At 41.8% G+C, this 288,358-nt stretch overlaps 3 protein-coding genes and 2 long non-coding RNA genes across 27 annotated transcripts; 3 read left to right on the top strand and 2 right to left on the bottom strand.

Moving 5' to 3' along the window:
• Positions 1–97,357: 97,357 nt before the first annotated feature.
• FRG1 (FSHD region gene 1) lies at positions 97,358–125,502 on the top strand. Of its 3 annotated transcripts, none has more exons than XM_023551189.2 (9): positions 97,358–97,411; positions 101,363–101,433; positions 104,010–104,135; positions 105,045–105,102; positions 106,328–106,442; positions 109,213–109,317; positions 112,252–112,343; positions 112,975–113,085; positions 123,931–125,502. In XM_023551189.2, exons 3-9 carry the CDS (start codon positions 104,066–104,068, stop codon positions 124,439–124,441), a joined length of 1,062 nt encoding a protein of 353 aa, XP_023406957.2. In that variant the 5' UTR covers positions 97,358–97,411; positions 101,363–101,433; positions 104,010–104,065; the 3' UTR covers positions 124,442–125,502. The 3 variants fall into 3 exon arrangements, with proteins under 3 accessions (XP_023406957.2, XP_010590819.2, XP_003412373.1); XM_010592517.3 differs by lacking the exon at positions 97,358–97,411 and adding an exon at positions 97,418–97,607; XM_003412325.4 differs by lacking the exons at positions 97,358–97,411; positions 123,931–125,502 and adding exons at positions 97,418–97,607; positions 114,288–114,390.
• LOC111751298 (uncharacterized) lies at positions 124,323–130,421 on the bottom strand. 2 transcript variants are annotated; one of them, XR_010318669.1, is made up of 3 exons: positions 129,909–130,421; positions 124,867–129,390; positions 124,323–124,437 (listed from the first exon to the last, which is right to left on the bottom strand). It is a non-coding gene; the product is annotated as an uncharacterized LOC111751298 (long non-coding RNA). The 2 variants fall into 2 exon arrangements; XR_010318670.1 differs by having other exon boundaries at positions 130,060–130,421.
• Positions 130,422–130,708: 287 nt separating this feature from the next.
• On the top strand, positions 130,709–162,242 carry ASAH1 (N-acylsphingosine amidohydrolase 1). 3 transcript variants are annotated; one of them, XM_064272904.1, is made up of 14 exons: positions 130,709–130,840; positions 142,775–142,821; positions 146,784–146,874; positions 147,273–147,359; positions 150,506–150,584; positions 154,028–154,102; positions 155,093–155,138; positions 156,078–156,222; positions 156,714–156,768; positions 156,898–156,979; positions 159,717–159,848; positions 159,954–160,077; positions 160,487–160,543; positions 161,688–162,242. In XM_064272904.1, exons 1-14 carry the CDS (start codon positions 130,760–130,762, stop codon positions 161,775–161,777), a joined length of 1,191 nt encoding a protein of 396 aa, XP_064128974.1. In that variant the 5' UTR covers positions 130,709–130,759; the 3' UTR covers positions 161,778–162,242. The 3 variants fall into 3 exon arrangements, with proteins under 3 accessions (XP_064128974.1, XP_064128975.1, XP_010590818.3); XM_010592516.3 differs by lacking the exon at positions 130,709–130,840 and adding an exon at positions 140,524–141,986; XM_064272905.1 differs by lacking the exon at positions 147,273–147,359.
• PCM1 (pericentriolar material 1) lies at positions 156,192–279,849 on the bottom strand. 18 transcript variants are annotated; one of them, XM_064272891.1, is made up of 43 exons: positions 279,734–279,835; positions 277,769–277,839; positions 268,228–268,348; positions 266,325–266,570; positions 262,740–263,009; positions 261,855–262,025; positions 261,518–261,634; positions 255,739–256,023; positions 254,104–254,281; positions 253,892–253,963; positions 251,456–251,565; positions 250,312–250,528; positions 248,272–248,473; positions 246,931–247,089; positions 246,259–246,416; positions 245,902–246,137; positions 241,285–241,436; positions 241,004–241,133; positions 239,885–240,025; positions 239,136–239,326; positions 237,503–237,706; positions 236,744–236,963; positions 236,478–236,623; positions 235,577–235,767; positions 233,315–233,486; positions 230,278–230,636; positions 222,622–222,783; positions 220,177–220,233; positions 217,386–217,558; positions 216,892–217,023; positions 211,522–211,642; positions 209,819–209,977; positions 209,114–209,250; positions 199,835–199,969; positions 197,800–197,997; positions 196,146–196,208; positions 192,103–192,238; positions 191,453–191,610; positions 188,675–188,750; positions 187,902–188,158; positions 184,914–185,006; positions 184,701–184,818; positions 156,192–156,304 (listed from the first exon to the last, which is right to left on the bottom strand). In XM_064272891.1, the coding sequence occupies exons 3-43, from the start codon at positions 268,321–268,323 to the stop codon at positions 156,192–156,194; spliced, it is 6,711 nt and encodes a 2,236-aa protein (XP_064128961.1). In that variant the 5' UTR covers positions 268,324–268,348; positions 277,769–277,839; positions 279,734–279,835. The 18 variants fall into 18 exon arrangements, 17 of the variants coding, with proteins under 17 accessions (XP_064128961.1, XP_064128963.1, XP_064128964.1 ...); XM_064272893.1 differs by having other exon boundaries at positions 277,769–277,836; positions 279,734–279,785; XM_064272897.1 differs by lacking the exon at positions 156,192–156,304 and adding an exon at positions 181,423–183,478 and having other exon boundaries at positions 279,734–279,833.
• Positions 170,537–187,907, top strand: LOC111751297 (uncharacterized). The gene is made up of 5 exons (XR_002786383.2): positions 170,537–170,642; positions 182,319–182,368; positions 182,899–182,984; positions 184,997–185,091; positions 186,398–187,907. It is a non-coding gene; the product is annotated as an uncharacterized LOC111751297 (long non-coding RNA).
• Positions 279,850–288,358: the final 8,509 nt, after the last annotated feature.

Here is a 288,358-nt window from a genome sequence, read left to right as displayed (position 1 = left end):
TGTTTGTTTTCTCTGCCCCAAGCATTAACTAGTGAACCCTCACAACACAGGGAGGTGCACGTTGGTATCTCCACTTCGCAGCGGTGCAGTTCATATCAGAACGACATACAGAAGTGGCTGTTAGCATTCACCCTACATCTCAGGCTCCGGAGACGGCATCAAATCTCTGCTGCTTTAGTCTCCTTCTCAACAAGACTTATCTAGGCAAGGTGGAGAAAGAGGCACTTCCACTGACGTATTCATGACCCTTGCAAGCCTCAGTATCTACATCTGTATAGTGGGAACAACCTTAGCCCCACACCTGCATCACTTTGTAGTCACTCAAATGAATGGTTTTAACACAAATGAATGGTACTGAGATAAACTTTAAACCAAAAATATCCCCTGAGGTATTCTTAAAATCAAACAATGGTTGAGCTTAACCGGTAAAGAATGCCTTGAGCATTGCACTCTTTTAAGAACTGCCTATATGGGATCAAACTGACAACAGCAACTCAGAAGGTGAGATGGGAAACTTAGGGGGCAGTGAGTTTATGTTAATGTGGGTGGAACAATTCAGAGAAAGAAAGTAAGAATGGTTGCACAACTTGAAGGATGTCATCGAGGTGTCCGAATTAGACAGGTAGAAATTACTGAGTTGGTGAATGCGCTTCTGTGTATAGTCTCAATAACATCAACAAAAAATAAAATTTTAAAAATTAATTATCAAACAAAACAAAAACATAATACACTAGTATTTTTTTAAGAAGCTGCTTGAATTGGGTCAAAAAACTCTGACTCGCCTGGCTACCACCAACAACTGGTCTGACAGGGATCACAATAGAGGGTCCCAGACAGAGCTGGAGAAAAACGCAGGGCAAAATTCTAACTCAAAAAGAAAGAGCAGACTTGTTGGCCTGACACAGACTGGAGAAACCCTGAGAGTATGGCCACCAGACACCCCTTCAGCTCAGTAATGAAGTCACTCCTGAGGTTCACCCTTCAGCCAAAGACTGAAGAGGCCCATGGAACAAAACAAGACTAAAAGGGCACACCAGCCCTGGGGCAGGGACTGGAAGGTGAGAGAGAACAGGAAAGCTGCTAATAGGGAACCCAGGGTTGAGAAGGGAGAATGCTGACATGTTGTAGGGTTGTTAACCAATGTCATACAACAATGTGTGTACTCTTTGATGAGAAACTAGTTTGTTCTGTAAACCTTCACCTAAAGCACAATTTTTTAAAAAAGTGAAACAAAACACTCTGGCTCTAGAAATAGACAGAGCCAGTTGAAAATCCAGCCTGTGCTGCTTGCCAGCGGCTAATTCTTTGTAACCCAAGCCCAAGTCCCCAAGGCATAAAATGGGATAGTCACAACTCTCCTCCAATGTTGTTCAGGGGATGGACTTAGCCTGCCCCCAGGTAAACGCTCAACAAACGCTTGTTCATCTCTATCTCCCCACCACCGCCACCACCACCACCAAACAACCAAACCCTTTGCCGTGGGGTCAGTTCCTAGGCATAGCGACCGTATCTACTCCAATGACCTTAAAACATTATCTGTTCTCCAGCTCTCCAAAGAGTTTAGATCTAGCTGGGAAAAGGGACTAGATTCTTCTTAGTGTAAAACTATTATTATGCAAAATTTTTCTAAGTGCCTAGAAAATGGACAAAAATGAGTAAGAGACCTCATCTGTGATCCCAACTCGATTATAAAAAAAAGAAAGACGTTCTCGAGTTGATTCCCACTCATAGTTATCCTATAGGACAGAGCAGAACTGCCGCATAGGGTTTCCAAGGTACGGCTGGTGGATTCCAACTGCTGGCCTTTTTGGTTCGCACCCAGCTCTTAACTAGTGCACCACCAGGGCTCCCAACTCAACTGTAAGAGCTAGAAAACGATGGTGGCAGTCTGCTCAGCATCAGAACACACAAGCCTCCGCTGACAGAGTGGTGGTGGCCAGGTATGTGCTGCACTGGCTAGGAATTAAACCCAGGTCTCCCATGCTGAAGGTGAATTCCCCTCAGCCATCACTGTCCTCATAGAAAGAGCTTAGGGAGCACCTGGTTCAGTCCTCTTTACAGATGACAAGCCTTGGCCCAGTGGACTTGCCCAAGAAACTGCTTCCTGGGCTCCCAAGGACATACTGACCCTGCTTTGACCCAACCATGGGCAGAACCTTCCTAGAGCACAGCCCTGCTGCAGTGCAGAGTCCTATGGGCTCAGCAGGCTCTGACCCACCCCTCAAATCCCAACAAGTTGGATGCAAATCTGGGGCTTGACCTTGGATGAAAATCAGGGGCCACACTGGCGAGGCCACTCCTGCAAAAGAGCATTGTGAGAGGGAATTTTATCTGGTAGAAAGAAACCTATAATCTTAGCACATTAAAAACAACAACAACAACAACAAAAAACCACTGGTTCTATGTTTTGTGTTAGGAACATAAATACATTACCAAAAGCTGTGCATTAATGTAAAACTAAGTAAAACCACGAGGTCTGAAGGAGAGGAAGAATCGCCCACGGCAGAACTATGAGGGCGATTTAACCAGGGAAACGCCCCATCTCTTGGTATCTTTCCCAACATTCCCGCCTGTGGACTCTTGAAGTGTTACTCACCCAGCCACATTGTAAGTCGCCGTGTACCTCATTTTATCCTTTCCAGAGTTCATTATGGTATTAAAAAGCCCTGCCTAAGATCTATAATGTAATATTACCACAATTTAGTCCTTACCAGCATTCAGCATCCTGTCTTCCCAGAATGTATAGCAAAGATATTTCACTATAAACTCACTTGCCTTTCAGAAATGAATACAAATATCACCTTGTTGGGTCTAATTAGACTAGAATGGAACTTTGATGTGTCTCCCAGGCTTACTAATGGGTGACCTATCACCTGTCGACTCTGCCTCCCTGGCTTCTGCCTGGCAAGCCTTTCCCTCCCACCTCCCCCAGATTTCGTCTGTTCCCTAATTGCTCTTTGTGGCATGTTTGTTTGTTTTCTTGGGTGATTAGTGTAGCAGCATCCCTGCCTGCAGAAAGATTCTGGATTCCCTAGTCTGATTTATTTACTTGCCAAGGCCACAGCAGCAGCTCCAGGCATTTCCATTAGAAAACAGGAATTATTACCATTCCGGCTTTGGTGTCACACACGTGCATACATGTAATTATGAATGAAGATAAATGGCCTTTGAGAAGCTCTGACGGTATTTTCCTGTAGCGTCTGTGTCCATGTGCTTTCAGAGAAAATGGCGACATAATGAATGACTATTTTTAGGGGTATTGACTTGTCAATGTCAATATAGCACCGTATAAACACAGCATTTTCAAATCCTAACCAAACATACATTAGTAGAACTATTCTGCCGCAGACAATAATACACAAAGACAAATCCAAACATTCCCTTTATCTACCTGAGTAAACAGACATACCAGGCATATTTTCTCCTTAAGCTACAAAGCCGGAAGTCAACCCTGCTGGGGAAGTTCATAAACACCTTTTTGCAGGACCTACAGCTTTTTTTTTTTTTACAGCTTAGTACCATTTACATTTGTATATTTATCTGCGTTAGACAACGGCTTGTTTTCAAGCCTCTGTTAATCCCTTGAGGTTGAAAATACAGGTGTGCCAATCTAGGACTTTTCTAAAAAGAGACTCACAATACCCCTACTGTCCTCGAGATCCATCCAAAAGACCACCTTCGAGAGGAGACCGTTTTGATAACATAGTCCCTCAAGCCCTTCAGATGAGCTCCCAGGGACGCTCTTTCATACATCAAATTGCCCAGCAAATTTGCAGTATTGGGGTACATTTACTTCCTATATCCTTCTTTAGACAAAAGGAAAGGAGGCTGGGAAATGGACTTTGATGAGCTTTCAGAAGGAAAGAAAGTTACCTGTTTTCTTCACTTATTTTTAAACTCACGGAACTTTTATTTGTAGTAGGAATATGAAAATATTCTGGGAAATAAATTCTAAGAAGCAGAACTGGCTGAATCATACTAAAATATTTACCTTAAGAGTGTGAGGATTCCATTCCAAAAAAACAGGTTAGATTGACAAGGCACACCCTCCGAGGCTGGTTAGTGTTCCTTTTGCCTGTGCCTGTACTTCCGGGAGGCTAGTTCTAGGTAGGGAGTCCCTGGGTGGCAGAAACAGGTAAGCACTCGAGCACCAGCCAAAAGGTTGGTGGTTTGATCCCACCGAGAGATACCTCAGAAGACAGACCTGGTTATCTGCTTCCAAAAGTTCACAGCCTTGAAAACAACATGAAGCAATTCTGCTCTGCACATATGAGGTCGCCAGGAGGCAGAATGAAGTCCACAGCAACTAACAACAACAACAGCCTGGGTGAATAATGATGCCTTGGGTTGTAGAAAAAAGGCCCCAAACTCAACAGGGGTATCATCGCTGACGTCAGATGGCTCCTGGCTGAAAGCAGAGAATACCAGAAGGATGTTCACCTGTGTTTTATTGACTATGCAAAGACATTCAACTGTGTGTTCTTGTTGTTGCTGTTAAGTGCCATTGAGTCAGTTCTAACAGCAACCCTATGTACAACAGAACAAAACACTACCCAGTCCTGTGCCATCCTCACAATCGTTGTTATGCTTGAGCCCATTGTTGCAGCCGCCGTGTCAATTCATCTCGTTGAGGGTCTTCCTCTTTTCCGATGACCTCGTACTTTGCCAAGCATGGTGTCCTTCTCCAGGGACTGGTCCCTCCTGACAACATGTCCAAGGTATGCATATTCAACTGTGTGGATCATAACAAATTATGGATAACATTGTGAAGAACGGGAATTCCATAACACTTAATTGTGCTCCTGAGGAACCTGTACATAGGTCAAGAGGAAGTCATTTAAACAGAACGAGGGGACACAGCATGCTTTAAAGTCAAAAAAGTTGTGTATCAGGGCTGTATCCTTTCACCATACTTATTCAATCTGTGTGTTGAGCACATAATTCAAGAAATTGGACAATATGAAGAAGAATGAGGCATCAGGATTGAAGGAAGACTCACTAACAACCTGTGATATGCAATGAAACAACCTTGCTTGCTGAAAGCAAAGAGGACTTGAAGCATTTACTGACGAAGACCAAAGACTACAGCCTTATGTATGGATTACATCTCAACATAAAGAAAACAAAAATCTCACAACTGGACCAATAAGCAACATCATGATAAAAGGAGAAAAGATTGAAATTCTCAAGGATTTCATTTTACTTGTATCCACAATCAACACCCATGGAGGCAGTAGTCAAGAAATCAAACAACATATTGCACTGGATAAATCTGTTACAAAAGACCTCTTTGGTGTTCAAAAGCAAATATGTGACTTTGAGGACTGAGGTGTGCCTGACCCAAGCCATGGTATTTTCAATCACCTCATATTCATGTGAAAGCTGCACAGTGAATAAGGAAGACTGAAGAATTGATGTCTTTGAGTTACGGCGTTGGTGAAGAATATTGTATATGCCATGGTCTGCCAGAAGAACAAACAAATCTGTCTTGGAAGAAGTACAGTCAGAGTGCTATTTAAAAGGCAGGATAGTGAGACCTCATCTACATATTTTGGACATGTTATCACGAGGGGCCAGTCCCTGGAGAAGGACATCATGCTTGGTAAAGTAGAAGATGAGCGAAAAAAAGGAAGACCCTTAATGATATGGATTGACACAGTGACGGCAACAATGGGCTCAAAGACAGCAACAATTGTGAGGATGGCTCAGGACCAGGCAGTGTTTTGTTCTGTTGTATATAGGGTTGCTATGAATTGGAATCCATTCAACAGTAGCTAACAACAACAACAACAAATTACTAATATGTTAAAGTCCTTAACAGAAGACTAGGACAATATGAAGATCAAATAAGTAATTTCAGCAGAGGGATGAAAACTATATGAACTAATCAAATTCAAATCCTAGAAATGAAAAATACTGTAATACTGATGATGAAATTCTTTGACAGGAGCAGCAGTAGACTCAACACAACCCAAGAAAGAATGAGTGAACTTGAAGATAGGTCATAGAAATTACCTAGGCTCAAACACAGAGAAGTAGGAAATAGAGAGAAGAAAGAACCCACTGAAACAATATCAAATGGTCTAGCATACACACAAGTGAAATCTCAGAAGGATATGAGAGAAAGAAAAGGGCAAAAGAAATAATAGCCAAGAATGTTGTAAAATCAATGAGAGACCCCAATCTTCAGATCCAAGTAGTTCAGAGAACACCAAGAGGGATAAATACCAACACACACACACACACACACACACACACACACACACATACCCGCTGGTCAAACACTAAAAACAAAAGACAAAGTTCTGAAAGCAGCTGGGGGGAAAAAATATGTTACTGTTCTGAGACAATTCTCCATAAGTACCTCACATTTCTGAATGTCTTACAAAGTGAGCCACAGATTGCCCTTTAATCCAGGCTATTTTTTTTTCAAGGATTTTTGTGTATAAAACAGCTTTTGAAAATAAAAGCATGTCTCTTTCCAAATGAAAGGGAGGTTTGCTAACGACCTTGAAAGATACAGTGTCTCTCCCCAGAACAAAGAGCAGGCATGTTTACTGCTTAATATAATGTATTCAGGCTCCCTAAGCTCAGAATCTCATTAGTATCACCCCTGTGGGACTTGAAAGCCAGGCAACTGATACAAATACGCTGATGCACATTATTTATGAGACATAAATAATAAAGCTATTTGTTTCTGACCACAAGTCTCTCGTGTCCTGCCAGCTTCTAAGAAACTGTGGCAAGCTAACTTTTTAGCTTACAAGTGAAGTAAAATCTCAGATCCTTTACAGTTCTTAGTAACTATCTGAAAATGAACAAAGATGAGATTACAGGAGACTTTTCATCAGAAACCACACATGATGGAATAAAGTTGAGTATACTTTTAAAGTGCTGAAAGAAAAAAAAAAATACTGTCAATTCCATGTTCTATACCCTGCAAAAATAGCTTTCAAAAAGTGAGGGGGAAATAAAGATATTCTCAGACAAACAAAAATTGGGACAATTAATTGGATCAGATCTGCACTTCAAGAAATGTTAAAAGATGTTCTCCAGGAGGAAGAAACATGGTAGACAGAAATCTGGATTTATAAACAATAAAGAAGAGTGTTAGAACTGGAATTAATGAAGACTGGGCCCCTTGTAAAAAGAGAAGGTCAGTGCTACAACCACACTGTGGAACTCAGAGTCTGTGCATTAATGATATTGAGGTCAACTGGATCATAGAGCTCTAAATGAAAGAGGCCTTGACAATAGTGCGTAGAAGATTTGGAGTTGAAGTAATTCAAATCTAGAGGTATTGAAGAATACACAAATTCTTGGAGCTTCAGCTGCTGCAAAATAAATCCAGATTCTACCCACAAGACTTAGCAACATTCCTCTGACTGAAAATGGGAAAGAGAAGAAATTCTGACCAAGGAAAAATTCATTTGGGGAAATTTGAATACTTCATGGAAACAAGAAATGGACTTTGCAATGGGATGAGTTGCACTTTGTTAATTTTTATAGGTGGCAGCAAATTTGTGGGTTTTGTATATTCAGAAGAATTTTATATTTTCAGAAGAATTTATGCATTTGAATTATGGTGTTGATGAAAAATAATGAATATACCATGAACTGCCAGAAGAACAAACATATCTGTTTTGGAAGAAGTGCAGCCAGAATGCCCCTTAGAAGCGAGGATGGTGAGACTTGGTCTCATGTACTTTGGACAAGTTATCAGGAGGGTCCAATCCCTGGAGAAGGACAACATGTTTGGTAAAGTAGAGAGTCAGCAAAAAAGAGGAAGACCCTCAATGAAACGGACTGACAAAATTGGCTGCAACAATGGGCTCCAGCATAGCATGATGGTGAGGATGGCACAGGACCCAGCAGTGTTTTGTTCTGTTGTACACAGGGTCCCTATAAGTTGGAACTGACTGGATGACACCTAACAACAATATATTCGTAGTATGTATCATTTGGACAATGCTAATATCTGGTGAGCTTGATTAGACAACTTGGCTATGGTAGCCATCATTAAGCCAAACCAAACCCATTGCCGTGAGTCCATTCTAACTCATAGCAACCCTCTAGGAGAGAGAAGAACCGCCCCATTGGGTTTCCAAGTAGCAGTTGATGGATTTGAACTGTCAACCTTTTCATTAGCAGTTGAGCACTTAACCACTATGCCACCAAGACTTTGTAGCCATTGCTAGTGTTCACCAATATCCAGTTCTCCTTTTCTCTCAGGCACATGGAAAACTATACTTCCCTACCCACCCCCTGCCACACCCCCCACTACCACCATTTGCAGTTAGGCAGGGTCACATGACTACTTCTGGCCAATGCAATGTGAGCAGAGGTGACATGGGTCACTTCCGGGCTGAAGCTATGAAAAGCTTCTGCACAACCCTTCTGTTTCTCTTTACCTTATCCGTGAACATGGAGGTCTTGTTTTGAGTTGGTGGAGTGATAAGACTGAAGCAATCTGAACTGCTGAGTCATCTCATGGAGGACAGATGCCTTGGAAGTTACCCAGACACACAAGGATTTTGAATCAATGTCGTATAAATTTCTGTTGTGCTTATAATTTGTGCTTAGCCACTGGTAAACAAATTAACCCAGGAAACTAGCAACTTTCTGAAGCTTCCTTTTATCTGAGGGTTTCTCTTCATCCCTTCAGACCATCTCCATAGACACCAAGGAAAGAAAATTAGGAGGCAGTGGGAAAAAAATACATATTGAAACAGCACTTGAGAGGTGAAATACAAAAAATGCTTGTTGGATCTTTCACTTTAAATATGTCGGCAAGCATGAGGCCACCTTCGGTTCTTTTGCAGCTGCGGCTGATGGTGTTCATGAGAGCACCATGATGCTACAACCTACCCGTGTGTCCTCACTTGTTTTCCTGCCTCAGAAGAACCCGGTCTTGAAAACAGAGACCTGAAAGCGATGAAAATCTTCCAGTTCACAATCAGTTGAGAATGTTGTCGGCCCAGAGCCAGAAAGCATTCTGGCTTTAGGTCTTTTTTTCAGCATCCTGAATGAATAAGCTGGAATTCCCTTTTAAGCACCAACCTATCCAGCCTTTCAAAATGCCAAGTTTTTCTTTTTTTTAATGGGGGCTCTGCCTCTCATCGAAGTGAGGGAGCAATGTAGACTTCTTTGATACAACAAACTCAGAGCAGAATAAAGACAGACCCCAGAGTTCTCGCTTCAGGCAGGATATATGGACGCGGCACATGCACCCACCATCACCAAACGAAACCCTCGGCAGTAACACCTGGGCCTGCCTCCTAAGTAGTTCCGCGGGGCAGAGTAAGTCAAGAAAGAGCTGTTGAAAACAAGTCAGCTAACTAAATCTATTGATAAAGAAGGGCTTCAAGGTCTAGGAGTAAAAGATTTGGCGCAATGTTTCAAAAATGAAGCACTGGGCTGCGTCCTGGTGTTTCTGAAACGCTTGTTTGGGAAAGTATAATGAACCACTCAAAAAAAAAAAGATTATCTTAATTCTCAAATACGCCAAATTAAAAGGCAGCAACTGCCATAAAATTCTCATTTCTGAAAGACTAAGTGATGTGAGAAGGTGTTCATTTATCTATTCCAAAAACGTTTATTACACCTCCATTAGTGTGACCCTAAACTGACCTAATTTATGCAAGTGGATAATATTTTGAGATACTAACAATTTGTTCTCCCTGTATTTCTCCTTTTCCTAGTGTAGCATAGTGGGCTATTCATAGAACCAAAAAAAAAAAAACCCAAACCCATTGCCCTTGAGTTGATTCCGACTCATAGAGACCCTAAAGGACGGCATAGAACTGCCCCATAGGGTTTCCAAGGAGCACCTGGTGGATTCGAACTGCCAATCTTTTGGTTAGCAGCCATAGCTGTTAACCACTGTGCCGCCAGGGTTTCCATGTCATAGAACACGGACTCTAAAATCAGACTGCCAGGGTTCACTCCATCATTGTGTCCTCAGCTGACCTCAACAAATGACTTAATCTCTTTGTGCTTTAGTCTCTTCATCTGTTAAATGGGAATAACAACAGTGATGACAAAAGCATTAACACATAGAAAGCATTTAGAACAGTATCTATAAGGTAGTAAAAAAAAAAAACGGTTGACGTCAAGTCGATTTTGACTCACAGCAACCCCATGTATGTCAGAGTAGAACTGTGCTCCATGGGGTTTTCAGTGGTTGATTTTTTTGGAAGTAGATTGCTAAGCCTTTTCTGAGGTGCCTTTAGGCAGTCTCCAACCTCCAGCCTTTCAGTTAGCAGCAGAGTGTGATAACCATCTCTACCACTCAGAGACTGTAAGGCAGTAGAGACTCAATTTCGCCTACCATGATTTGCTATTATTATTCCTTCCCCTCCCCCCTAGTTTAAACTGGTAGCTCTTTTTGCCTCAGGGAAATTGTATGGCTGAGAAGAAAGCAGAGGTGTTCAAAAAGTCACTCCGAGGACCTAAGGGGATCAATGTGTTGCATACCAGTGGGGAGGCTCTGAGAACATAGTTGTGGATTGGAACCTCTCCTGGGAACAACTTTATGCCAATGACTCCATCTTCGGTCAGGTCAGCAGCTCTTTCTAAATATCTCCTGGGCAGCATTACCTGCTCCTGATTTTCCTCAGCATGCTATCAGGGAGCCCCACTATCTTAGTTATCCAGTGCTGCTATAACAGAAATACCACAACTAGACGGCTCTAACAAACAGAAATGTATTCTCTCACAGTCTAGGAGGCTAAAAGTCCAAATTAGGGTGCCAGCTCCAGGCAAAGTCTTTCTCTCTCTGTCAGCTCTGGAGGAAGGGCCTTGTCATCAATCTTCCACCGGTCTAGCAGCTTCTCAGAGCAGGGACCCCAGGTCGAAAAGACACATTCTACTCCTGGCTCTTCTTGCTTGGTGGTAATGAGATCCCTCTCCTTTCTGCTTGATTCTCTCTTTTATATCTCAAAAGAGATGGACTCAAGACACAGCCTAATCCTGTAGATTGAGTCCTGCCTCATTATGTAACTACCTCTAACCCTGCCTCATTAACATCATAGAGAGAGGATTTTATAACACATAGGTTAATTACATCAGATCAAAAAATGGTGGATAAACACACAATACTGGGAGCCTTGGCCTAGCCAACTTGACACACATTTTTGGGGAGACACAATTCAATCCATAACACCTACTTCAATGGCACAGCATGGAACTGCCATTCACCCATCTCCCTTCTGGTAAAGCAGAACTGGGGTGCTCTCCTGCTCCTCCCTGGATCAGGTTTCTGTACCCCTGGATGCCGCAGCTGCTTCCGGTGCAGGTTGAGTCTTGGACCTGTCCCATAAATACCCCAGTTTTGATCCATTTCCTCTAAGCTCTCACTAGCTTCCTTTCCCTGGTAGGGGAAGCCACTTCACCTGTGATGCATATTTCCCTTTCCGCTCCAGTAGTGTGCTGGGCTGGCTTGTATTAGCTGGAGAGAGCAGATTGTGTTGATCTCTTATAAACTCTGTTTGGTAACAAGATGCTGGTAGTTTGAAATTGGCCATAGTGGGAACAGTTACCCCTCAGAACTCATCAAGTGCTCCTCTACCACTACCTGAGCCAGTTTACCAGCATACCACTGTCTTTGCCTGGGAACTAGAAACAGAATTTTCCGTCTTCTCTCTCTGGAGGGATTAGCATAGACGAGAGCGTTAGGTCTCTTTTTGTTTGGGAGGAAACGTTGGACGATACCTTCTAACATTGGTCTCTCACGTAATTCCACTTTCTTCTCCACACTGCTGCCGACGTTATTTTTCTAAAACACATCTAATCTAATATGCCAAGTTTAAACTTCTAAAATGGCCCCAATTTTTCTTCTTCCTGCTTTTATCCCATGGTCTCGTTTCCTTTCATTCTCTTCCAGATCCTGAACATCCTAGACCACTTGTCATTTTCCAAACATTTCACGCATTTTCAGGCTTCCACATCCTTAACCATGCTGTTCCTTTAACCTAGACGGTCCTTTGCTAGCTTGAATGTCACTTTTTCTCTGAAGACCCCCACGTGTTTATAAAAAGAATGAACCTTTCATGTCCGTTCTCTCATTCCTTTATTACAAGAGTACCATTATATGTTGGATGGTTCAACGCCTGTTTTATCTCCCTCTGCTAGATTTCATGCTCCCAAAGGACACAACTGTCTTACTCATCTTTATAGCTCCTGGACCAAGCATAAACCACAAAAAAAAAAAAAAAAAAACTTGTTGCCATCAAGTCGATTCCAACTCATATTGACCCTAGAGGACACAGTAGAACTGCCCCATAGGATTTCCAAGGAGCAGCTGGTGGATTCAAATTGCTGACCTTTTGGTAGCTGAGCTCTTAACCACTGTATCACCAGGGCTCTGGACCAAGCATAGTACCTAGCAAATTAATGATATTCCAAAAATATTTTTGAAAGAATTCGTGAAGATCCAGAAGACACATTGAAGGAGAACATTGAGAACAAGAGTTCATCTTCCTCTTTCCTTCTTGACCAACCCAGTCCAAAATCCATTATGTGGAGCTGGGCAAGAAAGGTGTCTATGCCACCAGTGAAAGGGTGGGATGGACCCCCAGAGCATCATGCCCAAGTCTGAGTGGTGGACAGAGGGTGTCCATGAGATGTGGACAAGAAAGAAACCTGATGCAGGGCTCAGGGTTCAGGAAGTTTAGAAGGGCATCCATGCAGGGAAGGAGTTAGCAGTGCAAGACTGGCTACCTACCAGCAGATTGATCAAATAAGTAAACACATTAAGGATAATGGAAGCCAGTTTTCTTACTGTCCATGAAAGGAGTTCCTAATATGGAAAGAGAGAAGACTAGAATAGGTCTGTGGCATTGGATTGGGACTCATGGATTTCAATAGAGAGAGAGGTAGATACATAGTTGTAAATGCGTATGTGCGTGTGTGTGTGCACACGTGTGTGTGTGTGTGTACATACAAGTATTCCCTAGCTCTGTCCAGGGTCTAGGAGCAATAACACCCCAAGAGCAATGAGCACATGTAGCTCCCAGATCTTGGCTCCTAAATATCATTCTTCAATAAAAGGATTCAGGGTTTCATGAAGAAAGGGCTGATTTCAAGCCTGGGGCAGTAAGAGTACAAGATGCTCTGAAACATCTTCTTGTGCCAGAGGACTGGATAGTAAGGAAGCGCTCACAGAATAACCAGAGACACGAGAAAATACAAAAAGCCAACTAAAAGGGGTTTGCCAACCAAATTTAGGGAGAAAAAAATTTTTTTGTGCATTAAAATAAATAGTAGTAACATTATAATCCACTAAAGAAAATATGAAGCTGTAAAGTCCCCTAGGTCTGCTATAGCAAATTATCACAAAGTGGGTGGCTTGACACAACTGAAATTTATTGGCTTAGGTTTCTGGAGGCCAGCAGTCCAAGTCTGGGGTGTCAGCAGGGCCGTGCTCTTTCTGAAGGCTCTAGGGGAGGATTCTTCCTGGCCTCTTCCAGTTTCTAGTAGCCCCAGGCGGTCCTTGGCTTGTTGAAGCATCACTGCATTGCTGCCTCCACCGTGACATGGGACTCTCCCCGTGTGTCTGTCTGTCCCTGCCTCTTCTCCTCTTTTTCATAAGGACACAAGTCATCCCAGATTAAGGCCCCCCGGTTCCTTTATGACCTCATGTTAACTAATTACATCTGCAAAGATACTATTTTCAAATAAGATCACATACACAAGTAGAGGTCAGGGCTTGAATACACACTTTTGGGAGCATAAATCAACCCATAACAAAAACCACATGTCTGCACTGTTATAAATAAATGCATGAATTAATTAAAATTTAACACGGAATGTAATATTTATGTAGTCTGAAAGTACAACACCATCAAGAACTTACTACTACCAAGGAAAAATAACTGACTTTACAGTGAAGAATGGCAGATATTACCTTAACCAACATCATTATTAATGGGACAAATTGAATTCAGGCCCCACTTGATATGGTGCAATGAGAAGACCACCCCCCCAAAAAAATACTCAAGTCTGTTGCCATCGAGTAAATTCCCACTCATGGCGACCCCATGTGTTACAGTGTGGAACTGCTCCATAGGGTTTTCTTGACTGTAACGTTTACAGTAGCAGGTCACCGGGCCTTTCTTCCCTGGTGTCACTGGGTGAGTTCTAACCATCAACCTTTCAAGTACCAGTGAAATATAAAACCTTAGGTCACTCATGTGATGTTCCAGCCAAAGATGTGTATCTTGAAGGTAATCATGAAGAAACATCAGACAAACTCATATGGATGGACATTCTACAGAACAACTGGTCGGTAAGCTTCAGAAGTGTCAGGACAATGAAGGTCAGAGAAAGAATGAGGAAACTACCAGACTGAAAGAAACTACGAAGACATGACAAATAAATGGACCATGTGGTTCTGAACTGGATAGTTTTTCTACAAAGTATATTATTAAGACACTTAGCAAAATTTGAATGGTGTCTGCAAATTAGATGATAGTAATGTATCAGTGTCATGTATATGGAGGTCATGTAGGAAAATGTTCTTGTTTATGGGAAATATGCTATATTCAGAAAGGATGGGACATTGTAGCAGTAATTTGCTCTCAAAGGGATCAGGATGCAGCGGGAAAAGGGCATATATGGAAACCCTCTGTACATTCTGCACAGTTTTTCTGTAAACCTAAAACTGTTGTGAAAAATAAAGTGCATTGATGGAAAAAAAAAAAAAAAGATCAGGAGAAAAGGGTTCTTTGCATTGTACTTGTAACTTTTCTGGAAGTTTGAGATTAAAAGCAATACCAAGAAAGCACACTGCCGTCATGACGATTCTGACTCACAGCAATTCTGTAGGACAGGGTAGAACTGACCCATAGGGCTTCGAAGGAGCAGCTGGTGGATCCAAACTGCAGACCTTTTGGTTAGCAGCTGAGCTCTTAACCACTGCGCCACCAGGGCTCCTAAAAGCAGTAAGAATTGAATTTATATGTAAATTCTTCCTAGACACCAAAAATCATGGCTGGAGAACCAGCCACATTGGTTCTGTATGTACATTATTTTTATCAAGTATCAGAAAGAAGGACATTTGATTTTCTTTCTTTCCCTTTTTTTTTTCCTCCCCCTATGTTTTATATTTTAGGTATACCATTGACTGCAAAAAATCAAACATATTTTTTACTAAATAAATTTTTCTCGTAAAGAAAGAATTACGTTTGGGTTTAGTTTTAATATTATCTTTTAGAAATACTGGTGGTAGTAAAAAAAAAACTTTTTTTTTTTGGAGGAAATATTAATTTCTTTAAAAATCTGACATTGGACTTTCCGTGTTTCTATGAAAAAACTGATCATTAGGTTAGTCTCTCTTGGCTTTGTGCTGTTTTGAAATTGAAACAGAATACGTCAATGCAGCCAACCACATACACACACACACACACACACACACTCACACACACATGGGTCAAGTGTAGCTAAAAGGTTACATCCTGCAGGTACAGACTTGATTTACCAGCTCCTCTGCCCAGCCAGTCATCTTCCTGGGAAGCCACATTTTAATTGCTTTAATTACTCTATTTCCTTGATTCTAAGACCACAGTTTTTCACATTTTAACATTTCTGAAATAAAGATTGATTTTTCAAGCTATGTCACAAGAAAGTTGCCATCTGCAAGGTACTTTTGTAAATAGTAGCAGGTTTGCCATTGCCTGTGCGTGTGTGAACATAGCCAAATCTCTTGGAACAGATGATAGAACCTTTCAGAGGTGGGAGAGGTTACTCTGCAGCCTTGAAGGACCACTCAGGCTCCAAACATCTACCTATCAAAATCTCAAGCAGTTTACCTTTCAGGGATATATGGACAAAATAGAGAAAAAGCGAAACAACAAATTGAGACATGGTACTCTTCAATGTGCCTCAAAGGTACAAGAGCCGGTAACTCCCCTAAGGCTAAGAAGGTCCAGAGCAGGAGTCTGGGTGCATCTCCGCAGATGCTTACAAAGGGTTCGGGAGAACGTGGGGACTCTGAGGGGGACAAAGGTTTAGAGCCAAACTTCATGACATCAAAGAGATTTGCATGAACAGTTTTAAAAATTAGCTTTTTTTAAGACCCGGTCTGACAGAGACTGGAGGAACCCCTGAGACTATGGACCCCAGACACCCTGCTAACTCAGAACTGAAACCACTCCCGAAGTCCACCTTTCATCCAAAGATTAGACAGGCCTATAAAACAAACAATTTAACACACGGGAGGAATGGGCTTCTTAGTTCATTCAAGTATACAAGACCAAATGGGCAACACCTGCCCAAAAGCAAAGACAAGAAGGCAGGAAGGGACAGGAAAACTGGATGAACGGGCACTGGGCACTAGGGTGAAAAGTGAAAGTGAGAGAGTGCTGGTACACTGCAGGGATTGCAACCAATGTCACAAAACAACCTGCTTGTAAATTTTTCAATGAGAAACTAATCTGCACTGTAAACTTTCACCTAAAGAACAAAAAAATTTTTTTAATTATCTTTTTGTCATTGAATACATTTTTAATTTATAAAGGCTGTATATCTTATAAATGATGGTATTAAAGAATAAAAATAAATAAATAAGCCCACCCATTCCTCCGACAGTTCCCACTGACACAGTAACTAAAACTACTACCTGGTCTTTGTTTTCAAGAACAGTAATATGGGCAAAAACTGAGAAACACAGAATCTTAATCTATAATTTCCTTTGATTTCTTAAATTAAGGGCTTCAATCTCCACAATTAAAACCTATCTGGGAAATTTTCTGGGAGGCAATGGGCCTGAGATCGGGATATTTTACAAATAGCTTAATGCCATCACCTGTTGGATTTCTTTTCCTCTTCACAGGTACTCTTTCATTTCATAATTATGCTTCTCCACTTGGGGCAGTAAAAGACTAGATAAGGTACAACATTTAACAATGTGCTTGACAGTCAGCACTCAATAAACATTTGCTGATTGTATAAATAAACAAATCAACAGAGCTAAATTAATTCAACCATGTAGAAAAGAATGCATACTGGTGCTGAAAAGAGTTCATATTAGCTCTCCCTACATTGCTAACTTGAACGATTTTCTGAGCCCCATTTTTGTTCTATTTGTATGACCTTTAAGTGCCTGACTATGAGACTGCTTGAAGTTTGTGAAAAAAATGTATCTTGCAGATCACATTGAACTACAAAAGAAGCTCATCAGTTGGAGAATTTTATTCCTTAAAATAACAAAACACCTGCCTGTTTTGAAAGCTAACCTATAAACCTATTCCTTTTAGATTATATTTCATTATGCTGTTTGGATTAGAACTCTGTTTTACTATGCCCTAGGGTGCCAGCATGAAGAGTTAGGTTGAAATGAAATACTGATTCATGGACTGATGAAAGTCTTGATGCTTCACTTCCAACCTAACCTTTATCTTCACGCCAGAGCGCTCAACCAGGGAGCTAAAGGTCATACCAGATTCAGACATTCAGTTTTTTCTCTCCCAGCCTCTAGATAAAACTTTATTTTATAGATGTACGGCAAATAGATATACATAACATGAATTACACACAAAAGGAGCCATGTTTGGCCTCTCCAATTTGACCATCGTTTCTTCATCCATGCCAACGGTGCCTAAGGTCAACATGCACTATCACTTACAGTAGCCTCCTTGGATTTTAGATTTCCTCTCTAGTAAGTTCGTTAGGCAAGTGAATCCAGCAAGAAAGCTTTTGACCTTTAGTCTCTTTTTCTGATAGAATTTGTACAAGCATGAAAAAAAAATGTTGACCACATGGACATGGTACACAAAATGCAGACTTCTTTTCAAAAGAAGGACTCTATCTGACCCAAGTTCACAGGGCTGTTTGAATTCAGCACTTGAATTACAGAAATTCTATGACCCGTATGGGATTCTTGGGTGTTTACTTCATAGCATCTTGCAAAATCAATAAGCATCAAGTCAGAAACAATGGACCACGTAAGGCAACACATTAAATCAAGAGATGAAAAGAGACAGAATGCAGTTCTGTTCTTGATTTTCAGTATTGACTTCAAGTTAACTAGCAGTGTGACTTAAAATGTAGAAAATGTAGTTATAACTAACAATAATTATTGTTATTGCAACTCATGGCGACCCCATGTGTGACAGAGTAGAACTGCTCCATAGGGTTTTCTTGAGGGGCAACGGTTAAGCACTTGGCTGCTAACCGAGAGGTTGGTTGTTTTGAACTCACCAACAGCTCCATGGGAGAAAAGACCTGGCAATATGCTCCCGTAAAGATTACAGCCTAGGAAACCCTATGGGGCAGCTCTACTCTGTCATACAGGGTTACTAGGAGTTGAAATTGACTCAGTGGCACTTAATAACAAACAACAACAATCATCACGTAAGCAGATTAACATGCCTTTCTTTCACGGTGCTACTGGATAGATTTGAACCTCCAACCTTTAAGGTTAGTAGTTGAGTGCAAACTTGTTTGCACCACCCAAGCACCATTTAATAATAACAACAACAACAAAAAAATTATTCTTACCTCACAGGATCATTTGGGAATTCAAAAAAAAGGTAATAATATTTGTGAAATAACTTTGTAAACTAAGAGTGCTACATAAATGTTACTATTATGGCAACGCTAAGTAACAAACAAGAAGCCCTCATGCTTGCCAGCTCCAGAAATACACTGTATCTCTGGAGAATTCTAAACATCAGGCAACTTTTCCATAACACAATCCCCAGTGTCCATATTGCAGGATTATATTGTAGGGAATGATTGTGGTCCAAGGAGACATTCGCCTTAATAGCAAAACCATCGTTCCAGAGGGCAGAGGCACAGTCACATTCTAACACCAAACCATAATTACATGTCTTGAAACTGACCTATATCTTGTGCCAATGTTTTGCTGGGTTCTTTTAGGGTTGTCTCTAGTTTATCATACACCAAAGAAACATAGAATGATATAATGTGTACCACACACAGTTTATGGGAAACATAAACCAACACTGCATGACATTTCCTATAAAGTCTCTCTGTATCACCTTCAAGGACCCAAAGATGGGTGGACACACATAAGCCCATGCTATGTAAATGAAGACTGAGTTTGAGGGGTGCCTGTCGAAGCTGGATATGCCTAGTGCCAAGAAGTGTTCGAGCAGAAAGTAAATAACCCTCTAAAAAACGGTTACAGGAGGGATTGCTTGTTTTGGTAGGAGACTGGCCTGCATAATCTCTAAGGCTTTCAAAGCTGGTCCCAGTGACTTCCTGGTTGGCTCCGTCTGTGTGGCTATGCACTACAATTAAGAAAGTGAATAGCACTTGTGAAAATGTAACTAATAAATTTTTCAAGGTTCAGATGTCAAATTTTATACTGCAAAAATTCTGTTAGGTCACTTCTATCAACATTTCCACAATCTAGAATACGATACTGCCTAAATCTTCCAAAAAAAAAAAACAAAACGATACTTTTAAAATTTGACGTCCAAAATTTAAAAAAAAAAAAAAAGGGAGGGTGCAGTTATTTTCATCCATTGCTAATTGAAATATAACCAAAGGCCACTGCTGTTGAATCAATTCTGTCTCAAAGTGACCCTGTCGAACAGAGTAGAACTGCCCCATAGGGTTTCCAAGAAGTGGCTGGTGGATTGAAACCACCAACCTTTAGGTTAGCAGCCAAGCTCTTAACCACTCTGCCCCCGGGGCTCCAAGTGAAATATAATGGAGGGAAATTAGGAGCCTTAAAAAATAATCATCCCTTTTGGCTCAGTAATTCCAGCAGTTTTTCTAGGAATTTATCCAAGAAATGATCAAAGACATACACAGAGATTTACATTCAAAGACAGTTAATTTGAAGTTACTTATATTAGTTAAAATTTGAAAATAACCTTAATTTCCAAAACCAAAGATTCGGTTAAATTATGAATATTCACATAATTAAATATTCTACAGCCCATTAAAAATCACATTTTATAAAACATTTTTAAGATCAGCACATGTAGTATGGTCTCATCTTTGTTTATGTATCTCTAACAAACATTTCTTCCAGCCTTTTTCTTTGTGTTTATACACACACACATACACACACACACACACACAGAGACTGGAAGAAATAGACCAAAATACCAACGGTGATGGTTATCTCTGGGTGGTAGAATTATGCGTGATTTCTATTTTCTTGCTCAGATTTTTCATAATTTCCCTTTTTTCTACAACAAACAGATAATAGTTACTTTCCTGACTTAATAATAATGAACAAATAATACTTACTATTATTTGTTCATTATTTGTTAAGTCAGGAAAATCATAAATGATTTTTTTTCTTTTAATGCTCTCCAGAGTAAATCCCTCTGATTCCCGTGGCCATGGCTCAATTCAATAAGCACGTTTTGAAGATTAAGATGGTCCAGTTTTCGGAAGTGTTCTTTTACCATCTTAATCATCACCGTCAAAATAAGACAAGACTGATGGAGACAAAAACATTATTATTTATACTTCGGTGCACTACTTAATTAAATATAATTATTGGCAACTAATGACTGAGCTGCCCTGTTTAATTAATTGATAGACACCATTTAAGGATTTATACCCTATGACATGTTATACGTATTTCAAGTCTTATTTCCTATTATAGTCCCAGCACTTAGAACGATGCCTTCAACATAATGGATCATCATTGTTAAGGGAAGAATGAAAGAAGGGAGAAAGGAAGGATTAGACGTGTTTCTTACAAAAATGGGATAACAGCGTATTACACTATTTCCATAAAAAATTTAGACCTGACTTCTATCATTTCATCTTATGTCTTGTTCTCCCAGAATATAACCTGCAGGACAAGAAGGAAAGAGAAACTGGAGAGGTTTCCCAAAGCCTCAGAACCAAGCAGTGACACGAAGCCCACAGATACTACCACTGACACACGCTGGCTCCACTGGCCCTTCTCCGTAACAAATCCTGTGTTAGATTTGGAAGCTGAGCCTGTTGGTGACATCTCGACTCTCTCAGAACCACTTTGAGAAAACAAGCAAGTCAGCAAGGATGTGGCTGGACTGTGGGCTGAGTGTCTCGTACCCATGTGGCCCGTCCTGCCTGCAGCCTAGCTTTCTGCATTCCTGCTGCGGTTTTCCTTGTCTTTGTGGGCCAGTTAGGCTGCAGCTGCTGATTATGGGTCACACAGACTGACAGTGAGATGGGAGAAACAAACTACCAAATCACACAAAGTCAGCAAACAAATGCAGGGGAGAGGAAGGAGGCAGGGTAGAGTTTCGTTCAGGCTGCTTTTTGTTAAACCCAGTCAAATCTCTTTTAAAAGATCATCTACAGAGATGGAGGGCAGGGGAAATAAATCTGTTTAAAAAAAAATTGACTCAGTAAGCTCATAAACTTTATTGCAAAAAATGTGAAGAGTTTTTAAAATTAGGATTTTTTTTTTAACAACAAAAGAAATGTCCATGAAAGTTCCATTATATTTCTGGAAAAAATGCCTTGTATCAAATCTTGCTATTGTGGCCAAAAATTAAGTCATCAGCCAACCTCAGTGGAGATAAAATACTGGTTTTGAGTGGTGGTGGAGGGGGGAACGGGGGGATAAGAACAGCCATCAACATATTCTGTCTCAGTGTGGTTTAACAAAGTGATGTAAATACTTTCTTAAGATGCAAGGAGCAACTTAATATGTGGTTTATTTTTTTAAAGAGGAGGGATGGTTTCTATCAGGGTTGAGAGCAGTTAATGGGATATAAGATAGCATAGAAAATGGGAAAAGCGGGCCTTCTCCTGAATGCACCATTAAAAGTGAAGAGCCTCACTGCTGTACGCAATTGGTTTTGAAATTTCCGTGACTGGCAGTCAGCAATGCTAGAAGTTAATACACCGTTCAGGGATAAAGGGCACTTCTGATGTTCAGAGGGGATGGCTTCAAGGTGAAGCCAAAGTCTATGAACAAACAAAAAAGCCACATCAGCTGTATTGGAAGTCTAACCCACATAAATTCTTCCATGCTTAGGACGACAAACTGAAAGCCAAGCCACATGTTGCTTGCTTCATTGCCTATCGTGGCGGCCTCTAAATCCCTGCCTTCCTAGGAAGTGACCTCATAAGGAAATCTTATAACACCGTCAAGCGGGTAAATCCTCCCAACATGCGGGTTAATGTGCCTACCCTGTGGGAGAGGCCTCCCAGAGCATTTAATAATCAGAACGTCCTAAGGGGACTTGGGGTTAGCTGGGTCACGGAAAGACTGCTTTCAAAGCACATCTGGGGTGGTTTGTGGCCTATGCTGCAGCAGGCCACGTGGCTTAATATCATAATTAAAATACAGGACGGAAAGTTACGAGGGTTTGGGGATCCTGTGGCAACTGAGCTATTGACTGAAGAGCTGACCCTAAACGCATTATGACCTCATGGCACTTCAGTCAGCTTAGCTGTAAAATTGGGCACAGAGGCTGGACTTTACCAAAACCAGATGTTCTAGCCCAGCTCTGTACTTCGGCTAGAATCCTTTTTTAATATGGCTGTCAAGTCTTGATTCTTTTCCTAGATAGAAAGGCAAAGGCAGGCTGTAGGCTACTCTCCCAATAAGACTTGGGCGGGGATAGGAAGGTCCAAGGACATTGGCCCTGGCCAGTCCGCACACCCCTGCGCTCCTGTCAGAGAAACTGCGCCCACTGTGCACACTCAGGGCCTCCTGCCAGGGTGAGTTATAGTTAGAATCATATCTGTGTATCCCTAAGATTATCCCATGAAGGGGTACGAGTCTCAGAAGAGCCACAAGTCACAGCGTATAGATTCTCACTGGCCTGCCCTAGGACACACACAGCACTACAGTCCTCCCTGGGTATCCAAGGGGGATTGGTTCCAGGACCTACCAGGGATACCAAAATCCCAGGATGCTTAATCCCTTCTAGAAAACGGCATAGTATTTGCATATAACCTACGTACCCTCCCGTACACTTTAAATCATCTCTGGATTAGTTGTAATACCTAAACATGTAAATGCTGTGTGTATAGTTGCTACACCATATTGTTTAGGGAACAATGGCAAAAAAAAAAAAAAAAAGGCCTGTACATGTTCAGTATAGATGTGTACTTCTTCAACAACATAACATTCTTTTCCAAATATTTTCCATCTGTGGTGGGTTGAATGCACTAACACAGAGGTCCGACTGTATTCCGAGTAGGGGGTCCCTACCAAGAGACACTGTCTTGCACTCTTACCTAGAGCAGAAGCTCTTTTAGCCAACTTTCCCTTAACCCAGCTCCCTGAATTAGCCACGCTCTCCATTCCCTCTGAGCGATGCCACTCCTGGCTTCAGGGTACTCTAGGACGCCCACTCCCTTCTCCTCCCTGCAAAGGTACAGCTCAGTTCTCCTGAGTCAGGAGACTGTACCCAACCTTGTTTATGCTAATGACAACTGTGATTTCCTACATGGAGGAACTACTATCAAAAATTGTTGGAGTAAGAGTGCAAAAAGAGAATAATCGCTTCTAAAAAAAAAAAAAAACACACGCACTGAGGTCATTTTGGAAAAGCTCAATAAAGGAAGTCAGTTTTTAAAACCAGTTGTTGAATTAGGCAAACATCTACAAGGATCCTGCCTTCAGGTTGCTCTGCAAGTGTTTTTAGATCTCCTTGCATTTTAAAGGCGTAGATTATGCATTTCCCACTGCCATCGAGTCGATTCCGACTTACAGCGACCCTACAGGACAGAGGAGAATGGCTCACAGGGCTTCCAAGGCTGTAATCTTTATAGAAGCAGACTGCCACATCTTTCTCCCGCAGAGCAGCTAGTGGGTTCAAACCACAGACCTATTGGTTACCAGCCAAGTGCTTAACCACTGCACCAGAAGGTCCCTTTAAAACAATGTATTATGGTCGTATTTCATGGCAGAAAGACAGTCAGGATTCCAATCAGCTGACCAACAATCAAAGCAAAGCAAACAAATGTGCATATATACTTTAAGCTCAAATACTATGTGTGTATAGTATATTTGGGGACCTGGTGGCACAGTGTTTAAGAGCTCAGGCTGCTAACCAAAAGGTTGGCAGTTCAAATCTACCAGCCACTCCCTGGAAACCCTATGGGGCAGTTCTACACTGCCCTATAGGGTCGCTATGAGTCAGAAGTGGCTTGACGGCAGTGGGTTTTTTTATAGCATATTTATATGTATAAACATGACTATTTAGGTATACATATAAATATAAATGTATTTATATATACACTAGGTATACATATATATATACACACACATACACACACACAAAGAGTCCCTGGGTAATGCAGTTAATATACTTGGCTGCTAACCGGAAGGCTGGGGATTCAAGTCTACTCAGAGGCACCTCAAAAAAAGAAAAAGACCTGGCAATCTACTTCCCAAAAATCAGCCGTTGAAAATCCTATGGAGCACGTTTCTACCGTGACACACACGTGGGGTTGCCACGAGTTAGCGCTGACTCGTGTAGTGGTGTTGATACCTACCCACTGCCATCGGGTTGGTTATGATCACAATTACGATTCACGGCGACCCTACAGAACAGAGTAGAACTGCCCCATGGGGTTTCCAAGGAGCGCCTGGTGGATTCAAACTGCCAACCTGTAGCAGCTGTAGCTCTTAACCACTACACCAGTGGTTTTACATATATACATATATATACACATACACACATCCAGAAACCCTGGTGGCATAGTGGTGTTGACATATATATATATATACGTGGTGGTTAAGTGCTACGGCTGCTGGCTAAAAGTTGGCAGTTTGAATCTACCAGATGCTCCTTGGAAATTCTACAGGGCAGTTCTACTCTGTCCTATAGGGTCGCTAGGAGTCAGAATTGACTCAACGGCAATGGGTTTGGGGTTATGTATACATCCACATACATTTTACATAACAAATGACTTTAACAGACTTTTCTGATTAATCAACAAATGATCAATCCTAATCTTGTCAGATAGCTTCTGAAACATCTTATTATTATCCTAATTAGTTTTCTCCAAACTGGTAGAGGAGCAGGTCTGTGTTTTCTGACTTCCCTTTATTCAAGTGTCAGAAGCTGTCAGTGGCCCGTGAAGCTCTCACTGAGGTTGTAGGTGAGTGTTTCAGGCAGAAGAAACGCTTCCCTCTCCAGCCCTCACTGGAGCCAGATGGCAGGAAGACTTCCCGTGGGTCCTGAAACCAGGCAGAAGGCAGCTTTGTTTAACACAACAGGTCCCCTCAGCTCAACACTCACACAGCCACAGGAAGTGAAAGCCAGGGCCCATCATGCCAGGATTCCCGCTGCAGGGAAAGAAGTCACAGCCCATTCCAACTGGACCAAACACCCGTAATCGCCTCCTCATTGACTCAGGCAATCAAAGGCCAGTTGAAAAATTCAAAACTGGATGGTTGACCCTCCTTTTCTTGGCATTTGGAATGAAACATTTCATTAGAAAACAGAGTTGACTCCAAAATCCAAGAGTTATCCATCTGTACTCTCAACCAGAAATATAAACAAAGGAATGGTGTATTTTACTAATCTCTTTGAAAACGTGTGGCTTTTTGGCTGCTGGTGGATGAAAGCCGTTGGGTTTTTTTGTTTGTTTTTTTTGTCAGTAGTGGCAAACAAACGACTAACGATACCTTTGTGCTATAAAACTCGGCCTGAATCGCTGGAAAGAACAAGATCCCCGCCCCGATTCTGGTGACTGTAGAAACCTGTAAAGCCGCTAACACTCACTTCTCATCAGATGACTCGGGAAGAACAAGCGGTCTAGACAACACCAAAAAGGGAAGGCACTTGTAGGACAAAGCCACGCTCTTCACGGGCTTTTGCCGCAGCTTTGCAAAGAAACACCAAAGCCCTGGTGGCTCAGTGCTTAAGAGCTTGGCTGCTAACCAAAACGTTGACAGTTTGAACCCACCAGCCACTCCTAGGAAACCCTGTGGGGCAGTTCTACTGTGCCCTATAGGGTCGCTGTGAGTTGGAATTGGCTCCACAGCAATTGTTTTTGTTTTGGGGGGAGGTATTGTGAAGAAACCCTAGAGTAACTTGGAACAAATAGCCATAGGAAATGGGGTCCCTGCATGGTGCCAACAGTTAGGAGCTCAACTACTAGCTGAAAGGTGGGTAGTTCAAACCCACCCAGAGGCACTGTGGAAGACAGGCCTGGAGATCTGCTGCTGCAAGGTCACACCCTTGAAAACCCTACAGTGCACTTCTACTCTGCACACATGGGGTCACCATGAGTCACAGCTGACCAGACAGCAGCTAACGACAACAGCCACAGGAGTGTTCCCCTCAGACACTTTATACCAGCTCCTGGGAGACATTAATGGACAACACAGAATTTGCATTTAAAGGAAAAAACACTTAACGGAACGACATTCACATTTACAGGTAGTCACATTTTTAGCAGCTCTTCGAGGTTTTGATCATCTGCCAGCTGCCTCAAGCAGTTTGCCGCTCCAAGGGAAAATCTAGACCCAGAGAGGCAAAGATGCTATAACCTAAGCCATGATGACGTTATCACCGAGGACAGCAGCAAGATGGGGTCACAGGAATAATTGCGCCTGAGAAACTCAGAACGTCCTTGGAAACACCTGGTTTTTCTTTAGACGTAGCCGTTGACTCTTCTCCAGCTTGTCTCAAGGTGTGATGTTAGCCCAGGTGTTTCTTGTGAAGCAAGATATTTTCACCAGAACCTGAAGCATTTGCCCAGCAGAGACCACCTCACAGTATGTGGTCATAAAACAGACTCCTGTCATGTCCTTTACAGGGAAGAATTAAGGTTTGATACATTTTGCTATGCCCTGTGTGAAACAAAGCACATCTTTGAAACTGTCTGAGAGTTTGATCTATTACAAATATGAATGGGTCAGACTCATCTGGCCCACAGTAAAAGGAGAGAGAGAGAGAGACCTCTCCAGGCCTGGGATCTAAATGCAGATAATTTAAGGATACCGCATAAATTCTATGGAGAGTCTGAAACATCTGTCTATCAAGTCCCAGCGACGTCAGGTCTCCTCACTGTCCTGTGGACTCAGAGTCAAGGAGAAGTTCACTGCGGTGATGCTTTCTAACATGGACTGACAGCCCTCATACACCACAGCAATTCACCTTAGCCCAGGTAACTGAGGGAACGGATTGTACGTGGGCCACATTTGTACATTTGAAAACCCCAGGGATGCTGGGTAATAGTGCCTCATTATGCTCTAACTGTATATATTTGGGGAATTTGATAAACTTCTCAGCCCTGGTGGCACAGTGGTCAAGGGCTCGGCTGTTAACCAAGGGGTCAGCAGTTCAAATCCACCAGCCGCTCCTTGGAAACCCTATGGGGCAGTTCTGCTCTGTGCTGTAGGGTTGCTGTGAGTTGGAATTGACTGGATGGCAGTGGATTTTGTTTTTTGTTTTTGTTTGTTTGTTTTTTTTTTTCTCAGTCTTGGTTCTCTATTACTAAAGGGCTTTGGACTGCAGAGATTCTCAAACTTAAAAATGAGTTAAGACTCAGCTGGAGAGTTCGACACCTATACAGATGTAGGAGGTCAGGAATGGAGCCCAGTTCTCACATATTTAACGAAACCTCCAGGTGATCCCAATGCTGACAGCCTGCAAACCACACTTCAGAGAAACAGAAATAGATGATGTTCAAAGTTCTGGGTCAGGACTTCGAACCAGTTCAAACCTCTACTGAGAATTTGCATTTCCACCCCAGATATACTGAACCAGAACCTACAGTTTAACAAGATCCCCAGGTGATTCTTATGTATAATACATTTTGGAAACCACGGCTTGACCAATTCTCAGAATTGGTCCCTAACCAGCAGCATTAGCATCTGCTGGGAACTTGTTAGAAATGCAAACTATCAGCGGGGATTTGAACCAGAACAAACGTGCTCAAAGCCCTGTTCTGGGTACACCTTGGTTTTAAGCATCGAACATACCAGTCGCAGCCCTGGTGGCACAGTGCTTAAGAGCTCGGCTGCTAACCAAAAGGTCAGCAGTTCAAATTCACCAGTCGCTCCCTGGGAACCCCATGGGGCAGTTCTACTCCATCCTATAGGGTCACTGTGAGTCAGAATCAACTTGACGGCAACAGGTTTTTTTTTTGTTTGTTTTTTTTTTTAACACACTGGTCAATCTCTAGCAAATGGCATTTCTAGCAGTTAACCTCAGGAAATAACTTCTTGCATCAGGGTAAACTGAGTCAAGGTGACAAATTTCCTAAAAATCCTTATAAGAAGTAGTATCAACACGATTATGGCCTTTATTCAGCAGCCTAGTAACACAGACACAGACTGTGCAGACCGTACGGTTCTGTTTGAATTTAGGGAAATGTAAGATAGAGGAATCCCTGGGTGATGCACCTGGTTAACACACTCAGCTGCTAACCAAAAGGCTGGAAGTTTGGATCCACCCAGAGGTAACTCAGAATAAAGGTCTGGTGTTCTACTTCTGAAAATTCTGCGGAGCACAGTTCTACTCAGACTCACATGGGGTCGCCATGAGTCGGAACCAACTCGACAACAACTTGTACCAATGAGACACTTGGAGGCATTTATTTTAAAGACTCTAAATTTTGCCAGAACAACTCATGGTACATAGTTCACCGGCATGTTTTAAAAAATCCTTTCTGTAGGAAAAAGTCTTATTAGGGACCAACTTACCACAGCATTGCCTATTGCCAGTTACTGGTTGGAGTGCTGTGTCCTGTGTCCAGTAACAAATTTTCTGTACATTACAGGACCTCCAGACTGATGCGAGCGCAGAGGCACCTGCATGAAGTTTTTCAGAAAAGCAGTAATAAGTTTTAGTAGATGTGACAAACCTTATAAACATTCAATAATGTCACACTTTATAAGCATTTCATTTCATACAACTGAACACGTGGAGGGCATTGAGGATGACACTTAATGTTTTCCATATGTGGATTTAATACCACACAAAATCCAGTCCCAGACTGCTAATTTTCCACCATGTGTTAGCCATTTAGGTCTATTTTTTAAAACACCAAATTACAGAGAAGAGTCTCAGCAGCAGCAACTGAGTCGGCTGAGGGCGCATGGTGTCCCCCTGGCTTAGTCCCGGGTCTCATGAAGAGGCAATACATCTGGACAGTATTTTTCTGACAGCACTCGCCGATTCATACAGGCATGAAAATGCAAGTTTGCAAAGCCGCATGCTAATGTATTTCTAAAAATAGATTTGATTAATGGGATTCCTTCTATGTCTGACCGTTTTGGCCACCTACAAAAATACAGGCCAGCACCTAAGATTTGGCCCTTTTAGAAACATCTGGGGTTTTTTATGGGTTATAAGGCTTTCAAAGAAATCCTTGAGAGTATTTGAAAAAGGGAGTCAAACCCACAGGTTTCATTGTTTTTCTTGACAAATGACCTCAGATACATCATTTAACCTTTTGTTTTTTTTATGCTATGTGTATTTATATCTCTAATCAGGACAGCGGTATTTGCCCTCATTTTCATGTTGTTGTTGTCATTTGTTGTTAGGTACCGTCGAGTCGGTTCTGACTCATAGCGACCCTATGCACAACAGAACGAAACACCGCCCGGTCCTGTGCCATCCTTACAATTCTTGTTATGCTTGAGCTCATTGTTGCAGCCACTGTGTCAATCCACCTTGTTGAGGGTCTTCCTCTTTTCCGCTGACCCTGTACTCTGCCAAGGATGATGTCCTTCTCCAGGGACTGATCCCTCCTGACAACATGTCCAAAGAATGTAAGATGCAGTCTCGCCATCCTTGCCTCTAAGGAACATTCTGGCTGCACTTCTTCCAAGACAGATTTGTTTGTTCTTTTGGCAGTCCGTGGTATATTCAATATTCTTCACCAACACCACAATTCAAAGGTGTCAACTCTTCTTCGGTCTTCCTTATTCATTGTCCAGTTTTCACATGCATATAACCTAATTGAAAATACCACGGCTTGAGTCAGGCGCACCTTAGTCTCCAGGGTGACATCTTTGCTCTTCAATACTTCGAAGAGGTCCTTTGCAGCAGATTTGCCCAATGCAATGCGTCTTTTGATATCTTGACTGCTGCTTCCGTGGCTGTTGATTGTGGATCCAAGTAAAATGAAACAACTTCAATCTTTTCTCCGTTTATCATGATGTTGCTCATTGGTCCAGTTGTGAGGATTTTTGTTTTCTTTATGTTGAGGTGTCATCCATACTGAAGGCTGTGGTCTTTGATCTTCATCAGTAAGTGCTTCAAGTCCTCTTCACTTTCAGCAAGCAAGGTTGTGTCCTCTGCATAACGCAGGTTGTTAATGAGTCTTCCTCCAATCCTCATGCCCCGTTCTTCTTCATATAGTCCAGCGTCTTGGATTATTTGCTCAGTATACAGATTAAATAGGTATGGTGCAAGAATACAACCCTGACGCACACCTTTCCTGACTTTAAACCAATCAGTATCCCCTTGTTCTGTCCAAACAACTGCCTCTTGATCTATGTAAAGTTTCCTCATGAGCACAATTAAGTGTTCTGGAATTCCCATTCTTCGCAGTGTTATCCATAGTTCGTTATGATCCACACAGTCGAATGCCTTTGCATAGTCAATAAAACACAGGTAAACATTTTCATGTATGTCATGGAAAAGAACAGAGCTAGAGGGTCAAGGCAGAAGGAAAACACCTCCCAATACAAACTAAAGTTTATCCCCTATAATCACAAACAGGGAACTTGGATTTTCTAGAGCAGGAAAGAACAAAAAGAGTCCCTCTACATGTTTGTTTTTGTCTCATTATAAAATGGCTTTGAGTAACTGAGTCAACCTCATAAAGAAATTCTTAAAAGACACACAACCTCATTGGCAGGATGTTTGGGTCAACTGGTGAAGATGTAACTTGTTCAAAACCAGCACCTCCGTCTAATGTGATAAAGTACACGAAGGTGCTGGGAAGACTGTAAAAACTCCACCCAAATGTTAGCTGTTATTACTAACCCAGTGAGACTGACCAGAAACCTGGAACCACAGGCCAGAGCTGACAACTGGACTCCACGGTGAAAATCAAAACTACCTAGTTGCACACCTATTTGATGATCCCTGCTTATCTAGTGCAGGATAAAACTGCCCTTTCAAAACCATCAACTCCTGGAAAAACGTATTTTATATCCCAGAACCAATTACAGTTCGTTCTCCTGAGTTCAAATGGTTTGGGACCAAACCTATTTCACGCATAACTGAATACTCTGACAAACTCACTCAGGAAAGTTCAGAACATATACATGGGTGTCTCCAAGTAGCCTCAAAACGCAGCGTGGGCAGCGGGCATAAAAGTCCTATTTTCAGGCTTGCAAATTTAGTAGAAGCCCCCATAAGAGCAGGCTTATCCAGTGAGAAAGAAAGAGGGCCAGGAGCCTGTGACTATCTCTGCCATCCCTCTGCCAGAGAGCATATAATGGAATCAAAAGTGAGCCCTGGCGGTGCAGTGGTTAAAACACTCACATGGGGTCCTTCCTCTGTCTCTCTGTGTTTCTTCTCTTTTTTAAGGATATCACTCAGATAGCATCAGGGCCCACCCTATTCTGGTATAACCTCCTGTTAACTGATAACATCTTCAAAGACGCCATTTCAAAAAGGTCACATTTATACAATCAAGGGTTAGGGCTTCAACATATCTTTTTGGGAGGGGGTACAATTCAATCTATAACCCCAGAATATCTGCATGGTTGCTTATTAGTTGCAAAGGAAAAAAAAACACTATAGGGAGAAATTTGTCAGCACCTGGGCCAGGTGATCAAAATTAACATCAACATCAAGGGCAGGTGGGCAGCGTGTGCCTGTAGGTGAGATGTTCTCAGAGGGACCCACCACGTATGTAGTTTTCTGGCCTGGAGTACATAATCTGAATCTAACCATGGGGAGACATCAGTCAATCCCGAAACAAGAAACACATTCTATTTTTGAAAAGGAACTCTGTTCTCCAAAAATGTCAATGTCATACAAGGCAAAAAACAGGCTTGAGAAATGTTCCCAGTTACAGTAAAGAGATATGACAACCTGTTTCTAGACTGGGTCATGCCCTGGATGAAGGATGTTACTGGGTCAATCAACAAAACTGGAATATGGAGGAAACATTAAATAAAATTATTGTGATAATATTAAATTTAGTGAAGTTAATAACTGAAGAGTGGTTATTTAAGAGAATATCCTTATCCTTGAGAAATATACACTAAAGTTTTTAGGGCCACGATGAATGCAATTTATTCTCAAATGGTCCTAGGGGAAAAAAAAAGAAAAAAAAAAGCAATTTCATAACTTTTAGACAAACACACAAGCAGAGAGAGAGAGCAAAAAAGAGAGATAAAGCAAAATGCTAACAATTGATCTGAGTGTTACAGATTGAATCGTGTCCTTTGGAAAGATACGTTGAAGTCCTAACCCCTGCACTTGTGAACATGACCTTGTTTGCGAATGTTATCTGTTGAATTAAGGAGCTCACACCGGAGTAGGTTGAGTCCTAACCCTATTCCTTCCGAGTGGCATTTTATAAAAGAGAAGGATGGACACGAAAATAGTCACACACACGGGAAAGACAGCTCAAGAAGTTGTGTCTACAAGCCAAGGAACGCCAAGAAATGCCCAGGGCTATGGAAGCTGAAAGACACAAGGATGGATCTTCCCCCAGAGCCTCAGAGAAAGTGCATAGCCTGCCAACACACTGAACCTGGACTTTCAGCATCCAAAACTGTCAGACAATAAAATTTGGTTCCTTAAAGTCACCACTTAGTAGTATTTTTTTAGGGCCGCCCTAGAAAACTAAGACGCTGGGTAAAGGGTCTACAGGTGACCTATGTATCATACCTATTCTCAATGCTTTTCTGTGAGTTTGAAATCATTTTCAAATAAAAAGTTTTCTGAAACTTCTTTCCTTCCCTTACATGCAAAGAACAATTACAAGCTTTATCACAACCTACAGTTTCTGGAAAAAAAAAAAAATCAGACTGGCCCAAAAATAAATAAAATAAACGTCACAATGGTTTGAAATAATCTTTAAGGAAAACAATTTAAAAAATTAAAGGAAAGGGAGGAGAAAGACATTTGAAAAACAAACCACAGTTTTAGACATAAAAGCATGATCTCTGATTTGATCAGGGGGAAAAAAACAAATAATGGCAAAAAGCAAAAACATAATGCAAACATGTAAAACGCAAAGCTAACACAAAGCACAAACTTGTAAATAGCTCTTGGACAAAAGCTTGCATTCCTCTGCCACAAGATTTAGAACATGAAAGCGCTGTATTTCTGCTTAGATGATCAAGGTTCCTTTAGAAGTCTGTGACAAGATCTCATGAGAGATTTTCAGATAAAAACTCAGCATTTACCCACTGTCATTTCCACAAGTAACATCATCCTCTGAGGAACAGAAAAGGTGCCTCTCTCTACTTTCTAATCTTATAACCTTACCCACAAGAGCATTTCTGGCACCATATCTCCTGCGGGTTATCAACAGCACAACACACTCCCAGCTAGCCTTTCAACATGCAAAAATCTACTACAGTATGGAGAATATGGAAGCACAAAGCCAGGTAAATTGCAGACATACTGGATCCTTATCTGTGACATAACTTCTAACATGATTCACTCAAACACTCAGGGTCATTTCCAACCTGTAAAGGTGCTTCAAGAATCAAAAGAGATGCCCCTTTTCGGTAGAAGCAATTCTGCAGCACCTTTCAAAGTTGTGTGGGTTGCTGGGTTCTGCTGGGTAGTCTGCTCCATGTTGTATCAGCCCAGGGTTGCAGTCATATGAGGGCTCAACTGGGCTGGAACCTCCAAAATGGCTCATCATACGTCTGGCACTTGGTGCTGCCTATCAGCTGCGAGCTCATCTGGGGTGTCTATGAGAGCTTTTCAATTCTCTTCCCATGGCTTCTCCATGTGTCTTGGACTTCCAAGAGTGAGGGTCTGGAAAGCAGGCATTTCTACAGGAATGACGCAGAAGCCTTTTAAGGCATGGGTTCAGAATGGCACTTCTGCTATATTCTAACAGTCATAGTCACAGTGGAGGCAATCTATGTTGTATCTTTTGATGTGAGGAACAAAAAGCACACACACAAAGAGTGGAATTGTTGGGAAACCTCAGGAGACTATCTTGTTTTACAACCCATACATGGCAGCCCTGCTGTGGGGTAAAGAATTTAACTTCACTCAAAGATTTCTGTCTTTGTCCTCACGTCCTCCACCCCTCGCAGCCCACCAAGCCACAGCCTCTAACTGCAGTTTGGCCCAACCACGCTGCAGCCCTAATCATGGTTTGAATTTAGCTCCAGAATCCTGAGCGTGCACGAACCAGGGTTTGGTGCATGCGCACAACCTGAAGAGCTGTGTCCCCAACCTGACCTTGGACCTGAGCATCGCAGGAAAGGTAGATATTTTCTAGCACACCACGGTGCCCAAGCTCATTTGCAAAGCGAAAGGTCCCTTCCTTTGTAACATGACTCAGCACCCGGATCTCCAAATATAGGCATGGTAGGGCTTGGGGTTTCGGATTTTGGACACCAATCCCTCTCCCCTGGGGACTTGAGGTCAAAAAACTCCCAGCTCCCTTGGGGCAGGGAGCTCATGGCCTTTCGGCTATGAGGCCCTACGTTGGTCCTCATTTTCGCAAACAATAAATTTCCACTTTCTATTTCCCTGATGGTGTGATATCCATCTTATTTCAATTGCCTAATAGGACAGGACAAGAACCTTTGTTCAGTTACACTTGGTTCCTGAAAGACAATCGCTAAAACCTTGGAATTTCCCCACTGATTGAAGTGTCTTTTTTCTCCAGACCAACTTGAGGATTTATGCTAATGAGGTGACTCAGGTAGGGGCTGGTCAGGCCAGAGAGACCACCTGTGATCTTTAACGTTGTGTATCAGCTTGGCTGGGCCATGATTCTCGGTGGTTTGGTAGTTATGATATAGTTTGGCAGTTGTAGAATGATGTAATCACCTCCACGATGAGATCTGATACAGTACAATCCACCTCCATGTTGAGATCTGCTATAAGCAGACAATCAGTTGAAAGGGGATTTCCTTGGGGGTAAGGACTGCATCAAATACAGGTGGACTTTCTGTCAATGCTCACTGGCTCTTGCTCTGCTCTGGATCCTGCATTCGGCTCATCAAGATCTGACTTCCAGTTCTTGGGACTTGAGTTTGTGAGTCATTCTAACGCATTATGGAACCCAAGGGAGTAACGGTAGCCAGCAAGTCAGAGTGAGGGGAACCCTGAGCTAACATCTGGAATCTTGAAGGGGCCGTAGGAAAAGTCCGAATTTGTAGCAACAGATGAGAAGTGAGGGTATTGTGGGGACTCTCAAGCTTGAGGCTGCCAGCTCAGGTCTTGGGCAGACTGGGCAGCCTGGAGGGCTGTGCCTGTAACTTGTGAGCTCAGATCTAACTCTGGGTGGTTAGGCTCAGAGGGAGAGGTGCTCTGTGTGCGGCTGGTGTCACAGCAGAGGGAACAGAAGTGATAATAGGTTGATTTGATTTCCATACAGTTTGGTGTCAGAAAATGGGATTTAATTTTACCAACCAAAAAAAAAAAAAAACCATTGCCATCAAGTCGATTCCAACTCATAGCGACAGAGAACCACTCCATAGGATTTTCAAGGACTGGCTGGTGGATTCGAACTGCCGACATTTTGGTTAGCAGTAGAGCGCTTAACCACTGTTCCACCAGCACCTGTTCATATCTGCTTCCTGGGACACTCTGTCCTTTCTTGATTAGCTCACAGTCCAGTTGGATTAGGTCAAAACTCTCACAAGTTTCCTGACTTTTGACTCCATTGTTCTGGCAATCCTGGGGTTCTGCATCTATAAGGCCTAAAGAGACACTCCCTGGTGGCACAATGGTTAAGCACTCGGATGCTAACCAAAAGGTTGGTGGTTAAAGTTCACCAGCCCCTCCACAGGAGAAAGTTGTAGCAGTCTGCTTCTGTAGAGATTATAGCTTTAGAAATCCCATAGCGCAGTTCTACTCTGTCCTACAGGGTCACTACGAGTCAGCAACAGATTAAGGCCTAAAGAATTGTTGTAGTCTACCTACTCAAACTTAAATACACCTTTTTAAAAATTGTTCTTTCCTAAAACCTGATCTTTAAGCTAATCACCCTTCCTACAATTGGATTATCCAGGGCCAGTCTTATCTTTCCTCTAGGGTCTTCTCACCTCTTCAGTCATTATAAATTAACACGTCAAAAACTTATGTTTACATATAACAACATCCATCTATAGTGTGCCTTGGGTGAAAGGGTTATACTACAAAGGCATATACCCTTAGTCAACGGTGGAATTTTATTACACGATTAAAACTACTTTTCACCAGCAAAAATAAAACACTCACTAGTAATACTTTGGAACTGGTCCTATAACCTCTTATAAAATGCGAATGATAAAGTGGAAACAGAGGAAAAGATGTTTCTAATCTGTGTTAAATCTATTCCCACTGTGAGTTAGATTTATAAGAGCTTACCTATAAATTCATGACATTGTTTTTGAGTAACTGCTGCCTGATAAATAGCTTGAATTCCCTCTATTTTGTATTAGTGAGGGACAAAACCCTCACCAAGGAGATTCATTTACAGAGGGTACTGGTTCTCAGCAGGTCTCTGAAGACAGGGCTTCATGTGAGGTCAGAACTGAGCTGGTGTGGGCAGGGGCCCTGCATGACGGGCCTGGTCTAGCTCCAGACAATGCGCCAAGGAAAAATGAAATGCTCATATGAGCCAATTTTCTTGTTCATTAAGGGAGATTATCCCCCAATAAGGGGGCCCTGGTGGCACAGTGCTGAAGCGTTCAGCTGCTAACAGAAAGGTTGGCAGTTGGAACCCACCAGCCCTCCTTTGAAACCCTCCAGGGCAGTTCTGCTCTGTTCTACAGGGTCGTGATGAGTCTGAATCAGCTGGACAGCAATAGGGTTTTTGTTTTGTTTTGTTTATGGTGCATGGCTAAGTACTCGGCTGCTAACTGAAAGGTCAGGGGCTAGGCCACCAGTTGCTCCCCCTGCTTCCGTAAAGATTACAGCCTTGGAAACCCTATGGGGGCAGTTCTGCCTCAGCTGGAGGCATAGTGGTTAAATGCTACGGCTGCTAACCAAAAGGTCAGCAGTTCAAATCTACCAGGCACTCCTTGGAAACTCTATGAGGCAGTTCTACTCTGTCCTATAGGGTCGCTATGAGTTGAAATCGACTTGATGGCACTGGGTTTTTTTGGTTTTATGAGTCGGAAGTAACTCCACAACAACAGGTTTTATCCCCCAATGTGGGCATGCCAGTCACCTCAAATGGCTCAGATGCTGGGAGAAAATGTAATGTCATCTACTGCTGTAAGCAACGTCTTCCTAAGAGCACCAGGCATGACAGCTGTAAAAGACGATTTCAAAAGCCCGGGAGTTTGAGGGTGATGGGTAGAAAAACAAACATAAAGGGAATTTTTACATGTAGAGATCAATTACAAAAAGAGTTATGGGGGACATGGGGGGATATGGTTGAAATTTAGAAGACATCAGTAAAAGTATAAGTAATATATTTGTATAATAGTTTGTAACATAACATTTCTGTACGTTGTCATGTGCTTTGCCTTATTTAATCCTCATCTGCCCACCTGTCTTTATCATAAGCCTGATTTTACTTACCAATTTTATTTTTAAAGTATTTTTACATTTTACTCATGTAGCCCTGAAAGGACATCAAGACAGGAAGCATTATTCCTATTCTATAAAGGAGAAATCTAAAACCCAAACCAGGTCCATTGCTGTCAAGTTGATTCTGACTCATAGCAACCCTATAGGACAGAATAGAACTGTCCCATAGGGTTTCCAAGGAGCTACTAGTGGATTTGAACTGCTGACTTTATGGTTAGCAGCCGAGCTTTTAACCACTGAGCCACCAGGGCTCCCCCAAATCCAAACTCTTCTTAAAATCAGACCTCTAAAATTAGTTGCTGCTGGAGCATTCCCTTAACAGGCCAAACCTAAACAATTTCAGCAAGAAAGTAAATTTGCACATATACTGAGTTTGTTTTTTCACCACATTTTATTACATGCATGTATAAATGCTCAAAACAGAATATAAAAAGATAGGTTAGAACAAATTAAAATGTACTTGCCTCATGTCGATACTGGGAATTAGACCTCCTCCCAAACTGAAAGGAAATTATTCCATTTAAAAATGTTGTTTTTGTTGTTAGGTGCCAGAAGAGTCGGTTACAACTCATAGTGACCCTATGACACACTGCCGGGTCCTATGCCGTCCTCACAATTGTTGCTGTGCTTGAGCCCATTGTTGCAGCCACTGTGTCAGTCCACCTCGTTGAGGGTCTTCCTCTTTTCCGCTGACCCTGTACTCTGCCAAGCACGATGTCCTTCTCCAGGGACTGATCCCTCCTGACAACATGTCCAGAGTATGTAAGACGAAGTCTCACCCTCCTTGCTTCTCAGGAGCATTCTGGTTGTACTTCTTCTAAGACAGGTTTGTTTACTCTTTTGTGGTATCCTTTAAAATAAACATAGCAACCATTGGAAAGTACGTGGAGTCATCATTGCCACTGAAATCCCACTGAGTGATAAAATGTCTTAACTGGTATCAAGGAAGAATTCATTGCCCACTTTCCAGTGGCAGTAAAGGACTACACTTGGTCCTAAGATGAGGTGAGGTAACTTACTCTTTTTTTATTAAAAATGCTCACATCACAATCTGGATAAAGCATTTTTAGGGGAGGATAATGCACTTTTAATTTCTAAATTAATCTTTACCAAGACCGCAGAGCCCCCTGTGGTGGGCAGCTTAGATTTATACTACTGATCTAATAAAGGACAGCTGCCACCCAGCCCATTGTGGGCAACCACAGAGAAGGGAGTCCTAGATTATCAGTATGATTCCTCTCCAGGCCAACAAAGTTGAACATTTTGCTTGAATTGGGGCAATCTGAATGTATCAGTAGGACTCAAAGCTATTTTAAAACATAGTTTCACTGGAATGAACCAGTTTCGCCAGCAAGGTGGAAATGAAGTCAACAGTTTATGTGACAGTAGCCACACAGTGTTTGAGTCTTTATTTCAACAGAGACAAAACTTCCTGCGTTAACTTACATCATTTAATGGACTTAACTTTGGTGTTTCCAAACCCAACCTTTATAGCCTCTGTATCCAACAACAACAACAAAAAACCCATTGAGTCAATTCTGACTCATAACGACCCTATAGGACAGAGTAGAACTGCCCCATAGAGTGTCCAAGGAGCTCCTGGTGGATTCAAACTGCCGACCTTTTGGTTAGCAGCCATAGCTCTTAACCACTATGCCACCAGGGTTTCCATAGCCTCTATAAAGGCATTTTAAATTTTACTTGTCACTCCCTAAGTCTCTAAAAGCAGAGAAGCAGTTGTGCAAAAGTTGTAAAATTATAAGAATAAACTGGAAAGGAATGTTTTGGATAAAGTGCCAGTAACACATTTTAAAGCAAATTGCTGTGGTATAAATTCGACCCTCTACTAGAGTCTCTCATAGATCACAGAGTAGATGGTCGGTAAAGTTGATGGGATATTGATTCCAGCAAGAAAAGAAAGCGCTATAAAACAAAAGATGATTAACACGAAATCGTTGAGTGAAGCAAAGTCTTAATAGACTGGGAGTTGTTAACTAAAGCAGGGAGTGCACAAAACGTCTGAGCTCTCAGATGGCTTACAGCCGAATTCCTTTTCACTGTGTACTAAAATTCTCCTGTGTGCTTTCTCTTCCCGGTATGTTATCCATGCGTATTCACCCAGAAAAAGGAAAAAAACATCTGAAATTAACATGTGGGGAAAAGTAACCAAACATGGTAGACACCATCAGTCAGAGAGAAGGCAATGGCCATCAGGGCCTTAAAAACCTATCAATTACTGTCAGAAAATAAAGCTTTTCTTTCTTTCTTTCATTTCACAAAGTCCCGATAATGTTTTGCTACTATGCCACGTGCAACTTTTTTTAATAAATGCTGCTGCAGAGCCATTTTACGGGTTGATTTGTTGCTTAAAATACGTAGTATTCAACGAACAGCTCTATTTCTAAGATATTCTCCAAGTAAGTTTCCAGAGCCAAGCCGTTTTTATTATTTTGGGTCAAAATCAGTCTACGAAGGAAATGCACTCCCTCAGCCCTACGTGCACATACACGCACACACACACACCCACTAATGCCGTCTCTGCCACCGCCCCCATAATTGCTGTGAAGATATTATTTACAAAAGAATCTTCCTTTGTCCAGAAAACAAGCCATTCCAGAAGCCTCAACAACTTCGTTCCACGGAATAAAAAAAAAAAAAAACAGCTTTTCTGAATCAATTCAAAGCTATTAGGGGAGTGATAATGAATTGAATCACGTTCCCCCAAAAGACATGTTGAAGTCCTAACTCCCAGTACCTGTGAACTTGAACTTGCATGGAAATGGGGCCTTTCAAAATGTTATCAGTTAAAGTGAGGTCATATTGGAATATTGTTGTAATCCAATATGAGTGGTATTCTTTTAAAAGGGAAGAGACACAGAGAGACTAAGGAGCTAAGCTGGCCGTGTGAAGACACGCCTGTAAGCCAAGGAACCCCTGGGACTACCAGAAGCCAAGAGGAACAGTCTTCCCCTAGAACTCTAGGAGAGAACATGGCCCATGGACTACCAGCCTCTGAACTGTGAGACAAGACAGTACATTTCTGCTGATTAAAGCCATTCACTTTGTGGTACTTTGTTACTGCAACCCTGGGGAACTAATGCAGGGAGTAACCACGGAGCTGTGTCCCCTGACTTTAAAGTGGTTACTTGAGCCACTGAGGACCAATGCATGAAGGGCAGCCTTAGCTCTTCGTGTGCAAGCTTTCAGAGCAGAAATGCTGATCTCACCTGAACAAGTTCACACTCCTGCTGATGGAAGGACTTTTTTCCAGAAGACCTCAAAGGTCCTGAAGTCCATCCATATAAAAAGTAAAAACATGAAAATGTTGAAACAAGATTTACATTGAGGACCTTGCCTTTGTAGAGCTTCAGCTGAGCTATTTATGAAGATAAAGTAACATGCTATCATACGACACATCGATGATTGAAAACACTGTCTGGCAATAGCAAGACTGTATGAAAAGACTAATTACACAAGGCAAGTAGATACAAGTATTGAGTGTAATTTGCCCCAAGGTTTCTCCTTTACCCCATTTTGTGTGAGTTTTCCCTTCTCCTCTCAGGAAGAGGCATGAAACAGCAAACACGAGGTCCGTTCTTTCTACACAGATCTCTCTAATTCAGGGTGGCCCCAGACACAAAACAAGAGAAAAAAAACAAAACACAGTCGCTGTCCAGTCAATGCCAACTCATGGAGACCTCATGTGTGTCAGATTAGAGCTGTGCTCCACAGGGTTTTCAATGGCTGATGTTTTGGAAGTAGATCAGTAGACTCTTTTGGGGTGTCTCTGGGTAAACTTGAACTGACAAACTTTCTGTTAGCAGCAGAGCACGTTAACCACTTAAATCAATAAAAATACAGAATGCCCAGGTCTGTTTGAACTTCAGATAAGCAAAGAATAATGTTTTAGCATAAGCATATCCTCTGCAATATCTGGCACGTACTTTTAACAACAAAAAATTATCCATTGCTTCTCGGAAATTCAAATTACAACAGGCATCCTGTATTTTATCTGTCAACCGTACTCTAATTATTCTCCCTGATAATTTACATTGTATTTTAGAACTTACATTATCACTAAAGGAAATAAAACAGCTATCCAAAAAAACCAAACCCGTTGCCATTGAGTTGATTCTAACTCGTACTGACCCTGTAAGACAGAGTAGAGCTGCCCCACAGGGTTTCCGAGGAGCACCTGGTGGATTCAAACTGCTGACCTTTTGGTTAGTAGCCATAGCTCTTAACCATTACACCACCAGGGTTTCCAAACAGCTATCAGGGATAGAAAATCTGGAAAAGCCCTAATTCATGAATGACAAAATGTACATAAAAGCCCTATATGACCTTGTAAAGTCTAACACCAGTGGTTCTTAGTGGGTGTTGACAGGGGAGCAGGAAAGAAGAATGAGAATTATTGAGGAATATTTTCCCTCAGATTGAAAACCACTGCAGTATACAAACGTTATGTTGTACTTTCATATTTTTATTTTCATCTGGGAAGGCAGTGGTTGTAAGCACAAAGCTCTGGAATGAGACTGACCTAAGTTTGAACCACGGCTCTGCCACTTTCTGGCTGTTTGATCTTATACAAGGTACTTATCCTCCCAGAGCCTCTTTTTTTTCATATTTAAAATGAAAGTGCTGATACCCACCCGTCGTGGACTGAATTGTGTCCCCCAGAATATCTGTCAGCTTGGCTAGGTCATGATTCCCTTGTATGACTGTATGACTGTCTACCATTTTATCATCTGATGTGATTTCCCTGTGTGTTGTAAATTCCATCACTATGATATAATAAGATGGATTGGTGGCAGTTATATTGGTGAGATCTACATGATAGTGTTTTAGGCACTCTCTTTTGAGATATAAAAGAGAGAAGTGAGCGGAGAGACCTGGGGACCTCATACCACCAAGAAAGCAGCGCCAGGAACAGAGTGCATCCTTTGGACCCGAGATTCCTGCGCTGAGATGCTCCCAGACCAAGGGAAGACTGATGACAAGGACCTTCCTCCAGAGCCGACAGAGAGAGAAAGTCTTCCCCTAGAGCCGGTGCCCTGAATTTGGACTTCCAGCCTACTGGTCTATGACAGAATAAACATGTCTTTGTTAAAGCCCTCCACTAGTGGTATTTCTGCTACAGCAGCGCCAGATGGCTAAGACACCACCTCACACAGTGAGAGTAAGCACTAGTAGAGATAGTCCTCTGTGGGAAGCGCTTGGAACATTGCCCGACACACAGTGAGCCCTTGCTAACTGAACGTTATTCCTATCATATGGTTTAAAAGTAAAACCAGTCGCCGTCCAGTCAATTCCAACTCCTGGTGACCCTGTGTGTGTCAGAGTAGAACTATGTTCCATAGGGTTTTCAATGGCTGGCTTTTCAGTTGGCTGCTGAGCACCTCAAGCATTTGTACCACCCAGGAACTCCAACCAAAGACAAAGCCTCCTGAAAATAACAGTCACAAATGTGGTATACCCTGAGTTGTCTATGAACGGGCTTTGCTGGGGTGGAAGTAAGGACAGCCAGCAGTCAGTCACTCGTATCTGTAGAATTCTTGGCTCTGTGAGAGCCTTGAGCCTAAAAAAAGTCAGGATCCCAGGGTAAGTCAAGTTCCCTTCAGAGTGACTCTTTTTTAATCTCTCTGGGCTGAATTCCCTCCCCACTCCAACAGACAGAGGCTATGAGTCCATCAGGTTTACATGTGTAGAGCTCCTTCTACATCTCTGTTCTAGAATTTGCACCGTGTGGTGAGAAACAAGTATTTCAGTACTAGGTTCCTGCAGATGCTAACCTGGCTCACTACAGTCAACGTTCCCCAGCCTAATCTACCTATTTCTTTTCCTCTACGTAAATATAATGGAATTGGCCAAAGACCCCTCTCCACAACAGTGAAAAAGCAAATGTTGCCGCCAAGTGGACTCCAACTCACGGTGACCCTGTAGGACAGAGTAGAACTAGCCCATAGGGTTTCCAAGGCTGTAAATCTTCAGGGAAGCAGACTGTCACATATTTCTTCCCCAGAGCAGCTGGTGGGCTCAAACCACTGACCCTTCGGTTAGCAGCCAAGTGCTCCAACCACTGTGTCACCAGGGCTCCAGGAGCCTATTGTGACTCACAGTGACCCTGTAGGGAAGGAAATGCGTAATTGTGGGGGGAGCAGCCCTGGCATTGCTCTGAGGCATTCCATCTGTGTGGGCAAGCCCCTCCAATTATATACCCTGAAAGCTTACTCTGCATTTCCAAGCTTATTACCTTATTAGAGGAAATAGACAGCTGCTTCCTGAGAGAAATGCTGGGAAGGCCCAATTTGTGAAACGTGTTCCATTTCAAAGGCTGTGGCTTATGGGCAACACAGATTTAGCAGGAGCAGTTTATAACAGCAATCTCAGATTCGCCCTAAACCCGGAGTTTTTCATAAGGATTTCTACCTCCATCATGCTTGAGGAGGTGAAGGACTACTTGTAGAATTCATTGCTACCTACAGAGACAGCAGATGCCAGCAGTTAGAACTGGGACAAGCAACCAAGGCTTCGCCCCCTCGCACCTTGACACCACACGTATGTTTTGCACTTGATCACTTTTAAACAGTCACCTAGAATTACATCACTGAGTAACAGATAGGTAAGTGTACAATCTCTTAGGTTTTCCTACTAAACCCACTGCTGTCAAGTTGATTCTGACTCATGGCAATCCTATAGGACAGAGTAGAACTGCCCCATAGGGTTTCCAAGGCTATAAATCTTTATGGAAGCAAACTACCACATCTTTTTCCCACCAAGCAGCTAGGGATTCAAACCACAGACTTTTCTGTTATTGGCAAGCACTATAACTGCTCCTTGTGTTTTCCTACAGAAAGGGAAAATAATTTCCTAGGACTCAGGATTGTCTTTTTCAAAAGCACCCCCATGCAGCAAACTAATTAGCAGAGGACACCCCCGTGGGTAGCAGGTGCACATTCTCTGTTTGCACTACATTCATGAGATGTTCCTCCTGACAAGTGCTTTCCCCAGAAGCTTAGGCAGAGACCGGGAGGTAAATAACCAGACGGCAGACAAGTTGCCCATGCACCTAAGTGGCACCTGCCCTTACACCCCACATGTTTAAAGCAGCCCCACGAGTCCCTGTGTGATGACAATGGTTAGTGTGCTTAGCTGCTAACTGAAAGGCTGGAGGTTTGAGTCCACCTCAGAAGAAAGGCCTAGCAATCTACTTCCAAAAAATCAACGATTGAAAACCCCACAGAGTGCAGTTCTACTCTGACACACATGGGGTCGCCATGAGTTGGAATCAGCTCCACCAGGAACTGGTTGTTAGTCCTTCCACCAGCCCCATATTCGATTGGGAAATAGAACTGATGCTAATAGCAATCCTTATCCCCTCAACCTTATCCTCTTACCTCTCTCAGTGCATCGGGCAGCCCTGTTCATGACATCCAGGGGAGTGTCGCTCTTCAACACACACAGAAGGAAGTACATTTATCCTAAAAAATCAAGATCAAAGTTTTTTAATGCAAAAACGATTTCAAGTTGCTAGGAAGTCAGTCAACAAATGTTGAGGTCCTCCTGTTTGCCAGGCACAGTGCTGGGCAGGAGGCTTAGAGTGATCAGAGTCCCTGTCCACAGGGAGCTTAAAGTCTCAGTGTCTGAATGTTAGATTTGTCAAGACTTGTGCCCACATTAAACCACGTGCAGCCTTTTTGATTTTCATGACATCGAGATTCAACAATGCTTAATATTGGAGAATGTTTTCTTGCTCTTCCTTATATGTGACTAAAAAAAATGCCTTGTAAATCAATGCATAAAATTTAAATGAGCATCTCTGTCCAGAGATGAGCAATGAGCCACCTTAAATGTGACAGAATACCCCTGTGCCGGCTGTGGAAACAAGCAGAGGTGAGTGTAGCAAGGCCACTCTTAAAAGACACAAATGGACAACAGTCCTGATCATCTCTGACCAGAAATTCAGGCCTGGTATAAGAAAGTGGAAGATGGCGTAATCTCCCCAACCAGGGCACACACCTAGGACTGCCCCGTTCAAAGCACAGATTTAGGAATGCCGCGATGCATTTTAGGGGGCTTGCCCAGTAATAAACATTTTAGTGGTAGCACAAATATCTAGCACAGCAGTTAACTAAAATCACATGATCACATGGTTACCAGTTCTTTGGGTTCTATATCTGACAACATTAAAGTTTAAAAAAAAAAAAACAACTCTTCCCAGAAGGACATAGCCTGGAGGGTAGATAGTTCAGATCCTCCTGGTAGCTAATTCCCCCTCGAGGCAGATTTGTCCATCCTGTTCAGCATTTAGCGCAGAGCTAACTTAGAGCGGGAAGCCGTCGTCTGCATCCACCAGTAACGAGCACACTGCATCGCAGTGAGCCTGGGGCACGGCATTTAGCTTAGGTGCAGAAATAGGGAACCTGGGCCCTGAAAGACTAACTGATTTTGACCCCCACATCAACATCTTTTAGTCATTTGTTCAGAAAAGGTGCCAGCCACTGTACTAGGCACACCAAACAAGGCACTAGTCCTCAAGGTCCCTGCCCTGTTCTGTGTGCCAACAATTTAATAAAGGCTGAGGTAGAGAAGTACAACAGACTTCAACTTGCTGATAGATCTAATCAATCAGTCACTTAGAAAAACAGCCGATGAATAACATTGCTGTTGTGAGCTGTCATTGAGTTGGTCCCGACTCATGGCGACCCCACGCACAACAGAATGAAACGCTGCCCAGTCCTGCACCATCCCCACAATTGGTTGCAGATTGGATTTGTGATCCGTAGGGTCACTGGCTAATTTCCGGACATAGATCACCAGGTCTTTCTTCCTGGTCTTAGTCTGGAAGCTCTGCTGAAACTTGTTCAGCGTCACAGCAACAGGCAAGCCTGCACTGGCACAGAAGGCAAGAATTCCCACGAACCGCTGAGCCTGCCTTAAACACCAGCAGAACAGGCCAAAACCAAAACCAAACCTGCTGCCATCGCATCGATTCCAACTCAGAGTAACCCTATAGGACAGAGTAGAACTGCCCCATAGGGTTTCCAAGGAGCGACTGGTGGATTCAAACTGCCGACCTTTTGGTTAGCAGTCGAGTTCTTAACCTCTGCGCCACCAGGGCTCCAAGCAGAGTAGGTGGTTGCCTAGGTTAATTCACTCATTGCTCACATATTCCTGAGTGTCTACGAGGTACCACGTACTAGATGGTACGAAGCAAGGGGAAGCAAGAAGACCTCCCTGGGTAAACTGAAACCAGCTCATTTGTCGGTCCCAGGCCCAGCCTCGCTGCAGGAGGAATCTCGCTGCCTTTCCCAGCATGTGGCCTGCATTAGCCCTCCAGCCACACACCCACAGGCCCTCATATACCTGCCACCTGCAAATCTGAAAAAGGGTTGTTCTCACTCAGTCCTCCTAAATCTACTTAAAACCATATGCATTCCCCTCCCACATCACCATAATCAAATTGCTAAGCAGGCCAAGTGGGCTGCACTCCCTGTTTTCCTTTATCCACCGTTGGCCCAGGTCTGTCCACACCCGGCCCCTCTCTAGCTGGTGGCCCAGGGCCCTGCCTGTCTGCAGGCCACGCTGTCTCCTTTTTTTTTCCTTTAACCTCTTTCCCTCATTCATTTCCCTTCTTCCTTCCATTCCCTCAGAAACCTGCCCAAGGTAACAGCTAGTTAATTTAGACGAGATGAAGGGGTTATGCTTGACTTCCTCAGGTCATGTATTTACATTTGTCAAAGTCACTGTCAAGACCACAAGCCTGGGAAAGGGGGATGGCCAGATCTCGGCAAGAGAAGTCTGGACGGTTTCTGTGGGTGTTGCCTGTGTGAGCACACCACAGGCCGCGAGAATGTAGTGTGAGGACAAGAGAAGAAGCCAAATGGGGCAGAGCAACACTGAGCAGTGAGGCACACCGTTGCTGGGACCAGGAGATGTGGGTGGGACTCTCTGCCCACCACCTCCTGGTTTTGCCTGTTTAACCTCTCTGTTCTCTGTTCTCACCTGTGAAGGAGTAACTGTAACACCTAGCTCAGGGGGCTGTTAAACCCAACCGGGGCTGTTAGTAAGTATTAAATAAGCTGATATATATAAGAAACTTTTTTAAAATGCCTGTTATTGTTGTTGTGTGTCATCGAGTCAGTTCCAACTCACAGTGACCCTATAGGCCATAGTGGAACTGCCCCATAAGGCATCCTAGGCTTTGTAATCTTTACAGGAACAGATTGCCAGGTCTTTTCTCCCGCAGAGTGGCTTGTGTGTTCAAACCACCAACTTTTCGGCTAGCAGCCAAGTGCTTAACCATTGAGCCACCAGGGCTCTTTAAAACAATGCCTAAACTAAAACCAAACCAAACCCACTGCCGTTGAGTCAATTCGGACTTATAGCGACCCTATAGGACAGAGTAGAACTGCACCAATGGGTTTCCGAGGAGCAGCTGGCTGTTTGAACTGCCAACCTTTTGGTTAGCAGCCAAGCTCTTAACCACTATGCCACAAGGACTCCAAAAGAATGCCTAGTGCCTAATAAAAACCAAGAACCAGTTGTCAGTTTCAACTCATGGCAACCCCTCATGTGCAGAGTAGAACTACTCCATAGGGTTTTCAAGACTGTAACCTTTCGGAAACAAATTGCCAAGCTTTTCTTCTGAGGCACCTCTGGGTGAGTTCGAACCTCCAACCTTTAGATTAGTGGTGAAGCACTTACATAACCGTTTGTGGCACTCAGGGACTCCTAGTACATAACAAGAGATAATGTCAACTATTATGTTACTATCGGCAAGACCAGCTGCATATTGTAGGCCCCAGGGCACCATGAAGATGTCTGGTCCCTTGTTCAGAAATTATTAAGAATTTCAAGATGGTAACAGCAGAGCATTAGGTCAAGTGCAGGGTTTTCTAAGAGTAGAGCCCTATGTAAGTGTGCCTGTCAAATGCCCAGGAAACCAGCCCGGACTGGCAGGTCTAGAGCAAAGCTACATTCCTGACCCTTAGGTCCAGGGGCTCCTCTGGGTGGTTGTCTTAGGCAGCATTCTCTAGAGAAGCAAAACCAGTGAAGTGTATACATAGAGAGAGAGAAATTTATCTCAAGGAAATGGCTCACGAAGTTGTAGAGGCTGGCAAGTCCCAAGTCTGTGGATCAGGTGTCAGGATAGAGGCTTCTCCCGACTCTCACGTAGCTGTAGGGGTTGATGAAACCAAGATCAGCAGGTCAGACAGCAGGCCACTGGCTCACGGGCTGCAGAGGCTGACAAATTCCAAGACTGGCAGGTAAGCTGCTAGCTCAAGTCCCAAGAACCAGAGGTCAGAGGACGATGAGCCAGATCCAGGACCCAGAGTGAGAACCTTGCTGAAACATCCATTTATATGCTGGATGCAGGCCACGCCCCCGAGGAAACTCACTTCCAAATGATTAGCTGCTCGTAGCAGATCTCATCATGGAATTGATCACATCATTACATAACGGCCGAGCTACACCATAACTGCCAAACCACTGAGCATCATGGCCTAGCCCCGTTGACACACAACCTTAACCATCACAGTGGTCCTTGAGAAAAAGCTCTGGAAACCCGTTTTATTTTGTTGTTCATCTCTGAGAGAGGGAAGGAGGCAAGAGAAATTGTTATGGTTGTTGTTGTTGCCAATTCACGGCGACTCCATGTGTGCAGAGTAGGACTGTGCTTCATAGGGTTTTCCAGTTGTGACCTTTCAGAAGCACCTGTGGGTGGGTTTGAACCACCAACCTTTCAGGTAGCAATCACTTAACCATTTGCGCCATCCAATACTTTTCAAAAATACAAATAAAATATACTAATACAAAAAAAAAAAAAATTCCCAAAGTAGGTTTTAAAAGTGACAATCACTCAAACAACTTTTGCTGGAAGATCTAGAATGAAAATAACTTCTTATATGTCATTAAAGCTGTTGTCAGTGGCAACACCGTACAGTAAAATCCAGTTGGTCACTCACCAGAAGCTCCTACAAACAAAAACTTTCACTAAATAAAAAGAACGTTGGAACAGCAAAGTAGATTTATTAAGTTTGGGCTTCTGAGATTAAAAAAAAATCTGTGATTCTTTAAATTCATTTATTTTTAAAGCCATATCCTTTACTGTTTAATTTTCTAGTTTAAATTGCCTGTCAAACCATAAGAAAAAGAGCTCAGATCCAGAGCAGAATAAACCAGTTTTACTTTCACATGCAATTATAGCTTTTTAATCTTTTTTCACCAGTTCATTTTCAACCTCTTTTTGTTTTATCACCAGTAATCGATTCTCAGCAATTTACCATACAAATGTTATCAAATGCCTTCCATTTACTTTAAAGATCTAAATTCTGATGAAAAATAAGACTCTCCAATCAATGCAAACAGCATCCTTTATCCACTCCCCGGCCCCTGGTTGTAAATCAGGAGATGACAGTCGCTATCTGGAGGCTGAATCACCGCTACTGGTCCACCTTGTTTAGCACCAGATCACAAAACCTCCATAAATCATATTTCTTTTCCCTTCCCACCCCTTCACATTTCGGCAAAAACGCATTCATTTCCCGAACTCATCATTTCCAGCAGTGTTCACTTTCAACCATAATTTCCTGGCCAATCTGTTCATTCAGATGCCTTTTTTTTGGAGGTGAATATACTATATCAGAGCCAGGAACTTTCTTAGGGCTCCTCTCATCTGCTATGTCACCCCTGAGAAAGGTTAATACATCCTTACGCACTCTTAAATTCCAAATCTCTTCTTATCCCATGAACTTAAAGCCACATGCAGGGAACTTGGGATCACTTCAGCTGCGGCTCCGTGCAGTGCACCTTGATGCTCTCCCATTTTGGTTGACAATCAGAGTGGTAGATTAATTTTCAAGCCCTGGACATAAAAAGTGACAAACTTAAAAAATCTTTTTGGATATGCCTTTTACAATTTCCATATGCTATGTTTTAAAGCCTGCCGCTAGGAGAAAATTATTTTAAAATGTCGTTTTTAAAGCAAACTTTTCGTACAATTAGTACAGAAATTTAACATCTTGGAAATCCTCTTAGCAGACCCTTTTTATTAATAGGCTGTTCTGACTAATAGCGACTCTAGGCTGCCAGGAGGACTCTCCCTCCCACCACCCCCCCGCCCACACGCTGAACTTCTTGGGCACTATGCCCTTGGACAGAAGAAGAAGTGGTAGTTAGGAAATGGTTTTTCAGTCTTACCACGTTTGCTATGATTAGGTGTGATTTTTCATACAACTTTGAATGGTGGTGACACTGGGCCAGGACTCTGGGTTCATTAGGAGGGTTGGGACCTACTCCATTTCATAAACAATGCCTCTCCCCTTTTCTGAGCAGCTGTATCACCATGACCGTGAGAGGGTTTATACCTTTGAATTCTAGGTTACGACTAGCAGCAAAGCCAACAGTGATCCACAGCCATGCAGACAGGGGCACTGGGGGACACAGGGCCTGGAGGATCAGGGGCCGGGTAAGTAGCTCACAAATAAACCCATTGCCATCGACGTGATTTCAACTCTTAGCAACCCTGAACAACAGAGTAGAGCTGCCCCATATGTTTCCAAGGAGCAGCAGCTGTGCTGGTGGATTTGAACTGCCAACTTTTTGGTTAGCAGTCAAGTTCTTAACCACTGCACAACTCAGGGATAGTGTCCCCTCAAATCTCCCTTATTCCCAAATACACAAGAGGGACCCCTAATAGGAAGAGAAAGATAGCTTTGGGGTTAGAGTTGGTGTATGGATTTCCCCCACCACACTCCTTGCTCTGTAAGAGCCCACCATGTCTTATCACCCTTAGGCCTAACACAAGGCGGAACGTGTGGCTACATCCAATAACTTAGGGTGAAATTCCTCTGACAGCAAAAGCCCTGGTGAAATAAGAGCCAGAAGAAGTAGGTTTGGTCAGCTGGGAAGAATGAGGAAGACAGGCCTAGGTGTGAATTACAGTGAGAGACCGCTGAGGTCTAAGGGATGTGAGGGCTTTCATTGGTGGTTCAGTTACATGCTGGAGACCTGGGCTTCATTCCCAGCCGGGGCACCTCATGCATAGCCTTGCCAAGATGCTGAACAGGTTTCAACAAACCTTCCAAACTAAAACAGACTGGTAAGAAAGGCCTGACACACTACCTCCAAATCAGTTAATAAAAATCCCGTGGATCGCAATGGTCTGATCAGCAACCAATCATGGGAATGACACAGGACTGGACAGTGTTTCATTCTGTTGTGTGTGGGGTCGCCTTGAGTCAGGGGCTGATTTGAGTCAGGGGCTGCTAACAACAAGGCGTTGATTTGGGTGACAAGGAAAAACAGTAGACAAGCAGCGTTATTGGAAAGGCACCAAAAACTAATTTCTCCTTCTTTGCAGCTTTACCAGGACCTTCTCTAGAGGTAGACCTCTTCTAGGAAGATCTAAAGTATCCATGTTGGAGAAAGAGCCCTGGCTGCTTCCAGTGCTACCAGTAGCCATAAAATGATAAACCAATAAAAGCTCAAACAGTTGCAAACACTGAGGTATTCAAGAGCCATATATAGGAAGTACTGGGGAGTGTCATGGGGGGCGGAACCTTTTTTCAGTCAGAATTGACCTTGACTTCTGAACCTCGCTCTCAAATCAACTACCCCTAAATCTGCATCAGAAAATTATGTCAGAGATTGTGTAGAGCAGAGGCCAAGCAGAGAGCCTTGGTCAAGCTATTTACAAGATAAAATGGTCAACTGGTATTTCGCAGGATGCATTGAATGGAATCAGCCCCCTTAAAAGCATCTCATAAAATATACTCTCTTCCATGCTGAGCAAAAGAAGCCAGGAACAAATGAATATATATTGTATAATTCCATGTATATGAAGTCTGGAACACGCAATCTAATCTGTAGTGATAGAAACCAGATCCATGGTCACCTGGAACTGAGAGATGCCTGAGGAGAGGAGACTGACAGACGACACAAAGGACATGTCTCAGATGATACAAATATTCTATATCTCGGTTACATGGATGCATACATTTGTCAAAAAAGCATATTACTATCTATCCCCTTAAAATATGTCCATTTTATGGTATATAAATTACATTGTCATTAAGTTGATAAAAAGACACCATCTTTGTTTAAATATAAATTTTGGGAGCTCACTCGACGGCACTGGGTCAGAAAGCCATAAAATTCTCTACAACTGCTAGTCAACACTGGGGTACATGTAGGCAGCCGAAGCGATAAAGCTCAGCACAGGACAAACAGAAACACCACCCTGTAACACACAACTTGGATGACAAAGGAAGAGAGCTCAGATTGCCCGTTCTGGCTCTGATTTTCATGAACTTTCTGAGTCAAGAGTGTTTCATAGTTAATACCCTATCTGTGAGGTATGGTATATATAGCTTGTTGATTCTGAATTTATTTCCTATATTTACAAAGAGTATATATCGTTCTCTTTCTAATGCATGGGTTCATTCATTCAGTCTCAACTGATCCTTGTGTTGCCTTTTAAAATCTGGACTTAAGAACACATGTTATGATATCTAGACCAAATGAACTCCACTGACGATGGCCATAATGATCCAATGCTGAGGGCGGGCAGACCTAACCAGCAGTGCTTCCTCAGGATGGATGTCTCACGAGACCTTGCCCTTGTTGTAAGGGCAGGATGATATACTTTACCACCAGGACAGCCCAAAATACCCTAAACCAAGCAGCACTAATAGCACCCACCTGTCTCTTGGTAGAAAAAGCCTCAGGCAACTCGTCACTGAGCATGGGGCCAAGGCATCTGTAGAGGTAGTACAGTTCAGGGCAAAAGCATTTTGTTGACTGGTCGTTTGGAGATCTGAGTTCTCATTCTGGTTTTCCATTAACTAGAGACATTACTTTGGGCAAATCAGGGGGCCTCTTTAGGCCTCATTTGTCATGAGATGATGAGAAGGGGATGGACAAGATAGAAGGAAAGATCTCTGCCATCTCTAAAATTCTGTGATTCTGTGTGTGAAAAGCCACCAGGGAATCGTAGACAACACCTGGTCTTCTGAAGTTCCTACAGAGAAACAGAAAGATTCCAGGCCTGTTCTAATTACCTGTGAATTCACAGCAGTGATCCTGTATTCCTAGATCTTCAAATGACTCCTACATCAAACAGGCCATTTCTAGAGAAAAAGACACGATACTGATCACGCCTGCCTATCTGGAAGGGGTTCTTCAGAATGTCATACTCCAGACTACGATACACACAGCTACCACACCCGTTAGCAAACCCTTGACATAAGCAAGCTAAAATTAGATCTACACCTCTACTGCCTTTCAACAGCACACTTTCATGCTATGACCCAACCCATCTTCTCCACAAACAGTAAAAGTAATTACCTATTTTGATCAATGAAAGTTCAGGTCCTGATAACAATCCCAGAATATGGAAAATATGTAACACGATTAGACCCATAAAGTCCCACATGTCGAAGGGCCATCCACAATATTCTTTAAGGAATAAATCAAGATATGTGGTACTTCTATGTGTGTGCTTACTGTCTTCAATACCATTCAAAATTTACCCACTAAATGAGGTTCAGTAGAGTATTTTTTGGTTTTTGCTTTAATGGAGTAACAGGGCTGAATGCGGCAGGTGCCCCTTCAGTTGTAGTCTCTCAGAATCCCTTGGGTCCTATTACCACCAAAAAAAAAAAAAAAATTCCCATTGCTGTTCAGTCAATCCCAACTCATAGTGACCCTATAGGTCAGAGTAGAACTGCCCCCACAGAGTTTCCAAGGAGTGGCTGGTGAATCGAACTGCCGACCTTTTGGTTAGCAGCCGAGCTCTTAACCACTGCGCCACCAGGGCTTTTCTATGATCACACTTATTTTTAATATATTTGGATTTATAGAATTGTAGCCTTCGTGATTTAACTGTCTCAGGGCACAAGTACAGAGAAAGCAGTCAGGAAATAGACATAATTTAAATGATGAGTTTGCAGCCTGCTCTAAGGGTCAGTAAGCTGGGTCTCTGCCAAACCAAGGCAGGTGGAGAATTCATGCTGAGGAACCACTTCCTGGGAAGAAATTTGAGAAATGTTACCAAGAAAGCCCTGGAGGAGGTTAAGTATCATCTGTAATTAAGCATGAAATGACAAGTTTATATTAATTTTTTAAAGAAAGTATGCGTATTATATGTTCAGTGAGTGTTTTTCCTACCTTGATATCAACAGAGTACTAAGTTTGAACATTGAACCAATGTATTTATTAAGTATCTAAATACCAGAAAAAAAAAAAACGAAAACAGTTGCTGTAGCTTGGGTTCTGACTCATGGCAACCCCATGTGTGTCAGAGTAGAAAAAGTGTGTTAACCATTTACACCGTTTTACCAACTGGTAAAAGAACGCAGACACTTCAAATGTATTTCAAAAGGTGACTCTGAATGAATGAAGGGTGGCTGTTCTTTCAGTATTGCGACATTTGTGATTAACCTGTCAGAGCAACTACTTTAAGTAAAAATGATTGGAACAAATTGCCTAAAATTCTAGCCCTAAAATTAAAAAAAACAAATAAATAAATGGAAAATGAGTATTTTTCTTTTTGTGTCCATCCAGCTAATGATGAGTCTAAAAATGTGTTTTCATTCACTCAAAAATATTTATTACCTGCCCATCACTGTGCTGGTAGCTAGGGAAAGAGAAAAGACCACAGCAGACGTGGTGGCTGCCAACGGAGCATACAGCCTAGTGGGGAAGACAGACGTTAACATTCTCTAGTCACAATCCGCGATAAATGTTAGGAAGGAAAAACAAAGGACACGAGAAGACGTAAGTGAGGCCCTGATTTAGATGGCTGATGGGGGAACATATTGTGAAAGGGCTGTTCAAGGAAGTGGCATTTTACTGGACATAAAAGACAAGCTATAAGTTGGAATCGACTGACAGCAACCAACAACTCATTACCCAAGCAAGACGTGGGAGACAGAGGCAAAGGGATTTGTGTGTACAAAATCCTTGAGTCATGTTTGTCTTCTTCAAGGAACCAAAAAAAACAAGGGAAGAATAGGGAAGCTAGAAAAATAAAACAGCAGCAAGATCAAAAGGCCGTAATGGGCCCTGCTCCGAAGAAACCCAAACCCAGTGCTGTCGAGCTGATTCTGACTCATGGTGACCCCATAGGACAAAGCAGAACTGCCCCATAGGGTTTCCAGGACTGTAATCTGTACGGAAGCTGACTGCCACGTCTTTCTCCCTGGGGGCCACTGGTGGGTTCCAACTGCCGACCTTCTGGTTAGCAGCCGAGCACTTAACCACTGCACCACCAGGCTCCTTTAATGGGCCATGCTAAGGATATTTTATTTTATACTAACTATAAGGGGACTTTTTTTTATAAGGGAAACTTTTTGTTGGCTTAGTAGTTAAGTGATACAGCTGCTAACCAAAAGGTTAGTGGTTCCAATCCGCCAGGAGCTCCTTGGAAACTCTGTGGGTCAGTTCTATTCTGTCCAACTATGAGTCGGAATCAACTTCATGGCAACGAGCTTTTTGGTTTGCTTTTTGTTTTTTAAATAAGAGGAAGCTATTGAAAGATTCTGACCAGGAGAGTGACATGATTACATTTACACTTTAAGATCACCTGGGTTGCGGGCTGGAGAATGAACTAGAAAGGGATTGAAGAGTAAGAAGGAGACCTTTAAGAAAGTATTCCACGTTTCATTTGTGATAAGCTAGTAGGATAAATGTTCTAAAAGTTTGCATCCCTGACAGGGTACACAACAGAGAATCCCTGATGGAGCAGGACAAAAGTGGAATGCAGATCTCAAATTCTAGTAAAAAGATCAGACTTAAAGGTCTGACTAAGACTGGAGGGACTCCAGAGCACATGGCCCCCAGCCTCTCTGTTAGCCCCAGATTAAAACCATTCCCAAAGCCAACTCTTCAGACAGGGATTGGACTGGACTATAAGACAGAAAATGATACTGGTGAGGAGTCAGCTTCTTAGCTCAAGTAGACACACGAGACTAAATGGGCAGCTTCTGTCTGGAGGCAGAAGAGAAGGCAGAGAGGGACAAGAGCTGGTTGAATGGACAAGGGAAACACAGGGTGGAGAGGAGGAGTGTGCTGTCGCACGGTAGGGAGTGCAACAAGGGGGTCACGTAACAATATACACATAAGTTTTTGTATGAGAAACAGGCTTGAATTGTAAACTTTCACTTAAAGGATAACAAAGAAAAAAAGTTTGCATCACATAAAACATACACAAATATTGAATAAAATACAAAAATATATATATTTTAAATATATAGTTGAGATGGAAATAATGATGATAACAACATAACTCATTTTATAAGGGGGCAGGAGCTTTCACGGACCAAAAATTGAAAGGGGACTTAAATCCAGAGTGGCAAGCTGTAACCACATCTGCAGGGGTGCTTGGGCACTGAGCCTGAAGGCTTGGGTTTTATGCACTTTGCATAGCAGACAGCGGGCAAAGCATGAGGTCGGTATAAAAGGAAGCATTGGAATTGATATCTACACATAAAACCAGGGCCATGAAACAGACAAGAAAGGCAGATGTCTTTTTTGTCCTGGATTCTGCATGAAAAAAAATTAAAAAACAAGTAGAAGTTTTCCATAAGAATTCATAACCACAGTGTTGACATACTTTAAAGTCGGGGTTTGAAATTATACAACCTAGGAGATCCAGATGCTTCAAACCAAGAAATTACCTTACACAGCCCTGGACTGTTTGCTCCTTGGAATGTCCAAGGTAAGCAAACAGAAAGTCTTTGTGGAAGGATACACTCTCAACACAGACCTCGTAAGATTCCTCCACATAAAATCCAGTTGAAATGTATTTGGAATTCAATCCAAACCCATAAGCAAGCATTAGCAGAAACAACTAACGGCAGACTTTCAACCACCAAGGACTTCAAATATTAGAAATATTGGATAGAAAATAGAAAATATGTATTTTTATATTATTAAAGAAGAAACTGAAAACATGAACTAGGAACAAATACAACCAAAAACAAAAACAGACTGATCTGAAGAAAAACAAACAAACAAAGAACTTCTAGACATGAAAAATATAATCATTAAAATTTAAAAATAGCTGGATCAAATAAATAAAACTGAGTAACAATTCAGAGCTGACAAAATACTGACTTACAAAGAACTTATCCAGAATGACACTCATGGACATAATAAAGTGCAAAATATGAAAGAGAGATTGAGATACATAAAGAGTAACATGCAAAGATGTACACCAGCAATGTCTGACTGGTGATCTACAAGGTGAGAATAGAAAAATAAGGGAAGCTACACATTGCCAAGCAGAACAGACAAAAAGAAGTCCACATCCAGGCACATAGTGAAACTTCAGAACACCAAAGAAAATGAAGGACCCTGAAAACAGCCAGAGAAGAAAAGATGACCTACAGTGGAATAACAGTTACATGGAAAGGAGATTTTCAACAGCAAAACTGAGTCCAGAACACAATGGAAGACCATTTTCAAATTGCTGAAAGACAGTAAGGCCCATCTCCAGTTGTTTACTCAATCAACCCATTAAAAACATTAAATACATTTCTAGACAAACAAAACCTGTATTTAATACACTCAGATCCTCCCTAAAGAATCTGCTTAAGGGAGTACTTCAGTAAGATAATTCCAGAAGAAAGGCCTGAGATGAAAGAAGAAATGGTAAGCGTAAATATAAACTAACATCGAACATATAAAATACTAATAATGTAAATATATAAGAAAAAAACATGATGGAACCTAAATAACAGACAAAAATGCTATGTAAGATAGGAGACTGATCTGTGTTAAGATTCTGCGTTGTTAGGAAGAAGATCAGAGATTAATTTTCAACTATCTCAAGGTTCAGATCAGCCAAGAAAAGAACAGAAAAAGAGTCTATAACTTCCAAACCAACACAGGAGGAAAGAGGAATTTTTTTTCAAAATTCAGTCAATAGAAAAAAGGGGAATGTACAGTGTCTCTATGAGTCAGAATCAACTCGATGGCAACGGATTTTGGTTTTTGGAGGCGGAAAAGGGAAAACATACCAACAGTAGGAAAAATATAAAGCACAAGACCCAATGAGGAAAATAAATCCAACTATACAAGAAGTCCTATACAATGTAAATGAGTTAAAACCACCAATTTAAAAACAAAATTTTAGCTATAACTTGTTTATGAGATATACTTAAAATATACAAACACATCTCCCCCAAAAAACAACCAAATTAGATGATTAAAGGTAGAAAAGAGAATAAGCCTTCATTGACTGCCTGTTGTAGTATTTACTGTCACGTAAATTATGCCTCATGGGTAGATTTTATTTCCTTACTACAGTGAGGGAAGGAGGGTACAATAAGGCAAAGTGATAGACCCAGAGTGACACTTAAATTAACTTGCAAGGTAAACCAAAGACACAACGGAAGGATACAGTCTCTACCAGACTGCGTCCAGCACAACTAGATGGTGCCCGGCCACCACCACTGACTGCTCTGACAGGGATCACAATAGAGGGTCCCAGACAGAACTGGAGAAAAATGTAGAACAAAATCCTAACTCACACACACACAAAAAAAAAAAAAACAGACTTACTGGTCAGACAGAGACTGGAGAAACCCCAAGGGTATGGTCCCCAGACACCCTTATATCTCTGTCATGAAGTCACTCTTGAGGTTCACCATTCAGCCAAAGATAAGACAGGCCCATAAAACAAAACGAGACTAAAGGGGCACACTAGCCCACAGGCAAGGACCAGAAGGGAGGAGGGAACAGGAAAGCTGGTAATGGGGAGCCTAAGGTCAAGAAGCGGGAAGTGTTGACATGTCATGGGGTTGGCAACCAACGTCATAAAACAATATGTATATTAATTGTTTAACGAGAAACTAGTTTGTTCTATAAACCTTCATCTAAAGTACAATAAAAAATTAATAAATAATAAAAAAGAATTTATTACAAATGTGGATTTGTAATTGTGATAAAACCAAAAACCCCACTGCCATCAAGTCGATTCCAACTCATAGTGACCCAATAGGACGGAGTACAACTGCCCCATAGAGTTTCCAAGGAGCCCCTGGCGGATTTGAACTGCCGACCTCTTGGTTAGCAGCCATAGCACTTAACCACTACACCACCGGGGTTTCTGTAATTGTGGTATATATTTTAAATATCTTGTCATCAGTTTTGGAAAATATTGATCTTTTTTATCATCAAGAATTTAACAGGAGAAAGATGTAGAACAAAATTCAAACTCGCAAAAAATGACTAGACTTACTGGTCCAACAGGGACTGAGGAACCCCAAGACTACAGGCCTCCAGACACCCTGCTAATCCAGAACTGAAGCCATTCCCAAAGTCCACCTTTCAGCCAAAGACTAGACAGACCAATAAAACAAACAATAACACACGTGAGGAACGTGCTGCTTTGTTCAACCAAGTGGGCAACACCTGCCCAAAAGCAAAGACAAGAAGACAGAAAGGGACAGGAAAGCTGAACGAATGGACACGGAGAACCCAGGGGGGAAAGGGAAAGGGGGAGAGTGCTGACACATTGCGGGGATTGCCACCAATGTCACAAAACAATTTGTGTATAAATTTTTTAATAAGAATTAATTTGTGGTGTAAACTTTCACCCAAAACACAATAACATTTTTTTTTTTTTAATATTTTTAAAATTAACTCCCACGGATAGGGGCCTTTAGAGCCAGTTCTCCCTGATTCCAGAGATTTGGCTCTTGTTAACAGCAGCACACTGACAGAAAAGTGTTTTACGGTTTCAGGTGGGGAAGAAGGGACTGAGGAAGTCTGATGAAATCAAGTAACAAGTGTAAGAAAGAGAATTAATTTCTGCTGGCTGCACCACTAAGTGCACTCGGTACATGTTTCCATTTCTCTTGTGCCGTGGAGGCTTCGGGAAGAGAATCCTGTACCCGTGACTGAGATTAACACAGAGAGGAAGGCGACCTGGAGTGGGGTAGCAGCGGGAATAGAAACAAATGAAGAAATCTGAGAAATATTTACAGGTAAAACCAACAGAACAAAATGGTGGATTTGATGTGTATTTTGAAACAACTTACATGTTACGTGATGTATTTTCACAAATGCAAAACTCTCATAGAATTTTATCATAAACCCTGGCAAAGAATGCAAATGAAATAATATCTTCATGGGAAATTTCCTACGAAGTCAGAATTTAAGATTGTTAAAATTGTTAGTTCATACATCAGCATATTTATCTAAAAGAGTCATAAATTTATGGGTATTATGTTTTCTGCTAATTTTACTCACAGTAAAAATGTGTATGTCCTATTCTGAGCATCAGATAGAAACAATAGGATCTAAAACAATGTAAGAGGCTTCTAGGGCATATTTCTGTCTTCACTACACAACAGTGAAGTCTATTAAAAACCCAAAACCGAAGCAAACTCAACTTTTCATACTGCTGCGATAATTGTTCCGAGGGCTACGTACTTGAAATGTACTGTATTTGTGAAGCTGACTGATTTATGAGGAAACACACATATGTTTTTTGCTTCACAAAAGCAACCAGATTGCACATTTGGATATTATTAAACTGAAAAAATAAAATATTGCCCAGGTCGGAAGAATTAATTTAAAAATGTTTCTTTAAGATAAACAGTGTACCAGCTATATCTTAAATGTCATCGCTTTGGATGACCAGCTAAGCAGATTTACAGAGAGCCGCATGGCTAAAAAGGAGTTATTTGGGCCTGTGTGTCAGAAGCTATTATATCCAAAGACAGGGGGTCACTACACCAAGCAGTGGAACCTCCACTGATGAGGAGGGAGAGAATAGGCTCTATTTCATGAATAATTCTTCAAAGGATTTTCTCATCTTAAAATTGGCTCAGAAATGATCCTTTAAGGGGGAAAATAAAATCCTAGCCATCACAAGTCAGAAAAAAAAAAAAAAAGGTACCGTCTGCATTCCAGCCTTCAGCCTGTAATTCAGAGCCATTGTTTTAAGAGTCACATGTTGGTCTTATCAGAAATCAGCTTTCTTAGCTTTTCTTTACACATTCCAACCTATCATCACATACTTTGAGTTTTTTTGTTGTGAAATAAGAACCCTAAAATATAATAATTGATTGCTTTTTTTTTTTTACTTTATTAACCAGGGCTACGGCATTCAAAAATTAAATAATGTTGGCATGCGTTTTATGAGTCTGGGAGGAGGGCTTACACACCTGGTGGGGACAGAGCCCAGCCAGCCACGAGGCCCTGGGAATAGATTCTCTGCTGGTGGGTTCCTCTCTGCAGGGTTGATACAGCCAGCTCAAAGCCTTCCAACTTCTCCACTGCCGGCCCCTGAAGAACTGCGGGGTTTGGTGCCCTAGGCACAGAGTTTTCTGCTCCCTGGGATAGTGGGCCTGGAAGAAGGTGGGCAAGCCCTTCCTTGGACAAAGGAACAGAAAGGCAACAGGTGCAACTCACTGATAGCTTTTTCTTCCCACGAGGAGGTCACTGGAGGGAAAGTTGCGATGAGCCTACACCCTACTGTTTTATGTTGAGGATTTGTTCATTCATTCTGCAAATAGCTGTCTAGATAAAGCAGCAAACAAAAGAGGCAAAAACCCCTTCCTTCAGTCTGGGGACCACAGTTTCAGGGGACCTCTCAGTCAGTTGGCACAATAAAATCTGTTAAGAAAACTTTCTGCATCACACTTTGGAAAGTGGGATCTGGGGGCTTAAACACTAGCAAGGGGCCGTCTAAGATACATCAATTGGCCTCAACCCACCTGGAGCAGAGGAGAATAAAGAACACCAAAGACACAAGGTAATTATGAGCCCAGAGACAGAAAGGGCCACATAAACTAGAGACTCCATCAGCCTGAGGCCAGAAGAACCAGATGGTGTTTCACTACAACGGAGGACTGCCCTGATGGGGACACAACAGAGAACTCCTGAGAGAGCAGGAGAGTAGTGGGATGCAGACTTCAAATTCCCATAAAAAGACCAAACTTAATGGTCTGACTGAGACTAGAAGGACCCGGAGGTCATGGTCCCCAGACCTTCTGTTGGCCCAGGACGGGAACCATTCCCAAAGTCAACTCTTCAGACTGGGATTGGACTGGACTATGGGATAGGAAATGATACTGGTGAAGAGTGAGCTTCTTGGATCAAGTAGACACATGAGACTATGCTGACATCTCCTATTTGGAGGGGAGATGAGAGGGCAGAGGGGATCAGAAGCTGGCCAAATGGACATGAAAATAGAGAGTAGGGGAAAGGAGTGTGCTGTCTCATTAGGGGGAGAGCAACTAGGAGTATATAGCAAGGTGTATATAAATTTTTGTATGAAAGACTGACTTGATTTGTAAAATTTCACTTAAAGCACAATAAAAATTAAAAACAAAACAAAACAAAAATCCCATCCCTCATGGAGCCTACGTTCCCTGGGTTAGAACCCTTCTCCTGCCTGAAGAACACAGAGAGAAGGAATTCCTTCTTCCCCGGCATGGAAAGAGATACTACTACACTCTTTGTTGTTGTTGTCCTCAGCTGCCATAGAGTTTCCCCCACTCGTAACGACTCCATGCACAACAGAAAAATGCTGCCTGATCCTATGCTGTTCCCGTGATCAGCTGGATCGGGCCATTATAATCCATAGGGTTTTCAATGGCTGCGGGCCATTATAATCCATAGGGTTTTCGATGGCTGATTCTTGGAAGTAGATTGTCAGGCCTTTCTTCCTAGTCTTCGTCTGGAAGCTCCACTGAAACCTAGTCAGCCTCACAGCAACCCGCAAGCCTCCCCTGGATGGTACCTGCACACGAAGTGCATGGGCTGGGAACTGAACCTAGGTCTCCCACAGGGAAGGTGAGGATTCTACTACTGAATCTCCAAAGCCCCCATTAGACCCTTTACAATAGGCAAACCCAAGACAGAAAGTTAGAGCTCCTGGTTATACGTAATAACATGTGGATAATACATAGTAACAAAGGCTGCAGTGGCTGGAATATTGAATTTTGTTCGCCTTAGTATGCGTACGTAGCTGCAGTTGTCTCAGAGAAACAGAGAATCCGAGGATGAGTAATTCGAATCCCTTGGAGCTGAGTGCAAACAACCTGATATTTAGCTTGTGTTTAACTATCCTTTCCTTAAAGAGCAGTTGCCTCATGTTCACCACTTTGGAGGAGAAACACTGTGTCACAGATGTTGGGAAGGTAAGTATTGTATTAGTAATAGAAAACCACAGCAAAGGGCATTCTCAAAAATAAATCCTCTCTCACCTTCCAGCACATGGGAGGCCTAGGGATCTTTAAAAATACCCCAGAGAAGGATGGATAGTATCTCTTGGCACCAGGACTCTCCCGGGAACTGGAGATGAAAGTGTGACATTGGGGCCGCATCTTTCAGCAGCTCCCGCTCATTCCTAAGGAAACAATGCCTCCTTTCTTGTGTAAAGAACAAGCTTTGTATCCACTGTAGCTGAATCGATCTTGACATCTGATGAGGGAGAGACGGTCCAGAGGTAAGTTTGAAAGAATATTCAAGCTTGATTTGAATTTAACCCTGGTTTATTCCAATGGCTGAATCCAAGAGTAAAGTCACTCAACCAAAACACAGCAAGGGCTTTTGGATTTTTTCCTAATTACAAGACCTACCGGGAAAGTAGCGATGGGGAAAACTTTATCATAGAACTAGACCCCACAGCTTAGAAATAAAGAAACCTGAAAACTAAGAATTACCATTTATTCCACATTCTCCTCTTTTTGGTTCCCTTCTCTCTTTTTTTACTTAAACTGTCTATAAGGAGGCCTGGTGGTAAAGTGGTTAAGCACTTGGCTGCTAACCAAAAGGTTGGAGGTTGGAGTCCATACAGAGTTGCCTCAGAAGAAAGCTGACGACCATTGAAAGCCCTCATGGCGCACAGTTCTACCCTAACAAATATGGGGTCGCCATGAGTCAGATCGAGTCAGTGGCAACTGGTAAATCTGTCTACATTGTCTATTCTCTGTCTCCCTCTACAAGTGAGCCTTCCTTTTGTGACAACTGTAGCTCAAATATACCTATTAGGAGATATATTTTTTCTCCATATCCAGTGTTTTATATTAATATCATGTTTATTTTTGTAGCTTGTAAGCCTCAATGGGTGATTAAAGTTTCAAATGGCTCACTGGAGATGGCAAGGCGACCATTCTTTTGAGGTACACCGGAAGAGTTAAGATCACTTTGCAACCTTGATTAAAGATATCAACATTCAGAAACAACACTGGGAATCATGGCCTAGCCAAGTTAACACACATTTGGGGGGGACACAATTCCATCCATAACAATGTTCAACAAATATGTCCTGATTTATTGGTTGATACCCAGTTATCAAATCATATAATGCATAAGATTTGCCCACAGAGTCCCAAAACTGGCTTTATAACAAACATAGCCAGGTAAGCAAGTGTAACATACACTTACCTCTTAGATACTGCTATAGCTCTAAACTTTCTCGCTTTTTTCATAGCAGGAAATAAACCACATGAGAAAATCAGACACATTGCTTTACAACAAGCTCTTGTTTTTGACCCAGTAGAGTATCATTCAATCACACACACTATTTCATTTATCAGACTTAACTTGGTAGATTTTGACTATTTCAACCCCCACAAGAAATAAATAATTCTTATCCCTGGTAACATTCAAATTAATTCGTCATAGAGTCCAAAGGCATTCTCTAAACAAAAATTCAGAGAGCGTTTTGAACTTAGGAAACATAGTTGGAATAAGTATGTGGCCTCCCAAGGTCAGTACTTTTAAGGTAGCACACACACACACACACATACACACAGTCACACACTCAAATGGCAAGGGTTTTAGTGTTTTTATTATTTGACTTGTTCCTTGATTTTATATGTTTGGGTTACATCCTGGATGTTTAGAGAAAGAACTCATCTTTTATAGACCTTATGCCATAATGGGAAACCCTGTTGGCATGGTGGTTAAGACCTACAGCTGCTAACCAGAAGGTCGGCAGTTCGAATCCACCAAGCACTCCTTGGGAACTCCATGGGCACTTCTACTCTGTCCTATAGGGTCACTATGAGTTGCAATCAACCTGATGGCAATGGGTTTGGTTTTGTTTTTGTTTTTTTATGACGTAATAGGTACTGATTCTGCTCTCTAAATAATCATATCATTGTATCATAGTGGCCAATACTTAACAATTTTCCTTTAAAGTCTCATATAGGAAAATGCATCATTTTAAAATCTACTGAAAGTGCACCCTTACGTATTATTTCCAATTTGATTATATTACTCTGAACCTTTTAAACTGAACCTCCTTCCAAGAAGTGGCTAGATTAAGATGCCATTCTCCTTATAAGCAAACTAAACCAAAGAACCAAACCCATTGCCATCGAGTCGATTCCGACTCAAAGCGACCCTACAGGACAGAACTACCACATACGGTTTCCAAGGAGCAGCTGGTGGATTCAAACTGCCGACTTTTTGGTTAGCAGCCATAGCTCTTAACCACCATGCCACCAGGGCCCCATTACATAGGCGTTTTTTCCTTTGCCACTATATTCTTATATCCTAAATTTTTATATTAATTTGCTCTATTTTTTTTCAGAAGTAACACTCATTGTACAGTCCCAAGGCAGGACAGAGATTTTATTGTGTGTTTTTAATTGAAATTTTTATTGAGATAATTATACCTTCCCATGCAGTTGTAGGAAACCCTGGTGGCATAGTGGTTAAGTGGTACAGCTGCTAACCAAAAGATCAGCAGTTCAAATCCACCAGGCGTTCCTTGAAAACTCTATGGGGGCAGTTCTACTCTGTCCTACAGGGTCACTGTGAGTCGGAATCCACTCGACGGCAACAAGTTTTTGGTTTTTCTTATGCAGTCATAAAATATATCACAGAGTGATCCCTTGTGCACTTTATCCTGTTTGCTCCAATGGGGACATTTTACAAAACTATACGTGCTATTACAGCCAGGATGTTGGCATTGATACAATCCACCCACCTCACTCAGATTTCCACAGTTTTACTTGCACTCGTACGTCTCTGTGTGTGTGTGTGTGTGTGTGTGTGTTAAGTTCTATACGATTTTATCACCAGTGTAAGCTCCTGTATCCACTACCACCGTCAAGATACTGAATAGTTCCAACCAAGAATCCCTTGTCATTTATTATGGGAAATGGAAGACACCAAAGGGTTACCTGATTTTCATGTATTCAATGATGACCCACATGCAATTTTGGGAATGGATGTCTACTTTTCAAATCCATTTTTCAAAATCTGCTATCTCGGAAAGTTCCAGGTTATAACTGTGATCTTTTTTTAAAGTAAATTCTTATTTTCAGCAGACTAAGCTTGCAACACATCATTGGCAAAACAGAGAGAACGGGAACATCTCTAAGACGTCAGATAAACTACTGAAGACCCAACACTGAGAGAGCTTAGAGTCTCCGGCAAAGCCAGATAACCGCTGCGCCACCAGGGTTTCCACGGTTTAACAGTGCCTTGCGTTTGTACATGTTCTTATCACACGTTTTGGTGAGAATTATATAAAGTACCATATGTATTTTGAATAGTAACACTGAAAGCTCCCCATGTCTTTTCTTCCATTGACTTTACAAATTATTTTTCTATGCTAATACAATTAAGAGGAACCCTGGTGGCACAATGGTAAAGCACTCGCTGCTAACCAAAAGGTTGGCAGTTTGAACCCACCCAGCAGCTTCACGGGAGAAAGACATGGTAATCTGCTTCAACAAAGATTACAGCCGAGATAACCCCATGGGGCAGTTGTGCACTGAAACACATGTGGTCACTATGAGTCGGGTTAGACTCAGTGGCACCCAGCAACAACAGTACAACTCATACAGGTCAGAGTAGAACTGTCCCAGAGGGTTTCTAAGGAGTGGCTGGTAGATTCAAACTGCTTACCTTTTGGTTAGCAGCCGAGCTGTTAACCACCAAGCCACCAGGGCTCCAGTCTACGCTAACTACCCAAAATAAATTAGTATTCTATGCTGTTTAACCCAACTTATTATTCCATTCTTGCTAACAGTTCCAAACACAAGACATGTCCATTGTCAGTTCTGAAGAGGGCAGGTGCTCCCTCTGTGGGCGCCTTCAGCACCTGAACTTCCTGGGTAAGCACATTGATCACCTTGCACTGAGATTGTTTTCCACATGTCAGCCAACCCCACTTGAACCTCCGTGCAGAGTAGACATCATATCTATCTTATTCATCATTACAATCCCAGTGCCTGAGGTGGATAAGTCAGCAGTTAAATGAATGCCCTTAGCTCTGGGTTTCCCCGTCTGTGTGTAGTCTTGTCCAGACTGCTCACACCAGTATAACCTGGACACAAAAGTATTCCCCACCAATCTGCTGCAGAGGAGCTCAAACATGCCTACATACACTCTGGCTCTTTCCAATATCCTTTTCCAACTGCTGTTTTCTACCCTTTGAAGACATAACATGCCAAAGGACTTATCTTTTCTGAAAAATAATCACCTTAAAAATCATGCCAGGTGAATCTAATTAAGCTCTTTTGAAGCAATTAATGCAAATTCATAAAAGAAAACATCCTAAATCCTGACTGTTAACTAAGATGAAAAACCAGGCGCTCATGTCATTCAGCTCACAATGGGGCTACGTCTATTTTGCCATGAGCACGGTAAAAAGGACCCAGCCACCTGAATGAAGGAAAGCGAAAGGAGAGGTTAAGTAAAGGCATATTAGATTCATTTGGGGACGGAGGGGCGTTTCTACCACCTAAGCACAGGGAGTACTTCTGCGCTGGCTTTCCCCTTCTTTATTAATAACTTGAGGGAGGAGAAGCAAATAGCATCTTAATAAGTCCTGCAGGCAAATCACAACATCCATCTGTGCGGCATCGTTAACTTTCAGAGCTGAGAAATGAAGCCAAGGAACACAGTCAGATTAGACATGGAGGCAGGCAACACAAATAAGATCCAGCCTAGCAAGCTACTCCTCTGTAGGGAGTGTTACAAAACACCTTTATGTAACAGAAGGAAGGTCCTTGTAAGGGTATAGTGCTGGAGAAGGCATAGTACTGTCATGAGAAACTAACACGGGATTTACTGTGAGTGATGAGAGAAAAGAAAAAAACAGCCACCAGTGACAAGCGTGGGAGGCACGAACACAAGCATCCAGTCCCACTTAGAAGCAGTGAGGTTGCCTTAAAAACCCGCTGCTGTTGAGCATGGGTGGGTTATCTTGCATACTAGATCACCTATAGTGAACAATTTCACATTTTTTTCACCACGTCAAAGATTCTTCTTCTAGGTATGGGTGGCACCTGTCTCCCTCCCAACCCTATAGTGCCTTCCTACAGAATCAAAGCCTCTTTTCAAATTTACAACCCCTCACAGGGGGGTTGTAATTAAGGAAATTAAGGAGAAACTCTGGTGGTGTAGTGGTTATGTGCTACGGCTGCTAACAAAAAGGTTGGCAGTTTGAATCCACCAGGTGCTCCTTGGAAACCCTATGGGGCAGTTATACTCTGTCCTAAAGGGTCACCATGAGTTGGAATGGACTTGACGGCAACGGGTTTTTACAGGGGCGGGTGACCCAGTAAGCAAGGTAAGCATGGGCTTACTTACTAATAATCTGTAGTGAACAATTTCACATGGGCTTACCTTGCTTCTTGGCTAACCCACCCCTGCACCTGCCCCATAGGGTTTCCAAAGCTATATGCTTTAGGGGGAAACCCTGGTGGCGTAGTGGTCAAGGGCTACTCTTTAGGGAAGCAGGCAGCCACATCTTTCTCTCACAGAGCGGCTGGTAGGTTCGAACCGCTGACATTTCAGGTAGCAGTCAAGCGCTTTAACCACTGCACCACCTCTGCTGCTCGGCCTTAAAATGGGCCTAATGAATCAGCATTGTAGTGTTAGGCTTAGTTTTCCAGACTTCCCAGATAAAGTGAATTTAATTCATAAAACCTGAAGTGAATTTAGGTGGCAGAAAATCAGAGAAATTAAATAACTCAAGGGAATAATATATATGGAAAGATAAAAATCGGATCAAGTGGTTTGCCTAAATAATGACTTTGGAGAGACACAACTAGTTACAAATATTTACAGAGTCCAGTACCAAAGAAAACAGAAAAATGATTTAGAACGCTATGGAAAATTCATGAAAATAAAGAAATAAATGAAATGGAAGGATAAAAAATTTTATAATGTCTTTATTTGGATTAGGGAACAGTCTTTCAAAAACACAGGAAACTCTACCTTGGGTGAGTCTAAAATCTTGTATTACAGGTGATTCGGGGGTAATTTTATTGGACAAAAGGAAGTTTATGGGTTCTTCCTTTTCCATAAACAACTAAGGGAGCATTTCCCCACCTTTTCTCCCTGTGCTAAACACCTGTGTTACCCAATGCTCAGTTGCAAATGTACAGAAAATATTTAAACCTCCATCTTCACTCTTAAAATGGCATATTTAACACTCCTGCCCAAATATTTGTCAGCGGGGGCCTATTTATCCAGCTGTTGATACCAAGATTGAGATTGATGCTGTCGTGTCCAGCTTCAACAATTCAGAGGTTTGCTCGGCCATGTATAGAATTTACAAAGAAAACTCAAACTGGAGAAGCAAGGAGTATACATGCCATTATCTGGGTTTCTTCTTTCAGTCCTGTTTTACCCTAACTTTTTGACCCCAAACTGTACAATGTGTAATATGATCCTAATTTGTAGACAGTTTTATGGACTGGAGAGACACCTAAAATGGACTCTGATGAAACCTGCTTTAATTTCTACATTAAAATCTCATTTCTGTACCTGCTGCCAGTACAGGACCCAGTCTTTGTCCTCAGGAAATTCTTAGTCTTCCTACAGATCCTGAACATGTATATAAACATAGGCCACCAAAATGAAGTAGCATACTGCCACCAAATAAATGGGACAGAGACAGTGAGTGAGTCATTAGGAGTCAAAAAAACAACCAATTTGGGAGGACTGAGCTAGCCCAAAGATTTAGGAAAAACTTTCAGGAAGCATTGGGGTCGCTATGAGTCAGGATCAACTCCATGGCAATGGTTTTATTTATTGGGGTCCTGGTAGCGTGGTGTTTTAGAGCTCACCTGCTAACCAGATCAAATCCACCAGCTGCTCCTTGGAAACCCTATGGGACAGTTCTATTCTGTCCTATAGGGTCACTATGAGTTGAAATCAACTCAACAGCAATGGGTTTGGTTTTTTTGTTTGTTTTGGTATTGTTTGTTTTGCTTTCTTCACAAATGAATACTTAGCAACTTTTAAAATAACTGTACTTCTTAAAGTCCTCTGTGGCTGGTGCAAACGGCTAACATACTTAGCTGCTATCCTAAAGTTAGAGGTTCAAGTCCACCTAGAGGCACCTGGGAAGAAAGGCCTAGTAACCTACTTCTCAGAAAATCAGATGGCACTTGACTGAAAAGCATTTTGTTCTGTGGTACCTGGGGTCACGGTGAGCCAGGGGCCAACATGAGGGCAGCTAACAACAACAGCAGGAAACCAGAGGCAGGAGACCACGAGAAATCTCTTACAATACATGATAAAGGTCTAAACTACATAGTAACCGTTGAAACAGAAGACAGATTTAAGGGGCCACTAAAAGACAGAATCAACAGAAATTCCATGAGCTTTCTACATAAATACAGAGGTGAAAATAATAGGGACTACAGGAAAGAAACAGTCACGGGGTAGGGCACAAGGATGAATTTGGTTCAGTTTTGGACAGCAGGAAAGTGAGAAAATTCAGGCAATTTATTTGACTGATCAAGTAAAAAAAAAAAAAAAGAAAAAGTTAAAACTGAACATTGCAGAAGTGACAAGAATGTTTTATGATACTAAGGTATGAAAAGCAGACCCAAGAAAGCAAAACATTCCAGGTTTCTCTTCTAGTTAAAAAAATTAAGAAGAATTTTTCTGTTAAGGCTTGTGATAACCTATTGTTTCAGGTAATCACAGGTAGGCAGGATGAACTGGGATCTCAAAATACAAGAAAAGTAATTGCCTCTTTGGAAACAGTTAAGTCAATGGTTATATGGTCTTAAATCATTCTTCCAGATAATGGACCTTGAGACAAATGTGATCCTATTTATTTATCTATCCTTTTTCCTTAAAAGATTAAAAACATATACAAGATCTTACTATATCACAAAGAAACTAATACACTGAACTACTAACTCCCAGTATAATAAAAGTGCAAATCAAAGGATTTTTTTTAAAAAAGTTACAATGTACTAAAAAGGAAAGATTCTTCCAAAATTCTTCTGCAAGCTTTAGAAGTATTTCATGGTTAAACACTGTGTGCTTTCTAAAATCATCACTGAATATAATTAAAAAAAAAAAAAAAACCTGTTGCCCTCAAGTCAATTCTGACCCACAGAGACCATATAGGACAGAGCTGAACTGCTCTATAGGGTTTCCAAGGCTGTAATCTTTACACACCTTTCTCCTGCAGAGCAGCTGGCAGGCTCGAACCTCCAACCTTTTGGTTAGCAGTCAAGAGCTTCATCGCTGTCCCACCAAGACTCCTTGAATATTTAATAAAGTACCTTTATTTATAATAATAATCTTAGAACTTTGCTGGTCCCAAAGCATTTTATTCCATCACCATATGCAAAGAAGTCTGTAACTGGTTCAGCACATCCCTGAGTGTCAGAAAACAATAGCGTTGGAAGGGTGCCTTTGTTAGTGCAAATCAGGAAGTTTAAATGGTTTCCAACCCATGCTGAAGATGGAAGCCTGGGAATTGTTCCTCGTTATCATTTAGTCTGCAAATAAGTCACAGGAGGCAAACCATCCCCCTTAAAGCATTGGGGTAGAAGGTTCCAACGCTGGAGGCGGTGGATTGTAATTCAGTTCAGTCACGCATTTCTTATGAGAACTCTGACACGCTTCAGCTCTACGAGTAAGCTTGGCAACACAAAGAATTTCAGTGAAAAAATTACACAAAAAGAATCGCTCCTCTCTTCTTGTCCTGGTATAGAAAATGTGAGTTTCCTGAGAATTAGTCTCCAGAGAGTAAATGAAATAGAAATTCCAAATAAGTGCCTGGGTAGGAGGCATGACAAACAAAATGCTGCTCATACCTGCCTGTTAAAATCCTACTCATTCCTGAAGACTAGCTCAAATAGTACCCACTCATGGCACCATCCCTAGAGCCCTGGTGGTGCAGTGGTTAAGAGTCGGCAGTTTGAATCCACCAGCCTCTCCTTGGAAACCCTATAAGGCAGTTCTACTCTGTTCTAGGGGGTCGGTGTGCATTGGAATTGGCTCCATGGCAACAGGATGATACCATCCCTGGTCTGTCCACTAGATGCACTCGCCAACCATCCCCTCCTGCCCACAGCACGTGGTACCGTCTACCTGGTACACTGCTCATGGATGGTAATTGAGTGCCTATGGTCAGGGGTTTTCTAATTCATTTTAGTGACTCCCACTACCCTTGTCCTGCACCAGGCACAGTGTACGTGTTGCCGTCAATCCGATCCCGGCTCTTGGCAACCCCATGTGTCACAGAATAGAGCTGCTCTATAGGGTTTTCTTGACTGTAATTTTTAGGGAAGCAGATCACCAGGACTTTTCCTCTGTGGTGATGCTGGGGCGAGTTAGAACAGCTGACTTTTAGGTTAACAGGAGTACAAACCATTTGCACTACCCAGGGACCTTAGACACACAGCAGACACAAATAAATGTTTCCTGAATGCTTTTAAATCATGGAATGCCACAGGGTCCTTCCAACATGGCTAATCATTTTTCAAAACAATTTAGTTCTTTTGGAACTGACTTTTCAGATTTTTTTTAATAGCTCCATTGCTAACAGCTTTTTACCCTTCCAGATTAGATATCATTTTATTTTATTTTATCTTGTTTTATTGTATAGGCTGTCAAAAGTTATACAAAACCAAGCCTTCATCTCTGAACGTTCTCTCTTCTCTTCCCTTTTCTCCTTTCCCAGCCAACCTCTTCACAAATATACGTGAATGCATGAATAAGTAGATAAATGAACAGGACATCAAACTCTATGAGGGTGTTGTCTTAATTATTTAGTGCTGGTATAGCAGAAATACCATAAGAGAATGGCTTTAACAAACAATTTTTTTTCTCACAGTTTAGGAGGCTAGAAGTCTGAATTCAGGGCACCAGCTGTAGGGGAAGGCTTTCTTTCTCTGTTGGCTCTGGGGGAAGGTCCTTGTTTCTTGGTTTCTGGTTTCTTCATGTGGTGTGACATCTATCTTCCCCCATCTCTGCATCTCGGTTGCTTGTTTAATCTCTTTTGTACCTCAAAAGAGATTGACTTAAGATACACCCTACACTAACACTACCTTATTCATGTAACAAAGAAAACCCATTCCCAAATAGGACTGTAACCACAGGTATAAGGGTTAGGATTTATAACACATATTCTAGGGGACACAATTCAATCCATATCAGGTATATTTATTCAAAAATGTGGAGCAACTCTTACCAAAATTCTATAACCAGGCTCTGCAATGACCTTGGAAACACACGGCAATGACAATGAAGAAGAAAGAGGACCAAGTCCCTAATCATCCCCAGGTACCTCAAACTTTCCCACTAGTCCAAAGAAGGTATCTTGCAGAGGATAAATGACAGTGAAGGATTTTAACTTCCCATGAAGTTGATTGTGATGAAAGGGATTAAACTGGGCTTAAAAGGAACGAGGGATATCATTGCTGATGTCAGATGGATCCTGGCTGAAAGCAGAGAATACCAGAAAGATGTCTACCTGTGTTTTATTGACTATGCAAAGGCATTCGACTGTGTGGATCATAAGAAATAATGGATAACATTTCGAAGAATGGGAATTCCAGAACACTTAATTGTGCTGTATTAGGAATGTGTACATTGATTGAGAGGCAGTCATTCGAACAGAGCAAGGGGACACTGTGTGGTTTAAAATCAGGAAAGGTGCGCATCAGGGTTGTACCCTCTCACTATACTTATTCAATCTGTATGCTGAGCAAATAATCCAAGAAGCTGGGCTATATGAAGAAGAATGGGGCATCCGGTTTGGTGGAAGACTTGTTAACAACATGGAATATGCAGATGACACAACCTTGCTTGCTGAAAGTGAACAGGGCTTGAGGTACTTGCTGATGAAGATCAAAGACCAAATCCTTCAGTATGGATTATGCCTCAACATAAGCAAAACAAAATTCCTCATAAGTGGACCAATAAGCTACATCATGACAAATGGAGAAAAGGCTGACATTGTCAAGGATTTCATTTTACTTGGATCCACAATCAACAGCCATGGAACCAGCAATCGAGAAATCAAATGATGTATTATATTGGGCAAATCTTCTGCAATAGACTTCTTTAAAGTGTTTTTAAAAAAAAGATGTCACTTTGAGGACTAAGGTGCACCTGACCCGAGCCATGGTGTTTTCAATTGCCTCATATGCATGCAAAATGGATAATGAATAAGGAAGACCAAAGAAAAATCAATTCCTTTGAATTACCATGTTGGCAAAGAATATTGAATATACCGTGGACTGCTAGAATAACAAACAAGCCTGTCTTAGAAGTACAGCCAGAGTGCTCCTTGGAAATGAGGATGGTAAGGTTTCGTCTTGCATACTTTGTACATATTATCAGCAGGGATCAGTCCCTGGAGAAGGACATCATACTTGGTAAAGTAGAGTGTCAGTGAAAAAGAGGAAGACCCTCAACGAGATAGACTGACACAGTGGCTGAAACAATGGGCTCAAACACAGCAATGATTGTGAGGATGATGCAAGACTGGGCAGTGTTTTATTCTGTTGTACATAGGGTTGATGTAAGTTGGACCCAACACAACAATACCTTACAACAACAAAAGCTACCAGACTCCTGACAAGGCTATAACTGCCATCCGTCTCACTAGCCACTACCTCTCAGGCCCCAAATAGCTCAGCACTAACAGTGCCTTGACCAGAGGCCCCAGTGACTGCCCAGTAGCTGGCCAAGGGCATCACCTCCCACTCTCCTGATCTGCCTGGGTTTTCTCCTACATCTTACAGCTGTCTCCAGCATCACGGGGTGACTTCCTAATACCCAAGTCTAGCTCCTTATTTTCTGGCAAGAACCAAGCTTGGCCATGTGTCTGACTTCTCAGAAGTGAGACCTCAGATACAAGCCTTTTTAAGAAATCAGAGGCAAGGACTGAGGAGGAGGAAAAGAAGAAGATACTGCACTGGGTTTATGCACATGATCTCATTTAATGCATACAATTACCCTATAAATATGTGTTACTATACCCAGAAAACTTAGGCTCAACCAGATTAAATAACCCTCTGTGACCTCCCATGTACTATTCAGGACAGCAGTGAGATTTCAAAGTCCCTGCTAGTTCCATCATGTTGTGGCTGTCAGCTGCCCCAGAGCCACCCTGACTCATGGCGGTGCCCAGCACAGCTGAACAAAACAGTGCCCAGTTCTCTGCTAGCACCGTGATCAGCTGCAGATCAGACCACTGTGATCCACAGGGTTTTCGCTGGCTGACTTTCAGAAGTAGGCCACCATGCATTTCTTCCTAGTGTGGCCTAGTCTGGAAGCTCCGCCGAAACTCCTTCAGCATCGCAGCAGCAACACATGAGCCGCCACTGACAGACATGAAGTGCAATGGCCGGGCACGCAACGTGGGTCTCCCACATGGAAGGTGAGAATTTTACCACTGAGCTGCCAGTGCTCTCACAACTCCACATATGGGACCCTCAAATGTCATCATAAACCAATAAGACTGACCTCCTCATGGGGCTGATCACTAGCTCTGAAGACAATTCCAAAAGAAAAATTCTCGAATACTTTTGAGCAATAGTAGGGCCATGGGAATAAGTTGTTATACTTCTAGAGTTATGATTTTGAACTCATTCAAGCTTCGCCTCTATACATGGAGGCAGTCTAAGAAAAGGATCGAAACAGAAAGGAGATGCAAAACAGCTGAGCCTTACACGTGTTGGCCAGAACAGATAACCCTGGAATTTTCCTTCCTTTCTTCCAAATTCAACAGAGATGTGTGCTTCTGTTTGAAACCACACTTAAAAGTTTAAGTGGCTTTGTACAAAGAAAAGAATTGAACCTTAGTTCCTACGGCAAAGTATTTCTTTCAAGAATACAGTGTTATTTTTTAAAAATTGATGTTTTTATAATATTATTCAAAGCAAGTTTTTATTTTATCCTTGGCAACCATAAGCACAACATCAACAATGCTGAACATAGTAGGCTGTATTAGAGAGAAAACACCATGAATCTCTAAAGACCTTGGTTATCAGGACAATGAAAAATTCATGCCCTGCTCTGGTGGAGCAAAGCTTTGGCAGGGTGAAGTGAGCCACCTTTGAAGTCTACCAGTGACGATTCCAACCTGCTGTTTCAGATAAATGGTTTTCATTTTACTGTTTGTTTGTGCTTGATAAGGTTACTGTGTTCATTCAAGTTGTTCACGGTGCCTTTAAGACAAAGCATGGTATAGCACCCAACACACTAATAATTTTCTAAGGAACATTTTTTGCGTTAATGCCTGAGATACACATACCCCTACATACCTGTCATGGATTGAATCGTGTCCCCAGAATATGTCTATCAATTTGGGTAGGCCATGATCCCCAGTATTGTGTGATTGCCCACCATTTTGTCATCCGATGTGATTTTCCTATATGTTGTAAATCATATCTCTATGATGTTCTCGAGATGGCATTAGCGACAGTTATGTTGATGAGGCAGGGCTCAATCTACAAGATTAGGTTGTGTCTTAAGCCAACCTCTTTTGAGGTATAAAAGACAGAGGGACATGAGGGACCTCATACCATCAAGAAAGCGGTGCTAGGGGCAGAGCACATCCTTTGGACCTGGAGTCCCTGTGTTGAGCAGCTCCTAGTCCAGGGGAAGACTGATGAAGAGGACCTCCTTCCAGAGCTAACAGCGACAGAAAGCCTTCCCCTGGAGCTGACACCCTGCATTTGGACTTCTAGCCTACTGGACTGTGAGAGAATAAACTCCTGTTTGTTGAAGCCATCCACCTGTGGTGTTTCTGTTAAAGAAGCACTAGATAACTAAGACAGAGACAACTAAGCCTATTGTTTCACACTAATTAGAATGCCAGGCATAGAAATCCCACATGGAATGACCATTTCTGAAGGTATCTAGTCTTCTTCTAGATTGGAAATTCCAACTTTCTTATCACTGTGCTCAAACTGAGAAAGCTACAGTTCCCACACACAGAAGTTTCTTTCCAAGACAACCACCACCCACCAGGAGGGGGACCCCAGACAATTGAGAGCATTGCTCTTTTTCCCCCCTTAGACTGATCTCTAAGAAACGAAATATTTGGCACCTACACATTAAATATCTGTTGTTGTTGGGTGCCGTCAAGTGGATTCCAACTCACAGTTTCCCCATGTGACAGAGTAGAACTGTCCCATAGGATTTTCTTGGCCGTAATCTTTACAGAAGCAGAGAGCCAGGTCTTTCATGGAGTCGCTGGGTGGGTTCAAACGGCCAACCTTTTGGTTAGCAGCTGACTGTTTAACCATTATGCCACCAGGGCTCCTTTATTAAATATCTAGCTACTTAGAAGGCAATCAACAAATGCTGGTCCCTTTCTGGTTCCCTGAGATTTCTACTAAACTTCCTGCTGTCCAGAGAAATTCCATGAAGTTTTAAACTAGGTAGATTTCACATACGGCTGATTCTAACTTCTTTCTGCTTTACCTCTAGATCTTGTAGCAGATCTCAAATGTGTCCCCCATTAGGGCTAAACAGCACTACACCTGCGCCCAGCCTTCCCCGACATTGACTACCATCAGCTCTGTTATTAAACAAACAAGAAGCAGCTGCAGTACTTAAGGCATGCGTGGGATGGCACTTGAAAATTACAGCTCCGCCAACACTTTCAGCTTGTTGAATAACTCCAACGACTTTTCCAGTTAAATTAATAGAATATTTTGGCACCCATAAAAATCCTGGAACACTTGGCAATCAAGGCAACAAAATATTTTACAAACAAAACATACGCGTATGATCCCTTAGAAATGCTTTCAGAAATAAGTAACAAAGGTATTTATTTTTAATTCGCATGTTTTCCTCCACCTCATGGTCACAAGCCATGGCTTAGTTTATTGATTGAACCTCCTCGTACATCGTTTGTAAAATGCTGGATATCTGCGATAATATTATTGGGCTTCTGACAGAATCCAAAGAAGACCCCAGGAACCACAAACCAATCAGTCGACTATGCAATGCCTAACGTGTGTCCAACAAAACACTGAACAATTGACCGTGCAACAAAGCCGGAATCAAATTACGCTAAAGAATAGGAGTTCTGCCTGGACTTTGGATAGTGCACGCCACAACTGTGGATCAATGAAGCATTGGAAAACCCAACCGATGTGGCTCACTGCTGTGCATTTATCCTATGGCGTCATCGTGTGGCAAATCAAAACTAAACCACTATATAAAGTGGTTTTCAGAGTGGACTCAAAAATACTTATTAAAGCAAACAAAACTTCTTGCATTTTTTTTTTCAATTCACTCAAATCATAGACTTCATATGCCCCTCCACACGATTCAAAACTTTTGGTAGCATCAGCCTTAGGCAAAATCCTAAGGTAAGTAGCTTCTGATTGGTGGACTTCACCTCCCCTGCCTTCCCCCTCCCCTGGGTTTCACTTCTCTCCCTTTAGGGTGACACAGATGCTGTGAGTGAATACACAGCTGATGTGACCTGTCTGTATTGGCCAACTGGGGAAGGTCTCTCTAAAGAACTAACACTTGGGCTAAGATCTAAGCAGGGAATTTCAAGCTTGAATGTGTACACGAATCACCTAGAACAACTTGTTCAAATGCAGATTCTGATTCAGTAAATCTGAGATGGGGACTGAGTTCTGACAAGGGGATTCTAACAAGTTCTAACAAGCTCCGAGGGGATGCCCGGGCTACTGGCCTTGGACGCCACTGACAGTTACAATCATAGAGTAAATGCTAGCTGTCTTAGTCACCTAGTGCTGCTGTAACAGAAATACCACAAGTGGATGGCTTTAAAAAAGCAAGCAGAAATTTATTCTCTCACAGTTAGGAGGCTAGAAGTCCAAATTCAGGGAGCCAGCTCCAGGGGAAGGCTTTCTCTTTCTGTTGGCTCTGGGAGAAGGTCCTTGTCATCAATCTTCCCCTGGTCTAGATGCTCCTCAGCAAAGGGAACCTGGATCCAAAGGACACACTCCTCTCCTGATTCTTCTTGCTGGGTGGTAATGAAGTTCCTCTCCTCTCTACTCACTTTTCTCTTTTATACATCAAAAGAGATTAACTTAAAATACAGCCTAATCCTGTAGATTGTGTCCTGCCTCATTAACATAGCTGCCTCTAATCCTGCCTCATTAACATCACCGTCATTGTTAGGTGCCATCGAGTGGTTCCAACTGATAGCGACCCTGTGTACAACAGAACGAAACTCTGCCTGGTCCTGCACCATCCTCACAATCGTTGTTATGCTTGAGCCCATTGTTGCAGCCACTGTGTCAATCCACCTCATCGAGGGTCTTCCTCTTTTTTACTGACCCTCTACTTTACCAAGCATGACGTCCTTCTCTAGGGACTGATCCCTCCTGATAACATGTCCAAAGTATGTGAGACGTAGTCTCCCCATCCTAGCTTCTAAGGAGCATTCTAACATCATAGAGGTTAGGATTTACAACACATAAGAAAATTACACCAGATCACAAAATGGAGGATAGCCACACAATACCGGGAATCATTGCCTAGTCTAGTTGACACACATTTTGGGAGGACACAATTCAATCCATAACACCAGCCAACAAAGAAAGAGTAAGTGCATCATGTCCCAGAGGCAGCCCAGAACAAGGCCAGCTCGAGGATCTGAGAAGAGCAGTGTGACTGAGGCATGTGAGGACTGGGTGAGAGGTGAGGCTGAAGAGATTTTATAAAAGGGGCTAGATCACTGTGTTAAGCATCTACTAGGAGCAACGCACTGGGCTAGGCTCTGGATAAATAGAAATAAATAAGGTAGACCTAGCTTTTGCGTGAGGACATTAGAGCTTGCAGTCTAGCAAACTCACTGTGTTAGTAGAAAACCATCAAAGATTTTGAAAAGAGAAGAGACATGATCTAATTGAAATATCTGAAGGATCTCTATTGCAGGGCACAGAGGTGGAAAGGAGAGCTTATGTATGTAGACCAGGTGAAAGAAGGCAATGAGACTGGCAGGAGTGGATTACTTTGAGACATATTTCAGGGACAAGTGATAATGGTAAGGAAGTGATATGAAGAAAGAGGCATTAGGGATCGCTCCAAAGCTTCTGGAAGAATCAAGTAGGTAAATGGAGGTCATTTTTATGAGGAATAGGAAGACTGGAGAATAGATTAACAGGAAAGAATATATCAAGAAGCCCTGGTGGTGCAGGTTAAGCACTCGTTGCTAACCAAAAGGTTGGCAGTTCAAACCCACCAGCCACTCCACGGAAGAAAGATGTAGGCGTCTGCTTCTATAAATGAAGATGATTTTCATGGGAAAACTGGAGAAATAGGTTAACAGGAAGGAATATATTTAGGAAGAGGCTTAGATTTTGGAATAGAACTCAAGAGTTCTGAGTTCTGGTTTTAGAGATGCCCATAAAAAAAATCCAACTGGAAATTTCGAGAAGGCATTTAGACATAATGTGGTAGCATTTAGCAAAAGGTCTGTACTAAAGAGTTATAACCATGAGTCAAAGCATATAAATGATACTTAAATCACATGAATTAACAAGATCTTGTGTAGAGTGAGAAAAGGACTCAGGATATATCCCTGGGGAACTTCAACATATAGAGATTGGATAAAGAAAGAGGAGCTGGCAAAAAAAGAAAAAGAGAGAGAAAGAAAAGCTTAAAATTAGCCCGGGAAAAAAGGAAGAAAATCAGCAGAGTGTGGACTCAAAGAAGTCCCCTCAAAAAGAGAATTTCAAGGCAAAGGAAGACATCTACTGTCCTGAATGTTACTGATACCCCATTGGACTTAGAAATCAGGAGACTACTGGTGAACTTTACCAAGAGTAGTTTTATGGACATGGTGGAGGTAGAAGCCAAGTTGGCATGAATAAAGAGTCTAGAGAAAATGAGGAAGAGGAGATAGTAAATATGGGAAATTCTCAAGGAAAATTTGGCCATAAAGGGGGAATAGAGAGAGGGCTTGGTAGCTGGAAAGACACGGAGAGTCTAGGGAAGGGCCTCTCCAAGATAGAACACAGTGTTTTTTTTAATTAAAGATTTATGTTTAAATGCTGACAGAATGTATGAAGAAGGAGAGAGACTGAAGATGTAGATGAGAACAGGAAAGGCAATTAACAGAATCCTGAAAAACCCAGGAAAAAAGGGGACCCCAAGATCAAGTGGAAAGATGTTCCTTACCAGAAGAAGGATACTTCCTCCTGTCCCGGGAGCGAAGAAGCTCTATAAATGACAAGGTAATATTGCACCCACATGTAGAGCTTCAGGTTTTCAATAAACTTTGTTGTATGTGATCCAATACAGTGACCCTGTGAATTAAATGGGGCAAAATTATTTCCACTTTAAATTGAAGAACAAAGGGCATAAAGATGGAGTGGCTTGCATGAGGCCCCAGAGCAAGCTAGTCCCGCCATCAATTTTTGGTCACAGAGCTCCTGACTTGTTCACATCAGAAAAACCAAAACCCAACCTGTTGCCATCGAGTTGATTCCTACTGGTAGATTTGAACTGCCAACCTTTTGGTTAGCAACCTGAGCTCTTAAGGATTGTGCCATCAGGACTCCATTTACACCAGAAAGGGCGACTGAATTAGATACAATTTCAGTTATCGTATTTTTAAATCTCAAAAAGAATACCATGTTTGTTAAGATTTTTATTCATTTAACAAAGTAGGAATCAGGAGATCAGCACCTCAAAATGTTTTGCTACAAAATAACTAGACACAAAGAGACATTTCCATTTTCCCGCTTGCTTGCAAGAGTGAAGTAGCCTTGGGTCAAACAGGGGAAGTTCAAATAGAAGAAGGCTATTTGGAAGGGACGCAATTAAACCTAGCGCAATAGATGAACGACGTTCAAATCCAGTGGAAGATGGCAAAGTTCACAATGAAAAGATTTCACTTTCAGGAATCTGAGATTTGGGGGAGAAACTACCAATGACACCAAATCAGGAGTCTCAGGAGAAAAGATGAGAAGCACCCACTAGAAAAGCTCGTCAAATTCAAATTCTCTAATAAAACCATTAAATCCCTAGGACGAAACTCCAGTGGGGAGAAACTTTGAAGAAAATGACCTCCGACTCCCGAGAGACGGCAAACATGATTTAAGTAAAAAGCTTTTAGTTTTACGGCTGGTGGGTAGCAATAAAGAAAATGAACTTCCTGCTAGTGATTCCTTTGCAAGCCCTGCCGATTCCTGTGTCCAGGGAAACTATAAAGAATGTCCAGCGTCACATCAAAAGAATTGTCGCAGACCTTCTTTTTTTCCAGCTTACCTGCGCCCAAGCATCCGAGCTTCCAGAAGCCTGTTCTGAGCCCAGCCTGGAGTTGCGAAGGCAGGGAGACCCTTTTCTGTTCTTCTGGCTTCAGCTACACTGTCCGTGTGTCGCTGTAACCGGGGCCATCGACAACAGGTGCTACAGAAATATTGAGAGCAAAAATAAGCTGCTGATGAAAAGCAGAATCTTTGCTTTTTGGCAGCAACACCAATGCCATGAAGTTTTCAGAGCTTTCCAAGCCACTTCAAAAGCAGGTTTTCTGGTGCGGATCAAGAAAGCTCAGCAAATTGCTCCCAAATGCATAGCCACCAGCCAAGGTATTGATGAGTGAGGGCAGCTCAGGCCCCCATGCTTGGGCCCCAGGGAGGTGCTTCTCAGGACTCTGCCAATTTAATTTGAGCAGGCGTGGCAGCATTTGAAGAAAGCAGAATTGACTTTGTGATCTTCAGCCAACCCAAAGGTGGCCTTTTCCCCAGGCTCCAGGTGCTGCTCCCTTCCCCCAGCCCCTGCCCCCTTCATGGTGGCCTTCCTGGGCTCACTGCCCTCAGATTGATCCCTCTCCTTTGCCCCAGTCAAAATCTAGCACTCCTGTGCGTTAAGCCTTTTGGAGTATACAAACTAACTAATTTGGTGAAACTATTAAATTGATATGCTCTGTTGTTGTTGTTGTTTTGTTGTTAGGTGCCGTTAAATCCAGTCCAACTCATAGTGACCAGATGTACAACAGAACAGAACACTGTCTGGTCCTGCACCATCTTCACAATCGTTGCTATGTTTGAGCCCACTGTTGCAGCCACTGTGTCAACCCATCTCATTGAGGGTGTTCTTCTCTTTCGCTGACCCTCTACATTACCAAGCATGAGGTTCTTCCCCAGACACTGGTCCCTCCTGATAACATGAGACAAAGTCTTGCTATCCTTGCTTTTAAGGAGTGTTCTGGCTGTACTCCTTCCAAGACAGGTTTTTGGTTCTTCTGGCAGCCCATAGTATATTCAATATCCTTTGCTGACACCATTAAGTCAAATGCATTAATTTTTCTTTGGTCTTCCTTATTCATTGTCCAGTTTTTGCATATATATGAGGGGATTGAAAATGCCATGGCTTAGGTCTGGTGTACCTTAGTCCTCAGGGTGACATCTTGCTTTTTAACACTTTAAAGAGGTCTTTTACAGCAGACTTGCCCAATGTAATACATTGTTTGATTTCTTGACTGCTGCTTCCATGGGTGTTGACTGTGGATCCAAGTAAAATGAAATCCTTGACAACTGTTTATCATGATATTGCTTATTAATCCAGTTGTGAGGATTTTTGTTTTATGTTGAGGTATAATCCATACTGAAGGTTGTAGTCTTTGACCTTCATCATTAAGTGCTTCAAGTCCTCTTCACTTTCGGCAAGCAAGGTTGTGCCATCTGCATATCACAGGTTGTCAACAAGCCCTTCTCCAATTCTAATGTCACATTCTTCTCACGGTTTATTGGACAATGGACACATAAGTGTTTGCCAAAGATTTCTTTCTTCAAATTGTGCCAAGGCCTTTTGGGGTTGAACAAAATTCTAAGACCTAAGTATGAGATCTGAGATGGGTTTTTATATTGTTTCTCTTGCTTTTTTTTTTTTTTCCACAGAGTCTTTCCATAGCTTAACCCAACGGATAGACTCATTATATCTGAACTAACGTGGAAGAGCTAGTAGGACAGAGACTATGGAGACAATTTGTCAGAGCCTCACAAATTAAAAAAAAAAAAAAATTATATGACGTTTATCGATAAAACTTTCTCCCACACCTCTTCCCATGCTCCAAATCTCACTTTCAACCACAAAGCTTAAAGGGGCAGTTAATCCTTGTGACAATTGGAAGGTTAATTCCTAAAGATTGAAGACATGCAAGAATCAAAGACATGGCTCTCTGATGGAAAGGCAGCAAGAACGTTGTGACCCAGCCTTAGAGGGAGCTGCTTCAACCCTCAGCCCTGCCCCTTCCTAGCTGCGCGATCGTGGGCACAAGTCTTAATCTCTCTGATCCTCAGTTTTATTGTCTCTACAGTGAGACGGGAGCCCTGGTGGTGCAGTAGTTAAGAGCTCGACTGCTAACCAAACGGTCAGCAGTTTGAATGAACCAGCCACTCCTTGGAAACCCTAAGGGGCAGTTCTACTCTGTCCTATAGGGTCACTATGAGTTAGAATCTACTCAACGGCAATGGTTTTTTTTTTGGGGGGGGGGGCGGGGGGATGGGACACAAACCTGGTACTCAATAAATACTAAGCATCTTCCCAGATCACCAACTCCAAATAGTGGGCTTTCTGGCAGGAGAAGACAGGGATGTTCCCAGCAGTCCTGTGGGTGGTGGTCTAGTTCTGCTGACTAATAGGTAAGTCTGTCTCAGGCCAAACGACACTCATGCCTGGAGCTGGGTGAAGAACAATGTCCCTAAGGATTTACCTTATGACTTAATTCTCTCCCCATACATGTTTCCTGAATCTCCATTTAGATTTTAATTCCACAAGGGAAGTAATATTTGTAATAATGAAAGCGAAATGGTATCTGGCCAGGGAGCAAATCTCCCCACAATGTCCCCAAGAAAGAGATATTGCACAGAAAAAAAACATAGTAAAATACCACTTTATTACTAACCATAGAGATCCCCCAAGCTTGAATAGAGCTCTCATGAGCTGAGCTTACAGCTGGAAAAACTGTTACTAACTTGGTCTAATGTCAGAGCAGGCCACAGACCCCTTCCACCTACTTCTCTCCAAACCCAAACCCAAGTGTTAGATCTGGCCACTCTAACAAGAGAAAGGGCTGCAATGCCTGTCACAGGAAAGCAGCAAGTCGGAGACTGTCCTCAGTGACACCAGAGAAGCATGCCTAAGCTTTGTTTTTGTTTTGTTTTAGGTGTGTGTTTGGTGAAAGAAAGTGGTTATGGGGTCTGAGGCCAAAGGACTAGTCTGCAGACCTGTCTTAACCCAATAATTGGGGAACAAAAGGAGTCTTGAAAAAGAAAGAGAGAAAATGATCAGACTTTCTCCCAAAAGGAGCAGCCCCAGGCCACCTTACCTCTCCAGAGTCCCCCTAAATCTTCCCCAAGAGTTAGCAACGTTCCACCTCTAGCTGGAAGGCCCATAAAATATCCTTAAACTTGACCAACCATAACAGCCCTTCCCCTTGGAGATGAGGTGAAAGGGGGGTTATGGGAAGAAGCTGTGAGCTTTCTGCCCTCCACAGGCAAACAGGTAAGTCTTCTCTTTCTTCCAGAGCCCATGCCCAGTGAGCCTTCAAGGATGCTTCCTGTCTCACCATAAATTTTAAGTGTTTCAAAGAACTGCTACCCAGACATAAGTGAGATTTCAAAAGAATGGATTTAACATTCTCGGGGACTTGAAGGTATTGTACAAGGGTGGTAAATAGGTCCAAAATCTTAGACTTCAGTTCAAATCCCAGCTCTACCACTTATCAACTATATTCGTTTCCTGGAGAAGCCATAACAACCGACTACAAACGGGATGGCTTATAAGAACAGAAGCTGTTTGTCTCTCAGCTCTGGATGCTGGGAGTCTGATCAGGGTGTCAGTCATGTTGTTCCTTCTGGAGGCTCTGAGAAAGAACCTGTTCCATGCCTCTCTCCTACCTTTTGATAATGGGCAGTAACCCTTGATCTTTCTTGGCTTATAGACATATCACTCCAATATCTGCTCTATCTTCACATGGCCATCTTCCCTTTATGTGCACGTCTCTGTTTTATGAGGATACCATTCCAGTCCCTGGAGAAGAACATCACACCTGGTAAAGTAGAGGGTCAGTGAAAAAGAGGAAGATCTTCAATGAGATGGATTGACACAGTGGCTCCAACGATGGGCTCAAGCATAACAACGATTGTGAAGATGGTACAGGACTGGGCGGTGTTTCGTTCTGTTGTACATTCAGGGTCGCTGTGAGTCAGAACCAACTAGACGGCACCTAACAACAACTTAGATTAGGAGCTACTGTTCTCCAGTATGACCTCATGCTAACTTAACTGATAACACCTTCAAAGACCCTATTTTCAAACAGGGTCACATTCACAGGTACCAGGAGTTAGGACTTTAACATATGTTTTTGGGGACCCAATTCAATTCATAACATTAGCTGTGCGACACTGGATAAGTCTCTCAGATTTCGTTCCTCTGCAAAATGAGGATAATAATAGTAGGCGGCAGGTAGGGTTTCACAAGAAGTAAACTACGTAAAGTGTATAAAGAGCTTAGTATTAGCAGTTACTCATAAATTTTATTGTACGATTTCAAAGCATATGCGCTTAACTACAAGGTTATAAAGCCTCCCGTATAGTTTAAGTTGGAGCCCTACTGGTGCAGTAGTTAGGAGTTTGGCTGACAACCAAAGAGTCGGCAGTTCGAATCCACCAGCTGCTCCTTGGAAACACTATGGGGCAGTTCTAGCCTGTCCTATAGGGTCACTATGAGCCGGAATCAACACGACGGCAATGGGTTTGGCTTTATAATTTAAGTCTTGTGTATGTAACTGCATAGAAATTCTGTAAATATGCTAGGGTAAGAATGAGATAAATCTTTAGCTTGGTTTTAACAAATCCACAGTATTGGCAAGAATTACCGTAATTTTAAGTCTCGTTATACAGCTAGATTTATCCAAAAGATAACTGGTTGTTGTCAGATGTGGAGTCTCTCTCTCTCTTTAGAAATCTAGTTGAGTTGCGGACACCTGCCATCCTGAGATGTGGCTTCCTCTCTCCTCGCTTGAGGGATAAGCTCTGGGTTAAAGCTCCATAGAGACCAGGCCCAAACCCAGCTCTGAAGAATTTGCCTCTGCTCCTGTAGGGTACTTCCGTCTAACTGAGACAACTAACGAACATTTGCTAAATGGCATCAAACGGCTCGATGCTGCTCGCAGCCAGAATCCTCAGCACACAGCCCTGCGGGTCCTGTCTGCCTGGGACTCTGAGTATGCTTGATCCTGCCCATTGGATTGGGGTCTCAGATGGGGACACAGTGCCCAGATTCTGCTGTCAGCTTTGCCCTCAGGACACACACCAGTGCCCTGCTTGGCATGAATGGGCCATTTTTCTACTACCTCTGGTCAGCGTTCTCCCTCCTGCTCCAACTGCGGGTCCACATGTCTCCCACTCAGTCTTGGCCCTTGCTGGCCTGGACTGCGTGGCCACAAACAACTTAGTGATAGTTGGGACATTCATCTACTGGCTCCTTGTCAGGGCGCTTCTCAGCTCCACCCACGTACGTATTGAACAACCAACCAGTAACCAGTTGCCTTGGGGTCAACTCCCACTCATGATGACCCCATGCGTGTCAGAGAAGAATTGCGCTCCCTAGGGTTTTCGGTGGCTTATTTTTTGGAAGCAGATCGCTAGGTCTTTCTCCTGAGGTGTCTCTGGAAGAACTTGAACCTACAACGTTTCGGTTAGCAGCCGAGCATACTAATTGTTTCTACTACCCAGAAACTCACTGAACAACTAGACTGGCTTCATTTTAATTTTCTCCCTTTTCAACTTCTTAGAACGCTCCGTCTCTAGAACCCTAACCTTACAATGTTCCATAAATAATCCTCTTGAAAATGACACAGCAAACAGGCAGCACGCACAGTGGAAATTGTAGCCGATTTCATTTTTTTCAATCATCTCAAAATACAGAAGGCAATTTCTAAACCAGCAGTAAAATCTGTTTATAAAGGAGGCTGATTTGTTTTCTGCAGCTTCCATCATGGAGGCTCAATTCATTTTCCTTCCCATAAGAAGAACCATTACTTTTTTTAAATAATCATAGCTAGTGAATTTTAGAAATGTTTTAATTTTTTTTTTTAATTGCCAGTTAGAGTAGACCTAGCTTTCTTAAAATGGTGCCATTTTAGACCCAGTTTGCTGATTGATGATTTTGCTCTGCTTCCAGGCAGATGAGTTTACAGTCTTTGGGTGTATAACATAATGATGTTTTTGTAAAGCAGCTGGTGTCCCTAAAACTGTTAAAAATAAAATTATACAGAAAAGGAAATCTTCACTCTGACGATGCTGAATTTTGAAATTACCTCATTGCTAAAAATACGTATTTCTACAAGAAAAACCCTACATGTACTTTCTAGGGGACAAACCTAACAGCATGCTAAAAATTAAATAATTATGAAATAGGAACTGGTGATTTTTTAAAGTGCTTTCTGTTCTTGGGACCTGCTGCCTTGTGTTATTTAGAAGGGAAACAGCAGCACCTTGTGGACACATGAAGGACTTGCATAAGTGTTCAAATCACATGAAGCTGTATTAAAAATACCATTTAGATTCATGAATGTTCTTCTACAAGGAAAGTGGCGTCCTATTTGTAGCTCAAGAACAGCATAGCACTGCTTGTAGAGGTTTATAAACGATGCCAAAATGTCTTCAGGGAGACACAACATCATTTAAATATAGCTACATGGGCTCTTTCTAAAAAACAATATCAAAAAAGAAAAGTTTCTCTGGGGTCAATTCTGACTCACGAAGACCCCAGGTGTGTCAGAGTAGAACTGTGCTCCACAGGATTTTGAATGACTGTTACCTTCAGGAAGTAGTTTGCCAGGCCTTTCTTCCAAGGTGCCTCCAGCTGAATTCAAACCTTTTGGTTAGTAAGCCGGGTATTAATTAAGAAACTGTAAAGGTTATAAATTCCAAAACTGGGTGGGAAAAAAATGAGAGAGAAGATGCCTTTGAATATATGAAAACTCACAAAAAGGACAAAAACAAAGTCACTTTCATGGATTGAATTATAAAGAAGAAAAAATAGTCCCCCAAAAACACTTGTATCAGTTTGGCTAGGCCATGATTCCCGGTATTGTGTGATTGGCCACCATTTTGTCATCTGATGTGACTTTCCTATGTGTTGTAAATCCTATCTGTCTCTATGATGTTAATGAGATGGGATTAGTGGCAGTTATGATAATGAGGCAGGACTCAATCTACAATATTAGATTGTGCCTTAAGTCAATCTCTTTTGACATAAAAAAGAGAGAAGCGAGCAGAGAGACATGGGGACCTCATGCCACCAAGAAAGCAATGCCGGGAGCAGAGCACATCTTTGGACCCAGGCTTCCTGCGCTGAGAAGCTCCCCGACCAGGAGAAGATTGATGACAAGGACCTTCCTCCAGAGCCGACAGAGAGAGAAAGCCTTCCCCTAAATTCAGACTGCCATAGCCATTCTCAAAGTGTGATCCAGGAACCCTGACAGGTTCCTGGGATACTTTCAGGGGGTCTGCAAGGTCAAAACCCTTTTGATAATAATTCTTAGGTGTTTTTGGCCATTTTAGGAGCCCTGGTGGCACAATGGTTAAGTGCTCAGCTGCAAACCAAAAGGTCAGCAGTTCGAACCCACCAGCTGCTCTGAGGGAAAAAAGGCCTGACAATCTGCTCCCATAAAGATTACAGCCTAGGAAACCCTGTGGGGTAGTTCTACTCTGTCATATAAGGTCACTATGAGTTGCAATCGACTCGACAGCACACAATAACGACAACAACATTTGCCATTTTAGGAGCCCATGGGTGGCACAAACAGATAAGCTCGACTACTGACAGAAAGATTGATGGTTCAAACCCAGCCAGAGGCTCCTTGGAAGGCAGGCCTGGCGACCTGCTTCTGAAAGGTCACACCCTCGAAAACCCTATAGAGCAGTTCTACTTTGCACGCTTGGGGTCACCATGAGTCGGAATAATTTGATGGCAACTAAGACATTTGCCATTTTACACTCACGTTTTCTCACTGGCACTGTGGAGTGTCTCAGAGGCAACCTGGAATGTGGTGTTTCAAGAGACTGAACGCAGAGGCAGATAGGAGACTGGAGTTCTCTTCTACTAAGACAGATGTTAAAGAGATTTACAAAAATGTAAAGCAATGCCATTCTTGTCATCAAATTCATTGTTTTGAAAAATAGTTATTTTAATAAAATTATGTAGTAGCTGTATTATTAAAGATTACTAAAAAATATTTTTAATTTCTCAGTTTTAATTTTTATATGGCAAATATAGATACAACCCACATAAACACAAGCTTTTTGGGGCCCTCGATTATTTTTCAGAATGTAAAGGGGTCCAGAAACCAAAAAGTTTGAGAACTACTGCTCTAAAGCACGTTCTTTGACATAGCTTCCGCCCACTCCATTTCTTAAAGACAGCACTTAACCAGCTGTCTCCCGTCCTCTCATCCTATCCTTGTTGCAAAATCCAGAGACTGTTTCCCATAGCCCAGCCCTCCCTGCAAGGGCAGACTAACCAGTAAGCACGATAAGCTCCCACTCACAGTAAGCAAGGTACGCTTGATTGTGTTTACTTACTAATCTGTAGCACACAATTTCACACATCAACCACGTCACACATGACAACCAGGTGAAATTACGCGCTACAGATTAGTAAACAAGTACAATTAAGCCTGCGTGCTCCTTGCTTATTGTGTAATCTGTCCCTGCCCTGTCTTGGGGAAGTTCTCAATGTTGTAGACATTATTCATTAACATCTTTTTTAACAGCTTCCTTAATGACGTTAGCCTATCTGGACTCACTTCCTTCTCTTCTGCTCTTCTCCCATCTTCTGCCCTCTCTTCTCTTCTCCTCTTTTCTGTCCCTGAAATGTATTTTGTAAATGCTTTCTTTCTCAATGCACACAAGTCACTAAGGCTGTGCTTAGAAACGTGTTATTACAAAAAAAAAGGAAAAAGAACAGTCCTTGAGCCTTCTGAGAAGTTAGAAGATGATGGTTGAATCTTTGTCATGTGTCTCAAGTCCTATCACCTGCTGTTCTCTGTCATATACCCTCTGTGTTTATTAGTCAGTATTATAAGTTTAAATGGTAATTCCATAAAGAGTACAGTCCACAAGGTCCCAACTTTAGGCCCTCAAGGATATGCTCCTTACAGCCTTCTGAATATGCCCGACAGTGATTGTAAATGGTCTCTGAGATAAAGGCTAAAAAAGTTAGGCTACTTTTTGCTGTCACAGCACCTGCCCCCCTCCCCTTCTGGTATTAAGCCATCATCCGAGCCACTAAATGAAGCCACTCTCTGTCCGTGAGGTTTGGGGGGCGGTGACCTCACCCCCAGCTCCAGAAGTAGACACAGGGCACCTGCTAACAGTTGAGTATGTTGTTCATTCAACGAAGGAACCCAGCTGAGGGAGCAGGTGGGGTCTAAAATCTGACCTACCCTCTGCTCTCCAAGCCACTTGCCTGACATGTGGCCGCATCAACCTGGAGGAAAGTGAGCCTTTACCTAATCCTTACAAAGGCACCGTGCAGGGAATGAAACAGAAATCCTGGATGGGCAGGTGACATTGGCCTGACCAATGAATATAATCTCACCACTGGCCAAAGATCAGATCAGAGATGAGCATGAAACCCAAGTGAGACCTCCTAAAAGTCAATCTTCCGTCTCTTACTGAAACTGTTAGGAGAAGCTTCTCTCCTGGGTTTGAGGAGCTAATGGAATGCAAGGCTGGAGGTGCCACGAAGGAAAAACTTGTCTGAGAATAAAGACGATGGGGAAAAAAACGAAGCTGCGAGTTTGGGAGGCACCAAGTCCCAACCACGTTTTCTGAGCCCTAGACCCAGCCATTCCAACTCATGGCAACCCCCTATGTGTCAGAACAGAACTGTGCTCCATAGCGTTTTTAATGGCTGATTTTTTTCTGAAGTAGATCAGCAGGACTTTCTTCCAAGGCACCTCTCGGTGGACCTCGAATCACCAGCCTCTGGGTTAGTAGACAAGCTCCTGTTTGCACCAACCAGGGACTCCATTCTGAAGCTACACTCTAGTTTTTTCAGTTACACGGGTTAAACCAAGTTGAGTTTGAATTCTACTACAGCCAAAGGAGTCCCACCACTATATTGTTCTCGAATTTCCAAAAACAATGTCTCTGCATGTCAGTAAACTTTCTAAATGCTTTATTGTCAGTCCAAATAGTTGGGGGGGGGGGGCGGGGAGAGGAAGAGAAGGGTGGATTAGCATCTGCAGTAGTCGTAATGGGTACAGAAGCTTCAAGCAAAAATCTGTAGAATTTGGCTTTGTATTCAAACAGGCAAGTCCTGCTCTGAAGTCATCTGCCTAGTTCTCCAAGAAGGAAACTGTATTTCTTGCCACTGTTAAGATAGAAAAGGAATTCCCTCTTAGCCAAGTGGTTCTAACACGGGAGAAGATGATGTGGCAATGTGTCCTTGGTCAATTTTCAAAACTGAAGTAATTCCAGAAACAAGAGCAAGAATACTCATTTTCTTTAATCACACAAGGCTTAATTGTTTTAAAAGTAAAGAGATGTTCAAAAAACAGCTTTTATGGCAATGAAAAAAGGCAATTTAAGGGGACAAGGGACTAAGAAATACTTTATTTTCCAAAGCGTTATCTTAAAGAAAAAAAAAATTACTCTGGAAATACAAAACTATTTCGTCAAATGCCCTGGATAGTAAATTAACACTGCACACTAGGCCATTTAATAAATTTAAGCAGACAGTTGATTAGAAAGTTTTCATAAGAGGATTTTGTTTCACCCTTAAAAACAAGTTCTAGAAAAAGTTGCTCATCTCCACTGTAAACCATACCAATTAAGATAGGATCTTTCTGAGCCAGAATTTATAATAAAATTCACGCTTTTCTCCAGTGGGATTACACCGGCTGCCTGGACGGAGTGCGATTTTAATGTGAGAGCATAGTTTTTATTCACTGCAAACAAGAGAAATTAATTCTGGCCAAATTAAGCAGACTAGGAATTCAATGAAAAAGTACTGGATAGTTCACAAAATCATGAAGATGCTGGAGAACCAAGGCAGGACCCAAAGGGAACTTGGCACAGGTTCTGCATGAGCACAATTAAGTGTTCTGGAATTCCCACTCTTTGCAATGTTATCCATAATTTGTTATGATCCACACAGTCCAATGCCTTAGCATAGTTAATAAAACACAGGTAAACATCCTTCTGGTATTCTCTGCTTTCAGCCAGGGTCCATCTGACATTATCCAATGATACCCTCGTTCTAGGTCCTCTTCTGAACCTGACCTGAATTTCTGGCAGTTCTCTGTGGATGTTCTGCTCCAACCATTTTTTAATTATCTTCAGCAAACTTTTACCTTTGTGTCATACTAATGATATTGTTCAATAATTTCCACATTCTGTTGGATTACCTTCCTTTAGAATGGGCATGAATATGAATCTCTTCCAGTTGGTTAACCAAGTAGCTCTCTTCCAAATTTCTCGGCATAGGCGAGTGAGCACTTCATTTGTTGAAACATGCCTAATGCCTAAAATATCTGAACTTATAACATATCCCCATCATATGCTATTCTAGCACTTTATTTGAACTTTATTTTCCCATGGTACATTGATATCTAATAATAATAGCTACCAAGGACTTTTCTGTGTGTTTTTCTGTATTAATCCCTTTAATTTTTATCATAACCCTAGGAGGTACCATTTGTATTTGTTGTTGTTGTTGTTGTTAGGTGCCATTGAGTCAGTTTCAACTCATAGCGACCCTACATACAACAGAAGGAAACACTGCCGGGTCCTGCGCCATGCCCACAATCATTGCTATGCTTGAGCCCATTGTTGCAGATACCCTGTCATTCCATCTCATTGAGGGTCTTCCTCTTTTTCGCTGACTGTCTACCAAGCATGACATCCTTCTCCAGGGACCGGTCCCTCCTGATCACATGTCCAAAGTATGTGAGACGTAGTCTTGCCATCCTTGTTTCTAAGGAGCAGGTCCTATTTTATAGCTGAAGAAATTTAGGTATATGGAAGTTAAATAACTTGCCCAAACTAACTCAGCTTATGAAGAGAGCGCCAGGTATGTGCACCCAAGCAGTCTGAGTCCAGAAGCTACACCCTGAAATGAGAGCTGTACCGTGTTATCGCGGGTTACTTCAGGGCCGCTAAGAGTCCGAATCAACTTGACGGCAACAGGTTTGGTTTTTGTTTTTATTTTTGGTTCCTTAGTTGAAGTCCTTTGATGATCAGGCTGAGTCTGATACACCTTTCGTATTCCCTGTACAACAAGCACAGGGTCTTATGCAAAGATCTCTGATAAATAAGGAATTGGCTTCCAACGACCTCCATACTACGAAATTTCTCTCCCCACCCAATTTTTTCCCCCGTTTTCTACCACACCCCTTCCTCTCCAGTAAGGCCGTACTCCTCACTATCCCACAGCTTGAGTTCAGGCTTTAGAACGTTACTATTTTAACAAACATGTATTAAATGCTTATTCTGAATTACGCACTGGGTTCTTCACAAAAATGAACAAGCTACAGGTCCTGCCCTAAAAAAGTGCACAATTTTAGCACGAGAAATACAGCAGGATATTTCGGGAAATACAGGAGGTGACTCAAAGATGATTTTAGGGAGGAAATGATGCCTGAGTTTGTCTTAAAGGTTAAAAAAAAGGCCAAGTATAGAAGGAGCCCTGGTGGTGCAGTGGTTAAGCACTGGACTGCTAACTGAAAGGTCAGCAGTTTGAATCCATCAGTCTCTGGGTGGTAGAAAAATGCAGCAGTCGGCTTCAGTAAAGATTGGGAACTCTATGGGGCAGTTTCCAAGGGCAGTTTCTACTCTGCCCTGTAGGGTCACTATGAGTCAGAATCAACTCCATGGCAATGGATATAGGAGAAAAGGGCAGCATTATAAGCAGAAGCAGCCAACAGACGATTCAGAGACCTCCTATCATTTAACACGACGAGGACGGTGGCAAGAGCTTAGCGGTAGTGTTACCAGAATAAGGTTCTTACCTCTCACTGGTCAAGAATGAGCAGGTAAGGCACGTAGTTTTCCACACGAGCAAAGCTTTATTGAAGAGGCTTGCAAGCGGAGATGAAGAGGGCCTAGAGCAACGCTTAACCTCATCTCCCAGAACAAAGATGGGCCTGCCGTTTTTAAAAGTTCTTGGGCTGGAAAAGATTCATGTTTATTCACGGACATAGGCGGGGATGTGTTAACTAAGGTGCGCCAGCACAGCAGCTTTCCAAGATGGCTCCTGTCCCGGAGGCCTCTGGGATTCATAGCAGGACTTATTATGGGGTGTCACGCCTGCGCAGTCTCTCGCTCCCGGGTTGGATTCCCCAGTTGGGGCTGTAGCCCCTCACTGCCCAGTGGAAGGTCACACAGCGGTCACAGGTGGATGTTCTGTGCATGCCCCGGGCCTGGTTTTCTCCAGCTGCTTCTGAAAGGCAACTTTAAAGAAGTTTGCGGGCTATTTTTAGGTACCCTGCCCCACTGTTCTGGGGAATGGCTTTCTTTCTGTGCCCTGGCCCATTTCTTGTTACTTTGTTTGCAGATTTGGGGGCCCCTCTGTTCTCTGTCTGTGCCTCTAGGTTCCACACCCAACCCCCTATTACCTCCCTGATACTATAGCCTATTTCTCTTTTACTTGCTTCTCCTCTAACCACACCAGTCTCTTCGCTATTTCTCAGGTAGGCACCCTCCGCTCTCAGGGCCTTTGTTCCCAGTCTTAGTAGGAAAAGAGGGCAGACCATCAATAGTTTACTAAGTGGTGCCACCCTTTTTTTTTTCTCTGAAAGAGATGGGCTGCCTTTAATAGGTTTTAGGAAAGGAAATAATAATGATCAGCTCTTTCTTTTTCTAAGGATCAGTCAGTGTGCAAGACTGTTTGGAAGGTGGAGAAAATGGAGCCTGGGGGGTGAACTATAAAATTGTTGAAGAGGCCGGAGCAGGTAGGAGAAATACTCAGGCAACTGGTTCCATGAAAGCCTCTCTAAAGCCCACCCTATACAGAAAGGCTTCCCTGAGTACTCTGGTCTTCAAGGACAAACTTTACACATTTTCCTACCAACCAACCAACCAACCCTCTTACCAATGAGCGGATTCCGACTCATTGCCGCCCTACAGGACAGAGTACAACTGCCCATAAGGTTTCCAAGGGGCCGCTGGTGGATTCGAACTGCCGATCTTTTGGTTAGCAGCCAAACGCTTAACCACTGTACCACCAGGGCTCCCCATTTCCTACCGCACTCGTGAAATCTGTGGCCCCCCAATTTGGCATTTAATTACATTTTATATTATTCCCTAATTGTTTCCTGTGCATACTCAAGTTTCCCCAGTTAAAAGAAGATAATAAATATTTGCAGAACCGAAAGGTCTGATTGGGTCTTTTCACCCTCTGGCTGATGGCAGCGTCGCCAGCTTCTGAGACCCAGCCAGGCTGTCACAAGCGGCTTGACACGCGGACCGTGGCTATGAGATCCGCCGGCCACCAGGGGGCGCGCCCTTCCGGGTCCCTCGCTTGGGGAAGCCCTGCCCCGCACGGCGAAGTCCCGCGAGAACGAGACGGGACGCTGGCGAATCTCGGCCCTCCGCGGCTGCCGTAGCGCCGGCCAGGTAAACAGGAAGTGGGCTTCCTGGGAGGATTTTTGGAGTCCAGGTGGGGAGAAGCCGGCGTTCTCCGAGGGAGCGTCCCCGGCGCCGTCGCCTCCTTCCGTCGCCCGCCGCTGCCGGGAAGTGTCACCGGCGCCATGGCCGAGTACTCCTACGTGAAGTCCACCAAACTCGTGCTCAAGGGGGCGAAGGCCAGGAGGTGCGCGCGGCCCGGGGAGGGGGTCCCGTCTGGGGCGCGCGGCGCTGCGGCTCGTCCCCGCGCCCCTGAGCTGGGGAGACGGCGGAGACGCGCCTCGGCTGTGAGAAGCCCAGCCCAGGGCGGTCCGGGCGGCTCCGACCCGCAGCGACCCTCTAGGACGGGGTCGAGCTGCCCCTGGGGTTTCCGAGGGGCGCCCGGTGGATTCAAACTGCCGACCTTTTGGTTAGCTGCCGAGCGCTTAGCCGCTGCGCCACCAGGGCTCCTTCCTTAGCTGTTACAGCCCGAACAGGAGGGAGACAGACCCCAGGAGCCACAAGTGTCGCTTCCTTTGGTTCTGGCCTCGCCCCACACCTGCGGGTGGTGAGTGTGCACTGGGCTGACCACTAGGGTGGAGTGATTTTCACACTTACTCCCCTCCGCCCTCCACTTCCCCCCCCAAAAGTTCCTTTTTGTTTAATGTAATATGAGAAGTGGAACTTGACTGAATCGTATATGGGCTTTGATGGGGATGCGATAAGAACCATAGGACAGGAACCTGGACCCCACCAGTCAGTAACGTTGTGGTTTGGGGCAAGTTGGTTATAATCGTTTAGACTCTATTTACTCATTTATGAAAAGGGATGAATGATACTTCTCTAATAGGATTACCATGAGGATTAAATGGGATCGTGTGTGTATAGTAAGAGCCGAGTGCAAGGAGAGGTAGTAGTGATTGATGACTATTAGGTTTTTAGGGGAAAACACTCCTGTTTCCACTTCTTTTCTAAGTAGATGTGTGGGGGGCTGACTGTTCATAGGAATGTTGAGTGTTTCCTCTTGGCCTGAGTAATAAACAGGTTGGGGTACATTTAGGTGAGATGAAAATGAAATGTGGAGAAGCAAGCTGGAGCCACTGCCCTTGAGAGCTCTGCCCACTGGTCTTGCATTCAGGAATGTATTCTGAATAAGTCTGAGACTCTTACCGTCTGAATTAGGGGAGGGGGGCAGGGGGGTGTGCTTAGTTTCGGAAAGCTTAATTTATACAGAAAATGCCAACAAGTTTGTGTTCTTAAAACTGTCAGTCATAATTTACACTTCCGTATAGCACTTTTTGCGTGCCAAGAACAGTTTAAAGCACAGTTACGTCTTTTTTTAAATCACCCTTGGTAGTTTTTTTTTTTTTTTAATTGAGATATTCAGATACCATAAAACTCATCCTTTGAGAGTGTACCCTGGTGGTATAGTGGTTAATTGCTAACCAAAAGTGCTAACTGCTAACCATAAGGTCGGCAGTTCGAATCCACCAGGTGCTCCTTGGAAACTCCATGGGGCAGTTCTACTCTGTCCTATAGGGTCACTGTAAGTCGGAATCAAATCTCAGCGATGGTCCCCCCCCCCGCAAAGTGTATAACTCAGTGATTTTTTAAATTATATTCACAAGTTTGAGCAACCATTATCACTATCTAATTCCAGAAAGAAACCTGATACCCATTAGCAGTCATTCCCATTTCCCTATCCCCCAGACCCTAGCAACCACTAATCTACTTGCTGTCTCTATGGATTTGCCTACTTGGGACATTTTGTACGAACAGAGTTATACAATATGTGTTCTTACGCGTCTGGTTTTTTTCACTTAGCGTAATGTTTCACAGTTTATCAGTACTTTATTCCTTTTATAGCTGAATAATATTCACTTTATGTCACACATTTTGTTTATCCATCACATGATGGACATTCAGGTTGTTTCTACCTTTTGGGTATTTTGAATAATGCTGTTGTGAACATTCAGATACAAGTTTTTGTCAGAGCATGTTTTCATTTCTCCTCAGCTATATAGAATTGCTGGTTAAATGTAACTTTGAGGAACCCCGAACTTTTTTCCAAAGTGGCTGCTCCATTTTATATTCCCATCAGCGAAGTATGAGGGTGTGTATTAACTCCTAATCCTCGTAACAACTTTATGAGGTGGGTTATATTATTATCCCCATTTTATACATATGAAAGCTGAATCACAAAGAGGTTGAGTAACTTTCCAAGCACCACACAGCTAAGAAGGGGCAGAATCAGGATTCAAAACCAGGCAGTCTGAACAAGGCTGGCATTAATCCAAAAAACACAAAACAATAAATGTTGGAGAGGCTGTGGAGAGATTGGAACACTTACACACTGCTGGTGGGAACATCAAATGGTACAACCGCTTTGGAAATTGATTTGGCGCTTCCTTAAAAACTAGAAATAGAACTACCATACGATCCAGCAATCCCACTCTTTGGAATATATCCTAGAGAAATAAGAGCCTGTACATGAACAGATATATGCACACCTATGTTCACTGCATCACTGTTTACAGTAGCAAAAATATGGAAGCAACCAAGGTGCCCATCAACGGATGAATGCATAAATTATGGTATAGTCACACAGTGGAATACTACTCATGGATAAAGAACAATAATGAATCTGCGAAACATTTCATAACATGGAGGAATCTGGAAGGCATTATGCTGAGCGAAATTAGTCAGCTGCCAAAGGACAAATATTGTATAAGACCACTATTATAAGAACTTGAGAGATAGTTTAAACAGAGAAGAGAATATTCTTTGATGGTTATGAGAGTGGGGAGGAAGGGAGGGAAGTAGAGGGGTTTTCACTAATTAGATAGTGGATAAGAACTATTTTAGGTGAAGGGAAAGACAACACACAGTACAGGTGAGGTCAGCACAACTGGACTAAACCAAAAGCAAAGAAGTTTCCTGAATAAACTGAACACTTTGGAGGCCAGTGTAGCAGGGGCGGGGGTTTGGGGGCCATGGTTTCAGGGGACATCTAAGTCAGTTGTCATAATAAAATCTTTTAAGAAAACATTCTGCATCCCACTTTGGAGAATGGCGTCTGGGGTCTTAAACGCTAGCAAGCGGCCATATAAGATGCATCAATTGGTCTCAACCCACCTGGAGCAAAGGAGAATGAAGAACACCAAGGACACAGAGTACTTGTAAGTCCAAGAGAAAGAAAGGGCCGCATAAACCAGAGACTACATCAGCCTAAGACCAGAAGAACTAGATGGTGCCTGGCTACAACCAATGACTGCCCTGACAGGGAATACAACAGAGAACCCCTGAGGGAGCAGGAGAGCAATGGGATGGGATGCAGACCCCAAATTGTCGTAAAAAGACCAGACTTAATGGTCTGACTGAGACTAGAAGGACGCCGGTGGTCATGGGTCCCAGACCTTCTCTTAGCCCAGGACAGGAACCATTCCCAAAGCCAACTCTTCAGACAGGGACTGGACTGGACAATGGGATAGAAAATGATACTGGTGAAGAGTGAGCTTCTTGGATCAAGTAGACACATGAGACTATGTTAGCATCACCTCTCTGAACGGGAGATGAGAGGGCAGAGGGGGTAAGAAGCTGGCCGAATAGAAATGAAAAGAGAGTGGAGGGAAGAAGTGTGCTGTCTCATTAGGGGGAGAGCGATTAGGAATATACAGCAAGGTGTATATAAATTTTTGTATGAGAGTCCGACTTGCTTTGCAAACTTTCACTTAAAGCAAGATAAAAATGTAAAAAAGCAGTCTGGTTCCAGGGTCCATGCGTGTGTACTGGGCCAGAAGTCACTTCCCAGTGCTGAGTAAAAGTGCATCAGAGTAAATCATTGTAAACTGATAATTTGTGAATCAGTGTACAGTTTAAAAGACTCTGCTAAGTTTCCATATTGTGATATTTAACACACAATCCAATATATCTAAACTCATCTATATAAATGATCTCCTGTAGTAAGAAGAAGAAGAGCAAAGATAAGAAAAGAAAAAGAGAAGAGGAAGAAGAAACCCAGCTTGATATCGTCGGTGAGTCAGTTTTCAGTACTTTATGCTGAGAAAATTCAACATCTGTTGAGTTCTCATTAAAAATATTTTACTAGATAAATACCAAAATAATAGAAGGAATGTGTGACATCTTCCTGTGTGTCTTAAGTGCTCACATACCATCTGTATTTGTAGATTCCCTTTGTTCTTTAGCACAGTAGAGGTCTCTGCTACCTTCCATTCACTATCAGAACAAAGCACAAGACTGATGAAACAGAACTCTCTGATCTCATAGGGACCATTAGTCTACTTGGCCAGTGGTTAAGAGCTCAGGCTGCTAACCAAAAGGTCAGCTCCCTGGAAATCCTATGGGGCAGTTCTGCGCTGTCCTGTAGGGCTGCTATGAGTCAGAATTGACTCAACAGCAACGGGTTTGGTTTTTTGGTTTAGCATTGGTTTACTTAATAGCCCAGCGATTCTAATACATAATTTTCAAGGCCTGATAAGGATACAAAAAAAAAAAAAAACCCATTGCCATCGAGTCAATTCCAACTCATAGCAACCCCATAGGACAGAGTAGAACCGCCCCACAGAGTTTCCAAGGAGCACCTGGTGAATTCGAGCTGCCGACCTTGTGGTTAGCAGCTGTAGCTCTTAACCACCATGCCACCAGGGTTTCCCTATTAAGGATAAATATTATTTAAACCAAATATATTTTGCAGATTACTTTCTTTGAATATGTACACATTTTAATTGTAGAAGCCATTCATAAGCAAGATAGATCTGGTCTCTACCTTCATAGAGCTTACATTCTAGACAGGTGAATAAAAAATGACAATGTGTGACAATCTTTTATGTGTTATAAGACTATGTAGGAAGAAAATCTAATTTAGTCTCTGTAATTTTTAGAAAGAGATAACCTTAAACACGTCTCTGTAGTTTGTTTAAATCATAATAAGTATGTCTTCTTCATCTGTAAACCACTGATAAGTGTTCTCGGTCAACATGGCATAGAACATATAAAATACAAATAGTTTAAAATCATTAATTGCTGTATTCTTAAGATTTTCAGATGGGGCTTTTGGTCACAATTCTAAATAAAGCATTTGTTCCTTCTACTGAAAACAGTTACAGCTACAAGTCAGAAATAGCTCAAATTATTATCTGAACCTCTCGCTAAATTATTATGTTTATTGCTTTCTAACAGCCTTTAGCTAAAATTTTACTAATATCTATTAAAATAAGTAATGAAAGCCTGAATTGTTTCGCCAAATAGGAAATTTTGTCTAGTGGAATTAACTCCATTTTTGAAAATTTTTATTATAGAAGTTTTCAAACTAATATGAAAGTAAAGAGAGTGTAATGAATCCATAGTGTTCTTAGACCACAGTATTAGTAATTTTCGATATTTCGTCAGTCTTGTTTCATTTACACACACACACATTTTTTTTTCTGGAGAATTTTAAGGCAAATCGGAGATAGGTTGTTCCATCCGTAAATACCTAAGTGTGCATCTCTTATTAGGCCAGTCTCTGCCTCCTTCTCTCCCTCCCTCTCCACTCTTGTTATCAGACGCTGTCTAATGCCCAGTCAGTGACTGACTCGTTTCCACGGGGAAGATTTGAGGCCGTGTTTCCTTCTCTTAAAAACTTCTGCAGCAATCTGTTTAAATAGGTAGACCCTAGGGTTGAGCATTTCTGTGTACACATTAATGTCCATAGACATGGTTTCTGCTCATTTCGCTTCTGATTTAAAATTACAAACTCTTTCTGGGGGAATAGGTAAGAAACAGTCATTGCCTCTGGACAGCAGAGAATAGACTGTTCTCTGTATATCTTGTTGTACCTTCATGTGTATGACTTATACATTTTTTATATTTTAAAAGGAACCTAACCTTAACTCTGGTAATAATCACGTGAATATGCACACACACGCAAATGAATGCATATAAACTGGTGCTAGGGAACGAATTATGTCTCCCAAAAATACATGTTGTACATCTCAACCTCGGTACCTATGGTTATAATCCCATTTGGGAATGGGCTGTCTTTGTTAGGTTAGTGAGGCAGCATTAAGGTAGGGTATATCTTGAGTCAATCTCTTTTGAGATATAAAAGAGATTAAACATGCTAACAGAACAGAGATGGGGTAAGATAGATGCCAAGCCAGATGGAGATTTCCAAGGAACCAGGAAGCAGAAGCTGAAGAGACAAGGGCCTTCCCCAGAGCCAATAGAGAAAGAAAGCCTTCTCTTAGAGTGGGCACTCTGAACTCAAACGTCTAGCCTCCTAAACTGTGAGGAAATAAATTTGTTTGTGAAAGCTGTCCGTGTGTGACATTCCTGTTTTAGCAGCCCTAGATGACTAAGACAACTGATACAAACTGAATAAGGTCCATGGATCCTATCAGTGTCAGCTTCCTGGTTTTGACATTGTACTGGAATAACGCAACACGTTACCGTTGCGAGAAAGTAGATGAAGGGTACATGGGATCTTTCTGTATTATTTCTTACCACTGCAAAATAAAAAGCTTTAAGAAATAATTATAGCAACAACAACAAAAGAGAATCTTGTGTTCATTCTAAAATTTAACGTTTAAATATTGGTTTTATTTTTTAGGAATCTGGTGGACTGTAACAAACTTTGGTGAAATCTCAGGAACCATAGCCATTGAAATGGATAAAGGAACCTATATACACGCACTGGACAATGGCCTTTTCACCCTGGGAGCTCCACATAAAGAAGGTTTGTGTCTGGTAGAAGCAGGGGAAGGGACAAAGCCACATTAAGTATATATTTTACGACACTCATTTAGGCCACGTTCTTATTGGTCTCAACTATATTTCCAAAGAACGGAGCCACTGCATCTGACTCCTCCACTCTCTTCCCACTGTGGCGGTGCCCTCTTTTCAGTATGAGCATTTCGGAACATTCTGTATAGTCCCAGGTACAAATACGGCATGGATAACTGAAATAGTAAGTGGAAAGAAAAAAAGAAAATCTGGTTAAGAAGAAAATCAGAGGTTTGAATTTCTTCATTCTTTGGACCTTTTGCCAGAACTGACTGATCTGGGGTGTAGTTAACAACTTGAAGTCTGTCCTCCCCGTTAGCCCATCAGAAGACGCTCTAACGAAGTGTGAGGTAACTGAAAGGAAAAAGCAGTACGTTTTGGTCAGAATCGTCATCCGTTGAGTAAATTAGAGCATTTGGTTTTTAAATGTTAGGTGCTTACCTATTTGTTTATAACACACAGAGCAATCTTGGAAGTGACTAAGTATACACCCCCTGCCGGCCTATCTTATTAAGTATGTAAAAGCTAACACCGCAGTTTTCTGAAGACAAAATAGATCTTGATATTATAGATACTGTATTATCATACTTATATCGAAATACTCTTACATTAAAATTAGGAACAGGCAACTTTCGCCCATTGGAGAAGGACTTAATCATCATAGTGGGAAAGGCAGACAGCTTCACGGATCACCATTATTTCTGCCTTTGACATACCCTGATACCTAACTCACACTAACTTGTACATGTTATGCTGTCTTAATATATTTTTTAAAAGTTACGTTTTTTTACAGCTGAAAAAATTTTTATGTGTATGTTTAAAGCAAATGTCAAATTTATTTTAAAATGGTTTTCTTTTGTAGTCGATGAGGGCCCTAGTCCCCCAGAGCAGTTTACAGCTGTCAAACTATCTGATTCCAGGTAAGCTTGAGTTGAACAATAATTAATAACATTTATGTGTGTGTGTGTTTAATTCATTCATTAAAAAATACTAGTATCTAGCTACCTGAAGCCCAGAGAGTAATTTTTATTTAAAAAGCAAAATAATTTTTTCTGAAAAGTGGATTTTGTGGCATTTCAAAAATACAGCATTATTTGTACGTCCAGTAATTATTTAGGTATTAAGTGAGATTTTTAATGAGTTTGCGTTTAGAACAGAAAGCCTCATATGTAAAGCATACATGATTATCCAAGATAATACTTCGGATATTAAAAAAGCCCATTAATTTATCTTTCTTTTTATTTTAAAATGATTTCTACTAGAATATCTGTGTGCGTATATATTTGTATTTTTGTAAAATCAAACCCATTGCTGTTGAGTCAATGCCTATAGTACAGAGTAGAACTGCCCCACAGGGCTTCCAAGGACCACTTGGTAGATTCGAACCCCCAACCTTTTGGTTAGCAGCCAACCTCTTAACTCTTAACCACTACGCCACCAGTGTTTCCGTGTGTGTGTGTCTGTGTGTGGAAAAACACATGTGGTTATCTTGGGTGGTGGGTTAAGATGGGTCACTTTCTACTGTAATTTCCTAACGTGTGTGTGTGTGTCTGTGTGTCTGTGTATGGAGAAACACGTGATTATCTTGGGTGGCGGGTTAAGATGGGTCGCTTTCTACTATAATTTCCTAATGTATGTGTGTGTGTGTGTCTGTGTGTCTGTGTATGGAGAAACACGTGATTATCTTGGGTGGCGGGTTAAGATGGGTCGCTTTCTACTATAATTTCCTAATGTGTCTGTGTGTGTGTCTGTGTATGGAAAACACGTGATTATGTCAGGTGGTGGGTTAAGGTGGGTCACTTTCTACTATAATTTCCTAATGCTCAACTACAAACCTGTATTTTATAATCAGGAAAAAAAAAAAAAAGGACGTTGGGTTTGTTTGTTTTCAAACCCAGTAAGTACTTCTACATAAATTCTGCCTATCGAGATATGTTGAACCACATCAGACGTGTATTTTGAACTTTTTTTCCTTGTATTGAACAGTACTTCATTAGAATAAAAAATCTCATTATAAGGAAATCATATGTGTATATGTGTACTATTTTTGTGTTCCATATTGAACTTCTCTCAGTTTGTGTGTTGTGCGTGTACACTATTTTTATGTTCCATATTGAATTGAACTTTTTTTCTATTAATCTGAAGAATTGCCCTGAAATCTGGGTATGGAAAATATCTTGGTATAAATTCAGATGGACTTGTTGTTGGGCGTTCAGATGCAATTGGGCCAAGAGAACAATGGGAGCCAGTCTTTCAAGATGTAAGTAGTTGATTGTTTATAAAAGCTTCTTGTCGGTATAAAAGAAAGTCTTTAAAAGTCAGTGAGGGAGACAGAAGGACCACATACAGCAGACACTACATCAGCCTGAGACCAGAAGAACTAGATGGTGCCCAGCCATAACCAGTGACTGCTCTGACAGGCAACACAACAGAGAACCCCTGAGGGAGCAAGAGAGCAGTGGGATGCAGACCCCAAATTCTCATAAAAAGACCAGACTTAATGGTCAGACTGGGACTAGAAGGACCCCAGTGGTCATGGTCCCCAGACCTTCTGTTAGCCCGAGACAGGAACCATTCCCGGGGCCAACTCTTCAAACAGGGATTGGACTGGAATATGGGATAGAAAATGTTACAGGTTAAGAATGGGCTTCTTGGATCAAGTAGACACATGAGACTGTGTTGGCATCTCCTGTCTGGAAGGGAGATGAGAGGGCAGGGGGAGTCAGAAGCTGCCCAAATGGACACGAGGAGAGAGCGTGGAGGGAAGTAGTGTGCTGTCTCGTTAGGGGGAGAGCAATTAGGAGTGTATAGCAAGGTGTGTATAAATTTTTGTACGAGAGACTGACTTGATTTGTAAACTTTTACTTAAAGCACAATAAAAATTAATAATAATAAAAAAAAAACATTGTATGGGAGAGATGACAGACTATGTAGAAGCTTGTTTGGTGCCCATACAAAAATAAACCCATAGTTCTATGTGGCAAAAAAAAAAAGTCAACGAGAGCATGTATTCTTTTAAAAAAAAAAAAAAAAGTACTATAGTACATTAAATTGGAGGGAAAAAATCATACGAACTCATAACATTAAAATGATCTCCAAAAATGGCACCACAAAAACAGCAGTAGTGTTTTGCCTCCACCGTTCCCGTGTACCCCTCCTGCCTAGATTTAGGTCTCTTAATTTTCATTAAAAAACTAGGATTCCTTAGAGGATAGCCGATTCTAAGTCTTGGGACAGGAGAACAAGGATAGTTTAGGACTGTCTCCTTGCTAGCAGGAATTAGAGATGCCTCCAAAACTGTCGTAAGAGGACAGTGGGACAGGCTCGAGGGAATGGCCACTGACCAAGTCATGACAATTTCTGCATAAAATAATAAATAGTAATGATAATGGTAGTTCACTGAAATGAAGTTGAAATAAAGTAAAAGTCCTTGAGTTCAGAAGATAAAAAAATATAGTGTATAAAAATATAGTTTTAATACAAAATAAGGATAAAGAGATTAATTTTTATTAAGTAGGATGGTGCTGCAGTATGTACTTTGTTAAGTCTATGTCTGTTTATACAGAATACCTAAAGTTCCTTCTTGTATTTGTGTAAGCAGTAAAGATTGAACAGAGACATGAAAAAGCTAAATAACCAAAAACCAGCCTGTTGCTGTCAAGCCAATTCCTACTCATAGTGACCCTATAGGACAGAGTAGAACTGCCCCCATAGGATTTCCAGGGAGTGCCAGGTGGATTTGAACTGCCAGCCTTTTGGTTAGCAACCATAGCTCTTAACCACTACGTCGCCAGGGTTTCCACAAAAGCTAAATCGTCTCCAATAAGTAGATGTTAACCTCAACAACAGCCAGGACCAGTGGACACCAGTCTCTCATACAATAACTACATAGAACAGTTCAGTCATTGAGTAGCACCAGTGATCACATACAGCAACAAATTCAAAATAGGATCCAACGGTGTTTTCTAAGATGATAAATTAGCCAGGCATCCTCAAAAAAAGAGGTAACTACTGAGACTCATTCCCTCATCTCTGAGAATAAAATCTCTGATTTAGTGGCTTTCAAACTTTTTTGACCCCAGCGTACACACAACTAAGAAGAGTATGAATGTTTTTTCCACATGTGGAAGTCCCTTAGACATTGCTTCTTGAAGTTCTGAATAGTAGATTCAAAGGCACCAAAGGCTAGCTATTCTATATGTTTTTATTTCTTGTTTATAGTGAAAAGAAATGTTACTTAAAACACTACTGTTTGAGTAAATTATTCTGGATCACATTATTCACATTTTTTTATTTTGTCTGTAAAGCTCATTTTTAAATTGAACTAAATCAGTTATATCCTTAATATATCTGCTATGGACTGAATTGTGTCCCCCCAAAATATGTATTATAAATCCTAACTTGTATACCTGTGGTTATAATCCCATTTGGGAATGGGTTGTCTTTGTTACGTTAACGTAGCAGGATTAGGGTAGGGTGTGTCTGGAGTCACTCTCTGTAGAGATACAAAAGGGATTAAACAAGCCAGCCAGAGAAGCAGAGGTGGGGGAAGAGAGATGCCAGGCTGCAGGACGGTCAGCCCAAAGCAACAAGGACCTCCCCGCAGAGCCAACAGAGAGAGAGAGCCTTCCCCTGGAGCCAGCACCCTGAATTCAGACTTGTAGCCTCCTAAACTGTGAGAGAATAAATTTCTGTTTGTTAAAGCCGTCCACTTGTGGTATTTCTGTTAACAGCAACACTAGGTAACTAAGACAGTATCTTTTAGGCCAAAGAAAACAATTTTATTGTACATAGTCAGAATTTAGTCCTACCGAAAGAATATACTAAAAATATTTATTGTGGTTATTTTTGCAGAGTAATGTTATAGGTTATTTTGGTTTTCTTTTGTATTCATTTTTATATTTTCCTGGTTCTCTATTAATTCTTTTTCCTGATTTACTTTTAGAATCGGGGGAGAAACTAGTTTAAAGAGTTAAGAATTCTTTTGCAGTTATTCTTATAGCTCTGTTTTGTTGTTTTGTTTTATTTAGGGGAAAATGGCTTTATTGGCCTCAAATAGCTGCTTTATTAGATGCAATGAAGCAGGCGATATAGAAGCCAAGAGTAAAACGGCAGGAGAAGAGGAAATGATCAAGGTAATCACCACATGCATCCGCAGACTAGCACACCTCATACCGTAAAACACCACAGGTAACCCAACCACTGCCGTTGAGTCGATTCCGACTCATAGCGACCCTATAGGACAGAGTAGAGCTGCCTCATAGGGTTTCCAAGGAGCGCCTGGCGGATTCCAACTGCTGACCTCTTGGTTAGCAGCCTTAGCGCTTAACTACTACACCACCAGGGTTTCCACCACAAGTAACATGCCCACGTAAATACCGCGCCCACACATACAACGCACGGAAGTGATGACATTAGGTAAAACGGTTCTGGCATGGTGCACCCACGTGTGTGTATACCACCCAGGTCTCAGGACACTTCCACCTCATTCACCTGTCCCCATCATATTGTTCTGTTGATTTACTTTAATCTCATGCTTATGTTTATAAAAATGGTCCAAAAATGTTACTTTTGATCATAATTGTATAATAAAGGTATAAGCCAAGAAGTCACGGATCAAGTTTGGTAGTCCCCCAGTAATTGCAAAATAAGCAATCGAAACTGTGTGTTTGTTTCTATTAAATTAGCTTAACATTTGACTGAGAAAACCTTATCAGATCGTCTTAAGTGAAACCATTAGGTTATGTTAGGTTTGCTCATTTTGTAGTTTAATTATGTCTTCTAAGCGTCAGCGTCTTTGATCAGTGGTCATAAGTCGCCTTAGTCACATGCCCATGAGCCTAGGTCTATAGAAAGACCCTTGCTTCTTGTGCACCTCACATTTGTGATCAGAAATTGGAATTGAAGTCAGCAACCTGGAAAAAACATTGATATAGTGCGCTTACAAAAGTAACGTGCAGGGGGTTGTGTAGCTGGCAGAAACTCGTAACTTGCGTGTAAATTTGCATAAATGTGGTATATATGATGTGGGAAATGCTGGGGGCATAGTGGTTATGTGCTACAGCTGCTAACCAAAAGGTCGGCAGTTCAGATCCACCAAGCACTCCTTGGAAACTCTGTGGGGCAGATCTGCTCTGCACTATAGAGTTGCTATGAGTCGGAATCAAGTCGACGGCAATGGGTTTATATATGATGTGACTACACTCTTTAAAACGCTAAAGTCATTTACTGTCACATCAAAGGTTAATAGCATTTTATAACATGACACACTGCTGAAAGCGTCCCACCTATGGTCTTCTTTAATGTTTTAGTGCTCCTAAGAGATAGCTGTTGTCTTAACTTTACAGGTGAGGAAGCAGCCTCTGACCCTCCCTGCATCCTCACCAGTTTTGGTCTAGACACGGTAGAGGCGAGCTGTGTATTCAGGCCCACCTGACTCCAGAAGCTTCTTTCACATTTCATACCAGACTGCTTCTCAGAAAGCCAGCCATTAAGAATATGCTAGTGTATTTTTGACTTGGCTACATGTAATTCAGTTTATTTATTTATATTTATCTATTCATACCTTTTTTTATTCATACTTAGTTTTATGATATCATGTTTAAATTATTGTTCATCTTGGTTACATTTCCAACGTGTGACTAATTGATGACAGTACAGATATATGTGCAGTACTTTACACTTCTAGGGAGAGAGACGCTGTGTTACCATTAATTACAGCAGTTTGAGGGACCTGTCCGATTTCCCTGGGTCTTTGTGGTTAATCCGGGACCTGGAAGCTCTGAGCAACGACTACCTAGCACCCTTCCATTTACACGAAGGCTGTGCTGGTCTCTGTCGGTCATCCACCTCTATTGGCCTGGCTTTGTCAACCAGACCACAGATCCCTCCTACCAAAAGTAGTACGGTGACACAGGCCCCAGCCAGGAATTTTCCCGGGTCTTCCAGGACCCCTCTAGCCAAACTCTGACACGTATGTCATTGGCACACAGGTGTGGTGGTGTTGGTCACCATTTTCTGAACAGTTTTGGCACTGGACTGTGAGCCACAAAGACCAGTTTGGAGACACGTGTCCTATGTGTTGCAAATTAAGCCAGTTTCAAACCCACTGGGAGTCCATTTCAATTCATAGTGACCCTAGAGGACGTAGTAGGACTGCCCATAGGGTTTCCACGGAGTGGCTGGTGGATTCGAACTGCCGACCTCCTGGTTAAGCTGAGCTCTTTACCACTGTGCCTCCAGGTCTCCAAGCCAGTTCCAAAGGCCTAAATTCTACTTTGTCCCACTTAATTGATCCAAATTGCTATATCTGGATCAAATAACATATCGCATGTGATTGTAAGTATCTGTCAAAACTTACGAGGATGTATGGAGAGTTTTAAAGTGGTGGATTCCAATTAAGTAAAAACAAATTCTGTTATGTGAAGTCTTAATATATTTGGTAATAGTCTGTCCAAAGTAAAGTAGCTTCTGTCTTAAGCTTTCAGTATGATAAAAAATCAATATAATCTGCTATGGACAATTAGATCTCAGTATATACTTTAAGGAGCCTTGGTGGAACGACGGTTAAGCACTCGGCTGCTGACAGGTTGGTGGTTTGAACCCACCTAGCAGCAGTGTGGGAAAAAGACCTGGGAATCTGCTCCCGTAAAGGTTACTGCCTGGAAAACCCTATGGGGCAGTTCTGCTATGTCACATGGAGTCACTGGGAGTCAGAATGGACTCAACAGCACCTAACAACACATACTCACTCTGAGGCCACACTTATATTTGTTAAATTACTACCTAATTGCTCAGCACAATCTGATTTGTAAAATATTTTTCAAATCATTTTATCTTTAGTGTATCTGACACAAGGGCTCTAGAGAAATACAATAGCAATTACTTCTACAAATTATATATATGAAATCCTAGACACATAATCCAGAACCTGTCTGTTTTCTGAATCTCATTGCTAAGTTGATTTTTTTTTCCTCTGGAGAAATCGCCTAGAATGTTCTTATGTGGTGACTAAAACAGAGGGAGAAGGTAAGTATATAACCTGTTGTGTTCTTTTCTCCAATATCCAGATTAGGTCCTGTGCTGAAAGAGAAACCAAGAAAAAAGATGACATTCCAGAAGAAGACAAAGGAAATATTAAGCAGTGTGAAATCAATTACGTGTACGTAGTCTTCTCCTTCCAGACCCGAAGGTTTGGTCAGGAAGTGCTTCTCAAGGAGCTTTTAATGTCCACTGTAGGACAGAGGAGCCCTGATGGCGCAGTGGTTAAGAGCTCGGCTGCTAACCAGAAGGTCAGCAGTTCGAATCCACCAGCCGCTCCTCAGAAGCCCAATGGGGCAGTTCTACTCTGTCCTACAGGGTCGCTATGAGTCAGAATCGACTCAAGGGCAATGAGTTTGGTTTTGGGGTCTAGGACAGAGCATGGAGCTGAATGCTCTCGAATTCTCAGGGCTTCAGTTTTCCTGGTTAACTTGCCAACTTTCAAAGCCACAGGCACTTGGGCTAGTCAGCTCTCCCTCTTGCTTAACCTATCAGACTGTTACGCCAAACAGATGCTGAGCAAAGCCAGGACACAAGGAACTCAAACCAGCCTTTCTTGGTGGAAGCGGGGCTTGTAGAGTCACCCGCACAGCTGCCTTATGGGGTGGGTCAGTAAGGAGGTCACCTTTGTAGTTGGAAAGCTGTGGGTTATTGAAGAACTCAGATTTTTTAATGAATGGAAAACTTTATAAGTTCATCAGTGAACACATGTAAGCAAAGTTTGAGGTATTTTTAAAACATTTTCTTAACAGAAAGAAATTTCAGAGCTTCCAAGACCACAAACTTAAAATAAGTAAAGAAGATAATAAGATTCTTAAAAAGGCTCGGAAAGATGGATTTTTGCATGAGACACTTCTGGACAGGTAGGTGTATTTGTATTTCCAACTATTTTAAGTAGCCAATAGAAGTGGTGTGTATAAAACCAATATTCTTTTTAAATCAGTTTTCAAATTTTAGTCTTTATTTATGATTTGAGAACGTGGTAATATTGCCTAGAAATCCCATCGTAAGTCTGGGGAAAGGGCCAAGAAAGAGTATCTTGAAATTACAGCCAGATTCTAAATACATACTGTAAGAGATTCAGATTTGATTGAAACTATTTTATAAATTTATTTACCACCATCGTTATATAACTGTTAGAACCAGGTGTAGGTAGAAGTAGTGTAATTAACATCAAAACTCTGTGGATTCTTTTGGAGTCGTACAGGTTCCTAATGATCAGATGAAAAATAGACCGGCTTAAAAAGTTACCAAGTATAAAAGTTACATGAATTAAATTCAAAGCAGTTTTATTAAGTTGGATTCAAAAGTGTGCAAGATATTTATCATAGTCCAGTATTATTTATTTATGTCTACTATTTAGGTAAATACTGTTCTACATGTACAACATGAAAAAAAAAAAACAGGTGTAACTGAGCTTACAGTTGTCAGCCAGGCAAGTGCCAGCCGGATAGAGACTTTGGTAATCTCCTGCCACTTACTCATCCAAGTCATGTGTTGCAAAATCAGTCTTAAAATCTCCCTGTGCGCTGTTTGACAAAGGCGATGGCTAATCATGTAGTTCCCATTGGGTAGTTGATAGAGTTCCCGGAAGTAAGTAAATGAGATAAGAATTGTTTGCTGCAGCTGAGCGACTTAGCATGCATCTAGTTCTAAGAAATCAGGAAGGGGCTGTAAAAAATAATCAGGGTGCAGGGTCAAAAGAACTAGAGTAAGCTCCGTGTCCTCCAACTTTTTTCGCTTGTGAAAATACAGCATTGCCACCCTGATAGTTAGAACTTAAGGGCTTGCTTAATTCAGAGGCTGCAGCCAGAAGTGCTGCTGCTGTGCACCGAAAAAGCCACTGGGCAATGTTTATGACACACTGGGGGAATTAAAAACATAAAATTTGAATACACATTTGAATGTATGTTTTGCAGCAGTATAACCAAATTTGAGAGCAGTTTCTAAGCATGAGTTTTATATTTAGTAGCAGTTTTTTGTCTGTAACATAAATATTAACTATATATGGCATGTTTTACATAAATTAATGTTTTTTATTTATTTATTTTTTTGGTTCAAACAGGAGAGCCAAATTGAAAGCTGATAGATACTGCAAATGACCAGGATTTTTGTTTCTATCTTATCCTGTTTTTTTTTTTTCTGAATAAAATATTCAGTGGAAGCTCTTTTATGGAGTCCTTGGTCTGTTACGGAATTAGTGTTGAACGAATAGCTAGTTTCAGCAGGATTAATCAAGTTGGATCGAGATTCCCTAAGAATGTTCCCGCTGGTTAGCTTGCAGTGCTTCACGTGGAAATGACGCTAGTGTCAGATTTTTTTTTGCTTTTCTGGATTTTCATTCATAAAGTCTGAGGTACTGCTCAGTGAAGCCGATGCTTCCCGTGTAGCTCGTGGACTCTGTCTTCATTGCTTTACAGCCGTCCTTTACATGACTTGATGCTTAACCTGTAGCTTTAAAAAGGAGTTAGAAACTCCCAGTGCAGTCAGTCAACAAGGCTCTGTGATTCTACCTCTTAAGTACTGGCCAAATCACAGGCAGTCCAAACAATTCTCAGATCACAGGGGCTGGACAGAGAGAAAGAAATCACCTATTAGGCAGTGGGATGGAACCTAGAAACATCACCAAAGAGCAGGTAGGCTCTGAACAGAGGGAAAAACCAGAAAACCAAACCTGTTGCCATCAAGTCAATTCCAACTCATAGCAACCCTATAGGACAGAGAAGAATGGCCCCATAGGGTTTCCAAGGAGCGGCTGGTGGATTCGAACTGCCAACCTTTTGATTAGCAACTGAGGTCTGAACCACCAGGGCTCTGAGCAGAGGATAGGAGAGTAAAATTGGGGCGATTCCCTAATCAGGAGTGTTTGGCCACAGTGCATGTATATGTAATGCTGTCATCTACACTTGTGGGGTGGATTAGGAGCTATTAAAGGGCTTCGCTAAGTATTGCTGAGATACGCCGCGCTGAGGCTGTTTATTCCTAGCCTGCCTCTTTCTGAGTAACTGAATATCGTATTCCATATGTTATCCAACCCAATGACTGTTCCAGAATCCAGGTGGTGTATCAGAATCATTCCTGAAATACAGATGGCTGGATGTCACACTGGGAATTCTGATGAAGGGCTGATGTGGGCCCAGGCACGTCTATAGTTTTAAAACCCCAAATTAATTCCAGTGCACAGCCATGACTGAGGCCTGGCCTAGTTCTCACCTTTTTATTCCATCTGTCACCAAATCTAGAGCTACATGGCCACTCTACACGCAAGGTAGCTAAGCTTGAGGGAACTTACAAGGGCGCCCTGGCTGTAGGTCAGGCCCTTCTTTCATCAGATTCTTAGACCATGCTTACCAGTCTGTACTACAAAGCAATGATTCTCAGCCAGGGGCTGTTTTGCCCTCCTCCCCACCCCCCAGGGACATTTGGCATTGCCTGGAGACATGTTTGGTTATCACGACTGGGGGGACGGGATTGCTACTGGCATCTAGCGGGTAGAAGCTAGGAATACCGCTAAATATTCTATAATAAAAGAGACAGCCCTACAACTAAGGATTGCCTGGCCCAATACTGCCAAGGCTATGAAACGTGCCCTAGGGCTTGGTCTATTCCTTGCTTTCCCAGTTCCCTGGCCCTCCAAAATAGTAGTTGAAATTCGTATACACAAGACTCTCCTAGGACACCTGTCTTACATACAGAGCTCCGAAACCCACTCCAGAGAGTTAGGCTTAGCCAATCTAGGATTAGGCCTCAGAATTGGCACTTTAACAAGCTCCCAGATTACTCTGAAGCAGGTGATCACGATCCTGTTTGAGAAACGCTGCCCTCAAAGATGGAAATCTTGCTTCCAAACAAGCTTGGTGCCTGAGATCATCTACCTGCCAACTGAGTTCCCTGCAACAGACATTCTGTCATCCTGAGTTTCTGAACATAGTGTGTTCCTGGATTCCTTATCACCGTGCCTGCCGTCATGTTCCCGAGCTCCTGCCACATTTTGTGGAGAAGAACTAATTACAGACCCTGGCAACTAGGAAGACACAGATGATTAAAAATATGCATTGCCTACCGTCTTAATTATCTAATGCTATAACAGAAATACCACAAGTGGATGGCTTTGGAATTTATTCTTTCACAGTCTAGGAGGCCAGGAGTCCGAATTCAGGGTGCCAGCTCCAGGGGAAGGCTTTCTCTCTTCGTCAGCTCTGGGGGAAGATCCTTGTCCGCAGTCTTCCCCTGGTGTAGGAACTTCTCAACACAGGGACCCTGAGTCCAAAGGATGTACTCTGCTCCTGGTTCTTACTTGGTGGTAATGAGGTCCCTCTCCTCTCTGCTGGATTCTCTTTTTTATTTCAAAAGAAATTGATTCAAAATACAACCTAATCCTGTAGATTGTGTCCTGCCTTATTAACATAGCTGCCTCTAACCTGCCTCATTAACATAGAGGTTAGAATTTACAACACATCGGATAATCACATCAGGTCACAAAATGGAGGACAACCATACAATACTGGGAATCATGGCCTAGCCAAGTTGACACATTTTTGGAGACATAGTTCAATCATAACACCTACCTTCAAGGAGCTTACTGGCTATTGAAAGAGGGCAACAAATGAATATAACCCGTTATATGTTCCTGAGCAGAGTTAGAATTGATGCCTTTGAATTACAGCATTGGCAAGGAAATATTGAATATACCATGGACTGCCAGAAGAATGAACAAATCTGCCTTGTAAGAAGTACAGCCAGAATGCTCTTTAAAAACAAGAATGGTGAGACTTTGTCTCACGTACTTTGGACATGTTATCAGGAGGGAATAGTCTCTGGAGAAGGACATCACATTTGGTAAAGTAGAACCAAAAAGCCCAATGCCATTGACTGGATTCTGACTCATAGCGAGAGCGTCCATGAAGAAGAGGAAGACCCTCAATGAGATAGATTGACAAGGTAGCTGCAACAAGCGGCTCAAACATAGCAATGATTGTGAGGATGGTGCAGGACTGGGCAGTGTTTCATTCTGCTATACATAGTGTTGCTATGAGTCATAGCTGACTTGACAGCACCGAACACCACAAATAACTGTTATAACAGCTGCTTTAAAATCCTTGTCTGCTAATTCTAACGTCTAGATCATTTCGGGGTTGATCTCCATTGATGCTTTTTCTTTGATGTATGGTTCTCCTTTTCCTGTTTCTTCATATACCTAGTACAATTATATATATATATATACACACACATATACATATGCACATATATATACACACATATACATATGTATATATACACGTACACACAGATATGTACATACATATGTATATATACACATGTACATGTACACGTATGTACATATATACACATGCATGTACATATATACACATATATGTACCTATACACACATGTACATACATGTATATATATATACACACATATACATATGTACATATACATACACACATACACACACATTCTGGCAAAGCTTGGTTCCTTGCTCTGGATCCTGTTTCTGGCGCATCATCATCTGACCTCTAGCTCTTGTGACTTGAGCCAGCAGCTTGTCATCTGACCTGCCGACTGTGGAATTCATCAGCTTCCACAGCCCTGTAAGCCAGCAGCCTGTCGTCGGACCTGCCGACTGTGGAATTCGCCAGCTTCCACAGCCCTGTAAGCCAGCAGCTTGTCATCTCACCTGGCGAGTGTGGAATTCGCCAGCTTCCACAGCCCTGTAAGCCAGCAGCCTGTCATCTGACCTGCCAATTCTGCGTTCATCAGCTTCTGCAACCATGTGAGTCAAGAGAAGACTCCAGCCAACACCTGACCCACAGACTTTGGGACTTGCCAGCCTCCACAGCTGTGTGAGCCTTTTCCTCTAGATAAATTAATCGGTAGGTGGGTGGGTAGGTGGGTAGGTAGGTAGTCAGACACTTCACTAGTTTTACTTCTCTAGAGAACCCAGCCTAAGACAAGCTCCATCATAATTTTTAGAGGCCAACAAATGTGGAGATCCATTTCTTTTAAGGAAAAGGTTGGAAACAAAACTAGAAAAAGAACAGCCCATACCTTTCTTTATTGTCCCTTTCCTCACTCACCTATTAATTTACAGGGTTTTTTAAGTGCATGTTACATTAAGAGCTTGATTTTTAATTTCCTGAGTATACTATACCCCAGGGAAACTTCTGGCACTATTTTATGCCACTGGAATACTGCTCTTAAATATTACTGAGAATTACTTTCTATAATGGACAATAAAAACTAAGCCTCCTTTCCACTCAGCCTTTTGTTTCAGTACTGCCTATGTGTTTCATAAAGAATAAGTTTTATTTTCAAAGTGCATAGCCAGGACTTAGAAATGAAAACCTGCAGGCGTTTATTTTTCTTGCAATGTTTTTCAAATCTAATGAGACTTTGTGATCCAGTTCTGAGGCTGCTCCTAGAGAAGGAGGGTGCAGCACCGCTTGTCGGGGTTTACTTTTCCATCATGCAGTTTCCTAATTCCGGTCCTTAGATACTAAATGGAATTGTAAGGAAGAGAAAATAAAGAAAACATCAAAGCACCACTCTATTTATTTAGCAGGGTGGAAACTTTTAAAAGGGAAACCAGCAAAACGCAAATGAACTCTAAGATGAGAAAACAAGTCACGAGTTCTAACTTCAGTGCACGAACTGCTGGCAGACAAAATGAAGCTGCAGAGCTACAGTCCGTCTCCAAGTAAAAAGCAGACAATGCTCTAAGCTTCTGATCTCTTATGTATTCCTTCTCTGTATTAGCCCTTCTGCTGTGTCACTAAAGAAAAAAAAAAACTCGTCTCCATCGATTCTGACTCGTAGCAACCCTGTAGGACAGCGCAGAACTGCCCCATAGGGTTTCCAAGGAGCGCGTGGTGTCACTAAATACTATTCCCTATTTTGTTATCCTACTCTTAAATTTATTCCCCAAAAGGACTTTTTTACTGATCCCAGAAAAATATCCAAGATATACTTAGGTTCAGGGAAACTTCTTAAAGTTGAGATAATTAAGGACACCACCTGCATCCATTGCTTCTGAGACAGCCCCTCACACGTAAAAGGGCTCTCCGGAGTGTGCTAACTCGATTGGAAATGATCAGTCTACCTTACACCAACCGAGGCTGTTCTTCAGCTCCTCAGCCCCATAAATCCTAGATCTCCTTTAAATAATGCACAGCAGCAGAACTGTTTGGCAGTATCCCCTCCTATTGTCCTTTTAGGGAAGTACCTTCCCCAGCTGCCAACAGAAACAGAAACTTCCTGCTTGGGTCCTTGCTGTTCGTTTTCAGCCCAGAAGGTCTCTCGAGAAGGCTTCTCTACGTCCCATCACTGCCTCTTCAGCCTCGTCCCCCTCTCCTGTTACCCACTTGTCTTCACCCTTGTTCCCTTACCACTTCAGCCTCAGCTGCACCCTGCGGGCTGCTCCCACAACAACAGAGCAATGGGCAGAGACGCAGGCATTTAACAGAAAGCCAAGCAAAAATGACCAGGAGGCAAATTTCCTCTTGACTCTCCCATGAAAATGCCCCTTGATTTTTTTCAAGCAGAATTCAGCTCTTACTCCATTGCGCCCTGAGTTGGAGAATCACATACTAGGGGCTCCGGTGCCAGCTTTGAAACAAAAATTGACTCCATGCTTAGCCAGAAAGCTAGTCTCCAAAAATAAAAATAAATAACAAAGACAATTAATTTAGAAGTCATGCCACAAGACAACTTAAAAAGTGAACTGCTACTTTGCCTCTGGTCCACATAAAGTTGCCTTCTTTGGAGGCTTATGAAAAATACTCATTTCTCTGTTGTTCTCCAAATATACTTACTCTAAAAGAAATACATACCATATAGAGAAAACCATCAAAAATGCAAAACTCTCCCTCTTGGAATTTCTAAATAAGTTACAAATTTAACCACACATGGAATGTTTTTGAAAGATAAAATCCTATAGATTTGCAAAAAAAAAAAAGTTGACATATTCATTTAAAAAACTCAGTAGACAGAGAAGAAATCTAATGGAAAATATAAAATCATCACAAAATACTATAGTGAAACGAAAACACTATATATCAAAACATGGGGGATAGCAAAAACAGAAAATAAAAATTTATAGGCCCAAGTGCTTATAGTTCAAAAGAAAAATCTTCCAAATTAATGAGCTAAGCATCCAACATAAAAAAATGATAATAATTTGGAAAAAAATCAAAGGAAGTAGAAAAAAAGGAAATAAGAATAGAAAATACTGAAGGAGGGAACAAACACAAACATTTCTGAGAGAAACAATTTTTTTGAGAGAATAAACAAAGCCAAAATTTGATTCTTTGAGGAGGATCTATACAGAGACAGATCAAGAGATAAAGAGAAAAGACCTAAATAACAATTTATGGAAATGAAAAACTGAACATAACTACAGATGCTATGGAGATAATAACAATGGATTTCATAAAAATTTTTAGGTAACATTTGAAAAGTTAGATGAAACTATAATTTCTAAAAAAAAAAAAATACGACTTATCAAAACTGATTCAAGAAGAAATTAAACACCTGAATGGACTTACAACCACTCCAGTAAATTAAATCAGTAGTTAAAAACCTTCTCATAAAGAAAATACCAGTTAGCCCAAGACAGGAACCATCCCCAAAGCCAACTCTTCAGACAGGGATTGGACTGGAATATGGGACAGAAAATGATGCTAGTGAAGAACGAGGTTTTTGGATCAAGTAGACACTTGAGACTATGTTGGCATCTCCTGTCTGGAGGGGGGATGAGAGGGCAGAGGGGGTCAGAAGCTGGTGGAATGGACACGAAGAGAGAGAGGTGAAGGAAGGAGTGTGCTGTCTCATTAGGGGGAGAGCAATTAGGAGTATATAGCAAGGTGCATATAAATTTTTGTAGGAAAGACTGACTAGATTCGTAAACTTTCACTTAAAGCGCAATAAAAATTAAAAAAAAGAGAGAAAATACCAGACCCACACAGGTGAGTTCGAGAAAGAAATAATTCCAAACTTGCACAAACCCTTTCTTATAACAGAACAACAAAAAAATATTACTCTCCAGTTCATTTTACAAGGTTAGCATAACCTTGATACCAACACCATACAGATAAAATATAAAAAACATGAAAAGAAAAATTACAGGCCAGTCTCCCTCATGAACATAAATGAAAAACTAAACAAAATATTAGTAAATGAAATCCAGCAAAGTATAAAAAATATAATAAGCCATGACCATTCAGGTTACGTTAGGAATGCAAGTCTGGTTTATTATTTTAAAATTTATTGATTTATGTCCTCATATTAGCATTTTAAAAGAACCAAACCATATGAATACCTGGGTGAGGGAGGGGAGTGTAGGTGGAGCTCCTTAACTAAACTCAACAACCATTCCCGAGTTTTTCTGTTGTTGCTTGTTTGTTTACAAAAAGGGGGCAAGGGCAAACAGCATAATTAATCACAAGAAATTGAAAGCATTTAAAATCAGGAATATGACAAGGATGCCCTCACTCTATGGGCTAAGTTTCATCTGTGCTATAGGGTCGCTATGAGTTGGAATTGACTCGAAGGCAATGGGTCTGGGTCTGGTCTGCCCTAACATCCTCCTGTTCAACATTGTGCTGGAGATTCTAGGTTAGAGAAAATATAAAGTATAAGATTTGAAAACGAAGAAGCAAAGGTGTCATTATTTATAAGTAGTATGACTGTCTACGTAGAAAACATGAAAGAACCTACAGATACATTTGTTGAATTAGTAGAAATTTACCAAGATTACTGGGTACAAAATCAATATACAAAAGTCAATTGCATTTCTATACACCTGCAATAGTTTTTAAATTGTATTTTAAAAAGATATAATTTATAATAGTACTAAAATTTGAAGGATATAGAAATAAACCTACCAAAGATGTGTAACTCTTTATGTGGAAAATTGTAAAACTTTTTGAACGACTTTACTGAAGACCTTAATAATTGGAGAGAATGGCTATGCTCTCAGAAAGAAAGATTCAATATTGTAAAGATACCAGTTCTCCTCTGATATATAATTTTTGCTTAGAATTTGACAAGCTGGTTCTAAAATTTACAGAAAAGCAAATATTCAGGAATAGCCCATACATTCCTGAAAAAGAAAAGCAAGCAACATTCTTTGCCTAGTAGATATTACGACTTATGTTGTTGCTATTAGGTGCTGTCAAGTTGGTTCTGACTCATAGTGACACTAGGTACAACAGAACAAAACATTGCCCAGTCCTGCACTATCCTCACAATCGTTGCTATGTTTGACCCCATTGTTGGAGCCACCACGTCAATCCATCTCATACGGGTCTTCCTCTTTTTCGCTGACCCTCCACTTTACCAACCATGCCATCTTTCTCCAGGGACTGGTCTCTCCTGATGACATATCCAAAGTATGTGAGACAGAGTCTCACCATTCTGGCTTCTAAGGAGCACTCTGGCTGTACTTCTTCCAAGACAGATTTGTTTGTTCTTCTGGCAGTCCATGGTATATTCAATACTCTTCACCAACACCGTAACTCAAAGGCATGAATTCTTTTTCGGACTTCCTTCTTCATTGTCCGGGTCTCCCAGGCATATAAGGCAATTGAAAACACCATGGCGTGGGCCAGGCACACCTTAGCCCTCAAAGTAACACCTTTGTTTTCAACATTTTAAGGAGGTCTTTTGCAGCAGATTTGCCCAATGCGATATGTAGTTTGATTTCTTGGCTGCCGCATCCGTGGGTGTTGATTGTGAATCCAAGTAAAACGAAATCTTTGACTTTAATCTTTTCTTTGTTTATCATGATTTACTTATTGGTCCAGTTGTGAGAATTTTTGTTTTCTTCGTGTCGAGGTGTAATCCACACTGAAGGCTGTAGTCTTTGATCTTCATCAGTAAGTGCTTCAAGTCTTTTTCACTTTCCGCAAGCAAGGTTATGTCACCTGCATATCGCAGGTTGTTAACAGAAGAAATCCCACTGCCATCGAGTTGATTCCAACTCATAGAGACCCTATAGGAGAGAGTAGAACTGCCCCCATAGAGTTTCTAAGGAGCGCCTGGCAGATTCAAACTGCCAACCTCTTGGTTAGCAGCCATAGGACTTAACCACTACACCTCCAGGGTTTCCTAACAGAAGATATAGTGGTTAATAAGTGTTCTGAACTAGTCGTTAAGGAAGAGATAATGTTCATGGGAATCAGATTTGTTAGGTATTGAGGGCCCAGTAGATAGTCATGTCAGTGAATTTATAATGGTACTTGATCTTAGGAGCAGAACTCAGCAGCCCAGGTGCAGGAACGCAGAAGATAACCAAAAAAAAAAAAAAAAAAAACAACCCACGGCCATCAAATCAATTCTGACTCCTAGCGACCCTATAGGACAGAGTAGAACTGCCCCATGGGGTTTCCAAAGAGTGGCTGGTGTATTCAAACTGCCAACCTTTCGGTTAGCAGCGGAAAACTTAACCACTGCGCCACCAGGGCTCCATATGCATATATACATATATGCAAACACACGTGTGTATATACATATACGCACTTACACTTATAAGCACATATACATACACACATATTTAACTGTAAACCCAGGATCAGGAGTTTGCATTTTACTACATGTGAACCTTTTATTGCAGTTGCTGATCTCCTTTGTACTTAGTGCTCACTCGGTACGTTTTATATGCATGTTATTACTATAATGGCTAACGCTGGCTTCTGTTGTCATCACAGGGTGATCATGAATCACACTCCTTTACGTCCTGGGAAACAACTGAGAAACAGATACAGACACCGAAAACCATCAGTATCAGCTTTATTGCTGATGACGTTGGGATGGAGAAACCAGCTTGCACTTGAGGTCAAAACGGGAGATGCCATCTGCTCCTCTGAAATGAATTTGTGCCCTCAGCGCTTGACAAATGCCAACCGCTTTCCGGGGGCACAGCCAGTGTCTAACATGAGTAGGAGTAAACCAAGGGAGGGGAGGTGGCTGGGGAGGCCAGGACCAGTACTACTGGGGCAGGGGTCTCTGTTCCTTGATGGCCTTCTCGCCACATCTCCCAGGGCTCCTCTTTCAGCTGCCTCCTTCAGCGTCTCCACAGCCATCGTGTTTAACACAGGGTCTTCAAGTTTGTTGGAAAGGTGCCAATTCTGGGAAATCTGGTCAAAGGCAGCAACTTCTTCCAGTCTTTCCATCCAGGGCTGCTCCAGTGAGCTTACCACTGCGGGAGGGCAGGCCTGAATGAGAAACACAGAGAGAGTCCAGGCCACACATCCGTAGTGACCCTTGCAACTACTTACCAGTTAGGTAAGTCACTCCTTCCCTAGGGAGACATGGAGGGGTTTGGGGAGAAAAATCGAAGTTTTCTCCCAGAAATGTCTGATGGTAGATCAGGTTTTCTGGGGCCTGGGGCTTATATAATTGAGGGGCGGGGGGGTCCTTTTTAAGGAAAAGAATATCAAATTTCAAATGTAAAATTAGGGAGAAGGCCTTTATAGGGGTCTCTGCAGGTGAATCTCCTGAAAGTTAAGCTTCGGTAGCTTCACAGTAAACCCTCCTCTATTTTTACGTGCTTATCAGCTAGGAGGCTCTTACCTTTGCCATCCAGTCCATTCTGACTCATAGTGACCCTACAGGATGTTGTAAGATACAATAATTGTACTCACAAACAAGCCGACCAGAAGTGCCTTAAGCAACACAGGAGAGGGGTGGCTCATGCAAACGAGGAGGCCAGTTGTTGGGCAGGCTCCAAAGTTGGTCGCTCTAGCATCTTAGCAAAGTCTTCGATGACCCAGTTTCTTTCCGTCTCTCCACTCTACTGTCTGCGGCGTCTATTTCATCCTTAGGCGGCTCCTTCAAGTTTACAGTATGAATGCCAGCAGCCCTGAGGACTACTAGCTTACTCATTTCTGTAAGAAGAGAGAGCCCCCCAGACACCCAGCTAACCCGGAACTGACGCCACTCCCAAAGTCCACCTTTCAGCCAAAGGTTAGCCAGGCCTATAAAACAAAGAGTAACACGCATGAGGAACGTGCTTCTTAGTTCAATCAAGTATACAAGACCAAATTGGCAACACCTGCCCAAAAGCAAAGGCGAGAAGGCAGGAAGGGACCGCAAACCTGGATGAATGGACATGGAGAACCCGGGGTAGAAAGGGAAAGGGGAAGAGTGCTGACACATTGCGGGGATTGCAGCCCATGTCACAAAACATGTTGTGTTTAAACCTGTTGAATGAATTCACACTGTAAACTTTGACCTAAAACATAATTAAAAAAAAAAACACACACACACACACACATACACACACACAAAAAAGAAGAGAGAGCAGTCGCCTCAACAGAGAGCAAAAGTCCTGTTTGGCTCAGGGGTCTGAGTGATTAAGGCCTAAACCAAGCACAGTGGCAAGAGGGGTAGGGTAAGCTTAAATGTCTTAGGCCAATTAGGGCCACCCCAAAGTTAAGGATAAATCTCTCCCAAGTCACCTGGCTGCCAATGGGAGTAGAACTGAGGTATGTGAAATACCTGCAATGTCTCCTATTAAACCAGAGGGCAGAGTCTGGAACGGTAAGCTAAATGTATTGAAAGTTCTCCATATACTCATTTGATTGACCTTCTCCCTCCATCTTCATTGGTCTCAACCACTGACTAAAAGCTCCATGAAGGCAGGAATTACTTGTTCACTGTTTACTTGGCACCCCTGGGTGAATATTTGTGTCCAATATTTGTGGTAAGTGCTCAATATTTATCGGGCAAATAAATGAATTTCCCACAAACTTATGAGAAATCACTGGTTAGAGCACTAAATAAAACCAAACCCACTGTCGTCAAGTCAATTCCGACTCATAGCAACCCTATAGGACAGAGTAGAACTGCCCCACAGGGTTTCCAAGGAGCGCCTGGTGGATTCGAACTTCCGACCTTTGGTTAGCATCATAGCACTTAATTACTACGCTACCAGGGTTTCCAGAGCACTAAATAGGTAGCTATAACAGTTTATGTCAAATGGAACCATACAGAGACACAAAGTCAGAACAAGAAGAAGATTCAGAGATTACTGGACTTGAGCTGAACTGACAGAGAACTTTAGGCTCAGAACCATATGTCTCATCAAGGAAAGCGGAAACAGGACAAAATGATTTTTTAAGAAGTGGCTCTTCAAACGCTAACATATTTGGGGTGTAGGGATCCAACAAGACATCAAAATTGATTGTTTCACAAAGAAACAGAAAGATAAGTGCAAACTGAAGAAAAGGATAATTAAAATAAATATTTTATTTTGACATCATGTTGTTGGTCGCCATCCAGTCCATTCCAACTCATGGCAACCCCATGTGTGCAGAGTAGAATTGCTCCATAGGGTTTTAAGGCTGAGACCTTTCAGAAGGAGATAGCCAGGCCTGTCTTCCAAGGCACCTTTGGGTGGGTTTGAACTGCTGAACTTTCTGGCTAGTAATTGGGCACTTAACCATTTGTGCCCCTCAGAGACTATGGGGGAATAACTAGATTCAATTACCCACAGCTGTAGAGTCGATTCTGACTCATAGCAACCCTACAGGACAGAGCAGAACTGCCCCATAGGGTTTCCAAGGAGCGGCTGGTGGATTCCAACTGCTGACCTTTCGGTTATTAGCCATAGCTCTTAACCACCACGCCACCAGGACTCCAAGATTATGTGACCACTAAATTTTTAGTTTTGTCATTGAATAAAGTATTATACCCCGTATGAAAAAGTAATGATTTAACATATTTTTCTATATAAAAGTAAAACATAAAACAAGTAGTCTTTCTTAGTGTGATAAAGCTGCGGGGGGGAACCATCATGTCATAATTTTACGTTGACTCCTGATTGCTTACTCCCCCCGCCCCCCGGATTTCTTCCTGAAAAGATGGACAAAAATCTAAATTTTGAAACTCGGGTAATACACTAAGTATACTAAGTACTTTTTTAAAAAAGTGACCCGTTGGTAAGTACTTCGCTCAAATGTTTCTTTTTCAAACGGAAACATTATCTCCGTATTTCTTATCTTCTAGCACACATTTTGTATATTCAGTTTTGTTTCATCACGCCATACCTATTCGGGGTAATGCAGTGCTGTATATGGTTTCATTCAGGGTGGGGTGGTTAGGACGCCATGATTTTACATCAAGCCTCCACCTCAGAGACTTAGGAATGTCTGATAGAGGTTAGAAAAGTCCCACAGCTGGTCGAGCACGTCAGCTATTCTGATAAACAATCTGATTACTTATGCCGAGTCCTGCAGACTAAACAGGTTATCCAAGTCTTAAACTTGATGCTTGTTGTCAAAATAGTATTTGAACCACCCTTCCCACCAACATAATCATTCATTTGTACATTTAAATGCTATTTTTTATGAAGGCCACCCACTTGCCTTGGCTTTCTGTATCTTCCTAGTATTAAAGAACGCAGTCAGTAAAAATAGATAAACACATAAGAAAAACAAATGCATAGGATAGTAGGATACTAGAATTAAATACTGTCTGAAAATAGAACCAAAAGTATATAATAAACCCGCTGCCAAGTCGATTTCAACTCATAGCAAATCCTATAGGACAGCACAGAACTGCCCCACAGGGTTTCCAAGGAGTGGCTGGTGGATTCGAACTGTCGACCTTTTGGGTTACCAGCCGAGCTCTTAACCACTGCAGCATTAGGGCTCCAAGAGTATATAATAGGCCTTCAAAAGTTTTAAGGAAATTATGTCAATTGACAGGTTTTCTGCATAAAGAATCTGATTTTGCTGGATAACCACCAATCTCCTCTCACAGGGAAAAAGCGTGTTTAATGATATGTCTGCAAGTGGTTTCAATAGCATTTCAGGTGAATGAGCTTCAAATCAAACAGCTATTTAAATGCTAAAAGATGTGGAATCCTCTAAATCGATTTTAAGCTGCAAGCTAATTCAATATATTGACCCACAACCCACGCTCCCAAAATAAAACTCCAAATAGAGCCCTACAAAATCTGCCCCCATCCGCCCCACCTCCCAAATCGGCCTGACTTCACCTACTTCTTTTCTCCTTGTTCCTTCCGCTCCAGCCACACTGCCAGCGCGTTTTCACTGTGCACTGGCTGTGCCCTCTGTCTGGGACACTCGCTGTCGACAAGGCTGCCTCCCTGGCCTCTTTCATCTCTGCTTAAGCATCGTCCTCTCAGTAATGCTTATCCTGTCCACCCGGTTTAAGATGGTAACTCTCCTCACTCCCAGCCTCTGGACTCTTGATCCCTCTTGCCCTATTTCTTCATAGCATTTTTCACCTTGCAATAATTTGCTTATGTGTTATGTTTATTGCCTATCACTTATAATGTAAGCCTCATGTCTTTTGAGTTCACTGCTTGTCCCCAGTGTCCAGAGAAACACTTGGCACGTTGTAGGAACACAGTAAATATTTTTTAAATAATTAGTGAACATTTGCTATGATCTATTTGCTTACTATTGATACATGAACCCCAAAGCACTTTAATCATGTGATATATTTCAAAAGTCAAACTTCCTTCCTAAAGACACCCACAAAAAGCAAAACAACCAAACCCATTGCCCTGGAGTCAATTCTGACTCAGTGACCCTGTAGGACAGAGGAGAAGTGGCCCATAGGGTTTCCAAGGAGTGGCTGGTAGATTCCAAGTGTGACCTTTTGGTCGGCAGCCAATCTTTTTTTTTTTTCCCCTTATACTTTAGATAAAGGTTTACAGAACAAACTAGCTTCTCATTAAACAATTAGTACACATATTGTTTTGTGACGTTGGTTGCCAGCCCCATGACATGTCAACACTCTCTCCTTCTCAACCTTAGGTTCCCTATTACCAGCTCCCCCCACCACCCCCCCTTCATCTTTGCCCCAGGGCTGGTATGCCCATTAAGTCTCAGTTTGTTTTATGGGCCTGTCCAATCTTTGGCTGAAGGGAGAACCTCAGGAGTGACTTCATTACGGAACTAAAAGGGTGTCCAGGGGCCACACTCCCTGAGTTTCTCCAGTTTCCATCAGGCCAGTAAGTCTGGTCTTTTTGTGAGTCAGAATTTTGCTCTACATTTTTCTCCAGCTCTGTCCAGGACCTCCATTGTGATCCCTGTCAGAGTAGTCCGTGGTGGCAGCCGCGCTCCATCTAGTCGTAGCAGCCAGTCTCTTAACCACTGCAACACCAGGGCTCTTAGACAACCACACTGTCATCTCTAGATTTAAAAAAAAAAATTTAACCTAAAACTAGGAAAAAAAAAGAAAAAAGCCAAATTCTCATTTTTCAACCTCCAATGAAAAGATAGTTTAATTACTCTAAGGAACAACTACAGATGGGTAAAATCTTAATTTCACAAACACAAAGGCACAAATACATGAAGATTCCAGTGACAGCGTTCCCAGTCTTATGGAAGCATGTTTAAAAATACTGGTTCAAGAGGGGAAACCCTGGTGGTATAGCGGTTAAGTGCTATCGCTGCTAACCAAAAGGTCGGCAGTTCAAATCTACCAGGCGCTCCTTGGAAACGACGGGGCAGTTCTACTCTGTCACTATGAGTCCGAATCAACCCGATGGCAGTGGGTTTTTGCCTTGGGTTAGAGACTCAATCAGAAAGTACAAGCCAGAGGGCAGGATTTCCCATTGGACTTTTACATAACTTGGCCGCCTTTTTTTTTTTTTTTAAACCAGGGCAATGGCTTCCAAGATGGGCACCAACGCCAAGGAAGTACTTACACAAATCTGCTGTTTTTCAGAGGCTGACTGCAGACACTGAAAGTCCCCAGGCCCCTCCCAGCTTTGGCTCAGCTCAGCCAACTAGAGGGAGGTGAAAACGCACTGCTGGGGAAAGGCTCAGTCAATCAGATGGGAGGTTGGCAGGTCCTACCTGGTCGTCCCACCTTTGTCTAAGGGCAAGCACTGAAGCCTAAGGTCTGCTGCTTGTCAGCTGTGCCGTGGGTGATAATTCACCAGCCTGGCGGGGCCCAGGGGACTCGATTATCTTCCCCTCCCGGCTGCAGCGCGGACACTTGGGGCCGCTGCTGGCCTCCACGGTCAGGGTCAGCGACCCGACTGGCGGGGGACCAGCTCTGCTCAGCAAGCTGGCCTGGTTTACGTTGCGCCTTGAGGCTCTTTGAGTCCGTTTCGTGGGCGTCTGGCACCGAAGGGCCTCAGCGCAGACCCCTGTCCCCGGACCCTCCGGGGACGCAGCACACACGGTCCCGGGAGGTGCCGGCCGGGAGCGGCGGGGCCAGGCGCAGGGCGCGGGCGGGGCCGTCTCGGGGAGCCGCCCCAGGCCCCCCCTCCGGGGCGGGGCTCCGCTGGGCCCAACCACTGCCGGGTCGGGGGGCGCCGGCGACACCCCGCTTCTGGGACCAGCGCTAACTCCCGCTCTGCGTTCTCCGGCGGTCCGCGAGTCTCCCTCTCCCCCCCGCCCCGCGACACCCAGGGGCGCATCGTCTGCTCCGGCCCCGGCCCTCCGCGCCCCCCTCTCCCGCGCGTGGTGCGTCCCGGCCCGGTCACGCGGCGCGGTGCTGCGGCCCCGGCCTGGGAGGGCATACCTCGCCGCGGCGTTGGAGGCTGCAAGGATGCTGGGTCGTCGTGGTCGCCTCCTCTTCGTCCTCTTGGCCGCGGTCGCCACCTGCGCCAGGGCTCAGCACGCGCCGCCGGTGGGTGAGCTGGAACCGAGCGCGCGGAGAGGGGCGCGCAGCTGCAGATGGGGGTGCAGGAGCGGGGGGGGCGCAGGAGCGGGGCGCGCAGCTGCACATGGGGGCGCAGGTGCGGGGGGCGCAGCTGCAGATGGGGGCGCGGGTGCAGATGGGGGCGCGGGTGCAGATGGGGGCGCGGGTGCGAGGGGCGCAGGTGCAGGGGGGCGGGAAGGGAGGTGGGAAATCCAGGTTGCGAGTTGCATTTTTGTGGGGGTCTGTGGTTTGGTGCGCGGCGATGTGGGCGCAGTGCGGGCTGGTGAACTGCCCGCTTCGGTGATTCGGTACAGGCTGGAGCAAGAACACCCTTTAGGAAATCTTGACCTCTGCAGACTGTCAGGGTGTGATATGCACACCGTCAGTTTGACTGATTGTACTCGTACAACCAGTTTAGGGCTCTCTCGCATCCTGAACTGTTGAGAGAAATAGTTGCAGTCGACCTGCTTGGTGACTTTGGCGTTCTCTGCCTGGCGACAGGTGCTTTCTCCTGAGCAAGTCCTGCTCGGGGTCCTGCCCCGTCACTGCTTCGGTGACAGCCAGGCCCGATGGACCTGCTGCAGCCGTCACGGTCCTGTCACCCCCTGTCCCGTGGTTTTTCCAGCAAGGGAAGTCACAGGACTACAGAGTTCATAACTCCAAGAGCCATTAGGGACTAGCCCGACTCTTTCATGGCACAGAAGAGGAAGTAGACCTAGAGAAAGGAAAATCTCTAGCCAGAGGTCACACTTGTTTACAGAAGTGAACAGAAAGTCATGCTTCCTGACAGCCAAGTCTGGGGCTCTTTCACAATTTTTTCCTTTAAAAGCAATAAGACTGTATTTTTCTATGTCAACAGATAAGATAAATAGGAATCAGGGTGCATCTGACCTGAGGCTAGGTGAGGTGATCCTAAATAACTTAGGTGGGATATTGAGAGGGGGGCTAGATCTGCTTTCTCTCTTTTTATCATTCAGCCATTAAAAATTTATATAATGTTAAGCCAAAAAAGCAGGCTAAAAATACCATGAACAGTGATACCTATAATAGAAAAGACACACAGTATATGAACATGGACAAAGAGTTGGATTGTTTTATGGAAAAATAAAATTAGGTGGAAACCCTGGTGGCGCAGTGGTTAAGAGCTATGGCTGCTAACCAAAATGTCAGCAGTTCCAGCCCACCAGGCGCTCCTTGGAAACGGTATGGGGCAGTTGTACTCTGTCCTGTACGGTCACTATGGTCGGAATCGACTCAGTGGCAACAGGTTTGGTTTTTTTTTTTTTTGGTTCGTTTTTAGAGTTGGGTAGGAAATTAATTTCCTTTAGAGCGGCTAGGATTATAGGAAGTTTTTAAGAATTTAGTATTTTGATACTTTCAGTGCCCCTTAGCCAGAGACCACCAGCAACACACCTATAATTGAATACGTTTATTGCTGTTTGCAGGGAGGGAGAGCACACACCACGGGGATCCACGGGGCTGCTTAGTAAGAGAGTGGCGTTGGCTGGGGGCCATTCAGCCCCCGAGTCATGGTGACCCCATGCACAGTGGAACTAAATGCTGCCTGGTCCTGCACCATCCCCACCGTCTATAGCAGATCGGACTGTTGTCGTCCATAGGATTGTCACTGGCTGATTTCCTGAAGTAGATTGCCAGGTCTTTCTTCCGAGTCTCTCACTGAAACCTGTTCATCATCATCACAACACACAAGCCTCCACTGACACATGGGTGTTGGCAGTGTGTGTGGTGCCTTGGGAAGAGGGTATGAGAAAGAACCTGTTACAGATTTTGACCTTTGGTTGGGTGATTTGGGGGAGGGTCTGAAGAAACAGGGGTTTGCTAAGCACTGGCAGCTGTCAGAAAGTGGGGCAGGTCAATGATTGGGCCCAGAAGCAGCCTTCATTCATTTAGCAAGAGCAGAGGGTGTTTGGTATTTTGTGGGTTGCACAAAGCTCTTGCTTTTGTCTGTGCTTAGTCAGAATCATGAAGTGGCCTTGCTTTGACTCAGAGTAATTTTGCCTGAGGTTGGTCTGCTGTGAGATTAAGTCAAACAGGAGAAGAAGAAGGGTCTGCCGTGGGTGTCACAGTGCTAACACCAAGGTCCTACTGTGCATGTTGGGTCAGTGCTAGATGTCAGGGATGGCTCTCTTTTTTTCTGCTGTCTCAATACTAAATTTTCCCAAGCAATGATATTTTAAAAGCTGTCTTCAGAACAAGAAGAATCAACAATCTAGTGACTCGACTAGAACGGTGCTTGTCAAAATTGGCTCCAGCCACTGGTGTATCAGTTTGGGAAGCTATTTTCAAAGGTCTTCAATGAAAAGGCAGGAGAAAGATGTGGCAGCCTGCTTCCCTAAAGATTTTTACAGCCTCGGAGACCCTATGGGGCAGTTCTACTCTGTCCTATGAGTCGGAATCAACTCAAGGGCAACGGGTTTGGTTTGGTTTTTTGGTCAATGAAAGGAAAACAATAAGGGTATAAGACTTATAATTATTAATTTAGAAGGTTATCTTTTATTCTGATTTTGTGGATGTCCAATTTTTGTTGTTTTAAAAATGTCCTTTCTTTTGTAGAATAGTGGCAAAGGTCAGTGTTATGTGTGTGTGTAGGGGAAGAGGATGTTTCCACATCTCTACCTGGCAGAATAAAAAGTTGAACCCCTCGTGCTGGGCACCAGTTACTTTTTATACTGCTCTGGAAAATCCTGGGACCCATTAGCCAAGAGGACCTTCGGTGACCTCCCAGAAGTCTAGGGACCTCATTCTCAGACAAGAATAAGCAGTTTTTCAGTTTGAGTCCTTATATGATAAGCTCTTTGTAGCAGAAAAGATAATAATGAGGACTGGTTTTAAATTACAAACAAAAGTCGTTTGATTTGGACCATCTGGGGAGGTGTTTAGTTTTACTGTTTTTGCAGCTTTTCACAATGTGACACGTGTGGAGGTCTTACGGAGTCATCCTTTTTTTGAATCTATTAAAAGGCCTGTTTTCTTAAAATCACAAAGGGGTAAGGGTGGTGGTGACGGGTGTTGCCACAAGAAAACGCTGGAGAGGGAGAGAGGACTTCATCACCCAGGACCCTGCACATAGTTAAGGGTTTTAGAATTTACCCGAAGGGCAATGAGAACCCACTGGATGGTTTCAAACAAGCAATGACCAGAGAAAAAAAAAATTTTTTTTAAACTTTAAATTGATCAGTTTGGATTGGAGGGGAGCAAGGGTAGCCTTGAGACTAGTCCAGTGTGATCTGCATGAGGTTGGTATCAGTGCAAGGGGAGAGAGTGGCTGGTTCTAGAGATACTTTCAAAGGTAGAAAAGCAGAGCTGGGAGGGATGGGGCTGGGAGGGTGAGGTGGCAACATAGCACACATTTCTGACTTGCTCAGCTGAGTGGATGGTGGCATTGCTGTTAGGGAACATGGGGAGGGAGAAGTTTGGGGACTGAAGAATGAAGATTACTTTCATTTTAGTTATATTGAATTGCAGGTGGCTGGGAGGTAGCCACCAAGTTGTTGCGACTGGAGTGTAGAAGGAAGCATTAGGAGTCATGGCTGCACTCTAGTCAGTTCTGATTCGTGGCAACCCCGTGTGTGTCACAGTGTGCTCCTTAGGGTTTTCAGTGGCTCATTTTTGGAAGTAGATTGCCAGGCCTTTCTTCCAAGGTACCTCTGGGTGGACTTGAATTTCTCCCCTTTTGGTTAGCAGCCAATCGTGTTCACGGTCTTCACCACCCAGGGATTCCACTGGAAGTCACAGGCGTAATAATACGATTTGAAGCCAAAGCCATAGTGGATGAGCTCACCTGGAAAGAGGGTATAGAATGAGAAGAAGAGGCCTAGGCAAAGCCCCAGGAACCTGCACCTTTATGTGTCGGGGTAGAGAAGACATTGGCAAAGTTGAAGCAACAGCCAGAGCAGAGGGAAACCAGGAGAATGAGTGTTACCGAGGCTCAGGGAGAGCCTGGAAGGGTTGCCTGTGTTGTATGCTGTTGAGAGGTCAAGGATCCATTGTGATTGTCAACTGGGGCTCATGGTGACCTTGGCCAGAGCAGTTTTGGGGGCAGGAAATAGATTGCCGTAGGTTAAGGGGTGACCAGAAGAAAAGGAAGTAGGGCGAGATGAGCGTTCTCGGTAATAAATCCGAGCAGATTCATAAAATGCGTGAAAATAGAACAAAAGGGCTCAGTAATGAATTCCTGAACTGAACGGTTTTCTGCATCAGCTCCTCGTGTGAGTAATAACTCTGTTGGCACGAGTTACTGAATCAGCGTCAGCAACGATTTTCACTGTCTCCTGGAATCGCATAAGCCCCCTCTGGCCTGGCCAGTTCTATTGTACTGCACCTGGCTATTCCCCAGCATTCCAAAGGAAGAGCACATAGGTATCATCTGTTCATTTATTCAACAAATACCCTGTGCCTGCTACGTACCAGCCCCTGTTAGGATGCTGGAATGTAACAGGGTCCCTGCCCTCCTGGGGGATTTATTAACATTCCTTTTTCCTGGATAAAAGCAGTTAATAAAGTGTCATCCCGTCAAAGCCCAGAAGACAAATGAAAAAATCTGCATGTTCACCTGAACTTGATACATGCATAAGGGGAGTGCCTTTATTCCATAGATGTGTCTCTGCTAATTTGTACATAGAAAACATTTTAGAAAACACATCCTTAGAAAATAGTTGTTGCTGAATGAAAAAATTAAAAACTTTCGTGCTATAAGTACAGTTCAACTTCTTTTCTCATGGATATCAGCAAAGTTCATATATACTTTTTTTAAATTACATTTTATTGACTTTTTTGGAATCTATGACATGAGACAAGCACAGGAGGGCTTTCTGAACTTTTTTGTACATTATTAGAAACTTACGTTTCATTGCGCTCCTCACCAGTTCAGCAGAACTCAGGTATGTCGAGCTGGACTAGCTCTAACATTGCAGTTAGCAGTGGGGCATCGAGTGTCTAGGAAAGCACTCTCGTCATTATGGAGTTGACAGCTGAGAAGGTAGAGAGTCTACTCTCGTTATACAGTACTTTTCTAAAGATATTATATCTAGTCGCTCTGTAATTAGTTTTTCTCAGTGAGTAGGGAGGACATAACAACTGGTTAATTTCAAAGAGGTTTGAGCTCCTATCAAATAACCAGTAATAAGTAGAGAATCCACTGACCTGAAAAGTCTTTTGAAGATTTTTTTCCCTAGCGTTTCAAATATATTAAAACATGAGATTTTTTACCATTTCCTCCAGCCGAAGGGAGCAAAACAGAGAGAGAGAAATTGGTAAGTTTGATTTTTTCCCCTGTGGTGGAATAGCGCAGTATACCCAGCATACTGCATACCATCGATCATCTTTAACTTTCATCTGTTTAAATTTTTACTTACTTAGATAAGGTTGTCTATTATGAAAACCATGTGTGGTTAAATTTGGGGCTATTAAGAGACTTTGAATAACAAAAGAGCTCATTGTAATTTTATCTCGGTCTGTAAATAGATTTTTGAACCTGTCTTTCCCAGGCAGAATTCTCACGTGCAGAATTTTCCCTTGAGACCGAGGAGGTAGCTCTCTTTCCACCCTACCCCCAAAACTTGTTTTTAAAAACTTTTTTGTTTAAAATGGCTTTGATGTTAGTGTCTCCTGAGCAGTTGAAATACCCTGGTCCTCATAGCTTCTGCCTTTCCTATTTTCCATCACATTTACCCTTCTTGCATCCAGATTCTATGCAGATTTCACGTCTATTTATTGCAGCCAGCATCATCATAGTAAATGTCTTAGCAATCTCAGACGCCCGCAGTTATTATCACAATGATAGGTTGAATTCTGTCCTAAGCCTTGGCAGAGCACTTTTGACTTTGCCCACAGTTGTCTAGTAAGCAACGCGTCTAATAATGTGGTTTTCGCATTGACTTTGGAACCTAAGGCACGCAGATATGAGGAGGGACGAGAGTCATTATTTACTACTTTGATTCTAGGGATACTTCGAGGCCCTGAACTAAGTGTTGATCGTTCCCTATTACGAAGTAATTCAAGGCCTTGGTTTTATTGTTACAGGTGCGTGATAGAGCAGGGGAAGCCCTGGACTGGCGCACTGGACACCGCCTCTATACTGATCATTAACAGCCTTCCATCCACAATCAAACCAAAAACCAAACCTGTTGCCGTCAAGTTGATTCTAACTCATAGTGACCCTATAGGACAGGAGTAGAACTGCCCCATAAGGTTTCCAAAGAGCAGCTGGTAGATTCAAACTGCTGACGTTTTGGTTGGCAGCCGAGCTCTTAAACACTGTGCCACCAGGGCTCCCGCATCCACAATAGGACTGTAAAATTTCTTCCAGCGTGAAATCCAATAAGCCCATTGCTGTTGAGTCAAATTCAGTAAAAGTGCATCAAGTTGGATTTTTGTGAATCCGATCACATTTTAAGCTGACCAAAAGGTCTGATATTTAGAAGAATTGTAGGCAAATAAGTTAGTATGAAGGGAGACTTGCATTTCTGAGGTTAACTGCCCTTATGAAATGACCTGTTTAGAAAATTCCTATTGGCAAATTAAGACTTTCTGTAAACTAGGGTGCTGCTTTTTGGGGCATCCATTTTCAGATTTACTAAAAAAGAACTAGTGAACTTTAAAGTATCATGGCTCCCCAATTACAGCAGCTTTTATTAATTTTTAAATAATTTTAGGTCCCAACAGTTAAGGAATATTTTTAAATGATGTCAAAGAATTGGTCTCTGGAAATTCTCCACATAATATAAATAAAACTATGCAGTTTTTAAATTCGTATCAAAGTGTACATGGTTAAGAAATGAAGTAAGATAGACGGGTGTCCCTGGTGGCATCGTGGTTAAAAGGCTGGCAGTTCGAACCCACCAGCCGATCCTTGGAGCCTGTGGGGGCAGCTCTGTTCTGCCCTGCAAGGTTACTATGAGTTGGAATCAACTCGAAGGCAGTGGGTTTGGGTTTTTGCTGTTGCTGTTATGGTGAAAAGCAACAGTCCCCTGCCCCATTTCTTCGACCCCAGGATCCTTTCCTAGAAGCAACCACTTTTTGACTGTTTCTGCTCTTAGTTGGCCAGGTAGTTCTGTCCTCAGGGGTGAGATTCTGCCAAAACCCACCTGAACTTCCATGGTAGATGTTTGCAGCCCAGCCTGTTTCGGTTGGTGGTTGGTGCCAGGCTGTATTACCTTCATTATCTTTGTGAATTTTTATAACATGTTTGGCTTATATTTGTCTGAATTAATCAACTTTAGGCATTCTCTAATCTCATACTGCAATGATGAATAAAAATTTAGCTTACTTTCATCATTCTACCTTTTTTTTAACAGCTATATTGAGATATAGTTCACGTACTATAGTTTACCTATTAAACATGTACAATTCATGACTTTTATATATATTCAAAGAATTGACCTACCATCACCATAATTGATTTTAGAAGATTTTTGTCACTCCAACAACAAACCCTGCACACTTTGCATCCCCAGATCCCCATCCCCTCCCCCATAGCCCTAAAATAAACAAACAAAAACCCGTTGCTGTCCAGTCCATTCTGATTCACAGCGACCTTATAGGACAGAGTAGAACTGCCCCATACGGTTTCCAAGGAGTGGCTGGTGAATTTGAACTGCCGACCTTTCGGTTAGCAGCTGTAGCTCTTAAGCACTGGGCTATCAGGGTTTCCCTCTGGAGCTCCAGACAACCACTAATCTGCTCTCTGTTCCTGTAGATTTGCCTATTCTGGACATTTCATGTAAAGGAGATCACATAGTATGTGGTCTTTTGTGACTAGCTTCTTTTCCGTAGGATAATGTTTTCACGGTCCATCTATGTCGTCGCACGTATCAGCACTTCGTTCCTTTTGGTTGCTGCTTAGCTTAGTATTCCATTGTTTGGATATACCACATTTTATTGATTCATTCGTCAGGTGGAGGGCATTTGAGTGGTTCCCACTTCTTGGCTATCGTGACTAACGCTCTGTGAACGTTGGCGTCCAGGTTTTTGTGCAGACATACGTTTTCATTTCTCTTGGGTAGAGTACCCCTAAGTGATCACATGGTAACTCTGTGTTTATCTGTTTGAGGAACTGCCAGTTTTCCAAAGCAGCTGCACCAGTATTGTACGAGGGTCCTAATTTCTGCACATCCTAGCCAATATTTGTTACTGTCTGTCTTTTTTATTATATCCTCTTGGGTGCAAAGTGTTATTCTGGTTTTGATGGCTAATGATACTGAGAAGCTTTTCATGTGCCTGTTGGACGTTTATCTTCTTTGGAGAAATGACTATTTAGATCCCTTTTGCCCATTTTTTTAAAAAATTGGGTCATTTATCTTTTTATTATTGAATTCAAAAAGTCCTTTTTACATTCTAGATATAAGTCACTTATCAGATATATGATTTGCAGTTGATAGGAAATGTGAGGGAGTCCTTGAGTGGTGCACAGTTAATACACTGAGCTGCTAACTGAAAGGTTTGAGGTTGGAGTCCATCTAGAGGCACCTAGAAGAAAGGTCTGCCGATCACCTTCTGAAAAAAATCAGCCACTGAAAACCCTCTGGAGTGTGGCTCTACTCTGACCACATGGGGTTTGTTTCAGGACTCTTCATTTTATTCCATTGATCTATATATGTCTGTCCTTGTGCCAGTACCACACTGCTTGATACTGTAGCTTTGTAGTAAGTCTTGAAATTGGGAATTGTAAGTCCTCCAACTTTGTTCTTCTTTTTCAAGATGGTTTTGGCTCTTCTATGTCCTGGAATTTCCATGTGCATTTTAGGCTCAGCTGGTCTCTTTCCACAAAGAAGCCAGCTGGAATTTTGACAGCAATTGCATTGAATCTGTAGATCAATTTGGGGAGTAAAAATATTAAGTTTTATTGATCCATGAACACAGAGTGCCTTTCCATTTATTTTAATCCGTAATTTCTTTAAACAGTGTTTTGTAGTTTTCATCGTGCAAGTCTTGCACTTTCTTGGTTAGATTTATTCCTAAGTATTTTATTCTTTTTGATGCCGTCATAAATGGAGTGGTTTCCTCCATCTCCTTTTCCAGTTTGCTCATTGCTACTGTATAGAAATACTGTTGATGGGTATCTTTGTCTCCTCTACCTTTCGTTTCTTGCTTCCCTTCTTCAGTTCTACACTGTTACTCTTGCCTAGTCACAGCTGATGACATAATTGTTACAGTAATTGAGGCTTCCATGCTTTGTCTATGTTTCCTTGTAAAGAAAGGAAAACCATAAACAGTGGCTAAAGAAGTGTGACTTGTAAACGCTGGTCTTTACTCCCTGTGCTATGATTACATGTCTTCTAAAGCCAAAGCGCCTCTTGGACTTAAAGAATATTCAGATATAGTCTCAAGTACTTACAGAATTATGCCACATTTTAGTTTGCTTCATGGAGCCCTGGTGGCACGGTAGTTAAGAACTTGACTGCTAACCAAAAGGTCAGCAGATTGAATCCAGCAGCCTCTCCTTGGAAACCTTATGGGGCAGTTCTCCTCTGCCCTGTAGGGTCACTATGAGTGGGAAACGACTTGATGGGAATGGGTTTGGGTTTTTGTTGTTGTTTTCATATTTACGTCACGGTTTTGTGGTACAGGTTTTTTGGGGTTTTTTTTTTGTGGAGTTTCGAATTGATTTTTTTTTTTCTCATGGTTGGGTGGGGGAAATATTTTGCTTACTTGGGACTCCTTGTTAGTGTTCCCTGTCATCAAAACTGATTGAAAATGTTGATATGTTGTTCCTGATCTCTACTGAGATTTTAGGTGTTTCATCTTTGAAAATATCTTTTCGCCTGCATTCTCTGCTAGGCTGAAGAGTGGCCCGCCAAACATGCCCATATTCTAATCCCAGAACTTGTGCATATGCTACCTTTATGGCAAAAGGCACTTTGTAGATGGCATTTAGTTAAGGATTCTAAGATGGGGACATTATTCGGGATTATCCAGGTGAGCCTGATTTAATCTCAGGGGCCTTATGAGAGGTCAGAGAAGAGAGAAGATGCTACACTATTGGCTTTGAAACAGGGCTTTGAACCAATTTGAGCTGGTTCAGTGATGGCGAATGAAGCAAACCAGAACAGACCCAAATTTTTATAATTTGGGTGATCTGGAATGGTAACCAGAATGGGAAATATTGCAGGTCGAAGCCCTAGAATGGGAGACTCGGAAGAGGTGTAGTGAGCCCTTCCTGATGCAGGAGATTGGATTATTGGCAGGACTGTGGAGAGTGACACACATGCAAAGCATCGTGGCTGGCAGCCGTCTTTGAGCAGGGCACTGCTGTTTCGGACTCTACTCAAAATCCTACAGGCTAGATATTTGGTTGCTGTGCAACGTGTATGCTGCCCTTGTTTTCTAAGAGGGAGATTAAGTTTCTAGTAGGGCTTCAACCTGTCGTTTTTCACATCTGTTTACAGGACCCTCAATTTAACTCTCCTTACATCCTTATTATTCTAATCCCAGAGTAATTGCTGCTCCCAAAACAGAGCTTATACGTAAAACTTACACTGTGGTAAAGTCGTTTTGATGACAATGTTTGAATCAGAAGTAATGTCAAGTTACTTCATATACTTGCCATGTTATTAAAAGTTAAAGCAAAATGTGAAATCCATCCTCACACAAATTAGCAACAGATGTATTTTCTAAGCTCAAACTACAGTTCCAGTAGTTTCCTTCCATACCCTACCTCTTGTGCATTTTTACTTTTTTTTAAAAAAAAGTTCTACAGTCCTGAGTCTCCAGTGGAGGAGAGATAGACACAGTTACTATCTTGAACTAGTCATAAAAAAATCATACAGTCTGTGTAACTTTGATGATTTTATGTTAGGAACAAATTCTATTTTGCTACTAAGCTTGAACAATGCTCCCCAAGACAGTCTCATTCATTCATTGTCTTAGGCAATGGCCTGTATGTTGGGGACTGGTCTTTAACTCAAGGAGAACAGAGAGACAGAAATAATTATAATGCAGTGTCGGAAATATGGAGATATATACAAATGCTGTGGGAGTGTAGAGGAGGGCCTGGCTATTTTTATGTAGGAGGAAGGTGAAGACTTCACAAAGAAGACAGTATTTGAACTGGGTCTTAGAAGATAACCAAACGTTTGCCAGGAGACAAAGAGGAACAATGCACGCTATTCCCTGGGTGAGAGAGCTTTAATTTGTGTGGCTATATTATCAGGAGGAGTGGCAGGAGATGAGGCTGGGATGGTAATTTATGAGCAGATTGTGAAGGGGCCTGCTCAGTGTGCCATGAAAATCTGGTTTGGGATGCAAATCCCAGGGCAGATTGCAGTAGACTTGGCTCATAAATTCAAATAACACCACATCCAATAAAGTAATGGGAGCCCTGGTGGTGCGGTGGCCAAGAGCTATGGCTGCTGACTAAAAGGTCAGCAGTTCAAATCCACCAGCTTCTCCTTCGAAACCCTATGGGTAGTTGTGCTCTGTCCTGTAGGGTCACTATGCATCAGAACCAACTCGAGGGCACCTAACAACAACAACATAAAGTAGTGATAAACTTAGAGTGATAAATCAACTCAACATAAATGTTGTCCATCTACTTTCTCACATTTTCTTTTTACTCAATATATTTGCAATATAAGAGCCAAATTATAACACCTGGCACTTGGGGTCGACATGAGTCGGAATCGACTCAACAGCAGTGGGTTCAGTGGGTTTTTGTTTGTTGTTTCATTTTTTGGTACTTGCGCAAATTGAAATGAGACTAAAAATGCAGTTAATGGTTTGGGATTTTTACAAGTTTTTGTGAGAGGAAAAGGCTCTTGTCTTAAGGGGTATCGAAATAGTCTAAAAAGGCAAAATCATATTTGATTTTGTCTTCACAAAGTATAACTTTTTTAATACAGATTATTCAGTTAGCAAACATTTGTTATATACTGAAACTTTTAATTTTCTTTATATTTTAAATAGTGGACAGAAGACTGCAGAAAATCAACCTATCCCCCTTCCGGACCAACGTGAGTAAACATCAGATGTTCAGAACTCACTTTGACCTTTGTGGAGATTTTTCCCTATCTAATGATCTCTTTCATAAAAATAATGGTATGAATAAAAACTTAAATCATGTCTTCTATCCCGAGACAAAATATTTGTTTCCTCAGGCTTGTGTATTATGCCTTTGGTGAAGACCCTAGACAAATATGAAAATACCCATCATTAAAATGTCCATTGTTACCAAAATCATAGAGAAAGAGGGGGAAGGTTTTTTTCCCCTTGCTCTTCCCTTTGCGCACCGTGATCAATGTAATTGGTGTCACTGAATTTTACATGTAAGAAACATTGAATTGGCAAACGTTGTGTTATATACATTTTATAACAATTTTTTAAAAAATACATGGAAAAAAAAAAAGTGGCCTTCTTGGATGTTGGAGAAGGCAGAGTAGGACGTTAACCAGTAGCATCAGCTGACGTCTTCATTCTTTATAACATTCCGAATTACATCTATTGTGCTATTATCTGAATAATGGATTCTAAATCCCAGATAGAGAGAAACTGAATAATTGAATTCTTTCGGTTTACTGACCTTTATGTACAAAGAGGCTGATATTTGGCAGGAATTAATTTAGAGGTGATCGGCCTCAGCATTATTGCCACCCTCTCTATAATGGCTTGCTCTCTCCCGGTCTTCCACTAGCGCCATCTTGGTCTGGGTTTCAGAGCCTCATTGATTTGGTCTTTTGGCTGGTCTCGCTGCGCCAGCTCGTTGAACATTTAATGAGCACCTTCCATGTTTAAGGTCTTTCCTCTGCTGCCTTTCATGTACGCCTGGTGTGTGTCTGCTGAATCGATTGCTCTGGAAGCCTTCCTTAGACATTTAACTAGCTTTACATTGCTGTGTGTATGTATGTCTGAGTGTGTGACTGTGTGTGTGCATGCATGTACACACACATATATACACATGGGAAGGAGCCCTGGTGGTGCAGTGGTTAAACCCTCGGTTGCTAACCAAATCCACCAGCTGCTCCACCGGAGAAAAATGTGGCATTCTGCTTCCATAAAGATTACAGCCTTGGAAACCGTTTGGGGCAATTCTGTTCTGTCCTATAGGGTCGCTAGGAGTCAGAATCAACTCGATGGCAATGGGTTTTTGTACACACATGTACACATTTATACATACGTGTGTGTATATGTATAATTTATTTTTCACTTGATATTTCTGCTGGATTCCTTTTCTAGCCTTCTTTCCTACACTAAAATCCTAATATCTGCTGCAATCCTCCGAACAACAAATGGACCTTGAGATCTGGTAGAGAAACGTAGTACTCATATCCCTTTGAATGAAAAACAAAACTTCTGTACCTGAGGGGTCATCCTTTTCAATCAAGCACCTAGGTTCTGGAGGGATGTATGGGGAACTTGAGGGAAGAGTGAAAAAAAAAAAAAAAAAGAGTGATGTACCTGCTTATCCAGCCTGACCAGTGAGATCAATGCTGCAGATCAAAGGACTGACAGCAGATCTCCCCTGTAGCCATCTGAACCCCATTAGCATTTCTTTTCTGCTGCTCACTGGGTGCTTAGAACCTGCCATCTTATTTGTCTATGTGTATATTACATCACTTGGACTAGTTTCCAAGCCACCTGGGTGCCCCGTGGGTTCAGTCAGTGTTTAACATTATGCTGACCTGATCACAACAAATGTTAACTCTCAGAAATTATTCATTTATACTTGTTTGTAGCAAAGTAGGAAAAAAAAACTCACTGCCGTCAAGTTGATTCTGACTCATAGCAACCCTATAGAATGGCCCTAAACGGTTTCCAAGGAGTGTCTGGTGGATTCGAACTGCCGACCTGGAACCCCACTAGGGTTTCCAGTAGGAAAGTAGACCATGGTAATGACTCCCGATTGCCTGTGCTGCTGAGTGTCTTGCATATCTTATGTAATCCTCACTATTCCCATAAGGCTGATGCCCTTATTTCCATGAGAAATTGAGGTGCAGATGTTAAATACTAAGATATTTTAGAAAATTACTTAATGAGAGTTAAGATGTGGGATTAGGGTTAACCTTTAGTTCTTAGTATAGTTTTCTTAATCCAATTAACCAGTTTCCTCAAAGAATTCTGATCAGTGGAGGTTTTACTGTAGTCTGGAGTCTCCCATCCTCACTTAAGTGAAATCCCCTCTGTAATGAGTTCATTTCCTTTTTGGAATCCTTGAGCCTATCTGAGCCTCTCCACTGGAAAAGAATCCATGGTTTCGGGGAGGAACGGGGCGTGGTTTGAGTTTTGTTAGATGTTGGGAGGAGCCACTGATTGGAATTCACAGGAGAACACATATTTTATGACTGTGCCCCGCATGCATAGCACCAGTGAGTACTAATTAGTCATTGTTACCAAACACAGGAATCCAAACGCCTGCCGGGGGAGCACCCGCCTCTAATAAGACAGTAATTTTACATGTGAAGTTGTGGTCAGTCAGAAACTGCATGAATTTATTCCAATGAAAAGCTTTATTTTCGGATTTAAACATTATAATTTTTAATGTGGATATCAGCTACTAAAGAAATGGGAACTTGAAAGTGTTTTGAGAAGAACAAAATTCATCCATTGGGATTTCATTTAAACTTAGATTTCTAAATTTGAGTGTGCATCCCTTTTCTACCTGAGTCACAAGGTGAGTGGCCACTAGGTAACATTTTTATAAAACTTTATACACACAGCAAGGGAGCATCAAGCTCAGCAACATTAGAGAATCAAGTAATTACTCATGATAAAACAAGTATAAATAAGAATCGTCATTCAAGACTCAAGTTGGGAGATAACCCATTCCTACTGTAGACGTATGTTTGTGTACCATTTTCGTCTGAGAGCCTGGAAATGTTGTAACAAACACCAGAGTGTGCTTTATGATCCTTTGGGCCGAGCAATAATGGCACAAACGCTGGCTCGTCTTAGGCATAGTTTTATGCTGATAAAGCGCTGACTGCGTGGCACGCCCTGTTTGGTAACAAGTATCAGGAGATGATGTTTCGGAGCTACAGAGAATACTTGTAGAGTTCATCGACCAGGAATATGGTCCTGCTCTACTGATAAGGGAGTGACATTCCTCTGTCCTCGTAGTAGAAGTGGCTGTATGTAAATTTAAGAGGAAGAGGGTGGGGGATGGGTTATGGCAGTTAGTGCTGGAGTTTGAACTCAATACCAAAGTCTGAAAAGAGAAGAAGTATAGGAGGGAAGATGGGGATGGCTGTGTGAATTGTGAAGGTTCTGAAAGCCAGTCATGGGAAACGAAAACACGGAGGCGCTCTGGGGGCTTAAAAGGCTTCTCGATGACAACGCTGGAATCAGTGATTTGGCAATGGTATCAGAGGGTCTGAGAAGAAATTCTGAAGCTGGAAGGCCGACTGGAGAAGGGTCCAGAGCCCAGACTAAAGCTTTGCAGAGGTTTGTCGTTGGTTCCCTTGAGTTGGCTCTGACTCACGGTGACCTGTTCCGAAGCCATCTTCACAGTAGTTGGCACGCTCAAGTCCACTGTTACGGCCACTGTGTATTTCGAGTGCCTTCCCACCAAGGGGGCTCGTCCTCCAGCACTGTACTGGACGATATTCTGCTGCAGAGATTTAGGAGGAAAAAAAAAAAAAGGCAGGCGTTTTCCAGCAGTGAGATCGAGGCCATAGCTATTAAGTCACAATTGGTTGTCTCACATTTCACCGGTTCACCTTCACCTTCCAGAATGTATACTCCTTTCCAAGGTTTCTGAGCCTGCCTATGCTTGTCTGTGAACCTAGGGCAGAAACACCAGATGAAAAATGAACTGTCTTTGCAAATGTTGGTTTCAGGAACCAACTCCTGTTTTATTATTAAGAACTTGTCTCTAACGTATCCATCTAGAAAACACTATCTACCCATCCTGCGGGGGGCGGGGGGGAGGGCGGGGAGGCTCGTTTTCAACATTTCAAAATGATACACTTCCCATTTCCAGTTATCGGGGTCCAGTTCCTTGGTACACCATAAATCTGGATTTACCACCGTACAAAAGATGGCACGAGCTGATGGCTGACAAGGCACCAGCGGTAAGCTTAAGTCTTCCCTTTCTCCTGTTACTCCATATAATCATATCCCGGAAAGAACACATCATGAAATTGCCCACCAGGTATTTTAAGAATGTGCTTTCAGTACTTTTCTGCCGTTTGTAATAAGCGATAGTAGAGGAAAAGCTGTCTTCCTATAGCTTCTTGCTCCTTTAGTGGTTTTTGCCAGTGTTTCTTTACCTCTGTGTCATCTTCCTTCATCTAAATAATAAAGTATTTTAAAACCAAAATTAGATTGCATTGTGAAAATATTTTCCATCTGTATTTGACTTGGCAATGTATGGATAAATCAAAAGGCCTATATCTGCCTTCATTATATTAATACTAGTCTTAAATGTCAACACGTATTTATATCTCTTATTGTTTTATTTATTTTTCAGCTAAGGATTATAGTGAATTCTGTGAAAGATTTAGTAAATGCGTTTGTGCCGAGCGGAAAAGTTATACAGATAGTGGATGAAAAATTGGTAAGAGATATTCCTACGATAAATTTTAAACACATACACATATACGTACACACACAGAATTTAGAAGAGGCTCTGGTATTGTTCTGATCTTGTTCGATGACCTCTTCTAGGCGCTTGTACAAATTTCTAGACCACTTCAAGATGTCAGAGGGGCTTGAAGTTCCAGGGCCTGGTTAATATTAGAATAACAGGGCACAGAGTAACATGGAAAATCTTGGCAGTTGACTGACTGCTTTTTAATATTTAACTTGAACAAAACTTTTCTAAAAGTATGGACTGTTTTGCAGAGAAATAGGCAAATACACATATTTTTTCTTGAGTGTATGCCCTTTCTGTATACTTAGGTTTGCAAGTTCACTATTAAAAAACTTTTTTTCCCTGAAGTACTTTGCCTGAGTATTCCAGGACCCCCAGAGATTTTTTCTAGACATGAGCAAATGACACGTCTACCCCAGACCGTTACTGTAGAGTCCCTCAGCAGCATAACTCTGCAAACTCAGGTTGTGTTGCTTATTAAGGCTGTGCCTTCTCCAAACCATCTCATGGTCGTCCTGGTCACACAGGAAGACTCAGTTTCTCAGGCCCTTTTTTATTTAGGTGGAATCAATGGAACACCTAAGGCCTGCCCCCTAAGGCCCTGCCTTAGTCATCTAGTGCTACTATAACAGAAGTACAGGTGGATGGCTTTGAAAAAGTGAAGTTTATTATCTCACAGTAAAGTAGGCTTAAAGTCCAAATTCAGGGTGTCAGCTCCAGGAGAAGCTTTTCTCTGTCGGCCTTCTCATCAATCTTCCCCCAGACTAGGAGCTTCTCTGTGCAGGGGCCCCAGGTCCAAAGGACATGTTCTGCTCCAGGTACTGCTTTCTTGGTGGTATGAGGTCCCCGTCTCTCTGCTCACTTCTCTCTTTTATATCTCAAGAGATTGCCTCAAGACCCAATCCAATCTTGTAGGTTGAGGCCTGCCTCATTAACACAGCTGCCACCCATCCTCCCTCATTAACATCATAGAGGCAGGATTTACAACGTATAAGGAAATCACACAATACCAGGAATCATGGCCCAGCCAAATTGAAACACACATTTTTGGGTGGATATAATTCAATCCGGAAACCCTGGTGGCGTAGTGGTTAAGTGCTACGGCTGCTAACCAAAGGGTTGGCAGTTCATAATCCTCCAGGCGCTCCTTGGAAACTCTATGGGGCAGTTCTACTCTGTCCTATAGGGTAGCTATGAGTTGGAACTGACTTGATGGTACTGGCTTTGGTTTTTTGGTTTTTTATAATTCAATCCATGACAGGCTCCATTAGGGCCCCTCTTTTAGCCTTTGTTCTGGGGTCCTCATTGTCCTGCAGGGTGCAGAAGACTGGGGGGGAAGTGCACAAGGACCCAGGTAGGGTAGATTTATTAACCTCAGGCACTAGTGACACTTTGGACCAGATAATTCTTTGTCGTGGGGGCTGTCCTATGCATTGTGGAGTGTTCAGCAGCATCCCTGGCCTCTGTCCACCAGATGCCAAGAGCACTCCCTCTGTTACGAGAGCCAGAATTGTCCCTAGACACTGCCAAATGTCCCTTGGGGGCCAGAATCACCCCTGGCCAAGAATCATTACTCTGGAGGGTCCTTTTGGCTCAGGCTGCTGGGTGCCCTTGTGGGTTCATCCTCCCTAAGAGACAGGAACCAAGCCTGTTACCCTGTATTTGTGTTCCCAGAACCTTTGCCTGAGGCTGTGGTGTGTGTTCATGCTAACCAGACTTTTCCAAAATGGAAATGTGGACAGGAACAGAAGAGGAAAATGCCCCACTTCCCCTGTGTCCTAATTTCCCCTTTTCTCCTACTGCCTCTCTGGAGGGCAGTGTTGCAAAGCATCTCGGTACCCCAGCTTTAGAATCAGGCAAAATTGGGTTTTAAGGCTGGATCAGTCACGTATTTGCTGTGTGTCCTTGGGCAAGTTTCTCAACATCTAAAACTTCAGTTTTCTCATTAGAGAGAATAATATTTACTAATAATACGTACTCCGTATAGCAGTTGTGAGAATTAAATGACATATTCAATATATGTTCAGTAAGTTATTTTTATTTGTTATATTGGCCAGAATATTCCACTTCAGCAATGCTTTGAAATCCTAGGGGGAAAAAAAATCATACGTTGACTTCTTGTTGTTGTTAGGTGCCATCAAGTCAGTTTCGACTCATAGCGACCCTGTGTCCCACAGAAGGAAACAATGCCCAATCGTGCACCATCTTCACAATCGTTGTTACGTTCGAGCCCATTGCTGTAACCACTGTGTCAGTCCATCTTGTTGAGGCTTTTCCTCTTCTTCCCTGACCCTCTACCTTACCAAGCATGGTGACCTTCTCCAGGGACTGATCCCTCCTGACAACATGTCCAAAGTATGTCACGAGTCTCGCCATTCAGTACATTGACTTAGGTCAAGCTATGTATAAATACTAAATTGGCGAAAATGGACTTCTGCATTTTACTCATATTATCTCACCAAGAGGCAGTGAGCTTAATTAAACTGGGATCTCATTGTCAGTGAAAGTAGCTGAGTTGATGATGTCCACCATTACATTTACTAATGTGTCCACTGTTGGCCTACAGAATCCAGCTACAGCTTATTAGCCCAAGACCAGCCACGAGCCGTGACAGAAGGTTTTGTGGATGAGTAGAATAGCAGAGGCTGAGCATGGAGTAGGCTGAGTGGGAAGTAGAAATGAGATGCAATGTCCACGGGTAGATTGCATCTTCACCACGCAGGTGCAGTGGTGCGCTGGAGCAGAGAGATGAGGGTGAGGAGTGCTGCCGTTGTGACGTTCTTGTGTTCGGTCACCCAGGTGGAATTATGCAGTCTCCTCTCATTCTGGGGAAATGCAAGGGCAAGAAGAAGCCATCTGATAGTCACAGGCCTTTGTATCATGTAATGCCCGAGACCAGATGAGCTTCAGGAAACAAGAGCAGGAGGAGTTTAAGAATCGAGAGCCCAATACTGAGTATTATATGGAATCTTAAAGAAATACATGATGTAAAAATGTTTAAAATGACATCTTATCACCACCTGTTATGGTAGCAATCTATGGCCTGAGTCACACGTGAAACAACCAGATCTCAAAGCATGCGGTTGAATGATGGGTAATTTATTTTTCAGCCTGGTCTGCTTGGCAACCTTCCTAGCCCTTATGAAGAGGAATTGAAAGGAATCGCAGCTGTTACTGAAATACCTTTAGGTAAAGTTTACTTGGCAGCCCTTGAAATATTTAATAAAACGTTTTAAAATGTTTTTATTGAGGTGTGATATACATGTAGTTAAGATCTTTAGTACATAGCTAGATGGAGTTTCACAAATACAGGCTTACCACAGGTTACCAACATCCAACTTACGGACAACTCGCGGCTCCTACCTGCCCTTTCACGTTCTGTAAATTTGCCCTCACTTTGAAATGAGTGAACCAGCCCCTCCTGAAAGCAAGTTCTTCATCACCCTCATCTTCACTTGGCTGCAGTTGCAGCTTTTAAATCACTGAAAAGGCTTCGAGCCTTTTCTGGCACCAAAGTAAGGCTAAATAAGAGCCACGGGCACCCGTTCCAACTTCCCTACAAATTCAACTTAAAGGCACACTTAGGAACGGATCTCATTCATAACCTGCAGGCTGCCTTTACGTGCGTGTAAGCGCAACTCATCTCAAGATAAAGAAAATTCTAGCACCATGCCCCTTCGCAAATAATACACTTCCTTAGACCGGGTGACCACTATTCTGGCTTCACCATGAATTAGTTTGGCCTCTCTTTGAGGCCAGTCTCATGACTAGAGCCACACAGTATGGACTCTAGTCTGGTTTCTTGTGTTTATCATGATAGGTAGTACGCTATCTTTTGAAAATACTACAACTTCCTCATTTAGCTATGGGTGGATATTTGGGTTGTTTACAGATTTTGAATATTATGAATGAAGTAGGTGTGAACATTCTTCTGCAAGCCTTTTAATGAAATATTCACTCATTTCTCTTGGATGTATACCAGGGAATGGAACTATTAGGTTATAGATGAACGTGTAGCATGGTAGATCCTGTCTGAGAGTTTTCCAGAGTGGTTGTATCAGTATAGAAGGAGAGTTTCTGTTTTCACTACTTGATACTTCCCCGTTTGATAAGGTCAGTCTTTATTTCTGCCATATTGTTGGGTGTGTCATAGTATCCCATTATAGTTTTAATTTGCATTTCCCTGATAACTAATGTGACTGAACACCTTATTGGTTCCTTCCTTCCTCCCTCCCTTCCTTCCCTCTCTCTTCCCCTCCCTCCTTCCTTCCTTCCAGGAAGGTGTGTGGGTAAAATGCTTGTTACCATGTTTTGCCCATTTTTTAAAAGAGTTCTTTATATATTCTGGATACAAATGCTTTGTTAGGTATATGTATTGTGAATATCTTCTTTCAGTCTATGGCTTGTGTTTTTATTCTTTTACAGGTATCTTTTGGTGAACAGAGATTGTTAATTTTAATGAAGTCCAGTTTCTCAATCTTCTCTTTTGCAGTTAATGCTTTTTGTCTATTTAAGAAATCTTTGCCTACCCCAAGTTTATCAAAATATTCTTATATATTCTACATGTTTTATGTTTATTTTTTCCATTTAGGCCTATGACCTATTGTGAATTAATTTTTGTGTATGGTATGAATTAAGGATCAAGGTTCAATTTTTTTTCTTCCGTATGGAATATCCAATTGATCAGTCCCATTTATGCAAAGACTATCCTTTCCTCAGTAAAGTGCATGGTGCCTTTGTTATAAATCAGATGACCATATATATCTGGTTCTGTGTTGGGACTTCCCATTAAGTTTAACTTATCCATTTGTCTTTCTACATACCAATACCACACTCCCTCAGTTACTAACGCTTTATTGTTAAGTCTTGCAATTAGGTAGTGTAAATCTTCCAACTTTCTTTTTCTTCAGAATTTTCTTGGCTATTCCAGGTGGATCAGCCTATCAACTTTGACAAAAAAGCCTGCTGATATTTTGAATGGGATTATAATCGATAGTTAAATTTGAGGAGATACAATATCTTAATAATAGGGTTTTCTAATCCATGAATATGGTTTGTTTCTCTGTTTATTTAGGTCATTGATTTCTGTGTTTTCTATTTCCAGGGAGGAGGCTTTCCATGTCGTTCATTAAGCTATTCTTAAGTAGTGATGTTTTTGGAAACTATTTTTCAAAGTTAGTTTCCAATCATGTAGCCCACAAAAATAGCATTTACTTTTAATTTAAAGAAAAAGATTTGTTCCACCACCTCAGAAGTTTTATTTTCAAGCCACAAGGATGGAGAGATGTTCGAGAATTTCTGAAAATCAGTAGTATTCATCCACAAAAGCAGTTAGTTTATTATTCTTTTTTTTTAATTAAAAAAAAACATACTGGAAATATATATATGTATAGCCTATATGATAAATAAATCTTTAGTTGCTTTATTGTGTAAAGAACCCCAGCAGATCAATACCAACTATAAATATCTCAATAGAAAAATTGATTAAGAAAATGAGCAGGGCGACAGTGTGCAGTATGCAGCCGGTGTTACTGAGCTGTTCTGTAGAAATTGTCAATGGGTGTATATTTGGTTGTGTATATGGCCACCAAAAATAAACTATTAAAAAAAAGATTAACAGATGATTCACGATGGAAAAAAATAAGCAGTGCATCACCAAAATGGAAATCAATAAAATGAACCCCAGGTTGGCGGCGAGAAGACCATGTGAAGCCTACCATGTTGGCATTAAATGGGACCAAGATAAAGTGCCTGTATACCTTTGAGTTAAATACTAGATGGTATTATTCCGTTTTGGAAAAATATTTTCAAAATAAAATGTCCTAATGGATTTTTTGGCACTTCTGCATTCATGTTTTTAATTAATAGTTTACGTCTCCTTCCTCTCCTTAGAAACTTCAGTCACACTAGGAGTCTGGGCAAAAATATGCTCAACGTTTTCAGCGTACATCCGAGCTGCATTAAATTATCATGCATGAGCTGCCCAAAGAAAATTAAAATGAAGCATCCAGTTAAAAAAAAAAAAAAAAACATTGCAGTTGAGTCGATTCTGACTCGTAGTGACCCTACAGGACACGGTAGAACTGCCGCATGGGGTTTCCAGGGAGCAGGTGGTGGATTCAAACTGCTGACCTCTTGGTGAGCAGCCAAGCTCTTAACCACTGATTGGGATACTTTGTTGTAGCCCAGCCTCAGCTTCCCCAGGTGTTCAGCTTGTCCAGCAGCTGCCCCTTGTAGACTTGGTTTATCCTCAGTATAGAGAGGGCACAGGCTGGTGAAGAACCAGCACCCAGCCAGGTGCTCAGGCACGCTCAGACTGGCCTGCGGTCTTTTACATACGTCAAAGCACACACTCATGCAGAGACAATACCAAGTGCCGTCCAGTGGCTTCTGACTCAGGGCGACCCTATGGTGTCAGAGTAGATCTGCCCCATAGAGTTTTCAGTGGGTGATTTCTCAGAAGTAGATCTCCAGGCCTTTCTTTTGGCATGCCCCTGGGTGGATTTTAACTGCCAACCTTTCAGTTAGCAGCCGGACACCTTAACTGTTTGTACTCTAACTTTAAAAAATAATGTTTTTATATCGTCATGGTTCTGTATATTAACGAGAAAATTTCCTTTCTTTTCCCACAGGCGAGATTATTTCATTCAATATTTTCTATGAACTTTTTACCCTTTGTACTTCAATAATAACAGAAGACAAAGAAGGTAAATGTGTGCTGAGGAAGGAGGGTGGGCAGTTCAAAGTAGCAAGTGAAAAAAAGTCTTCTAAATAAATGCAGTTGGAACTTTTTTAAAAACCCAGGCTTGCTATGTAAATTCTGTTTATGTGGCCTGCAATTTTGCATCCCTTGTTAAATTTTTATAAGTGGATTGAAAACTATCCTTAATTTACGTTCACTTTTTATAATGCTTAGAGTTTAATGCTGGCATGCAGAGGGCTCTGGAATAGTCTTGGGGAGAATTAACGTCCTCACCATTCCTCAGAGTCTGTTCGTGCTCTCTACAAGATTTGATGTTCATACTCTCAGGAGCTACTTCATTATCTTCAGATGCATAATGGTCCCAGTCTTTCCTGGAAGCCCAGGACAACCATTCTCTCGTCATTACCCAGCCAAAGGATATGTGGCCCTGTGTCTACTGGCATCACTTTCTGCTATTTTTCCCTGGAAGGTGCCCAGAGTATGATTTACTTTGATTCACCCTGTTCCTTGGCCTATACTCTGGGTATAAAGTCTGCCTATAGGGTTGCTATGAGTTGGAATCAGCTCAGTGCCAATGGGTATGGTACATATCTAACCCAGGGAGTATCTGTCTGTAGGTGACATTCCTGAAGGGAAACACATTGGTAAGTCATAATAGTTGAGGTTAAAATATCTATGTTTTGGTAGAACCATGCCATAGTGCTCCACAGGATGACTGTTGATCCTTTTCCCACATGCTGACCTTACCTGGAACCCTGCTGCGCCCAGGTTTTGTTGGAGCAATCTGGCAGGTGTGACAGTGACAAGAGTTTGATTTAGAGAAAGGAGGGCGCTGATGAGTTTGTTAGCAAGGCTTATGATACCAGGATGCTGCTTAATTCTTATGGGTAGATTGAATAGTTGTGGATATAGAGGAAGCAAACTTAAGTGTCCAGCTCTGATTTAGAATCAACAGTGTTAACTGTTACATGTCTCTTCCACTTGTCTTCAATAGGTCACCTACTACATGGTAGAAACATGGATTTTGGAGTCTTTCTTGGGTGAGTAAAGAGCAGTGTCTGTCAGTCTGTGAAAAGAGTAGATGATATGGATGACAAGTCAGTCTCAAGTCACGTGCCCAATATGGCCATAAGTCAAGACACTGCATTCCTTAGTTTTGAGGCAAGATAGGCACACTTATCCCTCGGTTGTTTGAGAGTTTGTGACTTGAGAAATTCTACTTAGTGACCAGAGATCTTGAGCATGCTTGAAGGTCCTAGATGCATGTCTTGTTGACTGCTTACAAGGGAGAGTAGCATTGTATTTCATGCGCCCTCTTGGCCTTTCTGGAGCCCTGATGGCACAGTGGTTAAGAGCTTGGCTGCTAACTGAAAGTCCAGCAGCTCGAATCCACCAGCCACTCCTTGGAAACCCTATGGGACAGTTCTGCCTGTCCTATAGGCTGCTATGAGTCAGAATCGTATGATATTAGGAGAATTATGTAATGTCTCCAAACCTCAATTTTAGTGTCTAAAAAATTGGAGAGAAAACTACCATATTACAAAGTTCTTGCCAGGATTGATCACTAGCAATTAGGTAGATAAAGCACCTGGTACAATGTCTGGCTCCCATCCCCACATTGGGCATTATTTTCATCAATGTTAACCTATTCTTTATTATTATTATTATTTATTTTATTGAGCTTCAAGTGAACGTTTACAAATCAAGTCAGACTGTCACATATAGGTTTATATACACCTTACTCCGTTCTCCCACTTGCTCTCCCCCTAATGAGTCAGCCCTTCCAGTCTCTCCTTTCGTGACAATTTTGCCAGCTTCCAACTCTCTCTATCCTCCCATCCCCCCTCCAGACAGGAGATGCCAACACAGTCTCAAGTGTCCACCTGATATCATTAGCTCACTCTTCATCAGCATCTCTCTCCTACCCACTGTCCAGTCCCTGACTATTCTTAAATGTCACTGAAACTTGTCTTTTGTAGGTGGAATATAAATAATAATTCCTGGGTTATAACTGAAGAGCTCAAGCCTTTAACAGTGAATTTGGACTTCCAGAGAAACAATAAAACCGTCTTCAAGGCTACAGGTTTTGCTGGCTATGTGGGCATGCTAACAGGATTCAAACCAGTAAGGAATCTACTGTTACATACCTTTGCTCTGTGTCCCGCTTTTCCTGTCTGTGAAGGGTGGAGTCTAAGGAAATGAGAACCTAAAAAGAATACAGAGCTCTCGTTCATTCCCTGGTACTTCTTGTCACCTTCATAGGTGTGTAGGAAGGTTTCTTAGCCTGGTCTGGGATAAAGGCTGCAGTCGGAATCTGGGATCTAGTCCTGGGTCTGCCACTCACTCAGGCAAGTCAGGTGCTCATTCTCTGCACTTCCGTTTCCTTCAGAAACGTGAGGCCAATAATATCCAACCTGCCTTGCTCACATACTAGATGTGAGAATACTTTGGACTTTTAAAAAAGTGTTGTTAATAGGAGGTAATATTACCACGGTTTTGATTTCTCTGTGCCTTCTCCTTTGTCCAGTCCAGGCCTTGGTACACTGCTCTACAGTAGAATAGGCCCTTAGAGGAGGGTGGAAGTTTCTGATGTCACTACTTTGTATTTTTCTCAGGGACTGTTTAGTCTGACCCTCAATGAACGTTTCACTATGAATGGCGGTTATATGGGTGAGTAGTATTGTGAATATTAATGTGAATTTTGTAAACATTTTAAGAGGAGGGCTGGAATATACTGTCTGGTTAAGTAGCCTACTCTCTCCCAGTCCTGTCATACTCTGTGTTTGTGGTCTCTTGCAGGCGTCCTGGAGTGGATTTGGGGGAAGAGAGATGCTATGTGGATAGGGTTTCTCACTAGATCGGTTTTGGAAAATAGCACAAGGTAATTCATTTGGCTGCTTTACTATCAAATTGATATTTAGCTTAATTTTTTGTAGCTTATTTTAAATGATTCATATTAAAATATAAAAATATTTTCAGCCCCAGTTTATCTTCCATGGAGGAATAATTTCAGAATTTCTTAGGTGATGGCTTTGACATTCATTTGGAGTTATTCATACTCTGTGTATATGTGTTTGTGTATGTTTTATATGGCAGGGATGTGAACTGATTTATTTAAAAAGTGCTAGGGATGTAAACCAGAGGATCTATCAGTTTGAGACCAGATGAACTAGATAGTGCCCAGCTACCACCAATGACCGCCCCGACAGGGAACACAACAGAGTCCTTGATGGAGCAGGAGAAAAGTGTAGCGCACAACTCAAATTCATGTAAAAAGACCAAACTTAATGGTCTGTCTGACTGAGACTGAAGGAACCCTCGAAGACATGTCCCCCAGACATTCTGTTAACCCAGAACTAAAACCATTCGTGAAACCAACTCTTCAGACAAAGATTACACTGGACTATAAAACATAGTACTCATGAAGAGTGTGCTTCTCAGTTCAAGCAGATACACGAGACTAAATGGGCAGCACCTGTCCAGAGGCAGGATGAGAAGTCAGGAAGGGATAGGAGCTGGCTGGTTGGACACAGGAAACCCGGGGTGGAAAGGGGGGAGTGTGCTGTCACATTATAGGGATTGCAACTAGGGTCACATAACAATATGTGTATAAGTTTTTGTATGAGAAATTAACTTGAGCTGTAAACTTTCACCTAAAGCACAATAAATAATAATAAAAGTGCAGGGATACTGCCAATGTTAAGAGCATCTATGAATTTTTTGTTGTAACACAAAATACATACACAAAAGAAAAATTATACAATAAAATCTTCACTTAAATGGTAGTTCATACTGTCTTATCTAGTGCTGCTATAACAGAAATACTGTAAGTGAATGGCTTTAACAAATAGAAGTTTTTTCTCTCGCAGTTTAGGAGGCTAGAAGTTCAAATTCAGGTCACCAGCTCTAGGGGAAGGCTTTCTGTCTCTGTCAGCTCTGGGGAAGTTCCTTGTCATCAATCGTTCCCTGGTCTAGGAGCTTCTCAGTGCAGGGACCCTGGGTCCAAAGGACACGCTCCCCTCCTGGCTCTTCTTTTTCGGTAGCATGAGGTCCCTCTCCTCTCTGCTCAATTCTCTCTTTGTATCTCAAAAGGGATTGACTTAAGACACAACCTGATCTTGTAGATTTGAGTCCTCATTAACATAACTGCTTCTAATCCTGCCTCATTAACATCACAGAGGTAGCATTTACAACATAGGATAATCACATCAGATCATAAAACAGAAGACAACCACACAATACTGGGAATCATGGCCTAGCCAAGTTGACACATTTCTGGGGGACACAGTTCAGTCCAGGAAACACGCTAACCTAGGAGTTATATTCTGCTCTGGTGCAGGACCTTTATAGCAGCAAAACTGCCTTTCCTTCAGCCAGCACTGCGTCCAGATGACCTGGGATAAACGAGCATCAGGCTTATTTTTAACGCTTCCCAGGTGTTCAAGAGTCAAACCGACTGCTCTGCAAAGTAAAATCAGAGTTTTATTAAATGAACGATCCAAATCTGGAAGCACACATGAAAGTGTAATGTGCTCTGATGTGCAGGCAGGCAGGGGGGTTTTACAGGGAAGAGCACGACTGTACCCCAGGCATATCTCCCACGTACGTATCATCACATAGAAAAATGCTTTCCGAGAACAGGTGTTCACAGGGCCATCACGTGCTTCCTAGAACATTCTTAAAGAATCATTATTATAATCTTTAATGTTACAGTTTTCTGAGAACAGACCTCTGAAACAACTCCTTCCTCTTATCTACTTTAAACCATACATTTTTCAAGCCACTCTTGAGAACAACGGTCACGAGTTATTTTTCCTCAAAGTTAATGATAAACTGGGATAAGCAGAGGTGAAGTGGCCTTGCAAGTAGGCTAGGAGTGAGAGAACAAAACGGATCTTAAAACAAAGTGGAGGTCGGTCTGCAGTGGAATCTGTTGCCTCAGTCACGCCAAGCGCCTTGATGTAGAAATGCTGTTTACATAGGGAATGAGATTTAAGTTGTCTTTGGTAATTCACTCCAAGTTTTAATAACCCTAATTTTCAAGAACGCATCCCTGAGTGGCACAAGTGGCCAAGCACTAGACTATTCGCTGAAAGACTGGTGGTTTCAATCCACCCAGGGGCATCTCAGAAGAAAGGCCATCTGCTTCCAGGAGGTCACAGCCCCGAAAACCCAGTGGAGCAGTTCTACTCTGCACGCATGGGGTTGCCATGAGTCAGACTCGATTCAGTGCCAACTAACAACAACAATAGTGATTTTCAAGAAGCTTTATATTCCCTAAATCCTATTTAATGTAATTAATATTATTGCCTCTTGTTCTATTGTTAAGTAAAAGGCATGGACTATAAGGAGGGAAGAGGCTTTCTTGAAGCCATTTTGTTTCTCCTTCCTATTAAAAAGACCTTCTAACAATACTGTTTCAGCTCCCCGTGTCTTCTCACACATGAACAGGGATTGTTTCTCCCTGACGCTGCTTGCCATCCATTTTAAAAATCATATTCCCCACATACTTGTTTTCCCTTCATTTCTGCAGAGCTAAAAAAAAAAATTCCCGTTTCTACACTTCCCAAATCAACTAAAAATGTTCCCTATTAATTTTTTTGTTTGTTTCTACATAGTTATGAAGAAGCCAAGAATATATTAACCAAGACCAAGATATTGGCCCCAGCATACTTTATCCTGGGAGGCAACCAGTCTGGGGAGGGCTGTGTGATTACAAGAGACAGAAAAGTATCTTTGGATGTCTATGAGTAAGTATGTGTATTAAACAAAATAGGCAGAAACTAACGCATAGGCTGACATAGTATAGGTTTAAGGCATGAAGCCTAAGAGGGAGTCTCTCTTTTTGTATCTAGACTCAGCCCTAAACAGGGTAGGTGGTATGTGATACAGACAAATTATGACCGTTGGAGAAATCCCTTATTCCTTGATGATCGTAGAACGCCCACAAAGATGTGTCTGAACCGGACAACCCAAGAGGTATGTTTGCAGAGTGTCACATGCTAAAAGAAATTTTCTTGGTTCTGGTATTCTTCTTTGGTCTTTGAAGAATTTACAAACCTCGTATTACTCAGTACCTCTAGACTGAGTTTTATTTTTAACTGAAAGAGCAAAATTTTGCTGCACTTTTTTTTCTTAATTCTGTGAAACTGAATGACAAACGGACAAGAATTAAAGAGGAAAGGAAGAGAGAGCAAAAACATAACTTGCTAGAGCCCTTGTTGAGTCAATCTGTCTGTTTCTAACTGTAACCCTGAGGGAAATTCATTCAGGGGAAGTCAGAGGGGAAAGACTGAAGAATGTCCTGCTTTCTAATGACCCATTTGTGTGGATGAAGCTGCTGACATCGGTATTTAATTTACTGAACAAAACTATTTTTGTGTTTTAGAAAATTTCACTTCCAGCCATATATGATGTTCTGTCAACAAAACCTGTCCTCAACAAGGTATTTCCTTTTTGTGTATTTTTGCTTTTGGGAGAAGAATTTGGTCCTTTGTTTACCTTTCCCTGTGACCTTTATCAATTTGAGCTAGAATCCCAAGTCCTGTTCAGCTTGATGCTGATTTTTTCATGCTTTTGTGTGAGAATATGACAAAGTGTGTGTGAAAATTTGACAAAGAAGATGATCATGGTGGCTGGGTGACCACATTGGCCAAGTATTTTTTCCATCGTTACTGAAATGGCATTTGAATTAAGTCAAGCATTTTACTCTTGATTTCCCCTATCCATCAGAAATTTCAACCCATACTCTACAACAAACACCTAAAACTTGACAAAGTCTAAAGCCCATTTTCAGACAGAGCTCTTTGTCTTAATGGATTAGTGTTTCCCTTAAGCATGACCATATCCTTTTTTCTTTTCCCAACACTGTGGCTAGAAAAATGTCAGCACGTTTCCTACTTGTCCAGTTTGCTAAAAGTCACCCACTGTGTGTTCGGTGTATACACACCCTGAGTTTCCCAGTTGTGCCTTCTGTCCTTTTCCTTGGCCTTTTGCGCTTACTCTCCCTAAAATACATGTGCCTCTGTTACCTCTCACAGCAGAGATCCCACCAGTCCTGTAGCATTTAGATCAGAACCCAGCTTCTCAGGAAGCCTTCCTTCCTCTCACTGGCCCTGCATTTGATCTCATTTTGCCCAGACCATCTTCATGTGAGTCCACAGTTATGTCACGTCCATATTCCGTGACCGTCCGTATGTGTTTGTGTGTTCTGTAATCTGTGTGCCTCCGTATTACCCCACCATATCACATACTTTAAGAGCACAAAAGCCAAACTGATCATAGCGTACTGTTAGGCTTTGCATGCCTGCAGGTTCAACTTTGTGGAGGACTGAGACTTCAGATCTCCTAAGCATTGCTAGGGGAGCAGTATATTGCCCAGGAGTAAAGCCTCCTAAAGAACTCAGAGATCCTCTCCCCAGCCTTTTTATATTCCCTACCAGGCACACTGGTTCTGTTGAAAGGTGTTTTCTTTACTACTGTTTAATATGAAGTAACTTCTTAAACTCTAGAAGTGTAAGAATGCTAACATGAACCAGGACATCTTATAGCTGAAAACATCCTTAAAGTAAAAATAACTTTTCTTTCAGCTGACTGTGTACACAACCTTGATGGATGTTACCAAAGGCCAATTTGAAAGTTACCTGCGGAATTGCCCAGACCCTTGTATAGGTTGGTGAGCGTCTGGCCTACAGGGTGTGCTCTGATATGAAGATCTGATCCGGCCGACAGCACAGCCAGTGGATCTTCTCCTTCCAGAGACTCAGAGCAGGTTCTCTCTGAGGCACGAGCTTGTCCTCAGTATGTTTACAAGTCACAGGCATTCTCTGCTGTGGTTGTTGATTGTTCTTACTTACAAGTGACATCTTTAAGTGAAGTGCAGCAATTGTCTAGAATTAATTTCTGAATTTCATTTCACTTTGACATTACTGGAAGGCTGAGGATGGGCAGTTAGACTGTGGTGGGGCCCTCGGCCGCTGAGGAAAATGCTAGCCCCTGTAATCATCTAATATAGTACCTCTGTGTGAAAAACAGTAAGCAGAAATAGTCCACGTTTGTTTTTTACTTCTGTCTACGTAATTGTATGCTTTTCTGTATAACAGTCTTGTTCTCCTGGTTCTAATTATTAAAATGAATATACTGTAGTCTTTGCTTTCTGTGACAGTGGTATAATTTCACTTCTTTTGATTGGAGGGAGAGGAGACATATTCAACTGTATATTCCCCTTAATGGGCAATAAGTGGGCCTTTGAGTTTGTAAATAGAAGTATCTTTTGAGATTCATGAACCAGTCTGCAAGACAGTATTTTATGCAAAGAACTGAAGTTGTGGTGTGATGGATCACTTTTATATGGCCTTTCACACCATGGTCTTGTAACTTCCACCAAATGACTGGGTGAGACTATGCATATGAGGCATTTGTGGCCCACCAAGGGGATTGGGTAGCTTGCTGATAATGCAAATAAGGTGCATGGCACCCTTGTGGAGGTATTGTTAGGTGCTGTTCAGCTGGTTCTGACTCCTAGCGACCCCATGTACAAGACAACGAAACACTGCCCCATCCTGTGCCATCCTCACAGTTGTTATTGTGCTTGAGCCCACTGTTGCAGCCACTGTGTCAATCCACCTTACTGAGGCTCTTCCTCTTTTTCACTGACCCTCTGCTTTACCAAGCTTGATGTCCTTCTCCAGGGACTGATCCCTCCTGGTAACATGTCCAAAGTATGTGAGACGAAGTCTTGCCATTCTTGCTTCTAAGGAACATTCTGGTTGTACTTCTTCCAAGACAGATTTGTTCGTTCTGCTAGCATTCTATTCAGTATTCTTTGTCAACACCATAATTCGAAGGCATCAATTCTTCTTTTGTCTTCCTTATTCACTGTTCAGCTTTCCCGTGCATATGAGGTGATTAAAAGTACCATGGCTTGGGTCAGGCACACCTTAATCCTCAAAGTCATATCTTTGCTTTTTAACACTTTGAAGAGGTCTTTTACGGCAGATTTTCCCAATGCAATATGTCATTTGATTTCTTGACTGTTGCTTCCATGAGTGTTGATTGTGTAGCCATGTAAAATGAAATCCTTGACAACTTCAAATCTTTTCTCTATTTATTATAATGTTGCTTACTGGTCCAGTTGTGAGGATTTTTGTTTTCTTTATGTTAAGGTGCAATCCATAGTGAAGGCTGCAGTCTTTGAGCTTCATCAGTAAGTGCTTCAAGTCCTCTTCACTTTCAGCAGGCAAGGTTGTGACATCTGCATATCGCAGGTTAATTAGTCTTCATCCCATCCTGATGCCACATTCTTCTTCATACAGTCCAGTTTCTGGGATTAGTTGCTCAGCATACAGATGGAATAAGTATGGTGAAAGGCTACAACCCTGATGCACACCTTTCCTGATTTTACCATGCAGTATGCCCTTGTTCTGTTTGAACAACTACCTTTGGTCTATGTACAGGTTCCGCATGAACACAGCTAAGTGTTCTGGAATTTGCATTCTTCACAATGTCATCCATAATTTGTTATGATCCACACAGTCAAATGCCTTTCAGTAGTCAATAAAACACAGGTAAACATCTTTCTGGTGTTACCTGCTTTCAACCAAGATCTATCTAACATCAGCAGTGATACCCTAGTTCCACGTCCTCTTCTGAATCCGGCCTGAATTTCTAGCAGTTCCCTGTCGATATACTGCTGCAATCATTTTTTAATTACCTTCAGCAAAATTTAACTTGCGTGTGATATTAACGATATGGTTCAGTATTTCCACATTCTGTTGGATCACCTTTCTTTGGGATGGGCAGGGATATGGATCTTTTCCAGTTGGTTGGCCAGGTAGCTGTCTTCCAGGTATCGTGGCATAGATGAATGAGTGCTTTCAGGTTTGCATCCATTTCTTGAAACGTCTTAATTGGTATTGTGTCAATTCCTGGAGTCTTGCTTTTCACCAGCACCTTCTGTGCAACTTAGACTTCTTCAGTACTGTCAGTTTTCGATCAGACACTATCTCCTGAAACGACTGGACATCGACCGATTCTTTTTGGTACGGTGACTCTGTGTATTCCTTCCATCTTGTTCTGATGCTTCTTGCGCCATTCTGTATCTTGTTCATAGAATCCTTCAGTATTGCAATTCAAGGTTTGAATTTTTTCTTCAGGTCTTTCTGCTCAGTTCTTTCACATCATCATTTCTTCCATTCACTTTAGCTACTCCACTTTCAAGAGCAAGTTTCAGAGTCTCTTCTGACATTCACTTTGGTTTTTTCTTTCTTTTTTGTCTTTTAAATGACCTTTTGCTTGTTTCATGTATGATGTCTTTGATGTCATCCACAACTCATTTGGTCTTCAGTCATTAGTGTTCAACGCATCATATCTACTCTTGAGATGTTCTCTAAATTCAGGAGGGATATACTCGAGGTCATACTTTGGCTCTTGTGGACTTGTTCTAATTTTCTTCAGCTTCAACTTGAACTTGCATATAAGCATTTGATGGTCTGTTCCACAGTTGCCCGCTGGCCTTGTTCTGACTGATATTGAGCTTCTCCATCATCGTTTTCCATAAATGTAGTCAATTTGATTTCTGTGTATTCCATCTGGCAAGGTCCACGTGTATAGTTGCCATTCATGTTAGTGAAAAAAGGTATTTACAATGAATAAATCATTGGTCTTGCAAAATTCTATCATGTGATCGATCTCCAGCGTCATTTCTATTACCAACGCCATATTTTCCAACTTCTGATCCTTTGTTTCCAGCGTTTGCATTCCAATCACCAGTAATTATCAGTGCATCTTTATTGCATGTTTAATCAATTTCAGACTGCATAAGTTAATGAAAATCTTCAATTTCTTTATCTTTGGCATTAGTGCTGATGGTAAATTTAAATAATAGTCATATTAACTGGTCTTCTTGCAGGCATCTGGATATTACCCTATCACTGACAGCGTTGTACGTCAGGATAGATCTTGAAATGTTCTATCCTCTTCAATTTGTCATTGCCAGCATTTTTTAGCACAGTAGATCGGAGATTGTTTAATGCAAAATGGCCACTACCAGTCTTTTTCAGGTCATTAATGCCTAGGGTATCAATCTATGTGTCCATTTCATTTCTGATGACTTCAGTCTTCCTAGAGTCGTACTTCATACATTCCAATATTCTGATTATTTATGGACGTTTGCAGCTGTTTCTTCTCATTTTGAGTCATGCCAAATTGTGAGGATGGGAACATGCAAATAAGGTATATGGAACCCTAACAAGGGGATTGGTCAGTTTTGTGATCCCACTAGGCTGAAAAATTAGTCATCTCAGAGGTGGACAGAGGGGATATTCAGTACCACCAAGAAGAGACGGGAGTGAAGGGTGTCCTTTGGACCCAGGGTCCCTGCACTGAGAACCTCCTAGACCCAAGAGACACAGAGGGAGAGAGATGCAACACCAGAGACAACACAAGATGGCACAGTGGACTTTCTGCCCACAGAGTAAGGCAGCTACAGTGGGTGTGCCAACCCACAGAGGGAGAGAGCTGAGCGCCTTCAGGCAGGAGGCTTCCTATGGAGTGGGGTGCTTCTGGATGCTTGTCAGTGGAGCTAGGCTTACCAATGCACGGAGCAAGAAAGCTGAGCACCTTTGGGCCGAGGCTTGCTGGCGGAGTGGGTTGCCCCAGGAACTTATTTTTGGAGCTGAAGGGCTTTGTAACACTTTCCGAGGTTGGAGAGAGGAGCTGTGTCTGACATCCGCCTCCTAGGAATCAGCTCTGGGTTATGGTGATTCTCTCTCCCCGTCATGAAGTTAGAGGAGGTTAGATGCCCCTGCCACACCATTTTTACAGAAGTCTTCCCTTTTTCATAATTACTGTACCTCCCAGTAACTCCAAGAAGTTAACTTTAAAAATGGAGCCCTGGAGTCTGTGAATTCACAGTAAGTAAACAGGTCAAAGACATAGAAATTGGGAGGTGAACCCATTATTAAAATTTTCATAAATATCATTTATTAGATGAATAGATTTTTAGTTTGTCCTTCAGATTAGGATGAATTTTTTTAAGTATGGTCATTGAAAGTGTTTCTCAGAAATCAGAATCTGTTTATGAAAACTGCTAGTTGAACTTAATAGCCTTTCTAATGTTCACAACAAGGGGGTCTGGTGGCAAAGTGGTTAAGAGCTATGGCGTGCTATGGTTGCTAACCAAAAGGTCACCAGTTCAGACCCACCAGCTGCTCCTTGGAAACCCTATGGGGCAGTTCTACTCTGTCTTATAGGGTCACTGGGAGTCAGAATGGACTTGACAGCAACAAGTTTGTTTTTTTTTTGCGGAAGTTTCACAGTTAACTGTGAACTATATGCTAACGAGGCAAGAGTGTAACCAGGGCATTTTTGTATGTCAGCTGTATTCACAACGCTCAGTAAACAGTCATTGGAAGTGGTGTCATTTGTCAGCCATGTATGCCCCCTGGGTGTATAGTATGCATTGAGTGTGGGGGATTATTGTGGAAAAACACGAGCTGAACATAACGATCTGAATTAAATAACGAGGGTTATGTAAGGGGGTTATTAAACTTACGACTAACTAGCCACAATCTTACATGACTAATCCGTTTAACTCAATCCAGTATAACCCAGTTTGCAGGTGTCCAAAGGCAGCATGTCCCCCAGATCAGAGATGCTTCCACAAAACTACAGTGAATAGCATTTGTGTTAAAACGATTTAATTTTTTCCAAAAAATCTTTATATTTTATCCCTCTTTAAAACTCAAGTGAGGTAAACTTGACAAAAAATTTTTTAAATGTAGTAGCCTTTGATATATACATGATAATAAGGATATAATAATGGATATAATATATATGATTATATATAATAAAGGATACAATATATATAATAATATATACATGATAATAAGGAAGCAAGACAACAGTTGTTTGAGATGATTTCTCAGGTCCAAATCAAATGGTCTCAAGGAAATAACAAATGGTATTAAAATTTTATAGACAGTCTTGTTTAGTGAGGGAAAGAGCATATTATAAAATAGGGTATTCAGTATAAGCTTATTTATGTAACATTTTATACATGTACTTAACTATACATGTAGAATATGAAGGGATGATTTAAGAGGATATTAGCCAAAATGTTGACAGTGGTTCCCTCTAGAGAGTGGTGTTAATTTTGAGGCAAATAAACTCAATATCCATGGACATTAATGAGGCTACATCGTTAGGAATATGGGACAAAATTAAGGTCCAGTTTGGATACAAACCACGGGCTATAATCCCCACTCCTCCCCAGCCTAGTTTTAAGGAATCTGATTTAAAATGGAGGACTGAATCATACCTATGTTCCTGCACACGTGTAGCTCCAAGAGAATTTAACAGCTACTTGTAGAGGGGGACAGTCTGAGCACAGCCTACTGCCTTTCTTGATAACCCACAGGTGAACCTTGGACTGAAAGACCAGTGAGAGCCTCAGTCTGATTGTGGCTTCATGGACGGGATGACTGTGGGATGACTCCCTCTTACTGGGGCATCCTGATTCAAAACCCATCCCATAGTGGCTGGTGCTATCAGCGCACCCCTCCTCTGTTGCCCTGAGCATATGCCAACTTTCCCAGGTATTGTTTAACTACATGTCTGATTTCTCTGGCACCTGGTCAACCCCACTTGTTTATCAGTTCCCAGTGGGGAGGGAGTAGGGAACTTCCCCTGCAGCACAAGAGAGGTGTGTGCAGACATTCCCTGTGTTGGCTGTTGCGGGTACAGGAGGACTGTGGGTGGAGGACTGACACCCACTGTTGAAGTTGATCTTGCTCCGTCCCTTCACTATGGGAGTAAAGTGTTGTTCCACCTAACGCCTGTGTGTAAGTTATGTCTTTCTTGGCAACCCTGACACCTGCAACTATGGGGTGGATTACTATCTGCCATGTGATGGGACTTTTCACTTGTTTGACACTACTACTTATCCAGAATTTAGTATGTACCAGGTCTCGTGCTAAATGCTTTGCAGGTATTATCTTATTATTCTTCTCCACAAACTCGTTATACTTGAAATCCCAATTGCCCATGGGAGTAAGGTTAAGTGACTTGCTCAAAATCACATGAACATTAGAGGCAGAATTTGGGCCAGCTCTGTCGAGCTATCAGTCTCTTAGCTGTGACACTCTAATTTTTAACCTTTCACATAGGACTGAAAACAGTTGTGTCATTTGAGATCCACACTTAAGCTGGCGTATCCCGTGTCCTCATGTTGCGTCCGGATCTCATTTTTGCAGTCTTATACTCGTTCTCTGGGAATAATGTATTTCTGTAGGGACTGGAAACTCTTTGGGCTTAAGAAGTTGGTGACAATGTACTTATCCATAGGTCACTTGTTTTCACTACCCTCAGTATAAATAGTGCTCACCTTATGGGGAGTCACAGTTAGAACCTCAGTCTAGACTAACCTAACTAGAGACTAACTGGAGACTAACCTCTAGTTAGACTCTCATTGAGAGTCCTCCTCTTTTTTGTTGACCTTCTACCAAGCATGATATCCTTCTCCAGGGATTGGTCCCTCCTGATAACACGTCCAAGGTACCTGAGACAAAATCTCACCATCCTTGCCTCTCAGGAGCGTTCTGGCTATACTTCTTCTAAGGCAGATTTATTCATTCTTCTGGTATATTCAAGATTGTTTGCCAGCATTATAACTCAAAGGCATCAATTCTTCAGTCTTCCTTATTCATTATCCAGCTTTCGCAATGCATATGAGGTGACTGAAAACACCACGGTCATTGATACAAATTTGTGAAATATTCAGCAGCCTGGCATTATATGACAACTATGGCAAGCCAGCCCTGGACTCCATTCTTCTGCACACTGCCCTGTCCACCATCCAAGGTGGTGAGCACGACCAAACATGGCAGTGTCTGTGCAGGGTGTGAGCTCACACAAGATCCAATCTTTCTCTCTAGGAGACTTCTACGCCCTTATATCAGGAGAGCAGGGTTTCTTGAGCAGGTGCCACAGGAGGAACTGTTGGGTGTTGGGGCAGTTCTCTCTGGTACTTCTGTACGTTTTGTGACAATTTTTGTCCCAGACCATCTTTTCAAGGATACTTGTCTAGCAAACGACCTTGGAAGACAGCAATAATGTCTCCCTCTGGGGCAGAGTGCAGCTCTGTCTCCTGTCTCATGGACAGGCTTGCCAGCATTGCAGCCCCCTTATAGGATCAGGGGTTCCCCAGCTGTGATACAGCCCTACTTGGCTCCTTCACATTGCCTCCACGGGACCTGGACTCAAGGGGAACCAATGAGAACATGTGCTCATGCTGCATGGTATGCTATGTAATAAAGTCCTTTCCTCAGACCCAAGAGTCCGCCAGCATCCGTGAAACTGTGGCAGGTGAACTTCTTGGCTTGTGGTGGTGGTGGCTGTAGAGTTGGTGCTGACTCATGGTGAACCCACAAAACAACAGAGAAAAATGTAACCCTCATGATCGCCAGCATGCTTGAGTCCACTGTTGCCTTCCAACCCAGGTGGCTCATCTTCCAGTAATATATTGGACAATATTCTGAGGGCTCCCAGTTTTTGTCCCCCTCCTCCCCAACCAGGGCTTAAACCCACTCTTGGTGGCCCTGGCCCTCATTGCCAGCAATAAGATCAAGAACAGAATTTCCCATCTGGCAGCTAGGAGAGCAAATCGCCCAGTGTGACTGGCCATGACAGGTCTACACAGGGTGAACATAGTGATGAGAAATCACAATCAGAGAAAATTACCCCAGAAGAGATGGTGCTTGTGCTAAGTTTTAAAGGGTGAGTAGGAGTTCAACAGAAGAAGAAAGGATACAGGGCTTTACACACAGAGAAAAGGCCTGTGCGTGGAGGCGTGCAGGCAGGAAACAGTATGACCAGTCTGTAGAACTGTTAGGTTGCAGAGTGCAGGGAAACGAGGCTAGAGAGGTAGGCAGGAGACGTGTCCAAGGACCGATGATTACCATTTCATAGATCAAATCATTCTGACAATCTAAACTTACCTAACCTTCACCCCACCCTCTTGGTTGTTGAGTCATAGCATTCCAGAAGCCTCTGAGGACGGTAACTTACCTCAGCATAGGAATAAGACAAGATTCTGCTCTGTTCTGCCACGATGCCTCCTCTGAAGTTACTGCTCCAAGATAAAACTGGGCTGAAGTGACCGAGTGGTCTTACTCATAAAGGTAAGACTTAGGTTCTATAAATAATTTCCCATGTGCTCTCCTTGGAAGGCTCTCATGACAGTGTATCAAGGGAGCAACTGTATCATAATTATAATTTTATTGTAAGTATAAACAAGTTCTGGCACCCTTCTCTTTATCCCTCCTACTTCCTGCAACTCAGTGAAGAAATGAACTCTGCAAACTCACATTTACTTATTCAACAACATATTGGCCATCAAAGGAGGTCATCAAAGCTTCTGCTTCCAGGCAAGACAGAACAGCAGGAACCAGATTCACCATCCCACCTGATACGATAGGAATACCAGAGAAAATAGATGAAACAGATTTTTAAGACACTTGTGACCAGGCATCTGAGAAACAAACAAGGTGAGCCCTATGACTGCCCCAGCTTACTGCCTGGAGGGTTTGCATGCCATGGAGTAGAGAGGGGGAATCCAGGTAGTGCCTGGATACAGACCTCAGCTGAAGAGATGGGCTGGGAGCCTGAGAGGCTTGGCAGCTCGAGTTCACAGGGAAGGGTACTGGAGAAGAGAGCACTGCACTGAAAGAACTAGGAGATCTGCAGAGGGTTTCCCTCATGCTTACAGCTTAGTGCTCAGTGCGTGAACGTTAAAAAGTCACCTGAGGCTGGGAGAAGAGGCACTCAAAAGGTTAGAGTTAATAAGTCTCAGAATTCACACTGGGCTGGAAATACTTTCTCTTCCCACCAGCCAGAGTGGAAAACTCCGTAATTCATGGGGCATCAGGTAGAGTACTTAGAGGACCTTTGCCCCAGTAGTGGGACTAAACCCTGCTCTGGTCCTGCCTAACAAAGTTTAAAAGCAAGATCTGAAAGGACTGAATTATTTCCAAGTACCCCAACTGCACCCAGAACAAAGCACAAGAATATTTATAGAGATACACAAATACTTAGCATCCAATAAGTAAAATTCACAATGTCTGGCACCCAATAAAAAATTATGAGGTATGTGAAGCAGCAGGAAAATACGGCATTTTAATGAGGAGGAAAAAATCAATCCATAGAAATCAACCAGAAATGTCACAGATGATGGCATTAGTAGGGAGTAATACTAAAACCATTACTGTAAGTATACTCCAATGATCAAGAAAACTAGAGGAAAGACTGAAATGTTAATAGAAATATGGAAGATATTAAAAACATCTAAACCTGATGTAGAGCCATAGGTTATAGTTATGAAAACCATAAGGTTAATATCATACTTTATGATTAAACAAACACTTTTCCCCCAAAATTGGAAACAAAGGATAGATACCCACTCTTACCACTTTTTATTCATTGCCCTGGTTGTTCTAGCCTTTAGCCCGTGCATTCAGGCAAGGGGGGAAACCCGAGGTAGCCAGGTGGGAAAAGACAATGTAAAAGTGTCTTCACTTAGACATGACATGATCATCTATGTAGAAAACCCTACAGAGCATACAGACAGACAAACCAAAAATCACTAGACTAGTATGTGAGCTTAGCAAGGTTACAGGATAGACAATCAATATACAAAAACCAATTATATTTCTATCGCCTAGCAGCAAATAATCAGAAATTGAAATTCAAAACAATGGCATTGGCAACAACATCAAAAAACATAAGGTATGTAGGGATTGTGGTGGAAGAATAATGACCAACCCTCCTCCCCCCGCCCCAAAGATGTTCATGTCCTAATCCCCAGAACCTGATGTTACCTTACATGGCAAGAGAGACTTTGCAGATGTGATTAAGTTAAGGATTTTGTGGCAAAGAGACAATTTTTGGATTGTGGGGAGGGTGGAAGACAACCTATTCTTACGGAGAGGGGAGAAACTTTCCTGGCTGTGGTCAGAGGGAGATGTGACTGCTGAAAAAGGGTCAGAGGGAGATGCAGTGTTTGTTTTTGAAGATGGAATAAGTGGGCAAACAGCCAAGGAATGAGGGTGGCCACTAGAAGCTATAAGCTAAAAAAAAAAAAAAAAATGTTGGCAAGGACATGAGGAAATTGTAACCCCCATCCATTGTTGGTGGGATGCAAAATGGTACAGTCGTTGTGGAAAACAGTGTGGTGGTTCCTCAAAAAACTAAAAATATAACTACCATATGACCTAGCAATCCCACTCCTAGGTATATACCTAAAAGACCTGAAAGCAAAGACTCAAACAGAGACTTGTACACCAATGTCCACTGCAGCACTATTAACAATAACCAAAAGGTGGAAGTAACCTAAATGCCCATCAACAGATGAATGGGTAAACAAAATGTGGTAAATGCATACAATGGCATACTACTCAGCCAGTAAGAGAAATGAAGTCTTGATGTACGCTACAATATGGACATACAATGACCAAAAAAAAGTAGCTGCTAAGGCTGTTTATGTACAGCCAAACCTCATGGGATCTGGTTCCTTGGTTTGGAGGTTTAGGATCATGGTTTCATGGGACATCCCAGTTATTGGCCTAATAAAGTGTTTAGTACTTCTGTTCTACACCTCTTGGTTCATTATGTACTGTGTGGGGTCTTAAAAGCTTGCAAGCTTTGTAAGCTTTTAAGGCACAACAATTGGTCTCTGTTCACCTGGAACAAGAGAGGAAAGAGTCAGGAATAGGAAGAGGACTTGGAATGTATCGCTAATTGCTTCTATGAACAACTGCCTTCTTTGCCCTGAGACCAGAAGAACTGGATGGTGTCCAGTTGCCATTACTAAACATTTTGATCAAAGATTCCATAGGAGAATCCTGGTCAAAAGGGAGAAAATACACAACAGAATTTCAAATTCTCATAGACTTCAGACTTTCTGGAGCCATGGAGGCTGGATGTACCCGAGACTATTGTCCTGAGATAATCTTTCAACCATAAACCTAAAATATCCCCTGAAGTCTTAAAACCAAACAATAGTTTAGCTTAACTAGTAAATAATGTCCGTCTTAGGAAGCACTGTGCTCGCCGAAGATCTATATGGGATCAAATAGACAACAGCAACTCAAAAGATTATATAGGAACCTTAGGGGGGAGTGAGTTTATTGCTAATGGGAAGGAACAATTCAGAAAAGGAGCGTGAGAATGGTTGCACAACTCGAAGACTGTGATCAATGTCACAGAATTGTACCTGTAGAAGCTGTTGAATTGACGTCTGTTTTGCTGTGTATATTCTAAACAACAAAATAAAAGTTTTTTTTTTTTTTAAAGCAAGTAAATTGATTATCCCTTAGAGCCTTATCTGGTGGAGGACTAGTACCCAGAATATATACATATATATTTAAAAAGATTCTCACAACTCAGAAATAAATCCAAAAACCTAATTAAAAATGGGCAAAATATTTGAACGCTTTACCAAAGAAGACATATCAGTACCAAAAAATAGTAAGAACACAAACCAATTTTCTAAACTGGGCAAAAGATTTGGGACAATTTACCAAAGTAGATATATGGATGTCAAATAAGCCCATGAAGAGGTGCTCGACGTCATTAGTCATTAGGAAAATGCTTATCAAAACTGTAAGGAGACACTATTATACACCTATTAAAAACAAAACTCAAAGCTAGTGCCATCGAGTCAATTCTGACTCATAGCGACCCTACAGGACAGAGTAAAACTGCCCCATAGAGTTTCCAAGGAGTGCCTGGTGGATTTGAACTGCTGACCCTTTGGTTAGCAGCCATAGCACTTAGCCACTACGCCACCAGGGTTTCCACACACCTATTAAAAAGACTGATTATACCAAGTGCTGACAAAGATGTAGAGCAACTGGAACTCTCCACATGTAACAGTGACATAAAATGGTACAACCGTGTGGGGAAACAAATCGGCTATTTCTTATAAACATACACTTACCATGTAATATAGCCATTTCACTCCTAGGTATTTACCCACAGGATATGAGAGTATACGTCCATACAAAGACTTATACACAAATGTTCATAGTAGCTTTACTTGTGATGTGGAATATAAAAAACAAAAGAGGCACCTGGCTTAAAATAAAATGGCTGGACTAACGCTAAGACTCACTATACCCTTTCACAGAGATTCAAGCCCTGTTGCTTAGGAACCAACCCTGTCATTGAGGAAATGCTTTCTTTGTGGTCAGGGGTCTGTAACAAAATTCCTTATATTAATCTTCTTAAAAACAAAAAAAACAAAACCAAACCCAGTGCCGTCGAGTCGATTTCGACTCATAGTGACCCTATAGGACAGAGCAGAACTGCCCCACTGAGTTTCCAAGGAGCGCCTAGTGGATCTGAATTGCAGACCCTTGGGTTAGCAGCCGTAGCTTATATGCTTTGAGCAAGGTAATGTTTAACAACCTGTGCCTGACAGTATCCTTCATGTCATCACCATGCCATTGTTTTGTGACAGTCATGAGACCCCTCCACGACCACGTACCTTCCAATTAGGTCCTTTAGCCAATCAATGTATTCCAGCTGTGTTAACATAACCAATAATATTAAAAATCACACTTTGCTTTGTCCTGCCGTTTATTAACCTTAATTGCTGTAAACCAATCAGGATATTGTGCTTTGTAGCTCTTCCTACAACACTAAAACTATGTGGGATTTGCACCCTCTCCCTGGGATCCGTAAGCTTCAGACTCTGTGGTTTTCACCACCCCCGTTCAAATGATACATTGGCTTTAAATAAAGTAAAATCTCTTTGATTTTACTTTAATAGAGTTGGAAAGTCTTTTCTCTACACTTGCTATAGCCTAAAACTGGAAAACACACAAATGCCCATCATTTGTGTGTTGTGAATAGATACAGTGCACTTTGGATAAACAAAGCGCACTATATTCATACAACGGACTACCACCCAGCAATACAAAGTGTGAACTATGGGTGAATCTCAAAATAATTATGCTGAGTGAAAAGAAGCCAGACAACAAAGAATACAGCCTCTATGCTGCACTTGTATGAATTTCTAGAACACGGAAAGTAATCTATAGTGACAAAAGCAAATCGGTGCTTCCCTTGAGACAGGTTCCGGTAGAAGGGAGGGATTACGAAGGGACAGCAGGGAACTCTGGGATGATGAATATGTTTGTTATCTTCATTGTCATCGTGATTTCACAGTTATATACATGCATCAAAACTTAGCAAATTCCATACTTTAAAGTACAGTTTAAATGTCAATTATACCACAATAGGGCTGTTAAAAAATATATTGGGAGCTTAACTTTGGTGAAGGGAAAGACAACACACAATATAGGAGAAATCAGCACAATTTGACCAAGGCAAAGTCATAGAAGTTTCCTGAACACATCCAGACATCTTGAGGGACAGTTACCGGGGCTGAGGGCTGGGGACCGTGGTCTTGGGGGACATCTCGGTCAATTGGCATAACATAGTTCATAAAGAAAATGTTCTAGGTTCTACTTTGGTGAGTCGAGTCTGGGATCTTAAAATCTTGACGGCGACCTTCTAAGATACTTCTATTGGTCCCATTCTGTGCAAAGCAAAAGAGAATGAAGAAAACCAAAGACACAAGGAAAATATTAGTCCCAAAAACTAATGGACCACAAGAACCGCAGCCTCCACCAGTCTGAGCCCAGGACTTGATGGTGCCCAACTACCACCACTGACCGCTCTGACAGGGATCAGATAGAGGGTCCCGGACAGAGTGGGAGAAAAACATGGAATAAAATTCAAATTCACAAAAAAAGACCAGACTTACTGGTCTGACAGAGACTGGAGAAACCCCCAGGACTAAGCCCCTGGACACCCTCTTAACTTAGAACTGAAGCCACTCCTGAATCCACCTTTTCAGCCAAAGATTAGACAGGCCTACAAACTAACACACATGAGGAGCGTGCTGCTTAGTTCGATCAAGTATATGAGACCAAATGGGCAACACCTGCCCAAAAGGGAAGATGAGAAGGCAGGAAGGGACAGGAGAACTAGATGGACATGGAAAACCCAGGGTATGAAGGAAAAGGGGGAGAGTGCTGATACATTGTGGGGGTCGCAACCAGAGTCGCGATTCGTATTTAAATTTTTGAATGAGAAACTAATTTGCACTGCAAACTTTCACCTAAAGCACAAATTTACTTGATGGTGCTTTAGGTGAAAGTTATTTATATACATATTGGGAGCACATTAAAAAATACAGGTGGTCTGCCAGGTATTGGTGATACAGTGGTGAGCAGAAAAGACAAGGCAAGGTCCCCACCCTCCTGGATCTGAAGACATGAAGCAATCCTCCTTTCCATTTTCTTCCTCATGGCCTCCACAACTGGCCACACACACTCCCTTTCCAGTGACTACGTACTGGGTCACAGGAGGAAGTTACTGTAAGCGCAGATGATTTGTTAAATCATTGCCTCAAGGCTTCTAGAGGTCATGGTGTTGATCCAAGAGCTTGAAGCTAGACTTTGCAGCTATTTGCAGCAGGACAGAATTCTTTCGGTTCTGGCCTCAGTTACTCCTGTTACAATCATTTTTGAGCTCTTAGAGAAGTCTATTAGCTTTCTTAGAAGAGGCAACACTGGGCTAGGAACAAGGGCTCAAGTCAAAGACATCTGTGAAGAAGTTAAGAATATATTTTTACACAAAAAAACTCATGTGTTGTATAAGTTTTTCTTTACCAACCATGCCTGCCCCACCCCAGGTATTTTCGTAGGCACACTGTTTTGTTTTACAGTAACATGTAAAAAAAAAACCAGCATAGTGCACTTAGAAAAATACCTGGAGGGGAGGGGAGGAAGGTCACACTTGGCAGAAAGCATATAACGCACATCATTTGCGTAAAAATATGGTAGTACAAGTATGTCCTTTGGCTGAATGAGGGTTGTCTTCCTTTTTCCCTCTGCCCTTTGGGGTTGGGAGTGAAAAGGAATGGGATTGGTAACTAATCAGAATAAATGAATAATCTTTTTAAGAATCAGCACAAAGCTGGTTCCTATGAGGCAGAGGTTAAAGATGTCCCAAACGTCCAACTTTTCCAAGCTGCTGTCCCACTCCATCGTCTCTAACATCAGCTCCTCCGCCTCCGCTCACTACCCTCCCTCCCGTCTTTGGGTTCCTTAATTCGCTGCAGCCTCTCCCAGAGCTCATGGCGGTACTTACAGTCAAGTGGCTTATTGGGGAAGTAATAGGGCACAACCTGGGATCAGGATCATCCTGGAAGTAACAGGATCAGCTCAGGACGCAGTTTCTCCCTCAGGACAGCTTCTCGCCCTGGGCCCTGCTGGAACCTTCTGGGGCAGGTGTTACAACTCTTAGCTCCGTGGGCAGGCACGCCCCACCTAAGCGACTAGCATGGTGCTGCCGCCTCTGGCTGTCTGCCGAGTTACAGCTCTTCTCTCGCCCTCCATGTCTCCCTTTGAAGCTTAGCGGATGGCAAAACTGACCAATCCCCTCGCTAGGGCTCCATACACCTTATTTGCATGGTGCCATGTACCTTTTTTTATGTACCTTACCTACATTTTCAGCAAACTATCCAATCCCCTTGGTAGAACACAAGCACCTCATTTATATAGTCCCACTCAGTCATTTGGTGGGAGTCACAAAGACTACAGCCAGAAGGGCCATATTAAGTAATTCACTGCACTACACAGAAGCAACATGAGTATGGATTTGTGTTTTTATGCATAAAAATGAATTATATGAGAATGATGCACTGTACTTAGAAGAACCAGCAAACCACCAGCCCCTGAGCACAGACCAGCTGCTTCACAGCTGAAAGATGAGAGACAAAGATGGTTTCAGGATTCACCTGTGATGAGAAAAAACCAGATTACTAAAACTGTGACCCAGCAAGTTCACTCCTAGGTATACCTGTTATGGATTGAATTAAACCCAAAAAACGAAGCCCGTTGCCGTTGAGTCGATTCCGACTCATAGCAACCCTATAGGACAGAGCAGAACTGCCCCACAGAGTTTCCAAGGAGCACCTGGTGGATTCGAACTGCAGACAGTTTGGTTAGAAGCTGCAGCTCTTAACCATTATGCCACCGGGGTTTCCATGGATCGAATTACGTCCCCCAAAATACGTGTTGTAAAGTCTAACCCCTACACCTGTGGATGTAATCCCATTTGGGAAGAGGATTTCCTTGTTATGTTAACAAGGCCGTATCAGCGTAGTGTGTCTTCAGCCAATCACTTTTGAGATATAAAAGAAGTAGATTAGGCACCGAAGCAGGCAAGCACAGATGGGGACAGATAGATGCCACACGAACATGGCCATGGAACCTAGGAACAAAAGCTGAGAGCTAAGGGCTGTCCCCAAGAGCCCACAGACAGCCTTCCCCTAAAGCCAGCACCCTGAATTCAGACTTCTAGCCTAGACTGGGAGAAAACAAATTTCTGTTTGTTAAAACACCCACTTGTGGTATTTCTGTTAGAGCAGGAAGACTTGAGAACAGGAACACAGACTAATACCTGTACGCTCAGCACTTTTCACAACAGCCAGAAGGTGGGAACAACCTAAATGTCCATCAGCAGATGACCTGATCCATTTTACTTTTTCCTCATAGTTTGATCAAGTTTTGCTTTATATATTTTGACGTTACCTTTTAGGTGTATATACCTGTTACAGCATTTTGGTGAATTCAAGAGATTTCCATTGTAATTTCTTTAAACTTCTGTGTGCTATTCACCACTTCCCAGATGTTTTGTTTTGAAGGGCTAGTATTTACCTGGTCTTTTTACATCCCTTTAGTTTCAACTTTACAGTATTTTAGATGTTTCTTAAAAGTGCACAAGGCCTTATTTTTAAAGTATCAAATCCAACACTCTTTGCCTTTTACTGTAGCACCTAGTCCATTTACAGTTACCATACTGAAATCTCATTCTCCTGTCTTAAACATATTTCTACTGCCTTCTAATTATTCTGCCCTTTTTATTTTTTGCATTCTTAACTTCGTAGACATGTTTTTTAAATTCCTTTTTTTCCTTTACAAGTTTGAAAGACAGCCTCATTCCTGTTCTTTAGTGATTAACCTACACACGGCAACACGCTCCTTTACTTTACCAAAGTCTACAGTTTTAAGAATACAAGGACCTTAGAACACTGTAATTTACCTACCAACTTACTGTCACCTTGCGTTTGAGCTGTACTTTAACCCCAGAAGACATCAATATTGTTGTACACAGTTAATGTTCAGATCTATAAGCATATTTATTATATTATTAACTCATTCCTTCTTGCAAATTAGACCTTCTGAGATCATTTTCTTTCTGGTAGTAAAAAATTTCTTTAGGTCTTTTGATAAAAACTTCAGATTTTGTTTAAAATTTTGAAAGAAACTTCTGCTGGGTATATAGTTCTATCTTGAACAGTTTTCTCTCTGAATGTGAAGTGTCGAGAAGCCGGCTGTTGGTCTAATTATTACCCATCTGATGATAGCGAGTCATGTATGTCATCCTGACTGCTTTTAGGATTTTGGCCTTGGAGCGCTGAAGTTTCAATCATTTCTCTGGATACGAAATTGTCTTCCCTGTTTACAATGTGTTAGACTTGCTAACTGTGACTGTTTTTCATCAGTTCTGGAAATTCTTAGCTGTCATCTCAGATGCTGCCTCCGCCCAGTCTCTTTCTCTTTTCCTTTTGGAACTCTAACTAGATGTTGGGCCGCCTTCTATTTTCTGAGTCTCAACCTCTCTCATACTTTGTTAAGTTCCTCAGCTCTATTTTCTCCTTAAGTAACTATTCCATAACCAAAAACCAAATCTGCTGCCGTGGAGTCGATTCCGACTCATAGCGACCCTACAGGTCAGAGTAGAACTGCCCCTCAGTCCAAGGAGCCCCTGGTGGATCTGAACCGCTGACCTACGGTTAGCAGCTGGAGCACTTAACCATTACGCCAGTAACTGTTCAGACGGGTTGAATCCGCTGTTAAAGCCTTTCATAGTTTCTCATTTCATTTGTTGTATCTATTTGACTCGTCTACAGATCAGCTTGGTCAAATTTTTTTTTTATAGACTATTGACCTTTACTCATATTTCAAGTTTTTTACCTTATTAAACATATTCTGAGTTCGATAACTGAGGTATGTGAAGCTTTTCAGGCCAGATTCTATTGTTTCTGCTAGATCAAGTTTGTGATGCCTTGTTTCCTCGTGTATTTTTTGACCAAAAAAAAAACAAAACCCACTGCCGTCGAGTTGATTTCAACTCCTGGCAACCCCACAGGATGCAGTCAACTTGCCCCATGGGGTTTCCAAGGCTGCAATCTCTAAGGAAGTGGGCTGCCAACCTTTCTACCCCAGAGTGGCTGGTGGGCTTGAACCGCTGACCCTCCGGTTAGCAGCCAGGCCTGTTTTCATGGTATCTTATCTGTGGACGTTCTTTGAGGCCTGGGCTGCATCGTCACCTTTCCGAGAGGAAGGGATTTACTTCTGCCAGGGCCTGAAGCCATGACCACTTTAAACTCTTGTCTCCAGGCTTTTGTGACCTTACCGTTGTGTGCAGTTGAGCTGATGCTGACTCGCAGCAGCCCTATAGGACAGAGGAGAACTGTAACTGTATTCAGGGCCAGGATGTGGTTCCGTACCCTCAGGAACGTTCCTCCCACCAAGGATGAAGACTGCCAGTTTTCTCGCAGTGCCCAGGACACAGGCTACTTTTCACTGTTACGTTTATACCGAGGATGTGGCTACTGGTAGGTCCGGCCTTATTCAGAGGATGGGGTGTGCCTTGGGTACCTAGTGCTACTATAGCAGAACTACCACAAGTGGGTGGCTTTAACCCACAGAAATTTATTTCCTCACAGTTTAGGAGGCCAGAGTCCAAATTCAGGGTCCTGACCCTACAGGAAGCTGCTCTCTCTCCCTATGTCTGCTCTGGGGGAAGGTCCTTGTTTCCTTCCAGCTTCTATTCCTAAATTCCTTGGCAATCACGTGGCTTTTATCTTCCCCTAGTTTGTGCTTACTTGCTTGCTTCATCTGCTTTTATTTCTCAAAAAAGATTGATTTAAGACACACCCTACACTAATCCTGCCTCACTAACAAAACGAAGAGAACCAATTCCCAAATGGGATTATAACCACAATTATCAGAGCATCTATGTACTATACAAAAAATGATCTCCAGTTTAATAAATCTCTCTGGCTAGTTAATATGTCATTTTTCATGTCTTGATTTTTTTTTTTAACTGTCAAATAAAGCCACGATTCTGGAATAAATTCTAAAGTATGACTGCACATGTCAATTTAAATGAAAATGCGATTCAGGCTTATACGCAGGGTATACATTTATTAACAGTGAAAAAGCAGTTTGTCCAAGGTCAATGTTTACAAAATACGAAGAGCGCAGCCGCAGCCTGGATAGCTCTAGTCAGGCATGGTCTCACCTGCTCAGGGTTCTCTCTCACTCATTTTGACCGTTTCTCCCTTTACCTCTAACCAAATTTTTAACTTAAAAAAAAATAAAGGCACACAAGAACATTTAATGCCTGACAGTTTTAGCAATTAATTACTAGGGAAAACATATTAAACAAGTTATCTGCACCCAAGTCATAGGCATTTTAAAAGAAAATCATCTGCTGAAAAAGGAAAAGACGAGACTAGATAACAGCAGCTGTAACAAGTCAAATAAGCAATTCTGATAAGGCTCATAGATAAGACACTGATGACTAAGATGTACAACTAAGATGTACGTACAAGTCTTCCACCGTATCTACCTTTAATACGCATGCAGAGAGAGACGGCCACAATATTTGTAAGGCTTGGCTTGAGTGCCAAAATGAAGCTTTCCCCTTTTTCCTCCTTAGAGTCTAGAAAACTAATACAGAATCTGGGGACACATAACAATGCAACCTACTGTTTCAACTTCCCTGAAGTAAGGCCAACTGGATAAGAATTCTTGATTTTGGAATGGTTATTTTCTGAAGAGGTTTTATTAAATCTGGAGGTATGTCTTACCTAATTTAAATTAACTAGTGATATTTTTTAGTAAATGTCCTCCTAGGGAAATCTTCATTTAATATTCCTGACTGGCCATAGTTTCACACAGAGGTATCGAGTAAGTATTTTAAGGGAATACTAACCACATTCTTTTCCTATGGGGTATTTCAGTTAATTGTAACCAAATTTAAAAGACTTGTAACTAATTCTTTATATTTTATTCAAGGAGGAATCCATAAGGTTGATCTAGTAACCGGGTCTATGGAGCCTTACTGAGTGAGTATATGGCAAGTGTGGGGTGTAAACCACCTTTTAAAAGCTGATCTACTTCGTGAGGAAGAAGTCAGGTAGACTCTCTTTACTGAATACATCATCTGTAAACCTGCTCTCGCTTACTAGTCGAGAAGCAGCTGCTGTGCTTTGGTCTTAAATTATCATCTTAAAAGGGAAAAGTTTGCCTGAAGGAATACAGAACCTTACTGCTCTGGTATATAAATTTAGTTCTGTTAATCCCTACTTGAAAGAATTTGATTTTTCATTTAAAATTATTCACAATGTTACTTGTCTATGCAGAAATGCTTACTAATTATATAAAGCTTTTTTTTCTTTTTTAAGTCTAAAGCGACATAGGAAATGAAATTCTGGAAAATATTAATATTTATCTAGCAATTATTTAAGTTCTAGGTACTATGGACATGTACTGGAAACTTTTTACCCAATCTAAATAGAGTTTATATATATATATATTCTACAATAACCTCAGAGACATCCTGGATACCTTTATCACCTGCCCTATTCTTGCACAGGAATAGGACATGCAGATGTTGAAAAGAACAGCAGGCCTGACAGCAGCAGCACTGGCATTAGCCGGAAGCCTGGCCTAAGGAAAAAGGTCAGTGGCTGGGCTTTATAATAAATAGGAAATATCTCTCACTCCTGACTCTTTACCACTGCTCTTCTCTGAACACCCTCATTACACACAACAGTGACTTGCTGTATAGAATACTTGCTGTATAGAACTTCCCAAAAAGATACTTTACGGACAAGTCCAAACTTTATTTAAAACTACATTTTAAATTTAACGTTACCGAACATCACAACGGAGGTAAAAAGATTAAGACAAGAAAGAAGAGAAAAAAAAGCAAATTAAAGAAAAACACAGTGTGTTTCAAGGCTTGAATCTACAGAATTCAATTTCTGATGTTTTAAACTGCCATGGGCAGAAATTAGTACATCTATCAAAAATGCAGTGTCCAACTAATTAACAGTTTTATACAGATCAGAACAGATGTTTATTTAGTGCCATTTTCCTATATGCATTGACTATGTGAAGACAGTTAGATAAGCTTCTGAAGACATCTCATATACTGTGGGCTCCCACTGTTTCTGAAAAACAGAATAGTAATTAAGGCCTTATAAAGTATTTACTGAAGTAAGACATTACCTACTAGAATTTAATATGGTTCTCTTCCATTAAAGTTTTTACTTTAAATATAAGGTTCTTGCAAAGAAAATCCTAATTTAGTCTGCTAAAACAATTTCCAGATCACACACAGTAACAGTTTAAAAGGAACAAGTGAAGGTTTCTGTTTCAAGATATCAGACCGTGCAATATATCTCCTGTCCTTACACAAAAATCCCATTGGTAAAGAAATAAGAAAATAACTATAAAAATGAGTAAACCCGGACCAACTAAGAGAAGGGAGGAAAAACAAAAACAAACAAAAAAATCACATATGATCTTAAAGCAATTGATGGAAAGTAACAAAAACAAGATCATTCTGGCTTGAGGCAAGAAACATTTTCCATTTGCCATCAAGTTGGTTCCAACTCAAAAAGGAAGCTGGGACTCTCCTTTGGCTGCAGTGAATGGCCTTATCCTCAGAGGAATACCATGATACGCTTGTACTATAGCCACAAAAGTAAAAGCAGAACTGTGTGTGGACTTTACCAACCGTAATAACGTAAGGGAATAAATAAAACCGAACACAGCTGGCAGGACAAAAGTAAAAGCAGAACTGTGTGTGGACTTTACCAACGTTAATAACGTAAGGGGATAAATGAAACTCAACACAGCTGGCAGGAGGCGGGGGAAGGAGGGTGGCAGATAATGATCAGAGTCGATGGAACTGGAAAAGGGTATACATTTAACATAACAAAAGTAACAAACAGGAAAACCAAAGATAATAACACTGAGAAGAGAAGGAGTAAGTCTAAATACTTTTCATAAGGATGATGAGATTATTAGCTGAATTTCATAAACTTAGAAAAAATACAAGCATGTCAGAGTTACAGGAGTCTCCTCCTAAAGCAAAAAAAAAAACAGGCTCTTGGCTATTTACTGTTAACTCTTTTGGCCCTTTTTTTCTTATACCATGTGAACATATTACTTTGCTAAAACTGATGATTAAAAGCAAAAATTATCTGGTACTACCATTTTGTAAATTAGGCGACTGAACTAAAATTTTCACGGAAGTATATTTCCTTTCCAAAAATTGGCTTAAGTCTCCTGAGTACTCGTGAATAGCAGCACATTTTAAAAACAAAATGATGGTATCAAGTTTTAACAGTTTTTCAATACAAGAAGGTTAAAACCAATGACTCTTACCAGGTTCTTTCAGCCTCTGAGGATTCCCAGCTAACTCTTCGGTTTGTGTCTCACATCCTATTTCCCCAGGCAAATGGTTGTTCTGTTCCTCTTCTACCATTTTCTTCCTCAGGTCTGCCTTTGGAATGAAAATTAAAAAACGGAATCATTTTTCACCTCAACAATATTTGTCTTATAAAGACAAGTATAATTAAAGAAAAGACAGCCAAATACCTCTGAATATATTGTCAGTTTAAGTGGTAAATCTTCAACTTTCACAAAGTCTTCTTCATCAGATTTTTGACTTATGTTACCAGATTCTGCTTCCTGTAAGTGAAGCAAATGATATGTAATGCTACGTCGGGACATAAATCAAGACATCCATGGCAAGATACAATGTGGGCTCTTCTGTGTAAGTACACATCACTGTGCCATCGTATTCAGTCTTCTCCTATATTCAGCTCTATGAATAAAGCCAGATTCTGGATTCACAGGAAGGGTCAGGCCTGTGCAGCTGTGGACACACTGTCTAGCTTTTTTGTTTGGCCTTCAGGTTTTAAAAGACAGCATAACAGGTAGGGACTATGCTGGGTTTAACACAAGTGCCAAGACACCTGTTCTCATACACCTGACTAGCTTCATGCATTTCTTACCTTTCTAACCTCTCTGAGTCCAGTTTACAGGCTACACGGGTGAATTCTAAAGCAGAGGTTCTTGAAAGTAAAAATATGGTTTCTATACTCACTGAACTTTGATGGTTTTCTACATCAATTTTACGAAGAATAGTCCTATTTGTCATAAGAATCAGTTTAAAAAAGCCATTGCTAAGTATCGTGATATTCTGACTCATAAAAATTCAGAACTCAAGGAAAGAACAAAACAGAGTACTTGAACAAGAATAACTGAAACCCCCAAACCCACTGCCATCAATTTCAACTTACAGCGATGCTACGGGACAGAGGTCTGCCCCACAGGGTTTCCAAGGTGGTAGTCTTTACGGAAGCAGACTGCTACATCTTGCTCCCCCAGAGCGGCTGGTGGGTTCGAACTGCTGACCTTTTGGTTAAGTAGCTGAGTGCTTTAACCACTACACCACCAGGGCTCCTTTAACAAGAATAGCACCCAATAATGTATGGGTGAGGTAGTTGTTAACCCTAGAAAGCAGGGGTGGCATTTTCATGTATTTATCCTTTTCCTATAAAACCAAGCAAAACCCGTTGCCACTATTCTGACTCCTAGTGACCCTACAGAACAGAGCAGAACTGCCCTATAGAGTTTCCAAGGAGCGCCTGGTCTGAACTGCTGACCTTTTGCTTAGGAGGTGTAGCACTTAACCACTACACCTCCAGGGTTTCCTTTTCCTATAAGGACTATCCTTTTGTCCCCTCCAATTCTGAAAATATCTCATTGTAACTTAATACTATTTATTTAATCTCTTTCCCCATTGACAGAAACCATCTTTGGTAAAGGTACATAAATATAAGTCTAGCCATAAAATATTCTCTAATAAGTTATCATCCAGCATTACTATATTGCCTTAGGATACAAAAGATAACGCCAAGTAAAAGTTATTAAAGCATGTAAGTATTAGTAAGATACTTGTTCCCATTTTATTAAAAAGGGGGCCAATTTATGCAGGCTAAGGGAAAAACAGTAGTAATTACCCTAAGAGCTAAAATAATTCTAAAAACAACTGCTGTTTCCTACTGTGCTTACAGAACGCGGCAGACCCGTATCCAGCCAACTCGAAGTGCGCGTTTGCAAGCTCTTCAACGCTGACTCTGTGAAGGCTCAGGCGGATTTAGGAACTCATTTTCGTGCTTACCTCAAGCTGTGTTTTTCCGAAACCTGAATTTTTTTCTTCTCCTAGTTCTCCCTTCTAATATTAGTTCTACAAAATCACCCAAGAGGCAAACCTTACATTTTTCTTTCTCTCCCACGCTACTCTCATTCAGCTCTGATTTCATACTTCCGGGAGGATGGACAAGGAGCCCTGTAGTGCAACCCTTAGGTGCTCAAAAGGTTGGTGGTCTGAACCCACCCAGGTGCTCCCCAGGAGAAAAGACCTCGCGATCTGCTCCGGGAAAGATTACAGCCTAGAAAGCCCTGTCACACGGGGTCGCTGTGAGTCGGAACTGACTGGAAGGCACCTAGCAACAACAGGAGAGTGCAGCCTCCTGACACGGCTCCTTGACAATGCCTCTCACACAGCTGTCAGGTTAACCTGCATCAACCTTACCTGCACAAACCTTCATAAACGTCTCCTGCCTGAAATTCATATTTAGGGCCTTCTATTATCTAACTTCAAGCTAATTTCAACTGGATATCTCCTGTAACAATTCTATGCACTGATCAAATGATTAAGAATAAACCTAGCAGTTAATTTCAGAATTTTAAATGCGTAATATTATTGCTATTGAGGCAAACAAAACTGAGTTAAAAGAACTACTCTTTCTCACAATGCTTTCGAAGCAATATAAGCTCTCTTTTTGAAAAAAGCAATGATGAAACCTTAACTGTAGGTACACCTTTACAAAGGGAACCTGTGCTAATGAACAGCATGAAGCACGTTTCTTGGGTCTAGGAGTACTTACTTGGTTCTGACACTAAATTATAAATCCCTGCTTCTTTATTGACAATAAAAACTATATAAAACATATACAACCCAAGGATCCAAAAAACAACCTATTGCCTATAAAATTAAATCAGAACAAAGGTCTAAATTGAAACGAAACTACCTACTACCATCAGTACAGATTTCCTAATACCTTGTCCTACCTTTTTTCACTGAATAGAGACAAGAACTCTCATGCTGTCAAATTAATGTATTCCCCATTCCAACGTAAGCTTTTGGGTTTGTCAAAGATTTATGAAACGTCTAAACGGTTGAGAAGTTAAGCACCAGTGGCGTACGAGATGAATGACGATTCACGTATAGCACCTGTATTACCTCAGATGTACCTAACTTAAACTCTCTCAAGATTGCTGCCTAAACCTCAGGTCTCTGGCTCTCAAAACTATAAAAAGGCAGAATCGTTTTTAGGTTTTGAGATAGTCACCTTAACTTACTACCACCCTTCTGCTCAAGCTTAAAATAGGCTTGGGTAAGAAATAAAAATTCTTCTGCAGTTAAAGCTGAGCTTGGCTTGTCTGCTCACAGTGCTCACCTAAAAACGCAGAGAAATGAAAAACAGAAATACGTGGAAGCGTAAGGATACATACGTAGTCATTCACTAGCACAGGCGACTCGGTGTCAGGACTGCCAGCCAGGGAGCTCTCGGGAGTTTCCTGCGCAGATTTCACTTCTTTGACTCTAGGCACCAAGGTTTCAATTTCAGTCAGCGGTAACGGCAAAGGATCAGGCTGTTTCGATGAGTCGGTGGTAGCCAGGGAGTCCTCACAGGCAGCGCTACTTAGAGGTTGCTCATTTTCCACGATACTGAGGTAACAGGGTTTCACAGGAGTGCTATCCTCGTCATCTGTCATCAGAAGAAAGTTAACCTTAGTGTAATTCTGCAGTTGTTCCGTTTTACTCTAGACTACACCAGCTGATGACAATCTGCATGTGTGAGTGTGATCAGGAAGTGTTAACACCCAAAAGGAAAGGCAGCTGTCAGTTTTCCTTATCAGCGGCTCTCCAATCTAGTTGATCAGATTCATCTGGGGCTGTCTGAAAAACCAGATTCCTGAAATCTATCCTATTTCTAATGAGCCACTTTGAGGTCAGGAACAGACATTAAAAAAAAAAACTCCCCATATTTGTATCTAGGTACAAAAGGGTTAAAGAGCTGTCTTGGGCAGTTACTACTTGCCTACTTTGACAGCTCTTTGCAGAAACACAGCCTTCTCATGTTTCCCACAAAGGACTTGGGGAGGCATACATCAGGTCCAAAACACCTCCAAACTCACAACTGCTAGGAATTAAGACTTTTTAGTTTTAAAGCACAGAAAAGGCTCACTAGATAATCTGAGAACTAAACACTTAGATTTCTTACCTTTAGTAGCAGTGGGTTCTTGTTCCAATGGGACATTTCTGCTTTCTGCTGTTTTTTCAAAGTCGTGCTGCAGAACCTAGAAGGTTTGAAAAGACAGGTTTTAACAGCACCTAAAATATATGCTGACTATATGGGAACTGGTTACCTGAGACCTTCATAGAAAATAATTTTGAAATATCTTCTACAGTGTTTGAAGGAGGCTTTGGTTGCAATTTCAAGATGGATACGTAAAAAGGTTTCCTTTTCTTCATAAACCACCTCAAAATGACAGAGAACTGTAGTACTGCATATTCCACTATATGACTGCTGCTTTCTTAGACTCTATCAGGCTCCTGTGCTCTGAAGCACACATATGCAGATGGCAGGTGGAGAAGGGGAACTGAGCAGGAGGAGAGGGGGCAGGACGGGGGAGAGAATGACAGCTGAGATTCACCCCAAACATGGAAGGTCCAGATGCCAGAAAGGAAGAGCCTGGTGGTGCTGGTGGTTGCTGTTTAAGGAAAAGGTGAATATCTAGGTTCCCTCCTCCAACCTCAACAGAAAATGGAAGATTTGGAGATAATGTACCTGTAAGAACCAGACCTGGGGGAATGGGGTGGGAGTGGGAAGGCAGAAAGCACAAATGATGACAGGACAAAGTGTCACTGAAAACAGGGGATTTGGTGCCACACTGTATGACGGTGGGACCCGCAGCCTCTTCCTAAACCTAGCTCCAGGATACCAGCAGCCAAGTTCATACACCCCAGGCAGGAGGAAGCTTGAGGACCCTCTGTTGGAGAAACTAAACCACCCAAAGACAAGACTGACAGATACAGATATTCAGCGGTGCCTACTGAAAAGCTGGCTGTCTCCCCAGCTGCCCTAAAATAAAGCCCAACAGTTCCCAACCAGCTTTTTGGTACATCATTCTTTGATATAGGCATCAAGGGTCAGCAGAGATCTGAAGAACCTCCAGGTGGATAAGAGAAGATATTGCTGTCATGAAATAACAGGAGCAGCGCTTAGAGCTCAGGCTGCTAACCAACAGGTCAGCAGTTTGAATCCATCAGCTGCTTCCTGGAAACCCTACGGGGCAGTTCTACTCTGTCCTACAGGGTTGCTATGAGTTGGAACCAACTCAACGGCAATGGGTTCTTTTTTTTTTTTTTTTTTAATAAAAAAGTAACAATCAGGAAAAAAGGTCTTAAAAATTAAATTTACTACAGCTGAAATAAAGATGATTTCATACAAGTTTTAAGGTCGAGGTAATCTCCCAGAAAGTAAAACAAAGAGAGAGAAGCAACAAAAGGAAGACAGTAGAAAATTAAAAGATCAATCTATGAGGACTAATATATGATATTAATTCTACAAAGGAGAAATAAAGAAAACAATGTAAGAAAACTGACCCACACTGAAGGACATGGTATGGATTTAAAAGACCCACCCAGTACCCACCAGAGTGAATGAAAAAAGACCTGCGATGACGTACATCACTGCAAAATTTCAGAACTCCAGGGGAGAAAGCTTCTGACGGAAGGAGGGGAAAACAGGTCAACACAGAGGATGAGAACTCAGAAAGGCACTGGACTTCTCCACGGTGGCAATGAAAACACGATCACGCAGTGCCTTCAAAGAGCTGAGGAAAAGTGATTTTCAGTGAGGAAAAATCAAGATTTTCTCAGACATACAGTCTGAAAACATTTATCTTTTATGTGCTCGTCCTCAGAGAGGTCCTGGAAGATGTGCTCTGTCACAATAAGGCAACCCACCAAGACAGTGAGACCAGGTCTGACCTCAGAAACAAGGCCCTGACAAAGAAGACGCACAAAGGACTACAGGTTGGTGTCTACTCAGCAGGTCCAGAGAACAGCCACATCTAGGCAGGAGGGAGGAGTGCTCCAGGCAAGTTCCATCCATTGCAGAAAATTCTACCACAAGCTTTGTACAGATGGTGGAGGGTGTGGCAAAGACTTCGGCATAGGTTCCAAGAAAATTAAGTAAATAAAAAATTAAGACAAATACTGAGTTAAGGAGAAAAAAATGTGTAAGGCTAAGTAATAATATTTACTTGGCTCAGTAGTCAGTCTGCATAAACGATAGTTAAATCTAAATATTTGGTTAAACATAAATGTAACCAATAAAGATATAATAAAAGGAAAAAATGGTAAATGATCCAGGGAGTAAGGGTGTAAGTGACTTAAGAAACCCTCTTCTACCGTTAAGAAGTCAGTAGATAATGACAGTATATATAATATATGCGTTAAAAAAACACCAAACCCACTGCCATCAATTCCGACTCATGGCGACCCCGTGTACTACAGAGTAGAACTTTTTCACACACGCATAATATTCAGAAACACACAAGCATACATGCAGAGTATTTAGAAACAGAAAGGCAAGTAGCAGAAAAAATCACTCAAAGTCCTGCCTCTGGGGCAGGGTGAGGCGAAGGTGGGGAAGGGGATGATTTTTGTTATCAGCCTCTGACTTGGCTCCACTGGACCTGTAGAACTACTTCCACATATGAATGGGATAAAAACACTAAAGACAAAAACTCAGATTTTCTAAAGTAATCTCATAGTTTTTAAGGCTTTTTACAAAAATATAAAAGACTGAAGTACTTTAAATTTAAATAGTGCTAAATATAAAAATAGTGTTTCAGGTTTAAATAAGCCTACTCAAGAGGCCTGTATTCCTGAAAATGAGAACGGGTAGGCTGTAACCCTGGTATCTGCGAGGAGGATCTGCTTTCCTGTAAAGGAGGGCTGGTGGGAGGTGCGCTGGCCTGTCCTGGAATACCTGGTCGGGGTCATTTTCCTCTGTAGTCTCAGTGGTGGCCTGAAGTGAAGTCTGGACATCTACAGGCCCCTCTTCAAATTCTTCTATTTCTTCATCCTCATTCTCATCTTCTCCACTTCCATAATTAGTCAAAGCCTGAGTTTCAGCTTTAGACAAATCTAAGTTGATTAATACACAATTTTCAGTTAAGTTTCAGCACTTAATTACTACTTATTACAATGAAAATACCCACACTGCAAAGGTGTCTACAATACTAAAACAGCGAGTACCAGCAAACCAGGACATCGAGGACAAGTAATGTGGACAGGGTCACACGGGCAGATGAATCTGAAGTCAAGAGTTGCCTGGCACTGAATTCTATACTCTGTCACACTCCACCCAACTGTGCTGAGAAGTGACCTACCAAGACCCACTGCCATTGAGTCGATTCCAACTCACAGTGACCCTGCAGGACTGACTGGTACCACCCCGTAGGGCTTCCAAGGTTGTAATCTATACAGAAGCAGAACGCCACATCTTTCTCCTGAGGAGCGGTTGGTGGGTTCAAACCGCTGACCTTTCGGTTTGCAGCCAAGCGCTTTAACCACTGTGCCACCAGGGCTCCTACAGAGAAGCAATGCATAAAAACAGTGCAGAGCCTTTAAACTTACTAATCGACACTGGACATCCTCCACTTTCTTCTTCTTCCTCTTGGTCAGAAGCATCAGATGTCACATTTTTGGGGCCTTCGCCGCCGCGTACCTCAGACGTCTGAGTCTGCTTGGGTATCTCGGTCTCGTCCTTGTCCTACCCACAGATAAATCTGAGTGATTAGCTCCTCATGTGGATTTTAAATAGGCATACAATGAGTCTGTCACTGAAACTATAATGTTCATTATCTTGTGAAACAATAAAAGAAACTGTTTTTGAAAGCTCTGCTTTTTAACACACTTTTAGGGTGGTTTTAGTTTCACAAAAAAATTATACAGAAAGCAAGCGTTCCCACGCACCCCCTTCACCCCCACTGCAGTTTCTATTATCAACGTCTTGCATGAGAGGGCAGCACATTTGTTACAAAACTGACACACTGATATTGATACATTGTATTAACTAAAGCCCACAGATTACATTAGGGTTCACTCTTCAAGTTGTGCAGTTCTATGGGTTCTGACAACTGCATGGTATTATGTGCCCACCATTATAGTATCATGCAGAATGGTTTCACTGCCCTACAAGTGCCCTGGGCTTGACTCACTCCTTCCTTCATGCCTCCCCTTGTCTCCCTGAACCCCAGATCTTTACCCTGTCTCTAGTTTTACCTTTTCCACAATGTCAGATAGTTGAAATCATATAGCAGGTAGCATTTTCAGAATGGCTTCTTTCACTTAGCAATATGCATTTAAGGTTCCTCCACGTCTTTCTATAGCTTGATAACTCATTTCTTTTTATCAATGAATAATACTCCATTACGGAGGTACCATGACTTACTTATCCATTCACCTAGCGCAGGACAGTTTGGTTGCTTCCCATTTCTGGCAATTATAAACAAAGCTTCTATGAACATTCATATGCAGGTTTCTGTGTAGACATGTTTTCAATTCATTTGGGTAAATACCCAGGACACCAACTGCCAAACCCATACAGTAAGCCTACGCTTAGCTTTACAAGAAATTACGACTGTTCCGAGTGGCCCCATCATCCTGCATACCCGCCAGCAATGACTGCGTCTCGGCTGCTCCACGTCTCCACCAGCATATGGTGGTTATCAGTGTTTGCGATTTCAGCCACTGGGAGCGTGTGTAGTGGTGGCTCGTTTTTCAATCTGTCATTCCCTAGTGACATATGATGTCCAGCATTTTTTCATATGCTTATTTTGTCATCTGTATATCTTATTTGCTGAGGTGTCTGTTCAAATCTTTTCCCCACTTTTTCAGTTCTGTTTTCCTAATGCTGAGTTTAAAGAGATTTTTGTATAGCTTCACGTTTTGCAAATACTCCCTCTCAATCTGGGGCTTGTCTTTTCATACTCTTAACAGTGTCCTTTGCAAGGCAGAACGTTTTAAATTTAATGAAATCCATCTTATCAATTTTTTTCTTTTATGGATTGTGCTTTTGGTGTGTTGTATCTAAAAACCTACTGCCAAACTCAGGGGACCTAGATTTTCTGCTATGTTAGCTTCCAGAAATGTACAGCTCTGCATTTAACACTTATGTCTGTGACCCATTCTGAGTTAATTTTGGTTAAAGATGTAATCTTGTGTCTATACTGTTTTTTGCATGTGGATGTCCAGCTGTTCAGCACCATTGGTTGAAAAGACTACCCTCTCTCCACTGAACTGCTTTTGCTCCTTGTCAAAGGTCAGTTGACTGTATTTGTGTGGGTCTATTCTGGACTCTATTCTGATCCACCGATCTATTTGTCTGTTCTTTTGCTGATACCACCCTGTCTTGATCACTTATTAAAAAAACAAGCCAAACCCATTGCAGCTGCATTGATTCCAACCCACGGTGACCCTATTGGACAGAGCAGAACTGCTCTGTAGGGTTTTCAAGGCTGTCATCTTTACAGAAGCAGACTGCCACACCTTCCTCCTGCATAGCAGCTGGTGACTTTGAACCGCCAACCTTTTGGATAGCAAGCCGAGTGCTTAACCACTGAACCACAGAGGCTCCTTTGATTACTTACAGTAAAGTCTTAAAGTTGGGTAGTGTCAGTCTTCCAACTACATTCTTCCTTCAGTATTGTGGTGGGTATTCTGGGTCTTTTGTCTATTTTGATATCCACAAAATAACGTGCTGGGATTTTAATTCCAATTGCATTCCATCTGTCAGGAAAACTGACAATACTGAGCCTTCCTGTCCACAAACACATACTACCTCTCCATGTATTTAGACCTCTGATTTCTTTCATCAGAGTTTTGTAGTTTTCCTCAAATAGATCTTGTACATATGTATCTTCCTCGATTTATACCTATTTTATTTTTGATAATGTAAATGATGTTGTTTTAAATTTCAAAATTCCAATGCTCACTGCTGGTATATAGGAAAACAACTGACTCCCTTGTATTAACCTTGTATCCTGCAGCCTTGCTATAATTATTAGTTCAAGACTTTTTTTGTTGATTCTTCGGGATTTTTTACATAGACACTTGTATCACCTACAAACAAAAGTAGTTGTATTTCTTCTGCCCCATTCTGAATAATGTTCACTTTCTTTCCTTACTGCATTAGCTAGGACTTCCAGTAAGGTGTTAAGAGTGGTGGGAGGGGCCATCCTTGTTGTCTTCCCAGTCTTAGGAGGAAAGTGTCTAGTTTCTCATCACTAAGTGTGCTGTTAGGTATACGTCTTTTGAAGACATTCTTTATTGAGTTGAGGAAGTTCCACTCTATTCCTAACGTGCTGAGTTTTTATCATGAATGAAGTTTTGTTAAGTGGTTTTTCTGTGTCTACTGATGGGGTCATGTAATTTTTCTTCTTTAGCTAGACGTGATGAGTTACATTAACTGATATCTGAATGTTGAACCTGGCTGCAAACACACAGAATAAATCCCATTTGGTTTTGGTATGTAACTTTCTTTATACATTGTTAGATTTGATCTGCTAATATTTTATTGAGAATTTTTGTTATCTATGTTCATGAGAAATACTGATCTGTTACTTTCCTTCCTAGTAACGTCTCTGACTACTATTGGGTATTAGAGTAACGCTGGCCTCGTATATGAGTTAGAAAGTATTCTCTCTGCTTCTATTTTCTGCAAGAGCTTGTAGAGAACAGGTATTATTTCCTCTTAAAATACTTGGTAGAATTCACCAGTGATACAACCTGGGCCTGATGCTTTCTATTTGGGAAGGTTATTAATTGTTGCTGCCATTTCTTTAAACTGATACAGGCCTATTCAGATTATCTTATTTTCCCACGTGTGAGTTTTGGTAGATTGTGTCTTTCAAGGAATTCCTCCAATTCATCTAAGTTACCAAATTTGTTGCCATAGGGTTGTTCACAATATTCCAATATCATCCTTTTAATGTCCACGATAGCCCCTTTCATCTCTGATATTAATGATCTGCATCTCCTTTTTTTGTTAGCTGGATAAAGGTTTATCAATTTTATTGATCTTATCAAAGAATCAGTTTTTTGTTTTGTTGATTTGCTCTGTTGTCTTGTTTTCAATTTTACTGATTTTGGCTCCAATTTTTATTATTTCTTCTCTTCTGCTTACTTTGGATTTAATTTGCTCCTCTTTTTCAGGTTTCTTAAAGTGGAAGTTTATATTTTTAATAATCTTTTCTAAAGTATACAGTCAATGCTATAAATTTCCTTTTAAGCAGAGTTTTTTACTGCATCTCACAAATTCTGATAAATTGTATTTTCATTTCACAGTTCAAAATACTTTAAAATATCTTTTGAGACTTCTTTGTTGACCTATATGCTATTTAGAAGTATGTTGTTCAATCCCCAAATATTTAGGGATTTTCTAGCAATTTTCCTGTTCCTGATTTTTCTATTCTTTTAAATCTGTTAAGATGTGTTTTACGGCCCCGATGTTGTCTATGTTGGTGATTTAGTTATTTTTAAAAGGAGAAAAATAAAGATCTGTGAGAAGAAAGGACATCTGATGATATATTTTGCTCTCAAACATTAAGGTAAAATTTGTTAAAATTATTTTTTATTTCAAAAGCATTATTATTAGGCACAAATTAATTAGCACATACTTTGTCTTCATCATCAATCTCTCCAGCAGGTGAGCCATGATCTCCTTCAAGAATCCTTTTGGCCTATAAGCAAACCAGTTAAACAGAATTTAGAGGTAAAGATTCCGTCCGTGCGATACAGGCTAGGTGTCTGGTAAACTTCAACAAACGCTGCGTTTTCTGACCATCATGCAAAGAGAGGAAAGCTTTCTCAGAAATGTACATGCAACTACTTTATCTAAATCTTTTAAACTGACAAAACAAAGAGCAACGCTGCCTACCTGATTTCTCCTTGGATACATAAAAAGCGTCTCAAACTTACGAAGTCCAAAACAGAAATCCTGATTCCCTTCCCTCCAAACCCAATCCTCCCTCAGTCTTCCCAATCCCAGCAAACAGCACTACAAACCAGAAAACTGGCATCAGCCTTGACTCTCTGCGTATTCTCATCGTCCGCATCTAAAACCATCAGAATTCCTCACTGGTTCAACCATCAAAATGTATACTCATTGGTGTATACCCAACTCCACGTATACATATCATTTCTTACCTGGGCCATTGCAACAACCTCACAACTGGTCTCCCTGGTTCCAGCTCTCCTGTCTTACAATCCCAGTTCAATATGGTATCCAGAGGAACATTCTGAGTTGTAAATCAGATGATGCCACTCCCCTATTTGAGCCTTTCCCGTTCGTTTCCATCATACTTAGAATAAAATAAAAGGTCCTTACCCCAGTTTCCAAGGCCCCATTATCTGGTCTTACCTACACTCTCATCACCTCATTTAATATCCTCCTGCCACCCTGGCCTTCTCTGTGTTCTGGCAACTGCTCTTTCCTACCTTAAGTAACATGTGCCACAGAAGGCGACTATCTTCTTTAGATTTTAAGGAAAATGGGCCACCTCCTACTGTTTGGGGACTTGGCACCCTTTTCCTCTCATGATCAGAAAAGTGTGCAGCTTTATGGTGTGCAGGCTGAGAGGGACAGGGTATGTGACACTACAGGATTTAAAAACAAGCCCTCAGCTGGTAAACAAGTGTGTGTGCCTGGCTGGGGAAGAACCTCTGGGTGACATGTGCTCCTCTGGGATCTCTGGGGGTTGGCTACAGCCATGACAAGGAGCCCTGGTGATGCAGCGGTTAAAATGCTAGACTATCAGCCATAAGGTCGGCGATTCAAACCTGTCAGTCGTTCTGAGGGAGAAAGATGGGCCAGTCTGCTTCCGTAAAGATTACAGCTTTGGAAACCCTATGGGGCAGTTCTACCTTGTCCTACAGGTCGCTGTGAGTCAGAATTGATTTGAGGGCAATGTGTTTCCATTGGGTTTACAGCCATGGCAGACAGCTGGCTAAGGACCAGTCCTTCTCTCCTCTCTGGAGACCTACGTACAGTGACAATAGTAAGTGTGAACTGGGTACCTGACCAGGTAAATTCAGCATCGATTCCTGCCTACAGTCCCGATCTTTAGCCACCGCTGAGATTTCCTCCTGAGATTCCTGAGGAGATTCAGTATGCACCTGACACACGTGCTGACTTAGAATCTCTTCACAGGTATTCCCGAAACAGAACTACTTTTCCTAAGGTCAAGTATGATTTTAATTATTAATAATGATCAAGAAAATATTTATATGCTAATTATAAATAGTCCTAAAACCAAAATGAATGTCATTTACCTCTTTGGCATAAGACTGTATCACTGCAGCTGCTTCTATTTTCCTTTGGCATCTCTGTTTAACAGTTATACTGTTATTATCCAAATCTTGCATGAGCTTAAAGAAAGCCAGTTCATTAAACAACACTTCAGATATCTCAACAAGCAGATCCTCTCCACAGTCCTTCAGTTTTCTGCCAGCAAATTTTGCCAGTGAATCCTATTCAAAGATAAACCAAATAATTTTATATTAAGATCACAGTAAGCTTCAACTGTGGGTAAAGCAGAACTGATGATCCAAAAAGTTTAAATTGTAATACTCACCAAGAGAAAAACAATTTTATTACTTTCAAGTACTGAAAAGCTAAAAACTAAAGGCTACTGTCACTAAGTAAAGATAAATTAATATCATTAAAGAATATTACCAAGTAGGCATATAGCTAGTCTTACTTTAACCAACAAAGGGAGAGGAAAAGAACAAATGGTCATCTCTAAGTTTAGTCCCTACTTCATACAGATCCTAGGCACAGAAAGGGGCCTTCCAACAACATCAGGCGACAGATACCAGTACAGTAATAGGCTCTAAGTGCCAAAGACAGGAAGATCCAAAGTCCTCCACATTTAAATGGTACCGCTGGTGTACTTTTTAAGTTTTCCCGTTTATATATGACAAGTCATTCTAGTTAAAAAAAAATTATTTTTCAGAAGCTAAAGAAAAAAACAAAGTGGTCAGATTTTCTCAGACTTAGGGAAAAAAATCTTTTTTCCAAATTGATGCTTTGGAATTGGTCTACACTTATGGTAACAGTAGGCCAAACTGAGGAAGGGCTGCGTGGATCTTAATAAACAAAAAGTATTTATATTATGAACAATTTCTGTTGCAACCTGACTCTTCTCCCTGCAGGTATAAGCTAGTGAAGTTAGATTTAGACAAATATATTTATCTAAAAATTATCCTAAATTCTTTTTAAAAATGCATACCACCAGAGACGTATTATACTCCTTATAAATTATGTGTTAGCACTATCAGACTGAACAGAGCTGGGACAACTTGGAAGCTACAATTTATACTTTAGTCTTAATACCAACAAAATGGAAAATTATACTGATGGAAATCTGCATCAAGCCCAGGGTTTTAAAAGTTATCAGACAAAGTCATAACACTGTACACAAAAGCAACTTAAACACAAGCATACAAAGCCAAGCAAAGCTCTATACAAGCCTAACAAAGCAAGGCAAAGCTCTATAGGTAAATTCTGTAATAAAGATGAAAAGAAAGTATTTTCTAGTTTGGAGTAATAACACACATCACTGAATGACCTCAATGCGGACACATTCGGGTGAATTTAACTGTGCAGATGTCTCCCATATGAAGTAAGTAGGGTATACTTAGCTCAGGGTTTCTCAATCTCCACACTAGTGACATTTGGGGCCAGCTAATTCTTTGCTGTGGGGACTGTTTTTGCACTGTAGGATACTCGGTAGCATCCCTGGCCTGCAGACCCACAGATGTCAGTGTTGCTCTCTGTCTCTTACCCTGTTTAACACCCAAGCATCACCAGGCATTGCCCAATGTCTCCGGGGGCCAAACTGTCCCAGGTTGACAGCCAGTGTTTCAACATAATTTAAGGTTATTCTTAGAGTCTGAACAGTCTCTACAATCAACAGCTGGTTTCTGGCTTTTAAATATCCCCAGATTAGTTAAAAAAATTCTTTTAGAAAATATCAGAGAATACTTTGCAAGCACTTCAAACGTGAAATGTTCTTACTCGGTAAGAGAAAAATAGCAACAATCAAATCTTATTAAAGTCATAGTAGGCCTTAGAGATGGTTGAGTTAAATGAAGACACGAGCCCTAATGCCGTTTTCTTTTTCATCAATAAAGGAATAACTGAATAATTAGTAAAACATCATTTCAAACTGATGCTACAATGGCTGTTATCTACCTAGAAAAATTAATTACGTAATGCCAGAAAATGGCTTAAAAAGAAAACAAAAAACTAGATGATATAAATTGGTAAGTTAAAACTTGCCAATGCACAAGAACGAACTCTTACCTGTAAAATACTTCCAAGTTGTTTATGAAAGAACTTGACAAACTCTTTGCTCTCATCATTTTGCTGGGTCAGGGTCAAAACCATGCGCCTCACTGCAGTGAGGAGCTGAGAGGAACACACTTCATCCATGTGCCCCTGGGAAAAGCCACAGCTGTCAGTACATCAACTCACCAGCAGCTTTAAAGATACTTATCCACATAGTATGAACTTTCTTTTTCTTGCAGATACTTCTTGGTTTTCAGATATACACTTGTAAATCTTCATAAGACCAGCCAGATACCCACCCTACTACGTGTGCTGAGGGGTCTGGTAACTGTGATCCACCGTAACCGAGGGTGGCCAGTACTTCTCATTACTTCCTTTTTCTACCTTATGGACAACAGTTTTGGCTTTGCCATCTTTCCCTGCTCCCAGTTCAGTTAATTCCAACTACTCTTACAAGCATACTCACCTTCTACCCAATTCCCTTTCTATTATCTTCTAACTCAGGGCTTCTCCTACTTGGCACTCCTGACCCTCTGTCAGCTGCAGACGTTTTGCAGAATTCCTGAACTAGATGCCAGTGACACCACCACAAGGGGTGACGATTAAAAACATCTCCAGACATTTCCAAGTGTCCCCATGGTCAAAGCTGCCCCCAGCTGAGAACCACTGTCCTAACTTTATCAACGAGCCACTTCAGGAAGTCTCTTCTTCTCCTTAATCCATCTTCATTTAGAAGCACATGCAAGCTACACAATAATCCAAATCAGGATTAACTTTATGAGGCGAGTCTGTGAAACATGTACATCAAGTAACCTCAGGTTCTAATCCTTCTTCTGCCACGTAGCTCATTCCTATAAACTTTCCTCGGGCCTTTTTGTTTTTAAAAGACCCAAGTATGTAAAATAAGGTGGCCAAATTACATGATGTCTAAGGCCCCTTCTTAGAATTAAGCTCATTTTTAACAACTCCTCTAAAAATGTATGTGACAAGGACGGCAATTAAGAAAAAAAAACACACAACAGTCCTGGTCTTCAAGGGCTCAAATACTGGCAGAGTCAGATACTCCAGTAACCAACAGGAGCTATGCGCTGTCTAGTAGACGGCACTTTCTCACTGCAGGGCCTGCTTCCCACCCATCACCAGGCACAGCAGCAGGCTCACAGGAGATACTCCAGTAACCAACAGGAGCTATGCGCTGTGTAGAAGACGGCACTTTCTCACCGCAGGACCTGCTTCCCACCCATCACCGGGCACAGCAGCAGGCTCACAGGAGATACTACAGTAACCAACAGGAGCTATGCGCTGTCTAGTAGACGGCACTTTCTCACTGCAGGGCCTGCTTCCCACCCATCACCGGGCACAGCAGCAGGCTCACAGGAGATACTCCAGTAACCAATAGGACCTCTGTGCTGTCTAGTAGACGGCACTTTCTCACTGCAGGGCCTGCTTCCCACCCATCACCGGGCACAGCAGCAGGCTCACAGGAGATACTCCAGTAACCAATAGGACCTCTGTGCTGTCTAGTAGACGGCACTTTCTCACTGCAGGGCCTGCTTCCCACCCATCACCGGGCACAGCAGCAGGCTCACAGGAGATACTCCAGTAACCAACAGGAGCTATGCGCTGTGTAGAAGACGGCACTTTCTCACTGCAGGGCCTGCTTCCCATCCATCACCAGGCACAGCAGCAGGCTCACAGGAGATACTCCAGTAACCAACAGGAGCTATGCGCTGTCTAGTAGACGGCACTTTCTCACTGCAGGGCCTGCTTCCTACCCATCACCGGGCACAGCAGCAGGCTCACAGGAGATACTCCAGTAACCAATAGGAGCTATGCGCTGTCTAGTAGACGGCACTTTCTCACCGCAGGGCCTGCTTCCCATCCATCGCCGGGCACAGCAGCAGGCTCACAGGAGATACTCCAGTAACCAACAGGAGCTATGTGCTGTCTAGTAGACGGCACTTTCTCACTGCAGGGCCTGCTTCCTACCCATCACCGGGCACAGCAGCAGGCTCACAGGAGATACTCCAGTAACCAACAGGAGCTATGCGCTGTCTAGTAGACGGCACTTTCTCACTGCAGGGCCTGCTTCCTATCCATCACCGGGCACAGCAGCAGGCTCACAGGAGATACTCCGGTAACCAACAGGAGCTATGCGCTGTCTAGTAGACGGCACTTTCTCACTGCAGGGCCTGCTTGCTACCCATCACCGGGCACAGCGGCAGGCTCACAGGATACTCCGGTAACCAACAGGAGCTATGCGCTGTCTAGTAGACGGCACTTTCTCACTGCAGGGCCTGCTTCCTACCCATCACCGGGCACAGCAGCAGGCTCACAAGAGATACTCCAGTAACCAACAGGAGCTATGCGCTGTCTAGTAGACGGCACTTTCTCACTGCAGGGCCTGCTTCCCACCCATCACCGGGCACAGCAGCAGGCTCACAGGAGATACTCCAGTAACCAACAGGAGCTATGCGCTGTCTAGTAGACGGCACTTTCTCACTGCAGGGCCTGCTTCCTACCCATCACCGGGCACAGCAGCAGGCTCACAGGAGATACTCCAGTAACCAATAGGAGCTATGCGCTGTCTAGTAGACGGCACTTTCTCACCGCAGGGCCTGCTTCCCATCCATCGCCGGGCACAGCAGCAGGCTCACAGGAGATACTCCAGTAACCAACAGGAGCTATGTGCTGTCTAGTAGACGGCACTTTCTCACTGCAGGGCCTGCTTCCTACCCATCACCGGGCACAGCAGCAGGCTCACAGGAGATACTCCAGTAACCAACAGGAGCTATGCGCTGTCTAGTAGACGGCACTTTCTCACTGCAGGGCCTGCTTCCTATCCATCACCGGGCACAGCAGCAGGCTCACAGGAGATACTCCGGTAACCAACAGGAGCTATGCGCTGTCTAGTAGACGGCACTTTCTCACTGCAGGGCCTGCTTGCTACCCATCACCGGGCACAGCGGCAGGCTCACAGGATACTCCGGTAACCAACAGGAGCTATGCGCTGTCTAGTAGACGGCACTTTCTCACTGCAGGGCCTGCTTCCTACCCATCACCGGGCACAGCAGCAGGCTCACAAGAGATACTCCAGTAACCAACAGGAGCTATGCGCTGTCTAGTAGACGGCACTTTCTCACTGCAGGGCCTGCTTCCCACCCATCACCGGGCACAGCAGCAGGCTCACAGGAGATACTCCAGTAACCAACAGGAGCTATGCGCTGTCTAGTAGACGGCACTTTCTCACTGCAGGGCCTGCTTCCTACCCATCACCGGGCACAGCAGCAGGCTCACAGGAGATACTCCGGTAACCAACAGGACCTATGCGCTGTCTAGTAGACGGCACTTTCTCACTGCAGGGCCTGCTTCCTACCCATCACCAGGCACAGCAGCAGGCTCACAGGAGATACTCCGGTAACCAACAGGAGCTATGCGCTGTCTAGTAGACGGCACTTTCTCACTGCAGGGCCTGCTTCCCACCCATCACCGGGCACAGCAGCAGGCTCACAGGAGATACTCCAGTAACCAATAGGAGCTATGCGCTGTCTAGAAGACGGCACTTTCTCACCGCAGGGCCTGCTTCCTGCCCATCACCGGGCACAGCAGCAGGCTCACAGGAGATACTCCAGTAACCAACAGGAGCTATGCGCTGTCTAGTAGACGGCACTTTCTCACTGCAGGGCCTGCTTGCTACCCATCACCGGGCACAGCAGCAGGCTCACAGGAGATACTCCAGTAACCAACAGGAGCTATGTGCTGTCTAGTAGACGGCACTTTCTCACTGCAGGGCCTGCTTCCTACCCATCACCGGGCACAAGAGTAGGCTCACAGGATACTCCGGTAACCAACAGGAGCTATGCGCTGTCTAGTAGACGGCACTTTCTCACTGCAGGGCCTGCTTCCTACCCATCACCGGGCACAGCAGCAGGCTCACAAGAGATACTCCAGTAACCAACAGGAGCTATGCGCTGTCTAGTAGACGGCACTTTCTCACTGCAGGGCCTGCTTCCCACCCATCACCGGGCACAGCAGCAGGCTCACAGGAGATACTCCAGTAACCAACAGGAGCTATGCGCTGTCTAGTAGACGGCACTTTCTCACTGCAGGGCCTGCTTCCTACCCATCACCGGGCACAGCAGCAGGCTCACAGGAGATACTCCGGTAACCAACAGGACCTATGCGCTGTCTAGTAGACGGCACTTTCTCACTGCAGGGCCTGCTTCCTACCCATCACCAGGCACAGCAGCAGGCTCACAGGAGATACTCCGGTAACCAATAGGAGCTATGCGCTGTCTAGTAGACGGCACTTTCTCACTGCAGGGCCTGCTTCCCACCCATCACCGGGCACAGCAGCAGGCTCACAGGAGATACTCCAGTAACCAATAGGAGCTATGCGCTGTCTAGAAGACGGCACTTTCTCACCGCAGGGCCTGCTTCCTGCCCATCACCGGGCACAGCAGCAGGCTCACAGGAGATACTCCAGTAACCAACAGGAGCTATGCGCTGTCTAGTAGACGGCACTTTCTCACTGCAGGGCCTGCTTGCTACCCATCACCGGGCACAGCAGCAGGCTCACAGGAGATACTCCAGTAACCAACAGGAGCTATGTGCTGTCTAGTAGACGGCACTTTCTCACTGCAGGGCCTGCTTCCTACCCATCACCGGGCACAAGAGTAGGCTCACAGAAGATACTCATCACTTGCTGAGGAAATATCATGAAAGCAGCACATATGAAGTGGTACAAGGAGCTATAGCAGCAGATTAGAGGCAATAACAAATATCTCTGAAGAAGTGACAGCTCAGCCAGGCAGGAAAGAGTAGAGGTATTTTATATTTAGACAGAGGAGACAACATGTACAGAGGGGCCCTGTGTGAACAAGCAACGGCATCTGCAAGGAACGTGGAGTATTAGAGTGAGTGTCCCTAGACGGAGATTTGTAACAATGAAGGTGGCAAGTGCACCAGACCCGGTGGTGAAGCTTCTCCAGAGCTAGGGCGTTTGGATGTGACCTTGCTCAGTGAACACTCACTGTAGGCCTATTAGGACAGGAATTCTAGGGTAAAGGTAATATGTATTAAGGTTATGCTTCTCGAGAGGAGGTAAAATTGACTGCTCTTAGGGGAAGAATCCATTTCTGACTCACTGGTGGCAGAGGACAGAGAGTCAAGAAGCCAAGCCTAGGGGACTGGGTGGGATGCCAACACTGACAAGGAAGTTCTGTAATCCTACAAAAAAAGTCGAGATTTGAGATACAACAAAGAGTTAAACTCAAATAATTGGTTCTACTCATTTTGTCAGCCACAGAAACTTTTTTGAAATGCTAAATTTAATACAGTAACTCAGGTATCACTTAAGCCAGCGCTACACGCCTGCAGCAAGGAGGAACAACTGACATGTTCAGGACCATGACAGGAGCAGCCCTGGGTTTAGGTGACACTAGCAGTCCTAGTAGCTCCTAACACAGCAACACGGACAACTATTAACTGAGGGTTTGTCATCGGTCTTTAGCCAGCTAAAATGTCATCAGTATTTCCTAATACCTTAGGACTTTTAAGATTATTACTTTTAAAAACTATTCTAAGCTTTAAAAATTCATGATTTAAGTGCTTCGTAAGCTCATAAGGTGATTTCTATTTTGCCTAAGAAGTGAACGTTTTGAGATCTAATGGATTCGGAGCAGAGAGTACGCACCACCTTCTGAACGGCGTCATCAAACCAGACACAAATGATGACGGGAGTAAATGTCCTAACTGAAGATGGCTTCTCGCCCTAAGCACAAAGCTAAACCATTTAACTTTTTAACCCTTAGAAAATAATAGCTGTACATATCAAATTAATATTACAAATACACTTAATTTTACCAAAAGAGATATTTTAAAAAGTATTTATAGCATATTTATGACAGAAGAAAAAAAAAGAAAAAAGGCAATACTTTGCTATCCATGCAAACTAGAACTTAATTAAGTTTAATTTATAAATTGATTTAAGTAACTTCTCTTCAGGTAATAGTTTCAAACTCTTCACTAAATGTCTATCTACCTATCAGACTACACAGATATTCTTTCAGCTGTACATTATGTACATTTACAAGTAACAGGAGGTAAATCCACAGAACAATTAGCAAAACTGATGTATTTATTATGTCTTATTTCCTCAATTCCCTTTGCCTAGACTTTGAAATCAAAGTACAAAGAGAAGAAGAAATAATACTCTAGTGGAGATAAATACAAATAAATACTTTATCTTAAGTGCTACAATAAAGGCATGTAGCAAGTATCTCAGGGAACAGTGGCGAGAAGGATCAACGCTGGCTGACAGGCAGTAACACTGGGGGTGGGTCCAGAAGGGTTAAGATTACCTGACAGAGGAAGGGCAGAGGGCATCCTAGACAAAGGGAATAACACAGGTAATGTGCTTTTTCTGGAACAGTGTCGAGTGGGTGTGTGGGAAGAAACAGTTACGAGGCTGGGACCAAGCTGTAAAAAGTCTTATGAGTGATGCTGAATCTGACTGTATCCTACTGACCAGGTGCTTTCAACTATACTTTGTAGCACCTAAAGAGCCTGGGCAAACACCGGTGGTGTAGTGGGTAAGAGCTACGGCTGTTAACCAAAAGGCTGGCAGTTCAAATCCACCAGGCGCTCCTTGGAAACCCTATGGGGCAGTTCTACTCTGCCCTATAAGGTCGCCATGAGTTGGATGATTTGACGGCAATGGGTCTGGTTTGGTTAAAGAGCTCGATTAGATTGAAAAGAGCTGAGGATTGAAGGACCCAGTCATTTATGCATTCGCTCATTATTTATTGCCTACTGTATGCCTGGTGCTATTCTTGACCCTGGGGGTTCGGCAGTGACCAAAAGAGATTAACATCGCAGACAAAAAAAAAAATAAGCAAACATTTAACAGATGAGAAGACAATAAACACTAATGCAAGAAAGAAAAGCAGGTTAGGAAGGTTCCTTAACACAGGGGTAAGCCTGCTCACCGAGAAGGTAATACCCAACCAAAGACTAGGACACAGGCCATGGCAGTGCTCGAGGGAAGGGCAACTCTCGAAGCAGAGCAGCAAGATTAGAACAGGAGTAAACAAGGGACAGTGAGACCATTCAGGAACTGTCACAACTGTCCAGGAACAGTTTTTACATGGAATTATTTGGGCACAGTCAGATTATTTTCTTTCCCTTTGGCTAGTCAGATACTCTGTTGTTTTCCTCAGAGAAGCAGTTTCTACAACTGCCACAAACTGCATCTCAAAGATATCTCTTCTCTAAAAATGTCCCATAAAAAGTAATTATGTCCACTGAAAGAAAAAATACAAGTACACGGAGGCAACTTTCTGTTGTCAATGTCTTATAAAGAAAATACAAGAAGCCTGTAAGAAATGAACCCTAGGACAACACAGTTTATAGTTTTCCATATCTAGACGACAATAAAACAATGACTTTTAATTTATAAAATTTCTATTTTAAAACAGAACGTAAGAATACCATCTCCAAAAAAAAGTTCTGTCTTCACAGTCCACTAACGTTATTTAACAAAATTACTAGCACTGCTTACCAATCTCATGCTCTCACTGCTGGCAGGGATATAAATTGGGCAACCTTTCTGAGGGACAGCTTAACTTACTGTCTTAAAAGTCTTCAAAATGTTCACACTGTTTTAGCTAGAAATTCTATGTCTAAGAATTTTTCTAAGGAAGTAAGAATGAATAGTTCTAAATTTTAGCTAAATTATTGAAAAATAGATTTAAAAATTATTTATAATAGTGAAAAAAAAAAGAAACCAGCCAGAACGAACACAAATGTTTACCAAGGACTGGTAACATACCTAAGAGAACACTCCATCTCTGAATACCCGACCTCTGAGGAGCACTCAGCACTGCCGACTACTGGCCCTCCTCCTCAGTCAGCTCTGACTCTTCTAAATGCTGGATTTACTTGGAAGGAGTTTTTAGCCCAGCCCCCAGCTCCAGACCTGCTTCTCTTCTCCCAACTAGTGCCGTAGCTTTAGGTCATGTCTACATGCTGTAAACTACCCTCTCCCTCTCAGGCTGAGCCGGGGGTTAGCTGAATATCAAATGTCTATTCGACTTCTCACATAATTCTCTAACAGGCAGCTCAAATTTAATGTTCAAAATAGAACGCTTGGCCTCCATTTTCCAACCCTTCTCTGTCTCAGCAAATCACGTTTCCTTCCAGCCAGTTTTTCTCTTTCTCTTATCTTTCAACATCCCAACCATCAGTAGGACCTGCTGATTTCCTCCAAGACATGTCCCAATTGTCTACTTCTCCCCATCTTCATTACTACGACCTTGTCTAAGGCCACTAACATTTCTCATCTGATCTCACTGTATTCCTGATGCCCTATAATCAATTCCCCACAAAGGCACCAGACTTCGTCTCTCTCCTGCTTAAGCTCCTCTAGGACGAACTTCTAATGATAGCCTGCAAAGTTCTACGTAAGGAGCCCCCTGCCTCTCTCTCCAACTTCGTCTTCACACAAATACCCTCCAACTACACAGGTTCTCCTCCAGCTCCTTCAGCCTGCCATCTGCTTCCTGCCTTAAACCCAGTAAACCCAGTGCCCTCGAGTCGATTCCGACTCATAGCGACCCTATAGGACAGAGAAGAACTGCCCCATAGAGTTTCCAAGGAGCACCTGGCAGATTTGAACTGCTGACCCTTTGGTTAGCAGTTGTAGCACTTAACCACTACCCCACCAGGGTTTCCCTTCCTGCCTTAAGGCCTTTCACTTTGTCGGGAATGATTCTGGTTTAAGCTGGTTCCTCCTTGTCATCCACATCTCTGCCTAAATGTCCTCTTTTCAGAAGTCTTCCCTGACATCTAACCTAGAAGACACCATCCTATCACCACATTTTAATTCTCTGCGTGGCATGTACCACTAACTGATACACATTTACCTCTAAGTTTTTACACTTACTTGTGTTTTCGGTCTGTATTCTCATCCTAGGATGTAAGCTCCACGGGAGCGGGGATGCTGACTTACTCACTGCTATGTCTACAAAACCTGGCACAGAGCAGGCATTCTATAAACATTTTCAAGTGAATAATGAATGCATACAAAGAACCACTAAAAATATGCAGCAGAAAAATGATGACATGGAAAGACGTTATGGTGCAATACATGCAAAAAGAAGACTGCACACATACATGTGTAAGAAAGTACAGAAGGATTCCAAAAGTGTTGGTGGGGGCTATCTTTGGGGGACTCCTCTGTACGAATTAAAAAACAAAACACAAGAATAACTGCTTATTTAAATTACTGCTTACCTTTAAAAAAGGAATGACTTCTTTCATAATTGCTTTAATTTGCCGGTCCAGTTGTTGAGTATTAATTCTAGGACAAGGGACGTTGGAAACGTCACTTACAGGTTGTTGTAAACTTTGATTTTCAATAATGGGAGTTTCTATTTTTAGAAAGAAAATGGTATGTTAGCAAAATAAAGCCCACGACATACGTACGCATCTGTGCAAAACTTTAATCAACACTAGATTCTGATGATTTTATGTTAAAATAATAAACACCCATCTAGTTTTAGCACCCTAATAAGGAAAAAGAGCCCTGGTGGCCCAGTGGTTAAGAGCTCGGCTGCCAACCGAAAGGCTGGCAGTTCGAATCCACTGCTGCTCCTTGGAAACCCCGGGGGCAGTTCTGCTCCGTCCTCCAGGGTTGCTGTGAGTCGGAATTAACTTGCGGGCAACAGGTTTAACCTTTTTTTAACATGAGAAGAAGCTGTGATAAAACCACCATAAGCATCAGTGAGTTCACGTTAATGGGGGAGGAACAAGTCGGAAAAGGAGGGTGAGAACGATGCACACCGTGAAGTGTCACCAGTGTCACTGATCTGTACACGGAGAAATCGCTGAATTGCTGCACGCACTGCTGCGTATATTCCCAATGATAACAAAAATAAAATAAAGCGTAACAAACTAACAGAACTACGGTTTCTACTTCTCATCGGTCCGGAAACGCACCTTCTAAGTTACCACCTGCAGCAGCGGCGGCAGCACCGTCTTCGTCCTCAATCATCCTGCAGGTGCATCTTCTACTCGGGGTGCTTTCAGCCTCAGTCTTCATCCGTTCATACTCCCTCATTCTGACTAACGCCTGATCTAAGTGAATCACAGTGTTGCCTGCATTTGGAACAGAAATATTTCTAGAAAATGTCAAAGCAAACTTTTTAATGCATTCCTCAAAATATATTCATTTAAAAAATGTCTGAAGATAGGGAAACAAAACTGGCTTTAACAAGGTCCAGGTACTGTACACTAGTTGGGCATATGTATTGTCACATTCTTAATTTACATGTATTATCACATTCTTAATTTAATCCTTAACATAATCCTATAGAATAGATGATAGTGCTCTCATTTTCAGAGAACTCAGGCAACCTGGTCAAGGTTTTACAGCCAGTTAAATGTTGGAGCAGAGATTTGAAATCAGGCCTCTTAGGCTCAGAAGTCCCTATGTGTTTCACCACATCATGCTGCTTCACTCCAACAGTACTGAAAAAATATTTTAATGTGGTGCAAATTCTGATAAAATCAATTCAATCTCATACAAATAAGGTAAGATCAAGGCCTATGAATGGATTTCTCAATTCCCCTATGTCTGCTTCAGGCAATGCTGGTGAAGGATACACAGAAGCCATCAGTAAATGAAAAAAAAAAAAAATAGGTAGAACTCAAAGTCACGTGGTAATTCAGAAAGGGGAGACAACCGTGGGGAAAGGGTTGGCCACAATGATTGTTCTCTGTAATGAGATGAGCTCGGCACAGACCTGGCAGGTACTTACTCAGGAGGGAGTCAGGGGTTAAGAGTCCTTGACAGTCAGGATGAGGCACACAGATTTGTTGTTTTGGTAAAAGACAGATGCCTAGTGATAGGGGAAGGCTTATACCCTTTCTTTGTAGTTTCTTTTTTTTTGTAGTGGAAAAATGATTCTGCAATTGTTTAAATCTTGTTCTCATCACGTGACCACTAGAACACTAGGCATTATTTTATCAACCAAGTGGCCTGGAGGTCTGAGTGACTGAATACTGATATAACTTCTGATAGGCCAGAGCCTGGAAACGAATCAGGTACATACACTTTTCTTTTCTCTAATCTCCTTTTCAAGTCTAGGACTCAGATTTTTGCCCCCTTTGGAGTTGTGCAAACCTCTACGCTTTATTTGTTTTACCATTGATTTAAAAAAAAAAAAGGCAACATGCCCGAGTTATCCGGGCTTTTCACTACAGATTACACATGCTAAGAAATTTCAGTTCTCCAACTCAAATTATGGGTTCAGCGTTTTTACCGAAAACGTGATTGGATGTGGCATTGACACCTCTGAATTCCAGCCTTCCCTTAAGGGAAAGAAAGAAAACTAACATCTTCTGAACTCCTATTCTGCAGGCTAGAATATTCTATGTATTTTTCACAAGAACGGAGCAAGGTAGGTAAGGTTCCCACTTTTCTGGTATATGCAGAAAGGTTAGATGATTTGCCCAAGGTCAAAGAGCTGACAGCCAGGAGACTCCTGAATTTAGACTGATGGACAGAATTTAAAGCCCATTTTTTTTTTTTTCTTTCCACCTCACCTTGTGTTTCTAGATTTTTGTGCCCTTATCGATGAAATTCGAAGCCTAGAGCAGACTGAAGTCATGTTGTATGATTATATAAAACTTCTGCTTACCTAGATCATCTGTTGCAAAAGGTTCAAAATTTGAAGATACAGACATGACGCTAGCGTTGTCAGCATCATTTTGTTCACTGATTTTATGTGTTTCTCTCTCAAAGTTCTTCTCAAAGGTTTCCTAAGTTACAGTGAAGAAAACAACACAAAACAAAAATCACTAATGTTGCTTTAAAAAAATCTTATCATTAACGTTAGATATCTTATGTGGAAACTAAGTATTTGCATAAAACCACACATCTAAGAGACATTAAGTCACGACTCTTCTATCCAAACAAGACTGTAATAGAACCAATGTTAGTTTAAGGTTAAATCATCAAAGAGAACAAGAAAATATTAAGTAGGGTTACAGAACACATTTGTCTTCACGTAGACGAAGCACACAGAGCTAACTATGGATGAAATCCTAAAATTTGCCAAAGTTCACTTTTAAACTATTTCTGTACCCTCAAACATTCTCCTGCTTCTAAACTCTGATGATGCTTAGTACCTCACTACCATACTTGGTTGTCTCAGATCAGAAGAAAAAAAACAGCATCATTCATATTAAAAAAAAATTTTTTATTAAAATATAATTTATATACAAATGCACCCATTTTAAGTGTGCAATTTGGTTGAGTTTTGACAACGTATACACTCATGTAACCACTTTCCCTAAAGACACAGACCATTTCATCAGCCCAGAAAGTTCCTTCGTGTCCCTCTGCAAACAGTAACCCCCCACACACCATTCATGAGATTTCTATCATCACAGATCAGTTCTGCTGCTTCTGAACCTCATATAAACAGAATCACAGTATATACTCTTCATTGTCTGGCTTCTTTTACTCATTATGTTTCTGAAATTAACCATGCTGTTGTGTGTCATAAGTTCATGTTATTTTACTGGCTGAATAGTATTCCACTGTATGGATATACCACAGTTTATCCATTTCTCTCTTGATGTTCCAGTTTGAGACTACCATGAATAAAGCTGATATGAACATTAGTATGCAAGTATTTTTGTGGACATTATGTTTTCATTTCTTTTGGATGAATACCTAGAAGAGAAATTGCTAGGTCACATGCAAAGTTTAGGTTTAACTTCACAAGAAACTGCCAAACTGCCTTCCGAAGTGGTTATACACTTTTATGTTCCCACCAGCAGTGTGAAAGTCCCAATCGCTCCACATTTTCACCAACACTTATTGTCAACTTAATTTTAGCCACCCTAGTGAGCGTGATGTGGCATCTCATATTTTAGTTTGCCGTTTCCTTGATGACTAAATGCTACTGAGCATTTTTTTTTATTTGCTTACTGACCATTCATAAGTCTTTTTTCATGAAGCACCTGTTCAAATCTCTTGCCCGTTTTTTACTGAGCTGTTTGTCCTATACTGAGTTGTAAAGAGTTCTTTACAAAGTCCAGATATAAATCGGTTGTCAGATATACGTACTGGGAATTTTCTCCTAGTTGTATCTTTTAAAGAGAAGATTTTAATTTTCACAAAGTCTAATTTATTAGTTTTTTTCTTTTACAGTTAATGTTTTCTGTGTCCCAGAAATCTCTGCCTTTGCTGCAGTCATGAAGACTACCTCCTGTGTTTTCTTCTAAAAGTTTTAGTTTTAGCTTTTACAGGTACTTTTTTAAAAAAAAAAAAAAATTTTTATTGTGCTTTAAGTGAAAGTTTACAAATCAAGTCAGTCTCTCACATACAAACTTATATACACCTTACTACATACTCCCACTTACTCTCCCCCAATGAGTCAGCCCACTCCTTCCTTCCAGTTTCTCCTTCCGTGACCATTTTGCCAGTTTCTAACCCCCTCTACCCTCTCATCTCCCCTCCAGACAAGAGATGTCAACATAGTCTCAAGTGTCCACCTGATGCAAGTAGCTCACTCTTCATCAGCATCTCTCTCCAACCCATTGTCCAGTCCAATCCATTTCTGATGAGTTGCCTTTAGGAATGGTTCCTGTCCTGGGCCAACAGAAGGGTTTGGGGACCATGACCGCCAGGATTCTTCTAGTCTCAGTCAGACCATTAAGTCTGGTCTTTTTATGAGAATTTGGGGTCTGCATCCCACTGTTCTCCTGCTCCCTCAGGAGTTCTCTGTTGTGCTCCCTGTCAGGGAAGTCACTGGTTGTGGCCGGGCACCATCTAGTTTTTCTGGTCTCAGGATGATGTAGTCTCTAGTTCACGTGGCCTTTTCTGTCTCTTGGGCTTGTAATTACCTTGTGATCTTGGTGTTCTTCATTCTCCTTTGATCCAGGTGGGCTGAGACTCATTGATGCATCTTAGATGGCCACTTGTTAGCGTTTAAGACCCCAGATGCCACACTTCAAAGTGGGATGCAGAATGTTTTCTTAATAGAATTTATTTTGCCAATTGACTTCGATGTCCCCTGAAGCCATAGTTCCCAAATCCCCGCCCTTGTTCCGCTGACCTTTGAAGCATTCAGTTTATTCAGGAAACTTCTTTGCTTTTGGTCCAGTCCAGTTGTGCTGACCTCCCCTTTTACAGGTCTTTATGTCATATAAAATTAATTTACATATACAGTGTGAACTAGGAGTCTCACATTGTGTCTGGAACTCATTTCCCAATTGTGTTCTTTTTCCTAGCTATTGATCTTTTTAAGTTTTCTATCTTCAATTATGCAGAAATTATGAAACAAATGTTTTGTCTCTGGTTAAAGGAAATTCATGTGTGAGGGAACATGTTTGTGGAACAAGACATAAAAAAATGAATGCATCTGCCATGCCAGGACCATATTTTGCTGCTCCTTCAAGTGAGACCTAAAGGTCAGCCCTTGTGCATTTACCATTTACAGCGCCTGGAGTAGAAGATGTAAAGTGTTCAGTGCAATCCACAGGTGTAAAGTGTTCCTTCCTTTTCCTCCACCCCACCCTCTGCGACTTATAACTCCCAGACACCCATCCTCACTTTCTGTCTAGGCTCCTAGGCATGAAGATTCTTACACACTGTGCAATGCTCCTGTCTGCTGGAAAGGCAAGGTACAACCTCACATCCTTAATACTTTATTCCTTCAAACTTCCTGGACAACAAACAGCTATGAGATTACATGGATGGAGATCAAATGACCTTGGCCTAGAAACATGGAGAATGAGACTCTGTATGTGTCTAATACAGTAACAACCAGCCATGTTTAAATCTAAATTATTTACATGAAATGTATTAAAAAATTCAGTCTCTCAGTTGCACTAACCCTGATCCAAGTTCTTCGCGGCTACAGGTGGCTGTGCCTATTGTGTCAGACAATGCAGACACAGACCCTCTCCATCACTGGACAAAGCTCTGCCGACCAGTGTTTCTCTAGGTCTCTGTGCATCAACCCTGGACGCTGTGCTGCTGCTGCTGATGACTAAACAGCACAAATAAAGGGGAAATGCTGACATTAATGCTGAACTTAAGTTCTGGAGGAAAAACCAACTCACTTATTTATCTAAAAGTAATACTTCGTAGTGTTATTTACGTCAAGGCCCTACTTACCAGGCAGGGCTCAAACCCTTTGCCACTGAGCTGATTCCAACCCACAGCGACCCCAGAGGTCAGAGGAGAACTGCCTCAAACAAGGTTTCCAAGGAGCAGCGGGTGGGTTCCAACTGCCGGCCTTTTGGTTAGCGGACATAGCTCTTTACCACTGCGCCACCAGGCAGTATAGTATCTTTGAACTTTATTTAATTCTAAAACCTTCTCAGGCTAACTTCATCTTAAATTGTAGATTTTCGAAATCTGCTATCGATGGCGCTGACCAGTGTGCTCAAGCCTTTTAAAATAAATGGTACATTGCTTATATGAAACTTGGATAAAAGGGAAGCATATAAAATTACTAAAGATTTCTAAGAATGAGACTTTATTCTCTCAGGAAGTCATTTAAATGCCTAATAAACCTTAATATAACCTAGTATCTCCTATTTTTTATGTACAGAGCTGAACCCACTTTTCATTTTCCACAAATATGAGCACATAATTTTCAAATAGTTAAAAAAAAAACAAAAAAAAACCCTGTTCCTGTTAAGTCAATTCCAACTCATAGTAATGCTATAGAACAGAGGAGAACTGCCTCATAAGGTTTCCAAGAACTGGCTGGTGGAATTAAAACTACCAACCTTCTGGTTAGTAGCCGTAGCTCCTAACCACTGCACCACTAATCCAAAATAGCAAATTATTTACACTAATTTATATTTGACATTGTAAAGTCAACAGAAGTCATGTAGTTTTCAGACAGAGATTCATGTTCACAGTAGTATACGAGCTGAACCCGTGGAAAAAGGTTTTAAGTAGAAAACCTTTTGGGGAAGCATTATTTTCAACATAAGTTAAAAATAGAAAAAAAAAAAAATCAGGGTAAGTCCTCAATAGTTTCAAGGAAATTACTATATCTGAAGAATAGATAAGACCAGATAAATTTATTAAGAAATAGACATCAGTAAAATAAAAACTTCTCTTAAAGGAGCAACCTTTTGAGAAAATACTTCTGTTAACATTTCAGTTGAGGATAGAAACCCAGGACGCATGCTTCCCACTCTCGATCGGCTGCAGACGTGACCTGCTAATCATCCATGGCACTCTTCCCAAGGACCTCAACTCTGGTGCCAGAGCAGCAATCAAAATGAACACACCTGCTATCCCAGGACCACTATGACCTTTCACAACACACCGAAGGCCTCACAACTTTGCCACTGGGCCTTTAAAGGTGGTTTTCAAATATCTAGCAAGTTATCTCCTCAGTAACCTGGCAGTTTTCAATCCACTACGTGCTAGGTGCTGAGAACTAAAAACACAAAGACAGAGATGATGCAATCCCCAGCTACACTGGAGGACCCAGTTTACCGAATTTATGCCACTCTCCTCATGACTCTTGTCCAGTTCTAGGTCCTTTTTATTCAAAATCTGCTTCATCGACTAACATATATTAAGGTGCATCCCCCTCCTCACCCCCGAGATGACTGTCTTTTAACTAGGCTTCTCTTTTACCCAAAAACTTAATTTATTTTGTACTTACTTATTCAAGGACCTTTACTGATTGCTATCTGGTTTACTGATTATTTTGAATAACCACAAATATACTTATTAAATGTCCGTTATGAGTCAGCCCCCATCTTGGGCAACAGGGCTATAAATATGGTTATTTTAGACCTCAAAATCTACACTTACATATAATTTCAGGTGTTTTACTGGTGTTATATTTTGACTGAGTTTTATACCTCACCTCAAAATAAAAATCATGTACCACATCATCCTGGAGTTTTTAAAAAAGCCCAAACCCAAATGTGAGATGTGCTCACACTGTTTGACAACCATCTAGTCAGCTTGTGTTTACTGCGTACTGAAATCATGCCTCCATTTCCCTCATGTGTCAGCTTACATCATCAGTGGTAGCAAGGCTCTCACTGGGAGTAAGTTCTGAGTTTGATGCTATCCAAGTGCCAGAATTCACCGACTTCACCTGCTCGTCTTCCTTTTCATGGCTCTCAGAAACATGTCTGGATACTAGGTCCTAGATAAGGAAACAGGGCAGTAACTCACACAGAACACGTACAGTCTCCAGTTCATATCATACACCTAAAGGCAGAAGCAGACAGGAGACAGATGCACTATTTCTCATCTCACAGGTTAACTGTGAGGATGAAATAACATTGAAGATAAAACACTGGAAAATTTCTCAGGAAAAGACTTCATCTAAAAACTACTTAGGCCACAGAAGAAGTTGTAAGTAAAATGGCAAGAAAGCACACACGCCCAAAACAGATCAAAACACACATGGAACAAGAACATGCGTCAGACTAAGAAGGAACCAGATAAAATAATGAGGAAAGGTGGTAACTGATAAGGTGGGAAAAACAGTCATGTAGCACATACCTGCAATGCGTATAAGGCTCTCTGTCTCAGGTAGTCTGTGTTGAGTAGCTGAAGCTCATGGAAGAGTTCAATAAGGAAATGTGGACGAGACTCATTTTGAGAAATTAACGTTGCTACTTCAGAATAAATAGTATCCCGCAAGGCTTCAAACAGGGAAAAATCACTCCCAGTTTCTGGAAGATATAACAGATCAGAAAATCAGTGTTGATGGATAATCTTCAGGATGCTATCTATTAACTCATATCATTACTCTCAGGTTTCAATTACTTAAAAATCAAAACAAAATCTCTTTCAAGGCTTTTAGGCTTTTAGAAGGCTTTCAGAACAGAAAAAGAACCTTAAAATTACAGAGTTAAGTACCGCATGTTAAACATCTAAATGCATAAACAATATTACCTAGCACTTGTTAGATCACACTTATTTCTCGATTAAAAATACTTGGAAACGTTTATACGTTTCATAGGAATGATCAGTGAAAATCTTTCAGCACTTTGATGAAATAAACCATGTAAATTTTTTTTTCTTCTTTGCTAATGTGAAACTCGTTAAAGAAAAGGAAATTTATGTCGTTAATGCCAAGAACAAACTGCATACTGGCATGGTAGCTACCACTTTTTAAAAAACCTGTTGCCGTAGAGTCTATTCTGACTCAGCCCTGTAAGACAGAGTGGATCTGCCCCACAGGGTTTCCAAGGAGTGCCTGACCTGCTGGATTCGAACTGCTGACCTTTTAGTAAGCAACCGAGCTCTCAACCACTATGCCACACCCTGGGTTTCCTGCTACTATTTAGGTCTACTAATTTCAAATCCCATCCATCACACAGAAAATTAAGTGTTATAGCAATGAAACCTGAACTTGTAACTATAATGCGATGGGTCAATTTCACTATGCTAAGTGGAACGGAGTCTCTAGGTGGCACAGTTAACATGTCTGGCTACTAACTGAAAGCCTGGCGGTTCAAGTCCACCCACAAGAGCCTCGGAAGAGAGGCCTGGCAACCTGCTTCCAAAAAATCAACCACGGAGCACAGTTCTATTCTGACAGATGTGGGGGCCCCATGAGTTGGAAGAGGCTTGGTGGCAACTGGCTTTTAAACTCTGGATCAGGCAGTGACCTATCTCAAGTTTTCAGTTCCACAGAATCCAGACTCTCTATTATTTAGCTAAGATTCTGCTGTATGCATCTTTGGACAACGCAAAGTTGCCATTCTTAAAGCTATATACTCATGCTTTTAAGAGTACAAACCAGGAACTGTTCCAATTTCGAGTTCTCTATCTGAGAAAAGGAAACCCTGGTGGCGTAGTGGTTAAGTGCTACGGCTGCTAACCAAACGGTCGGCAGTTTGAATCCACCAGGCGCTCCTTGGAAACTCTGTGGGGCAGTTCTACTCCGTCCTATAGGGTCGCTAAGAGTCGGAATTGGCTTGACGGCAGTGGGTGGGTCTGGGAGGAAAAAAATCTGCAAGTGGCTCTCCCAGCTATCCAATGCTATAAACTTTCTCGAGCAATGGTAGAACCACAGTAAATGTTCAGGTTCCACAAGAACTAGTGACGAGTTTCTAAGAAAGGTTCAGAGAAAACGAGAGGAATGTGCTCCAACAAAAAAAAGTTCCCACTAATGTGCTAAGTGATAACACATTAAGGTCTCATTTCCCACAAATATAAAGAAACAACAGTAAAAAACACAACTTCTCTATCTTGCCTCAGACACTTATAATGGGTGAATCAATACACTAAAGTTCTTAGGAGTTTTACAACACCCAAATGTGATTTATTTCAAAGATATAAAAACAAAGCATATTTTAATAACATCTTTACTATTTTGGTATGTGATGAAATTATCACTCCAAATTATGTGTCAGTAAAGATTAAATTTTTTTAAAGATTAAATTATTCCCAAATAATAAATTATGACAAACACCCTTCCCTCCCCGCAGCAGTCAAGAGGTAGAAGGTTCGTGGTGGTTTTTTCTTCTGCACTAAAATTAATGAGTACAGGCCAGAAAAAGTCCTGCTGTCAGTCAGGTGTCTCTGGTTCCATCTCGTCTGTCCCCTCTCCAGTTTCCAGAGTTCTTCTCTCTTGGACGTGCTACTGATAGATTCAGCTTTTGTCAGTTCTGGGTCCTTGTTTTACTTCTCTCGGATTCCCCTAAAGGCTCATAGCAGGCTTTTACTTTTCACTCATCTACAGCTACAGAAGGAGCTAAAGGATATTTATAGTTCCAAATCATTCAGAACCTTACTTTAATAAAAATAGTTTAAAGATTAAAAAAAATCATTTTGGAATCTTTGTAATTTTCCATGATCTTTATCTTCACATGTCATAACTGTTATTTTTAACAGATACTGATCAGTAATGGAAAGCAACCAAACTGCAACACAAATCATATGCAATACCTGACACCGTAAATCAGAGCCAGGAATAAAAAATAACTACATTTTGTTTTCAAAAAATGTTCATGCTTTTACGCATTTAAGAAATAGAAAGTAACTTCAAATCAAACACTAAATCATAAAAAGTTTCTACCACCCATACGACTGTGTGGGTTATGTTACAGACACTAACAGAAAACAAAAATAAGAAAAGCAGCCAATTTTACCAAGAGTTATAAATGAAAGACTTCAGACTTCTGTGAATATGAATTCTCTCATTTTTACAACAGTGAAACAATAACATATACACGCTAAGCTAAATTAAAAAAAATTAAAGCAATAAAACCAAGGATTTTAGGACCAATGGAAAAAAAAATTAACAAGAAGACGCTGACACCAAAACTAAGCCGACGGTTACCTGGCGCTTCCTCGCATGCATTGCTGTTAGCCTGCTGAGGTATTCTCCTAGCAGGTGCTGCGGGAAAGGGCAGACAGAGGATGAACACAAAATGCGGATGAGTAGGAAAGACAGGGGCTATCATATGAATCAGTGAATGAAAAAAAGAAATAAGCAAAGTTCTTTAAAACTGTTTGCCTGAACTGAAATTTTATTACCAGGCATGGTTTATGCTCACTTAAAAACAGACTCACCAGATGGAAAAACCCCCAAAAGTTTACCAGCTTTTATTAATGTGACTGATGATGACTACCATGAACACTTCTGCCATTCAAGCTTAGAACAGCCCAAAATTCCCCAGGGAGAAAAGAACTGGGCAACTTTATACCAGCAGTCACATATGCTACAGTTTATTTAACAAGTATCATAATAAAATAATAACAACTACTTTTTCATGCTATAAAAACTGTGAAGTAATGGTTAAAACTAAATCTTGAGCATGTACAAATGTAAATATATACAAAAGTGTATTTACACTATTCACGTATGTTTTTTAATTCACTAAAATTCAATCATATTTTTCCAAGTGATAGTAATAAGGTCTGAAGTATTACGGTCAACTATCAGTTATTCAGGTGACTGATATGTAAGTTTTTAAACCTTTCAATTTAATCCCCTTCCCTAACCCCCGCCCAACTACTCTTTGGGAGTAAACCACTAGGGAATATATACCACTGTTTGATAAAGATAGCGAAATGAGATGAAAATTGTAAAATTTTCCTAAAGTTCTAGGGTTCAGACAACTGAAGTTTTTCCAAAAGGATCCTGAACGTAAGAGCAGACCAGAATTTAAAGTTCAGCTGTACCACTTCTGAGCAATACGACCCTGAAGAAGTCATTTCAAAATACAAACAAATCTGGTGTTTCTTTTCTGATTACGAAAGTAATACATGCTCATTATGAAAGTTTTAGAAAACACAGGAAAGTCTGAGATGACAATGAAGGAAACGATATCTGATGTATTTTCTTCCTGTCTTACTCCATTCAATTTTCTGTTTCTGCTTAAACACAAATGGAATCACAGTCCAAAGAGCACTAAATTCCAAGTTTTTTTCACTTTCATTTTCTTAGGATGGATTCCTACTTCTGAAGCTTTCCAGGAAAGCTATGCTAGTTTATATTATCGGCCCTTGTTAAATGCTGGTAAAAATCAGCTACCTTCTTTGACCATGTTTCCTCATCTACAAAAAAGAAATACATCTAACTCATAGGATTAGGAGCCCCAGGTGAGATGTCTTAGTAATTTGTAGACAGCAAGCATGATATAAAGGGTAGCTGCTGCTGCCATTTTCACCAAGGATCTCACTGACAACGGAGGGCTGCCTGAATTTGTATTTACTCTCTCAACCCTATTTCTTTGAGATGCACTTACGATTCTCGGTAAATCAGAAAACTCCCAGGACTTACTTGAACTAAAACACTGGCAACCACATATACGTCTACAGATTCAATAAGCACTTACTGAGCCCCTACCACGTGTCAGGCCTCATCACTAACATTTAAGATACAAACATGAAAAGGCAGAACCTGCTGCCAGGCCACTGTAAAGGGCGATGCATTTAAACAGGCAAATGCTGTGTAACGTGATATGGGCAACAAGATAGGTTTACACAGGCTGGAAACAGAAGCAAAAAGGGAAAAGGGGAACCTGACTCAGCTTAGTTTAGGATGCAATTTCAGGGTTCCAGAATTAAGATTTTATAATAAGTCTATCAGAAAATGGGAAACTCTGGTGGCGTAGTGGTTAAGCGCTCTGGCTGCTAACCAAAAGGCCAGCAGTTCAAATCCACCAGGTGCTCCCTGGAAACCCTACGGGGCAGTTCTACTCAGTCCAATAGGGTCACTATTGGTCAGAATCAACTTGACAGCGATGGGTTTGCGGTTTTTTTTTTTTTAATCAGAAAAAGAGCTTACAAAGGCCAATGGGGACGTGACAGCTGTGGGCTGAGAAAAAGCAGGACAGCTATGGGAAACTTAGTGCAAGCCAACGGAAGAATGAAGTTCAAGGCAGAGAGGAGTCAGAGGAGTGTGGAGAGGCAGGAAGTAACCAAATTTCCGAGGGCCACATGTCACATTAAGGCATTCAAATTCCACTCTGTGGGCATAATAAATGAAAGCTTTTAGGCAGAATGACAGGATTTTATATCAATTCTTATTCAAATGAGAGTTCCAGAATTTCAAATGAGGAGTTGCACAATAGTATCTATTCTTTTGTTTAGAAAGTATTCTATAAAAATGTGTCAAAAACTAGTATCACAGCCCAAAAATATATTTCCAGTTGAGATTTCTTGATATCAATGACTGTGTACCATAATATCTACTATAAAACTTTCTACAAAACAGAAATCTTTGAGAGGCCAGTTTCAAATCTGGGAGCTCCTTAACGTAAACAAAAAAGAAACATACCTGAAGATATTTCTGTCGACCTATTGTATTTTATTATTTTTTCCAGCTGCTCGTGACTCTTTCTGAATACTTTTGCCTGAACAGGCTCTTCAGTCTGGGCTGAATGTCTGTTCCTACTTTTGCAAGGTTCGCATGTGCTAGACACGCTGGCGCTTTCATACCCTGAGTAAAAAAAAAAAAAAGTGACAGCTGTTATCTGTTTCAACTAACTCAAGCTGAAAGTGAAATGGGTTTCCACAGTAAACAGTACGGGCCGCTCAACTTAGAATGCTATGGAGCCCTGGTGTAATAAACAACAGTAACTAATGTACCCTGGAGCTATCTGCAATAAACTTTGGAAGCACAGGGTAAGGTTAGTAGAGTTCTAACCTTGCTTTGTCCTTTGACATCTCTCTTAACAAGTATGTCCAATTCCAACCGCATGGCAGGCCCTATACAACCCAAATTCTCTTCTGGACTCCAAATTAACAATTTTTCAGTATTAGGAAATAAAAGAATCAATCTATACAAAATACATATAATAAACAGTAATGGAAATTAAATAGTTAAATGTGCCTTTCCTTTTATACCTTTTATGTGACATGTCTCTATTAAAAGGCATTCTCCACGCACAGCTTATCCATTTATTCTGTTAAGTCTTCTTTTTTTAAATTTATTTAGTATATTATGCAACGTACAAATTCAACTGTTTTGTTCCACACAGATAGATGGTTTTACCTAAATAATGTACCCTCTTCCCACTGAATTAAAGTGTAATTTTGGTTTACATACTTAATCCCATACACAGTGAATTTCATTTCTGGCATTCTAGCTGTTCAAGTTATCTATCCCAGTGACATTCTCACATTCTTTTGGCCACAGAAGTTTTATAGCACGTTTAACCATCTGGTAAGGAAAGGCAAGTCCCACCTAGCTTTTTTTGGTTATCCTTGGACATCTGTCCTCCCATGTAAGTGCTGAGATTTTTTTTTCCCCATTTCAAAAAGAGTCCGTGGGGATTCAAAATGGAATCACATTAAAAGCATATTAATTTGGGAAGAATTGATGACATTTAATAATTTTATGCATTCCCATTCAAGAACATCTTTGTTTTCGTATTTGTTCAATCCTATTTCACACTCTTAAAAAACGTTCTGCAGATTTCTTTCTATAGATCCTGTACTTTCCTTGATAAATCTATTCCTGATGCCTGCCCAACCCCCCAAGAGCTTTGAGAACTCCTGTGAGGAAAATACTTCCTGCCACTTTCAGTTCTAATGTTTTTTACTGTAATAGAGAAAAATATCTCCACATTTATTTTATAACCAGCCATTTTGGCAGTTTACCTTATCAGTTATAGTGCTATTTTCCGTTGTCTCCTGGGTTTTCTTCGTATACAAAAATATCATTAGAAAAAACGTATATAAAATTTATCTTCCTCCTTTCCTAACAATTGTTTCATTTCTTGTCACGATGCTTTCTCATACATGTAAATGATGGTGGTGGAGTGGATCTCTGCTAGGTTGCTCAATTTGATAGGAATGTCTTTGGCGTATTTGTACTGACACTAGGTTTTTCTTCTTTTTTCTTTTTTGATTGGGTATTGGCTAATAAAAAAACAAACCCGTTGCTGTCCAGTCACCCCAACTCCTGGCGATCCTACAGGCTAGTCCCACCTACCTTCTCTTGCTAAGAGTCACTGTATTTGTCTTGTGTCCACTGTACTTGGAACTTTAGGAACAATTTCAAATGTTATCTAATGTGCCGCTCCAATGATACGGTTTTTGTCATTTAAATTGTTGGTATAATAAATTCCGTTGACACATTTTCTCATACTGAATCACGATTACACTCCTGTGATAAATCCTACTCACACATTTTAATATTCCTTTCGTACACTGGTAGAATCTGCTAATATTTTGAGTTTCTATTAATAAGTGAGAGTGATCTATTTCCTCACTGAACTGTTACCTCTTCTCCGTCCCTTATGAAGGTCTCTCTTGTGCAGTTTCCCTCAGGGTAGTTTCTGCAGACTGGCTACAGCAACATCTTCTTTTCATCTCAACAGGTAAAGGGTATCCCGGCTGAGTACTGGATTCTTGACCTGCAGTCCTTTTTGGGCACTTCGTGGATGCTACTCCACTGTCTTCTACTTTTTGTGTTGTACATAAGATTGCTTGATGTCAGTTTGGTTCTTTTTATTTGTAACTTGTACTTTCGGTCTGGAAGCCTATGAAGTTTTTACTTTTTCCTCAGAATTAGGGATTTTACCAGAAAAAACACAGAGAATGATTTTTTTTTTCCGCCCTTCACTCCTGGCTGGACAACAGTCAGGCGTTTTAACCTGCAGACTCGAGTCCTTCTTCAGCTACAGATTCCCCTTAGTTATTTACTCAATTCTTGCCTCTCCTACACATTTTTTTCCCTCTTCTGGAACTCCTGTATACTAGATTCCTAGGATTTGTCCTTAAGCCTCTAATCTTATTCTTCTCGATTTTACCTCTTAGTACTTTTTGCTCTGAGAAATGAGCTATTTCTTCCCCTTGATTTCTAAGGCCACTAATTTGGAACTTACTAGCATCCATCATCTTTATCTAATAATTTAAATGTTAAGTGTGAGAAGGCAGGAAGGGACAGGACAAATGGACAGATGGAAACAGGGAATTGGGGTGTGGAAGGGGAGACGCTGACACGTCATGGGGATTGCAACCAATGTCACAAAATAATTTGTGTATAAATTGCTGAATAAGAAACAAATTTGCTCGTAAATTGTTTCACCTAGCGCACAATTTAAAAAAAAACATGCACACACACAAAAATGTGGAAGTCATTTTTTCTAGTTCTAAAGAATATTTTGTTTGTTATAATTAAATCCACTTACGTGTGCATATTATTTTGTTAAAGTGTGTATTTCCTTCAATAACTCTATTTTACATGGTTCATCTCTCCTAGCTGTCTGATTCTGCATCTTCTCTCCGGCTGCTGGGTCCTTTTTCTGTGCAGTCAGTGACCTGGTCATGGCCCTACCTACCCACCCATAAGGCTGGACCCAAGTGCTGGGTCATGCTGGGAGAACCAAAGTCTCTCTCCTATGGTCAAGGAATGTTCTGGCCAGCAAGCTGTCAGTCTCCCATCAAGACAATAAGAGACCCTTCTCTCCTCAGCTGCCAAGGCTAATGCTGTCCCCTTTGGAAGGTTGGGAGGATGTCACCTACCTGTTCAATGGCACCCCTTGCCCACTAGAAGCTTGATGTGGCAAAAGACCACTCCTCTTGGGAGAAGAGATCCAAAGAGAGGCTGCACGTGTTTCCCCTAAACAACCTTTCTTTAAGAACAATGGAGCTCTGACCTTTGCCCTAGACACTCTCTGAAGGAGCCAGCAGAACCTACAGCCTCGCTGCCTCCATAGTTAGCTGGTAACTGGAAGAGGGTGAGCTGCACGCACGCCTGTTTAAGCAGACATCTTCCATAATCCTACTTGGTCTCCAACACAGTTCCCTTCACCTTGGAACTATTTTACATTGTAAACTGCTTCATAACAAATAAGTTCCCAAGACACTGTCAATTTATTCTTGGTATGATATCCTATCTGGATTCAACCCTCCTCCTCTATTCCAAAGCCCATATTCAAGTCAGGACTTCATCATCTCACATTTAGGTTGCTGGTTTCTTTCTTGGTCTTTTGGTCTGAAGTCCTGCCACTCTCACCCATTCTGCACGAAAATTACAGGGAAAAACAGCCACTCGATTATACTATTGGCTGAAACATAAAACAGGTCCTGCAATCAAACAGGCCCAGAAACCAAGAATTTTATTGTGGAAAGCAATACGTAAAATATGATTTGACTGACAGCACTATTGCTTATTTAACTAATGGTACACAAAGCTCTAGAGAAAAAACACGTTATTCTAACAAGAACATTTATATAAAATGAAATGCAGTTTTTGACTGTTGTTACTGTATCACATGAAAATGGCTGAGTAAATTTTAATTGAAATGAAAGGACAGGTGATGTATCACACACAAAATTCTCTTTAGGAAGTCACAGTAGCCACTTCAATACACTCACCCTCCAACTCAACTGAAACTGTGAAGAGAAGCAGGCTATAAATATTTACATGGTGTGAAAAGGGAAAAACTGTGGTGTTACATTTAAGTCACAAATTAGAAACATCCAGGATTGGATTTCCAAAGTAAAGATGCTACGATGTGACTGGCTGCAGCAGGAGTGAGGAAGCCATTACTTCACGTGCTTCAGAGCAATGGCAGCTGGGGCGGCGGGAGTCCAGCAGTAACAACACACGGCGCTTCCTACTGGTGAAGCGTCACCTCCTCTCCACCACCTCCTCTCCGGCATCACCACTCTTAACCCATGCTGTTTTTCTCAGGATGAGTGGCAGACAAGGCTAAAGAAAACAGTACTTCTGGCTTTGCTTCCATTTACAGGGGAAGAGCTCGGCATGGCACCCCAGAGACTCTGCACATACCCACCAGGGCCAGAGGCAACTCTCGCACCACTGCTGGATCTAACTCTCGGCAGAAGGCCTTCTCATCCTCTGGGAACATGAACGCAGGCTTGTGAGGAGCCGCCCTGTGGCCATTTCCACATGCCTCCCTACCCCTTCCAGCAGGCTAGCCTGAGAGGGCCCTCACCATCTCCTGGGCCTCTCTGCCTTGCCTGCCCTCTTAGTGCACAACTGGAGGCCATAAACTGCTTCGCTGTAGCTTGGCACCAGCTCCTCAGCAACAGTGTCCCACCACCTGGGCTGCTTCAGTGTCATCCTTTCAGTGTGAGGGACAAGGGACAGCTGATATCTCTGGCTACCTTTTCTACGTAAGTAACACACTGTCTCAACCTAAAAAAAGCTCATTGTTCTTTACCAGCCCACTCAGTTAGGCCTTGCCTTGTCCTATGGCTGACCATCCATTTCATCTCAGTCCTCGTTAGTGGGCAAGGAGGGTAGAAATTAAGATGCAAGATGGTGAGAACCAGAGATCAGTACACTGACAACTCTATTCTATCTAAGACGGAAATCAGGAGAATCTAGACTACATGCTCCTACTCCTCTCTGAACAGCAAAAAAAAGGAACAGGCCTGGTACCACTGACCATACCAGGTTACAGGTCGATATGGGAAAAGCCTAGCAAGACCAAAAATAAAAACCATGTAACTCGTAAGGTCTGAACTTGAGCTAAAATTTACAAGATGATTATTACATGTACTCTAAAACCTAATACCACGTGCACTAATACCCATATTTATACGTGAAGGCTTTCTCAGGTTTAACATTTTTGCCACACCGTTTCCTTCCACAACTCCTCTGAGCTCTTCCTGCTTCTTCCTGGCTCCACACTGTTCTTGTTGTTGCTACAAGCTAGAATAGCTTCCAACCTTCTCTCCAGCCACCTCCATTTACCACTCCCTTGCAGACAAAGTAAAATGTCCCTTTTTCTACTGCTATCCCACAAAGAGATCAAAAGCAACATAGATTAGTGGTCTGAGTTGGTGCTTCTCAGACTTTAATGTGGCCGCCTTCATACTACAACATCTAAAATCTCGTTAAAATGCACACAGGCTGACTGGTCTACAGTTCTCTAAGCTCCCAGATGACAGCGATGCTGCTTGCCCACAATCCGCACTTTGAACAGTAAGGCTCTAGCTGACCAGTGTGATTTTGCTAAGTATTAGCCTGGCTCTGCCACACGTCAGTTTGATTCTGTCGCCAAGCCTTCTACTTGCGGCTGTGTGCCTCCAGGTGGGGCTCTCACTAACGAAGCATGCGACAGGTGATCAGGAACGCCTGTGGAACAACGTGAATCTGCTTTTGGCAGGTACTTTCATGCTTAAATGATGGATGAGAGCACATAGATCAGAATGTCAACCTTTGCCTTGAGGTAAAAAAGCTGAATTACACGTTATAAAAAAAAAAAAACCATTGCCGTCGAGTTGATTCAGACTCACACTGACCCTATAGGACGGAGCAGGACTGCTCCTCAGGGTTTCCAAGAAGCGGCTGGTAGATTCTAACTGCTGACCTTTTGGTTAGCAGCTGAATGCCTTACCACTGCACCACCAGGGCCCCAAGCTGCATAGATAGAACAGTAATTCCCCAGAATAAGACAGAAAGCTGCCATCGAGTCAACTCTGACTCGTGGTGAACTTACATACAACAGAACAAAACATCGCCCAGTCCCGCACCATCCTTACATCCGCTGGTATGTTCAAACCCATCGCTGTGACTATGGTGCCAATCCACCTCACCAAGGGTCTCTTGCCCTTGTTGGCCCTTGTTGGCCTTGTTGGCCCTCTACTTCAGTCTGTACTTCAGTAAACATACGCTTTCCTTCAGTGAATGATCCTTCCTGATGACACATCCAAAGCAAGTCAGTCGAATGATGTTCTGCTATGATCCATGAAGTTTTCACTGGCCAATTTTTAGGAGACCGCCAGGTCCTCCTCCTCAGCCTGCAAGCTCCACTGAAACCTGTCCACCATGGATGACCCTCTGGTATTTGAAATGCTAGTGGCATAGCTTCCAGCATCACAGCAATATGCAAGTTCCCACAATATGACACTGCAAATGGGTGGTGGTCCCCAGAATAAAGGGGTTTCAAAAAATACAAATGCATATATATTTCTACACTTAAATTGTTATTGTTGTGGTTGAATGCCATCAAGTCAATTTCAATTCATTTTGACCCATGTGACAGAGTAGAATGGTCCCATAGGATGTTCTCAGCTGTAATCTTTACACAAGCAGATGGCCAGGCCTTTCTCCTGCGGAGCCACTCAACTGGTTCAAACTGCCAACCAAAAGGTTGGCAGGCGAGCACTTAATCACTGCATGACCAAGACTCCTTAAGCTTATGCCACGTGGCTATAAACTGGCTAAGGGTCCACTGAGACCTGGCTACTCCAAGGCGGCCCCCAGACCAGGGTGAGCGACACAGGGAAGCCTGTTAGAAATGCAGACTTAGAGGTCCCTCCCCAAACCTGCTCATGGGACCCGCACTTCAACAACGCTCCTCAGGAGACTCGAATGAAAGGTTACCCTTCAGGAAACACAGTTCTACCATGCTGACGCTAAGTAGCTGAAGAGAAGAATGCTGGAATATGAAATGTCAGCTTTCCTTTATTTATTCACACACAAAAAGCATTTTCTGTGGGGTAAGGCAATGGGGAATAAAATGATCTATGAGTCACCCTAAGGGCCTCTCTCAAAATAGCCATTACCTACTTAAGAATTCCCTGATGGCAGCCGCAGTAATCTTAGTGAAAGTAGGGTGCTTGTATTTTCATTCATCTGAATGATTTTGGATCACTGATTAATTAACTAACGAGTGCAGCTCCTTCCAAACCCTTATCGCTAAAAGACGATGTCAAGGATAATAACCTACAAGATTTGGAGAACATCTTCTGAGTTCACAGTAAGCACTGATATAAAAAACGTAATAAAGAATAAATGCCAAGTTTTAAAGTATTTACAAAATCTGACCCTATTTGATAAATTCTGTATAAATAAATTAACGAGGGACGAAACATGAAAGAGACAGCGAGCTAGCTGAAAACAGCCCTGTTCAGGCAGGCCTAGAACAGCGTCTGCCTGTCTGGCCACACTGAGGCAACAAATGCCGAAACGGACACTGATGAATACTCAACAGGTTTCAACACTTACCAACATTTTGGACTCTGCTTTTCAGCTGAGTGGAATTCCTTCTCTTACTCTTTGATTTGGGAGTTCTGTCTTTCGAGGCCAGGCTGGCCTGTGCGGCCACTTTTCTCGTCTTGAAGGCTTTGGTTACGGCTGTTGGGTCTACCGCATCCGGCATACTGCTCAAGCTTGCCAGTGACTCTTCATCAAACTGGCGTCTCCTCCTGTCAGCGTCCACGTGACCTCTGCGATGACCGCTTGCACTCTTCTCTACAGACGCTGCAAAGCCAGCATTAATAAATGGTTTCTCTCCTTCGCCTTCTTGGTCATATAACCACGGCGGCCTACTGTTTTCCACCTCCTCTTCAGGCTGTTTTTGATTCCTTATGGATGAAAACAAGTTTTTAAGAATCACAATCACAGATTTCTGTATTTACTAAAAACTCCAGGTTGTCACAATCGATAGTTTACTAGTGAATAGATATAAGTTAATAAAATCATCATGGGCTATAAAAATATTTTCACAAAATATGCACTAAATATGTAAATATTAAGTAGGCTAATTAATATACTAAACTGTTTTGAGCTTTACTTTTGTACTCTTCTCACTAAACCACTCTCACTGGAGAAAGTTCCAAATCAAATGACCCAGCATTCATGGTGAAAAAGAATGGGGAAAAAAAATGGAGTGTGAGACAAAGAAAAACAAAACACGGAGGGAACAGCTGGGACAGTTGTAGCAGAGGGTTTGGGAAAGTACATGGATCTGCGTCACTTAAAGTAGTTCAAACAGAACCAAAATTTGGTGAAAACGATTGGCCATGCAACTACTTATTTCTCCACACATTACATCAAGTTTAGCTCTGCTGGTTTAGTGTATTGTCCCAAATTCCACCTGCTGAGCAATGGCATCCTTATTATGCTAAGAGATTTTCATTCGTCATCTAAGGTTGGGAACAACAGGTAAAACACATTTAACAGGTCTGCTGGATTTCTCAGACATTTTAATATGCTCATTTGCTTTATAAACATCTTAGTGAGCAAAATGCCTATAGCTTTTTAATCACAGAACCTGATATAGACAAGTCTTTGGGAGACAATACCTACAGTGTTTACCTCAAGACGAAACTCAGTAAACTACAGCCGGCAGGCCAAGCTCAGCTTGCCACCTGCTTCTCTATGGCCTGTGAACTAAGAATGACTTTCATATTTTTAAAGGGACTGGAAAAAATTAAAAGAATAATAATAGCTGGTGACACAGAGAAATTATATGAAATTCAAATCTCACTGTCCATAAATAAAGTATTACTTGAACACAGCCGCACTCATTTGTTTATGTGTGTTGTCTAGGGCACTTGTGTGCTAAAACAGCAGAGGTGCATGGTTACGACAGAGACTGTATGGCCCTGTACAAGAGACGTTTGCTAGCCCTTGGTTAGGACCACGATGCTTCAGCTGATTTCCTTTTCTTGCCAGACATTTATCCAGTAGACCTATAACTGAGACTGGGAGGAGATGAAGTATAATCTGAAGTAGGCCATATATCCACAATAACATAAGACATGCAGACCCACCTAAAAAACTACATAAATGCCTAAGGCAGAATCAGAATAATTCACTGTCAACTACATACACAATATGGGTAATGATGAGGCAGGGACCTTCCTGGAGGAAGGCCTATGGAGTGAAGCTCTGAATCAATGTTTATTGCTTGTTGGTGAGTCCTTTGACCATCATTCCTGAATGGCAACTGGGCATAAATCCTGTGCTAGGCTCTGATGACAGAATATTTTTTATAGAGCACACAAGATTCAATAGGAAAAATTGCTCAGGACAGCCAAGAAAAGAAGTCATCAAAGTTAGGGGGTCAATCGCAGGATTCCTAGAGTGAACACGGAGTGCAATTCTAAGAGCTATTGATTAATGAAGTCAAAAAACCCAACATGTTCCTGATTTAACAAATAAATAGAGTCACAAGGCTAATTTAAGAACCTGAGACACACCCAAGCATATAGCTAAACGAAATGCAATGTGAATTATGGATTTTAAAGTGCTTGAAAAAGCAAAATCTGAGAGATATTTTTGACAAATAGAACAAATGTTAGACGCAGTTGACCTCCGATTTTTCATCCTTCTCCTAAAAAGTTTTCTCTGAAGTAAATAACAATACCAAAAAGGCTATCGACTGGCTATCAGCTGGCTAGCAACATCATTTTCTGAATTTACACTAATAAATATTTAAAATAAAAGAAGTCATTATGTAGCTATAAAAATGTCTAACGAATTCTTGACCTGAGCCAATCCAACTAGTCTTTCACACTATTGGAACCAAAAATTGTATGTAGGAAGATTATCATTACAAATAAGTGTGAGAATCAGGGAGAAAAAAAGAATCTTAAATACAACTGATACCACGTATCACTAGAACTTCTCACGCAAAGCTGTTTTTATGATCTAATAAAACCAAACACTATCATCGAGTCAATTCCAACTCATAGTGACCCTACAGGACAGAGAACTGCTCCACAGCGTTTCTAAGGGTTGGCTGCTGGATTTGAACCGTCAACCTTTTGGTCAGCAGCTGTATTGCTTAACCACTGCGCCACTAGGGCTCCTTATAATCTAGTAGTACTTAACATCGCATTTGGGCAGGCTTTCCAAACTCATTCTCATCAGGGGCTATGAATCAAATAAAGGGACACCACTTGATGACATCTCTCCCCTAGCAGTCCCTATTAGTTACTAGTCCTAGGTCAGTGAACAGTGAACTGGTTTAGCCTTAAACGCAGATAAATCAATTTCAAAAGACGCCCTATGGAGTCAGGTCATATCTTTCCAACAGGAATCTCATAGGACAACCTGGACCAAAACTCCAGACTTCTCTTACACTGGGTTGATCTGCAAGTATACCTGAGCACAGCTACTAAAATGTAAGGGCATCACGTTCCCAACACTAACAAGCCAAACAGTCACACACATATTAACCGACCAGTTCTCAAATTACATGTAATCACAAAAGTGATTTTTAAACAAATACTGGTTTATATTCACAATTAAGTACCTTTGTTTTTCTGCTCCAATAGAAGAACTGCTTTCAAACGGCTTTGGAAAAGCCATATATTCTGTTTTCCCTGAAGGGTTCTGGGCTAATGGTTGCTGCTGTTCAGTGGGTGCAGAAATATTCTGAGAAAAATCTCCAAAATTAGAAGGGAATAAAGGGCTGAAATTCATACCTAATAAATAAAAGTCATGGGTAGAGAACAAAAAGAAACATCATTAGCCTTAGTTAAATTAAAGGATAATTTTTAATTAAAGGTGCCATTCAAATGAAAAATTGGTAATTAAAATAAACTAACATTCAATCGCTATTTATGGCTCAGCCCACCATGGTTTAGGCACTGGGGATTCAAAGATAAATAACGACCTTTACTCCCACCTAAGAGCTAAAAGTTAGAAATAATAGTACCTACCCCAAAACCCGTTGCCGTTGAGTCGATTCTGACTCACAGTGACCCTGTAGGACAGAGCAGAACTGCCCCATAGGGTTTCCAAGGAGCAGCATGGTAGATTCCAACTGCCAACCTTTTGGTTGGCAGCCAAGCTCTTAACCACTGCGACACCAGGACTCCAATAATACCTACCATTTATCAAGTTATTACTGGGTGCCAGGCACTATTTTAAGCACTTGACATGTTATTTTGTTTAATACTCAAGGCTGTGGTGTATGTATTATAATTATTTTACCAATGAGAAAACAGGCTTAAAGGTTAAATGTAGTAAATGGAAAAGCTGGTATGATCTCTGGTCTGCACAACTACAAAGCTTACATTCTTTCCACTACACTTCAGCTGGGAAAGCAGAACATTACTGTGCGATCTCAGTGGTGTCTGTAAGGGGCTGCAGACAGCTTTGGGGAGGCTAGTCTGTGAAGAACGAAGAGTCTTTAGAGGTGCTGGTGTAGGTGTGAAGTGCATTTCCGTTTAAAGGAACAGCACGTGTCATTTCCTGTATTACTTAAAAGCCTATCCAAAACATGTTTGCTGTCAATACTAATCAACACTCAAGAACCAAAAAGCTTGCTTATTTTTAAATGCCAGTATCTTTATAATCCTGTTGAGAAAACAGCCTGTGGTACATGGATATTTTACTCACAAAGCCCACATCCCCATAATCCCCCTACATTCCCTGCCGAACACCCTCAACTCCTTCTCCTCTGTCATGCACCTCATCAGTTTACCTAACCTACTCATTCGACCTCCATAACCGCTTCTGCGTCACTCCTTTTGCTTTATCCTTACTGCCCATTTGCCTTAGGTCAGGCTATCAGCCTTACCCTGTAACACCGCAGCAGCCTCCTATTCACCACCTACGCTTAGCTCCTTCCCTCCAATCACCCCTCGACACTGTCACAGGGGTGTCTTTCTACAATACGAACCTCACCTTATCCCTGCTCATCCTTCAGTGGCTCCATCGTCAGCAATGCAAAACTCAGCTTCCTGCACAGCACGGAAGGCCTCTGCCGCTCCTCAGCCACACCTATCACTCTTCCTCTGCCTTGATCCGAATACTACTCACGTTTAATTACCACTGAATTCCCTGATATGCTATTTTATTCCTTTGTAACTCTAAGTGGTTCCATTGATTACAAAGTCCTTCCCCTCCTAGTGCCCCTAGAAATAAATTCTACCCGTTCTTTAGCTTACATGTCACCTTGTCTGGAAAGGTAAGCTTGCTGACAATCCTTTTCCCTAAGGCAGGATGGCCACTCAGCTCGCCTGCACCGCCTCTACACACCTGTGGCACCGTACTCTTGAGCACTAGACTCTCAATTCCTTAAAGGATCGATCTCTCACTCATCTTTGAATCTCCAGTAACTTACATAATGTCTGGCGCCTAACAGGTGCAGGAAACGATGCTCGACTACAAGGTCTAACCTAAACGTATTCACCTTTATTCTAGTGGTGCGTCTCCCTAACAAGACAGGCAGGGAGAAGGGCACTGTCTCACTCACCTCCTCTCTCCCAACGTTTTACACGCTGCCTGGACACAGCAGACACTGGACAGCTTAATTCCTTTCCCCCTTCAAAACAGTTCTTGAATAATTCAAAGGTCTAAGACTAAGCAATTGTAAATAGTTTACTTAACTTATTTGCAAGTATATTTAGCATTAGGAAGAATGAATGTAGAAAAAGTTTTTAAAACTTTCCTTGCAAACATATTCTACCATCTCAAAAAAGACTGTTATAAATTCAGGCAACAAACAAATGATAGTCTCACACTCTTTGCATTTCCTTCTTTTCCCTTTAGATTTTTAGCCACCTACCTGGTGTAAACGATGAAAAATTAGTAAATCCAGGCAGGGAAAAGAGGTTTACAGGCTGTGTGGGAAAGCTGAAGGGACAGAACACGCCGGGAGAAGGGGGCTGTGATGCACTGCTGCCTTGTTCCTTGCCGCCAGGCTTCTCGGGATGCTGGTTTTGCTGGCGCATAAGTTCATTCAACATTTGTCTCAACCTGTAAACATTGAAAAAACAAAATAAAAAACACGTCGGTTATTTAAAAATCAGTTATATTACCACTTATTTACAGTATATTCAAGAAAAACGGAATGTAAGAGATGATTCAACAGCAAGCAGAACTTCGCCTGCCTGCTCTAACACTTCTGACAACAAATCCTAGCTTGCTCTGCAGCTTTACCTCCATAACCTGGCCTCCGGAACAACAAATGAACACAGCCCTTTTATAACAGAGACTGCGCATAACTATGACAAACTTTTTTTTTTGTTTACAGCTTTACTGAGGTATAACTAACTTATATAATTCACCCAATATAAGTTCAATTCAAATTATTAAAAACAAAAGTCATGGCTACAGTATTAAAGCGACACTGGGAAAATCACTGCTTATAAAATCCCTGGGTGACAGACGATGGGACATGTCTGAATACACGGTTTGGCTCCTGTCCTTTTTTCCCAGAAGGTAACTGTAAAACCCATTTCAGCACTTAGTAGAGCCAAAAACCGGCTGCTGTTAAGGAGATTCTGACTCACAGCGACCCTATAGCACAGAGCAGACCGCTCCACAGGGTTTGCAAGGAGCGGCTGGTGGATGTGAACTGCTGACCTAACGGGTGGCAGCCAAGCTCTCCACCACTGCGCGGCCAGGGCCCCAGCACCCACATCCGCATTCGGACTCTAGGCCCAGCCCTTCAAGCCGCAGCTCACCTCTGAACGTTATTCTGCTGCCACGTCAGCTGAGTGTAGCACTGGTTCAGCTGGTGCATGATAAGGTGCACCTGGGGAGACGCGACGTTACTGGGCATCACACTGTAGGGACCCGTGAGAAGAGTCTGTAGGAGACAGGACAGAGCCTACGGGGAGAGAAGTTCTAGTGATAAACATGGAAGTTACTGATGACGTGAAAAAAAATTGTATTGCTTCAAGAACAATAAAAAAGCTCTGGTAATATCTACTTTCACAGCAACGCTTACCTGCTGATCTTGCATCAGTGTCTGACAGATACTGACACTGAAATCAAGCTGTTTCTTTAGCTGGTTGATTTGTTCTTGCCACTGTTCCTTCTCTTCTACGTAAGAGAGCTCCGACACCCAGCGCAGGTTCTCCTGACGCTGCAGGCTGACATTCTGTTGCCTTGTCTTGGCTAAAGGACGGTAATTTCCATCTGCTGAAAAGGGACGATTGTTCTTCCACCTAGCACAAGATGTGAAACACTGAGTCACATGTAATAATTTGGCTTTAATATTATGGAAATAAAACCCTGATACTGTGGCCCACAGACCTGTCTTCTAAAACGGAAAATAGTACAGGAAAACAGAAGGGCGGGGGGAGGAACAGATTTCTAGACTCAGGTAATTATCACTTTTGAATTCCTTTCCAGTCTCTGTTTGTCTTTACACAGAAGTATCCATACAACTCTGTATTCTATAGAATGAATATATTACTATCACAAGTATTTTTCCATTCATGTTTTACATTTAATCACATAACATTGCAGTATTACGTAGAACTACTATAATCTACTTAATCGGCTTTCATTAATTAATAATTTTTCACTCTTATAAGCTACAGTGTAATGAATATCTTTGTTGACAGACCGTTTTCAGTATTTAGGATTTTTCCTTTTTGCTTCATTCCGCCAAAATGGAGCCAGGATCAAAGCTTATGAACCTGGATCCAGTCTAGCTGGGATCTACCACAGCAATACTCCTTATTCAAACACTAAAACTAACCTGTTTTTTGTTTCCTTTACATTACAGGAATTATGATTCACGCCGTTAGGAGGATACATGGAGAAGCTGTCATTGGAACTGGCATCTTGCTCTTCTTCCTCCTCTTCATCCGTCCGAACGATTCCTTCAGAAAGGTAACCACCTTCATCGCCTTCCTCCTCATCCAGGGCACACTGCGAAGAACCTCCCCAGGTGGCCATCGTTCTAACAGTTCAGAGACTTTAAGTCAGAGATCATCCTGGGGATGAGCTAAACATCTTAGCACCCACTCTGCGTCAGGCACTGTACCAAGTATGTGTGTTGCGTATAAACAATCTCATTTAATCACAGTAACTCTGTGAGATCGGCGGTACTCTGTCCACCTGCCATCACACAGAATATGTTCACTCTGCCTTTCAAAAAGCAATTCTTCCAGTAAATTAAAACAGTCCTAACCTCTGGAGCTTTTTTCCTGAACTAAACCTTGATGAGCTTTCTTCAGCTTTTCCTGGAGGGACTTTTCTAGATCAGCACTGTCCAACACAACTTTCTGCCACAGTGCTTCACAGGATCTGTCTGCGCTGTCCTAAACAGCTGCCAGTCACACACGCCTGTGAAGCATTTAACACGTGGCTAGTAAGGCTGAGAAGGAGCTGTCCACTTTACTTCATTTTAATTTGAACAGCTATATTATGTAGCAGCTGCCAGCACAGTTCCAGACCAATGGTTCTCAAATCTAGGTGCTCATCACATCTGCCCAAAAACTTTTAAAAAAGTACAGAAGCGTGGTACCCAGAGCTAAGTATTACACAGTTCGATCAATAAAATGCATACTGGGACTCCAAAATTAGGAAAAGTTCTTCTAAGAACAGAAAAGAGTGAGACTGAAGTTCAGTGCAATGTTCCAGAAATGTCAAAAGGTAAGGTCACAACAAAATCTGGGTTCCAAAATTTTAGATTTGAATATTACTATATAGAAAAGTAAAGAAGCGACTGTATAAAGGATCAAATCTTTTACAACTCTTCTAAATATGGAAATTTCAAGCTTAAAGATATCTTAAAGCCTGAATGTTTCACATAATAAAGTGTTTTAAAAACTTTACAAATAGTAGATGCTCAATTTAAGTAAAAGAGTAAGTGCTTATTTCTAGCCTGACAGAAAAACACTACACAATAATAAGCATTTTCCTTAAATATGCCTAAAACATAACTAAGAATAAGAAAATAAGGCATATACATATGAGAAAATCCACATCACCATTAAATTGAGTGCCACAGTAAGTTAAAAAAAGAAAACTGATGCTATGAGAAGTGAGAACAGAAAGTAGCTGGAGTCGGTTAAGCTGAGTCATAAAGGTGACACTGAACAATTAGCCTTAATGAGACAGCAGATTTGTGCTGTGGTGTGGAGGAGAAATGGTGCTGTCAGGCCACTGGCCTTAGATAACCCATCGCCATCTAGTCGATTTCGGCTCCCAGCGACCCCGCAGGACAGAGCAGAATGCCCCACAGGGTTCCCAAGGAGCAGCTGGTGGATTCAAACTGCTGATCTTTTGGTTAGCAGCCGAGCCCTTAACCACTGTGACACCAGGGCTCCAGCCCTTAGGTGGGGGATGTTAAAAATAGTGTTTTTTTTTTTTTTAACAACTCTTACTTTTCTGTTCTACTTTGCTGAGGAGTACACAGGTTCTCAGATCCATCGCTTCTGACTGAAACAGCAAGCGGAGATGCAGTTTCAGCCAGGCCTTGCCTCCTCTGATGCTCAGCCATGAGCGCTTCCAGCTGCTTTCTTCTCTGCCGCAGCTCTTCCCTCAACATTTCATGTCTTCGCATTTCTGTCCACAGCTATTTCAAAAAAACCAGAGTCAGGGGTGTGTAATATGTAGATTTGCTTTAGCCTTAAAAACAACAGGCCAATACTACCATCAGGACCCACAAAGCTGCCCATTCTCACTCTACCTTTTCTACACTAAGATATCCGTAAAGGTTAAAATAACACCTTAGTAATGAAGAAGAAAGAGCCAGGCAACCATTAATGCTTAGTGAAAACAACACAGTAGCCCAATATACTCCACGCTCTATGTAGAAAAAGTTAGGATGTTTTCTACAAACCACATACAAATAAAATGTCAAAGGCTAGGTCTTCCTAACTGAGATGATTACGATTTGCTCCAACAGCTCTGGAGATAAAATTCTGCCAGATATTCAATAATAAAGAACAAGACTAGTTTGGAAAGATCCCAACTTAATTATTTTTAGGAAAACAATGTTTTCTTTCCCCTAACTGTAAGTCACAAAACAGACTACCACTTAAAAACACGTTTCACAGGTACTCCGCTTCGCTCTTAAAGCGTGTCTTAAGACTGACTCAGAAACAAAAGCGTACAACGCAACGCCCAGTACCTCGTTATCTCCTACTGAAGACTCTTCAGGCTCAGACACAGATTTGCTTGTAGTAGTTTCATTTTCACGAACAGTTGGTGTTGAAGTAACAGCTGGCAGATAATTTTTTGTGGGACAATTACCCACACTAGTGGCTGAGAGCTAAAAAAGGATTGGTAAAAACTATTAGGAGGAGAGAAAACAATTACATTCATGTCATAAAAGCAGCTATGTTACTGCCAAAGGGCTCCAATGCCATGATGATACTTAATCTGTTATTACCAGACACAATCGCTGTCGTCACTGACATAAGGAAACAAAGATGAAAACAGGCTACAGTGGATGTGTAGTAACACTTCAGAACGATGGAAACAACAGGGAAATAACGCTAACGTTGAAAAGACCATATATTCAATCCAACTCTGGCAAACCCTGCACAATTCCTGTGGATGTTATTTAGGTTGGGAACAAAGGTGAAAATATGGGTGAGAAATATCAGAAAAGCAGCAGCTATACTAGAAACATGTGACGGGATGTATTTCCCTTTCTTTGAAAACACAGGCTGAGGAACGAACCCAATGAACAGATTTAAGAAAAATCTAAAAAATCCTTCTCACATCACCACTACCCCTGATTATCTGACATGACTGAAGATTTCTCTCTCTGTTCAATCTCAAAGACCCAGGCGTAGGGTTATCAATTAATAAGCGGAAGTGTAGACATGAATTTAATAGTCAAACTACACAAATGATATTTTCATTATTTTCCTTAGGTAACTTACAATGACTTATGGGCTCTCTATTATGTAATACTAGGCAAGTAGAACTGCTGATCGAAAATTGCAAAGTTCAAACAGGACATTTTAATATAAACAATTATGAATACTCAAGTTCTGTTTCTGTGGTTAGGTAGCCCAAAAAGCAGAACAGTGGGAATCCTCGGAGTCAATTCCTGTGTGCTCTCTTCCAGGACACAAATCCGTATGCCCGCCCCGTTTTACTAGTTCTCGCCTGAATCACAAGATCAGTAGACACGATCTGTCATGTCAGTACTAGAAAAAGACGAAGAGCTCTTTTGGCTTACATTAGGTTTACATATCTTTTTTCAGACAAGTGGGAAGAATATTAATTTCACCATTACCTGCAGATCAGGACACGCCTTTTGCAAGGCCTGAATTTTCTCTTGAATCTCAATCAGTTTCTTTCTTTCTTCCTGCAACTGTTTGAGCTCTCTCTGCTGCTGCTGAAGTTTAGCCTCATAAAATTTCTCTCTACAATTAAATTGACATTACATGTATTTGTAGACTCCAATAAAATCTGATGACAGTATTAGGCGAGACATACCACAGTACCTAGCAGACCCCACCATCTCTATGAAAGGCACTCAATTTTTATTAAATCAAAGTCAAAAGCTTAACGTACCTTTCCTTTTCATTTGCTCCGGCGCCCTTCTGTGTTTTGTGGGCATTTCCTCTAGTGTTATTTGGATTGTGTTTAGTGTCTTCTTCCGCTGGGTAGAAATCACCCAAGTTGGTGGTATTGGCTGAGATAGCTCCTTCCTCCGCGTCATCACCCTGAAACAGGATCATTACATTCACGTGGTCTTGGTATCTACAGACATCATCCAACTTGTACCTTTAATAAATACTACTAGTCAGTAAAATGTACGTAATGCAAAAAAAAAATTAAACCAATAGAAAAAGCACTTAATTTTTAGAGAAAACTGAAGTTCGTCTTCTACCAATAGCAGGAAATAAAGTACTAAAACCAAAACCAACACATTTAAGATCTGAGTTGCCGATTACCGAGTAACGACAGAAATCAAACAGCCCCCTCTTGTCCTGACCACTGAGCTACAGAACCTGAAAACAAAATAACAAAACACGGTTTCTGAAGAATATGAAGAAGATAATGTGGTATACAACCGGAGCTAACTGGAGCCGGGAAGCTTGGTACGATGCTGTATTACAATGAACTTCTGGTATTAGATAAATTTACTTAAGATTAACTTTGACGTGACCAACTTCAAATAATCACTGTCCACTGTCACGGGCTCTGCTGAGATTTTTGCACCATTTCTCCACTTTGTGGAAAGAAGAGGCAATGCTCACAATACAAAAGACAATGAAAATGGTTCATCTCAAATCTGCAGTCACTACTGGAAAAACCACCAAGGTTCGTATCTTGCTAAAAGTAGAGCCCTGTCTTCTGCTGAAATCATCGTACTGTAAAATGGGGCTGCGGGAGGAAACCCTACATTTTCTTGAAAACATTTAACTCTATACATTCTATACATACTCAGGCTTTCTCTGAAGACCTCAACTGAAACTTCAATGTCTGGCGGTATTATTTTAATAAAACCTTAAAAAATGAGAGTCAGCCCTTAATTATAAAACCCTCTAATTGATTTCAAGTTTGTAGATAGGCTGTTAGTCTAGTCTTCCTATCAATCTGAAAACTAACTTAGTCCGTGGCTAGTTATGGAAGAAAAATTAAAAAGAAACTGAGTTGGAACTCAAGAAAAAAGGAGTGATCATGAGGCATGTCCATAAAATAAGTAGAAAACCTGAAGAGAAAAATTAAAGCAAAAGGTGCCTGAACAACTGAGATGGTTTAAGTTCCAACAGTAAAAGGAGGCTGAAAAAGTAATTGACATTAAGTATTACTGTTGATACATGGAGAAAACACTGAAGTTGTGAAGGATTTCATTTTACTTGGATCCGCAACCAACACCCGTGGAAGCAGCAGTCAAGAAATCAAATGACTTATTGCACTGGGCAAATCTGCTGCAAAAGACCTCTTTGAAGTGTTGAGAAACAAAGTTGTCACTTTGAGGACTAAGGTGTGCCTGGCTTAAGCCAGGGTATTTTTAATCGCCTCCTAGGCATGCAAAAGCTGACAATGAATAAGGAAGACTGAAGAAGAATTATGGTGATGGCAGAGAATACTGACTACACATGGACTGCCAGAAGAACAAGCAGATCTGTCTTGGAAGAAGTACAGCCTGAATGCTCATTAGAGGTGAGGATGGTGAGACTTTGTCTCAGGTACTTTGGACATGTTTTCAGAAGGACCAATCCCTGGAGAAGAGTATCACGCCTGGTAAAGTAGAGTGTCAGCAAAAAAAGTGGAAGACTCTCAACGAGATGGACTGACACAGTGTCGCAACAATCGGCTCAAGGGTAACAATGACTGTGAGGATGGCGCAGGACTGGCCAGTGCCTCATTCTGCGCACACAGTTGCTAAGAGTTGAAAAGGACTCAAAAGCACCTAACAACAGCAACATTATTGCTGCATCACACTTTGCATTACAGAATAATGAACCAAACGAGACGATATAAAGAGACTTAAACGATACATGACTTCTCATAAAGGCCTTCATTCTAAGTTGTCCAGGCCATCCTAATGCTAACAGAGTGATAATACTGTTATATAATCTCAGTAACTATATAACTGATTAGACCTTCTCCTGAGTTCTCTTGGGAACAAGGATATAAGAAAAAGAGAGGAAAAAACTATATTAAAATAAGTAAAAATCATCAATCAAACTAATTTAATAACTTAAGAGTTTTGATGATTTTTGTCACAGCTCTCAGGAGGAGGCCTCTAGGCTGCAGCTTTCAGGTTTCTCCTATGTGTATCAGATCTTAGAACACTTCCTAATGCAAAAGAAATCCATTCAATGTAATTTAAATCAAGCTGATTCATCTACAATCCACCTACTTATTCATAATTTCTGATCTATTATTCCCACTTGGGGCAATAAATACATTCGAGGAAAAAAAATCTTAAAGGGAAAATGGAAAAGTAATTAACAAATACAATGATGTCCAAGATAGTGCAAGCCATTATTATTATTTGCTTTAGAAAGTTTTATTTTTGAAACGGTAATTCACTCACATGATCAAAATTAAAGAAGTAAAAAGTCATTTAGTAAAGCCTCCTTTCCACCCTGTTCCCCAGATGATTCCACTCTCCATAGGCAACCAATATTATTGATTTATGTATCCTTCTATAGATTTACTTTGAATATACAAACACAAATATATACATGTATGTATACACACATATACGTATGTGTTTGTATACACGTGTGCGTGAGTATGTACGTTTCTCGCCCCATTCCCCTTGGCGGCCCATCTTATAACAGGGAACAAATGGAAAAAACCAACAGTCCAATTCCAGTAATAGTTACACAAACTACAGTACATCAATATAATCCAGACTCATACATCACTGCTCACAGTAATCAATTAAAACAGTCACTCTGGAGAACAACTAAACAGTATGCATTGAAACTAAGACGTGCCTAAGCTCTGACACGGGGCTTCCAGTTCTCCACACCTATTCCTGAAAAACACACAAATGCACAAAGAGGCTTATGTGACAGTGTACACTGGAGTGTTGTTTCTAAATAGTGAAAAGCTGGAAACAATGAAAGTGTCTATCAGTGGGATGCTATGCTACAGCTAAAAAACACTGTGTGTTCTGTAGAGGCACATATATGACTATTTATATTTTATTATTATTTATCTATGTAATTATGAAATTAAGTGAGAAGTTCTCCAAAACATTGTGGATTGGGGGCAAAAGTAAGCTGCAAAATAATATTTAGTATATTATATAATTTCTAAAAAGAAATACAAAACAGAACTTCTATTTTGTTTTTTAATAAGTGCCTCCTGAAGTATGTAAATGCGCAGAAAAAGTCTGGTCAAACAGAACTTGTAACCTGTGTGGAGGAGGAAGGGATTATGAGCAGAGATCAGGAGGGAGTTTATTATAATAGTACATTTTTAAAACAAGGAAAACACATTCATCTTTTACTTGAGTAATTTAAAGTAAGATGAATTTCAAAAGAAGTTGTAAATATGATGAAAACCATTTTTCTATACCTTTATAAAAGTGGTTAATTTTAGTGTTTTATACTTCATTTCTTTCCAAGCTTAAACAAATCTAAAAACAGGTCATCATTTGTTAATTCTACCAGAGATGAAATACCTGCTGATACTGTCCAAGTTACAGTTATCATGGAACCCTGGAGGCAAAGTGGTTGAGAGCTACAGCTGCTAATCAAAAGACTGGCAGTTCGCACCCACCAGCCACTCCTTGGAAACCCAATGGGGTAGTTCTACTCTGTCCTATAGGGTCACTACTAGTTGAAATCGGCTCAGTAGCAACAGGTTTGGTTTGGTTTTATAATCATCATAAATGATACAACTTTTGCCTTCCAAAATTCATATAGATTTCAATATTTCAGAAAGCTTTATTGAGAAAAGACTAGGGATGGATCATAGATAAAGGAGGTGGAAAGGACAGTATTTTTTAAATTAGGTCAGTTTTGTTGGTTCCAATGGAGAATACATTGTCTAATAAACAGCAAAAAGCTAAGCGAGTCTCTCTGGACCGTATCAGTCAACACAGAAGTGTTAACAATTACCTAATTCCATGTTCACATGTACAGACTGATTTTTAAAATTTATGATTGGTAGTTCCAACCACACTTAATTGCTCTTACTATAGAAGACAACATCTAATTTTCAGTAGTTTAAGACCCCAGGCTCTGGTATGAGAGTGAATTCTGGCTCTCACAGTTGTATTATCTTGGACAATTGACTTAACACCTTTCTAATTTTCTGAATACCTACCTTAACGTCACCGAAATGCTATGAGTTCTCCACAATGTAAGGCAAGGGTCCTCAACAAATTATAGCACATGGGCCAAATATGGCCCAACACCTGTTCTTGTAGATAAAGTTTTATTGGAACACAGCCATGTTCACTGTCTACATACTGTCTATCGCTGCTTTTGCGTTAAGCAATCGTGACACAGCCCAAATTTTTACTAAGGGGCCCTTAACAGAAAAAGTTGGCCAGCTTCTGATATACTTCACGTATTAAGTGCTGAAACCTGGCACAGAGTGATAAAAAAAGTGTACACCAAGATGATTATCAAACACATATGCAAATCTGACTTTATAAGACTCTACTATGTGACATACAGGTTTTTTGTTTTTTTTAAATGAAGCAATATTTACCTGCACCATAGCAACGAGATCTTGTAACTGCCTAAGTTTCTGTTTTGCTGCCATAAGTCTGTTGATCTTCTGTTCAAATTCTGCATCTTCTGGAGCCTCCTCAACCAGACTGCTCCTATGACTGGACAAGGACGCTCCACTGGCTCCCTCCTCCTCTGCGTCTTCCTCTTCCTCCTCATCCTCCTCACCTTGTGCGAGGTGAACGCCATGTTCTCCTTCTCTGTTGTATCGACAGTCTGTTGAATACACGTGTCACTGACATCAATAACTTTAAAATAAATTTCAGAGCACCAGGGAGAGGAAATACACTTGCCAAGAACACCACGGCAGAGTTACGACAAACGCGGCCCATCATACCTGAGGAAGAAGGCAGGTTCAGAGCTCTTATGTTGGCGGCACATCTGTTGTTAATCTCACAGTTGGAATGAACTGCTCGCCCATCTTTGTTATTAGAAAAGCACTGTGCATTCGTATTACTATTTACTTCATTCCAGGTGGCAGCTACTTGTGGATTACTAAAAGGAAAGAAAACAGACCGAAACTACTTAAGGTTTAAAAAAAAAAAACCTGCTGATAAAGTAATTCCACGCTAAGAACATTACTGGCTATTTCCTCATTGAAAGTCAAAAAATCAATTAATAACTCAAAAATTAGTTCCTGCTTTTCATTAACTTCTGCATATATGCTATTTGGAAATTTTTTTAAAAATACCTTAAAAATAAAGATTGTACCTAAAAATAAAGCAGAAAATGGTGCTACTTTATTTCTTATGATTTACTTGTATTTTATCAAACAGCAAATTTACTAAACTACCACACTCGATACTTCACTATTCATTCGGAGAATATACAATGTTGAGACCTTTTTTACAGGGCAGTGGGTTACACTGATCAGAAGAGCTGACTAGCAGAGGAAAACCATATAAAGGAAGCTGACAGTGAGCACTCTGCTGAGGTATTCCTCTCCACACGGAAAGTATTAGGTCAGGATGGATACACTAGACAAGCAAACGTGAGAAACCACACTAACCGAATGTTTGTGACGGGCTCAGAATCAGAGTCTGACTCCTCAGTTTCTTCATCCTTCGTGTTTTCGTTTACAGCATCTGTCACCATATCTGATGTCTGCTCATAATAATGAACTAATTCTCTTAGTTCGTTCAATCTCTTTCGAACTTCATTTAACTTCCTGATAAACAAACACACACATACATATATGTAACATTACATCCATTTTAGTAAAATAAAGTGTGTGTTATTTCATGTTTTATAGCAGAGACACAAACAAAATTTGGATCGAATATCCAGGAATGTGGCTGTGAAGTACTGAGTTTAATTTCGAATATGGCTTATTCAAAATCTCATTACTTTATTTTCATATGTTGTACTGGGGAAAAAAACATAAAAAAAAAATCTTAATTTAACTTTTCACTTAAAAACAAACAAAAATATCAAACCATGGCTGTCGAGTCAATTTAGACTCACAGAGACCCTACAGTACTAGAGGAGAACTGCCCCACAGGGTTTCCAAGGCCATAAATCTCTACGGAAGCAGATGCTGCATCTTTCCCCCGAGAATGGCTAGTGGGTTCGAACCACTCATTTTTCAGTCTGCAGCCCAGTGCTTAACCACTGCACCACCAGGGCTCCTTACTAGTCAGTTTAAGCAGATATATATTCTAAGAAGCATAAAACTCAACATCGAAAATATTCCTAAGACTCTTAGTAAGCATCAAAAGCTCAAAGTTCTAAATATCCAATTCAAATGCTCAGGTAAATCTGGTACTCAAGACATTACTGAACATTTACCAAAGGTTCCCAATTTGTCTACACCACAGAGTCCTGTAAAATATGTTTATCAAAAATCATACTTTAGATTTGCTGAATATTTACTAAAAGCCAAGAACTACACTAAGTGTTTTCTAATTGTTAAAAAAAAAACATCATGAATAGGTCTATTATTATCCCTATTTTGCACGGGAGGAAACAGGCCAAGTGAGGGTATCTGTCCAAGGTCACACAGCCATAGTGTGGTATCATTCCAGGGCTGTCGGACTCCAGAACCTGGGCTCTAACCCACGTGAATACAGAAACATTTTAAATGGAGTCCCTCCAATTTCTGCTCCTCTATTTGAAAAATCAGAATAAAATAATACGAGCTCACAGAAATTACCTATGTTACAATGTCGCATTTCTTTTGGACAAACCAAAGACATATAATAAAACACACACACCTCTTCTATCACGTAAAAAGGTTTATCATATTAAATAAATTCCGTTTTTCCAGAATTTTCAAAATAAAGAAAAATAAACAATCTGTCCCCATTATTCAACTCTAATCTATGTAAACAATGTCTGTAAAAATGTTTACTGGAGCTTCTCAGTTGGGTTTAGATGGCCTTCGTTTTCACTTTCATTCTGAGAAACAAGGGCAGCAGTCAGATGCGGAACAGATGACGTGAGGCTACTGGGTTCACCATTGACGATGGCTGATAAGCCTCCGGGAGCAGACGGAGCGGAAGATGTACTTCTCTGATCCACACTCCTTTGAGGGGAGGCTGAGGAAGGCATAACTACAAAAAAGAAGAAATTACTGGCTGCCAACCATCAATTGACAAACATGATGCCAGGCAACTCTTATTCACAGTTTGCTTCAATGTAGAAAAGAAAAAAAGAAAAACCATAAGTATCTTCAACTGTGCAGACTTAATAAGATTTTAGAAATTTAAGGACGTAACACTGAGGCAATGTGTTTATTAACATGCCCCACAACCAAAGACGTCAAAATGCACAAAGAAGACACTGTTGCTTCTTTTTTTCAGATTCCCAAGCCTTTACATTCGAATCCCTGGGTTAAAACAGAAAGCAAAGAAGGAAAATTGGCAAGAATCATGACATCTTCCCTTGAAAAGGCAATGAAAGGAGTGCTCTGAGAAACCTGGTCCTAGACTAAGTTAAACAGGCCACCCTGCATGGTGTACAACACAGAGGGGTAAATCTTTACAGAGGAGCACCCGCTGACCAGTCTTAAATTTAAAGGTTTTCCAGATCCACAAACTCAGAGGAACAACATTTGGCCTCCGAGATAAAGCAAAAGTATTACAGTGTGGTGCATCCAGACCATGGACTAGTACTCCAAAATAAAATTTTCAATTAGATGATAGTTCGCTCTCTATAGACTTTGAACTAAATTTTAATTACTTTTCTGTTCACATACGTCTGCCAAAGGTATCTTGTGCCTTCTAGGGCAACTGATAAAGAGTAAGAATCTCTGTACTTCTCCACCTCCTCTGAAGCTACTGTCTTCTACCCCTTTCTCCCAGGACCGTCATTACAGGTTGCAGGCTTCTGAGCCACAACTGCTACACCTGGTTTCCGGGAGTGTCTGCCCTCTGTCCCTTGACCATCCTGTCCTTGGATGTTGCCTGCACACCTTACCACTGGTAGGGGGAGGTGGGAGTAATCTTTTAACATCACCAGTAGGCAGACTGCTACTTTCTTTCTGTGTCCAAAACTGTCCACAGGCCTTAAGCACAACTTTTGAGTTTTAAATTTTCCTTAGTTGTGTTCATGTTTGTGAGAGGGACAGGGACTGGGATTAGGTCACAGTCTGGACAAGGGGGGGCGGCCGGCAAGGGGTCAGAAACAGAAAGGAATATTTCACCCCCTTGAAGGGATGAGTAGAGAACAAGGAACAGGGACCCCAAAGACGTTGTTTTCACTCCTTGCCTTTTCTCTACCAAGACAAGGGCTGGAAAGAAGAAGGGTGACCAGTAGGGGATCCCCGTATTTACTCCAGTTTCCCCATTACTAACTGTTTGAGAAGGTATGAGGATAGCAAGGCAAGACTGGTAATTAGGTCTGAATTTGGCAGAGCAAGTAAAACGTGTGTGCAGCAGAAAGGACAGTTCCTTTAATTACAGCTGTCTAGATAACTATTGGTATATGGACGTAAGCCCACTGATGCTACGTTACAGACCTTCTGCACTAAGAAAAAAAAAAAAAAAGGCATAGGTACTATATAAATCTTTCATCTCTCACTTTTTTCTCTTTTTGTGTAAACATTCTCTAAATCTATGTTTAATAGCTTCAGGGGTTTTAACCCAAAGTACTAATTTGGATTAGTTGTTCCTTAAGAAAAAATACTGAACATGCTAAAAAATGAAGTAGTATTTTGTTCAAGTACCCAATAATTACCTGATCTTCTATTAGGCTTTTATCACGTATTACCTTGTTACTTAAAAACTTCTAACACATAAGCCTTACCCCCGCCCCCGCCCCACAAATTATTTTCTTGTGGAACGATGTGTTCACTCGTTCATCCGGTATTTACTACATTACCACAACGTACTAGCGTATATACCTGTGTGCTCTCGGTAACACCTAGTGCTGCCGAGCCAGATTTACTTACATGAAGAATTGTTCAGATGCTGATCTCGAAGTGTGTGAAGCTCTCCAAGCAATTTGTCCATTTTTTGTTTCTTTTCCTGTAGCACTCTCATTTTGCTAAAAAGCTGGACTTTCTCATCAGGTAAGTGTTCTGAAACGGACGGATTCCTGCTCTGGGAAACCTCCCTCGTTAATGAAAGACTTTCTGCCTGTCTTCTATTGTCTGGAGCAGACGGAGGCTTTCGAGAAAAGAGATGACAAATTGAAAGCTAAGGTGACTCCACGCTGCACTCACGTGCTCAGCTTAGGAACGTGTGCACGTTCTTCATACACATGTGAGCTAGACAGATGGCTACATTACTCCCCAGAGTGGCTGTGCCATATTCTTTTCACTGGTCAGCAAGACGACACGAGGCACTGCGTCTTCCTCAGTCACACTCAGCTCCAGTGGAGACGCATCATTAATTCATCCTTCCCCAATGCCCACGGATTAAAAATCTCCGTTTATATCATCAGTTACAAAGGTTATCATATTACAACACCTACTGACCCTCAAGTTAAACTTAAGAGCCTTCTTAAAATTGTTAGTAAAATATTACAAGACATAGATTTAAACCTAAGTCTTAAGGGTGATGATAATTAACAATCTTTTGAAAAAAAAAACATGTCATCTAGCATACAAAGGAAAATTACACTCATCGATTTACCCAAAGCAGATTTTCTTGTAACACAGTGTTTCTCAAAGTACAGTCCCTAGACCAGAAACACTAGAATCAGAAACCAAACCCAGCGCTGTTGAGTTGGTTCCGACTCAGAGCGACCCTATAGGACTGATCAGAACTGTCCCGTGGGCTTTCAAGGCTGTGAATCTCTACGGAAACAGACGGCCACATCATTCTCCCAAGGAGAGGTTGGTGGGTTTGAACCTCCAACCTTCTGGTTAGCAGCCAAGCACTTTAACCACTGCACCACCAGGGCTCCTTGAACTAGAATTACATGGGGGAAAGCCTACCCCAAACCATGAATCAAGCAAAGACACCCTGCTAATGCAGGAATCCGTATTTTTTAAAGAATCATGCCAGGTGATGTTTATGTTCACTGAAGCCTGAGAACCACCGTTTTAATGAATGCGAAGTTAAACTGTTACAGTAAAGAAATGATGTTACCTGAGAATCACGAAGCTGATTATGAAAACGCTGAATCAAATCATTTAATTCTTCATTTAACTCAGATGTTATGCTGATTCCTGATAGACTACCTGTAGCTTCTGTTCCAACTACAAAGAAATTTAACAACCATTCATTAAAATAAATACAATGAACATCTTTTCAATTTGAGAAGCTAAAATTCTGAAAATGCAAAGAAAAATAAAAAGGCTAACATAATTTGAAACTAGTTAACCCTCAGATTTATCTGCCAATCATCTACCTTAAAAATAAATGGAGACTCACACAGCCCAAGTACAGTGGTTCATCTTTCCCCAATGCGCCAGGGGGAACACAAACATGCCCAACTGATAACAGTGACCCAGCAGAGCAAGTATGGGGACCTATTAGTCTGTCTGGGTTCGGGCAACAGGAAGGGAAGTGATATCCTGAGAAAGCACAGCTGATTTTGACAGGTCTCAAGTTTCATCTCTCCCCAGTAGAATCAATGTTCTAGAACAGAGGCTGGCAAGTCTTTTTCTAAAAGGGTGAAAGAGTAAATATGTTAGGCTTTGCGGCCAGTTTCCGTTCCAACTGCCACTATAGGGCAAAAGCAGCCACTGACAATAAGTAAACAAATAAGCATGGCTGCATTCCAGAAAACTTTGTTTGCAAAAACAAGCAGTGGGCCAAATCCAGCTGGGCCCTAGTTCACCAAACCCAGCAGTGGACCAGGGAACTTATTAAAGCAGTTGCTTGTGATACAAGTCACACTAACAGACAGTGGTTTTTATCTTCTTTAAAAAAGAGAAGAGTTTCATGCTCCTTAGGCAGTTTTCCGACCATGATTTTGGTACCAGTTGCTGCTCTCCTGCCCGGCCAGCCCACCGTTACCCCCACTCTCACCTCCCCAGCTCTAGAAGGCAAACAGGCTGAGAACTGCTTTGTTACAAAGAAAAATACCAGCTTTTCCCATCAGGAAGCTAGACTTAGACTTTCACGGCTGGATGAAACCTCACTTATCTAGCCCAAACTCTATTTTGCAAAGAAAGAAATTACAGTCCAGTTAACTGACACACAATTTGCTAGTTAAATGGTAAAAGCAGCGGTCTCCCAGGAGAAGTATGTCACCTCTATTATATACCAGAAGATTCTAAGTGTTTTAACTGCAGTTTTTTTAATCAGTATTCTGCTGCAAAATCTCAAAAACACATGGGGAAAATTGTTTTAATATTACTACACTCATTTTTTAAGTTTTGAAATAACATATAAAACAAATTCAAATTCAAACTACTCACTCTACTCCTGTTCCCTGTTTCAAATCATACTTTTTTAAGAGAGATTACCAGTCTATTTAAAAAACAAAGCAAAAAAGTTCCTATCAGAAATAGAGGACTCCTTCCTTAGAACTGATTCCACAACATTAAATCACAAACTTTGTGCTGAGCTCTTTCTCTATAAAATAAGAATGTCAGTTCTGGCTACTGACCTGAAACTCTGTGGGATCAAATGGCATGATATAAATGTAAGTATCTGAGATTAACGTAACCATCAGAGAAAATACTTGCAAATCTGATACTCCAAACTTGAAAAATACTCAAAAGGTTAAGTCATTAGCCAAACTACTATTAGTCATTATTGTTAAATTTAATTATCTGTTGCCTAAGTTATCTATTTCCTAAATATAAATGTAAAAGCTAGTGATAACTTCAGATTTTACAAGGGGAATACAGGGACCAAAATATGTGTAATTACTGCTATTTACTGTACGCTATTACCAGATACAGCTATCTAATTATAACAGAAGTCCAAGTGACTTCAAAGTCATAAAGCTCCTCACACATACGCAGAGTAAGTTAGGTGGCAGTCATCTGAGCCAGAAGACCAGGTGTGAGCAGCAGGATAAAATGAGTCACAACAGGACAACCCTGGGAGGACCTAAACTGTGGGAAAATGGGGTGCCCAGAAGGAGAAAGGTCATTTAGACTGCAATGCTGGAGACAGTCTACTAGTTTAAAGCCTTAGTTTTACTGAGTTCTACTAAGAAATAATCTTGTTTTCAACTTAATGAGAAATTAAACACTTAGGTTTGAAGGTAATGAGATAAACTACACAATTAGACTCGATACTAAAGAATTCAAAACAATTTTTACCTCAGCGATACATGGCTCTGAGGAAAGGAGGAAGAAAGAAGATTTCTGAGTCTCAGGACAACAGTATAGGATAAATATAGTTCCAAGGAGCTACCGTTTGCAACTGGAGATCTAACTGAAATCATAGAAACTAAAGCTAAAAATGTTGTATAATTCCTGCAGTGCCTCACTAAAAGGCTTAACATTAACCCTTCCTTGAGAGGCAAGCAACAATCCTGTTGAATTAAGTACAAAAGAGAATAAAAGCATCAAGGACCCTATGAGTCTGAGGTACAAACAAAGCACTACAGCCTGTCCCTTTTACCTCTTAAAGGAGAGCGAGCTGGCTGTCTGCCCGGTACAGTGGGATGGTCAGAGGTGGTCCCTGCAGCCTTTTCTGCATAACCAGAGAGAAGCACAGGACAGGGTGAGCCTCACATGTTGGTTTCTAAACTAGTCAGCAGTCAGAATCCGATTATCTAACAACCAGCATCCACGGTGCGACACCGCTACCCCGAGCGTGGCTTACGAACGTACCAGAATCATCCATCACAGCCACAGCCTGCTCCGCTTTGTGCTGCAGACTCAGGAGGGCAGCCTGGCGTCCCTGCAGAGCTCGCAGCTGTTCCTGCTGCTGCAACATCCTTTTTAACAAATCGTGCTGCTTCTTCAGATTCTCGATCTCCTCCATAGGCTCCTGCTGAGGGTCCCTGGCCTGGGAAATAAGACCAACGGTACTTACACCTGGCTAAGGAAATCAACGCTCCTGTTTCGGCTACCAACGGCAAAGTTCACAAATAGATCATAAATCAGCATTGATTATACAGTCCTAAACAGTTTTAGGGGACTTGAAGAAAAGAGTGAGAACAGAATGACACAGAGTTGGCCTGCCATGTTAAGAGTTAGGTAATTTCACAGTGAAAGACCGTGAGAAACGGTTTAACGTGAAGAGAAATTAACAAAATAAAGAAAAAGGCATACAAGAAGGAAGATAAGAAGGCTGAGAGTGTAAAAGGGGGCACAGACACACACATACCCACACCCACCCACCCACCCACCAAGGGATCTAGGCCCTACAGAAAAGTGGGAGCAGGTTATAACAAGTTACTGTCCTGCAGGTCTCTTTGAGAAAGACCAGACTAAAGCCAAGAGACTTCCTGTCTCACTCGCAGGGGTGATGTTTAAAAATATACATACACATACACAACCCCAGAAAACAAACAAACCCACCTCAGGTACATTCTTATCATTTCTAACCAAGGACTGTAATTTAAAAAATGTATCTTTCATCTGAAAATCTTATGTGACCAGTTTTTAATGTGGCTGCATCACATTATATAAGCATATGATAAAGTGGAAAATTTTATATTTTGCATCAAAGATGTCATTACTATCTTTTCTCTTGAATATGCCCACACAGCTGAGTCTGAGGTCATAAAATAGAAATAAGTCCTTCCCAATTCCCTCCAAAAGTTAGTGGATTATCAACTTGCATAAAAGTAGAGGAAAAGATTAAATAAACAAGTGTTACTCATAAAAAACTACCAAATTCTAAATGCTTATCTTCAAACTGGAAAGCCTGGTGGCATAGTGGTTAAGTGCTACAGCTGCTAACCAAGAGGTCAGCAGTTCAAATCCGCCAGGCGCTCCTTGGAGAGACTATGGGGCAATTCTACCCTGTCCAATAGGGTTGCTATGAGTCAGAATCGACTCCATGGCAGTGGGTTTGGTTTTGGTTTAATCTTCAAACTATTCAAAATGCAATCCAACAAGAAAAAGAAAAGTCAATTAAAAAGACAAATTTTAATAAAATCCCAAAACAAAAAATTGTAATCCAGATTATTAAATGTACATCATTAACAGTATTTTCATCTCTGATTTATCTTCTCAAAAATTTTGTATTTTAAAAGTTCAATGATTTATCTAATTTTTTTTTATTTTAATTGTGCTTTAAGTCAAAGTTTACAAATGAAGTCAGTCTCCATACAAAAATCTATACACACCTTGCTATATACTCCTAATTGCTCTCCCCCTAATGAGACAGCCCGCTCCTTTCCTCCACTCTTTTTGTGTCCGTTCTGCCAGCTTCTAATCCCCTCTCCCCTCTCATCTCCCCTCCAGATAGGAGATGCCAACATAGTTTCACGTGTCTACTTGATCCAAGAAGCTCACCTCACCAGTTTCATTTTCTATCGCACTGTCCAGTCCAATCCCCGTCTGAAGAATTCGCTTTGGGAATGGTTCCTGTCCTGGGCCAACAGAAGGTTTGGGGGCCATGACCACCGGGGTCCTTCTAGTCTCAGTCAGACCATTAAGTCTGGTCTTTTTATGAGAACTTGGGGTCTGTATCCCACTGCTCTCCTGCTCCCTCAGAGGTTCTCTGTTGTGGTCCCTGACAGGACTGTCTTCGGTTGTAGCCGGGCACCATCTAGTTCTACTGGTCTCAGGCGATTTTACCTAATATTTTTATAAATAAATTTTGTAATAAAATGAGGTTTACCTCAACCTTGTAGAAGATACGTTGCACTTAGTCAATTTTAAACCTACATTACCATGAAATTTCACATAGGGTTATGCACACTTTAACGCATGACTAAGGTGAACAAAGCAGCTCACTGATGTCTTCTGCAAACAGAAATGCACTGAACTCCTTTCCCCACGCTCACCTGCCTCCTGGACAAGTTACAGAGCACTCAGGCCGCACAAGCGAAATTTCCTTCTGGGTGACATCCCTCAACTATGCTATGTGTAAGTCAACTCCCTTCTCTTTACCTCTCAAGTAGAACTCATCAGTACCGTGAATAAGAGCAGCTGTGATAACATTTTACAGTGGGACCTGGCAATCAATAAAGTAACTGAATAACTGATCCCATGGCACAGCACTAAGTTCTCTAGACAGATCCAACAGGAAGCGGAATGCTGCGGTTAGAGCACTTCCTGTACACGCAGGAGGAGCCTGATCAGTGCCTACCTACTCTGGACTATCTCTAGACAGATCCAACAGGAAGCGGAATGCTGCGGTTAGAGCACTTCCTGTACACGCAGGAGGAGCCTGATCAGTGCCTACCTACTCTGGACTATCTCTAGACAGATCCAACAGGAAGCGGAATGCTGCGGTTAGAGCACTTCCTGTACACGCAGGAGGAGCCTGATCAGTGCCTACCTACTCTGGACTATCTCTAGACAGATCCAACAGGAAGCGGAATGCTGCGGTTAGAGCACTTCCTGTACACGCAGGAGGAGCCTGATCAGTGCCTACCTACTCTGGACTATCTCTAGACAGATCCAACAGGAAGCGGAATGCTGCGGTTAGAGCACTTCCTGTACACGCAGGAGGAGCCTGATCAGTGCCTACCTACTCTGGACTATCTCTAGACTTCATCATATAACCTATCTTGGTGAAGACACTCTTTACTGGAGAATTTTCTGAGTTTCTAATATACTATGGCCCCCTTTCAATTTCATACTGTTTACTCATTTCTCCCCCATCCTACACAAGTGAAGTTGCCTTGTTAACATCTACATCTACATTCATTCCCGTTAAGTTGTCTCTTGTTACCTCTGGTTTATTTCAAGGCCGTTTACATCTTAACAATTTTGGGGGCAGACGCGAGGATAATTGTCAATACAGCATCCGTATAAATACCATTTCAGACTTACACTCGCCAAAGCTGAACCAGGGGCGAGTGCGGGTGGAGGAGGAAACCATGATTGGGTTACAGAGACGATGAGAAAAAGTAACAAAGCGATCCAGGAATGAAAATACACCAACAGGATGGTGCAAAGAGCAGGAACCCAAAAAACCACACACACTAAGGCGTACCTCTCACAGCATTAAGTATTTCCAGGTCTATATTCACTCACAAACACACTTTCATTTAAACTTTGAGTAACTTCACCAACCACATTTTTAGTTTATAGATAAAACAACCACATAAGCATGAAACCTTGAGTTCCATAAAGTTAAAAGTCCTATTTTAGAAAACTCTTTAAGTTTTCCTCTCCTCTACTCAGCTGCGGTTCCCCCAATAATTATTTATGGGTTCAAATATATTTCTGTAGCTGAAGAGTACTTCAGACAATATGCATGCCAATCTTCTCAGGTAAAAGGTGAGGAATGTCTAAGCCCAATGAAGACAAAGCCACAATTTATCCAATATCACAATTAGGGAAAGTCAGGTTTCCTAGGATCAGATTGGTGTTCTTTATACCATACTATCTGCCTCCAAACTGACTATCTACTATGCACCTGGCATAGTTCTAAACAGAGAAGTATGAGGCATAACTGGCACTCTGAAGAAGCACAGTCTGGTTTGGGAGACAAGGCTAACCCCCTCCCCGCCTTCCAAAAAAAAAAAAAAAAAAAAAGCTGCTGCCATGGATCGAGTAGATCCTGACTCACGGTGACGTTACAAGACAGAGCAGAACTGCATCATAGAGTTTCCAAGGAGCCACTGGTAGATTCAAACTGCCGACCTTGTGGTTAGCAATGGAGCTCTTAACCACTGTGCCATCAGGGCCCCAGAGACAAGGCTAGTCCACATGAAATAGCTAGAAACGATGAAAATAATATAACAGCAAACAAAAGCTACTGTATAAAAAGCTTAAAAATTCTCTAAGATTAGGTGTGGGGAAAAAGGTGGATGCAGAGGGCACAGGTAGTCATGCAAAGCTTTCTCTTGTAAAATCATGTAAAATGCTATGTAAAATAATCCACACAATGGACTTGAGTATCAGTCACCTCACATTTAGCTGCAATCACAAGGCTGCTTTCAGCTCTGACCCTCAGTAAGGCTGCAGCTCTTTCCCTACTCCTCTAACAGACACGTTTTGAAACCACTGTAAGGAAAAGCTGGATGGAGGTGGGGTAGGGAGAGCAAAAGATGCTACACAGCAGAGAAAGAATAAAGTCACTCGGTGGGAATCAAGATTTTTCTAAGAAGTTAAAATCATTTTATGAATAGAGAACTGAACAGGGCTAACCAGGGTGACCTTAGGAATCAAAAGATTGAAAAGAATCAAATTGGAATAAACTCCAAGCAAGTTCAAGAGAGAATAATATTTATTCACAAGGACGTTATTCAAGGAAACTTAAAAGCAGAAAAGTGGTTTTTAAAAGTAAATATTACACCTTAAAAAAAAAAAAAAAAAGAACTGAAAATACTATGCTGCAGTAATCATCAGCCACTAAGTTTCGATCATCTCTAATCAGGAGACTTAGGGAACAAGTTCCAGAGAAAACCTCCAGTGCTTCACACTCACGTCCTCTTCTTCACTGACGTTAGTTTAGTTCTGTTTGTTTTTGTTGTTGTTTTGCTTTCAAATAAACAGCTACTTTATTTACTCTGCTGAACTGGGGTACCTTGTGCTTAACACTCTACAGTAAGATCCACTTAACTACTGCAAAGTGTACCCTCAATCTCTTGTGGGAGCACAGAAGGAAAAAGAAAAAACGTTGCCAGAGTCCTCAAAAGTTTTGTCATTTTTTAAATAACTGCCAAAGGAAAACATAAACTATGGACACAACAGGAAAAAAAGGCTAATCCTAGAAAACACACTGCTAATAACATAGGAAATTAGTCTCGTCAATACTCAATCATTGAAAATAATAATTTGTTCATGACAAGTGGATAGGAGCTCTTTTACAAATGCTATTTTTATTCAAATTGTTTTAAGTAAAACTACAAAAGTGGTTATCGTATAAAGCTAAAGAACGTTTAAAACAAACACTGGAGAAAAAACACCAGAAAACAAATCAAGAATGGAAGTGGTTTCCAACAGGAGCAAAAAAAATTAAGCAAATGACAGGACAGAAGTATTTCATTCTTACTAAGACAGGAGAGCCACCGGCTTGCTATTTTTTTTTTTTCTTTAATAAATGATCACATAAAATAAGACTAAAATTAAAAAGTGTCATCTTACCCCGTAAACATGAATATCAAAGACAAAAGGCAACTGACTGACGGTCAAGGTTCAAGGCTGTGTTAAATTCTGAGTCCTCAATAGCAAAAAAAAAAAAAAAGGAAAACATCAAGTTTCAAATCCTGTTAACGTACATTAAGAGCTCTCACATATAACCCACGAAGAGGTATATAAGGAGGAAAAAACACAAACACTGAAAAAACGTTTCTTAAAGCAAATTACAGTGTAATAATTCCACATTTCTATTTTTATATATATACATTTAAGATCAAAAGCAACTACAGAAAAGCAAACGAGGAAGAGGAAATACCAACAAAACAGGTACTCATTTAAAGACTTCCTAAATTAACACTGTGATGTATACCTTTGAGGGAAATCCACGTTTTCGGCTAACTTTCCCATTAGGCCTCAGTGCTGTGTCACTCTAAGGAGGTCTGTCACCTTTCCCTTTTGGACTTGTAGTAACGTCAACGCCTGAAACGTGTTCCTGTGAAGCTGAGTTCCCTCGTTTGCCCTCAATGCACGGCCAAATTCTCAGACTAAAAGATGCCTCCTTTATTAAATAGCGGAGCATATTAATCTCTGAACACAAACTCCTGTTTAACATACAAGCCAGCCTTGTAAACGAACACAAAAATCTACCCGTCTGTCTTTTTGTTTCTAATCAATCCACCCACCCAAGAGGCGGTCAACTTAGACTTTTAAGTGTCTGTAGGCTACAGTGTTGCTTACTCTAATAACCCTGGACTAGACCAGTCACACAGCTACTGACTGCTGAAGCGTATTTCAACACTCACCCTGCTACATACTATTAATCACTTTCAATGTCATAATTTCACATTATGAAAGAAATTCTCATCACAGTGAACACTTTAGATGCTAATGTCAATTATAATAACCAACCATACCATTTCCCATCCCTACCTCCGAATTCCTTTACCCACATCCCCCAATCAACTGTGAAACAGACACCGCTCCCAGCATCAGTTTAAAAAGGAAAATTATTTGAATCCATTCTTCAAAAACGGTTTAGAGGAAGCCCCCTGAGTACGTCCTGGTAAAAATGACAGAGAAAAAAATTCAAATTTCTTCTTCAAATTAGGAAGGGCGGGGAAGAGAGAGCAGGCAGGTAAGAAAACACACAGGTTAACACAGCACTAAAAGGAAACCAACCCTCAAACTCCTGACGCAGAGTGGTGTTTTGAAGCGTATCTCGAACACACCACGTAGACGGTCTTACCGTCCTGGGACCAGGAATGCCTTACTGGCGGCAGCTTTTTGAGTTCACCAGTGCACAGCAACAGGTGCATCTGTTAAAGCCATTTATAAGCCCTAACACCACCTTATTTCTAAATTCTTGGAACTAAGTTTATCTTACAGCTCTTTACCCAAAGTTCCATAAATTCCTGGCTATTTCTCTCAAGGATGGCATTCTGACACAGTTCATTCCGCAGAATCTGAAGTTCTGGCGTTTTTCTTACTGGCATTAAGTCACAATGCAAATGCTATGTTGCCCATTTTCTGGTCTTGCACCTCAATTTTTGCAGTCACTGGGTTTTGTCAGATTCCTAGACCGCAGCCTGAGAAATGAAAAACCCTAATAGATTTAAAATGAGTCTTCAACAGCAGATGAACTTGGAGACTTTTTCCAATAGATAACACGCTAAGCAAACTTTAATGAGTCTGTACTTAACAGCTCATATATCTCTGAAAAATTTCAACTTTCCTGTCTTAAGATCAGTAAAGCTCTGCTTAATAAAACAGAGTAGAAAAACAATGTTTCTATAAGTGGAAGATCAGAAATGACTAGATTTTCAAATCATTAAAACTAAATTTTAATGTTAATCAATAAAACTTTTCAACTTCCATATTTAAAAAGAATATACACAACATTAACAATTTGAGGGTTTCTTCCCTAGAATACACTCTTCATTAAGTACTCCATAAGGCCCATAAACCATCATCTTGAAAAACGGGAAGACAACTGAGACCTCATTTCCAGTAGTGTAATTACCGGAAGTCCGCTTACCGTGGTGTCTGAAGCTTCAGACCGCACATCTATGTGTAGCGATGTGCTCCCAGCCACAGAGCCAGATCCCACAGCTGACTCTACAGTCCGAACAGCCTCCTCCTCATTTTCTCTAGCCTGAAATATTTTAGTGGTATAAATCATACAACTATTAAAAAGGGCAATCAAATGTTATAATGGATGAAAATAAGCAAACTCCTCTGGGTGGCAACGGAATGTCACTAGTATGATACACACGCTGGTACACAACAACTATGACTCGATACATCAGTGTGCTATCTACACTGGTGCACAGCCACAAGGACTCGGGATGTCATTAACAAGGTCTAAAACTTACAAGGATTTTTTGGAGGAATCTCATGTATGACTTTTCTTGTTCTTTAAGGTGATCTATAAGATGAGTCAGGCGCTCAACGTTAGCAGATCTTTCATTTTTTTCTACAAGATCTTCCCTCATGGAACTAGCCTTAGTAATATAGTCACGAATTTGAACAAGCCTGCTTACAATCTGCAGAGAGGGAAAAAAAAAAGCACCGAAGTACAAAATATGTAAAACAGCATAATTACTTCATTCACACCAATACAACTGGAGATTTTGTATTTCAAAGATAATAACAAAGGATGCTTCTGGGTTTTCTGTCTGAGTATATATAATAAAATTTAGCAACTAATCAATACATAATTGGCAACACTAAGTACTCCAAATTACCACCAATTTAAATACACAATTCAAAATTTTAGATTACCTGAATATTTTTATTCATAGACCTGCATACCAAACCAAACATATTATTGAAACGAGTTTCTAATGTCTGTCCTGTATTTCTTTAAAAATGATTTTAAGTTTTGCAAATACTTCTGAAAACCCTTTCAAAAATGTATCACCGTTTAAAAATATTTTCACAATTTATTAATCACACTGGCCCTCACTCCTTCATGAAAAATTGGCAATATAGGATACGTCAGATAAACAGAAGCCTTAATTAACCCGAACGTGCCATTTCTACAACGATTTCTGATAAAAAAGGAATTTACCCTGAATAAATCTGGTGACTTAACGAGAAAGGTCGGAGGAGGACTTTAACCCTCCCCTAAGGTTTCTACGTAGGTAACCCATTATAATTTTTGTTTTTTAATCTTAGCTTTCTATAGTTTGGGATTTGTGAAAGCAAGACCAAAAAAACAAAAAAAGAACCCACCCCCCCCCCACTAGTGTCACCACCTGGCTGCTCTCCATGGCGGGCTCTCCTCTCCCATCTTCTTCAGACACTTGACAGTTCTGCAAAAGGTCGTTACTTAAGGCAGAAGCAAACAACTCCTTGCACTGTGCTGATCCGACGGCTTCTCTCTTCTGAGGACTTGGGGCAACGTCTTGGCTCTTGTTCGTGTTAATCTGCATAGGCAGAAAGTTGAAGGGCTTTCGGCTCTCACTCAGCTGACGTTTGTTGTTGGCGGCTGTTGCTCTCCCTTGAGAGTCACTCCCAATGCTTCTCTGTATGTGAAAGAGAAACCAAATCCCACGCACGTCAGACACTTCAAGTCCAATATCCTTAAGTCGGTTTCACCATCAGGTATTCATTCAGATGCGCACGAACGGCTTTTTGCTACATTTGAAAGAACTTCAGATCTACGAAATTCTCTTACTAAAATAAATAACTTCAATCAGCACTTTGTGGGACAAAGAACTAGATTTGGCATTTTATAACCACTTTTCAGAAAACAGCTTGTGGAATTAAGGTGCTCTTTGTCTTTCTAAAATAGCCAGCCAAGTCGGGGCTACGCAGGCCCCACACTTGGCAAACTAGCCTCAGAAAGGTAAGGCTCACGATGCAGTCAGTCACGCATACTCACTGACTGGATCGACATAAGGAGGCATTAAGATACCGGACACGCATATTCACTGAGGTCCCAAGGACTTGGGCACTCCGGACCTGGGAGCTCTCTCCCTAGGGCTTCCAGGTGGCTTCCATGCAGCCAGAGGGTGTGGCACGTACCAGGGGACAATGGCAGCCTACTGCCGGGTCCCACTCCCCAGACTGCTTGATACATCTCTTCACTTTTATCCTTTCTCGTTATAATACATGGGTAACTTTACGTATAGGTAATAACCTGTAATATTAAACGACACAGGAAGCATGAAAAGAAGATGGAAGGAATATACAGAGTCACTATACCAGAAAGAACTGGTCGACATTCAACCATTTCAGGAAGTAACGTATGATCAGGAATCGATAGTACTGAAGGAAGAAATCTAAGCCACACTGAAGGCATTGATGGAAAACAAGGCTCTAGGAACTGATGGAGTATCAACTGAGGTGTTTCAACAAACGGCTGCAGCGCTGGAAGAGCTCAATCATCTATGCCAAGAAATTTGGAAGACAGCTTCCTGGCCAACCGACTGGAAGAGATTCATATTTATGCCTATTCCCAAGAAAGGTGATCCAACCAGATGCAGAAATTACCAAACAATATCATTAATATCACATGCAAGCAAAACTTTGCTGAAGATTATTCAAAAGCAGCTGCAGCAGTGTATCAACAGGGAACTGCCAGAAATTCAAGCCGGATTCAGAAGAGGATGTGGAACCAGGGATATTATTGCTGATGTCAGATGGATCCTGCTGAAAGCAGAGAATACCAGAAAGATGTTTACCTGCATTTTACTGACTATGCTAAGGCATTCGACTATGTGGACCATAACAATTTATGGATAACATTTCTGAGAATGGGAATTCCAGAACACTCAGTTATGCTCATGAGGAATCTGTACATGGATTAAGAGGGAGTCGTTCGAACAGAACAAGGGGATACTGCATGATTTAAAGTCAGGCAAGGCGTGTGTCAGGGTTGTAACCCTTCACCACACCTATTCAATCTGTATGCTGAGCAAATAATCTGAGAAGCTGGAATATATGAAGAAAACCAGGGCATCAGGATTGGTGAAGACTCATTAACAACCTGCGTTATGCAAATGACACAACCTTCATCGCTGAAAGTGAAGAGGATTTAAAGCACTTACTGATGAAGATCAAAGACCGCGGTTTTCAGAATGGATTACACCTCAATATAAAGAAAACAAAAATCCTCACAACTAGACCAATAAGCAACATCATGATAAAGGGAAAAAAGATTGAGAATGTCAAGGATTTCATTTTACTTAGATCCACAATCAACACCCATAGAAGCTGCAGTCAAGAAATCGAAAGACACCGCCTCGGCTGCAAGAGAACTCTTTAAAGTGTTAAAAAGCAAAGATGTCACCTTGAGGACTAAGGTGCATCTGACCCAAGTCACAGAGTTTTCAGCTGCCTCACATGCATGTGAAAGCTGGACAATGAATAAAGAAAACTGAAGAAGAACTGACGTCTCTGAATTATGGTGTAAAAGAATACCGAATGTATCATGGACTGCCTAAAAGAATGAACAAATCTGTCTTAGAAGAAGTGCAACCAGAGTGCTCCTTAGAAGCAAGGATGGTGAGATGACTTCTCACATACTTTGGACGTGTTATATCAGGAGATACCAGTCCCCAAAGAAGGACATCACACTTGGTAACGTAGAGGGTCAGCAAAAAAGAGGAAGACCCTCAATGAGACAGACTGACACAGTGGCTGCAATAACAGGCTCAAGCACAGCAACGATTGTGAGGATGGCACAGGACCGGGTAGTGTTTCATTTTGTTATGCGCAGGGTCACTATGAGTCAGAACTGACTCAACAGCACCTAACAACAACAGTCCGTGAATTTTGTGAGCTGTTATAGAGCATTAACGAAGCCACAGGGGCAATGAACGACCAGGGGCTGACAGTACAGTCAATTTGTGTAGACCCAGCTCTGGGTGGCTGATGGTCAGAGAAAGGCTGCACTAGCAGTTAATGAAGGACAGAGTGCTTTTAGCTTGTGACCTAGACTCAGAGGATGAGAAAAAGAGGGAAAGCCTGGCTGGTCTGAAGTGCAGAAAACTGTGCAGGCTTCTGAGCCTACAGCTTGCCCCTGACAACCTGGGTACGAACATAATCAGTCTAAATGAAGTACCAGAACTATGGATCACAGTTATATTGATTCTCTTACTTGTTCACAGCATTTTTACAGGCTTTGGACTGGGTGAATCAGTGCTACTTAATATGAACATCAGCATAAAGACGCTTCCATATGAAGAACCGTCTGAGGAAGGCCTCGGCTCAGGGCCTGGCACAGAGCAAGTTTTCAATAATTAGCAGACGAGTAAGCGATACATGGTCATCACCATCGGCATACCAGACTTGAGTCCACCTTCATGCATATTTGAAAATCTGTTTATCTTTGCAAAATATAGATTTGACCGTAATATATTTGTCAAGAGAAGAGTTCGTTATCGTTTCTACTTGCTTTTAGTAATAAACTTTATATCAGTGATTATAAATGCAAACCAGAGCTTCATTCTAAACTTAGAGATAATCCCAGGCCAATGATAAATACACTAACGTAGATTTTTCAATTTGCTTAAAAAAACCCGGTAGTACAGTACTATTCAGTTACTAACGTGAACAATTTAGTTTCATGATAAAATCATTTCACTGAGTCAAACAGCATCATAATAAGAACCCATAAAAACTTGTCTTCAGCAAGTTTAGAAATAAGGCTTCTTTTCCCTCCAAAGCACACAGTACCATGGCCATGGATCGACTGATACAATTTCTTTCATATGTACAAAAACTAAAGAAAAAACAAAATAAACCACTCAATTTCTTATTCTTAAGATACATTATTTAATCCATCTCAAGTACTTCCCAAACTCGCAGCTTGATTTTTAGAATAACCCACAAACCTGATCTAAGTCGCTGAAGTTCATCCGCTGTTTAAGTCTCTCCAGTTCTGCCTGCTCTGGGGCAGACACCTGAGTCACGTATCTGCTGTGTGGGAACGTGTGTGGAGTCTTGGCTCTTCGCCGTCCGGCTCCTGGTGACGACTCCGGGGAGATCTCGTTAGTTACCCTCTTATCACTTTCCACACCAAACTTCTTCTTATTCTTTTCTGATGATCTATTTGCCTTCTTCTGCTGGCCACTCCAGTCCTTTAAAAAAGTAAAAGTGAAAGTTAATCTGGCCTTTACCAAAACAGGAAAATAATTTAGTGTGCTCTAAAAAAATCTGTGAATCTTAAAATTAAAAACAGCAAAATATTTTCCCCATAAATACATGGTTTTAGAAAGAGCTATTTGCTTCTACTCGCCCATTTTTTCCCTCATTAGATCTAAATTCTTTTAGTCTATCTTTCAGAAAACAGATTACTTTTCTATCCTAAGTCACTAACAAACATGAATCCCCAAGCCTACGGTTAGCCTGAATATTTTCAAAAGCATTTGACAAAATAGTTTTCTTCACTACTTATAAACTGAATTGTACAATAAATTGCAGATTCCTTCAGTGGCCTCCCTTAGATTAAAGGTAGTATTATGATAACAAAAGGGGACAGATGTAGAGTCAATTTAGGTTCCAAAGTAATTAGTAATCAGGCTTCAGTCTGGGGCCCTCGGAAATTTACTTTCCTTCCTATAGTCTCGGTTCCCTCATCTCTAAAATAGTACCACGTTTAAAACAGGGTTAAAAATAACACACATGAAACATCCAGACAGTGCCTACCTACAATTTAGTAGGCAATAAATGCTGGAGTTTTTTTTTTTGCAGACAATAACGTACTTACAGGACTACATATAATAGGAAATGACAAAAAATGCTTCATGTTTTAATTAGAAAATATTTTCATTTATTTAGTTATACCCACAAAACCAAATTCAGTCAGCTAGAAGGTCTATAAATTCTTACCTTACTCACACTTGAAGAATCTTCTAAATATTACTATAGTAACAAACTTTTGGGATATTTTCATTTATAACAAGCTCCTTCCTCTGAAAGCTGTCCCTCCACCCTAATCCATGGTTCCTACCAACCTCCTGTACTACTTATCCCACCCCACCCTGGCTATAAACAACAACAACAAAAAATTAAACCTGTTGCCACTGTGTTGATTCCAACTCATAGTGACCCTTCAGGACAGAGAAGAACTACCCCATGGAGTTTCCAAGAAGCACCTAGTGGATTCAAACTGCCGACCTTTTGGTTAGCAGCTGCAGCTCTTAACCACTAGCCACCAGGCTATAGACAGCTGGCTACAGATGGATGGAAAAGATACCTAATCCAAACTGGAATAGTCATAGTTTAAATTTTCAAACTGGGACTAAGAGATAATCAGTTGGTATATAACTGCAGCCATAACTAAAAATTTTAGAATGATGAGGCAACCAACATACACCATGTGGACCAGAGGAGGAGAGAAAGCTGGTCTGTGAAGACGGAAGTTGTATTAAACAGCAACACTCTGATGCGAAGAGTCAAGGTGGTGAAAAGCAATTCTTGACAACTTTCAGTTCCTTTATCCAGTCCCATCCTAAAATCCAGCTGTATTCCTTGACCTGGGTATCCATAAAACACCTTCCTATCCTTGTAATAAAGTTCCCTTTTTGGCTTAAACTAATCAAGCTGTTTCTGCTACCTGTAATCAACGTGCCATCATCTAACATAACTAACAGCCTAAGGTCTCTTACCATTTTGGCCAGCAAGGACAAATGTGTTTACGCAGAGTCTCGGTAAGTTAGAGTTGGCTAAGTCAGGGGAAAGTTGAGTTTTGAAATCGGTAGCCAACAACACACTGTCAATAATCAGGCATCATACCATATTATTGAGCCGGTCATCAACAATCTCGTTGCTCCAGTTTGCTAAGTCCGGGGCATTCATGCCTTCCTCAAAAGGGCCTCCTCCTGTAGCCATACTGGCTTTTTCAACAATTAATTTTCTGAAAAACAAGTAAAAACTAAGCCTTTTAACACATTTAAACAAAGTTCAATTTTTAAGTCACCCCATGAAGCTTAATATAAAGGAATCTCTTAGAAGCTGATTTTATGAGCTATACAGCAGCAGCATCAAGCACTCATCACAGGTAAGGAGATTCAGCTGCTGTCGGCATAGTATGGTTAAGGGAGCCCATGACACAGAGGCCTACACCAAGCTGGATTACTGACTTGCTTAAAGTAATGGCAGAAGAGTTCAAAAATATCTTCGGGCACAGGACCTCAATTAAATAAAGCAAAATGAAGTAGCTAGAGTGACAGGGTGGATAAGGAAAGCCTCACTGTGTGCACTGGCCCGTACACTTTAAGGTTATTTAATTCATTCAACACAGCTCTAAAAGGCAGAGTAACGAGGTAGGAAAAAAAAAGTTATTAACAACTAAAGAACTTCTTTTGGGGATAAAGGTGATGCCGCAAAGGCCAGGGCATTACTTTTGTACTAAAATTCAAAGAGGGTAAAACTGCATGAGATAGAAAGTTCTAGCTGAACAGGACGGAAGGTGCGTCAGAATTGTACGCAGCTGAGAGCAGGTGCAGTAAAAGTCCTCTGGTAAAACCCAAGAGTGAAGTCGTCAAAAGACATCTTAAGGACAGTGATCCTTAAACCAAACCAAACCTGTTGCTGTCAAGCTGGTTATGACTCAGAGTGACTCTGTAGGACAGAGCTGAACCACCCCACAGGATTTCCAGGAAGGGGCTGGTGGATTCCAACTGCCACCCTTCTGGTTAGCAGCCAAGCTCTTAGCCACTGTGCCACCAGGGCTCCAGTGATACCTACTGTCCTGTTTGAAATTATTTGTATTGTTGCTACTTTGCAGCTTTCCCTAAATCTTGAACAAAGTCTAGCAAGCCTAGAAGTCCTCCCTACACACCAAAAAAGTGGGTTTTTGCTTGTGTATGTAAAAATCAAGGAATGGGGTCAATTTCAATCCTGAGTGGGACAGAAACAGCAATGGTGAAAGCAGAGATGCAGAAGCAGAGACAATCACGGGCAAAGGCGATTTCTCCACAGTCTTTGGAGGACCTTAAATTTCCACTGGGTGTGAAATTATGCAGGGTCACAGAGGGGCTGGGAAGGAAGGAGGAGAGGCTAAGATAATTTTATCTGAAGAAGCAGGGAAAGCCATTAGACACCTGGGTTACAGCAGGTCTCTCATTTTATAAACAATAACACTAACATTCAAAGGAGTTAATTTTGTCATGGTCATTCAGCTAAAAAACGGCAACAAAAGGTTACAAATCCAAGTTGCTTTGATTCTAAAATCCTAACTCATGCCATTCACTACAGGGTAACATTAAAAGGATTATCAGCCATAACCAGGTAGGATTTACCCCAGGGATGTTTTAATGCTACAATACCTATTAGAACAGTATGTTACGTTAGAAGATTAGATAGCAGGTTAAGTTTCATCTCAAAATAAAAAGTAATATGATAAAATTCAGCACTTATTTTCGGTTTGAAAATCTGAACTTCCTTAGTTATATTTACACTCTTACATTTTTAATGAGCATATTACTTCAATATACATTTTCTAAAGAACTGAAAAGTATATTTTAAACCAATAGCCAATATGAGTCCTAAAACAAAACATGAAGAATATCCCTATTAAAATAAAGACCAAAATAAGGATGCCACTTATCAGCCATTTAGCATTGTTTTGAAAGTTCTACAAAACAGAGAAGATATAAAACTCATATACTTAAAGTGTATACGTTAAAAAATCTGGAGCACTTCAAGATATCGCCAATAATCACTTAGAAATACAACGGGGGAAAAGGTGGTGCTGCTTATTAAGAGTAATGAAAATATAAAATACCTAAGAATAACATAACAAGCATTTCGCCCTGTGTTAAGAAGCACTATTAAATATTAAACTCTATATAACGATATGAAAGAAAATTTGAATAAGCAGACATACCATCATCCCTAACGGGATGACTAAATATTAAAACTCATGAATTTTTCTAAATGTATAGGCTTAATTCCAATAAAAATCCCACTGAGATTTTTGGAACTCGACAAAAAAATTCTAAAATTCATCTGAATGAACAAGTAAAAAAAAATTATTATAATATCTGAAGAATAAAAGCAAAAGTAGCAATACAGGTAGGACTAAAAAGTAGTCCAAGATACCCAACCACTCTGAATGTCTATTAGTACAAGCCCCCAAAGGAAAATTCCGTAACGTAATTGGTATCATAAGCTGTACACCGTGGACTGCCAGAAGAACAAACAAGTCTATCTTGGAAGAAGTACAGCCAGAATGTTCCTTGGAAGCGAGGATGGCGAGACTTCAGCTCACCTATTTTGTATGTTACCAGGAGGGACCAATCCCTGGAGAAGGACACTGTACTTGGTAGAGCATCAGTGAAAAAGAATACCCTCAACAAGATGGACAGACACAGGGGCTGCGACAACAGATTCAAGCTTAGCAACAACGGTGAGGATGGCACAGGATCTGGCAGTTTTTTGTTCTGTGGTACACAGGGTCACTGTAAGTCAGAACTGACTCAACAGCACCTAACAACAAATTGTACACTTGAAAAATGTTGAATTGGCAAATATTGTGTTTAAAACAATAAAAAATCCTCAAAATATATTCAATGAAAAAAATTAATCACGACTAACATTTATTTTGCTTGCCACGTTAAATATTTGATCTGTGCTGTATCATTTAGTCCTCACAATTCCTCGAGGCAGGATTATTCAGTTGCTGGGTAATTGCTGGCAATTTTGAAAAAGACAGATGTAGAACAACAACAGCCTTTCTTAATTCATCATGTCAATAACCAAAAAAAAAAAAACCAAACCCGTTGCCATCAAGTAGATTTCGACTCATGTCACTAACAGAATACAAAAGATGCCGTGAGTGACTTTTTTCACAAGTCTCCCAAGAATAGTCCATCCGCGCTACCAATCCAGACAGTTTGTTCACAGTATGTGATGAGTGCCACAGGGCACTGTAACTCATTCCCAACTGAGAAAAACTGCCTTACACTGTAACACCAAGACAACAAGTAGATTAAAAGTAGATAAAGAAAATCAAACAAACAGAATATACTTCAAGGACAGGGAACTTACTAAATTTAGAAGCCAAACAAATAAAAACTAAGTTCATCAGATTTCATTACATAAATTACCCTCATTATGCTAATACGTAAAAAGCAAACTGGGAAAATATGTGAATGAAATATAAAGCATATGGTTAATATCTTCATAAAAAAAAATTTTTTTAATTTAAACCCCCAGAAAAATAAGCATAATGGCAATTTACAAAAGAATAAATTAGTAAACGTAAAATTATAAAAATGTGAGTAATAAAGTCCAACTGCAAATTAAAGGCTATTAAATTTGTTACATCTCATGTAAGTCACTTATTAGCTAATCCTGATGACAGTAAAGGGAAGCCGGAACTCATCCACTGTGGTGAGAATGCTAACTGGCCTACCCCTCCCAGAAAGCGTGTGGACAATACTGTATCAAGAGGTAAAACAGGTTTTTTGACCCAATAATTCTACCTCTTGACATCTGGTCTAAGCAAACAGCCTTAAATATGGGAAAAGCTATAATGAAGGAGGTTGCTTACGGCATAATCACACCAAATTGAAAACTAACTAAATGTCAAACAGGATGTATGCTATTAAGCAAACTGTCCTACTTTTCCTTGGATGTACTAAGCATCCTTCAAAACAAGAGCCCTGGTGGCACAGTTATTAAGGGCTCAGCTGCTAACCAGAAAGGTTGGTGGTTCAAACCCAGCTGCTCTGTGGGAGAAAGATGTGGCCATTCGCTTCTGTAAAGATTACAGCCTTGGGAACCCTACAGGGAGCTCTTTCTCCTACAGGGTTGCTACGAGTCAGAATCGACTCGACGGCAACGGGTGTCCTCCAAAATGTAAAATTATGAAGGCTGGACAATATGGCCTTGTGTTTTATTAACATCAAAAAATACTTATAAAACAGGAAAACAATATGAAAAACTGTACACATAATCCAAAAAACATTTTTAATATAAGAACTACAATGTTAGTATGAAAGCAATCCTATAGTAGCAGGAATGTGATTTTTTCCTTTTTCCTCACATACTTTTAGCAATATCTTCACATGATTTTTATGCCAGAAATTATATAACAATTATTTAAAAATTCAATACGCATAGAAAGGTACGTCCAGTGAGCTGAAATGATCCATTTAAATAAAATACTTTGCAACTACTGTTGTCTAGATGAGTTGACATAACTTGTAATATTACAAAATAAAACCTGTTGCTGTCGAGTCGATTCTGACTCCTGGCAACCTCACGTGTGTCCGAGTGGAACAGCACTCCACAGGGTTTTCCAACGCAGACCTTGTTTTGATGACCTGTTTACAGCAGGCCTTCCAGCCAGTTTCTCTGGTTAGAACCCCTACCGAAAATGTACATTTCTAACAAGTTCCCAGGAAGTTATATGTAAGAATCACCTAGGGATCTTGTCAAAATTTAGATTCTGATTCAGTATATCTAAGTGGAAATGCAAATTCTCAGCAGGGGTTCTAACCAGTACATGCTCGAAGTGCTGATTTACAGGCCAATGACTTTGAAGACAACCAAATTAAGTTTCTAAAATATAAAAACTGTACATTAAAATTAGTTTGGGAAAAACTTAAATCTTCTTTATAAGCTCACTAAGTACAGTTTTAAAAAAAATATTATATTGTATCTTTGGTAAGTACACACAGTAAAACAGGTGCCCATTCGACAATTTCTAAACATGGTTTTCAGCGACACCGGCTAGTACACTCTCCGCATCGTGTCTACGCTCCCATCGTCTCTGCTGCGGCTGCCCCACTCCCCGCAACTCCGGCCTACCACCCTCAGCCCTCTCCTCTGTGCTTCACAGTGCCTGCTGTCCCTCGGGTATCAGAGAGGACTTTCCCAAAAAGCACAGTACTCAAGGGTGACATTCTTCACTTGCTGAGCAACTTATTTAGTTAAAAAGTGACTTCAGAGGACAGTCTTGGTTTTAAGTTTAAAGAGTATCTCAGGGCAAGAGTCTTGGTTGGGGATTCCCCCGTTTCAATGAGTCCAGTAAGTCCGGGTTCTTTGAGAATTTGAAGTCCTGTGCCACATTTTTCTCCCTTTCTATCAGGATTCATCTACTGTACCCTGATCAGTTACAAATTAAAACTTTATCTATTAAGTTTATAAAATAAACAATTTTGTCCACTGTTATACTGCGACTGTCAAACAATGAGACAGACTATTTTATAACCTAATAATGATACCAAATGTGTTTAAAAGGCACGCTAATACAGGAGTGGAATTATCTGTAGAAAGCTAAAGCAATATATACATGTGGACCAACAGTCAGTGGATTTCTCTAAGAGAGTAAATATCTTTCCACAAAGTAGGAAAATTTAATGGCAAGTCACTTCTTTCTCAAACCCACTTCTCTACCAATTAAAAAATACAGGATCTCTGTGCTCCCAACTTTTTTTCTGTACACGTTAATATAAACTATTCCTAGAACTACAGTAACTTTCAATCATCAAAACCGGGAACTGCAGAGACAGAGACCAGTCCAGCCAAGACTTCTGTGCAGAATCTACAGCACTTCATGACAGTTACGACGTGGAGGTGAGGGGCGAAGGAGGAGTCTGAAGCTGGATCCTGGGTTTCTAGCTTGAGCAAAGAGGTAGATGCTGATACACTCAAAGTGATTAGAAAAGGAACTGGTTTTTGATGTTGAAAGGAGATAATGGTTTCAGTTTTGGAAGGCTGTGTTTGAGGTGCCTGTGGACACTGAACTGAATTTGTCTAGTGGATAAACACCAACCTAGCTCTCTGAAAAAGAATCAGGGCTGGGGGAGCTTGGCAGGTCACCCATTTGTAACAGTACTTAAAGTGGGTCGGGGGTCCAGGGAGAAGATAAAGTGCAAGACAAGAAGACTGAGTGAGGGGCACTGATACTGACAGAGAGGCAGATGAAAAATGACACTGAGAAGGTAAAGAAAGGTAAGAGGGAACAAGGAGTGTGCCAGAAACAAGGGGAAAGTGTATCAAGGAGGGTATGGTAACTGCCAAACGTTACCCTGTCACATAATAAAAGGACTGAGAAGTATCCATTGGCTTTAACAAAAAAAAAAAAAGAGGTTACTGATGACCTCGGTAAGAACAATTTCAGCAGGATGGAAAACACACTCCTGGGTAGAACAGGAGTGAGTGGAAGGGAAAAAAATAAAGGAAGTCATGCAAGACATAATTTTTTCAAGGAACCAGTCTATGAAAGGAAGCAACCAGAAATGTGTCATAAAGAAAGCTTGTTTAAGATAGAAATATCTTGAGCATGTTTAAAACTGGTTGGGAAAGAGCCATTAGAGGGAAATTCTGAAGATGGAGAAGAGGCATAGCCAACCTATAGTGCGTGGTCTCTGAGAAAGTGGACTAGGTGGGACGCAGGGCACAAGAAAAATGATTCACTTTAGAGAAGCAGAGGAACACCTCTCTCATGGAAACGAGAGGAGGAAAGCATGGAATTGGATGTAGGCTGGCTAGCAGGTTTGGTAGTAGGCAGCCGAGGGAGTTCATAACTGATGTGAAGTAGGAAGGGTGTTCACCACGTTGGCGATGAGATGGCAGTGCCTGAAAGACTAGAGAGGAGGAGGACACAGAGGACAACCGTGGGCAGCACTTAAGAACCCGGGGAGACCAGAGAACATTAACTCATGTCAGTACTTTATACTGCTCAGCAGCCGCGGTACAAACAGTCCGCTGAACTCATCCACGTTGGGATGCTGCCGGGCAGGTTTAACAGAGAGACAAAGAGACGAACAGGTTGAAGCCGCTGGGAAACAAAAGGTAGAAGTGATGGAAGTGGATCATCCCGGACGAGGACAAACGTTAGGATTCTTCTTTAAACTGGCACCTCGATCCATACTAACTGCTATGACCTGCAGAACTGAGATGAAACTACTATTTGTAAGTTTTACTTAGCTATTTTTGACAGCCTTATTGGGCTTCCTTATCTCACAAAGATAAAAAGTACAAAAATACCATGGCAATTTTGTATGCTACTTTCAATGACTGATCTTTTTGGAGAAAATCCTGTTGTAGGATTCTTACTATAAATAAGCATTGTATGTCTACGTAGCACGTCAGAGTAGTAGACACCAAGAGGCCACCTATAACTAAGGTTTATCTTTAAAATAAGAATACAAGACAAAAAAATTCAAAGCGATTAACTGATCAAGCAAAGAAAAAAATGACTTTCCTTAAATTATTATAGTTTAGATATTACTTTTCAACCAACACTAAGTTACACCAAACCTTCTCTGGAAATACTTTTAATTTTCAACTGGCAGATGTCAATTAAGGTTACAGAAATACTCATTATCCAAATAACGTAGCAAGTACACACTTTCTTTTCCTAAGTATTTATTTCGAGTCACAAAATAACAAAAGCTGGTATTTTATGTCTATCTGTTTAAGTTTTCAAAAAGTTGTATTAATTGAGGAACTTCTTTTATAACAACCAAATTCCCAGGACACCATTCTGAAGTCCTCAACACAACGTACAACTGAGTGCTTTTAATGGAAACTGAGCAGAAGAAAACGCTTTAGTGTGGGTTAACCAAAGTTTTATTTTAGGAATTTCTTAATTTCTCCTCTGTAATTGAGACAGTCATGCATCTAAAAATCATATAGGCTCTTTCCCATTTTGTTGTTGTTGTTGTTGTTAGGTGCTGTCAAGTCATTTCTAACTCACAGCAACCCATGTACAACAGAACAAAACACTGCCTGGCTCTGCCTCGTCCTCACAATTGTTGCTGTTTGAGGACATCATTGCAGCCACTGTGTCAATCCATCTCGTTGAGGGCCTTCCTCTTTTTCGCTGACCCTCTAACTTTACCAGTCTCTAGGGACTGGTCCCTTCTGATAACACGTCCAAAGTACACGGGGTGAAGTCTCGCCATCCTGGCTTCTAAGGAGCATCCTGGCTGTACTTCTTCCAAGACAAATGTGTTCATTCATCTTTCCCACAACACTTTCGATTTGAAAATTTTATTAATTTTCTAGAACCTTTAGACTCTCCAGATTAACAAACTAAACTCTTTAAGCTATTGGGGGGAGGAGGAAAAATAGATTCTAACAAAACCTAGCATTCCAAGTTGAATCAACAAAAATTTGATGAGACCTACGTATCCCATTAGGTTTATGAAACGGTACAGCTACTTAGGACATTTTCACACCAACAAAATCTTTTTACATATATTCTTAAACAAGCAAGGGAGAACCTTGAGGCCGATAAATCTCCCAATGCACAGAATTCTACTTGGTAAGGCTCCTCCCTCCCTACAATTTACATCTAAAATCTATCATTTCCTTAAACATTATTCACATGTATCTCTTTAGGCAAGTCAGTAAGGCCTGGTTACGTCCACCAACCTCAAATCCCTATCTTCACTGCCACTTCATCCCATGCTCCCAGCCCCTCCTACCATCCCGTTCCTCTGGAGCAGCACGAACAAACTTCCATTCCCAGACATTCCTCCTAGTTCTCTGGCTACAACAAAATCTCAATCCCCCCACCTTGCCACCCCCCAGTACCATTTCCTTATAAATTCTCTCTAAAAGAATATGCTACTCCTCCTCCTTTCCCACCTTCATGAAGAAAGAACACTATCTGCAGACCACTCCTATTTAACTCATGCCTCACCTTTCCATCAAAAACAGCACTCTCCCTATCTGGGGCACCATTTGCTACTATCCTCCCCAGACGGTGTTGTACTTTTCTTGATAACTTAACACCTGGCTTGTGATTCCCCTCTTCACTTCATTCCATGCTTTCATGACTTGTACATTCGTGGTAATTTTACCAAGATTCTGGCTTCAATTTCAATGGCTGTTATCATCTTCTCTAGACCAACAGTATTTTTACTGTGAACAATAATTTGTTCAAGACCCTGAACTTTTGAAACACCTCTTAGGATCATCATTTTTTTTTTTTTGCATTCCACGTCTCTCAGTTCCCCATTTCTGCTAAACCTGCTCTTGGCTCTCCTGAATACTTTCAGTTCCTTAATCACTTCTCTCTCCCTGAGTCCATCAATCCCTTCTATCCTCCCTTACTTCCTCAAACCCAAGCCCAAGTAAGCCATTCCAAAAGTGCTTTGCTTGCATCCACGACACCCTATCCTTTCAACTCCACTCAGAATAACTTTCACTATCTTTTTCTGCTTCTTCTATTCAACTATTAAACTGTGGAAAAAATCATAAAATGAAGTCAAAAGATCCCTCAGTCACGCGTTGGTATTTTTGATTAGTCTCCGCCATGAAGTCTTCAACTACGACACAGACAGTAACATATCTAATACTGTCAAGTTACCTGTTGAAGTAAACGAGCTTTTACAGCACACACTGCTCCTTTCCCACTCCACACTTCAAAGCTGTTGCCTGCTTATGATTTAAAAAGAAAAAACTACTTTAGTAAATGGTTTACTTATGCTATGAAGTAAGAAACACAAATACTACATGTATGACCTAAAATATGTTTAAAAAATCAATACAAGAGAAAAAAACCCCAATTTAACAATATTTTACACTCCAGTTACATTAAGCCATGTGGAAAGCAGTGTAATATTCGTAAACATTTAAACCCCCCAAACTTGTAAGATCTCACCAAACAGCAAAATGACATCTTAATATCTTCTTCGAAATATAATTTAAAGATGCTTTTTTTTTTTTTTTTTTAATGCCAAAGCTTATTCCTCTCATCGGTCAAGTCATTAACTTCCTGCCTCTCAAGACTATTCAAGGACTTTGTACGCCCGATGATGAAAAAATACTGTTTTTAAAAAAACTAGCCGCTTCCTAATAAAACAACTGGACGAGAACACAAACACAGGGTGACCTTCAGTTCAAAACTTCACTACTGTAATGGTTTCCAGCGGCCTCCACCACGGGTAAGGTGAGGGAAAGAAAGGAGCAGGTGCACCAAGCGCCTTAACACCCACTCGGTAACCAGAGAACCCCAGAAGGCGGAGTCTGGAAAGCGGTTACGGGGCGGGGGCCGCAGGGGCGCCCAGAAAGCCCGCTTCTTCCAGCGCCAAAAAAAGACCGGTCACCCGTGCGACGCCCCACCCGTGCGACACCCCACCCGTGGGACACCCCACAGGGAGCTCCGAGAAGCGAGCGGGCCGCGCAGGAACAGTTCAGAAGGGCCGCCTTCCATCTGCAAAGGCTTTCTGCGAAATCTCCCAAAGCCCAGAGCGTTACTCGGCCCCTCTCCTGGGCCCTAACTGGATACTTAGTGGGGAAGAGAAGCGGGCAGCGCTATTGAAAGTAGAAACCACCCCTCAGACAGGATCAAGGGGCTCTGGTGGCGCAATGCTTTAAGCGCTCGGCTGCGAACCAAAAGGCTGGCGGTTGGAACCTGCGCCTCAGCCCCGCGGAAGAAAGACCTGGCGATCTGCCCCCCTCATGAAGACTACAGCCTAGAAAACCCTACGGGGACCCTGCCTGGAGGCCACCCACCGACAACGGCAGGAGGAGGAATGCCGCCGCCGGCCCCACTTCCTACGAACCCCCGAGACGGCCGAAATCCCGCGGCCCACAGCCAACCCAAAGGCTAAACGCGGCGTTGGCCCTCAGCTGTCCTCCTCCACCCAGGATTCCGGACACCGGAGCCTCCCAGAACCCAGCCGGGGGTGAGCGGAGGGGCGCAGGGCCCGGGGCCGCCAAGGTTCCTCCCGTAAGACCCCGGCCCCGTCCCCCAGCCGCAGGGGTTCCTGGAGACACCACCGACCCCGAGACCCCAGGACGCAGGACGGCCGCTCGTCAGGCTGGAGACAGGGGCGGGGAGGCGCCCGGGGTCCGCCACCGACCCCGAGACCCCGGCCCCGGCCCCGGCCCCCAGCCGCAGGGATTCCTGGAGACGCCACCGACCCCGAGACCCCAGGCCTGGCCCCGACCCCGTCCCCCACCCGCAGGGATTCTTGGAGACGCCACCGACCCCGAGACCCCGACCCCGACCCCGGCCCCGGCCCCGACCCCAACCCCGGCCCCGGCCCCGACCCCGACCCCGGCCCCCAGCCGCAGGGGTTCCCGGAGACCCCAGGACGCAGGCGGCCGCTCGTCAGGCCGGAGACGGGGGCGGGCAGGCGCGCGGGGTCCGCGGCGGCCAGCGCGTCCCGTCCCCGCAGGCGGGCCTGGAGAGTGCGCAGCTCCGCGAGCCAGGAGCGCAGGGAGCAGCGCCGAGGCCAGGCCCGCGGCCCGGGTCCCAGCGCCGGTGCTCGCCCGCCCGGCGCCGCGCCGCCTCGGTTGCCAAGGGCCAGGGACGCGCAGGCATTACCTGGAAGCCAAGGGCCGCGCCGGCCAGCGCGGAACAGCCGGCAGCCCCGCGACCGGCCGCGCAGCGTCCTCGCCGAGGCCGCAGCAGGCCAGGTCCACACGCCCCCCGGCTGCCTGGGGCGCAATGGCCGCCTGTTCTAGCCCAGGCGCGCAGCGCCAACCGCCGCGGCCACCGCCATCTTAGGCTCTCATTGTGGTGGGAGAAGAGGGGCGGGGGCACGGCCGAGGGGCGACGAGCGGGGAGACGTGCGCCGTCTCCTCGGCAACGGCGGCGCGGGGCGAGAGCTCGCCGGGCCGGGACGCGCAGTGCGAGCAGGGCGCGAGCCCGGGGTCACGTGACCCGCCGGGTCTGTGACGTCACCTCGGCTTTTTACCTCGGCGCGCGGCTTGCACAAACCAACTCCCAGAGACTACATATCCCAGAATGCAGCTCGGCTCCGGGACAGAGCCGCCGCTCCGCGAGGGGAAAGACTACACATCCCAGCATGCTGTGCGCCGACCCGCGCCGGCTACGTGAGCGCGAGGCCTGAGCGGAAGTGGACTGACCGGGCCTGAGGAGGCCTGGCCGCCTGGGAAAGCGCGGGGGTGCGCTGTTTTCCGTGGGGGTGTTAGCACCGGGCGGGGCCCGGAAGGAGGAGAAAAGTCCCCGAAGCTTTTGTTCCCTGACCGCCCACGTCCCTCGCGAAGGGGTGGGAGCAAAAGGAACCGTATAGACAATCCAGTCCAACCCGCTGACTTCACACGCGAGAAAATAAACCCGCGAGGCTGGAGCAGTTTCCCCGAGGTCACATAGCTAGTCAGTGCGGGAACCCTGCATATCGTTAATAATTAACATCACCGCGGATTCCAGACCCGTTGCCGTGGAGCCGATGCCCCTCACAGCGACCCTGTGAGTTGGCGGGTTTCCGAGGAGCACCTGGTGGATTCGAACTGCGGCCGAGCTGTTAAACGCTGCGTCACCAGGGCTCCCACCTTGGATTAACGTCTCCCCGCCACCCCCAGAACCAGATGATTTGAATCTGAATTTAACTTCGGGAAACGTTCTCTAAATCGTGTGCAGTCAGTTGGTTCCGACTCAGCGACCCTACAGGGCAGAGCAGGACTGTCCCATAGAGCTTACAAGGCTGTAACCTTCAACCGAAGCCCACTGCCCCATCTTTCTCCCACAGCGCGGGGTCGGCCCCAACCACTGACCTTTTGGCTAGCAGCTGAGCGCCTAGCCTCTGCGCCACCAAGGCTCCTTTCTCTGAAATCACAGTTTCTGAATTCCCTCTTTATTTAAGCTCGTTTCAGCAGTAGCGCTATGAAGGTTAGTAAATTGATTAAAAAAATTTTTTTTAACGTGATCAAGTGCAATTAAGGTCCTCAATAAACCTGGCTGAAAATTTCAGTTAAAATACCCGTCAATTTTACTTGACTATAAAGGCATTCTATTTTTTAGAGTTTTAATTACAAATTTTTTTTTTTTTAAGAAAAATAAGGGTAGGGAGGAACGAAGAATGAACACCTGGTCACAACAACAAATCGTTCCCCTTAGTTAGCAACAGAAACTGTTCATAATACCAAGTAATTGAACTGCGTGGTAATATATAATTCAGATAAATAAAGCTCTCCCATCCCACTGCAATTTGCTGTTGTGTCCAGTTTCAGTCAACAGTGCCTTGAGCTTTGGCACTGTTCGTTTATCATACATTTTTTAGTATGTTCTCTATGCCAAACATTGCTAAGCACTGAGGTTAAAAAGAACCTCAGGGCTTGCCCTTGAAAAGGTCTTATTTCAGCAAAGCTTGGGGAGATGGGGAAAGCCTGGTGACTTAGTGGTTAAGTACTACGGCTTCTAACCATAGAGGTCAGCAGTTTGAATCCACCCAGCGCTCCTTGGAAGCTCTATGGGGCAGTTCTACCCTGTCCTGTGGGGTCGCTATGAGTTGGAATCCACTTGACCCAGTGGGTTTGCTGAGGAGATGGGAGTGTAATGTAAATAAATGCTGAGGTTCTGGGAACACAGACTGCTAGCTACAACTGACTGGTTAGGTCTTTACTGTAGTCCAGAGTGCCTAGGCCCCATCCTAATTCCACCAGGCAATAAGATCTTGGGCAGGCCGTTCAACCTTTCTGGGCTTCAGTTGCCTCCTCTGTAAGGTTGCAGGAGGATTAATAGTATTGCCTATTTTGGAGGGATTTTTAAAAAAATTCATGTTTATTACATACCAAGCACAGTGTTAAGCATTTCATCTACTGTGATTTTATTCATTCTCACAACAACCCTAAAGAGGTTGGTACTGCATCCGTCCCATTTTACAAATGGGAGTTTAAATAAATCACCAGAGTTCTAACAGCCACGAGTGGTAGAGCCAGATTTGATCCCAGGTCTATCTGACTCCTTGGAAAGGTTTTTTTATTAAATAAAAAAAGCATAGGAAGAAGTTCTGGCATATGGTAAGCCCCCCAAATATTAGCTATTATTATTTTGGGTTTTGAAAATGGTGGTTATGTAATTGCTACATCTAAAAAAAAAATCTAGTTACTATATAATAGTGTTCATTAGGAAAATATATAGTAAAGCAATTTGTAAACCCTAGTGTGTAAAAAATGTAGATTATGCTTATATGTTATTTATATTTTATATGTTATTTGTTATTGGTAGTGATATCTCTCTGTTAGGGTTGTTCTTGGCCTGTGAGGTGTTGGTGGTTCAGTGGTAGAATTCTTACCTTCCATACAGGAAACTGAGTTAAATCCTTGGCCAAGGCACCTCATGGGCAGGTACCACCCATCCGTTAGTGGAGACTTGCGTGTTGCTCTGACATGGAACAGGATTCAGTGGAACTTCCAGACTTAGAGTAGGAAAAAAGGCCTGGCGATCTACTTTAGAAAATCAGCCAGTGAAAACCCTATGGTTCACAACATGGGGTTAACATAGGACAGGATAACATTTCGTTCTGTTCCATCGTGCGTGGGTTCACCATGGGTCAGGGGCCACCTGGCAGCTAAAAACAAACATTGTCTACACATCGAATAATATCCTATAAAAACATACACAGTGTAATATTTTCAAATGTATTTAGAAGCTGTTGTCATTAAAATAATTCAAATGAATTCAAAAGCTTGTAACTATTAATCATCATGTTTTTTAAATTTGTGGACCGTAAGAATGTCATTAATACATATCTGTTAGATGGTGGGAGGAGTCTGAGAAATTTTTACATTAAAAAATTGCTGTCAAACTCAAATGTGGACATCACAGTTGGGGAAAGAGGAAACCAAAAACTGTAACATTATCACTGGCTTCCAACAGATTGAACCATATGGAAAAGAATTGGTTTAGGATCGGTAGTATATGACTATGCCAAATAAATGGTACAGTGCTTTAGGAATTTAGAGAAAAGTAGAGATATATATTGCCTCAAAGATAATGCTAGATCCAGAATTTCTGTGTAGGATGAAATTAGGAGCAGCAATCTTGGGAAAATGTAGATGGGGAACAGAACAGTGGCCACTAGGAGAGAGGAGGTGAAACCACACTTCAGTTTAAACATGGAGAAACAACTTAAATACGTGTCTTACAGATGGCAGGCAATGGGGCTGTCTTAGTTTCCGAGTGCTGCTGTAGCAGAAATACGACTTTGGTGGCTTTAAAGAGCAGACATTTATTTTTTCACAATTCCAGAGGCCAAAACTCCAAATCAGGTCTTGGCCACGTTGACTTCTTCCTTGTGGGTAGCCCCAGGCCTTCTTTGGTTCTTGGTGACCCTCGAAAGGCATCAGTCTTCTCCAGTTTGTGCTTCGTCTGTCTCTAACCTGCCCTTTTTTCTCAGAAGTGATTAGGTTTAGGACAAACCCTACACTGAGAGGGCCTCATTAACATAACAAAGAAAACCCTGTTCCCACAGGGGATTACATCCAGTTGTGTAGGGGTTGGGATTCCAACACATATTTTGGGGAGACACAACTCAATCTGTAACAGGGGCTAGATGGAAGAATGACGTTCAAGGAAAAAGGGCACACCACAGACACAGACAATACAACCGGAATGAGCAATGGACAATACACAAACCACATTGGTTGAAGTAGAGGATTCATACGGGGTGAGGGATGGAGAGATGGGAGAAGACCACTTTAACAGCCTGTAAACCCAAACCAATGTCAAACCCAGTGCCATCGAGTCAATTCCGACTCCTAGCGACCCTATAGGACAGAACAGAACTGCCCCACAGAGTTTCCAAGAAGTGGCTGGCAGATTCAAACTGCTGGCCCTTTGTTTAGCAGCCGTAGCTCTTAACCACTAGGCCGCGAGGGTTTCCTCAACAGCCTATAAAAAGCCTTAAATACTGGCCTAAGAGTCTGGGCTTTGTTCTGTAGGTGATGTGAAACCATTTGAGGTTTTGAAAGAGGAGAAGGATATAATGAAGTTATTTTAAGACTTTTAATCTGGTGGCAGTGTTTTTTAGAAACTGGGGAGAGGAGAGGGGAAAGACAAAGAGGACAGGTGGTACCTGGCATGGAGTAGATAACCAGGGACCTAAGATAGTAGCAGAATAAGTCAGAAGCTTGGATTTTGATTCAAGTAAACTAAATCAGTTGTCATGCTAAGTAAAAGACCATTTGCTTCTGATATTCGATATTTAATATGACGCTGACCAGGTGGCACTTACAATATAACATCTTGTACTATATGGTGTATCTCTTCATCAGTATGTTCCTTATCCGCAGATAGATTGCAGGCATGTTCAGAACAGAAATCCTGCCTTTTGTACTTTTTTAAATATCCTTAAAGCCTTGCAGAGTTAATTTAATTTGACGTTCATTAATTTGTTCTTTGAAAAAAAAAAAAAATTTTTTCTGCAGTACCTAATTTTAACCTGAAGGTGGTGATAAAACTTAAAAGAAAAGTGTTCAATTAACACTGCAACTAGGAGCACTGGTGTGGCAGTGATTAAGAGGTTGACCAAAAGTTCAGCAGTTTGAATCCACCAGCCGCTCCTTGGAAACTCTATGGGGCAGTCCTACTCTGTCCTATAGGGTCTCTATGAGTCCGACTCAACAGCAACAGGTTTGGTTTTGGTTTTTACTATGAGTTGGAAATGACTGACAACTAACAACGATAAACTTATAACTTAATTTTTATTAAAATGTTTATTATTCACTTCTTAATTATGTGATTTTTTTATATATACCCTGGTGGCACAGCGGTTAAGCGTTTACTTGCTAACCAAAAGGCTGGCAATTCAAATCCACCAGCTGCTCCTTAGAGACCCCATGGGCAGTTCTACTCTGTCCTGTAGGGTCACTATGAGTTGGAATCGACTCGATGCAACAGGTTTGGGTTTTTTGGAAGAGAATATACGACATATACATGTAGATTATAAGTACAATAATAAACACTCAAGAACCCACTAGTCTAAAAAATTAGAATAAATCAATACATCTGAAGACTTCCTATGCTTTTCTCCAAACTCATTTCCCTCATTTGCAGGCATAAATACAATCCTGAATTCAATGATATCATTGGTTTATATTCCTGGTATTAAAAAACGCCCACTGCCATCGAGATGATCCCGACGCATAGCGACCCTATAGGACAGAGTAGAACTGCCCCCATAGTTTTCAAGTAGGCCTGGTGGATTCAAATTGCCATTCTGTTGGTTAGCAGCCATATCTCTTAACCACAACGCCATCAGGGTTTCCATTCCTTGTATAGGGATGTGTAAAAATCTTTAAATAATACGTTGTTTTGTGTTTTAAAACTTTATATAAATTGCACTATGTTGACTATATTCTTGTTTGAGTTGCTTTTTTTTTAAACTCCACATTATGCTTCTAAGATTCATCCATGTTAATGATTGTAAGCTCAAAGTTATTAAAAGCAGAATATAAAATTAGTTGTTGCAATACTTCTGCGGTTGGCTATCACTTGATTTTTCCAGTTAGCTTTGTGGGAGACTTGATGGAAGAGGAGAAGGCTCCTGCCAGGTGAGAATCTAGCCGGGCACCTGTGGTCTTCTTCTTGTACTTGGTGGTCAAATGAAAGCCATAGTCTGCTCCAGGGTTTCTCAGCTACTGACGTTTTGGGCTGGGTGTTCCTTTATTGCGGGGACTGGCTTATGAACTGTGGGATGTTCAGCAGTATCCCTGGTCTCTACCACAATGTGTCTGTAGCACTCCCATTTCTAGTTGTGACAACCCCAAATGTCTCCACACGTTGCCCAATGTCCCCTGGAGGGGGTGGGGTGCTGGTAAAATCAATGCAAGTTGAGAACCACTTTGCTACAGAAAACCTGCAGTTATTATGTAATTATGTGAATGAATTCTTATATATAATTGTATCAACTAATTATGTCAAACGTACATGCATAATTAAGTGTTTTGAGGTTCTTCTTACCTTCCTTTGTTTTCCCTACATCTAATTAACATTTGGAAACTCTATGGGGCAGTTCTACTCTGTCCTGTAGGGTCGCTATGAGTCGGAATCTCCTCGACGGCACTGAGTTTTTGGAGTTACCATGACATCGCTCATTATTGCCTAGTAATGTACTGGATTCAAAACAACCTAATTGCTCTTCTCAACATACAATATTAATGTTTACACCAGTCTGAATTGCCCTTTCCTTCATCACCAATTTATGTCCTTTTCTTTCAAAAATCACTTGTTCAATTAACATAACCCTCGTGAGTCTTATAATTCTGTCCGTATTTGCAACTGATCAGTTTTTACGTGGCCTTACTTCTGTAGAGCTGTGATTGCTGTACACTTCTTCCTATATTTTCCTTGTATGTATTCTTCCGTGTTTATGTTTTTACCCCTATCTTCTCTATTTGTTGCAAACTTGCTCAGAGCTGTAATAAGTGTAGTCCTTCTGTGTGGGTTGCCTGCTTCCCAGAACCTATCAAGTTGGAGGGTTTTAAACAAAGAGATTTGACTAACAATAAAGTCCATAAACCCATTGCCATCGAGTGGATTCTGACTCATAGCCACCCTATAGGACTGAGGAGAATTGCCCTATGGGGTTCCAAGGAGCAGCTGGTGGCTTCGAACTGCCAACCTTAGATTAGCAGCCAAATGCTTAACCACTGTGCCACGAGGACGCCAACAATAAAATACTACAATGAGAATAACCTTTATCCTTTTTTTCCTAATCTTTCATCACCTCTACAGCAGGAATATTTACTATAACTAGATATAGGAGTTCCCTCAGAAGACAAGCCTAGTGATCTGCTCCCGAAAGGTGACAGTCTTGAAAATCCTTTGGAACAGTTCTGTTCTGCACACATGGGGTTGGCATGAGTCGAAATCAGGGCTTTGAACCAACTCTGCCTGGTTGAGTCATGGCTGACAAAGCGAAATCCAAATGGATCCAAATTTATTAGATGTGGATGAAACGGAATGGGAAAAACTACAGGTCAAAGCCCTGCTAGAAACTTAATCTCCCTCTTAGAAAACAAGGGCAGGGTGTGTGTTGCATAACAACCAAATCTCTTGACTGGCAGAGCAGGAAACCATGGTGCCCCACTCAAAGATGGAGACTGACCACACCGCTTTGAATGTGTGTTGCTTTCCACAGTCCTGGCAATAATCCAGTCTCCCGCATCAGGTTCCTGAAGGGGCTCACCGTGCCTCTTCCAAGTCTCCCATTCCAGGGGTTCGACCTGTAATTTTTCCCTTTCCACTTATCCTTCTGCCTTGCTCAATTTTTTTTCTTTTTTATTGTATTTTAGATGAAGGTTTACAGAGCAAATTAGCTTCTCATTAAACAATTAGTGCACATATTGTTTTGTGACATTGGTTGCCAACCCCACAACATGTCACCACTTGCCCCTTCTCGAACTTGGATTCCACATTACTGGTTTTCCTGTCCCCTCCTGACTTCTAGTCCTTGCCCGTGAGCTGGTGTGCCTCTTTAGTCTCGTTCTGTTTTATGGGCCTGTCTAATCTTTGGCTGAAGGGTAGACCTCGGGAGTGACTTCATTACTGAGTTAAAAGACTGTCTGGAGGCCATACTCGTGGGGTTTCTCCAATCTCTGTCAGATCAGTAGTCTGGTCTTTTTTTGCCACTTCATCCAAATTTTAAAGATTTGTATCTGTTCCAATTTCGCTTCCTTGGTCATGGATGAACTGGTTCAAACCAGTTCTAAGTTGTGGTTGGAATCAACTCAACAGCAGCTAACAACAACAAGAAAGGTTGTTAATTAAGACTATGGCCCCAGGACACCCTGCTAACTGAGAACTGAAAGCACACCTGAAGTCCACCTTTCAGCCAAAGATTAGACAGGCCTATAAAACAAGCTATAACACATGTGAGAAACGTTTATCTTAGTTCAATCAAGTATAGGAGACCAAATGTGCAACATCCGCCCCAAAGCAAAGACAGGAAGGCAGAAAAGGACAGGAAAACTGGACGAATGGACACGGAGAACCCAGGGTGGAAAGGGAAAGGGGGAGAGCGCTGACACATCGCAGGGATTGCAACTAGCATCACAAAACAATTTATGTATGAATTTTTTTGAATGAAAAACTGATTTGTGCTATAACCTTTCACCTAAAGCACAATAAAAATAAAAAGATTGTTGATTAATGACAGAGATTGGGTAATTAGTGGGGAGGGATCCGACAGTATGGAAATATGGG

The sequence above is a fragment of the Loxodonta africana genome, chromosome 19 (genome assembly GCF_030014295.1).
Source record: "Loxodonta africana isolate mLoxAfr1 chromosome 19, mLoxAfr1.hap2, whole genome shotgun sequence".
Taxonomy (NCBI): Eukaryota; Metazoa; Chordata; class Mammalia; order Proboscidea; family Elephantidae; genus Loxodonta; species Loxodonta africana.
The sequence above is the reverse complement of the archived record's forward strand: the minus strand, read 5'-3'. Positions and strand labels throughout refer to the sequence as shown.

Bases quoted from the DNA above. Each gene is read 5' to 3' on its own strand.
- ASAH1 (XM_064272904.1), top strand. From the start codon at position 130,760: ATGCTGGGTCGTCGTGGTCGCCTCCTCTTCGTCCTCTTGGCCGCGGTC. The intron at 160,078-160,486 runs GTATGTTTGCAG...TTTGTGTTTTAG, and splicing joins TGAACCGGACAACCCAAGAG to AAAATTTCACTTCCAGCCAT. The intron at 160,544-161,687 runs GTATTTCCTTTT...CTTTTCTTTCAG, and splicing joins CAAAACCTGTCCTCAACAAG to CTGACTGTGTACACAACCTT.
- PCM1 (XM_064272894.1), bottom strand. From the start codon at position 268,323: ATGGCTACAGGAGGAGGCCCTTTTGAGGAAGGCATGAATGCCCCGGAC. The intron at 262,026-262,739 runs GTGGTGACACTA...CCCTCTCTGCAG, and splicing joins CCGCCATGGAGAGCAGCCAG to ATTGTAAGCAGGCTTGTTCA. The intron at 197,998-199,834 runs GTAAGAGTTCGT...ATCTTTGAATAG, and splicing joins AACTTGGAAGTATTTTACAG to GATTCACTGGCAAAATTTGC.
- FRG1 (XM_010592517.3), top strand. From the start codon at position 97,546: ATGGCCGAGTACTCCTACGTGAAGTCCACCAAACTCGTGCTCAAGGGG. The intron at 101,434-104,009 runs GTGAGTCAGTTT...TTTATTTTTTAG, and splicing joins AACCCAGCTTGATATCGTCG to GAATCTGGTGGACTGTAACA. The intron at 106,443-109,212 runs GTAAGTAGTTGA...TGTTTTATTTAG, and splicing joins GGGAGCCAGTCTTTCAAGAT to GGGAAAATGGCTTTATTGGC.